Raw genomic sequence first — 288,358 nt, 5'->3', positions numbered from 1 at the left:
CATATGGGCACCGGATCCCAGCAGCCCCGCTTCCCATCCAGCTCCCTGCTTGTGACCCGGGAAAGTAGTCAAGGATGGCCCAGAGCCTTGGGACCCTGCACCTGTGTGAGACCCAGAAGAGCACCTCCTTCCAGGCTTCGGATAGGCACAGCTCCGGCTTTTGCACTCACTTGGGGAGTGAATCATCGGACGGAGGATTTTCCTCTGTCTCTCCTCCTCTGTATATCTGCCTTTGCAATAAAAATAATTAAAAAAAAAAATGAGCAATTTAGCTAGTATGATGGCTCAACTGGATAATTCTCTACCCGCAAGTATCAGTATCCCATGTGGACACCAGCTTGTGTCCAGGCTGCTCCACTTCCCATCCAGCTCCCTGCTTTGTGGCATGGGAAAGCAGTCGAGGACAGCCCAAAGCCAAAGGATCCTGCACCCATGTGGGAGACCTGGAGAAGGTTCCTTGCTCCTGGCCCCAGATCGGCACAGCACCGGCCATTGCGCTCACTTGGGGAGTGAATCATCGCATGGAGGATCTTCCTCTGTGTCTCTCCTCCTCCTCCTCTCTGTGTATCTGACTTTGTAATAAAATAATATAAAAAGAAAATCTTTGACCATCTAGGTGTCTGTGATGGGAGCATGAGTTTTAACAGTTTATTACTGATTCCAAGATTCACTAATAACTTCCTCTAAGTGAAGATTGTGAAACAGGTTCACTTATTAGTGTAATATTCATATCCATCTATGCTTACGATTTCTAATTAGAAATTTGTAAGTAGTATTTTTTAAAATTTTTATTGGAAAGGCATTTACAGAATGACCTTTCATCTGCTGGTTCATTCCCCAAATGGCTTCTAGTCAGAGCTGGGCCAATTTGAAGCCAAGTGTTTTTTCCAGCTCTTCTATATGGATATACGGTCCCAAGGCTTCAGCTCATCTTCTATTGCTTTCCCAGGCCATAAGCAGAAAGCTGGGTGCGAAGTGGAACAACTGGAATAACAACAGATATTCATATGGGATGCTGGTGCTTGCAAGTAGAGGATTAGTCAAGTGAGCCATTGCACTAGCCCTAGGAAGCAGCTTATGATTTAAGCACATTCTGCGAAAGGCTAGAACATTTTCCTAACAATCTTCTGATAGTAGGCATGAAACTTAGACCTAAGATTCTGAAATCATAGAAAATGGGATTGGGTCTATGGCATAGTAATTTATGCCTTCATTTGTGGTGCCAGTTCAAGACCTGGCTGCTCCACTTGCAATCCATTAACCTGTATATGTGCCAGGGAAAGCAGAGAAGTTGGCCCAAGTCCTTGGTGCCTGTACTCATAAGAGACACCTTGAACAATCTCTAGGCTGACCCAGCTCTAGCCTTTGCAGCCACCTCAGCAATGGAACAATGAATGGAAGCTCTGTTCAACTAAAAATGAATATTAAAAATTATCAGGTTGAGCCCGGCACCGTGGCCTAGCAACTAAAGTCCTCACCCTGAATGCACCAGGATCCCATATGAGAGCCAGTTCTAATCCCGGCAACTCCAGTTCCCATCCAGTTCCCTGCTTGTGGCCTGGGAAAGCAGTTGAGGATGGCCCAAAGCCTTGGGACTCCGCATCCTTGTTGGAGACCTGGAGGAAGCTCCTGGTTCTGGGCTTCAGATTGGCACAGCACCTGCCATTGCATTCCCTTGGGGATTGAAATCAGACGGAAGATCTTCCCCTTCTCTGTATATCTGCTTTTCCAATAAAAATAAATCTTGACTGTTTAACAGACCAAGTTCCTATCACATACAAGGTGACCTGGAATGACCCTGAATTCCCATCTAGGCCCAGTTCTGGTTGTTGTGTACATTTAGGGGCGAATCAGTAAACTGGAATTCATTTGTCTGTGCATGAAAAAATAAATACATTTAAAACAAGAAAAAACGTTCATGAATCAGTGGGTTTATACTTTGGACAATCCCAATCCCTTAATCTTTACCGAAGTTGGACTCTTCTACCTTTAGACTTCACTCCAAATTCACAACCATTCATTCTTTTTTTTTTTTTTAAAGATTTTATTATTCTTGTTGAAAGGCGGATATACAGAGAGGAAGATCTTCCCTCCGATGATTCACTCCCCAAGTGAGCGCAACGGCCGATGCTATGCCAATCCGAAGCCAGCAGCCTCTTTTGGGTCTCCCACGCAGGGGCAGGGTCCCAAAGCTTTGGGCCATCCTCGACTGCTTTCCCGGGCCACAGGCAGGGAGCTGGAAGGGAAGCGGGGCTGCCGGGATAGAACTGGCACCCATATGGGATCCTGGGCGTGCAAGGTGAGGACCTTAACCACTGCGCCGGGCCCCACAACCATTCATTCTTACACTGTTCATACTTCGAATGTATAGCATTGGTTCATGTATACTATTCAAAAACCAGGCTAATAGAAAACATTGTAAATGGCACTACACAATTAATCAAGCAAATTTTTATTGAAGCTTAAATTGTGGTACAGAAATACATTTCAATCAATTGAAGTCCAACACCAATGAAGGGAGAAATTATGGCACCAAACGTTTCCTCCTCTATCACACTAAGATTGGATTAGTATTCAATCTACAGCTTTCATTTCTGTACGCCTTGTTCCATACAAATTTGTGCAAGATTTCCACATCAGAATTCTTAAATGTATTAAAAAGAAAATCAGACCTCAAACCAACAACCATCATTAAATCTACTGGGATACTGTTCAAGAACAAAATCCACTTTCAGTATTGGTCCTCAAGACAGCAACTCAAAATATTTAGGTGCTGTACTCATTACAGAATCAAATGGATCCCACTGACTGAAAGCTTCAAGGAAACTGTCCATCAACACGTGTTCCAACTAGAAGTCAAAACAGTGTCCCAACCACTTGATTTCAAACCAAGTAGATCTTATGCTTAGAAACACTAAAAAAAGGTGCTTCATTTATAAATACGGAAGGAACAAAACATCACTGTGTCAGTCCAGAAATTATCTTAACATAATGTTGTGAGAACATGATAAAAAGGAAAGTTACTCTACATTTCTGTTCTGCCAGTTGCTTGCATTCCACAGCAATTGAAAATATAGCCAAAAGATGTCAACTCTTGGAAACATTTCTAGTCATTCAGAATTCTACATTGTATTTCACTCATGTCTTCTGGTTTGCAGTACTTCTGAATAAGCGGCACAATTCTTGTTGTGAGCAGTCATTCATTTGATCCAGCGATTTCCTTGGTCAAAGGTAGTAGAGGCACATGTGAAGTTAGAACACTCACATCCTTTACAAAGTCACACAACTTCTAAGCTGGGAGATGGACAAGACACTGACTCTGCTTTGAACGAAACTTTATACTATGCTATCAAATGTTATGGTCAATAATCCAAACTGACTCATTGAACCCAGCACAGCCTTTGTCCAAATAGTATATTTTCCACATAGTTGGGCCAGGACACCCTTATTTCAATCTAAAATTTTCTATGGTCTTCCTTGCCAATCAAACTAGGTAGGTTTGTCTTTGCATTCTTCCAAAAACTCCATGCCAACTAAAAGGAGACTAAAAATCATGCCTTTAGAAAGAAAGTTCAGCCCAGGGACTACCCGTGCTTTCCCAAATGGTTATTGGAGTAATATATAAACCCACAGTGTGACAGTGTATTGCTTTATCTGGGGGACTTGGGCAGACACCATGGTAAGGGAAAAATTCAATCAAAGTACAAATGCAGGGAGCAATTATGTTAAAATAGAAATACACAAAATGAGTAACTGCAATCATTTTCAGAGGAATCAACTTGTGAAGAAAAACTTTAATTGCTGTTGCAAAAAACATCTGTATGAAGTAGAAATTGGTTTCAATAACATTAGTAGAGAATACGTTCTAGAAAGTGGAGGTAACTGGACGTGAAATCCTGGCAGCAGTAGAACAGTCCCAGATGGTTGGATTGAGGCCAACACCTAATGAGGACGAAAGCCTTGTCTGTGGGGAATTTTGGATGATACCTGCAGAAATATTATGCTGCGCAGAAACCAAATCGAATTGTTTTCACAAGTGTTGTAAAGTTTCATAGAGTCAAAGGATTTTTCTACATGCACTTCAATTTCACAGCAAGAGTGGCATAGAATACCTAAACACAGAAGAGAGCATTCATGCAAGATATCTAACTCCTTGATATAATAATGCATACAATTCAAAATGATTACACTATCATTACATCTAGGGCTTTCTGCAACTACAAGGTGGTGGTTATGGAAAGCGTGGCCCCCAGTATCAACATCTAGAAAGCAGCCACCACCTTCTATGTGTGTTCTCTTTTTGCGTTTTTTCTTCATCTTTCTTAATCAACTCTGCTGTTGTTGCTGCTTCTTAGCAAAACTGGTAAAAACGAAATTGTAATCGTTGAACATAGCGCTCTGGCAATCAAGACGCTTAAAACCTTCAATCTTCTGGGGCGAAGAAAGCACTGTGCGACATTTAGAACTCTGGGGAAAAATCCAACAACCATTAGTGATGTCAGTAAGTTACGTAGCAACTATGCCTCCATCTTATCTTATGGTCCTCCCACCAGACCTGTCAACTGCAAAAATTCAAAGAGGAGCCCATTAGTGGGCTACCTACAAAACCATGATTAACAGAAGTCCCATGAAATACCTATCAGCAACCTCACTAGAATACAACCTACTATAGGTCTCACTAGCCTTATATATGCTTATGTATTGTCAATTAAGAAATCAAATTACCTGATTAACAAACAAGGTGGTCACAAATTTTCCTGGCTTGAAGACTTCCACAACTTTCCGGATCAGGTCATCATAGGAGGTCTGACTTAAGTTGGTTTCAAAGCTAACATACGAAAATTCTGGTTCTGGAGTGATGTGAATAGTCCAATAAGTTCCCTTAGAGAAACAGCCTTGTGTTAATAATGGAAAACACATAATCAAGCACTGAAACAGTTACTGAAGCAAGACAGTATCACTCACATCCGATTTCATTCCATTCATTGAATACCCACAAGGATTGAACAGTGTGGCATCAATGACAGAACCTGGTATCAGGTCACGAATTCCACTCTCCTGGGGAGCCAAAAAAAAAAAAAAAGACCAAGAATTAATTAAACACTATTTTGAATTAAAAAAATGTTGTGTCCTGGGAGAGGGACGCAGCAGTGCTGCTGCAGGGAATGCTTACACGAGTGACGTCCTTTGCAGTAACACCATCTTTCATGTAGAACTGGTCCATGACTGCTGGGTCTAGCTCACTCATCAGAATCTCCAGGGTTTGGTCTGGCTGGCTGATGACGCGACTCTCTGGGAAATCCAGAGTGTACAAGTACCTGCATAAGAGACAACAGTTCCCGAAAATGGCTCATTGGCGATTTCAAACAAATCCTACACAGATTACAGACAAACTCCAATCTATTACATTAAACATACCAACAGTCAGAATTCATGCGACCCATACAGTATGCTGCTCCATCTGTTGAAGAAAGAGAATGTTAAATAAATATAATGTTCATTGCACAGGATGGTTTCTTACTGACCCTTTTCGTTTTTTGTTGTCTTACTGACCTTTTTAATAGGCAGTGAGATACTATCTTATACAAACCAGAGAGGTGACCAATTAAGGGAGATTACAGCTTACCCTCCCCCTAAAATTCTTTAGAAAATGAAATTTGGTGACTCATTTATCTTCTCTCCCAATTAAACACAAAAATCAATTATGCAATACTTCTAATACTGTTACAAGGCCGTTCATGGAAAGGGTCAGGGGTTAATACATGTCTATTTCATAGCAGTGTGTCTGGGTTTCATAGCTGTGATGCCAACTCCAGCTTCTGCTAAAGTAGACCCTGGGGGCAGTGGTGTGCCTCAAGTTACTTGGCCTCCTACTACCCAATGTGAGACCTGGACAGTGCTGGCCCCAAGAGCTGCCCTTCATCCAGCCTTGCTAGACAATACATTAATGGACACAAGATTTCCAAGTCTCTCATTCTCTCTCTTAAATACAGTGCAGGTGGGGCATAGCACTGTGGCATAGTGTGAAGCCATTCCTTGTGGTACTAGCATCCTATATGGAGTCAGTTTGAATCCAGGCTGCTCCACTTTTGCTCCACCTCCCTACACATAGAAAAGCAGTGGAAGATGCCCCAAGTCCTTAGGATCCTGCATGCACTCACATGGCAGAGCAGGAGCAAGCTCCTGGCTTTGCATGGGCCTACCTCCAGCCAGTGCTACATTTGGAGAGTGAACCAGCAATTGGACGGCTTCTCCTTCTCCCTTGTATTTACACACATGTGCACTCTTATCACTCACACAGAAAACTGACGCGTTAAACTGTCTAACTTTTAAAAGACAAATTTTAATTAATTTAAACATACTTGGGAAAATCGCATTAAGAAACTCTATTTCTTCCTGGAAATTCCGGTGTGGGTACCCTTGGTGAGACGGCTTCATGAAATTCTTACGAGAATAAAAGAAGCTCTAAAAACAAACAAACAAAATTTAAGACACAGATTTCTGTACCATGTTCTTCCAAAGCAATAAGTCATTGCACATTCAAAATAAAAATTCCAGTGTTCCTCAATGGTATAAAGTAGACAATTAGCCATCTTATTGTACACTTAGAATTAGAATCTTGTAATGATTTAACATGCAGATTTGCAAACAATATCACAGGATAAGCACCCAAACATTTCAATCTCCCCACCAAAGGCTTGTCTATGCTCTGGCATACTTACTTGAATTGAGTCAAACCCACTGTAATCCCGAGCAAGCTTCAACAGGGGAACCAGTGCTTTCAGCAAGAGGGTGGTACCACATGTCTTCAAAATGAAACGTCTCTTGGAGACAAACATGCTACTCTCACTGTGGATGAAGAAAGTCGCATTATTATAATGCTTATGTACTACTCAAGAATTATCATTTATAATTTTTGATGAGCATCTCAAAGAAGCAAATACTATTCTTTCCTATTAGCTTATGCTTCTAGAGCCTCACAGAAACAGGCCTTGAACAGATTTTAGTATCCATGACACTAGCATCACGAATCTATCTCCATGTCTTTCTGAGAAGATACCCACAAGTATACGGATATTAGCCACACAAAGCCAAACTACATGCAATACCCAGTGTCAATGGTGTATGCCTAAGCTTACCCAGTAAAGTTGTACTTTCCTCATCTTGCACCACCCCTCAATCTTCAAAGACTGTTTCTGTAACCATTTCATTATTTCTTCCAAATAGATAATAAGCTCCATGAGGGAGCTGTCACTCACCACTATACCCCAGGGCTCAGCAGATAGTACTCATTCTGCTATCATGCCAAACATGGGCTTAGTGCGTCTTGCCTAATCTAACAGCCCCAAGGACCATCAAAACATAAGCTAGGCATTCGAAGTGCATACTGACAGCTCTGTGCCAATAAGAGGTAGGACTCATGCCCACACTAAACCTGCATCTTTTTATCTGGCGAAGTCAATTTTCCCTTTGCTGATTTCCAATACCGAGGTCCTTTGAGAAAAGGACTACTTGAGATTGTTTGAGCAAGGTGATGAACATCTATCCTCCTCTGACAAGTTCTTGCTTCTGGTTACCAGGAATGATGGTGGAAAGATGGTTACCAGGCAATGAGGGTGGAAAGCTGTTAGGTAAGGCTCCCAACCAAACAGCTAGAAACATTCAACTCTTTAATATCACTTCATACCGCAGTTTTGAAAATGAGGTCAATGATCCTAGAACTAAGATTGAGGGGAGGACCTGGCGCCCTGGCCTAGCAGCTGAAGTCCTCGCCTTGAATGCGCCAGGATCCCATAGGGGCTCTGGTTCTAATCCCGACGGTTCCACTTCCCATCCAGCTCCCTGCTTGTGGCCTGGGAAAGCAGACGAGGACGGCCCAAAGCCTTGTGACCCTGCACCTGCATGGGAGACCTGGAGGAAGTTCCTGGATCCTGGCTTCGGATCGGCACAGCACCAGCTGTTGTGCTCATTTGGGGAGTGAGTCATCGGACGGAAGATCTTCCTCTCTGTATATCCAAGTTTGCAATAATAATAAATAAATCTTATCAAGGGGAAAAAATGACTGAAGTCCTGAGAAGATCTGGCGTGGCTGGCTCACACTTGTTCTACAGCACTTACCTGAGTACATAAGCTTCCTGCTTGTCAGTTTTTGTCACACTTATGATTGAACATTGCACATCCTTCAAAAGTATGTCCCACTCAGATCTATTATTTAAACAGAAAAAAAATACAATTAATTCTTAACAGTCCTTGCCTACTCTCAAAAATTTACTCACTGAAGAAGTCCCGCGACCACATCTTGCCTTTGCTCCAGCTTCTTTTATAAAACTAACATTGACAATGATAGTTAGTCCTTTTTGCTATTCACAGGAAATTCAAAAGTCCATAAACCAAGGAGGGAAAAAAATCACATTAAAACAAAACAAATAAAACATCATTTCACCAATTAGGTTGACAAGATATTTAAAAGCTTGGCTGAGTAAGTGATCTGTTATTAACACTGTTCACATATTTTATGCTGTCAAACTGCCAGCTCATCAACATAATAGTCATCTCTTTTGGGGAACCATGCAGCTCTCTAATGTGATGAAAAAGCCCATTTCAACAGTGAAAAGCATAGCAGAGCAAGAACAAAACTGAACTAGTCTCACTTTTACCCAGTTAAGATGGAAGCAAGTACCTTTTTTTTTGTATGCCCAATTCAAACAGGCAAATTTTAAGAGTTTCAAGGAACATCTTCAGATTTTTAGATTAAAGTCTATAAATATTCTAAGGTCCTCAACATTTGGCTGGCCAGGCTTCTTCATGCATGGAAATGACCCTTTGTTTCTTATGCATATCTTGTAAAGGAAATGAAATAGCATGTTCAGTGCGACATTTGTCTTAGTGTTCTGTATTAAAAAGCAAGCATAATAAAAAGCCCCATTAGAATGCTGTGCCCATTTCATCAATTTGGTAGAACAAACTGTTCCTGGCCATGAATATGGACATAATTTGATTAAGAAAACAATTACTAGATATAAAGAATTCGCCCACCTCTTAACTGCATACTAATACCCCCTATCCATACTTTCAGCTACCCAAGACCAACTACAGTACCACACCCAAGAGTGGACATCATCACGATTTAATGATCCAGAACCAGCCAGTGCACGTGCTCCCAATTCATAGTGCCAGCATTGTACACCTCATTTCACTTTTCCATATGCACACTGTCATCTGACATCACCACAGGCAGGGGGATGAATTCATTTCAAGATACTAAGAAAGATCACATGCATATCTTATTACAGGATCACTGTTACAATTATTGCACTTCATTATTCATTTTTGTTAGTCTCTTATCATTTCATTATCTCTTATCACAACTGATATACAAATCAATCTTTATTATAGATATGTATTTGTAGCCATTCAGTTCAACTCAGGCCACACCCTAGGTGACCTTGGAGGTAATCCCAAATCCTATGGGACACACAATATCATTAAGATAATCTGTGCTATTCCCCCCACCATGGCTCAAAGGCTAATCCTCTACCCACAAGCATTGGTTTGTGTCTTAGCTACTCCACTTCCAAAACAACTCCCTGCTTATGACCTGGGAAAGCAGCACCCAAAGCCCTGGGCCCCTGCATCCTATGGGAAACCTGGAAGAAACTACTGCTTCCTGGCTACAGCTGACAGTAATAAGAATGAAGCAGTTAGGATTACAGAAAATAATTTAAACAAATAACTAAATAAGTCAATAAGTCAATGTCACAATCCTAGGAGAGCCACCTCTCATTTGTCTATAGTTACAGTTTGATTTGGTATTTGGTCATACCACATGTGATTACCACATAGCCCAACCTCAGTAGCTTACAACAAAGACCAAGGACTCAGTCCCAGTCAGTGTGCTGTTTGGAATAAAGCATGGATCAGTCCCACCAGCATTACTAAGCCTGATGTGCCAGCCTAACTCAACACTACTCAATTTACAAAATAAATTTGCAAAGTACCCCGGCAAACTGTATAAAATCATTTAAAATTCTTCTGTCCTCACCACTAATTTAGATAGAAAGCAGGGCACTGAAATAGAAATCATCAAACTTTCTGTGAATGGCTATAGAGCAAATACAAAATTTCCTAAGCAAGACAGTCTATGTTGCAACTGCTAGGCTTTGGCCTTACAGAGAGAAAATAATAATACACAATATATAAATGAATAGATGCGGCTGAATTCCAGTCAAATCACACTTATTCTCTACACAGGAAAATGTATTTGAAGAGTTTCAGAGTTGTTTCTCCTTTTTGTGTATATGAATAGCACTGCACCTTAATTTATTTTAAAGGTAGTTACATATAGATGGAGAGAAAGAGGGGGAGGGAAGAGAGGTATCTTCCATCTGCTGGTGCATTAACAGGGATGGGCTGTTCCACCTCAGATGCAGCTCCCAACTAACACACATGACAAAGCAGCAGAATGCCCAAGTCCTGGGACTCTACCAAGTGAGAGATTGAGATAAAGCTCTTGTTTCTTTGCTTCAGCCTGGCTCAGCCCTGGCCACTGCCATCATCTGGGGAGTAAACCAGTGCACATAAGATCTCTGTAATTCTACCTTTCAAATAAACACACACTTTTTAAAAATTATCTTTTTATTTCTTCACAGTTTCAACTCCAGCACTGAATTTTTCTTTGGACTGAAAACATTTTATATTCCAAGTGAACAATGACTGTCTTTTCTTCTATCCTTTATACTCCACAATAGTCTCTAGTCCTAGGGGCCATCTCATCTTCATGGCTGTGAAGAAAGTATCAGTTCTCTTCCTTCATGGTTGTACAAGGGTTGTCAACCTGTTTTTTCTCTACTTTATGTAGAAGTCTCTCTTCAGAACCAATTATTCTATCTTTGTACTTGGAAGAATTGGTTTTCCACTCCCAACTACTTTTTCTTTTAGAATAAGTTTCATATCTGTCATTTTACTTATTTCTCTAACCCTCTGAAAATTGGGTTAAGTTTCACATACTATTTCACATGTTTGGAATGTCTTTAATTCTGTGAAAACTTCATTTTGCAGCTCATGGCCGGTGATGCGCCAATCTGAAGCCAGGAGCCAGGAACCTCCTCCAGGTCTCCCATGCAGGTGCAGGGTGCCAAGGCTTTGGGCCATCCTTGACTGCTTTCCCAGGCCACAAGCAGGGAGCTGGATGGGAAGTGGAGCTGCTGGGATTAGAACTGGTGCCCCTATGGGATCCTGGCGCAATCAAGGCGAGGACTTCAGCTGCTAGGCCAGGGCGCCACACCCCGCCCAGCGTGAAAACTCTTAAAAAGCTCTACGAGCAAGAGGACCACGTTGCCCTGGGTGCCAGATAGGGAAATTGTGGTGAGTTGAAGAAAGTGATCCCCTAACATTTTATATATAAACACTTCTGATCTGCTCACACATGATTTAGCTCTATGTAACACAAAAGCTTGAAAATATGGTCCAGACTGTTCTCCAGTTAATACACAAGTGACGGCAGATTTGAATACCATGATAGAGGCTTTCACGGCTAAATGGATATTGGGACCACAACATAACTCACAAACACAAAAAAACAAAAAACCTGGCCTTTCTTTGGGGGAAGTGCTGGGCCTATTGGTCAAGATACCATTAGGAGACCCATATCCAAGTGGCTGGGTTTGAACTGGCACCAGTTCACATGTATCAGCTACTCACATGACTTCAGCCTGGCCTAGCCCCAGCTGTTGTATTGGGAGAAAGAACCAGTAGATGGGAGAGCTGTCAAACAAGCAAAACCAACCTAGAACACCTGCCCTGAATTATTGCTAGATACAACAAATATTTGAGTTCCTGTTATGGTCTAGGCTAGGCATTGACATAAACAATGCTGAGTTTTCTTTCCAAATATTTATTCATGTTAATGTACTTGAAAAGCCAAGAGTCAGTCAGGAGCTCACAATAGCCAGAAACATACAACTCCAACCAGGCCAGGTCACATGTGTGTGGCGGGATCCCAAGCTCTTGCACCATTATCTTCTACCTCTCAGGCAGCTGGATTAAAGACAGTAGCTGGGACTTCCCAGTAATGCAGCCTTAACTGCACAAGGCTCCTCTCTCCCAGAACATTTTTTCACCCTTGCTTGGTTCAATCTGCATGAGGGCAACACATGGACACAGAGAACCAATTATCTGTAATTGAAAAAATAAATAAGGTTGACTAGCAACAGTGCCAAGACTACACAATGAGAGGGAGATGACAGTTTCTTCAACAAATAGTGCTGGGGAAAAAGGATCCACACACAACTGAATAAATTACTACATTTAGATTATATGCAAAAATTCAAAATAGACCACAAACCTGAATGTACAAATGAGAACTATAGAACTCCAAGAATATGTAGGATAAAAGCATCAGAAAAGTAAACTTGACAACGATTTTTGGCCTAACACCAAAAGTACAGCCAGGGACAATATGGTGGCTCACAGGCTAATCCTGACTGCAAGCTGCCTCTGGTAGCTCTACTTTTGATCCAACTCCCTGTTTCAAGCCTGAGAAAGCAGCAGTGGATGGCTCAAGTCATTGGAATCCTGCACCTCTGTGAGGGACCTGGAATAAGATCCGGATCAGCTCAGTTCTGGACATTGCAGGCATTTGGGAGTGAACCAGGACAGAATTATCTCTTCCCACCTGACTTTTTTGTTGTTCAGAAAGTTACTTTTTTTAAATTATATTTTTGACAATCTTCACATAGTTAATTAGGGTAAAAAGGTTCAAGGGCTATAGGGAAGTGTGTAAGACTATGATTTCCATATTGTTTCCTTCATGTATCTGAGGTAAAGGGGGATATTGAGGGAGAAGTCCCACCTAGTTTCCTAACCACCCCAGGTCCGGGATGTGGGGCATGCTCTGAGGGTCTTGCTCAAGTGGTTTTGATAGTTCAACAGTTATGAATCGCTGCCAATCTTGCCACTCCAAGCACGATGAGGTCTTTGAAGAATCCACTGATTTACATGGCCTACATCTTAGAGTATCTGTTTGCTCAGTATTTCGCTGCAAACATATAGCTGAGGTGGTTGATTGACTTGTTCTGTCTTATCTTGGTTAGGGTTCTGAGTCTGGCATTTCGTTTGGGGAGATCCCAAAAGAAACTTCGTCTGAGGTGTTCCCAGACCAGATTCTTGTATGTACTAGCAAGTACAGGGCCCAGCATAGCCCATCGCCCCCAATCAGCTGGTGGTTGCAATTGCTGGGTCGGTTCTGTTTCCAGCCCCGACTTCCACCGGAACCAATGGGTGTTGCAGTCCAGCCTGATTTTGCCCAGCACATATTCAGCCCTCGCATAAACCAGTGGGAGCTGCAGCCTAGTCAGAGCAACCCACAACAACCCCCACCAGGCTTGCCTCCTGTCCTGGTTTGCCAGTATGTGTAGCAGACTAGTCCAGTCTGTCCCACATCCCATTTGGCTCTCATACATGTCAATGGGTATTGAAGCTTTGTTCCATCTAACCAGCTCAACTATCCAGCCCACACAAATGTTGTTGAGTGCCTCTCTGTCTAGCCACCCCAGCCCCTGTCCTATGGTAACCATGAGGGGGGAGCCCACTATTTCCCTCCCAGGTCTCTCCCACTCCCAGATTATGCACTCTCCAGGTGGTTCTGTGGTTTGACTTGACAGAATTAGCCCCCAGTGCCAGTTTCTGCCAGCAGATGCTGCGGCTAAGCCCAAATAACCCTCACCCACTCTAATTTTGTTAGCACCAGTAGGAATAATCAGCCCAGCCTGGCTTTTCCCTGATCTAGTTCACATGAGGTCCACAGGTGTTGCAGCCCTGCCTAGTCTGGTCTGCCCCCGTCCCAGTTCACACTCTCCAGTGGGAGTAGCTGTCTAGCAAGGGGACTCCCCAATATTCCCCCTGCTGGCTCTGCCCCCTCCCTTCCTACTTCTCACGTGTGCTGGTTGGGTGCTGAGGTCACATCCGGTACAGGCAACCTCACCTTGACATTGTGCACTGATTTTTGTTGTGACCAAACCTGGCTCCACCCCACACTCTGTTCTCCCATCTGACTTTCAAATTTAAAAATCCATAAAAATCTAAAAAAAAAAAAAAGGAGGGGGGCAATAAAAGCAAAAGTCAAATGAGACTACAAACTTAAAATCTTCAATGCATCAAACGAAACTATCAGAGTATAGGTAAGCTGACGTGCCTTAAAAATGAGACTAGATACATCTCTGGGCCACCAAGGCGGTCAATATCATTAGTGAATTGCACAGAAAATCACAATGGCATCACGTCAACCCCCTTAGGATAGCCACTATCAAAAGAACAGAAAATAAAAACTGTTGAGACAATGGAGCAATTGAAACCATAATCTAATCTTTTAAATTTATTTTTATTTGAAAGGCGGTTAGATTTATAGAGGGCGAGCCAGGAGCTTCCCATATAGGTGGTAGGGGTCCAAGCATGGGACCATCACCATCCTTTACTGATTTCCCAGGCCATAATGCACTACTGATGGAAATGTTAAATGTTGGCCCCTCAAAATTAAAAAAATTTTTTCACTATATTCACTAACTTGAGAGAGTTACAGAGAGGAGGAGGAGGGGAGACAGAGGGAGGGAGGGAGAGATAGAGAAAGAGAGAGAGGGAGAGAGAGAATATCTTCCATTTACTAGTTCATTCCCCAAGTGGCCATAAGGGTTACAGCTGTCAGTTAAATGGTTGCAGCCACGTGGATGCAATGGCCCAAGGACTGGGCCATCCTTCGCTGTTTTCCCAGGCCATCTGGTGCTATAGGCTGAGCATTAGCCTGTACCACTGCCACCTGGGTCCATCTCACCTCTGCTCTGTATTTAATAATCCTACTTCTGGGCAGGCATTTAACCAAAAGCAAAGGGAACAGGGGACCGATAGTGTCCCAGCTTCCTGCTAATGCCGACCCTGGGAGACAGCAATGTTGGCTAAAGCAGTTTGGTCCCAGTCACCCACAAGAGTATGTGTAGAGTAAACCAGCAGATGGGAATTCATGCCAATTCTTTGTTATGTGTCTGGCTCTCAAACTTCAGTCTCCAAGTGATATCTGTACTCCCATGTCTATAGCCTTATAATTCACAACAGTCAAGAAATGAGTGCAACCCAAATGTCCAAAACTGGCACTTTATACAACAGATTATGCAACCCTAAAAAAAGAAACCCTGTCACATGCTACAAGGTGGATGGACAAACCAGATATTATGCTAATGGAAGCCAGTCATAAAAGAAAATTACATCATCATTCCAATCAAAAAAGGTCCATGTTTAACAGGTACAATTGGCTATGCAGCCATACTCAGTATCTGCAGATTCCATCAAGTGTGGACTAAAGGAATCTGGAAAACAATGTCTACTGAATGTGTACAAACTGTCCCAACAGAATACAGTATAATCATGTAGCACTTTCAATGCATTATTTATCATAAGCAATGTGAGACATCTCAAGTATGCAGACAGGATGTGCAAGCGAACACTATGCCATCTATATAAGGAATTTGAGCAAATACAGGGTCATGGAACAAAATTTCCACAGATACCAAGGGCTGACTCTATCCAGTTTTAGTTTTACAAGAAAAAAAGTACTAGTAATCTGCTATACAATAACGAATATAACTATACTCTTTAAGAGGTTAACATGGATTACTCAACTGACCAATCCTCCACTTCTGAGTTCAGGAATCCTAAATGGGAACCTGGGCAACATTCTCGTGTGACCCAACTACTTTGAGCCAGTGCCTGCTACCTGCCAAGTGCACAGCAGCAGAAGCTGGAATGAGGAGCAGAGCCAAGACTTAGCAGTCAGACATGGGATGCACAATTGAAGTTGTGACTTCAGTGGTGTGCCACAACACACCCTCCACTCAGAATTTTTTTAAGTACAAACTTCTGGTAGCCAAAGTTCTCACCTTGCATGTGACTGACCAACGGGATACCATATGGGTGCTGGTTCTAATCCTATCTAATCCTTCTAAAAAAAGCGAAAACTAGATTCTGATGATGTCTTCATAGGATAGTTAACTCAGAGACTTGCTACAATTAAACATCCCTGCAAAACAACCACCTAAAATGCAGTAACACAGCTACTCATGAACACACAACTTGTAGTAAGCTGTTTCCCTGCCTTAGTTTTAATTCTCTACTTTCAAGCTTTACCAGCAGTTACTCCCAAGGCTCTCAGCTTGTCACTGTCTACCGTACTTCCTAAAGTATAGGTGGTTTGGAAAAACCAATACTTTCAAACTGCTTTGAGAAATGTAATAAGGAAGCTTAATTCTTTAATAGAAAGCTTCTCTACTCCCACACACTGAAAGTTTTTTTGGCAATGGGTTGTAAATTCCTTCCATGTAAATGACTGAATGTGTAATGATATAGTCAAATAAGGTGTGAGTTCGGGGAAAGTTAGTGCTGAGGTGTGATTTACTGCTTCAAATCCTTTACTGAAAACTCTGTGCCAGTGCTTTAGTATACAACTGAGTAAACAGCAGAACATCTCCTAAAGTCAGGTTAAATTACACCCCCTTTTAAAGATTTATTAATTTTTGGGCCCGGCGCAATAGGATAGTGGTTAAAGTTCTTGCCTTGCATGCCTGGGATCCCATATGGGCACCAGTTCTAATCCCAGCAGCTCTACTTCCCATCTAGCTCCCTGCTTGTGGAGGACGGTCCAAAGTGTTGGGACCCTGTAACCATGTGGGAGACCTGGAAAAAGCTCCTGGCTTCAGGCTGGCACAGCTCTATCCATTGTGGCCTCTTGGGGAGTGAATCAGGGGACGGAAGATCTTCCTCTCTGTCTCTTCTTCTCTGTATATCTGACTTCCCAATAAACACAAAAAATTTTAAAATATTTATTCATTTTTATTGGAAAGGCAGATCAAATTTACGGAGAGGAGAGACAGAGAAAGATCTTCCACCCACTGGTTCACTCCCCAAGCGGCCACAATGGCAGGAACTGAGCCAATCCAAAGCCAGGAGCCAGGAGCTTCTTCTGAGTCTCCCAAGTGGGAGCAGGGTCCCAAGATTTTGTTTGGGCCATCATCTCTACTGTTTTCCCAGGTCATAAGCAGGGAGCTGGAAGGGCAATGGACCAACTGGGACACGAACTGGCATTTGTATGGGATCCCGGTGCTCACATGGTGAGGATTTAGCCAGTGAGCTCTCACGCTGGGTCTACCAGTATCTCTTTTCAAATAGCCTCTTCACTCCTCCAAGCTATTCTTTCCTCATACAGAGGCTGTGAGGTAGAGCATTTTAGTCCCATAATTCCAAGCCATGTTCTAGTCACTGACTTTATCCAATATCCTCCTAATATCTAAAAAAGTAGAAGAAACTACAGGTTAATCTTAAGAAACTGGCTCTCTTTTCAATATTTCAACTCTGTATACCATCCACTGGTTTCACTCCCAGTGATGTGGGGCCAAATCGAAGTAAGAGTTTTTTCTGGGTCTCCCACATGGAAACCAGTACCAGCCACCTTCGAATAACACGTAAATTAAGTTTTAAAAAGTCAACCACTGGTGGATCCAGTTACATCCGCTACAGAATAGCACTAATATCATTTTTGAGGGCTAAGACAAGTGACAGTCTGGCTTCTTTCATTTAGCATTACTACTGACCACTCAAGCTTTGCCCATCAATACCTGTTTGCAAGGGTCTGGTGCTGTGGCACAATGGGTTAAGCTAGTACTGCAAGTGCCATATGTGAGCCCATATGGGTACTGGTTTGAGTCCCAGATACTTCACTTCTGACTTTGCTCTTTGCCAATGTGCTTGGGTAAGCTGTGGAGGACAGCCCAAGTGTTTGGGCCACTGTACCCACACGGGAAACCTGGAGGCAGGAACTTAATATGGCTTTCCCTTGTGTGCAAGGCCTTGGACCAGTCCTTTTTGCCAGGCTTTCGTATCAAAATCACACTAATCCCCAAAGGAGCTTGGAAGCATGTTTCTTCTATTTCTTGAAGGAATATGCAGAAAAGGTAGGAATAATTTAGCTTTTTTTAAAAAAAAAAAAAAAATAGCTGTTATGACTATTTTAGTTTCTACCTCATTCTGCATTTTAAAAAACTTTAACATCTGCAATAAGTCTCTTTGGATAACTGAGCTTCCTTACTTTTTAAAAAATACACATATATTTTTTTTTTAGAAAGGCCAAGTTACAGATCTGCAATTACAAAGTCCAGAACTGGGATGGGTTGAAGCTGTGAGCCAGGAGCTTCTTTTTTTTGGTCTCTTATGTGGGTACAGGGCCAAGTCTTCCCTTGCCTTCTCAGGCAATTAGGATGAATCTAGGTTGGAAGTGGAGCTGCCAGGACTTGAACCAGTGCCCGTATGTGGTGCTGGTGCCGCAGGCAGAGGCTTAGTGTGTTCTACACAGTTTTAAAACAGTTCATTAGTATCCTGTAACTACAATCTTCATTCACATTTAACTGGAATACTAAAAGTGGGATTTTTCTGGCTTTTTCTTATTATTTAATAAATAACAAAGCTATTAAAGACCTTGAAAAAGGATGAATGGAGTCCAGGAGTCTAAAACTTTGCAGCAACACTATTTCCTCTCCTCAAATAACAATTATTAAAAAATTGTTACTTTATGTCAACCTGTCAGGGCACCTGCTGGGATGCATATCTGATATCTAGCTTGCCAGACAGGCGAAAGGCTGGAGTGCCAAGCCAGGCATGGCCTTGCCTGCAGCTCCCTCCTCTTCTCCCCGACCTCTTCCAGCAACTCCCTCTTGCCGCTTATTTTAGATCATTTATCGAGCATACTTTTCAGGCTTCTGTCCCATAAATAGCCTCTGCAACCTTTATTCACTAGTCACCACAAGTGTTCCTCACGAGACTACCCACAGGTTTCTCAGTTAAACCCAGAATGATAAGAAACCTTGACTTAACTTGGTTATGATACGGTGGTATAGAGTCCCAACAGTGGCTTTTTAAATGTTCAACATCCGCAAAATGTATGGCCCTAAATTACAAGCCACACAAAAGCAAACAAACAAACAAAAGCAGAAGTTGCAGGACTCAGAAGCCCTTTTAAAAGATCGTTTTAGAACCACTCTGAAGCAGGCAAAGGATTTGAGCTGAGGAAAGTTCAAAGTGAAAGTGGTTCTTCAGCACTTGAAAAAAGCCTTTCCACCCCTGCCTCCCTCATTCGGGAAACTTATCAGCCAGAAAAACTCACTCCATGTTTTGGCACCTTGGCCTTTATTTAAAAGGAGTACTGAGAAAATATTAAGGTTTCACAGATCAGAGCAGCACAACTTTTGTTCTTTATTTGTGGGGCTGCTCTTCCGTTCCTCCTGGCACAGAGTGTTATCTAAAGCAACTAATTCTGGTAGCAACCACTTTTTCAAACGCCCAGCACAAACGGCAGCTTTTTCATCTGTGAAATGGAGGCAACCGTGAGCTTCCCCCGGTCATCACGAGAAGAGCAAGCCACTTCCGACAGCGTCCACACACACTGAAGCCTTCGGAAGCGAGCCTGACACACGGTTAGGGGCACACCAACCTCCAGCACCGGACTCGTGGAGGGGCAGCTGCCCCCACTGCCTCGGATTCGTCAACTGCAGCACTAGGGACGAGCTCCCCAGCGCGCCCTAAAGTCTCCGCAGCACGTGTCCGCCGGGATCCTCCTCCAGTTGCTTTTTGTCAGGGGACGGCAGCGGGCGCAGCCAACATTCCTAAAACGCCCATTGGCCCACACCCCGGGGCCAGGCTCCGGGCCCGGCGTGCGAGCTCATTGGCCGCCGCCTCTCAATGAAGCGGGCCACGCCGGTTCCCCCGCCTGCCGTGCGATCGGCCTAGGAAGGGCCCCGAGGCCCCGGGCGGCTCGCCTTGCCTTCGCCGCCGCGGACCCGGCCTGAGCATCCCTGGTCTCCCAGGGCGAGACCCCTTAAAGCTCGCTCTTCTCGCGCGCGCCCTTCTGCTCACGGTGGGAGTGGGGTGAGGCGGGGGGCGCCCGGTCCGCTGCCCAAGCCCCAAGCATTAGCGGCGTGATTATTAGGTGCCGGGGCCATCGGGCCTGGATCCCCTCAGCCCGCACTCGGGAACAGGTTGCACAACCCAAGGTCAAGAGGCTCGGAAGACGACGTCCAGCGGCGGCCGTTCGTTACCCCTCGACCCCGGGCCGCCCCCAAAAAGCTTTGGTGCAGAGCACGTTAGAGCGGCCCTGGGGCCCAGCCACTGCGACACGCCGGCTCCCGCCCAATCCCCGCCGCCCCGACCACACACGCTCGCTTCGCGGGGACCCCGCGGCCTGCTCCCCAGCCTCCCCCGCCAACCCCGCGCGGCCCAGCCCGGGAACGCCCCGGGTCAGAACGAGCCCCGCTCCACACCATCCCTCGCGTCCCTCCATTCTCCGAGCCGGCACGCCCGAATTAGCGCCTGACTAAGCCCGCAGGGCCACACCTGCCAGGCGCGGACCGCGCGAGGGCTCCCCGCACCCCAGCAGCAGCATCACCCCTCTACCACCACCCACCCACACCCCCCGCCCGCCCTCGTACCCGCGCAGGGCCCGGGGTGGGGGCACACCGGCCACCCGCACGCCCGGCCCGGGACGTTACCTGAGCACGCGGCCGGCGCCTCCCCTCCCCCCAGGGCAGTGCGGGGCCCGGCAACGGCGGCGAGGCCGGCTCTGCCCTCCTCGTGGCCGCCGTCGGGGCTGGCCGCGGCCGGCCCGGCGACCCCCTTGTCCCCCCGACCCGAGGACCTGGCCCACCTGAAGCAGGCTGCCCGCCCGCGCCCGTCGCCTTCCCCAGGCGAGGGGGCGAAGAGCCCCGAGGGCCGGCGCCGTAGGGAGCCCCCCGCACGGGCACCCACCTTGGGATGGTACGAAGATCTCCAGATCCTTGGTTGGCGTCGGGTTGCTGCCGGGAGAACCAAACCTCCAGCAGCTTCTCGGTCCCTTCGAAAAAATGTGCAGCTTCCATCACCGTGAGACTTAGCGAACAACCAACAACCACAGAAAATCAACTAAATTAAATCTCTTCTCCCGCCGCCGCCGCCGCGGATTGTTCCAGCTGTGTTACTAAAGTTCAGGTGGTTTTTTTTTTTTTTTGCTATATTTTATATTAACTTTTTTTAAAAAAAAGGATTAATAAAATTTTCCCGGCTTTTTTGTGTGTTTGAAAGTTGAACGAGAGTCTGTAGGAAAAAAAAAAAGAGGCAGATACAGTCCAGTCTCTTGTAGTCCGCTGCTTCCCCGTTAGAGAGAGTTTGAGCGAGCGCTAGCTAATGTCGCCGGCCATACTGTGTAAGCGAGGGCGCTGCGCGAGCGCGGGCCTTATATACCCCTCCGTCTCCGCTGAAAGGCCAGGAAGTGACGTAGGCCCCGTCACCCAACGCTCATTGGCTGCCGTCGCCCGTCAATCGCGGGCGGCCGAGTGGCGGCTGGTTGGCGGCGGGCGGGTAAGGGACGCTACCCCGCACGGCTCTGGTCTCGCTGTCCGCCGAGTTGGGGGTGGAGGGCCCAGTCCAGCCGAGGAGTAGGGGCGACTGGGAAGCTGGGGGTCGAACGCGGAGGTGGTGGGGCCAAGAGCAGACGGAGCGGGGAAGGGCTGTGGAGCGCCCCGCGCAACTGGTTGGCGTGGGTCGTGGGTGGGTCCTTGTCGGGGGTGGGCGCGGGCGGTGGCCGGCGCAGGGTCGGCGTGCTGTGGTTTTCTTCGAGAGCAGTTCCCCGCGCCTGCCGAGGCACTGGGGCGTTTTTCTAGAAGTATGTGTTTCTCTCAGACGGACGCCGCCAGGCGCTGAAAACAGCGTTTGCCCGCCACGCACACCTTGTCTCGGAGGTCGAATTAGAAGACGCTGTTAATGCTTGCTCACGCCTTAGAGGTACGCAAGTGCCGGCGAACGCCGACCTCGGCCGGTTACACAATAGCAGGGAGCGGCGTCTCCCCGTTTCAAAAGGGGGTTAAAAAAAAAAAAAAAGAAGAAGAAAGCGACGTGGCGCCCAAGCTTGAGGGCTCCATCTCTGCCTACCTCCCACCCTGTGGCTCGTAAAGTCCCTGGGCGGGCCGAGCGTGGCGGCCGCTCCGTGCTCCCACGGGGTACGGTGATCGACGGCTGGGGATCATAGTTTCCTTTGCATGTTGTGACGCGGATGAACTGAAGTGTTTCAGGAAGGATTTGCGTGGGAATTGTGAACGAGGAGATCCCGAGCTATCGGTGCTTATTTAGAGAACCATTGATCCAACAGGTCGTTACATTCACTGATGGCCCACTAAGGTATTAGCATAGTCGAGTCCCAAGTCAGTTGGACATGAGGCAGCAAGATGGTGGTAGTTAACAAAGTTAACACTTGGATATAAGGGAGGTCAGGGGTAGGGAAATGCAGCCGTATATAAACATTGCCAATGTTATAAGACAAAAAGAATAATAAGAATAGACTCACCCCCACCCCCTTAGACAAAAACATTCCTTAAAGTGAAATAAGATTGTGTCAGCATGAAAAATCCGCTGGTGGGTTTTTGCAGCTAGCCACCCTGCAGGGTGTATACTTGTTTTACAAGAGCCTTGTCCATGAAACCTGTTCAAAGAAGAAACTCTTGCCATGTTTTTTTTTTTTAAGCATCCAACTTTAACTGGGGATTGGGACAACAGATAATAAATGACTTTATTATTTTAATAATTGAAAGAATATGGTTGTTACACTTGGAATGAAGATAAAAGAAGTATTTCAGTGTTTTACAAGCCATTCAACTATTTGATGATTGCTTATTGAAAGGAAGAATGCGCCCACTAAACCACCTCAAACACTAATTGTGGTATAAACATAATTTGCCTTATAATTGCTTATAATTAGTTGCTTTTCAATTACTACTATGCCCCTCCATGCAATTTAAGTTAATATAAAAGTGCCAAGAGTGTTGGCAAGGTTGGGACATGATAATATCTGTGAACCAGATTGGTCCTTTGTAAAAAATCATTATTTTTTTCTTAAGCATCATTATTATCTTCAAGCTTAAAAACCTTGTCCTTGTAAATAGGTCAGTTAATCATTTCTTAAATGTTTCCCTGAGGGTCCAGCATAGTAGCCCAAAGACTTGGGACCCTGCACTTGCATGGGAGACCGGGAAGAGGCTCTGTGCTCCTGGCCTTGGAATGGCACGGCTCCAGCCATTGCAGCCACTTCAGGAGTGAATCAGCGGATGGAAGATCTTCCTCTCTGTCTCTCCTTGTCTCTGTACATCTGCCTTTCCAATAAAAAAGAAAAATATTTTTTTTAAAAAAATGTTTACCTGAGGATCTGACACAGTAACCTAACAGCTAAAATCCTCACCTTGTGCATGCAAGGATCCCATATGGGTGCCAATTCTAGTCCCAGCAGCCTGGATTCCCATCCAGTTCTTTGCCTGTGTTCTGGCAGAGCAGTCCAGGATGGCCAACAGCAGGGATACAGTGGCTCAAGGACTTAAGCCATTCTTTGCTTCTTCCAGGCCATAAGCAAGGATCTGGATGGGAAGTAGAGCAGCTGGGACTGAAACCAGCATTCAAATAGGATGCTGGTGTCACAAGTGGAAGCTTAGTCCATTATGCCATGATGTCAGTTCCCTAATAATTGTGTTTTTTTTTTTTTTTTAAAGGCAGAGTGACAGAGGGAGAAAGAGATCTGTCCACTGGTGTGTTCCTCAAATAACCACAACAACTGAAGCTACAATCCAAGCCAAAATCAGTAGCCAGGAGCTCTGTCCAGATCTTCCACGTGGGTGAAGGGGCCCAAGTACCTGGGCCATCTTACATTGCTTTCCTAAATGCTTTAGTAGGGAGCAGGATATCTGTCTCTCTTTCTACCCCTCTCTCTCAAATCCATAAAAAATTATAGTAAAAAATTAGATTATTTTTGTGAGATTGATTATGTATGAATTTTTTAATGATCTATTTTGAGTACTGAAGTCATTATAATATTTGTACAATTTTTAAAAAGATTATGTTATTTATTTGAATGGTGGAGTTATGGACCTGGCACAGTAACCTAGCGGCTAAAGTCCTTTCCTTGCATGCACCAGGATCCCATATGGGCACTGATTCTAATCCCAGCAGCCCTGCTTCCCATCCAGCTCCCTGCTTGTGGCCTGGGAGAGCAGTCGAGGACTGCCCAAAGCCTTGGGACCCTGCACCCATGTGGGAGACCAGGAAAAAGTTCCTGGGTCCTGGGTTCAGTTCAGCGCAGCTCCAGCCATTGCGGTCACCTGGGGAGTGAATCATTGGATGGAAGATCTTCCTCTCTGTCTCTCCTCCTCTCTGTATATCTAACTTTCCAATAAAAATAAAATAAATCTTAAAAAAAAGAGGAGAGGGAGCTCTTCTGTTGGTTCATTCCCTAAATGACGCCAGTAGCCAGAACTGTGCTACACTCAAACCAGGAGCTAGGAGCTCAACCCTGGTCTCCCGTATAGGTGGCAGGAGCATAAGTACCTGGGCCGTCCCTCATGCTTTCCAACGTGCATTAGCAGGGACCTGGCTTGGAAATAGAGCCAGTGGAACGCAAACCAGTACCCATCTGGGTTACCAGCACTGAAGGCAGCAGCTTTCCTCACTGTGCTACAATGCTGGCCCCTGTTTACATGGCTTCACACTCAGGATGAAATGTGAACACATTTCCAATCTTTTTGATAGTTCTTCAACCTACTTCATATGTAGCGTTACTTTCACTCACCCTTAAAAAAGGATAAGCTTTTCCTAAGGAAAAGATTTTTCAAAAGATTTTTATTTATTGTTTGAAAGGCATTTATACACAGAGAGGAGATTGAGAGAGAGAGAAAGAGCCAGAGAGAGAAAGACAGAGATCTTTCCCCTAGTTCACTCCCCTAAAAGTCCACAGTGGCCAGGACTGGGTCAGGCGGAAGCCAGAAATTTCTCTGCATCTCCTACATGGGTTGATAGGGCTTAAAAATTTGGACCGTCTTCTGCTACTTTCCCCAGGCATGCCATTCATTAGCAGGGAACTGTGCTAGAAGTGGAGCAGGTAGGACTTGAACCAGTGCTCATGTGAGAAATGGCACTGCAGGTAGTAGCTTAACCTGATACACTACAGAACTGGCCCCAGAAAAACAATCTTCAATAAAGTGTTCACTTAAATTTATTTAGTTATCACTTAAATTACTTAGCAAATCGATATTTAAAAGTTAATTTAAGGAAACAAATAAAAAGGAGCTGACGTGTGGTCAAGTGTATTAAGCCACTGCCTGTGGTGAAATTCCACATCTGAGCATCTATTCCAGTCCTGGATGTTCCACTTCTTAGCCAGCTGCATATTAATGTGCCTGGGAAAGCAGGGGAGGATGGCTGAAGTACCTGGGACCCTGTCAACCATGTGGGAGACGTGACTGGAGTTCTAGACTCCTGGCTTCCTCAGCCTGGGTCAACTGCAGCCATCATGGCTATCTGGTGAATAAATATGCCAATGGAAGAAGATCTTCTTCTCTGTCTCCCTGCCTTTCAAATAAGTACAACAAACCTTCAGAAAGAAAAAAAAAAAAATCAAGCAATTATATGACTAAGATGCTGCAGTGATGTTAGCTTAGCTTGGTCCATATAGGCTAGTATGAGGTACTTTATCCACTCAAAATTTGAATTACACCCACGAAGTTATAAATCTGATTTTTTTTCCTCCATTTTCCTTTACATGCCCTTTGCTGACCTACATGGAAGCTAGCTGTAACTTACTTTAATGAAGTTCTCTAGTGAGAAGTACTGCGTTGCTTAACTGCAGATCTGTCACCCCAAGTGTGAACCGGGGAGTGTCAGGGTTTCCCAAGAGCCACATCTTTAGCAATAAGGTGTGGCCTTGCCATTGCTGAGGGACACTATTCCAGTCCAACATGTTTCTGGTTTGCACCTTCCATTGTGCAGTAAGCTCTCTCACATTTAAGTAGTAATCCTTACATAAAGAAAAAAGCAAGAAAGGAAAACGAAACGCCCTGCTCCAAACCAAAAGTCATTTATAGCCTCTAAAAGTTCTTGGACGTAAGGTCACTGGATTTTCCTTCAGCCATGCCAAATTCCTCGGCATCATGGTAAGCTTCCCAATAGGACATGAGAGCAGCACAGGGAGATGTTGCTAAGTGACACAGGTAACAGTTGCATGATGGCCCTGTTCCTTGGCACTTGCCATTGAGCCTTGCTCATCCTTATTCATAGTCATTGGCAAGATACAATGAAAGGACTGCAATAGCATGTAGATAATGCAGGTTTGTGCAGGAGATTGTCAAGGATATAGAATGGCAAAACCACAATTGTGAGTTCCCAAAGATATGAAACTTTAAAAAAAAAAAAGATTTATTTATTTTTATTGGAAAGGCAGATGTACAGAGAGGAAGATCTTCCATCTGATGATTCACTCCCCAGGTGACTGCAACAGCAGGTGCTGCGCCGATCTGTAGCCAGGAGCCAGGAACTCTTCTGGGTCTCCCACACAGGTGCAGGGTCCCAAAGCTTTGGGCCATCCTCCACTGCTTTCCCAGGCCACAAGCAGGGAGCTGGATGGGAAGTGGAGCAGCTGGGAAGTAGAACCGGCAACCATATGGGATTCCGACATATGTAAGGCAAGAACCTTAACACCTAGGCTACCGCACTTAGCCGAAGAAACTTTTAAGGATAATATGGTTACTGCTGAATTTTTCTTGTCAGTCTCATTTCCATTCTTTTTCTATTTTAAAAATTTCATTGGAAAGGCAGATTTTTTTTTCAGACAGAAAAGTTTATTTACGAAACGACTAGGTAAGCAGGGAAAGGAGAGTGAAGGGGAAAGCACCTCCAGAGAGAAAGCCAGGAGATGGGATACCTCTCGAAAGAGGAGGGAGACACCAGAAAGGCAGATTTAAAGAGAGAAGGAGAGACAGACCTTCCATCTACTAGTTCACTCCCTAAGTGGCCACAATGGCCAGAGGTGAGACAATCTAAAGCCAGGAACCAGGAGGCTCTTCCAAGGGTCCATTGAGGGTACAGGGTCCCAAGGCTTTGGGCCATCCCAGGCTGCAAACAGGGAGCTGGATGGGAAGTGGAGCATCTGGGACACAAACTGGCACCCATATGGGTTACCAGTGCTTGCAAGGTAAGGATTTAGCTTCTTGACCATTGTGCCAGGCCTTCCTCTCTGTTTCTAATATTCTTAAGTTAGGTATGATCTTTATTTTTTCATTGGTTAGTTAACTTTTTTCTTTTTGATGATCTTTACATAGTTGATTAGGGCGCAAAGGATCAAGGGCTACAGGAAAGTGGGTAAGACCATTGTTTCCACTTTCTCTTTTTTTTTTCTGTCCTGTATCTGGGGGAAATGGGAAGACAAAGGGAGAAGCCACACCCACCCTTCCAATCATCCCAGGGTCCCCGATGTGGGGCATGCTCTGAGGGTACTACACAAATTGTTTTGATTGTTCAACTCTTCTGAATTGCTGCCAATCTCGCCATTCCAAGCAAAATGAAATCTCTCCAGAATCTACTGGCTGACATAGTCCACCTTGATGTCTCCACTTGCTAAGATTTTCACTGCCGGGGCCTGGCAGCATGGCCTAGCGGCTAGAGTCCTCGCCTTGAAAACGCCAGGATCCCATAGGGGTGCTGGTTCTAATCCCGGCAGCCGCACTTCCCATCCAGCTCCCTGTTTGTGGCCTGGGAAAGCAGTGGAGGATGACCCAAAGCCTTGGGACCCTGCACCCACGCGTGGGAGATCTGGAGGAAGTTCCTGCCTGCTGGCTTCAGATGGGTGCACCGGCCGTTGCAGTCACTTGGGGAGTGAACCATTGGACAGAGGATCTTCCTCTCTGTCTCTCCTTGTGTATCTGACTTGTAATGAAAATAAAATAAATCTTTAAAAAAAAGAAAACGATTTTCACTGCGAACACTTGGCTGGGGTAGTTGATCAATTTGTTCTTTCCTCTGTTCTGGTACCACTGCTCTCTCTGAGCCTCTAAGGAGGCTCAGCTTTGACACAAGCACTCCATAGTTAGACCATGGAGCCTACATTCTCTTCATGGTTGGGGTTCTGAATCTGGCAGTTAGATTTTGATTGGGGGGATTCCCCAAAAAAAACTTCATCTGAAGTGATCCCAGACCAGATTCTTGTGTGTGCTTGTCAGTACAAGGTCCGGCACAGACCATCGCCCCAAGATACTTATGCATATGCTGATGGTTGCAATTGCTGGGTCAGTTCTGTTTCCAGCCCTGTCTTTCACAGGAGCCAATGGGTGTTGCAGTCCAGTCCAATCCTGTCCACCACACACTTGGCCCTCATGCAAACCAGGTCACAGTCTATTCAGAATGACCCGCAATAACCCCCACCAGTTCTGCCCCATGCCCTGGTTTTTGTGCTTGCCAGTATGTACAGCAGACTGGTTCAGTCTGTTCCACATCCCATTTAGCTCTCATACACATCAATGGGTATTGAAACCTATTTCAACCCAACCAGCTCCACTATTCAGCCCACACACATGCTGGCAGATGCCATTCCTGCCCCAGTCCTGGTTTTCAGGCTCTCCAGTGGGAGTGGTAACCCAAATGGGAGGTCTCCACTGTTTCCCTACTGGGCCCTCTCCCACTCCTGTATCATGCACTCTCTAGGTGGTTCTACAGTTTAACTTGACAGATTTTGTCCCCAGTGCTAGCATCTGCCAGCTGATGCTGCAATAAAGTCCAACCAGCCCCCTCACCTACTCTTTATGCTTGCACCAGTAGGAACAGTCAGCCCAGCCTGACTTTTCCCTGGTCCAGCTCACATGAGTCCCATAAGTGTTATAGCCCTGCCCGGTCTAGTCTGCCCTCATCCCAACTCATGCTCTCCAGTGGGTGGGAGTGGCTGTTCAGCAGGGGATCCCTCCACATTCCCCCTATCAGCTTTGTCCCCTCCACACCTGGTTCTCGTGTATGCTGGTTGGGTGCTGCGGCCCAGTCTGGCATGGTCCACTTCAACATTTGCCAGTGGGTGCTTTAGCCTGGCCCAGCTCGGCCTACCCTCAGTTCCAGCTCAGGCTGGTGGGGATTACAGCCTAGCCCAGCCGACCCCCACTCCCAGCCCTTATGTGTACTGGTGTGTATTGCTACTGAACCCAGTCTGACCCACACTCTATTCTGGTGCTTGGATTCGCCACTGGGTGATGTGAACTTGTTCAGCCTGGTCTGCCCCTGACCTGTGCCAGATGTATGCCAGTGGGTACTGTTCCCTGGCCCCGTCTGGGCTGCTCCCTGTCATGGTTCCTGTGCTCACCTGCATGGACTGTGTCCTAACAGAGGAGTTTCCCAAGCTCCTCCGTCAAAACCTCTCCCAATGCCAGATCCCATGCACACATGTGCGTCCATGGGCCAGCCTTACTTAGTACACCTCCTGTTCTAGCAGAAACAGTGGCCTTTCCTGACTGGCCTTCAACCCATTCTAGTTGTTACTGTTGGATGTTTCAGCCCAGCCAAGCCTAATCTATACCCAAACACAACTCACACATGGCTCAGTAAGGGCAGAGACCTAGCCTAGCCCATCCTACACCTACTTTGGTCCTCTAGAGCACCAGTTCGTGCTGGAGTCTAGCCTGGCTTGATGTGCTTACCCCCAGTCCACACTTGTTTCGAGGAATACTGCAGCCATATCCAGACCAGAACACAGCTCTCACTCTGGCCCCCATACTCCCAAGTGGGAATCCCAACCCAGCCAGGGTATCCCCTTAGCTCCCGAACCAGGTCTGTTCCCAGCCATAGATCATGCATATGCCAGTGGTTGCTCTACCCAGCTTGGGTTAGCCCCTCACCTGTCTTGTCCTTTGCCTTAATGCTATTGCTTGGCCTGACCTTGCCTGCCCCCATTCCTGATTCTCGCTGGGGGGTGATGGAACCTAGCCCTGTTTGGTATACTCCCATCCCTGGCGCATGCAAACCAGTAGGTGTAAGAGCCTAACTCAGCATGACCTGTGCTCCAGCCTGATTTCTGTTTTTGCTGGTGAGCTAAGGTTTGCTCAGCCCTGCCCGATTCAACCTGCTTCAAAACCAACCTACATAGTAGCCAACCGTTGGAGTTACCCTGCCCAGGCTACTCAACACCCAGGCCTGGAACATGTGCTCACCAGAGGGAGCTATGATCCAATAAGGGGGTTTTCTAGGTTCCCCCACTTGGCCCTGACTTAGATCTCACATGCTCCAGCAAGTGCTAGGCCCTTGTCCTGCATAGCTGCCACTCTGTCTTGGCCTTTGTTTGAGTTGGAGGATGTCACAGCCTGGTCCACCTCTCACCCTGTTTTAGGATACACATGCGGGTGATGCAGTCTGAATCTGCCCAGACTGTTTCCAGCCCCAGAACCTGTGTCAGTGGGTTCCATGGTCCTTCCTAGCTCAATCCATCATCATTCCAGCAAGACTTGTATTTAAACAGGATGTGGGGGCACTGGAAGGGGGCAGAATGGGCAGGGCTGAACAAACCTTAACTCACAAGGAGCAACAGAAATCAGGTTGGAGCACAGGTCATGCCATGTAGGTCCTTGCATATGCTGATCTGCGTGAGGCGGAGGCAGTAAGCCACAGTATCCAAGGGGCCAGGACAAGTGAGAGGCTCTGCCAAGCTGAGACAGAACAACCACTGGCTTGCACGTGATCTATGGCTGGGAATAGGCCTGGTTGGGGAACTAAGGGGATACCCTAGCTGGGTTGAGTTTCCCACCAATGAGCACATGGGCTGGAATTGGGGCTGCATTCTGATCAGGATACAATTGTAATCTCACTTGGCACAAGTGTGAACTGGGACTGGAAGCACCAAGCCAGGCCAAACTCCAACGCCATCTGGTGCTCTGGAGGACCGGGGAGAGATGTGTGACAGATTAGGCTAGGTTTCAGCCGTTACTGAACCATGTGTGAACTGTATGGGGGTATGGAAGAGCTGTGGCTGGGTTGAAATATCCAACAGTGAGAACTAGATTGGGTTGAAGCCTAGTCAGGAAAAGCCATTGTTCCTACTAGGACAGGAGGTGAACTGAGTAGGTCTGGCTCATGGACCCACTGGTATGTGCAAAAACTGGCATTGGGAGAGGTTCTGATGGAGGAGCCTGGGCAACTCCTGTGGCAGGACACAGTCCCGGCAGGTAAGCACAAGAAGCACAATAGGGAACAACCCAGAACAGGCAATGGAAATTATCCCACTGGTATACACATGGCATGGGTTGGGGACAGACCAGGCTGAACCTGTTCACGTTACCTACTGGTGAATCTGAGCACCAGAACAGAGTGTGGGTCGAGCCAGGTTCGGTTGTAACACATACCAATACACAACAAGTAATGCCAAGGTGAGATGAGCCGTACCAGATGTGGTTGCAGCGCCCAAACAGCACATGCGAAAATCATAGAGAGGAGGCAAAGCTGACAGGGGAACGTGGGATCCCCTGCTGGACAACTACTTCCATTGGAAAGTGTGAGTTGGAATGGGGGCAGTTCGATGAGGCAGGGCTATAACACCTGTGGGCCTCACAGTGAGCTGACTGTTCCGACTGGTGCAAGCAAAAATTAGAGTGGGTGAGGGTTGGCTGGGCTTAGCCACAGCATTACCTGGCAGAGGCTGGCACTGGGAGCTAATTTTGTCAAGTCAAATGCCAGAACCACTTGGAGAGTGCATAATCTGGGAGTGGGTGTGGCCTAGAAGGGAAATAGTGGGCACCTCCCTCAGGGTTACCACCCTCACTGGACAGCACGAAAACCGGGATAGGGGCAGGGGTGGCTAGACAGAAAGGCACCTGCCAGTAGGTGTATGGGCTGGATAATAGGTTGGTTGGGTTGAACTAGGCTTCAATGCCCATTGACATGTGCGAGAGCTAAATGGGATGTGGGACAGACTGGACAAGCCTGTGGTACATACCGGCAAGCATAGGAACCAAGGTAGGGGGCAGAATTGGCAGGGGTTTGGGGAAGTCGCCCCAACTAGGCTGCAGCTCCAAATGGTTTGCGTGAGGACCGAGTATGAAGTGGGTAGGATCGAGCTGGACTACAACATCCATTGGGTCACAAGGAAGACAGGGCTGGAAACAGAACGGACCCAGCAATAGCAACAACCAGCATGTGCATAAGCTGATTATTGTGACAGACGGTGTTGGAATCTGTACTAGCAAACCCACTCAAGAATCAGATCTGGGATCATCTCAGATGAAGTTTCTTTGGAGATCCCTCCAACTGGTTCTAATCCCGGCAGCCCCGCTTCCCATCCAGCTCCCTGCTTGTGGCCCGGGAAAGCAGTCGAGGATGGCCCAAAGCTTTGGGACCCTGCACCCTAGTGGGAGACCTGGAGGAAGTTCCTGGCTCTTGGCTCCTGGCTTCGGATCGGCGTAGCACTGGCCATTACAGTCACTTGGGGAGTGAATCATCAGATGGAAGATCTTCCTCTGTCTCTCCTCTCTGTATATCCGCCTTTCCAATAAAAAAAAAAAACAAAAAAACAAAAAACAGAAAAAGAGTTTGACCATTCCAAATGCAATGAATATACTTGCTTGAGAGTGTTCAGGGACTGGCACAGTTCCTATGGCTTTAATATGTCAATTTAATTGTATACACATCATATTCTAAAAGTGAAAATATGCTAATATTTCATTAAATGAACTAACTATGCTTTTTGTTCCATTTACATAATAGATTTAAAGTAAATGAACCAGCATGTGTCTCTTGTGAATGAAACATTTCCTTTTCTGTGGAGGAGACCGAACTCTCCTGCTAATCCCAACTCCCCTATGTGATGCCTCCCAGAAAAGGCCACGAATGTGACGGGTGAGTCTGGAGGGCTGGGCAACGGTTTGTGCATCCCACTCAATTCTCTCCTCCTGAGAACTGGCAGCCTCCTGAGAGAAGGGGCCTATTCTTACCAGGTTTTCCAGCCTATGACAAAGCAGATATGTCTACTCAGAAAAAATTATTTATTGGAAAGGCAGACATACAGAGCTTCCCAGCCACAGGTTCAATTCTTGAATGTCCACAACTGGCCCTGGCTGGGGCCAGAGCTGGGACCCAGGAACTCAATATAAGTATGCCTGAGGAGTGGCAGAAATCTAATTACTTGATTCACTGCTATGTCTTTTTAAAAATTTATTTATTTATTTAAAATTTGAATGTTTAAATGATGTTTACGTAGTTGAGAAGGATGTATGCCCATATGGCCTACTGATTAGAGTAGGTAGGGTCAAGGGCAAGGGGAACGTGGGTAAGACCATTGTTTTCACATTTTCTTCTTCCTGCATCTAATGGGAGCGGAGACAGAAAGGGAGGAGCCAGAGCCAACATTTCAACCATCAGTACCTGTCCTTTATTAGTATCTGTGGTGGGTGTTGTAATCTGCCTGCCAGGCAGCCCCTCAGCCCTAGCTTTAGTGTATTCCAGTGTGTGGTGGTTGATGGTGTTCCATGCTGACTAACCCAGCTCAGGTATCTCACACTGGTGGATGCTTCAGTCCAACCCAAAATGGTCCTCCAGCTTCATGCCCTCCAGGCTGAGCCCCCTTGCTTACCCATAAGTACAATGGCCTTGTTGATGGAAGTCCTCAGAAATCATTCCTCATCTGCAATATAATTCCTCATTGATCCTCCTCCTGCAGATCTCCTCACCCCCTTCACTGATCAGTCCACATTCCCTGCACTTGGGAGCGCATGTGTTCCCTCCCCCAGTCTTTGAAATCCATGTCTTCTAGTGGGTTGGTGGTGCTGGCCCAGAGCTCTGTCTGCCGATTAGAGTCCCAAGATCCTGGCACATGTGCTGGCCTGGGACCCTATCCCTCCACATAGCCAAGATCCAAGCCCAATCAAGATTCCCCAGGCCCAGTCCACCAGCACACCAGGTCAGCATGCTAACTTAGAGCTCTTCCCTCCCCTCCCCTGAACTTGGACCAAACAAGTTTGCTCCCCCAGGACCAAACAAGTGGGGAAATCCCCTGGCTTGCTCTGGCAGCCTGGGCACAAGCCCCCAGATCTCTGTATACACTTGCTGGCACCATCCCCCAGATCCTCTGCATGCCTGCACCTCCAGGCACCCACAGGTCTGCTGCCCATTCTGGCTGAAAGGATGTAGCAGCCTGCACCAGCATACCACTATCTTTTAGGGTCTGCATTAGGAGGAATCTGGAGTGAGGAGCTGAGTGTAGAACCAGACACTCTTATATAGGATGCTGAGGTCTTAACAAGCAGCTTAAATCACTGGGCCATGGGATCACAGTTGTCTATTAAAAAAAAAAAGTTGGGTGCCCAGTGCAGTAGCCTAGTAGCTAAAGTCCTCGCCTTGCATGCGCCAGGAACCCATATGGGTGCTGGTTCTAATCCAGGCAGCCCTGCTTCCCATCCAGCTCTGTTCTGGTGCTTGGATTCGCCAGTGGATGATGTGAACTGATTCAGCCTGGTCTGCCTCTGACCCAAGCCAAATGTACGCCAGTGGGAAACTTTCCATGGCCTGTTCTAGGCTGTTTCCTTTCATGCTTACCTGCAGGGTCTGTGTCCTGCCAAAGGAATTGCCCAGGCTCCTCCATCAGAACCTCTCCCAGTGCCAGATTTCGTGCATACCAGGGGGTCCAAGGGTCATCTATTTATTATTCATTAGTTTAATGGCCTTTAGAGCAAAATAGAAGCTTTTTGAGGGGAGAGAGGCTACAGGTGGGCCATGGTTGGTTCCTGTCTGAATTTCCAGTCTGAAGTCCTGCCCTTGGATTTCAAACTTGCCCAGTGAGTTCCCAAAGTAATATAACAATTCCTTGATAGATTTATTTTGAAGGGATATACAGATATATGTATGTACGTATATATTTTATGTTTCATATATAAACAGATGCCCTTGGTTTACAATGGGTTCCTGCATATTCTTTGTTTACTTACTTGTTTATTTATTTGAAAGGCAGTGGTACCAAGGGAGGGAGACAGACAGAGACAGAAACAGAAAGAGATCCCCTATCAGTTGGCTCATTCCCCAGATGGCCATAATGACCAGAGACTGACCAGGACAAAGCCTGGAAGCTGGAATTTCTTGAGGCTAAAATACTTGGGCCATCTTCTACTGTTTTCCCTTGTGTTTTAGCAAGTAGCTGGATTGGAAGAGGAACATCTAAGACCGAAACCATTGCCCATATGGGATGCCAGCATCACAGGTTGCCTTCCATCTCACAACCCCAATTAACTCATTTTAAGTTGGCAGTACAATGAATGCAGTCCACCTAACCTACTGGACACTGTAGCTCAGCAACGAGGCATACTGTGGTGTTTCAGTTGTTTATCCTGTGATTGTGTGGCCCACAGGGGGCTTGATGCTACTGCCCAGCATCAAGACAGAGTAGCCTGATCAGGAAAAGTTCAAACTTAGAAGTACTGAAGAACCTCAGTTTCAAAATCCCAACCATTTGTTCATGGCTCATTGCTACTAAGAAACTGTACAAGTTTGCAGCCTCATAACAAAAACTATGTGACCTTTAGTATTGATGGGTCCTAATTCTTATGAATCAAGGCCCACCTAAGTCTGGTTATCTCACAGGTGGCTCCAAGAAATTAAGTGGGTGCTTCCCTTAGTTGCTGGAGGCCTGGACCGTCCAGCCAAGATAGGTGGGGAATGTGTGCTATTTCCCCTCACCTTGCAGGCTGTTGTGAATTTCCCCTTTTCAAGCTATTGTGAACTGCCCTATAAAAACCCTATGAATGTGCTGCTTGGACCACACTCCAGTAAGGGGTGTTGGTCCCAGCTGGCCTGCTGGCCTGTCAGCCAGTTGCCTACTCTCAACCAAGAACCCAGACTCGGATGTGCTGAGCTTCAATAAACCATCCTTGTTCACTTGGATTGACTTCAGACTCCTGGTGACTTCTGGGGATCTCAAAATCTGGGCACAACAGTACATATTGCTTTTGTACTATTTTCAAATAAAAAAACTCATATGTCAAATCATCCTAAGTCGGGGACCATCATGTACACACACACACTGGGAAGACAGTAAACCTTACTGGTCTATTTCCTTGATGGATAAAGATACTACAGGTTCAGTGCTACATGTATATTGTACACTGCTACTGCAAAATGAAAATGTGGACAACCTTGTTTAAAAAGCAGGAAAATAAATGGGAAGGTAGCCTCAAAGTTGAGATGCCCGCATCCCAGACCTGGATTATCATTCTGGCTTCTGGTTTTGGCTCAGCCTAGCCTTGACTGTTGTAGACTTCTGAAAACTAAATCAGTGATGGCAGCTCTGTGCCATTGTCTATATACCTTTCTGTTTTTCTGCCTCTCAAACTTGTTTTTTTAAGATTTATTTTCATTACAAAGTCAGATATACAGAGAGGAGGAGACAGAGTGGAAGATCTTCTGTCCCATTATTCACTCCCCAAGCGACTGCAATGGCCGGTGCTGTGCTGATCCAAACCCAGGAGCCAGGAACTTTCCTTCAGGTCTCCCACATGGGTGCAGGGTCCCAAGGCTTTGGGCAGTCCTCGACTCTTTCCCAGGCCACAAGCAGGGAGCTGGATGGGAAGTGGAGCTGCAGGGATTAGAACCGGCGCCCATATGGGATTCCAGCGTGTTCAAGGCAAGGACTTTAGCCGCTAGGCCATGCCGCCGGACCCTCAATTTTTTTTAATTTTAATATCTGTTTGAGCCATAATGCATACATTAGCAGGAATCTGGAATATGGTACCCAGAACATGACTTCAACCCACACTATCCAATATGGGACCTGGGTTCCCCAAGTGACAAGCTAGCAGCTAAGTCTAATGACTGCCCCAACTTTTTGGCTTAAAAAGATTCTATATTGGGCCCGGCGCGGTGGCGCAAGTGGTTGAGTCCTCGCCTTGCACGCCCGGGATCCCATATGGGCGCCGGTTCTAATCCCGGCAGCCCCGCTTCCCTTCCAGCTCCCTGCCCGTGGCCTGGGAAAGCAGTCGAGGACGGCCCAAAGCTTTGGGACCCTGCACCCGCGTGGGAGACCCGGAAGAGGCTCCTGGCTTTGGATCGGCATAGTATCGGCCCGTTGCGCTCACTTGGGGAGTGAATCATCGGACGGAAGATCTTCCTCTCTGTCTCTCCTCTCTGTATATCCGCCTTTCCAATAAAAAAATAATAAAAATAAATCTTTAAAAAAAAAAAAAGATTCTATATAAAAAAATATTCTATTACTTGGGCCCAGCATGGTAGCCTAGTGGCTAAAGTCCTCACCTTACACATGCTGGGGTCCCATATGGATACCAGTGCAAATCCTGGTGGCCCTGCTTCTCATTTAGCTCTCTGCTTGTGGCCTGGGAAAGCAGTCAAGAAGGGCCAAAGCCTTGGTACTCTGCACCCACATGGGAGACTCAGAAGAGGCTCCATGTTCCAGGCTTCTGATTAGCATAGCTCTGGCCTTTGTGGCCTTGACTGATTATAAGATTTTTCTGCTTTGCTTGTCTGTAAATTCATTCATTAGGTGATAGCAATTTATATTCTTAGCAATTTTATTTTTTTTAATAAGAATTTTTTCCTTTATTTTTGACAATCTTTACACAGTTAATTAGGGCACAAAGGTTCAAGGGCTGCAGGAAACTGGGTAAGACTATTATTTCCACATTTTTTTTCTATATCTAGGGTAAAGGGGAAGATAAAGGGAGAAGCCCCACCCAGTCTCCCACCCACCCCAGGTCCCTGATGTGGGGCATGTTCTGAGGGTTTTGCTCAAGTGGTTTTGATAGTTCAACAGTTATGAATTGCTCCCAATCTCATTATCCCAAGCACAAGGAAGTTGCTGCAGAATCCACTGATTGACATAGTCCACCTTAGAGTCTCTGTTTGCCCAGTTTTTCACTGCCAACATATGGCTGGAGTGGTTGATTGATTTGTTCTGTCTTCTGTTGTGATGCCAGGTATCCTCTGCACATTCCGATAGACCAAGCAATTTTATTTTCAATCAATTAATTGTATATGTACTGCCGCAGCAAGAACATATTTACAAGATTGGGTTGGGTTTGATTAAGAAATAGGGGATTTGATTGTTTATTTTGGGGGTGTTGGTGTTGGTATTGTTGGTTGTGAGGAGTTGGTTTGGGAGGAGGGTTAGTGGTGTTGTTGTTGTTTTTTTATTTAGCGTTTTAATTGTGGGGTGTTTTAGATGGATTGGATGAAGGTGTGTGTATTGTTGTTTTTGTTGTTAGAGGAATTGTCGGATGAGGGAAATTTGGTAATAATATGAGGTTATGTAATTGAGGTAAATGTTAATGATGGTGAGGAGGGGAGGAAGTGGTGGTGATGGGTACAAATGGAGGGGATTGAAGAGTAGGGGGATGTAACTGGAATATTGAGGGTGATGGTTGGTGTTGGAGATGAGGGGTATGGTTAATGGAGATTGGGGTTGAATGGATAAGGATGGGGTTGGTGAATAGGTAAATATGGCTGGAAGAGATTGGGTGGGTGGTTTGTTTGAGGTGAATGTATTTTGGGATGTTTTTGTGGGTTGGAGGTTTGGATGTGTAGGATTTTGTGGGTTTGTGTGTTTGTTGATGTTATTTTGAAGGTTAATGTGTGGTGGGTGTTGTGTGGTTGTGATGAAGGAATGGTGATAGAAAGTGGTAGGATTAGATGGGCGGTGATTTAATTGAGGGTTAATGGTTATGGAAGAATGGGAGAATATGGGGGATGGGTAAAAGGGGGTATAAGGGGAAGTAATGGAGAGATAATGGAAAAAAGATGGGAGAGGTTGGTTTTGGTGAATGTAGGGTATTATGATGGAGAGATGTGGTGAAGTGGCGAGGACTTCAGCTGCTATGTTATGGCATCGGGCCCTCATATAAGTCTAAATTGCAGATATATATTTATGCAGTGGTATCTAGTATTTCTGTTACATTTCTTGTAAATTGTTATATTTGTTTAAGAAATCATAAGACTTTCACTATTTGTATATAATTTGATATGTTTTTTACACATTTGTATGTTCAATTAAAAATAATTTTAGAATGATGTTTCTCAATCATTTGTTCTTTTAAAGTTTCATTTTAAAAAATTTATTCATTTTCTTTGAAAGGCAGAATTACAGAACAGGAGAGAGAAAAAAGGTCTGGACTTGGGTCGATGGCTTAGTGGCTAAATCCTTGCATTGCACATATTAGGACTCCATATGGGCACTGGTTTGTGTCACGGCTGCGACACTAGCCATTCAGCTCTCTGCTTGTGGCCTGGGAAAGCAGAGGAGTATGGCCCAAAGCCTTGGGATCCTTCAACTAAGTGGGAGACCCAGAAGAAGCTCCTGGCTCCTGGCTTCAGATAGTTTCATCGCTAGTTGTTGCTGTCACTTGCAGAGTAAACGAATGGAAAGAAGAACTTTCTCTCTGTATCTCCTCTCTGTAAATCTGCCTTTGCAATAAAAATAAATATATCTTCAATGGACAGAACTGAGCCAATCTGAAGCCAGGTGCCTGGAGATTTATCTGGATCTCTCACATGAGTGCAATGGCTCAAACTTGGACCATTTTCCATTGCTTTCCCAGGCACATTAGCAGAGAGCTGGATGGGAAGTGGAGCAGTAGACCTTGACTTTGCGCCCATATGGTATGTCAGTGCTGCAGAGTCTAAGCAGCGGCCCCTTCCCTGAACTTTCATGCTGTTTTTGTTTGTCTGTTTTTGTTGTTGTTACTTAAGATAGTGTTTAGTTTTCATTTGTAAATCTGCTGACAATTTTCAGAACTGTAAACATAAACATAGTGCAGATTTAAAAAAAAAAAGATTTATTTTTATTGGAAAGGCAGATTTACAGAGAAAAGGAGAACAAACAGGTCTTTCATCAGCTGGTTCACTCCCAAAGTGGCTGCAACGGCAGGAGCTGAGCTGATCCAAAGCTAGGAGCTTCTTCCGGGTCTCCCACATAGGTGTAGGTCCCAAGACCGTGGGCCATGTGTTGTGCCCAGATTTTGAGATCCCCAGAAGTCACCAGGAGTCTGAAGTTGATCCAAGTGCACATTATGGTTTATTGAAGCTCAGCACATCCGAGTCTGGGTTCTTGGTTGAGAGTAGACCCCAACAGCACATTCATAGGGTTTTTATAGGGCAGTTCACAATAGCTTGAAAAGGGGAAATTCACAACAGCCTGCAAGGTGAGGGGAAATAGCACACATTCCCCACCTATCTTGGCTGGACGGCCCAGGCCTCCAGCAACTAAGGTAAGCACCCACTTAATTTCTTGGAGCCACCTGTGAGATAACCAGACTTAGGTGGGCCTTGATTCATAAGAATTAGGATCCATCAATACTAAAGGTCACATAGTTTTTGTTATGAGGCTGCAAACTTGTACAGTTTCTTAGTAGCAATGAGCCATAAACAAATGGTTGGGATTTTGAAACTGAGATTCTTCACCATGCTCTACTGCCCTCCAAAGCCACAAGCAGGGAGCTGGATGGGATCCTGGTGGTTGCAAGGTGAGGATTTAGCCACTAGGATACTGAGCCAGGACCCTTAGTGTAGAATTTTAAGAACTCCCTTTCCATACTGTTTTTGCTGCATCCCAGGTGTTTTGATGTTTTTGTTTTCATTTCCTTCAAATAGTTTCTTTTCTTTTGTGGAATTCATTGCCATCTCATGGATCACACGGTGGCATCATTTTATCCTAGAGACTTTTGTGGTTTTTTTTTTTAAAGATTTATTTGTTTTTATTGCAAAGTCAGATATATACAGAGGAGGAGAGACAGAGAGGAAGATCCTCCATCCGATGATTCACTCCCCAAGTGACCACAACGGCTGGTGCTGCACCGATCTGAAGCCAGCAGCCAGGAACTTTCCTCCAGGTCTCCCACACAGGTGCAGGATCCCAAAGTATTGGGCCGTCTTAGACTGCTTTCCCAGACCACAAGCAAGGAGCTGGATGGGAAGTAGAGTCGCAGGGATTAGAACCAGCACCCATATGGGATCCCAGCGTGTTCATGGCAAGGACTTCAGCCACTAGGCCACCGAGTTGGGCCCATGTGTTTCCTTTTCTTCACCCATGTATTGGTTATTCAGTGGCGAGTTTTTTGAGTTCATGATGCTGTAAAGTTTTTGTTTTAAGTTTTTTTGATTTTGTTTCATGGCTTCTAATTTAAGGGGATTATAGTGATGGCATAATAGGTACTATCATATTCAGATGTGATGATACAAGGCAGTATGCATCCCTACTTCTAAATCAAAGGTGGACTCCCAATAAAACTGTTGGACATATCTAGACACTGGAATGCTGGACTGTCTGACATTGCCTGTAGCAGCAATGTCGGGGTACACTTAAATAACAGACTGATGGAATTATAACTCCTTTCCACACACACATTGCTATTTTAGTGACAGTGTCTGTTGACAGAGAATGGACAGTTCCTTTCCAGGTATTCAAGCCAGGGACAGTATTTGTTAGATGCTGTTGAGATGGGTTTTCAGATGACTGACTTTTTTTTTTTGGAGGCTGCTCTTCCACCATTGTTGTCCCAACGTTGTCCAGAAGCTAAGCTCTATTCCTCACCATAGTCTGATCCTCTGTAGCTTCTGCTCAGGTTGCCTCCAACACAAAGATCAATATGGACCCAGAACGTGTCCTGGGACCAGGCATTTGTGTTGGGATTCCGCACCAATTGCTAAGACCCCTGATCCCAGGGATGGCCATCGTTCTGAGTTTGGGTGACCACCCATGCTGGGTATCTCTGTTGCTCACATTCAAGCTTAGGTGGCACATCAGACACATGCTCAGAGATAGAATCTCAAGGTACAAATGCAGAGCACTGAAACTAAATCTGGGTCCTGGTGTGATGGCTCAGTGGCTAATTCCTTGGCTTGCACACTGGGCTCCCAAATGGCACCAGTTTCTGTGCCGACTACTTCACTTCCCATTCAGCTAACTGCTTGTGGCCTGGGAAAGCTGTGGAGGACGACCCAAGTCTTGGGACTCTGCACTCATGTGGGAGACCTGGAAGAAGATCCTGGCTTCAGATCGGCTCAGCTCCAGCTGTTAAGGTCATTTGGGGAGTGAAAAATGGTTGAAAGATTTTTCTCTCTGTCTCTCCTCTCTCTAAATCTGCCTTTCCAAATAAATAATTTTTTAAAAAAAAAAAAAGCAAGTCTTAAAAAAAAAAGACAAAATGAAACAACTTTAAGGCATTGTTATATTTAATTTCAAAGTCAATCTGCCAAATGTAATGTCAAGGCTTCTCATGAAAACTTTTAGAATCATTTTTTAGTTTTGATAACAAAGCAGATGAATAGCATGGGTCTAAAAAGGCTTCTTTGTATTTTGGAGAGCTATTTTACAAGGCCATGACAACAATAGACAATTATTCTATTATTCAAATGCCAAGTGAATTGGAAAGTTTAGTAAGTGCAGTTTGTTTTAGACACACTTACTTTAATAATTTATCAAGTTTTATACACCCTCTCCCTCCCATTTCTCTTCCCTCCCTCTCACCTCCTTCTTTCTCTCCCTTTGTGTGATTAAAAACAGTAAATTTTTACTAAGTGCCTGACACTCACTGGTCTTTTTGGAAATTACAAATGTACATTATGGTTGATTTATGTATTTCTTTAGCAACAATTTTCTCACATTTCCATGAAGTAGCAGTGAATAATGTGTTCCTCCCTATTCTCCCAAGCAGTAAACAGTGCTTAACTCCACTTCTGTCCTTCCACCCCGGGAGGGGCAGAGCCAAGCCCCACCCACAGCCTAAGGCTAGCTGCAGACGGAGCCTGAAGCTAGAAGGGCTGGACCACAGGGAACCTGCAGACCAGCAAGCTTGAGACAAATGCTAGAGGCAATCTCTGAGTTGTTGGCATAGTTTATTATGCGGTATATTGTATTAAAGTCTGACTGATGTGTCTCTTGCACTTTATTTGTCCACTTTTCTGTTAGGTGATGACCACCAACCGCCTGCTTGTGGAATATTATCAGCAAGTTATCCAAAGTTGTAATGAAAGCTTTATTGGAAAATCTGCTCCTGGGCCCCCGTCTCGCAGAGCGGAGGGAAGAAGGAGGAAGTGAAAAGGGCCTATGAGATATGTATTGAGAAGTACCTTTAGACACGTGGGCTGGCAAAGGGGCTGTCTATGTCCCAATTAGGTATGGAATGTCCGTTCAGGTATGTCATTGGTTGGCTGGAATCCTGGCTGGAATCCCGAAGGCCGGTGATGTAACTGGCTCCTGTTGCCCCTCCTGTTCTGGGCTGAAGCCTAGGTGACATGCTGGGTCTGGAGCAGACCCAGCCCCTTGCCTCCAGTGCCCTGGGCAGTCATCAATTTCCTTCTTGCCTCTCACAAATATTTGTATTTTTTCTCTTTAAAAGGTTTGTTTATTGGGGCCATTGTGGTGGCATGTCAGGTTAAGCCTCTTCCTGCAGTGGCAGCATCCCCCATATGGTCTCAAGTGAGAGTTGCTCCACTTTCAGTCCAGCTTGCTGCTATGGCTTGGTAAAGCAGCAGAGGACAGGGCCTGGGGCTGTGGCCTAATGGCTGAAGTCCTTGCCTTGAACACGCAGGGATCCCAATATGGGCGCTGGTTCTAATCCTGGCAGCCCTGCTTCCCATCCAGCTCCCTGCTTGTGGTCTGGGAAAGCAGTAGAGGATGGCCCAGAGTCTTGGGATCCTGCACCCGTGTGGGAGAACCGAAAGAGGTTCCTGGCTGCTGGCTTCAGATCAGCACAGCTGTGGCCATTGCGGCCACTTGGGGAGTGAATCATTGGACTGAAGATCCTCTCTTCCTCTCTCTCTAGAGTTTACAATAGAAATAAAACAAACAAACAAACAAATAGTGGAGGACAGGTCAACTCCTTGGGTCCCTGTAAACATATGGGAGACCCAGAAGAAGCTCCTGGCTCCCAGCTTCAGATCAGATCAGCTATGGGCATTATGGCCGTCTGGGGAGTGAACCAGAAGATGGGAGATCTCTTTCTCTCCCTGTAACTCTCACATCAAGACTGACTTCAAAAAATTTATTTATTTAACTTGAAAGAAGGAAGAGAGAGAGAGTAATCTCTTGTCTACTGGTTCTTTCCCCCAAATGCCTACAACAGGTGGGGATAGGCCAGATTGAAGCCAGGAGCTCCATCTGTGTCTTCCACATGGGTAGAAGCAACCCAAGGACTTGGGCACACTCTGCTGCCTTCCCAGGCATATTACTATGCAGCTGGGTCAGAAGTTAAAGTGGTCAGAACTCAAACTGGCACATCAGTATGGAATGTGGGTGTCCCATACGGTGTCATCTGGCTGTGGCACTGTGCTAGAATGTCCACACTTTATATATATATATGTACATATATACATATAAATAACAGTAGTAGTAATAATAAATTATATATTATATAAAAGTTATATATTATATTATATATACTTTATTATACATAATTTATATGTTATATGTGATTATATATTTTATATATATATTTTTTTACTATTTGGGTAGCAAATTCCCCGAGTTTAGACTTAATACCTGTTTCTTTCTTTTTTTTTTTCAAAGATTTATTTATTTTTTATTACAAAGTCCGATGTACAGAGAGGAGTAGAGACAGAGAGGAAGATTCTTCATCAGATGATTCACTTCCCAAGTGACCGCAACAGCCGATGCTATGCCAGTCCGAAGCCAGGAGCCAGGAACTTTCCAGGTCTCCCATGCAGGTGCAGGGTCCCAAGGCTTTGGGCCTTCCTCAACTGCCCTCCCAGACCACAAGCAGGGAGCTGGATAGGAAATGGGGTTGCTTGGATTAGAACCGGTGCCCACATGGGATCCCGGCATGTTCAAGGCCAGGACTTTAACCACTACGCTATTGCGCCGGGCCCAATCCCTGGTACTTGAAACACAATTTTGGGGTAAATGTGTATGTGTGTTTTCCTTAGCAGAATGAAAGCACAATGTTTCTATCTTCTGACTTTATAAAGCTCTATTCATTTGAAAAACAAAGACAGCGGCCAGCACAATGACTCAACTGGCTAATCCTCTGCCTGTACGCAACAGCATCCCATTTGGGCAACAATTTGCATCCTACTTCAGATGGGCTCTGCTCCAGTCATTGCAGTCATTTGATGTGAGCCAGCAGATGGAAGATCTTTCTGTAAATCTGCCTTTCCGATTAAAATGAATTATTAAAAAAAAACAACAACAAAACAAAAAACAATACAGAGACAGAGAAAGAATCTCCTACCTACTAGTTCACTCCCCAAATGCCCAAAATGACAGAGCCAAGTTGAAGGTGGTAGGTGGGAACTAGGGACATGGACCAGGTCTTCCCTGTGTATAACAGCAACGTAAGCCATCCTCCACCTGGAGCTGGAACTGGGAATGGAGCTGGGACTGAAGAACGGGCACTTATACAGGCCATGGGTGTCTCAAGCAGTATCCTCATCACCAGGTTGCTTTGTATATGTGATAGGTAATACACGTATTCACACACACATAATACACATATATATGGCACATCAATATGGGATGTGGGTGTCCTGTGCCACACAATGTCCACCCACCCACGTCTCCTATATATATATATTTTTAAAGATTTATTTATTTTTACTACAAAGTCAGATATACAGAGAGGAGAAGAGACAGAACGATCTTTTGTCCAATGATTCACTCCCCAGGTGACTGCAACAGCTGGCGCCGATCCGAAGCCGGGAGCCAGCAACTTCCTCCAGGACTCCCACACAGGTGCAGGGTCCCAAGGCTTTGGGTCATCCTTGACTGCTTTCCCAGGCCACAAACAGGGAGCTAGGTGGGGAGTGGAGCTGCCAAGATTAGAACCGGCGCCCATATGGGATTCCAGTGTGTTCAAGGCTAGGACTTTAGCCACTAGGCCACTGCGCCAGGTCCTCCCTGTTTTTTTGTTTTTGTTTTTGTTTTTGTTTTTTTGCCTGATGATTACATTTTAGAATGATGAGAATCTCTGAGCGTAAAAAATATAATATGTAATATATGATTAGTTAAGAAGCAGAGAGACCGACTGAGAAGGAGAAAGACAGACACAGAGCACCCCCCGCACTGCCCGAAACTGGGAACTCAACCCCGTCTCTCACCTGAGCAACAGGAATGGGATGTTTTCAGCCATCGCTGATGCTTTCTTGGGTTTGCAATGGTTGGATGCTCCAGTCAGGAGCCAGAGCCAGGACCTGAACCTACACATTCTGATATGGGATGCAGGTATCTTAAACTGATAGGCTAAATACCTACTTCTAAGTGGTAATTTTTAAAAAATAGTGTCTTGCTTCTTCAAATTTTATCTTTTATTTCTTTAAAGATTTTAAACATATTTCTATTCTAGATCTAATAATTCTAGTGTCTGATATGTTTGGGCCACTGCTCTAATTCATGGCACCTCATTGTCATTGTGTATTTTCTGGTGTTTTACTAAAAGCTTCTGGTTCTTTGGTATGTCTGTGGGAACCGGGGGCTGTGGGTGTTCTTCCAAAAGGGTTTTCCTTCCCTTACACTAACTGTCTAGGGGTGCTACCACGTAACATGGCATTTCAATATTCAGCATTAGGTACGTGGGGCCACATGGGCATTAAGAAGCATGAAGGATCTGCTGTTTTACTGTATTATAGTCTACCACAATGGTGTGGGTATTAGCAGAAGATATGGTAGCCTTGGTTCAGAAACAAAAGATGGCGTATTATTCAAAGAAACAGTAGTTGTGAGACTGTTAGCTTTCCTGCCGGCTCCCAACTCCCCATTTACAAAGGGCAGTGCTCAGAGGCAGCAATTTGCCATTTCTGCAGGCCGAGAGCTTCATTATGTGAAAGGGATCATAATTTTTCTTTTCAGATTTATTTTATTTTTATTGGAAAGTCAGATATACTGAAAGGAAGAGAGATTCATTCCCCAAGCAGCTGCAATGGCCAGAGCTGAGCTGATGAAAAGCCAGGAACCCAGAGCCTCTTCCGGGTCTCCCACACGGGTGCAGGATCTCAAGGCCTTGGGCCGTTCTCCACTGCTTTCCCAGGTCACAAGCAGGGAGCTGGATGGGGAAGTAAAGCAGCTGGAGTATGAACTGGCGCCCATCTGGGATCCCGATGCAGCAAAAGCGAATCAGTGGGCAGAAGATCTTCCTCTCTGTCTCTCTTCTCTGTTTTTCTGCCTTTCCAATAAAAATAAATAAATCTTAGGAAAAAAGTGAAGATTTAGCCACTAGGCTATCGCTCTGGGCCCTGGTATATGACTTTTTTCAAATGGTACTAACTTGAGGCTGGGGGGTGAGCTTTTGGTATCCCCGTATCAGTCAGCAACTGGCTATGAGCTGCTTCTGGCAGGACCAACTTTTGGATGAAAAAAGCTCCTGTTTGAGGCAGGTGTTGAGTCTAGTGGTGCAGACAGCAGCCAAGGTGCTGTGTCCCACATTTGAGTACCTGAGTTTAACTGCCAGCCCAGGTTCTTTACTCTTGTATACTGCTAATGTGTTCCCTGGGAAGTAGGAGTGATTGTTCAACTCTCTCGGTCCCTGCCATCCACATGGCAGACCTGATTTGGATTCCTGACTCCTGGCATCAGCTCAACCTAGTCCTAGATGTTGTGGATGGCAGTTAACCATTAGGTGGGAATTCTCTAGCCTCTAGAGGAAGGGCAGTTGTGAGCATTTGGTAGCAGCAACTCACAGCTTAGGGGTAAGTGTACCCTCACGTAGGGAACATCACTAGGTTCACTTGGTTGAGTATTGTCCGTCAGACTCAGAGCCAGCTACCACCTCAGAATGTTACCTTGGGTGAAGACAGAGTCTTGCAGATGTAATTAGTTAAGAGGAGGTAATACTGGATTACAGCGGGCCCTAAATTCAGTTATTAGTACCCTTACAAAGCAAAGCAAAGGCCATACAGAGACACACATGGAGGAAGAGAGGGGTACTAGGCTGTCCAAGGCAAAAGGACTTCTGGTGCTGCAGAAACTGGGGAAAAAGCCACCCACTTCCTTTTAAAAAATGAAGAAGGTATTTATTTTAAAAGTAAAGCTATGGAGAGGGAGAGAAAGACACATCTTCCACCTTCTGGTTCATTCCCTGAATGGCTGCAATAGCCAGGGTGGACCAGGCAGAAGCCAGGAGCCTGGAACTCTGTGCATCTCCCCCAGAGCTGGCAAGAGCCCAGGTGGAAGAGGCATCTTCCACTGCTTTCCCAGGCACATTAGCAGGGAGCTGGATTTGAGGTGGAGCAGCAGGGATTCATATCAGTGCTCATATAGGATGCCAGCATTGTAGGTGGTGGCTTAACGTGCAGATCCACACTGCCAGCCCCAAAAGCTCCCTGTTAGCCCAGTGGCTCAGATGCCAGCTAGGATGCTTGTGTCACACATTAGAGTGTCTGGATTCAATACCTGCTTCCCGTTCTTGATCTAGGGTCAAAAAGGAGCCCTCCCTAGAACCATCTGAGGGAACATGACCTTACTGACACCTTGACTTTGGGCATCTATGTTCCAGCACTACTAATCAATAAATTTCTATTTGAAGTCCACAAGGACATGGTACGGTATTAAAGCAGCCCTAGAAAAAGAATAAAATAGGGCACTGGCAGCTGCCACAGCAGTTCTCAAAAGATAATGGACTCCTAGGTATGTGGAATCCTTAACACCTTTCCTGGTGATCTACAGAATTTGTTTTCACAATAATGTTGTGGACATTGGGCTAATGGTGCAAAAGCAACCCTCGGTAGATAAAACTGCTGGCATCGGGCCCAGCGCGATGGCACAGTGGTTGAGGTCCTTGCCTTGCATGCCCAGGATCCCATATGGGCGCCGGTTCTAATCACGACAGCCCCTCTTCCCATCCAGCTCCCTGCCTGTGGCCCGGGAAAGCAGTCGAGGATGGCCCAAAGCTTTGGGACCCTGCACCCACGTGGGAGACCTGGAAGAGGCTCCTGGCTTCGGATTGGCTCAGCTCCAGCCGTTGTGGCCCCATGGGGAGTGAATCTTTTTTTTTAAAATTTTCTTTATTGGAAAGGCGGATATACAGAGAGGAAGATCTTCCCTCCGATGATTCACTCCCCAAGTGAGCGCAATGGCCAATGCTATGCCGATCCGAAACCAGGAGCCTCCTCCGGGTCTCCCACACCGGTGCAGGGTCCCAAAGCTTTGGGCTGTCCTCTGCTGCTTTCCCGGGCCACAGGCAGGGAGCTGGATAGGAAGAGGGGCTGCCATGATTAGAACCAGTGCCCATATGGGATCCCGGGTGTGCAAGGCGAGGACCTTAACCACTGCGCCACCGTGCCACCACGCCGGGCCCTAAAATTGTTTTTAAAGATTGTTTATTTTTATTGGAAAGGCAGATTTACAGATAGAGGGAGAGACAGATAAAGATCTTCTATCTATCTGCTGGTTCACTTCCCAAGTGGACACAATGATTAGAGCTGAGCTAATCTGAAGCCAGGAGCCAGCAGCCAAGAGCTTCTGGGTCTCCCATTCAGAGCAGGTTCCCAAGTCGTTGGGCCATCCTTTCCTGCTTTCTCAGGTCACAAGCAGGAAGCTGGAGGGAAGCAGAGCAGTGGTCACAACTGGTGCCCATATGGGATGACAGTGCATGTGAAGCGAGGATTTAGCCACTAGGCTATAGCATTGGACCTGACAATCATTTTTAATAATAATAATGACTGAAGGATCTAGCCCAATGGTATAGCCAGGTAATCTTCTGCCTATGGTACCAGCATCCCATATGGGTGCCAATTCTTGTCCAATCTAGCTCCCTGTTTATTACCTGGGAAAGCAGATGAGGATGTTCCAAGGCATTGGGCTGCTGCACTCAATGTGGGAGATCTGGAGAAAGCTCCTGGCTCCTGGCTTTGGATCGGATCACTTCTGGCCATTGAGGGCATTTGGGGAGTAAAACAGTGGATGGCAGATCTGCCTCTTTTCTGTCTCCCCTTCTCTCTGGAAATCTGCTTTTCAAACAAAAATAACAAAATTTTTAAAAGACTGAAAAATCACTATTATTCAGATTTGAGTGTTTGATATTTTCATAGACGTGAATGAAATATCACTAAGACTTTAAGGAAAAGAGCTGAGGTATTTGTTGCCAATGACAACTCAGTTTCCAAACAAAAATTAGCATGTCGAATAAACTTTTACTTGACATGAGCTTCGTGTCTTCTCAATGGTTAAAGATGTTTCTGATGAGATCAGTGGTGATATTAATAAATATGGGGGAATTTTTGATAATAGAGTATGCCAGCATTTGGAAGAACTTAATAATATAGTCAGGCAATATTTTCCGAATGACTCATGCATGATGCTGCAAATTAATGTGTGAGAACAAGGTCTATTTGACTATGAAAGAGGTCAATGCATTTTAAGGTAAAAAAAATAGAAACATTTAACTATCATTTTAGATTCCACATTTTAGCTGACGTTAACTAGAGTTACCCACTTACTGAATTTTGATAGTATCATAAAACGAAATACACATGATTATATCAAAAGGCTCTTAAAAAATACTCCTCCTTTTTCTAACCACCTAGCTATGAAATGCCAGATTTATTTCGTGACTTAAGCAAACCAATATATTTCAATAGAATGAATGAGTGTATGACAACACAGTGACAGCAGAGCAGGTTAGGAGATTTACTTCTATATTATTGTTAGATGCTGACCACTGACCACCCATCCACTGGTGGAATAATGTCAGCAAGTTGTCCATAGTTACAACAGAAGTTTTATTGGAAAATCTGCTTCTGGGCCCCTTTTGCGCAGAGGGGAAGGAAGAAGGAGGCGAAAAGGGCAGCTGAGACACGTGTCCAGGATTTTATACTCCCCTAGACACGTGGGCTGGCCTAAAGGGGCGGTCTATGACCCAATTAGGTAAGGAATGTCTGTTCAGGTGTGCCATTGGTTGGCTGGACTCCCACCAGGCTGGTGATGTAACTGGCTCCTGTGGCCCCTCCTGTTCCTGGCTGAAGCCTGGGAGACATGCTGGGTCTGAAGCCAATACCCTGGGTAGCCATCATTATGAATTCAGACATTACAGAGACTTACAAACATGTAAAATAAACACGCGCTCTTCCACTATTTCTGATCTTGAAATCATGGCTATTTTTTTTTTGTTAAAGGAATTCTTTTTTTTTTAAGATTTATTTTTATTATTTTTTATTTTAAAGGCGGATATTCAGAGAGGAGAGACAGAGAGAAAGATCCTCCATCTGATGATTCACTCCCCAAGTAAGTGCAATGGCTGATGCCATGCCAATCCGAAGCCAGGAACCTCTTCCGGGTCTCCCACGTGGGTGCAGGGTCCCAAAGCTTTGGGCTGTCCTCGACTGCTTTCCCAGGCCACAGGCAGGGAGCTGGATGGGAAGAGGGGCTGCTGGGATTAGAACCGGCGCCCATATGGGATCCCGGGCATGCAAGGCAAGGACCTTAACCACTGCACCACTGCGCCGGGCCCAGAATTCTTTTTTTTTTTTTTTAAGATTTATTTATTTTTATTACAAAGTCAGATATACAGAGAGGAACAGAGACAGGGAGAAAGATCTTCCTTCTGATGATTCACTCCCCAAGTGAGCGCAATGGCCAGTGCTGTGCCAATCTGAAGCCAGGAGCCAGGAACCTCCTCCAGGTCTCCCACACGGGTGCAGGGTCCCAAAGCCTTGGGCCGTCCTCGACTGCTTTCCCAGGCCACAGGCAGGGAGCTGGATGAGAATTGGAGCTGTCAGGATTAGAACTGGTGCCCATATGGGATCCTGGCACGTTCAAGGTGAGGACTTCAGCTGCTAGGCCACGCCGCCGGGCCCGAAATCATGGTTATTTTCATATAAATATGTTAACACATTTGTTATTTTTGAATAATTAACAAGTATTTAAATGATTAATTGCTTATTCAATACAGGAAATATAATTATAACAAATATTAAGTTCTGGTGCTGGCATAATGGCTCAATTGACTAACCTTGCCCTTGCACTTGATCTTAGCCAAAAGGCCGAGAAGCGATAATCTTGCCCTTGCAAATACCTAGGTTACCCCAAATGTCCTAGTTACTGCACTTCTGATCCAGCTCCCTCTTCTTGGCCTGGGAAAGTAGCAGAAAACAGCCCACATCCTTGGGACCCTGCACTCTTGTGGGAGACCTGGGAGAAACTCCTGGCTCCTAGATTTGAATTAGCTTAGTCCCAGCTATTGTGGTCATTTGGGGAGTGAACCAGATGTTTCTCTCTGTCTCTCTGTGTAATTCTGCCTTTTGATAAAAATCAGAATTCCTTAAAAAAAAATCTTTTTTTTTTTTCCTCAAGAGAGTACGAAGTCCAAAGAATTTGTGAACACTTGCTTAAAACACAACATTGGAGCAGGCATTTGGCTCAGATGTTGTTTTTCTGCCACCACATTGGACACCTAGACTGAGCTCTCAGCCCCCAGCTTCTGTCTGGGCTAGGAGAGAGCGGCTTTGAAGGCATTTGAAGCAAGAACCAGCAGATGGGAGTGTACATGTACTCTCTCTCTTTCTGCCTTTCAAACAAATGAAAATAAAAACCCTTATTCAATCAAATTAATCTTTTAAAAATACTTATTCTTCATTTGAAAGACAGATTTACAGAGAAAAGGATAGACGGAAAGAAAGATCTTCTGTTTGAATGTTGGTTCACTCCCCAAGTGGCTGCAATGGCTGGAACCGAGACCATCCGAAGTCAGGAGCAAGGATCCTCCCACACAAGCGCAGGTTCTCAAGGCCTTGGGCCATCCCAGTTCTTTGGACTTTGTTTCTTCCAGGTCTCCCACATGGGTACAGGGTCTCAAAGCATTGGGCCATCCTCACATGCTTTCCCAAGCCACAAGCAGGGATGGGAAGTGGTGCAGCTGGTACATGAACTGGTGCCCACATGGGATGCCCATGCATGTAATGCAAGGATTTAGCCACTGAGCCATAGTGCCAGACCCAACCAAGTGAATTTTTATAAGAGTACATGGGAATACAGATTAAGTACTACTCAGTTGGTCCGTAATGGTACAATAAAAGAATATTAAACTAAACTTTTCCTATTAAATTGTCATAATGCCTTTTTCCGTTGAGATTGATTACTGACAGTGGCTAATTCAATTTCAGATTAATTGGTTCTTGGATTTTGGCTACGCAGAATTCTCCTTCTGTCCCCAGGGTAAAAAAAAAATCAGCTCTCTGATATATTTATATGATCAAAACTAGTGCTATATTCCAATTCTATTGCCACGTTCTCTTGGCTAGTATAGCTTTTTTTTTTTTTTTCTGTTTTCTGTAATCAAAAAATGTATTTGAAAGGCAGAGCAACAGAGAGAGCTCTGCCATCTGATGGTTCACTTTCTAAATGCTGGCAACAGTCATGGCTAGGCCCAGCCAAAGCTATGAATCAGGAACTTTGAGTATCCCATGTGAGCAGCTGGGAGTCAGATATGAAGCTGTCACTTGCTGTCTTGCATCAGGTTGGATGGGAAGAGGAAGCAGGACTCAAGCAATCACGTATGGGGATGCAGGCATCTCAAGTGTGAGCTTCGTCTGCTGTGTACAATGTCCCCTCCTATAGATTCTTTTTTGTTGCTTTTAAGATGTATTTATCTATTTATTTATTAGTGAAAAGGCAGACTTACACAGACAGAAGAAGAGATAGAAATAGAGATGCTCCATTCACTGGTTTCCCTCTCCTGATGGCTGCAAGGGCAAGAGCTGGGCTGGTTTGAAGCCAGGAGCCAGGAGTTTCTCTGGGTCTTCCGCACAGGTGCAGGTGCAGACTTGGGTTAGCTTCTACTGCTTTTTCCGGGCCATAAGTAGGGAGCTGGATGGGAAGTGGAGCAGCCAGGACACGAACTGCTGCCCATATGGTACGCTAGCAGTTGCAAGGTGAGGATTTAGCTACTGAGCCATTGTCCCAAGTCTCTAATACAAGTGTCCTAGTTGCAGGTTGACGGATTTTATCCCAAAACTAGAAGCTTAAGCATCTTTATTCACCGGCTGGCAGACAATCCTGTTATTACTGCAAGTGGAAGAGAGCTCCAGCTCTGAATGGCCGCTGTTGGGGGTTTTTAGACTCACACTGGCAGGAAAAACTATGCAATCAACTAAGTTAACATTGGTGTGGACACAAAAGACTATCCAACCAACTAAGACAACTTTGGCACAGTGTGGAGAAAGGGGAACTGCACTCTTTCATCCCAGGGTTACTCTTGGAGTCTTATCAGATGCCTGGGAAAACCCAACTGGCTGGTAATGGAGGTGATAAATGCACACAAGACCTGTCTTTTGGCCTGGACTGTCAGGGGAAACTTTGTAGCTACATGCTAATTAGGATAAGGGGAAAGTCCACTAAAGTGAACCAGCTGCCAAGCACCACTAGGAGAAACAGACTGTTAATTATGTTACTGCTTCTCTGTAATCTCTCCGTTTTCGGAGACCTATGTCAAATGATGTGACTTTCAGAGGCTCTGCCAAAGAAAAGTAAGATCCCATCTCAGAATGAGATATTTTCTTGAGATATACACTCTCACCCTTACAAAGGACTCCCTTAGAACTCGAGGTCGTGGCATGTCAGAATATCTTAGGGGGTCCAGCTTGACTGGTGCCATTTTATATCTCCTTGGTTGCCACACTCTGATCCTCAGAGCAGAACATGAAAAAACAAGTTAGAAAGCACTGTGATCCGAGTCCTCCAGGGGGTTACGAAATGGAGAGAAGGGGTGATGATGGAGAAGAGGAAAGGACACCTCAGAGAAGACAACAGACTAAAGCATCCACACCCGGACACATTTTGTTCATAAAAGACTTAACCTCCGTGGTTACAGAATAGCTCCTAAATCTCTTCTGAAGAACAGGATACATCAGAGGATAGCAAACGGGGCAGGCATTTGGTACAGTGGTTAAGACTCCCCTTGGGATGCCTGCCCCCGACCTGGCTGTCTCAGTTAGTGTCTTGGTTCTGCTCTATTTTCAGCTTCCTGCGAAGGCAAACCAAGGAGGGCAGCAGGTTAGCTCAGGTAGTTGGACAGGCTGGACTGAGTCCAGTCTTCTACTTCAGCCTATTTGAGGAGTGAATAGGGGATGTCTCTCTGCCTTTCAAATAAATACAAAATAAATGATTTTTAAAATTGAAAGGTATTAAACACACATCAATCTGGATTGCTAATTTTAGAAATAATGGAATAACTCATTTTTTTTAAAGATTTATTTTTATTATTTTTTTATTGGAAAGGCAGATATACAGAGAGGAGAGACAGAGAAGAAGATCTTCTGTCCGATGATTCACTCCCCAAGTGAGCGCAACGGCCGATACTATGCCAATCCGAAAGCCAGGAACCTCTTCCAGGTCTCCCACGCAGGTGCAGGGTCCCAAAGCTTTGGGCCGTCCTCGACTGTCTTCCCGGGCCACAGGTGGGGAGCTGGAAGGGAAGCAAGGCTGCCGGGATAGAACCGGCACCCATATGGGATCCCGGGTGTGCAAGGCGAGGACCTTAACCACTGCGCCACTGCGCCAGGCCCAAATAACTCATTTTTAAACTTAGAACTGTATCTGCACCCACTCTTTTCTCCCCCCAATTTTTTTCACCCAAAATTTAAAATAAACTCAAATGTAAAATCTTGGAAACCCATCAGTTTAATCTTTGCTTCTTGAAGAGTTCAAAGCCTGGCTGAAGAAAAACATATAAACACTGGGCCTAGCAGTGTTGCCTAGCAGCTAAAGTCCTCGCCTTGAATGCGCCAGGATCCCATATGGGTGCCAGTTCTAATCTCGGCAGCTCCAATTCCCATCCAGCTCCCTGCTTGTGACCTGGGAAAGCAGTCTAGGACAGCCCAAGGCCTTGGGACCCTGCACCCATGTGGGAGACCCGGAAGAAGTTCCTGGATCTTGGCTTTGGATCGGCATAGCATCGGCCATTGTGGCTCACTTGGGGAGAGAATTATCGGACAAAAGACCTTCCTCTCTGTCTCTCCTCTCTGTATATCTGACTTTCCAATAAATAAATAAATCTTAAAAAAAAAAAAGAAAAGAAAAACATATAAACATGACAGGTAGAAGATAAGGAAAACATAAGGAAGTCTTTATGGGTGTTTATAGCACAACAATCTTCAACAATAAGCAAACAATTTGGTAATCTCGGCCATCAATTTCCCTCACCTAGATCATACTGTGGCAAAAGAAATTCTATCTCCATGATCAAAATTCGACTTCCACATAACTCATCAACTGCTCATGACTAAGGGTTTGAGCATTAAAAAAAAACAGCTTTAATTTTGCTTACCACTTCCAACACGTATGGAGGGAACCTGACCTGCAAGATTTACAGCTCCATTCTCCTTATGACTAATTCACCTTGTTGAAACCATCACTTTTTTTTTTTGTTTGTTTGATTACAGGTTTCCTACCTGTGCCAAAAGGACTCAACTTTTTCATGTTTAGACCAATCTTCTCAAATTCCTTGCTAGGATATGACCAGACCTTATTACTAATTTGTGGGTTTATCATTTCGTTGTTTGCTTGTTTGTTTATTGAGGAAGGTTGTGCTTCAATGTCAGCGAACAGTTGTTTCAACTAAAATTTTTAACATTTGTGGCTGAAAGGTTTAGAACGTAAGGGTGGTTTACCATGCGGTATTTGCAGGCTTTTTCTTGATTTCCCAAAAACATCCTACGCTGAACAGACAAAATTCCTATGTAGTCTTGCTTTTTTTTTTTTCTGAATGATTAAAAGAAAAAGCACTTTTCAGTTCTATGGATGTCCATTAACCAGACAGTAGACTTGATGAACTTACTTTATTGTTTTCTTTTTAATTTTTAACTTTATTTGAAAGGTAGAGAGTCAGAAAGAGATCTTCCATCTACTAATTTACTCTCCAAATGCCCACAGCAGCTAGGGCTGGTCAGTAGGAAGCAAGGAGCCCAGAACTCCATTTGGGTCTCCCAAGTGGGTGGCAGGGACCCAAGTTCTTGTGTCATTACCTGCTGCCTTCCCAGGATGCTCAGCAGCAAGAAGCTGGATTGGAAGCACGGGAGCTAGGACTTGAATCAGGCATTCTGATTTGGGATGTGGGTTTTCCAAGCAGCAACTTAAACCGCTAAACCAAATTCCCACATCTTACTGTTGCCTCATAGCACATTATTTGTGATTTTGAAGACATTCGATGTTCTTCTATATAAAAGCTACTAAAAAGATAACAATAAAAATTAGAATGAAAATGTCTTATGTGTACATAAAGTACTAGCCTAATGTTTAAGAATCAGATTTGTCCAATGTGATATGTTTGTCATGAAATTACAGTAATATCACTAAAAGATGATGAGGGCATGCTTTATCTTTAATTTTTAAAAATACTTTATTTTATTTTTATTGGACAGTCAGATATACAGAGAGGAAGTAACACAGAGAGGAAAATCTTTGTCAATTTACTCCCCAAGCAGCCACAACAGCTGGAGCTGTGCCAATCTGAAGCCAGGATCCAGGAGCCAGGATCTTCTTCTGGGTCTTCCATGTTGGTGCAGGGTCCCAAGGCTTTGGGCTGTCCTCGACTGCTTCCCCAGGCCACAAGCAGGGAGCTGGATGGGAATTGGAGCTACTGGGATTAGAACCGGCAACTGTATGAGATCCTGGCGCATGCAAGGCTAGGACTTCAGCCACTAAGCTAACATGCTGGGCCCTTTATGGGCCCTTTATTTTTAGCTTTTTTTTTTTTTTTTTTAAAAAAAGATTTATTTTTATTTGAAAGGTGGATTTGTAGAGAGAAAAGGGGAGGGAGGGAGAGAGAGAGAGAGAGAGAGAGAGATCCTGCATCTGCTGCTTCACTCCTCAAATGGCCGCAATGGCCACAGCTGAGCTGATGCAAAGCCAGTTGGGTCTTCCACATGGGAGCAGTGGCCAACAACTTGTGTCTGCCTCTGCTGCTTTCTCAGGTCATAAGCAGGAAGCTGGTTCAGAAGTGGAGCATTCAGGACACTGGTGAAGGCTTACTACACCTAGCAGTGGTCCTGAAGGCATGTTTTGATAACACTGTTAGATTCTCATTTCTGGAAAGGAAACATGAGTAAGGAAATTGAGTTTAGGGATCCGAAAGATTGCCTCCTACTGTCACTGAGCGGGGTCAGATCCAAAATTACTTTTTTGCTTTTTTTTTCTTGGAGAACTCTCATTATGTCATATTGTCATATCTCATATTGTGCCCATTTGAGGGAGTGAACCAGTGGATGAAGATTATCTTGCTGTCTGTCTTTTCCTCTCTTTCTGTAATTCTGCCTTTCACATAGTTAAAATAAATTTTAAAGTATATTCTCTATCTCTAAAAGTGTTACAGGGAATATTTAAAAAGAGCTGGACATCTTATTTTCACAAAACAAATGGAATTGTACTTTAAAAAATCACACTTCTTCCCTCCCAAATGACTCTTTTTTTGGTAGAAGAAAGGGGAGCACATTCTCTTTTTCACGCTTTGATGTCTGCCTCGGCCTCCCAGTCTCCGCTTCTTGCTGATGTGTTTCCTGGCTTCAGGTGATGGCTCAAGGAGTTGAGTCCCTGCCACCCACAAGTCAGGCCCGGCCTGAGTGGTTCAAGGTGTGTCCAAGGCATAGCCCTTGCTGCTGTGGGCATTTGGGGAATGAGCCAGTGCATGGGAGCTCAGATTCTATCCCTCTCAAGTTAAAAAAAAAAAAAAAGAAAAAATTTGAATTAAAAATAGAAACTTACATTGCTGCAAAAAATCTCTTTGAAATCCAGAAGCTTTTAAAAAAAATACACAATTTCCATGAACTTTTTGAAGACCTCTAGTATGTTTTTTATTTATTTATAATTTCTTTTAATTGGAAAGGCAGATATGTAGAGAGAAGGAGATACAGAAAGGAAAATCTTCCATCTGCTGACTCACTTCCCAAGTGGTTGTAATGGCCGGAACTGAGCTGATCTGAAGCTAGGAGCCAGGAACCTCCTCCAGGTCTCCCACATGAGTTTAAGTTCCCAAGGTTTTGGGTAATTCTCCAGTGCTTTCCCAGGTCACAAGCAGGGAGCTGGAAGGGAGGTGCAGCAACCAGAAGACAAACTGGCCCTGATATGGGATCCTGGCACATGCATGTCAACGACTTCAGCTACTAGGCAATCGTGTCAGACTCCCTTAGATGAATTAAAAAAAAAAAAATTCTTATTCCTGTGCTGCTGGCTTCCCTGGGCCGACTCATGAGTGCCTAGGGGTGCAGGCTTGCAGAGGCTCATGTCCAGGGAGGCAGAGCGAGCTTGGGGACTTCCCCAGGTACTTGGTCCAGGGCAGGTTTGGAGAAGAAGAAAGAACCCCAGATTAGCATGCTGGCCTGGTGTGTTGGTCGATTATGCCTGGAAAACTCTGAATGGGCCTGGATCTTGGGTGTGTGGAGGGGTAAGGTCCCAAACCACCACATATTCCAGGAGCTAGGAACCCTTGCAAGTGGGCAGAGCTCCAGACCAGCACACCATCTACTGGCCTTCAGAAGACTGGGCTAGGGAACCCATGAGCTCCTGCGTGTGAGAATTTTGGATTGATCGGTGGAAGGGACAGGAGGGTGTGGGGGAAGTAGGGCCAACGAGGGACTGCGTTGCAGGTGAGGAATGACTTCTGAGGGATTCTCAATGACCAGGCCATTGTATTTGCAGGTAGGCGAGGGAGCTGAGACTGGTTTGGAGGGGAGAGGCTGGAGGACCTTTCTGGGTCAGACCAATACACCTGAGCTGGACTAGTTAGCATGGAATACCAATGACCGCCAACCACTGGTCCACTCTAAGGCTAGGGCTGGAGTCCTGCCTGGCAATGTTTGATCACAGTACCTGCCAGTGAGAGTTGGAACAGGGGACGGGTCACTTAGGCTGGGCTATGACACTAACCATCACATGAGAGAACCAGGTCTGGGAACAGATTCTGTGGGGGATATGTGGGCCCACCCTGTGGATCTTTAATTCTCGCTGCTTAGTTTAAAAGCTGGGGGTGATGATGGGCTGAACTAGGCATGACCACGGAACCTGACAACACTCATGGGTACTAGAATCGGGAACAAGCAGGGCAGGTCCAGAAAGCAGCACCCGAAGCTGCTCCCAAGAAGAGGGTTGGGGACAGGCTGGGTCACAACATCCACCAGCTCATGTAAATGTCAGAGTAGGCAGACTACCAGGTAAGGGCCTAGCATCCACTGGCATGTGAGATCTGGGTCTGGGAGTGGAACTGGTGCGGAAACTTGGGAAAAACCCCTGATGGGCCATAGCTCCCACTAGTGAGCATGTGGTTCAGATCTGGGTGTTGGTCAGGCCAGGCAAGGCAGCTTCACCTGTTCTCAAGTGTGTGGATTGGTTCTGAATGGGGTGGACCGGGTGGGGTCAGGCCAACGTTACCTACTGGCATGAGCAGGAACCAGGTTGGAGTACAGGTCATATCGGGCTAGGCTATCACACCTACTGGTTGCATGAGCCAGTAATGGGAACAGACTGGGCAGGACTAGGCTGCAGCACCCACCAGTGACAGTTAGATATGGTCATGGGCAGGCACAGGTCAGGCTGTGGCATTCTATGGCAAAAGCTCAGACAGGGGATGTGCTATGCTGAGGTGGGTCAGAGCAACCACTGGCATGTGCAAGATCCATGGCTGGAAACAGGCTGGTCGGGGAGCTGCTAAGCGTTGTGGTTCCCACTGGTGAGGGTGAGAGCTGGAATGTGGGTGGAGATCTGGGCTGGACTTGACTGCAATGTTCCTTGGCACAGCTGTGGAGTAAGTCTGGGTTGTGCCAGACTGGGTTTGACTCTAGCACCTACTGGTGCTCGAGAGAACCAGGTAGGTGTAGGATTGGCTGGGCTAGGTTTCTGCCACCCCCCATTCTCTTAACCATGCAAGAGCTCTTTGACCTGCATATGAGCTGGTTAGGGTAAGCGCCAGGTTGGGCTAACCAACTGTATGCATTGCTGCATGCATAAGCCAGAGTGGGTGTGGGTTTGTTAGGCTGTGTTGCAGCATCAGCTGGCAAGCCCTGGGATTGGGGGAAATCCTGTCAAGCTAGCTTGCAGAACCACCTGGAGAGTGTGAGATCCAGGACTGAGAGTGGACCCAGTAGGGGTGAGCATGAGAACGAGGGCTGGGGGTGGGCCTAGCTAGACAGGTGGTGATACCCTAACTGTACAAGAGTGGGCTGGATAGTGGGGCTGGTTGGGTTGAGCTAGACTTCAACGCTCATTGATCTGTATGAGAGCTGTATGGGTGTGAGGCAGACTGGACCGGTCTGCTGAACATCTGGTAGGCACAAGAACCAGGGCTGGGGGCAGGCCTAGTTGGGTTTACTGGGGAATCCTTCCACTAGGCTGCAGCTCCTGAGTGTGAGGGCCGAGTGTGTTGGGCAGGGTTGGGCTGGGCTGCAGCACCCAATCGTTTACATTGGAGATAGGGCTGGAGACAGAGCTGACTGAGCAATTGCAACTAGCAGTGTGTGTAGGCTCATGTGGGTGATGGACACAGCTGGATCCCATACTGGCAGGCACAAACAAGACTTAGGTCTGGGAACACCTCAGATGAGATTTCTTTGGGGATTCCCCCAGCTGAACTGCTGGACTCAGAACTCCAACCATGGCTAGAATTTCAGGTTCTGTGTTTGACTATGGAATGTATGTGTCAGAGCTGGGCATCCTCAGTGACTAAGATGGAATGGAAGGCATACCCAGATGCACATGGCATACCCAGATACACATGGAGGATATGGCAGCCCATTGGAGCCTACAGAGGACACTTGGTACCTTAATAGAGGAAGGAGGGCAGAAGAAATTGGTCAACTACCCCAGCCAAGTGTTGGTAGGGAATATCTGGGCAAATGGAGACGCTAAGGTGGACTATGTCAGCCATTGGACCTTGGAGTGATTTTTTCATCTTTGGAGTTGTGAGACTCACAACAATTCAGAACTATTGAACTAGCAAAAACATTTGATCAGGACCCTAGGAATATGATACACATCAGGACCCTTGGGATAATATCAGGTGGCCATTCCCCAATTCTGGGAACTGTGGCGGTTGGGAGCCTGGGCGTGGCTTTTACTCTTCTCCCCAAACCCCGCCCCCTCCATTTTTCCTGATATAGTAAGAAGAAAAAAGAAAATGTGGAAATGATGGCCTCACCCACTTCTTCCAACTCTTGACCCTTCCCAACCTAACCAAATAAGTGTAACATCATCATAAAAAAAACGTCCTGGGCTTGGTGCCGTGGCCTAGCAGCTAAAGTCCTCACCTTGAACACGCTGGGATCCCGTATGGGCGCTGGCTCTAATCCTGGCAGCTCCATTTCCCATCCAGCTGCCATCCAGCTTGTAGCCTGGGAAAGCAGTTGAGGAAGGCCCAAAGCCTTGGGACTCTGCACCTGCATGGGAGACCTGGAGGAAGTTCCTGGCTCCTGGCTTCGGATTGGCATAGCACTGGCTGTTGTGGTCACTTGGGGAAAGAGTCCTTGGATGGAAGATCTTCCTCGCTGTCTTTTCTCCTCTCTGTATATCTGACTTTGTAGTACAAATAAATAAATCTTAAAAAAAAACCCCTTCACTATAATGAACATATTTTTTAAAGTTTATTTATTTCACTTGGAAGCACAGTGACAGTAGAGTAACATATCTAATTGCTGGTACACTCCTACAAATGGTCACAACAGCAAGCCAGTATACAGAACTCAACCTAAGTCCTCCATGTTAGTTTTAGGGACTCAAGCAGTTGCATCATTATTTGCTGCTTTCCTAGGTGCATTAGACAGATAGTTGCACTGGAATCTGAGCAGCTGGGACTTGAACTGAGACTCTAATATGGAATATGGCATCCCAGCTGAGCCATGGTGCTGGTACCCATATACTTATCTTTGAATTTCATAGTCCATGACCTTGGGGTATCTTTATCCCAAACTGCTTATGTTTCTCCTTAATTCTATATCTCAAAAGTCTGTAATGGCTTTCTGTTGCCTACAGACTATGTTGGCATATACAGTTTTGTTATATGACCTCTGCTTATCTGTTCAGTCTTTTCTTATCTATTCCCTTTCTGAGCCTTAATCTGTCCCACCTAATTTAGTTACATTTCTCAAAATACATCAAGTTCTTGTAACATGTGTGCATTTTGCTCTGCCTGAAACATTTCCTGTCTTTCTGTTGCATTTACCCTTCAGGTGAGGGCCTACTCATTTTCTGTCTCTCAATATACAGTTCAAAATAGTATTTATTTTGATTGAAAAGGAAGATCAGAAAATGGAGAAAAGGAGAGACAGAGAGAAAGATCCTTCATGGGCTGGATCACTCCCCAAATGGCCACAATGTCGGGAGCTGAGCCAATCTGAAGCTGGGATCTGGGAGTTTGTTCTGCGTCTCCCATTCAGGTGCAGAGTCCCAAGGCTTAATCCATCCTCTACTGCCTTTCCAGGCCACAAGCAGAGAGCTGGAAGGGTAAAGGAGCAGCCAGGACACAATCTGTTGCCCATATGGGATCCTGGCGCTTGGAAGGTGAGGATTTAGCCAACTGAGCCACTATGCCAGGCCCTCAGTAAACATTTTTGAGAGTTAAAGAGAGCACATTCGAACAATTTGTGGTTTATTTCCCAGTGTCCACCCGGGTCTGGACACAGCTTCTCCAGTGTCTGTAAAAGCTGAGACTGGGGCCTGGCGGCGTGGCTTAGTGGCTAAGGTCCTCGCCTTGAACGCGCTGGGATCCCATATGGTTGTCGCTTCTAATCCAGGCAGCTCCACTTCCTCTCTCTCTCTCCGCCTCTCTGTATATCTGACTGTAATAAAAATAAAACAAATCTTTAAAAAAAAAAAAAAAGCTGGAGACTGGAGCCAGAAGTGGCAAGCTGGGAAGACGACTAAGATACTCTGCTGGACTGCACACTCATTTCTTTACTTATTCTTTAGATTTTGGTTCAATTCTACCTCTGCTATGAAGTTTGCCCCAAGTTGCCAGAACTCTGCGTAGTCAACCACTGTTCTTTGTACCCACACAGTTTATTTTTAATTTGCTTACATGCTTGTTTACTCAGTACGCTTAGTTCCCTAAATGGAAAAGACCAGTTTATTCTGGTATTTCCGGCGCTCATCATTGTGCCTTTCTGTAACGGCAACTCACATTGACTGAAGATACCTTCAAAATTTCCAGAAATTTTCCAGGAACGGGAGGATCTGTAAACAATCCGCCCGGTTGCTTCTAACTTCCTCAGTAGTTTACCATTAACATTCCCTATCTGTTTAGGTAGCACTGACCTGTCCCTCCTTGGGGCTCTTTGAAGTGTGTTAAATCCTACTCTGGGTCAAATCATTTCAGGATGCACCACTGGGGTCCGCAGGCCTGCCATGCTAGGTTAGGAGAGGGGGGAATGGGTTCTCTCTCGCTTTCTTTGACTGGTCTACCCACGAAATGGACAGAAACCAGAGAAGCAGGAAAAATACTGTGTTCGAGATGTATCTATGTACAGCAGATCCACAAAACAGGAGCGCAAGGGAGGATCAGTTCCTGATTGACAGGAAGGAATGAGGGTTTGGAACCTCTGGTGGGATGGTGGAGACAACCCAGGAGAGGGTGAGGGGTTGGCTCATTAGGCAGGTAAAAGCTGTCTTAAGGACAGCTCTCCTTCTAATACTAATGCCTAGCCGAATCAAATTTTCTGTAATTGGGGCCTGGCGAGATAGCATAATGGTTAAAGTCCTAGCCTTTAAGGTGCCAGGATCCGATATTGGTGTTGGTTCTAATCCTGGCAGCCCTGCTTCCCATCTAGCTCCCTGCCTGTGGACTGGGAAAGCAGTTGAGGACGGCCAAAAGGATTGAGACCCTGCATCAGTGCGGGAGACACAGAAGAGGTTCCTGGCTCCTGGCTTCAGATTGGCTCAGCTCCAGCCGTTGCGGCCGCTTGGGGAGTGAATCATTGGACGGAAGATCTTCCACTCTGTCTCTCCTCCTCTCCGTGTATCCTACTTTCCAATAAAAATAAATAAATCTTAAGCACTGGCATCCCAAACGGGTGCCAATTTGTGACCTTGCTGCTCCACTTCCCATCCAGCTTGTGTCTTGGGAAAGCAATGGAGGATGATGGCCCAAAGTCTTGGGACCCTGCACCCAAGTGGGAGACCTGGAAGAAGTCCCTGGTTTCGGACCAGTTCAGCTCTGGCTGTTGCAGCCATTTGGGGAGTGAACATGAAGATGGAATATCTTTCTGCAAATCTGCCTTTAAAAAATAAAAATATTTAAAATGTTCCTTAATTGATGTAAATTTCTCTTTAGAGGGGATTTTTACATTTTATTTTCGCCCTGTGCCTGTTGTGGGTGATGGGCTTTTAACTGGTTCATTTCTTTTAGCTCAGCTGAATCGATAATGTTCGACTGTCCTATATTTTAGGGGGCATATTCTGAACCCCAGCAATCACACTTCTGGGTGGTGTATCCTGAGCCTCAACACTGAAGGAAATAATCAATCAATGTTCACCCGATTAAACAGTCATCCCTTTTTAGGAACGCCCCGCCCTAAAAAAATCCCGTAAGAGGGCACCCCAGTGATTGCTTGTAAAAGCGCTGCATCTTCCGGGCACTTTGTCCTTAAGACAGATGGCCAAAGCCTGGCTCACGGGAGCCGCACATGCTCTGAGGAAACCGACTAGGGCGCCAAGAAAAGCATGATTGGCTGCCAGTCCTCAGTCCTCTTCTTAGTAACGTAACAACCAGGAAACCGCTGACTCCACTGGTTTTGAAATACGGTTTCTGCATCGTAAAGAAAAACGGCGAACCTATCAGGAAGAACCGAGCCTACGGCAATTACCAATCCGGAGCGGGAAAGCAGCCAGCTAGAGTCCGGGGACCCCACGCACCCGAGCGAGTGTCATTCTCCCGTCTTCGCCAATGAGCAGTGGGTCGGGGGCGGGACGGGGGCGGACCGCCGGCCGCAGAAAACAAACAACAATCTGCGTTACAACTGTCCTGACCAGTTCCTCCCTCCGGGGCCCCTCCGGCACGCGCACTGGGGCCAACGCGGGCGACACGCTTCCCGCGCTCCTCCTCGTGCGGGGACACTACAGGAGAATACCTCATCTTAGCAGAGCCAGGGCCGCCTTCACACCAGCTCCCACACACTCCCGAAACACCCAGTTAACTTTGCGCTTTCTACCTCCACAGCAACTGGGAGCCTGCGCTACCTGAGGAGGAGGAGGGGGCCGCAGGGCGCACGCGTGCGCGCCTGGCCCGCGGGGGGGGGTGGGAAGCGGGGAGGCGCGGCTGTGACGTCCCAAGGTCTTCTGGGAGTTGTAGTTCTTGCGCCGGCCCAACTTCCGCGGCCCCTGGGTTTTGAGGAACTACATGTCCCAGGAGCTCTCGCGGTCCTGGTGGGGCGGACGGGCTGGCTTGTTAATGAACTGGAGGAAGCCTTGGCGCGGCCCACCGGGTTCCAAAACAAGGAAATGAAGGGGGGAGGCGGGACTGGGGGTGCTTGCGGGAGCCGCCGCCGCCGCCGCCGCCGCCGCCGCGGAGGAGGAGGAGGAGGAGGAGTTGGAGGAGGTGGTGGAGGGGGTGGTTGCCGCGGCCGCCGTGGAGTCCCTTGCTGAAGGCGGGACGCGGAGCGGCGGGCGGCGCGCGCGCGCCCGAGAGGCGGCTGTTGGAGAAGTGGAGCGGCGGTCGCGGGGGGAGGAGGAGGAGGAGGAGGTGGAGGAGGAGGAGGAGGGACTGAGCGGCGGCAGCCCCCGCGTCCCGGTGCCTCTATGGGGGAAGCAGACAATGGATTATGATTTCAAGGCGAAGCTGGCGGCGGAGCGGGAGCGGGTGGAGGATCTGTTTGAGTACGAAGGGTGCAAAGTGGGACGCGGCACCTACGGGCACGTCTACAAGGCGAGGCGGAAAGATGGGTAAGAGCAGGGACGGGAGAGTCAGCTCTCTCCGGTCCTCGCCCTGCCCGCGACCCCGCGCGGGATGGGGTGGGTCGGAGCCCGGTCGCGTCGTGGCCCCCCGAGGCGGGCGAGGCGGAGGGGGTCGCCCGCTTGGCGTCCCGGGGCGGACTCTTGGGGCTCACCCGCTCTGGCCGCTCCCCTAGCGCGGCCCCTTGGAACTCCCGTGGCGCAGCCCCCATCGGGGGGTTGGGGGGTCGGGGTCGGTCCCGACCCGGAGTGCGCCCTCCGCGTGCCGGGGAGCCGGCGCCGGGACTCCAGCTGGGACCTGGGCTGGAGGTTGGGAGAGTTGGTGTGCGTGGGGTCTGTCTCTCGGGGGAGAAGCGGAGTTGCCGCTCTCCGGCCCTGGACTGGTGACGGTCGCCGTGGAACTTCCAATCGGCTGAGCGCCTCACGGGGGCGGCCGTTTGAAACCTCGCGGGGGAGCCTGGCGGGCGGGCGGACGCTGGTGGGGGGATCTTCGCAGCCTTGCACGAGAACCCCAGTTGGGCGCCGCCACCCTCAGCCAGATCTGCGCCCCTGGGACCGGGCAGCCCGCTGGCCCCCTCAGCGCTGACCCTCCGGTCCTGTCGAATTCCTGGCAATTCTGAGACCCCCCCCCCCCTTTCTGCTCCCGCGCCTACGATTTCGGGTTCTTACTTTCTGAAATTCCACACCTCTTCCCGGGGAGCCCCCGCCCCTCGGGAAGGTGGGACCACCACTTCCTTGACAGGAACTGCGTTTTGCTGGCGGTAACTTGAGAGTTTGCTCAGTTTTCTGTACTCCGCTCCCGATGGGTTTCGGGCATTCTTGTGCCCTCCACTTTGGGCGCTACCAGGTTGCGCGCTGGGGCTCACCGGAGCATGCAGGTTAGCCAGAGTGGAACACGGGGTGACGAGGCTGGGCCTCAAGCTTTGTTGTGCTGGGAGCTGAGGGAGAGCCGTCGGAGCCCCTTGGGAAGCTGGCTGCTGTTGCAGCCTGGGCGTCCCTGCTGGAGGGCAGATGAACTCGTTATGGCAGGACAGGTGGAACCAGCTCCCTGCCTGCCAGGAGGAGGTTTGAGCCGGTCCTCCCTTCTCGTCCCCTCCCCCTCCTCCCAGTGTCAGGACGCCGCTCAAGTCTACCTAGATCCCAAAGATGTTCGTGTGTGAAGTGAAAAAGAGTTTTGAGAATTGTGACGGAGGATTCTGAGTGAACCTGCTCACCCACTGTCCGCACGACGTTAGTGTGACTGGAAGTGCTGCGTAGTTTTTCTGCACGCTCTTGTCATATGGGGTGGTTGGTTTTATGGGTTCTAGATTCAAGTAGGTAGGTTGTTGTTCTTGTGAGCTAATTTCCTAAGAGGAACAACAAAGCCAGTTTTATAAATTTTTTTTATCATAACGTGTCGTGAAAATTACAAAGTTCTCTGCAAGTTTGAAGGCGTATTGTTGCAGGTAGCATTTCCCATCATAATCACAGAACAGCTCTTTTGGTACCGAGTTTCTCAATTATTTCAGTTAATTACCAGGTGTCCTTGGATGCATACCGTGGTGTGTGAAGCACTATAATTAACTTGTATCTTGTTTGTGGAATGTCCACTCTACCTGTTATACTGGTATATATATTTGGAGAAAGCACATGGAACTTTCCTGTTTGGACGTTGTTACAATTTTTTTTTTCTGCATTGCACATGCAAACTTTGTAATATACTTCAGAATTTTTAAAATGTATTGTTGGTTAAAAGCATTCTTTGAGCAGACAACTTTTTTGAAATGTTAGAACATTGTCTTTCTGAATTGTGTTGGAGTAGTATAGGCTTACAACAAAAACTAATTCCTGCTCTTTGTTCTTTTAGAGTATTTGTCTCTTTAATAAAGTTCTTGATTGACACATACTCCCTTTTTGAGTGAAATTTGTTAATTAGAATCCATAAGGCTTCATTAGTAGAGTAAGATCAATTTGTATATGTTCAGGGGATATGTATATACACACACATATTGGTAACATCTGAAAGCACTAACTTAAGTCACCATGTTACAAATTAGTTCTGGCTGAGAATTTCAACTTTAAGATGATACACATCTTCTGTTGGTAGTGGGGTTAGTTATGTTTCTATCAGTGAACTGACAGAATACCAAGCTTTCAGTGTTCCTCCTAAATAGTGACACAAATTTACCTTGTAAGGGATTTTTATACCGTGATCCTGGTAAATATTTCAACTCTATGAAACAAAACTCTGTAAGAAGCAGTTTTGGGAGTAGGAGGTAAAGATTACTTGGGTACAATGAAGGCAAACTTTTGTAGGGCTGGCTCCTTGAGGGGACTTCCCTGACCTAGGCCTGGCTGCAGTGTTTCAGCGCCCTGCCAGCAGGCAGCAGGTGATGGCTGGAGAGGCAGGGTCTCCGATGTGAGGGGTCCAGCGTGAACTCAGGACGCCTGGCTTCCGCATGCCTGACCCAGCCTGCCCTGGCTGCGGTGGGCACCTGGGGAGTAAGACAGTCGGGAAATCTGTCCTCTGCCTTTCATATAAACAACAAAGAATTTCTGGTTTACATCCTATGAGTAACCAAAAAATTGAGGTCTGTCGTGGAAGTATTTGGGAAAATTAACATAATGGTGTCATTAAAGCCTCTGCAAAGTTTTACAGTTTACAAAAATTTAAGATATTTCCGCTGAAATACTCAATTTAGGCTATATTGTATAAATTTGTAACAAGCTGGAAAACAAGGTATAAATCTGAAATTTTCACTTATAATACAAATTCTCACCTTTTGGCTTTAAAAGTATCTTTTTAAAAATTGGGCTTTGGGGCCTGGTGCAGTGGCGTAGCAGCATGGGAGACCTGGAGGGGGTTCCTGACGGCTCCTGGCTTCAGATTGGCACAGCACTGGCCATTGTGGTCACTTGGGGAGTGAATCATCAGACGGAAGCTCTTCCTCTCTGTCTCTCCTCCTCTATGTATATCTGACTTTCCAGTAAAAATAAATCTTAAAAAAAAATTAGGCTTTGAAGGGCCTGGTAGCGTGGCCTAGCAGCTAAAGTCCTCGCCTTGACCATGCCCAGGATCCCATATAGGCGATGGTTCTAATCCCAGTGGCCCTGCCTCCCATCCAGCTCCTTGCTCCTGGCCGGGGAAAGCAGTCCAGGAGGGCCCAAGGCCTTGGGATCCTGTACCCACATGGGAGACCCGGAAGAGGCTCCTGGCTCCTGGCTTTTGATCGGCTCAGCTCTGGCCGTTGTGGTCACTTGGGGAGTGAATCATTGGATGGAAAATCTTCTTCTCTGTGTCTCCTTCTCTCTGTATATCTGACTTTGCAATAAAAAAAAATCTTTAAAAATAAAGTTAGGCTTTGAAGTGATTTTTAAGGAGCGAGTTCGAAATATTTTCAAGCTTTTTAGTGAGAACAAGAATTTGTAGAAACTTTATTATTGAAAAATTGCACGTAATTTGAAAGTCTTAAGGCCATATTTCTTCCATTGGAAACAGTTTAATTTGGATTGCTAGAGGAATGTTGTTAAAATATGCTTTTGTCAACAAGGTTGAGACAGATGTGATTCTGTAGTTTAGCGTAAGTGTATCTGACCACTATGTACTCAGCAGTACTCTTCATTTCTCTTGAACTTTGCAAACATGTTCATTTAGCTTTTGAGTTGCTTTGATGAAAAAAATGCTTCTTTCCTGGTGTGGGTTTTTGAGAGCTATTTAGTGACTGAGTGAAATGACTAAGATACCTTAAACGTGTCAGTTTTGTCTTCAGGTTTCAGATAAGTAGTTGTTGATATGTCCCACTATGTGTCACATTGGTCCCAGACGGAGGTGAGCACGTGTAGATTTGGCTAAGTAAATTTAGGTGCAACAGGATGTGTCTTTTTGATTGATATCACAGTTTATAGTTAAAACGCATGATTATATAAAGATAGTTTAAAAAGGCCATGAAGATTTGCATTCATTTCATTTTTCTGTGGAGTTTTTGAAATATTTTGACTCCGCAGTTTTTTTTAATATTTATTTATTTTTATTACAAAGTCAGATATACAGAGAGGAGGAGAGACAGAGAGGAAGATCTTCCATCCAGTGATTCTCTCCCCAAGTGACCACAACAGCTGGTGCTGTGTCGATCTGAAGCCAGGAGCCTGGAACTTCTTCCTGGTCTCCCATGCAGATGCAGAGTCCCAAGGCTTTGGGCTGTCCTTGACTGCTTTCCCCGGCCACAAGCAGGGAGCTGGATGGGAAATGGAGCTGCTGGAATTAGAACTGGCGCCCATATGGGATCCTGGCGCGTTCAAGGCCAGGACTTTAGCCGCTAGGCCATGCCGCCAGGCCCAAATCCGCAGTTTTTATTGACAACTTCCAGATCATTAGAAACTTTCTAAAAATTATTAATTTTTTTTTTTTTTAATTTGAAAGGGAGGGAGACAAGGTAAGAGCTTGTATCCTCTGGCTCACCCCTGAGGTGCCTGCAGTGGCCGGCCACAGCCAGGAGCCGGGTGTTGGGAGCCCAGACACTTAATTCATCCCTGCCTTCCAGGGGCTGCGTTGGTGAGAAGTTAGGGTCTGGAGCTGGAAACAGAGCTCTGGTACACAGATGTGAAACTCAAGGACCTTAAGCTCTAGGCTAAATATCAGAACTTTGGAAAGTTTGAGAACAAGGAGTGAAAATTCCTCCCTTGCAAATGGGAAACCAAGAGCTTTGCAAGGTTAATTATCAGGCCCAGAATCTCATGTCAAAGGTTTAGCTTGTCATCCTGATCTGACTGGGGGTTCTTCTATTTTCCTGGTTTGCCTTGCCTTCCTGATACCTGGAGCAAAACAGAAGGTCATGCTGCCTCCAGGTTTGATAATCTTGCAGCATAAACCTTTCTACATGAGCAAGAGCTCTAGAATGAAATATGGAGAAAAGGAAATGTTACATATAAGGAACACTTTATTTTCTAAAGATTCGTTTTGAGCCAACATTGCAGTGTAGTGGGTTAAATGGATGTTTGGGGCCCTGGTGTCTGATACTTGAGCATCCTTTTCCATGGTAGCTGCTCTGCTTCAGCTCTTTGCCTGTGTACCTGGGAACACAGGAGTAGATGGACTAAGTACTTGGGCCCCTGCTGTCCACGTGGGGGATCCAGATGGAGTTCCAGGTCCTGGTCATTGTGGCCATTTGGGGAATGCACCAGTGAATGGGAATTCCCTCTCTGCCATTGCCTTAGCTCTGCTTTTCAAATAAGGCAGAGAAATAGGATCTGTTGGCACTGTGTTGTCACAGGTTAACCAGTTGTGCCATAATTATGGCTCATTTGAAAGATTATTTTATTTATTTATTTTAAATATTTATTTTTATTGGAAAGGCAGATTTGCAGAGAGAGGGAGAGACAGAAAGATCTTTTCTCCAAGTGGCCTCAGTGGCCAGAGCTGAACTGATCTGAAGCCGGAGGTTCTTCCAGGTCTTTCACATGGGTGCAGGGCCCCAACGCTTTGGGCTATCTTCTATAGCTTTCCCAGGCCACAAACAGGGTGCTAGATGGGAAGTAGAGCAGTCAGGATTAGAACTGGCACCCATATGGGATCCTGGCACTTGCAAGGCAAGGATTGTACCACTGCACCAGGCTCATTGAAATATATATATAAACACACAGACATATATATTTTAGATTTATTTATTACTTTTATTGGAAAGTCAGATATACAGAGAGGAGGAGAGACAGAGAGGAAGATGTTCTGTCTGCCGATTCACTCCCCAAGTGGCCACAATGGCCAGAGCTGAGCCGATCCAAAGCCAGGAACCAGGAGCCTCTTCTGTGTCTCCCGCACTGGTGCAGGGTCCCAAAACTTTGGGCTTTCTTCCTCTGCTTTCCCAGGCCACAAGGAGCTGGATGGGAAAGTGGAGCAGCCGGGATATGTATTGATGCCCATAAGGGATCCCGGTGCATTCAAGGTGAGAACTTTGGCTACTAGGCTACCATGCCTGTCTCCTCATTGAGTGATATATATATCTTTTTAAAAAAAAGATTTGTTTATTTGTATACATAGAGGAGGAGAGACAGAGAGGAAGAACTTCCATCCAATGATTCACTTCACAAGTGGCCGCAATGGCTGGAGATGAGCCAATTCGAAGTCAAGGGCCTGGAGCCTCTTCTGGGTCTCCCATGTGGGCCAGGGTGTCCTGGGCTTTGAGCTATCCTCGACTGCTTCCCCAGGCCACAAGCAGGGAGCTGGATGGAAAGCATGGCTGACAGTCTTCCTGTCAGTGCATTGGCTGTTATCTCTGTATAGTAGCTGAAACAGTCTGATACTGGACTTTTCCTTACTCAGGTTACTGGCAGTGTCATTTTCCCACATAATAAAGTCAGTCACATTGTAGCACTTTATGAAAAGCTATATATTTCCTGTACACTCAGATCCAATTTTACTTCCTTGCTTTTCCATGTAAAGACATTGACATTGAGTTCCTGTAGATTACAGCCACTAACACCTGCCATTGGCTACCTCTTTTCTCCAGTGCGTTCAAACTGCATGCTTTCTTGTTTGTTAAGAGTTTGTTGGGTGTGTTTGCCTCTCTCCTTTTGGGAGGCACCCCAACTCCTGGTGCTGTCTTGGCGGCGGGGGGGGGGGGGGGATGCTTTCCCCTTCCTGCTCCTTTATCTGCTCACCTGGTCTCTTTGTAGATAAACTTCTGGGTCTGCATCTGATTCCTGGCTTTTTATTTCTGTTTTAAGCTGTTGAAAGAACCCATTGAGGTCTTCTGGTAGCGTTATTTTCCCTGATACCCAACGTGGGGCATTTAAAGGAGACTTAGACTGGAGCCACATGGCCCAACTCAACTGGGAGAAAACTTCACAAGGAGTTTGTAAACCCGAACGTGCAACCCTGTGTGATGACCAAGTTCTGTCACAGCAACGATGACTCAGGTCACCGTTCTGTGGATCCCACACCTCCAGGGGCCCTTTTACTGGAACAGTACTGTTTCCACGGGAAGTAGCTAGAAGACTTTGTTGCCCTTTACCCCTACAGAAGTAGGATGTGGGATTCCAGCAGTGATGTCTGACACAGTCCAAACCTGCTGAAATCTTGGGTTTACCTCCAAGTGGGTGGCACAAGCCTTGCCCATCCGTTTCCTTACTGGTTAAGAGAGCACCAATGGGGAACCTTTTACCTGCAGGTTCCCACCCAAGAAGGAGGGGGTCAGGGAAGGCTTCAAACCCTAAGACCCTTCTTCATATCTTTGGTGTCTCTCCCTCTCTGCTTTCAAGGGACATACCAGTGCTGGGCCTTCTCTTGGGAGGTGCTCTCCCCTTCCCTCCTCTTTCCCTGTTCACCTGTTCCCTTTGCAAATAAACTGCAGACCACAACAACAGCAACAACAAAACAAAACAAAAACAAACTAAAAAATCCCCAACGAGTGGGCCTGGTGTGAAAGTTCAGTGGCTAAATCCTCACCTTGCAAGCAGTGGGATCCCATATGGGCATTCGTTTATGTCCCGGCTACTCCCTACCCAGCTCCCTGCCTGTGGCCTGGGAAAGCAGTCGAGGACGGCCCACAGCCTTGGGTCCCTGCATCTGTGTGGGAGACCCAGAAGGTCCTGGCTCCTGGCTTCGGATTGGCTCAGCACTGGCTGTTGTGGCCATTTGGGGAGTGAACCAGCAGATGAAAGAGCTTTTTGTCTCTCCTTCTCTGATTAACTCTCATCTGCCTTTTCAATAAAAATAAATCTTAAAATAAAAAATTTGTTATCTGAAAGAGTTATAGAGAGAACAAGGGAGAGAAAACTGTATCTGTTAATTCAATCCCCAAGCGTTGCAGCAGCCTGGGTTGAGTCATACCAGACCCAGGAGCCTGGGTTTCCATCTAGGTCTGCACATGGGTGCAGGGCTCCAGGCACTTGGATTGTCCTCTACTGTTTTCCCAGGTGCGTTATCAGGGAGTTGAGTTGGAAGTGGAGCAGTCAGAACTGAAACTGATGCTCATATGGGATACTGGTATTGCATGTGTGGGATAACACACTATGCCGTAGTGCCGGCCCCACCATGTACTTCTGTAGTGTGGAACCACTCATGATTTCTAGAGCTTAATCAAGTCCTTGTCTCCTTTTCTTTGTTCTATATTTACACTAGAGGGTGTTGCCTTGCTAGTCCACCCGTCTCCCCCTGCTTACCCCGCAGACCTGGTGCTTTCCTGATCCTGTTTCAATACCCAACTCAGCTTTGCTCCTGGAAGCCTTTCCTGCCTCACTCAGTGCATTCCTCATGCTGCCAGTCCTGTTTGGTCTTAGGTGTGTGATGTGACTTTAAGTGATACTAGTGTGTTTGAAACTACTACCCATGAAAGGGCCAGCACTATAGTTTCTGTTCCTTGTACAGGATTAGACATTATAAGGCACAGTTAGAAGCTGGATTGAGGGCCTGGCGCGATGGCGCAGTGGTTAAGGTCCTCGCCTTGCACGCCCGGGATCCCATATGGGTGCTGGTTCTAATCCCTGCGGCCCCACTTCCCTTCCAGCTCCCTGCCTGTGGACTGGGAAAGCAGTCGAGGACGGCCCAAAGCTTTGGGACCCTGCACCGGTGTGGGAGACCCGGAAGAGGCTCCTGGCTTCGGATTGGCATAGCATCGACCGTTGCGCTCACTTGGGGAGTGAATCATCGGACGGAAGATCTTCCTCTCTGCCTCTCCTTTCTGTATATCCGCCTTTCCAATAAAAATAAAACAAATCCAAAAAAAAAAAAAAAAGAAACTGGATTGAGTTTCAAAATCAGCTCCAAATTGGCAAACATGTTTCACTGATCTTAGAAACAGATCATTCCTCTTTAAAGGCACTCCCAGGAACGCCAACATCCCCTGTGGGTACTGGTTTGTGCCTGTCTGTGCTGCTTATGATCTAGCTCCCTGTTCGCGTGCCTGGGAACAGTGGCAGCAGGTGGTCAAGTGCTTCGGCCCGTGCACTTATTGGGGAGACGTGGAAGAAGCTCCTGGCACAATCCTGACTATTGTGGTCATTCAGGGAATAAATCAGCAGATGGAAGATCTCTTTCTGTAGCTCTGCCTCTCAACTCCTTTAAAAAAATTTTTTTTAAATAAATTTCTTTTCTTAAATAGTATTACTTTTAGGTTGCTTTGAATGCCTATAACCGTAGATCAGTAGTTGGATGTAAGTATTACTATAGGGCTAACTAAGCCTGGTGTATTTTTTGTAAGAAGTTGTGTGTTGTGCTGCTTTTTAAGGTAGTTGACAACAGTTTCTTAATAGATAAGAAAAATAGGTCATTTTATTGAAATAGTAAGCATCTTTTAGACTAGCTCTTACAGCAAGGTTTATAGTAATTTTTTCCTGTGCTTTTTTTTTTTTCTTTTTTTTTTTTTAGCAGTTCTAAAAATTGTGTGGTGCAGCAGCTGTTTGCAGTAATGTTGGCATCCCATATGGGTGCTGGTTCCAGTCTCAGCTGCTCCACTTCTGATCTAGCTCACTGATAATGGGCCTAGAAAAGCAATGGAGGCAGCATTTGTACTTGGCCCCTGCCACCCTCAGGGGAGACCTGGCTGGGTGGAATTTTTGATTCCTGGCTTTGTCTTGGGCCTGGCCGTTTTTGCCATTTGGGGAGTGAATAGTGAATGGAAGAGTTCTCTCTGCCTGTCTCTGCAACTTTCTTTGCTTTGTTTTTCAAATCAATTAAGAAACCTTTAAAAGTGTTATTTATGTATATGGTAGACAGAATGGGAGACTGAATAAGCTCCCGCCCACTGGTTCTCTCCTCCAATGCCCACAGTGGCCAGGCATGGAGTTAAGGTGCCCGGCAGGAACCCACTTATGTCAGCCATCAGTACAAGCAGGAAGCTAGAATCAGCCAGAGCTGGCTCTGGAATCCAGGACTCTGAATGGGATGTAAGCATCTTACATGGTGAGCCAATGTCCTCCTCTTCCTATCTTTTGGTTTTGTTTTTAAAAGATTTATTTTATCGAAAGGAAGAGACAGATATCTTCCATCTGTTGGTTATTTTCCCAGATGGTTGCAGCATCTGGGCTGGGCCAGGTTGAAGCCAAGAGCCAGGAGCTTCATCTGGGTCTCCCATGTGAGCCGTCTTTGTGCTGCTTTTCCAGGCCATTACCTGGGCGCTGAATCAGAAGTAGAGTCAATGGAGGGTAGCACCAATAGCTCAATGGGCTAATGCTCCACTTTCAAGCACTGGCATCCCAAATGGGTACCAGTGTTTGTCCAGGCTGCTCCATTTCAGTCCTGCTCTCTGCTTGTGGCCTGGGAAAGTAGTCCAGGAGGGCCCAAGGCCTTGGAACACTGCACCTATGGGGGAGACCCAGAAGAAGCTCCTGGTTCCTGGCTTTGGATCAGTATAGCTCCGGCTGTTGAAGCCAATTGGGGGGAGGTTAACAGTGGGTGAAATTCTGTCTGTCTCTCCTAATCTCTGTTAACTTGCCTTTCCAGTGAAATACGTAAATCTTAAAACAAACAAAACAAAACAAACAAAAAAGAACCTGGCGCAGTAGCCTAGCAGCTAAAGTCCTTGCCATGCGCACACCAGGATCCCATATGGGCATTGGTTCAAATCCCAGCAGCCCTGCTTCCCATTCAGCTCCCTGCTTGTGGTCTGGGAAAGCAGTGGAGGACGGCCCAAAGCCTTGGGACTCTGCACCCGCGTGGGAGATCTAGAAGAAGGTTCTGGTTCCTGGCTTTGGATCAGCTCAGCTCTGGCCGATATAGACGCTTGGGGAGTGAATCATAATCATCAAATGGAAAATCTTCCTCTCTGTCTCTCCTCCTCTCTGTATATCTGCCTTTGCAATTAAAAAAAAAAAGTGTAGTAGTTAGGACATGAACCAGTGCTCATGAGGAATTCTGGCATCTCGGGCAACAGCTTTACTTGTTATGCCATAATGCCAGCCCCTCCTTTGTGCCTTTACATAGTGCCTATTTTACACACGTACTCAGAAAATATATTTTTTGGAATTTGTTCGTTTAAACTTATTATAAAATATAATAAGTTTTTTGCTCAGAATTGAGCAAATGAAATGGATACTGGTTTATGTGTAATTGTCTTGCCATTTTTGGAATTTAAGCCATTTTTGAGGTCTATGTAAGGTAAACAAATATTTTTTTTCTTTGAAATTTGATATGCTAGAGAGTGATGACTGGGAAACTTTTCTGTAAGTTGGTAGATACTAAATATTTGACTTTTTAGGGCATAAAATCCTTGTGTCAATTACCCAGCTCTATTATAGTGCCAATACATCTATAGTATACAGTATGTATACGAGTACTAATTAGGGTTACTGTGTTCCAATAGAATTAATATTTATAAAGGCTAATCATTGGGACCAGTGTTTTGTCATTGAGGTTAAGCTGCCGATTTGGAGGCCTGTGGCCAATATTGGAATGCTGGTTTGATTGCCAGCTACTCTTCTTTTTTATTCTTATTTTTTAAATATTTATTTATTTTGATTGGAAAGGCAGATTTACAGAGAGGAGAGACACAAAGATATTCCATCCACTGAATCACTCCCCAAGTGACCACAACTGTCGGAGCTGTGCCAGTAAGGAGCCAGGAGCCTCCTCCGGGTCTCCGGTGCAGGGTCACAAGGCTTTGGGCTGCCCTCTGCTGCTTTCTCAGGCCACAGGCAGGGAGCTGGATGGGAAGTGGAGCAGGTAGGACATGAACCGGTGCCCAAATGGGATCCCAGGCACATGCAAATTGAGATTTTAGCCACTGAGCCCTGCAGGTGTAGCTACTCTGCTTCCCATCTAGATCCCTGCTAATGTGCCTGGTAGAACCAGGTGACGGCTCAGATCCTTGGGTCCTTGCTACCCACATGGGAGACAGAGATAGAGTTCTTGTCTCTTTGGCTTCGTTCTGCACTATCCCAGGCCATTGCAACCATCTGGGGAGTGAACCAGCAGATGGAAGATCTTTCGCTGCTTCCCTTGTCTGTCACTGTTTCAAGTAAATAAATACATCTTAAAGATAAACACACAGTTGGCTGGCTGGATTCATTCTTCAGGCTTTAGTTTGCCAACTTGTGGTTTCAAGATTTGTTCATTGGAAAAGCAGAGTGAAAATACTACGCACACCTTCCCCATGCTAGGCCAGGCCAAAGCCAGGAATCTGGACCTCTTCCAGGTCTCCCCTGTGCATACAGGAGCCCAAGCCTTTGGGCCATCTGCTGCTGCTTTCTCAGGCACATTAGCAGGGAGCTGGATCAGCAGGGTAGCAGCTGGTTCTGAAATTGGTGCCACAGGCAGTGGCTTTAGCTATTCTGTCGCGACACCGGCTCCTGAAGTTACCTTTGGATAAAAATGTATAAATGAATAGGTAGACACATGAAATAAAGAAAGTCTTGTCTCTTTCAAGGTGTAGGAGAAATTTTGAGTGTGAAATAACTTTATTTTATTCTTTGAAGGGCAGAGAGCAGGGCAAGATTTCCATAAACGGATTTGTTCCCCAGATTCCTGCAATAGTCATGAGTGGCCAGGTCAAAGAGAGGAGTCCTTAACTCCATTTGGCTGTCTGTGCGGGTGTCAGGGACTCAAGCGCTTCAACTTAATAATACAAACCAGTACCTGAACTCTTCAGCTGTCAGTCTGTGAAGAAGTCAATAAGACTTCATGGATTTTTCTTGTCTTTTTAAAATATTTATTTGAGAGGTGGAGTTAGATCCATAGATCTTCCATTTTCCAGTTCAGTATTTAAACGGCCGCAAGAACCGGGCAGGCGAAAGACTGGAGTCTGGAACTGCATCAGGCTTCTTTATAGATAATGGGCTGAAGTACTTGGGCCATCCTCCATTGGCTTTCCCAGGCACTTAAGCAGGGAGCTGGATCACAAGTCAGACCTCCAGACTGGTGTGGCTTAACCCTTCATGTCACAGCACTGCTTCCTTGATGGCTTGAAAAAGTATTTTGTTAGAAGTGTGTTAAGTAGTAAGAGAATGTAAAGTGAGAAGAGGCACAGCATTCTCTTCCCTTTCTTAATGTAGCCATTCTTGTTCTTAGGTTTTTTTTTCTAGGTGTCTATTAAATGTGCCATTAAATGTGACAAATGCTAACATACAGTGTATTTCTGTATTTTTAACCTTAGATATAACTTGAAGTTCATTATGTGTCTTAGTATGGAGGTGTTCTTAATAGTTTGAGTGTTTCTGTCTCTATATGCTTACATGTATTCATTTTAAGGATTTGTTTTATTTGAAAGATGGAGTTACAGAAAGAGGGATGGAGAGATGGAAGGGAAGAGGGAACAGCAGAGGGAGAGGGAGGAAGGGAGAGAGAGAGAGAGAGAGAGAGATATCGATCTGCTGGTTTACTCCCCAAGGGCTGCAGTGGCTGAGGCTGGGCCATGTGGAAGCCAGGAGCTTCTTTTGGGTCTCCCATGTGGATGCAAGCACCCAAGTGTTTGAGTCATCTTCTGCTGCTTTTCCAGGCATACTAACAGGGAACTGGGTTGGAAGTGGAGCAACTGGGACTTGATCTGGTGCCCAGGTGATATGCTGGTGTGGCAGGCTGTGGCTTAACTTGTTATGGCACAGTGCCTACCCAGTTATGCTGACTTAGATTGATTTAACTGTCCTGTATCATGAACTGTGAGGACCTTTATAGTCTTTTGTTGGTACTAAGGCTGCAATGGATTTCCTATGGAGTACAGTGTTTTCTTATTAATGCACCTGTAAAGATCATAGAGACTTTTACTTTTGAAAGTAATGACTTGAAATGAATTGCTAATAAGGCGATGCAGATGATAAAAATATCTAAAAATTGGAGATGGGGGGATGGCCAGGAACTAAATGTTAAGACTTAAAAAAATAATGATTAGCATGAGTTATTAATCTTGTGTTTACGGTAGAAGTGAAAGTTACTTAACCATGCTATTGTTTTAACAGATTTACAGAGAGGAGAGACAGAGAGAAAGATATTCCCTCTGCTGAGTCACTCCCCAGAAGGCTGCAATGGCCAGAGCTGAGCCAATCCAAAGCCAGGAGCCAGAGCTTCTTCTAGGTCTCCCAGGTAGTGCAGGGTCCCAAGGCTTTGGGTTGTCCTCTGCCGCTTTCCCAGGCTACAATCAGGAAGCTGGATGGGAAGTGGAACAGCCCGGATATGAACTGGTGCTTATACGGGGGATCTCAATGCTTGCAGGGTAGGATTCGTCAATTGAGTCATTGCACTGGGTCCTACCTGAAAATATTTTTACAACAGTGTTGATGAGTATTTTTACAAAAGTATTTTAACTTTTGGATACTTTATTATTTTTGAAATTGATATGCAAGCAAGTCAGTTAATACATGCATTAAATTGTAATTTGGAAAATGTCCCTGTACTACCTACCATGAGGGGTAGGGCATCAAGTAGAAAATTTTAAGGCAACATGTTATAGTTTGAAATTTTCTTTTTAATTTAATTAAAAATTAAAAAATTGTCTAATTGTCTTTGAAATTTTCTTGCTGGTGCACTATTAAAATAAGAATATTTGGAACACAGTTTCTAAAGATCAATGTGCTTGTTACTTTGTAGTGTTGTAACTTATGTTAATACCACTTTTGGATTCCAAAACAAAAGCATAGCACTTTTTTTGCATATATTTTGATATTTTTAATAGCTAACATGGCCATTTCTTTGAGATCAGATAAGTGTTTTAGGTCTAGAACTGCAAAGAGATAGCCAACACAGCTATTTAAAGATTTTTGTCCATTTATAAATAGCTGATGGTCCAACACTTCCTGTAATAGCTATTCTGAGCGTGCTCTGTGCAGGATGAAAGAGTCTCAAGAGAGTCGACAGGATGTAATTTAGGATACAAGAGTGCAGCAGGAGTTTTTTTTATTGGGTTTGAGTTCTTGTCCAGAAGTGAATGATGGTTCAAAGAGAAATAAAAATCTATGAAGTCCTCAACTGATTAGTGGCCTTAGAAAATATTTCAAAATTCAAATGTAGTGACTTGTTAAGGCAAAACAAAACCTCCTTGTAGAGGCGTTAAGTCTGTTGAGTATATTCTGTTTTAAAAACATTATTTCAATAGGCTTTGTGGTGGATGGTCTCCGTTACTAAGCTGAATGTGATTAGGGAATGGATTTAATTACCGAGTAGGGTGGTTGACTTTGTTCTGAGACCACAGGCTAAAACCCAGTGTGGTGAACGTTTTGCAGATATTTGTATATATTTCCATTTGGACTGAAAAATATTCTGTGGTTCCTAACAAACCAAGGGAAACCACTGCCTTCCAGGTGCATGAGTTGCTGTTTTCTGTAGGAACGGTATTTTTGTTATAGTTGTTTAAGATGCCAAGCAATTTGAGACACAGGCTCTAGCTTTTGTAGCTTTTCCTAAAAGCCAGCTTTGTTTTCTTTCTCTCTTCTCAGTGTAATTCTTGCAATTGTATTTTAAGAGTGACTTAAATTCTGAGTAACCCCTGTTATTTTAGAAATAGATAAAAATTAAAGAAAAAAAATTTTTTTGAAATGTTTTATGTGCAGTTATGCATTACTTAATAATGGGGAAATGCATCAGTAAGCAATTACCTCCTTGTGTGAACGTCATAGAGTGCACTTACACAAGCCTGGATTGCTGTAGGTCAGTCACGCAGGGTGGCCTCTTGATGCTATCAGGAGACCCAGTAAACAGGAGACACCTGTGGCTGCTGCCGCTGTAACCAGGCTTACTGTTTCCCTGGAAATTTAGAAAGAATGAAAAAAGAAGGGCTGGCATTGTGCCATAGTGGGTAAAATCATTACTGCTTGTGACGTTGGCATCCTGTATGGATGTCACAACGTATCGTGGCTGCCCACTTCTGATCTAGCTTCCTAGGAGTGTACCTGATGAAAGTAGCTTGAGATGGTCTAAGTCCCTGGGCCTCTGCACCCCTGTGGGAGACCCACAGGAAATTCCTGACTTTGGCCTGGCCAAGCCTTGGTTGTGGCAGCCATTTGGGGAGTGACCAAATTCTCTGTGACTCTGCTTTTCAGATAAATCTTTTTATTATTATTATTATTATTATTATTTTATTGGAAAGGCGGATATACAGAGAGAGGAGACAGAGAGGAAGATCTTCCATCCGATGATTCACTCCCCAAGTGAGCGCAATGGCCGATACTATGCCAATCCGAAGCCAGGAGCCTCTTCCGGGTCTCCCACGCGGGTGCAGGGTCCCAAAGCTTTGGGCCGTCCTCGACTGCTTCCCCAGTCCACAGGCAGGGAGCTGGATGGGAAGTGGGGCTGCTGGGATTAGAACCAGCACCCATATGGGATCCTGGGCGTGCAAGGCGAGGACCTTAACCACTGCGCCACCACGTCGGGCCCCAGATAAATCTTTTAGAAAAGTTTAAAGATGTATATTTTTATGTATAGTAAATGCATAAAACAGTAACAGAAATTAAAAAAAAATTTTTTTGAAAGGTAGAGTTATGGGGGTTGGGGAGAGGAGAGAGAATCTTCTGCCTGTTGGTTAATTCCCCAGATGCTTGTAATGGCTCTGGCTGGGCCTGTCTGGAGACAGGAGCTTCATTTGGTAGTCTCCTGTGGGTGCAGGGTCCAGTCCCAAGGATCTTGGGCTGTCGTCTGCTGCCTTCCTAGGCACATGGAGCTGGCTGTGACATGTTGTAGCCGGGACTTGAACCAGCACCCATGTGGGATTTCTGCACTGCAGGCACAACACTGGTTTCACATTCATTTTATTAGCACCAGGTACTGTGTGATTGCCTCAATGTATACTTTTATAAAAATGGCAGTGCAGCAGGTTTGTTTACGTGAGCATTTTCAGGTGACCGTGACATCACTTAGCGGATAGGCGTTTTTAGCTCCGTTTCATTTTATTTGATCACCTTCATATACGCAATCCATTGTTGACTATGCTTTAGTTGTGTGTGGTTAGAAAAAGGAACATGAGCTTAGGTACAGTAGCATATAAAATGATTGTCTTTGCTGAATTTACTGTAATAACTTTTTTTTTAACTTCAAAACTGAGGACTCGCTTCATGTAGTGTAGCGCATCTTGTTTTTGAAAGTTTTTGCTGTATCCATGTATTCTAAGATTTCACATGAATATGTCTACATATCTGTTTTTGAGAATGTTAATCTTTGTTTTCTGTGTTTTTCACGATTTTTCTATTTCAATAGATAACCTTTGTATATGATTTGAACTTCAAAAGTTACAGATAGTAGCTTTAGTCTCTGCTTGCATCCCAAATCTCACTGTGGATTTTTGGTCCTGCTACCTGCTTCTTTTGATAGGCTCTTTCTGTAGTCTTTAATGTAGGGAAATTTAAGAAATTACTGTTTATTTCTTTGAAAGGCAGATTTACATATCATACTGATGAAGAGAAGGGCTGTGTGTGCGTATTCACTTCCCTTGTGAGCAGTGGGTTAGTACACCTCCTCAGTGCGTTAGCAGGAAGGGGAGGATTGGAAGGGGTGGATCAGGAGTTCATCCTGGGCACTCTGATACAGGATTCCAGCATTCCAAGTGGTGGCTTAGACTGCTGCACTGCAACTGCCTTTTGGGGAAATTTGTGTTTTCTGTTAATTATTTGATTATTTCTCCTTTTTTTCCTGTTGCTTTCTTTTTCTTTTTTTTAATTGGAAAGGCAGTTGTACAGAGAGGAGGAGAGTCAGGAAGATCTTCCATCTGATGATTCACTCCCTAAGTGAGTGCAACAGCCTGTGCTGCACCGATCCAAAGCCAGGAACCAGGAACCAGGAACCAGGAGCTCTTCCGGGTCTCCCACATGGGTTTAGGGTCCCAAGGCTTTGGGCCATCCTCGACTGCTTTCCCAGGCCACAAGCAGGGAGCTGGATGGGAAGTGGAACATCTGGGATTAGAACTGGTGCCCATATGGGATCCTGGCACGTTCAAGGCGAGGATCTTAACCATTACGCTATCGCACTGGGCTCCTCTTTTTCTCTTTTTCAAGTTTGCCTATTAGCAAATGTTAGCCTTTTAGACTCTTACGTGGAGTTTAAATTCATCCTCTTTTTCATTCTTGTAGATTGCTGTTACTTAGTCTTCTAGGTTACCAGTTTGGTCTTCAGTGGGAGCGACCTTTTTTGGTTTCCTGCAGTCTGATTTAGAAATCTGTCTGAGTATACAAAACAAAAATCTTAGTAATGTTTTGATTGTTTATAGTGTTTCACTATTATAAAATTCTAACACCATTTTTTTGTATTTATTAGCTGGTTTCTTCGCTTTTCCTTAATTTTTCTTGTAATCTGAGAACTAGACCAAGATAATGCAAATATTTTTCTACTTCATAGTTATGGAGACAGTATAGTGTAATTTATCATAACATGGGGAATTATAGTCTATATTTGCAATTTATTCTGCTTTGTGTCAAGCAGTGTGCTAGCTTCATGTTTGAAACCTCTATTTCTAATCTAACTAAAAGAATTAAGACATAATTTCTGGTTTCTTTTAGTAGAAAGTGGTATATTTATATCTAGTTACATTCCTGTCACATTTTTCTTACCCAGATGGTTGCTGAAGGGAACAGCAGAGGTCAGTCTGCTGGGCGATATCATAGTGGCTAAAAGCACTACTAGATATCTGTTCACAAACACTCTCATTTTAAGTCATAGGCATCTATCTATCCACTGCTTGTTCATGTATTCCTTTATCTGAATTTCCATCTACCAATCTATTTGCCTTTCTCTTCCTGACTTCTGTGTACAACATTCCATTTCCGTTTGTCTAGCTGTCCATCTACTTAATCAATGCTTTCCTATTTGTGATTTGATTCCTTTCTGTTAGCCAATCTATCATGCTCTAAGTAATGAGGATACAAGTACAAATGAGACGTACTCTCTGCAAAAGTTACAACTGCAAGTGTTCCCAGCACACACAACTACACACACTCTTAGCACTGATTGTGGGAAGGAAAATGGCTTTTTTTTTAAGAACGTGTGTGTGTGTGTGTGTGTGTGTGTTTAGCTGCAGTTTTTTTGTTAGCTATGGCGCTATGTCTTAGGTCATCGGCATTGTCATTGGCACCTTAAAAATATTTATTTTAAAGATGTATTTTTATTTCAAAAGCAGATCAGATTTATGGAGAGACAGAAAGATCTTCCATCCTGCTGGCTCACTCTCCAAGGGGTTGCAATGGTCAGAGCTGAGGTGATCTGAAGCTAGGAGTCAGAAGCTTCTTCCCGGGCCTCCCAAATGCGTGCAGAGTCCCCTGGCTTTGGGCCATCTTCCGCTGGTTTTCCAGGCCACACACAGGGAGCTGGATTGGAAGCAGGACAGCTGGGACATGAACTGGTGCCCATATGGGGTCCTAGCACTAGCAATGTGAGGATTTAACCACTGAATGATCACACTGGGTCCTATTTTCCTTTTTTTTTTTTTTTAAATAAGATTTTCTTATTTTCATTGGAAAGGCAGACTGCTGACTCACTCCCTAAGTGGCTGTAGCAACCAGAGCTGAGCTGAACAGAAGCCAGGAACCAAGAGCTTCTTCCAGGTCTCCCATGTGGATGCTGCGTCCCAAGTCTTTGGGCCATCCTTGACTGCTTTTCCAGGCCACAGGCAGAGAGCAGGACTGAAGTGGAGCAAGCTGGTATGTGAACCATCACTATATGAGATGCCTGCACTTGGAAGTGGAGGATTAGCCTGTTGAACCAATACTCCAGCACCAAAATTTATTTATTTCAGAGACATAGTTAGTGAGAAATAAGAAAGAGATCTTACATCAGCTGCTTGGCTTCTCAAATGATTGCAGTCGCTGGAGTTGGGCTGGTCTGAAGCCAGAGCCAGGAATTAGGTCACCATTATGGGTGTAGCATCCAGGCACTTGGGCTATTCTCTGCTGCTTTCCCAGGCATATGAACGGGGAGCTGGACCAGAAGTGGAGCAGCTAAAGCTCAAACCAGTGTCTATATAGAATGGCAACATCATAGGCAGTGGCTTAAACCATTATGCCATAGCACAGGCCCCAGAAATCAACTTTAATAAAACTAAAATAGGGGTTGGCATGGTGTTTCACAGGCTAATCTTCCGCCTTGTGGAGTTGGCATTCCATATGGATGCTGGTTCTTGTCCAGAGGCTCTACTTTGAATCCAGCTCCCTGCTTATGGCCGGGAAAGAAACAGAGGATGACTTAAGTCCCTGGGCCCCTGAATCCACCTTTGAGACCAAGGAGACTCCTGACTTTGGATTGGCTCAGTTTTGGCTATTAATAGCCGTTTAGGAAGTGAACCTACAGATCTCTCTCTCTCTCTCTGTATCACCTTCTATCTGTTAAAATCTGCATTTCAAATAAAATAAGTAGATAAATCTTTGGGCCTGGCATGGTAGCCTGGTGCTAAAGTCCTTGCTTTGCACATGCCTGGATCCCATATGGGAACCAGTTCTAGTGACCCTGCTTCCCATCCAGTTCCCAGCTTGTGGCCTGGGAAAGCAGTTGAGAATGGCCCAAAGCCTTGGGACCCTAAACCCATGTGGGAGACCTGGAGGCGGCTCCTGGCCTTGGATTGGTGCAGCATTGGCTGCTGCAGCCACTTGGGGAATGAATGATTGGATGGAAGAACTTCTTCTTCTCGCTCTCCTCCTCTCTGTATATCTGACTTTCCAATAAAAATAAAATCTTTAAAAAGAAATCTTAAAAAAAATGCATCCCTGCATATTGTTTGGTATTATTTGGAAAACAAGTTATTTATTTTATTATGTGTATGTTAGCTACTTTAAGAAAAAGAAGACATTTGAAAGTTAAATGTATATAATTTTTATTACTGGAGACAAGTCTTTTTTTGTAAACACAAGATTTTTACTTTTGTCTTATAATGCTGTATTTAAGAAAAATCCAAGATGTATTCAGTCAAGAAAGCAGAAATTATTTATAGAAATATGAAGAAGAGGGCCCAGCGCAGTGGCGCAGTGGTTAAGGTCCTCGCCTTGCACGCCCGGGATCCCATATGGGTGCCGGTTCTATCCCAGCAGCCCTGCTTCCCTTCCAGCTCCCTGCCTGTGGCCCGGGAAGGCAGTCGAGGATGACCCAAAGCTTTGGGACCCTGCACCCGCGTGGGAGACCCGGAAGAGGCTCCTGGCTTTGGATTGGCATAGCATCTGCTGTTGTGCTCACTTGGGGAGTGAATCATCGGAGGGAAGATCTTCCTCTCTGTCTCTCCTCTCTGTATATCCGCCTTTCCAACAAACAAAATAATAAAAGTAAATCTTTAAAAAAAAATATGAAGAAGAAATAAAAATCACTTGGAATCAGGCCACTCAGAGATGATCTCTGATCATGTTTTGATCTATTTTCCCATATTTTGGGTGTTATTCATAATTTTTTTAAAAAGGTAACATTCACATTACTTAGAATTCACCATATTAAAGTGTTCAACTTAGTAAGCTTTGGTATATTCATAGCATTCTGCAACTATTACCACTACCAGGTTCCAGAACAATTTCCCTCTGCCTCCTGTGTTAGCATGGCGCTGGAGCCTGGAGCTGTAAGTGGGCACACTGAAATGATATGTCCATCTCCCAACCATCAGCTTATCTGTTACACCACATGTGTTTTTCCATTTTTAAAAATGGATTTATTTTTATTGGAAAGAGTAGTTTACAGATAGAAGGAGAGACAGAGAAAGATCTTCCACTCACTGGTTATTTTTTATTGGTAAGTCTGATTTACAGAGAGGAGAGACAGAAAGATCATCCATCTGCTGGCTCACTCCCCAAATAGCCGCAAAGGCTGGAACTGAAGCCAGGAGTCGGGACCTTCTTCTGAGTCTCTCACACAGGTGCAGGGATCCAAAGCTTTGGGCCTACTTCTACTGCTTTCCATGCCACAAGCAGGGAGCTAGAAGGGAAGTAGATCAGCTAGATTATGAACTGGCACCCATATGGCATCCCAGTACATGCAAGGTGAGGACCTTAGCCACTAGGGTATCATGCCAGGCTCAATCCATATCATTAAAAAATAATTTGTTTACTTGAATGGCAGATTATAGAGAGAGGGTGGGAGGGAGGAACAGAGATGTAGTTGTGTACTCGGTAAATAACTGTTTGAAACCAGGAAGTTCTTCTGGATCTCCCATGTGGTTGAAGGGACCCAAGGACTTCCACTGCTTTCCAGACAGCCATTACTTGGAGGGGTAGTTCAGAAGTGGGGCTGCAGACATATGGTATGCTTGTGCTATGCCACAGAGTAAGCCCCAACTTATACTATTTTTAAGTAAGGGATTTATTATTTTTTGTTTTGGTGTGTGTGTTTTTAAAGATTTACTTATTTTTATTGGAAAGGCGAATATATAGAGAGGAGTGGAGACAGAGGAAGATCTTCTGTCCAATGGTTCACTCCCCAAGTGGCCGCAACGGCTGGAGCTGAGCCAATCCAAAGCCAGGAGCCTCTTCTGGGTCTCCAATGCAGGGGCAGGGTCCCAAGGCTGTGGGCGCTCTTCAACTGCTTTCCCAGGCCACAAGCACGGAGCTGGATGTGAAGTGGAGCTGCTGGAATTAGAACTGGCACCCATATGGGATCCTGGCGCATTCAAGGCGAGGTCTTTAACTGTTACACTATCATGCTGGGCCCGGGATTTATTATTTTTAAGTAAGCTAGACTATGCTGTTCTGGTCAGGCGTGTCCAAGGACATCCAGTGTCCACTTCATTGCTGAGGGGTTCAGAATAGGTATTCCCAGGTAATTGTTTTATCTTCACGTATTGCTTCCAACTGGGAAGAGGTACTGGCTGTAAGGCAGAAGAGGCTGTGTGGACCACATTGTAGGCAGGTGCTGTCTGTGGGTTAGAAAAGGAAAGGGAGGAGCACAATGTGAATGGTTTTGGGAAGCCAGTCCAGAAAACTCTGCCACAGTGTGCAACAAAGGCAGCAGTGATGTGGGGAAGGAGGAAGAAATCTGTAAGGCACTTGTCGGATAAACTACTCAGTGTCTCCCACACTGGGAAAGAATCCATAGTTAACCCAAACACATTTTTTGACCGACATAGTCATATAAATATAAATGTCGGAATTTCAGATGACTAAACAACACCACTTGACACTATGGGAATTCTTATACTTTTGCACAAATGGGCGGGAACCTCCGCTTAGACATTTTGGTTTTCATGGTTGTAGTGTTAGTATATGCTGCTGGAGTGGCGTTTATGATAGAGAACAGAACGTGGTTGAATTTTATGTGTGACCTTTGTACTGTACTGTCTCAATAAGGTCCTTTGTTTACTGAGGTTGTACATTCAATTTTTCTTATCACAGACATTTTCTGTCTCAGCTTTTCAGTAAACAAAGTACTTCTGGGTCTAAATGACAAATTTACTCTTGGCTACAGAGCTTTGTGTGTTTTTCTTAGATAAGGATTTTTGCTTGAAATGAGAAGCAAAATGTGATTTAGGGAAATACTGGGGACACTTCAAATTTGGGCTGATAAATACTCTTGCAATGAGTATTGGTAGTGAAGTAATCTCTGTGCTTCAGTTTGCCCATCTTTAAAATTTGTGTAATGATAAAATCTGGTGATTGCTGCAAGGAGTCATTCAAGGTAATGTATGAAATTACCTAGGGCAATGAATAACTGGTGAACTACCGGAGACACTTGAGCAAAGATCAGGGCATGCCCTACATCCCGGACTGGACCTGGGGTGGGTGGGAGACTGGGTGGGGCTTCTCCTCAATATTCCCTTTAGCCCTTGTAACTTTTTACCCTTATAAGCAATATAAAGATTGGCAAAATAAAAAAGTTAAAAAAAAAAAAGAAATTACCTAGGGGCCGGTGCGGGTGCAATGGCTGAGTTGGCTAATTCTGCCTCTGCAAGAGCCAATATCACATGTGGGTGCTGACTTGTGTTCTGGTTGCTCCACTTCCCATCCAGTTCTCTGCTTGTGGCCTGGGAAAGCAGTAGAGAATGACCCAAAGCCTTGGGATTCTGCACCTGCATGGAAGACTCAGGAGAGGCCCCTGACTTCTGGCTTCAGCTCTGGCTTTTGTGGCTGTTTTTAGGAGTGAACAGGTGGATGAATGATCTTACCTTCGGTCTTTCCTTCTCTGTAAATCTGCCTTTCCAATAAATATGAATCACAAAAAATTATGCAGTGAAGTATTACGCTGTGTATCCTCCTAATACAGAGAGGAACCTTTTTGTGACTTTGTTTCTTAAACATTTAATAAAGCAATAAAAATGATGAAATTAGAATAACCTTAAATTTTGAAAAAGATTTATTTTTATTGAAAGGCAGGTTTACAGAGAGCTGGAAAGACCAAAGAGAAAGATGTTAAATTGACTGGTTCTCTTACCCAAGTGGTTTGATTGATGAATTTAAGTTATTTACATTTAGGGTGGTAATTTGGTTCTGTCATTTTAGCAATGGGCTGTTCATTGATTTCGTTATCTGTTGTTATTTTAGTGGGATGTTGTTCACATTTGCCTTTGGTTTTGGTGGGCACTGTTCCTTAAAGATGTTCTTTTTAAGTATCCTTTGTAGGGCAGGTTTTGAAGAGGCATATTCTTTGAGTTATTCTTTACTTTGGAAGAATTTTATTTCATTTTCAAAGACAAAGGAAATTTTTGCTGGGTACATTATTCTGGGCTGAAAATGTTTTGCTTTTAGAATGTGGAATATGTTGTTCCAATGTCTTGTGGCCTGTATAGTTTCCTGTGGCAAGTCTCCTGTAAAATGATTGGCATTCCTTATGTCAACTGATTTTTTCAAGTGCACATTTAAGGATCTTCATGTGTCGTGGTGAAGATGGCTTTTGGTCAACCCTGTAGGGAGTACTTTGTCCCTCCTGGATGTTGTTTCCCAGTTCTTTTTCCAGATTAGAGAAATTTTCCTTTAATATTTCATTGCATGCATTTTAAAACCCAGCTTCTCTTTCTTTCTGCACCTTCTGGGACTCCCATAACTTTTTTATTTGGCCTTTTCATAGTGTCTTTCAGTTCTTGAATACTTTTCTTTTTAGCTTCACCCAGCTCCTCTTCCAGTGTTTTGTTTGTCCCCCCTGTCCCCCCTCCAGTGACAGGAAGTATCTTCCAATTCTGAGGTTCATTCTTCTGTTTCATTCATTCATTCTGTTTTGGAGACTGTCCACTGTACTTTTAATTTGCTCCACTGTATTTTTCATTTTTATGTACCAGCTTTCATTTGATTCATTTCCTGTGTGATGTGTTCCTTCAATTTCTTGAATGCCTGCTTTATGTGCTTCTAGTTGATAAGAAGCTTTATAACAAGTGTTTTGGATTCTGTATTCTCGTTTTCTTGATGTCTTCCTCAGTGAACTCTGAGGTTGGCAAAGGCTTTTGCATTTTTGCAGGGCGTCTTCAGAAATATTCATTGTGCTTCTGTCTGTTCTTTTGCTCTTGGTCATTGTACTTCTGGTGATCAGATGGTTCTCTTTGGGGCAGGTTTGTAAGCTGTCACCCACCGGTGTACAGTTTGATTTTTCTTATTGTGGTTGGGACACGGCTCTTTGTTTGCAGTCAGTTGTGCCACTCCCTCCAGTAAGTTCCAGGTCTGGGTTCTTCTGTTAGACTTCCACCATGGACTCCGTAGCCCCAGCTGCTGGCTCAGTGCTCTGTACCTCCTGTGATACCATGCTGAGGCTGCACTGTTGTGTGTATAACTTTTCTTGCACTTCTGGTTGTATCATTTTTTAGGATTAGAGAGATGTCGGGAGTCCTGTATAGCTAAGTTGTTGTTGGTGATGTTGCTGGAACCTGTTGGCTGTTAGGTCTTGACCCCAATGATGCCAAAGTCGGTATTTTTCCCACCGTAGAACCAGTGCAATGCACTGGGTCCAGTGATTTTTCTCTGATCTTAGTTCAGGCATAGCTTACTGTTGTCCCTGAAGTCTTTTTTTTTTTTAAGATTTGTTTTATTTTTTTAAATATGTATTTATTTTGAATTTTGAATTATGTGATACAATTTCGTATAGGCTGGGATTCCCCCCAAACTCCCACCCCTGACAGATGTTCCCTGTTATGCTACAATGGCGTAGTCCTGCATATGGAATCTTAATTCTAGCAGTCTCTACTTTAAATGTATCCTGACATTTTTGGTACAGACAGTGGCAGACAGTCCAGTATCCCATTGTCTACACATGTCCAACAATTTCATTGGGAATCCATCTTTCGTCTGAAAGCGGGGATGCATGTTCCATTGTTCTCCCACATCTGTATATGATAGACCCCAGTACTCCATCACTATACATTTCCATAATTGAGAAGCCATGAAACCATGTCAACAACTGGTTTGAGTTAGAACAGCCACAACAACAACAACAACAACAAAAACAAAAACAAGAACAAATTACAGCACTGTGAAAAAATGCGCCACTGAGTAACCAGCACGTGAGTGACAAAAAGAAAACACAAAAGTCATTTGAGAAAATGATGCCACTGTGTAATCCAAGAGCCAGTGATGAATTCAAAGGGAAAAAAATTATTTGAAATAAACAAAATTGAAATAAAAACAGCAAAATACATGGGATACAGCCAAAAAAGGAAACAAACAAAAAACAGTATGGATCAGATTGTTGAAATTATACTTTCCATGTTGATTTTCTTATATAAGAGAGAACATATGGTATCTGTTCTTTTGTGATTGACTAATTTCACTGAGCATAGTGGTCTCTAGTTGGGACCACCTGGTTGTAAATAGTATAATTTCATTCTTTTTTTTTTCTTTTTTTTTTTTTAAAAGATTTATTTATTTATTTGAAAGTCAGATATACAGAGAGGAGGAGAGACAGAGAGGAAGATCTTCCATCCAATGATTCACTCGCCAAGTGAGCACAACGGCCGATGCTATGCTGATCTGAAGCCAGGATCCAGGAACTTCTTCCAGGTCTCCTACATGGTTGCAGGGTCCCAAAGGCTTTGGGCTGTTCTTGACTGCTTTCCCAGGCCACAGGCAGGGAGCTGGATGGGAAGTGGAGCTGCAGGGGTTAGAACCGGCGCCCATATGGGATCCTGACGTGTTCAAGGCAGGACTTTAGCTGTTAGTCCATGGCGCCGGGCTCCAATTTCATTCTTCTTAATAGCTGAATAATATTCCATGGAGTAAGATTTATTTTATTTTTATTGGAAAGTCAGATATACAGAGAGGACGGGAGACAGAGAGAAAGATCTTCCATCTGCTGGTTCAGTCTCGAGGTGGCCACAGTGGAGCTGAGCTGATCTGAAGCCAGGAGCCCGGAGATTTCCAGGTGCCCCACATGGGCCCAGGACAGTAAGGATTTAGGCCATTGTTGGCTGCTTTCCCAGGCCGTTAGTAGAAAACTGGATGGAAAGTAGAACAACCAGGACACAAACTGGTGCCCGTGTGGATGCTCTTGCTTTCACGCAGAGGATTTGCTAGTTGAGACACTTCGCCAGCTCCTTGTATGTTCTCTAAAAAGTTGGTGTTTTTTTTTGTTTGTTTGTTTTAAAAGATTTATTTATTTATTTTTTAGGCAAATCTTTTTTCTTTATTTTTGACAATCTTTTCATAGTTAATTAGGACACAAAGGTTCAAGGGCTGCAGGAAACTGGGTAAGACTATTATTTCCACATTGCTTTTTTCCTGTACCTAAGGTAAAGGGGGAGATAAAGGAAGAAGCCCCACCCAGTCTCCCACCCACCTCAGGTCCCTCATGTGGGGCATGCTCAGAGGTTCTTGCTCAAGTGGTTTTGATAGTTCAACAGTTATGAATCGCTGCCAATCTTGCCATTCCAAGTACAATGAAGTTGCTGCAGAATCCACTGATTGACATAGTTCACGTTAGAGTCTGTTTGCCCAGTTTTCCACTGCCAACATATGGCTGGAGTAGTTGATTGATTTGTTCTGTCTTCTGTTGTGATGCCAGGTATTCTCTGCACATTCCGATGGACTGCCATATGCTCTATACTGCTGTGTCTGAACCTCTGAGGAAGCTCAGCTTTGGCACTTGCACTCCACGGCGGACTATAGGTTCTGAGTACTGCAGTTCAATTGGGGAGATCCGAAAAGAAGCTTTGTCTGAGGTGATCCCAGACCAGATTCTTGTGTGTACTAGCAAGTACAGGACCTGGTACATTACATCGCCCCAATCAGTTGGTGGTTGCAATTGCTGGGTTGGTTCTGTTTCCAGCCCTGTCTTCCACTGGAACCAGTGGTTATTGCAGTCCAGCCTGATTAAGATTTATTTATTTTTATTGCAAAGCCAGATATACTGAGAGGAGGAGAGACAGAGAGGAAGATCTTCCACCTAATGCTTCACTCCCCAAATGACCGCAGTGGCCGGTGCTGCACTGATCCAAATGCAGGAGCCAGGAACTTCCTCCATGTTTCCCATGTGGGTACAGGGTCCCAAGGTTTTGGGCTGTCCTCAACTGCTTTTCCAGGCCTAATCAGGGAGCTGGATGGGGAGCGGGGTTGCTGGAATTAGAACTGGTGCTCTTATGGGTTCCTGGTGCATTCAAGTGAAGACTCAGCTGCCAGGCCACCAGTTGCGCCAGGTCCTGAAAAGTTGTTTTGATTTTGAGGCAGATAGACACACACACACACACACACACGCACACATTCATTTGATGGTTTACTCCCTGTTTGACTCTAGCAGTGAGGGTTGGGCTGGGTGCAAGCCAACAGCCTGAAATGTCACCTGGGTTTCCCACGTCAGTGGCAGGGAATTGGCTTCTTGCCTCTCCATGATCTCCTGCTTCCTGGGATGTGCATTAGTCTAAAACTATGAGAAGTGGAGGAGCCGCAGCTCCAGTCAGGCACTCCCACCTGCTATGTGAACGTGCCACAAAGCCACTTAACTGCTGTGTGAAATGCCCTGCCCCAGAGTTTTGTGAGGATTATGTGAGCTAAACAAATGATGTGGTTGGAACAGTGAAAGATAATGTACATTGCTACCGTTATTAATCTTTTCACAGTTATGTGCTCCTATAGGATAAATTCCCATACAAGTGGGAGTGCTTAAAATAAGTAACACACTGTAGTGTGACAGCAAGAACAGTGTCTCCCATGCTGCACAGGATACTCAGCAGGGCAAATTGAAACGTTTGTCACACTCACCTTCCTGCCCCCTCATCCCAACCCTCTCCATCGTCAGTGGGGCCCACATTGATCTGCAGCCCCCTCACCTTTGTAGTAAATATTAAAATAAAATAGATATCACTGAATGTCTAAAGAAATTATACCTTTTACAATTAAAACCATGTAATTATTTCATATCACCATAATGTGATGATCATGTTCAAGATCTGTTTCTGTATTTTTCAGAAATTGAGAGATTCCTATATAAAATTGCTTATCACTACCTTTTGATTCTGAGCATTTTCGAACATCCAAAGACATTTAAAGATTCATCCTCACGATGTGGGGAGAAAGGTACCCTCCTTCACTGCTGGTGGGAGTGTAGGCTAGTACAACCACTATGGAAATTAGTATGGAGAGTGCTGGGAAAATTGCAAATAAACCTGCCATATGACCCAGCTATCCCGCTCCTAGGAATATACCCAAAAGGAGTGAAATCTGCCTGTGAGAAGGGGATCTGTAATTCTATATTTATAGCAGCACAATCTACAATAGCAAAGACATGGAAGCAAACCAGATGTGCGTCCAAGGAAGAGTGGTTAAAGAAACTGTGGTATATCTACTCCATGGAATATTATGCAGCTATTAAGAAAAACAAAATTATTCTATTTACAACCAGGTGGTCCCAACTAGAAACCATTATGCTGAGTGAAATGAGTCAATCACAAAAGAACAAATACCATATATTCTCTCTCATATAAGGAAGCCAACATGGAAAGGGTAACTCCAACAGTCCAATCTATGCTGGTTTTTTGATGTTTTTACTTCAGTTTGGTTGCTTCCAAATAATCTCTATTCTCTAGTAGAATTCATCATGTGCTTATGAAGTATATGATGGCACCATTTTTCCCGAGAGACTTCTGTGTTTCCTTTTTGTCATGCATGTGTTGGCTATTCAGTGGTGTTACTTTTTTTCAGGGTGATATACTTTGTTGTCGATGTTGTTGGTGTTGTTGTTGATGTGGTTGTTATGAATTGATGTCAATCTGAAACAGTAATATTATTTCAACCCCAAACAACCTGTATCTCATGCAATAAGATATTGTGAAGTAATCAAGGAATCAATAATCGATATGAGTAGACTGCTTCTGATCTACATCAAAGAATTGTAAAATTGTAAGGCTCTAAACAAGATGGAAGAATCCACCATGGGGGGGGGGAGCGGGTTTTGGGGAGGGGAGGGGGGAATCCCAGTGCCTGTAAAACTGTGTCTCATGATGCAATGTAATAAAATAATAATAATAATAATAATAATAATAAATATATATAACAAAAAAAAAGAGGAAAAAAAAAGAAATTAAAAAAAAAAAAAAAGATTCATCCTCACGATCTCCTTACATCCAGCATGTGGGTCCACTGATCTGGGCAAGTTTTTTTTTTTCCCCCCCTTTCCTGTTGTGAGGCCTTTTCTGAATGTCTGTGAAGAGTCAGTAGGCATTTTTGGTTAGGAGGCTCAGTAGTCTCTCGCTGCTGCTGGATCTGCAGTTGTGGGGAAGCAACCCTAGGTAGTGGGTTAATGAATGGGAATGGCAATATATTTACAAGAACAGCAGCAGCTGCATTTGGCCTTGCCTGTGGTTTGCTCTCTCCTGATCCAGATTAAACAGCAGGCTGCTATATTTACTTGCTCGGTAAATGTGTTTGTATGTACGCAATATATTTTTCTGAACCACCAGAAAATAAGTTGTAATTACCATGGCACTATACCCTTCAGTATCTCAGCATGTATCTCCTAAAAATAAGCACATTCTCCTGCATAACCATGATTCTATTATGACAGCTAAGAACATTGTATGTTTGTTATTTTTAATAGATTAAGATTATATCATGTGATACTGAGTAAAAAACAGTTGTGGATATACTCCTTAACTATTAACCCGTTGAATTGTCTTTATTCCTATCTGTTTTATATTTCTGATATTTTTTGGGGGAGAGGTAAATTCAGTCACTGATTTCATTTGATCCATCTTCATAATCATGGAAGAGATATTTTAATTTTTTTCTGTGTCATATACATTCTGTACCTGTATTTGATATGACTTCAAATAGAGAAAAATGTGTAACTTACTATCAAAAGGTGACAAATCCTCACGTTACATGTGTTCTCTGTAGTTTCATTTGATTGTGTTTAGTAGTTGGAGAAACCGAGGTTAGGTGAAACCAGTTCTGTGAGGTTTTTTTGTTTGTTTAAAGATTTGTTTTTTATTTGAAAGGCAGAGTGATGGTGAATTGAGAGGCAGGGAGTGAGAGAGGTCTTCCACTTGCATGTTCACTCCCCAGTGGCTGCACTGGCTGAGCCAGGAGTTTCCCATGTGGTGGTGTGGGTCCAGCTCCTTGGCCATCATTGCCTGCCTTTGCAGACACGTTAGCCAGGAGCTGGTTGGGAAGCAGAAAAGTAGGGCTCAAACTGGCACTCTGATACAGGATATGATGTTGCAGGCAGTGACTTAACCTGGTAAGACCCAACAGTGACTCCCCCAGATAAGTACTTTTTAAAATGGTCAAATTTATTTTTAAACTTTATTTATTTGAGAATCAGGAAGAGACATTGAATTCCCTCTCACTGATTCCATTTCCAGGTATCCACAATGGGTGGTGGAGCAGGGTGGGGCTGAGGCTGGGAGCCCATGATTCAGTCCAGGTCTCCCCTGTGGGTGACAGGAACTTAGCTGTTTGAGGCATCACTGCTGCCTCCTAGAGTGCCCACTGGCAGAAAGAGGTGTCGGAGCTGGAAGTGGGAATCCAATCCAGAAAGGGGGCTTGGGCATCTTACCTGCTAGGCCAAATGCTTCTCCCTAAACAATGACCAGCTTTGCTAAGGTTAAGGGGAAGCAGATGTTTGGCCTAGTGGCTGAGATGCCCACATCCCATACAGGAGGCCCTGAGTTAAGATCTGCCTGTGCTTCTGATTCCACTTCATGCTGAGGTGTACTTTGGCCGCAGGTGATGGTTTAAGCACCTTGGGGACTCTGGCATCATAGAATGATGAGATTGAGTTCTGTTTTCCTGGATGTTGCTTGGGTCAGCTCAGGCTGTTAAGACATATGGGAAATGAACCAGTGGGTAGATTTCTCTCTCTGTCTGCCTTTCAAATAATTAAAGAAAATAAAAAAGGGAAAGGGGAGGTAATAAAGCTATCCTGGCAGTTTTTTTTTTTTTAAAGATTTGTTTATTTATTGGAAAGTCAGATATACAGAGAGGAAGAGAGACAGAGAGGAAGATCTTCCATCCGATGATTCACTTGCCAAGTGAGCACAACGGCTGATGCTATGCCGATCTGAAGCCAGGATCCAGGAACTTCTTCCGGGTCTCCCACATGGTTGCAGGGTCCCAAAGCCTTGGGCTGTTCTTGACTGCTTTCCCAGGCCACAAGCAGGGAGCTGGAAAGTGGAGCTGCCGGGATTAGAACCGGCGCCTATATGGGATCCTGGCCCATATGGGATCCCGGCGCATTCAAGGCGAGGACTTTAGCCGCTAGGCCATGGCGCCGGGCCCCGGGTTGTTTTCAAATTTAGCCATTGTGCTTTTAAATTTTTGACATTTCAAGATATTCCAACTACATGAGAAGTTGTGCTTTTCTAGAGAGGACCTGGACCCTGTTTTTCTGTATTCTTTCTCCCCCACAACCCGACTACAAAATGCAGCAGTCTGTGTAGTGCCTCCTTCTCCTCCAAAATCTCTTAGGCTCTGGATGCGCAATGTCATTTCACTTGATTGTGTAAGAAATATCAGATGCCGTGATCGGGTGGGAGAAGCCCCAGTGTGTCGGTATTAACAGTGGGCCAGAGGAGCAGTGTTGTGTGATGAGACACAAAAGACCTGATTCGTTTTAGGATAATGAATTACTGCAGGTGTCAATGGGAGGTAGATTGCTTGTTAGGAACAGGTTCAAATTATTGTTGTGTCTTTATAGTATACACAGAAGTCAAAGGTCTAACCTTACAAAGGAAGGAAAGAAGCACCAACAGCAAGTCTTTCAGGATGGCTTAAGTCAGAGTTTTTTTTTCTTGTGAAAGAAATCTGTTTTTTTTTTTTTCCAAAATGCAAACAAGTAATTTTTTTTAAAGATTTATTTTTATTATTTTTTCATTGGAAACGGATATACAGAGAGGAGAGACAGAGAGGAAGATCTTCCGTCCGATGATTCACTCCCCAAGTGAGCGCAACGGTCGATGCTATGCCGATCCGAAGCCAGGAGCCTCTTCCGGGTCTCCCACACGGGTGCAGGGTCCCAAGGCTTTGGGCCATCCTCGACTGCTTTCCCAGGCCACAGGCAGGGAGCTGGAAGGGAAGCGGGGCTGCCGGGATTAGAACCGGCGCCCATATGGGATCCCGGGCGTGCAAGGCGAGGACCTTTAACCACTTGCGCCACCGCGCCGGGCCCCAAACAAGTAATTTAAAAATAAATTGAAAAGTTCCTTATAATCCCAGTCAGAGGTAACCGCTGCCTAACAGTTTATTGTATATATTTTCTGTCTTTCCTAGTCTCTGTAACTCTGCCTTTCTATTAAGTGTGTCTTTGGCTGGCATCGTGGTGCACTGTATAGCTTCACATAGTGAAATCTCATGGTCAGTTTTGCAGCTTTCCAGTATTGTTGGTGGTGGGAGAGCATGAGGGGGATAAGGTGGTAAGCAGGAGGATGTTGAAGAGGTCCAGAGGAGGGATGACTACCTGTTCTTTAGTGGCAGCTGTGGAGTAAGGAAGGAACAGGACTGGGAGAAGTTCAAAGGATATTTAGGAGGTGAGAGTCACTGGTCAGTTGGATGCATTGGGTACAAGACAGGCAAGTGGCCTGACCCAGTACATAAATACATTTCCCCTGGGGGAAAAATTGTGTATAGAGGCACAAAGCAGAGCTGTAGCAGTTTGGACTAAGGGTGTAATCCCAAGGTGGAAGTCTCTGCTTTTGTTCTTGTTACCCCACTGTGTTTCTAGGCTTATTTACAAGGGGGCCGTGGTGAAAGTAAGAATTCAGTTCTGTTTCAATAGATGGGAGCTATTATATCATGCCCTTTTCTTTTACTAATTATGTTTCTCACTTGTGTTAGTTATGGATAGCAACTGCTTCTGTTTTGGTGTGTAAACTGTTCCACTAGCTTTTATGCTTCACAAAGTTCCTGTTGGAACCTGTACTTTGTATTCTCAGCATTTGGGGTTAGAGTAGCATGAGAGAGCCACAAGTTATTGATGGGGGTTCTTTCCTTTTTATTTATTTGCAAAAGCACAAAGAAACATGTGCTGGCTCACTCCCTGAATGCTTGCAGTAGTCAGGGCTGGGTGAGGGTAAAGCCTGCAGAATGGAACTTGATCTAGGTACTTGATCTAGGTCTCTCAGATGGGAAGTAGGGACCCAAGGCATCAGCACGTTCCCTTTCAGGCTGCAGATTCCAAGGAAGTTGGAACTAGAAGCAGAACTGGAACTCAGATATGGGGTGCCAGGTGTACTGGGTGATTCTTAGCTGCTGTGCTGCAGGCCTGCCTGGGAAGAGACTTGACTGCAAATTGAAAGGTGACTGGATCTCCAAGTATGTTCTTGGCGGTATCCAGGTTTGGCTGTTTTTCTCACCACTGGGAACAGGACTGTAGCATTTGCCTCATAAAGTATCTGTTCTGCTGTCTTCATTGTTCCACAGTCTTGGCATGCACTGTGAGTTTGGGATCAGTGAAGGGTTGGTGTGAGCTGACTAAAAGAGGATGGTTGGGTGATGGCTGGGGACTGGGGGATTAAGGTGTTGGTTCCTGGGCAAGAGGGGCTTTAGGATAACTAATGCCAGCCTCCTGCTTTCAGACAGGTTTAAACATAAACTTTCCTACAGATAAAATTTTCTGAATTTAAAAACATTCTCACAGAATGGAATTTTGTTCTCTTTTTTGCTTGTATATCTTTGCATTGCACAATCCGTGCTGGCTTTTTAAAAATTATTACTCCAATTAAAATAGCTGATATTATTGTTTCAGGTCATTTTTTGTTGACTTAAATTATGTCCTTTCATGAACTCACATGAAGAGCTACATTACATTAGTTTTTCTCCCAGCTCTTGTTAACAGACTTCATCGTTAACTGTTTTTTACTGGGCTTTTTGTGGATATACTTACTCATCTGAGGTGTTATTCTAAATATTATGTAGTGACACATTGGTTGTTTTTAGGCTTACTAATTGTACTTGTATAAGCAGATATACAGAATTTAGGAAGGCGAGTGGTCTCAAGCTGTGTTCTACCATTTTTTTTTTTTAAATTTATTTGAGAAGAAGAGAGGCAAGTTCCTATTTTCTAGCTCACTACCCAGTGCTGGCAATGGCTGGTCCTGGGCTGAAGCTGGGAGCCAGCAACTCAGTCCAGGTTTCCCATGTCAGGCAGGATTCCAGTTCCTAGAGTCATCACTGCTGCAGGAGCTGGAGGATTGAATCCCTGGGTGCACCAGGATGGGAAGTGTGTATCCTAAGTGCCAGACCAAGTACCCTCACTTTCTCGTGCTTCTTTTACTGGAGAGAGTTAAAGAAAAGCATCATGAAGAAGACAAACCCCAAAGTGTTTATTTATTTTTTAAAACTTATTTCAGGAAACTTGAATTTCAGCTCTATCAGTTTCTAGTCTTGAAATTCAAGTTTTACCCCTTATTGTAAAAAAAATTATATTTATTTGAAAGGCAGATTTTACAGAAAGAGAGAAAAGGAGAAATAGAGAGAGAGAGAGAGAGAGAGAGAGAGAGAGAGAGAGAGAGAGGTCATCCATCTGCTGTTTCACTCCCTGAATTACAACAGCAGTTAGAGCTGAGCTGATCTGAAGCCAGGAGCCAGGAGCTTCTTCTTGGTCTCCCATGTGGGTGCAAGAACGCAAGGACTTGAGCCTTCTTCCGTTGCTTTCCTAGGCCATAAGCAGGGAGCTCTGTGGGAAGTGGAGCAAATGGAACATGACCAATGCTTAAATGTAATGCCAGTGCTGCAGGTGGAGGATTAGTGTGCTGTGCCACTGCGCCAGTCCTGAAATTTTATTTTCAAAAAAAGATCTATTTGAAAGGAAGAGTAACAGAAAGAAATCTTCTACCCAATGGATCCTCTAATCTGCAGAATGGAAAATCTAGCATGTTGTGGGGGCAGTGTCTGGAGATGCAGTGTTTTCTGAGTACAGATCTTAGGTGTTTTACTTCCACATATTATGTATTTCTTTTTAAATATTGATTTTTTTTTAAATAATGATTACATAGTTGATCAGTGTGGGAAGGATCAAGGGTTAGGGAAAATTGGGTGAACTGTTTCTTCTTGTTTCTGGGGCAAGGGGAGAGACACAGGTGGAAGCTGCATGTGACTTTCCAAGTGCCCAGTATCCAGGGATGAGGAACCGAACCCAGAGTCTCCATGTGTACACATTCCGAGGGTTCTGTGTCTACTGCTCTGCCTTTTTCACTAAGTAGGACATGTTTTTGCAGTTGAGCCCAAGGACCCAGGCCAGGTGGCCCAAGCACCACAGGATCCCCCGCTCCTGGGGCTGATAAATCCGGCACTCCCCTCATAGGTGGACTCAAGGACCTGAGGCAGGCGACCTGAACCCTGCCAGATCCCTCACCCCTGAGGCTCACAAACCCAGCACCCCTCTTGTAGGTTGGCCCAAGGACCTCAGGCAAATGATCTGAACTCCACCAGATTCCCCTACCCCTGAGGCTCAGAAACCCGGTACCAACCTCGCAAGCAGACCCCAGGACCCAGGCCAGGTGACCTGAGTCCCACTGGATCCCCTGCCACTGGGGCTCATAAACCTGGCACCCACCTCATGCGCAGGCCCCACAACCCAGGCTAGGCGACCCAAGTCCTGCTGGATCCCCCACCCCTGGGGCTCAAGAACCCCGGCACTTACCTAGAAGGCAGGCTCCAGGACCTGGGCAGATGACCCAAATTCTACTGGATGCCCTGTCCCTCGGGCTCACGAACCTGGCCCCCACCATGAGGGCGGTTCCAGGACCCAAGCCAAGCTACCTGTGTCCTGTCAGATTCCCTTGTCCCTGGGACTCACAAACCCGGCCCCCGCTGGGTCCAGGCTGGCATGACTTGCCTCACCTCAGCATCCAAAATCTTATTGTGCAGCCTGGCCTGGTCTAGCCTGCTCCCTGTTCTTGCTCCTGCTGGTGGGTGCTGCAGTCTATCCCAGCCTGCTTGCTGTCCCAGCCCTGATGTGAACTGGCTGGTGTTGCGGCCCAATCTGGCTTCTCCTGCCCCCTGTCCTGGTTCTCCAATCTGCCAGTGGGTGTTATGAACTGGTCCAGACTGGTCTCACCCTTGACTTGTCCCACATGTATGCTAGAGGATGCTGCAACCTGGTGTTGTCTGTGCTGCTCGTTTCTTTGCTTCTTGTGCTCACCTACAGGGACTGTCCCCATGAAGGAGTTTCCCAAGCTCCTCTATTATGTCTCCTCCCAGGGGCAGTTCTTGCGCACACTGGTGGGTTGACTTTGTCCACTTCCTGTCCTGGCAAGAATAGTGGCCTTGCTCAACTGGCCCACATCCATTCTAGTTCTTGCTGTTGGGTGTTGCAGCCCAATGATACCTGGTCCGCACTCAGACACAGCTTTCAAATGGTTCAGTGGGAGTCAAGACCTAGCCCTGCCATTCTACACTGAACTTGGCTCTCATGAGTCCAAGTGGGGGATGGAGTCTAACCGAATCTGGTGTTCCCCAGACCAGTACACACCCATGCCGGTGGAGGCTGAAGCCATGGGCAGGCCAGCTTGTTGCCCCCAGTCTGGCTCTTGTCCTCACCAGTGGGAATCCCAACCCAGCTTTGGCGTCCCCTTAGCTCCCTAGCCAGATGTGTCCCCATCTGCAGTTCTTGGATGAGCCAGCAGAGATTGCAGTTCCACAGGAGTGAGCCCACATTGCCTCCACAGATTCTGTTAGTAGACCCACTTCTCTTGCTCTTGTTCTCCCCTCCAAACCAATTTGGTGTCAGTCACATACTTATATACATATGTCCTGGACTTACCTTCAGAAGTCCCTAAACTGTAATTCCTAGCCTGGGCATAAAATCATAGGCTGTCAGTCACTGCCACCTGTGCAATCCCATCATCCCCCTGTAAATCAAGACTTCTTAAAACTGCGAGGGCACGAGGTGCTTCCCCTAGCACCTTTGGCGCCAAGGCCACCTCGGGCCTTCCTGGGGGTGGGAGCCACGCATTGTGGCTGCATGCACCTGTGCGGTCCATGTATTGCTTAAAATTTCTTTTTTTTTTAAAGATTTATTTTTATTATGTTTTTTTTTTTTTTTATTGGAAAGGCGGATGTACAGAGAGGAGAGACAGAGAGGAAGATCTTCCGTCCGAAGGGATGATTCACTCCCCAAGTGAGCGCAACGGGCCGATACTATGCCGATCCAAAGCCAGGAGCCTCTTCCGGGTCTCCCACGCGGGTGCAGGTTCCCAAAGCTTTGGGCCGTCCTCGACTGCTTTCCCAGGCCACAGGCAGGGAGCTGGAAGGGAAGCGGGGCTGCCGGGATTAGAACCAGCGCCCATATGGGATCCCGGGCGTGCAAGGCGAGGACCTTTAACCACTTGCGCCACCGCGCCGGGCCCTGCTTAAAATTTCAAGGTGATAGCTTTCTTGGAACTTTCTTGAGGATTAGTCCAAGTAATGTATATAAAGAACCCAGGGCAGTTGTTTCACAGTGGGTACTAAAAGATGCTGGCCCTTTTATCTTTCCCAAAAAAGCTTCCGATCATAAAAAACATAGAAAGTAAAAAAATTTCTCCTTTTCTTGAAGTTTTCGTTTTTCCCTTAAAAATATCTTTTAGAAATTGAGTCTCTAAGCTTTCTCCTCTGCAGATGAAACTGGGTTCTCTGCTTGTGTGCTCCAGTACCACGTTGTCTTCCTTACGACTCATGGCTCATCACTCTGTTTAGTAATGTCTGATTACAGAGAGAAGGAAGGCATGGAGGCCAATTTAGTTAACTGTACCCGAGCAATAATATGTACAGTTTTTTCTTTATTATTATTATTATTATCATCATTTTAAATTACAGGTCCATAGGCTCTGGGATTTCACTTCCCTCCATTCCTAAGTCCCCTCCCTGCCACAGAGTTCCCCTATATTATTACTATAGTATAGTTCTTCATAGACAGTCATATGTCCATCATTGCGGGCATGGACAGTGGAAGAGTCCAGCATCCCATTATCCAGATATAGTTAACAGTTTCATTGGGAGTCTATTTTGGATCTGGAAGTAGAGATTCATATTGCATTATATCCTCATATCTGGATATGGTAGTCTCGATTACACAGAAACTGTATATCCTCTTAAATGAAAAGCCACAAAACAAATTCAACAACAGGAAGAAAAAAAGGAATTAAAACCGCATGAGGTTAAATAACATACTACTGAATGACTAATGTCACTGAAGAAAGGAAAATAAGAAATCTTTTGAAGAAAATGATACTACTGCATGATCTATGAGTTGGTGAAGAATTTAATGAGAAAGAGTTTTGAAGAGATGAAACTAAAAAATCAAAATCCATGAGATATAGTTTTCGCTGATCTTTGTTGGTGAGATATGTTTCCATAGGCATCAAATAGATGGATTTTGTTTGTTTTAATCCAGTCTAATTACCTATGATGTTTGATGATGAGTTTAAGTTATTTACATTTAGGGTGATAATTTGGTTCTGTCATTTTAGCAATGGGCTGTTCATTGATTTCGTTATCTGTTGTTATTTTAGTGGGATGTTGTTCACATTTGCCTTTGGTTTTGGTGGGCACTGTTCCTTAAAGATGTTCTCTTTAAGTATCCTTTGTAGGGCAGGTTTCGAAGAGGCATATTCTTTGAGTTATTCTTTACTTTGGAAGAATTTTATTTCATTTTCAAAGACAAAGGAAAATTTTTGCTGGGTACATTATTCTGGGCTGAAAATGTTTTGCTTTTAGAATGTGGAATATGTTGTTCCAATGTCTTGTGGCCTGTATAGTTTCCTGTGGCAAGTCTCCTGTAAAATGATTGGCATTCCTTATGTCAACTGATTTTTTTTTTTTTAAATATAATTTATTTTTATATTCTTTACATACTTAGAGTAAGAAGGTTCAAGGGCTACAGAAAAGTGGATAATACTAGTATGTTTTCCATATTGTTACCTTCATGTTTAACAGGGGGGTATTAAGGGAGAAGGCCAACCCAATTTCCCACCCTCCCCAAGTCCCGGGTGTAGGGCATGCTCTGAGGTTCTTGCTCGAGTAGTTTTGATGTTGCAACAGTTATGAATCGCTGTCAATCTCGCCACTCCAAGCACTATGAGGTCTTTGAAAAATCCACTGATTGACATAGTCCATCATAGTTGAGATGGTTGGTTGACCTGTTCTGTCTTCTCTCTTTTCTTCGTTAGGGTTCTGAGTCCAGCATTTAGATTAGGAAGATCTCCAAAGAAACTTCTTGTATGTGCTAACAAGTACAGGGCCAGGCACCGTCCATCGCTCCAATCAGCTGGTGGTTGTAATTGCTGGGTTGGTTCTGTTTTCACTCCCGACTTCCACTGGAACCAATGGGTGTTGCAGTCCAGCCTGGTTCTGCCCCACACATATTTGGCCCTCACCTAAACCAGTGGGAGCTGCAGCCTAGTTGGAGCGACCCACAATAACCCCCACCAGGACCGCCCCTACCCTGGTTTGCCAGTAAGTGTAGCAGTAATCCAGTCTGTCCCACACCCCATTCCACCCCAGCCACTGTTTAGTTTTATGTCCTCCCGTGGAAGTGGTAACCCAAGAGGGATGAGCCCACTATTACCCTCCCAGGCCTCTCCCACTCCCAGATTCCAGCTGCCCAAAACAAACCTCGCCCACTTTAATTCTGTTTGCACCAGTAGGAATAATCCACCGAGCCCGGCTTTTCCCTGATCTAGTCCACATGAGGCGCACAGGTGTGGTAGCTCTGCCTAGTCTGGTCTGCCCCCATCCCAGCCCATGCTCTCCAGCCGGAGTAGCTGTCCAGCAAAGGAACCCTCCCTTATTCCCCTGCTGGCTCTGCCTACTTCCTTTCTTGTTCTCAGGCTGGTTGGGCGCTGCGGTCCCCTCCGGTACAGGCAACCTCACCTCGGCATTCCATATTGTGCACTAGTCTTTGTTGCAACCAAACCTAGGTCGACCCACACTGGTGCCTGGATTTGCCAGTGGATGACGTGGACAGATTCAGCCTGGTCTTGCCCCTACGTCTGCCAAGTGTATGCCAGTGGGTAGCTTTCCATGGCCTGTTCTGGGCTGTTTCCTATCATGTTTCTTGCGCTGACCTGCCGGGTCTGTGTCCTGCCAGAGGAGTTGCCCAGGCTCCTCCATCAGAACCTCTCCCAATGCCAGGTTACACGCTTACCAGTGGGTCCATGAGCCAATCCTACTCAGTCCACCTCCTGTCATAGCAGGAACTGTGGCTTTTCCTGACTGGCCTTCCACCCAATCTGGTTCTTGCTGTTGGATGTTCCAGCCCAGCCATGGCTTGTCCATACCTACGTATGGCTCACACATGGCTCAGTAGGGGTTTGAGACCTTGCCTAGTCTATCACACATCTGCCCTGGTCCTCCAGAACACCAGGGGGAGTCGGGGTCCAGCCCGGTTTGGTGCATCCAATCCCAGTCCACACTTGTGCCAAGGGAGACTACAACTGTATCCAGATCAGAACGCAGCCCCCCTTCCAGGCCACGTGCCTCTTTGTGGGAACCTCAGCCCAGCTAGGGTTGTCCCCTTTGCTCCCCAACCGGGTCTGTTCCCAGCGATAGATCACTCGCATGCTAGTGGTTGCTCTGACTCAGCTTAGCACAGCTCCTCACCTGTCCCGACCTCTGCCTTAGACACTGTGGCTTTGTGTCCCTGGCTCCTGCAGACCAGTAGGTACAAGAGCCTAGCTTGGCATGACCTTTGCTCCCTCCTGGTTTCTAGTTTTGCTTGTGGGCTAAGGTTTGCTCATTCGTACCAGATCTACTCTGTTCCCCACCAGTTGACACATTAGCCAGCCGTTGGAGCTACTTTTGCAGCACAAGCCCCAAGCCCAGGCTTCTGCATGGACTGGTATTTGGTGCCCAGCATTATTAGTGATTACAACTATTACAAAGAAAGAGTTACTGCCTGTTTCAGGTCCGAGAATCACAATGTGTTAAACCTGGAGCTAATTAAGCAGCGACTGAAAGAACAAAATCCCCAGAGCTCCCAGCCGGGCGGCCAGTAGGCGGAGCCTGGCGCCAATGGCGCACTGGCCGCCCGGACACGGCTCACCATGTGCCCATGGCGGCCGTCCGGAATCCAGGTATGAGATGCCCCGTCCTGAGACCCACCAGCTGCCAGGAGGCAGCTGGAGGTTTAAATTCCCAGGCCTAAGGTCGCGCCCCTCCCAAATCCCCTTCACCGCCCAATGAGGGTGGTGGCTGGGTGCCGGACCTGCCCGGTCCCAGAGGCCTCCCCCCTCGGTCTACTCACCCCAAAGGAAGCAGCCTCTGGAACCCAGCAGGCCCGGACACGGCTCACCATGTGCCCATGGCGGCCGTCCGGAATCCAGGTATGAGATGCCCCGTCCTGAGACCCACCAGCTGCCAGGAGGCAGCTGGAGGTTTAAATTCCCAGGCCTAAGGTCGCGCCCCTCCCAAATCCCCTTCACCGCCCAATGAGGGTGGTGGCTGGGTGCCGGACCTGCCCGGTCCCAGAGGCCTCCCCCCTCGGTCTACTCACCCCAAAGGAAGCAGCCTCTGGAACCCAGCAGGCCCGGACACGGCTCACCATGTGCCCATGGCGGCCGTCCGGAATCCAGGTATGAGATGCCCCGTCCTGAGACCCACCAGCTGCCAGGAGGCAGCTGGAGGTTTAAATTCCCAGGCCTAAGGTCGCGCCCCTCCCAAATCCCCTTCACCGCCCAATGAGGGCGGTGGCTGGGTGCCGGACCTGCCCGGTCCCAGAGGCCTCCCCCCTCGGTCTACTCACCCCAAAGGAAGCAGCCTCTGGAACCCAGCAGGCCCGGACACGGCTCACCATGTGCCCATGGCGGCCGTCCGGAATCCAGGTATGAGATGCCCCGTCCTGAGACCCACCAGCTGCCAGGAGGCAGCTGGAGGTTTAAATTCCCAGGCCTAAGGTCGCGCCCCTCCCAAATCCCCTTCACCGCCCAATGAGGGCGGTGGCTGGGTGCCGGACCTGCCCGGTCCCAGAGGCCTCCCCCCTCGGTCTACTCACCCCAAAGGAAGCAGCCTCTGGAACCCAGCAGGCCCGGACACGGCTCACCATGTGCCCATGGCGGCCGTCCGGAATCCAGGTATGAGATGCCCCGTCCTGAGACCCACCAGCTGCCAGGAGGCAGCTGGAGGTTTAAATTCCCAGGCCTAAGGTCGCGCCCCTCCCAAATCCCCTTCACCGCCCAATGAGGGCGGTGGCTGGGTGCCGGACCTGCCCGGTCCCAGAGGCCTCCCCCCTCGGTCTACTCACCCCAAAGGAAGCAGCCTCTGGAACCCAGCAGGCCCGGACACGGCTCACCATGTGCCCATGGCGGCCGTCCGGAATCCAGGTATGAGATGCCCCGTCCTGAGACCCACCAGCTGCCAGGAGGCAGCTGGAGGTTTAAATTCCCAGGCCTAAGGTCGCGCCCCTCCCAAATCCCCTTCACCGCCCAATGAGGGCGGTGGCTGGGTGCCGGACCTGCCCGGTCCCAGAGGCCTCCCCCCTCGGTCTACTCACCCCAAAGGAAGCAGCCTCTGGAACCCAGCAGGCCCGGACACGGCTCACCATGTGCCCATGGCGGCCGTCCGGAATCCAGGTATGAGATGCCCCGTCCTGAGACCCACCAGCTGCCAGGAGGCAGCTGGAGGTTTAAATTCCCAGGCCTAAGGTCGCGCCCCTCCCAAATCCCCTTCACCGCCCAATGAGGGTGGTGGCTGGGTGCCGGACCTGCCCGGTCCCAGAGGCCTCCCCCCTCGGTCTACTCACCCCAAAGGAAGCAGCCTCTGGAACCCAGCAGGCCTGGACACGGCTCACCATGTGCCCATGGCGGCCGTCCAGAATCCAGGCATGAGACCGTCAACTGATTTTTTCAAGTGCACATTTAAGGATCTTCATGTGTCGTGGTGAAGATGGCTTTTGGTCAACCCTGTAGGGAGTACTGTGTCCCTCCTGGATGTTGTTTCCCAGTTCTTTTTCCAGATTAGAGAAATTTTCCTTTAATATTTCATTGCATACATTTTAAAACCCAGCTTCTCTTTCTTTCTGCACCTTCTGGGACTCCCATAACTCTTTTATTTGGCCTTTTCATAGTGTCTTTCAGTTCTTGAATACTTTTCTTTTTAGCTTCACCCAGCTCCTCTTCCAGTGTTTTGTTTGTCCCCTCTATCCCCCCTCCAGTGACAGGAAGTATCTTCCAATTCTGAGATTCTTTCTTCTGTTTCATTCATTCATTCTGTTTTGGAGACTGTCCACTGTACTTTTAATTTGCTCCACTGTATTTTTCATTTTTATGTACCAGCTTTCATTTGATTCATTTCCTGTGTGATGTGTTCCTTCAATTTCTTGAATGCCTGCTTTATGTGCTTCTAGTTGATAAGAAGCTTTATAACAAGTGTTTTGGATTCTGTATTCTCATTTTCTTGATGTCTTTCTCAGTGAACTCTGAGGTTGGCAAAGGCTTTTGCATTTTTGCAGGGCGTCTTCAGAAATATTCATTGTGCTTCTGTCTGTTCTTTTGCTCTTGGTCATTGTACTTCTGGTGATCAGATGGTTCTCTTTGGGGCAGGTTTGTAAGCTGTCACCCACTGGTGTACAGTTTGATTTTTCTTATTGTGGTTGGGACATGGCTCTTTGTTTGCAGTCAGTTGTGCCACTCCCTCCAGTAAGTTCCAGGTCTGGGTTCTTCTGTTAGACTTCCACCATGGACTCCGTAGCCCCAGCTGCTGGCTCAGTGCTCTGTACCTCCTGTGATACCATGCTGAGGCTGCACTGTTGTGTGTATAACTTTTCTTGCACTTCCGGTTGTATCATTTTTTAGGATTAGAGAGATGTCAGGAGTCCTGTATAGCTAAGTTGTTGTTGGTGATGTTGCTGGAACCTGTTGGCTGTTAGGTCTGAGTGCCACATGGACATATTTTGACCTCAATGATGCCAAAGTCGGTATTTTTCCCCCCGTAGAACCAGTGCAATGCACTGGGGTCAGTGAGCTCTCTACCAGTGCAGTTCATGCACAGCTCACTGTTGTCCCTGAAGTCTTTAATACCTTTTCCACACTGCAGAAAATGGTTCCTGACGTGCCACTACTGGAGTTCTTGATCTGCTGGCCATCAGGTCTGAGGGCTACCTGGAACTATCTTAGGTGGAACCTGTAGGATGCCACTTTGTTGCAGTACACTGAGGCAGAAATGAGTTCACTCCCCGCTCAGTGCATGTACAGTACTGTCGCATAGCCTTTGTCTCTCTAGACAAAATGGCACCCGATTTGACTCTAGGAGTTGGACTGGGCTGTGAATTCCACCCTGTTCCTGCACTGCCCGTCTGGGACCTGTTGCTCTGTGTTCCTGGTCAAATCAATCAGACCAGCAGGAGAAGCAGTTCTTTGCCTCTTTTTACCTCTTGAGCTCCTTGTGACCACCCCTTCCCTCCTTGTTGCTGGTGGAGTTCTGGTTGATGGTGCAATTCGGATTGAAGCTCGCTGAATGCTGCTGCTGGGGTATTGCTCACTCCAACACCCCATCATTGTGTTTGCTGTTTTCCTATTCTCAATCTCTAGGTACTTCTCTGCTGTTGTTCTGTTCTCTCCCATTTCCTGGAATATACCCTCTGTGCTTCACACTGGCTAATGATTCTCTGTTTAAATGTGTTCTTATCGTTTTCTGCCATCTTGATTCTCTTCATGTACGGTTTCTTATACAAAGAGATTTGATTGACAGCCTTGAGCTGTTGGTGTTGTTTGGGACAAGTAGAGGACTGAAAGTTGTTATTTTGACACCATAGCTATTTAAGTGTGTGAAACCAAAATTATGCTTTTTTTTTTTTTAAACTTTTGGATTTACGAAAGCTTCCCATTACTCTGTTAGTAAAATTAAATGTTTCAGCACCACAAGATAGTTAACTTGTAAGAATGGTATTGATTGGGCCTGGGTGGTGGCCTAGCAGCTAAAGTCCTAGTCTTGCAGAGAACGGGATCCTATGTTGGCGCCAGTTTGTAACCTGGAGCTACTTTTCCCACCTAGCTCCCTGCATGTCGCCTGGGAAAACAGCAGAGGATGGCCCAAAGCCTTGGGACCCTGCACTCACATGGAGACCCGGAAGAGGCTCCTGGCTCCTGGCTTTGAATTGGCTCAGCTCTGTTCATTGTGGCCGCTTGGAGAGTGAACCAATGGACAGATGATCTTCTTTTCTGTTATCCTCTTTATATCTGATTTCCAAAATAAATATGTTAAAATAAAAAGAATGCATTGATTGTTTGCCTTTTTAATAAGAGTGCAGAGTGATGTTTGTAACTATGGGACACTATACCTTCCACTTATGTAATGGCCTCTCATGTTCTTGGTCAAATGCCTGCTACTCCGAATCTCTAGTGCTCCTGGACTGTTATATGGATGCATGCTGTTTACTTTTGCGGGTATATTTTTAAAATAAAAAAAAATTATTTTTGCATTATAAACATTTCCCATTTTATAACATATTGTGTTCAATAATCATTTTGGGTTTAATATTCCAAGAAAGCATTGCAAATGCTGCGTGGATTGCAGGGAGGAGGGGAGCTACTTCTTTGCCAGGGGCTGTTTGAATGTTTATAAGATCATTTGCAGACTGTACAAAATCATCAGCTTAAAAGTTGCCCTGCTGCAGATTTACTAATTTTCAAGTTCCACATGTAGTTGCTGTGGCAGGGCCAGACCAAATGGTTTTGCGGACTTTCTATGTCCTGTGGGCCAGATGTTCCCCACCACTGCATGTTGATATACTTACGGACATTCTGGATGCCGGCTTCTTACCTGCAGATAGATATCTGGTTGGTGTGAATTTAATTGCACAGTCTGAGAACTTGGCCCTGAAAGTGGTGTGGGAGGGAACGGCCACTTCCGGAACACACTCAGTTCTTGGTCTGTAAAGTAAGGTTTGCAATAGCAGGTCTTCCTCCTAGTTGTGATTCTGAAGGTGTTAATACCTAAAGAGCCCTTTGAATTGTACTTGGCACGTGAAAAATAATAAGCTTTTGTTGCTATTTTTTTTGTTGACTGAGAGTTTTCTCTTTGGTTTTTAGAAATCCATGCAGTATGCAGGTAGTTGCTGTGTCTCAAACACTGTATGTCCCAGGCACTGCCTGTATAGGAGGGTGTTGTCTGTAAGGTTTTTGGGATAAGGCCCTTATAGGACAGGTTGCGCTGGCAGATTTTCAAGGTGACTGTGTGGGACTATCATCCTTTGGGGACTGTGCCCTTCTGCCTCTCATTTAGCCTTAACAGCTATCCCAGCTTGTTTGGTGAAATCAGCGTGTTTGATTTTTTGGTGTTTCTCACATAGCTCCCCACCCCCAACTTTCTTAGCCGAGCACTGTGCATAATATCTTCTATTAAGTTGCTAATTTAAGTCAGATACACTGACTTAGATTTTTGCTAAATATGTAGTTCTAATATTTAAAGCATTTTTACCATCATTTCTTTTGTCATTCATTGTAAATCTGAGGTGGAGTGAAGGCATCATTGTTGAATACCCTGTTTATGGTGACAGAAGGAGTGTCTGATGTCATGGCACAATTTAAGTTTGTTCACTTGAGCTTGAACCCAAGTTACCCTTTTTAGGGCCAGCATTTTATGCTGCATTGTGTTCCTTCCTACACCACTGTTTATTTTTTTAAGATGTATGTTACTGTTACTGGAAAGTCAGACATACAGAGAAGTAGACAGACAGAAAGGAAGATCCTCCATCTGTTGGTTCACTCCCCAAGCAGCTGCAATGGTCGTAGCTGAACAGATCCAAAAAACAGGAGCCAGAGTCCTCCCATATGGGTGCAGAGTCCCAAGGCTTTGGGCCATCCTCTCGTCTGCTTTCCCAGGCTTCAAGCAGGGAACTGGATGGGAAGTGGGACCTCTGGACTTAGAACTGGCGCCCATATGGAATCTCTGCGTGTGCAAGGTGAGGACCCTAATCGCTAGGCTACCAGGCCAGACCCACACCACTCTGCTTTTAGGCAGTACTTTGCTGCTTCTAATTCTTTGATGACACTTTAAAAGATTTATAAATATTACATGAAGATAACATGTCTTACTTTTTAAAGCTTTATTTTATCCCTTTTTCTTATAACCGGCTACTTTTGTAATCTTTTATCTCTCTCACCAGAAAAGGCTGGAACAAAATGTAAGATCTAAGTTCTTTACATGAGTCATTTATTTTTTTACGTGAACCTGTTTTCTGGAACGTCTTTCCATGTTCCATGCTTGTTTTTGTGTTATGACAGTAGAACAATGTAGACTTTCCCATGCTGCCTAATGTTTGTAGGACCTTGATCATTTCAACATTGCTGTCAGATTTAATTAAATCTTGTCTTTGGAATAGCTTTACAGTGCTACTTTTCCCTTTCTGTCTTTTTCCTCTTCCGGGTCTGTTTTTCAATTGTTTGTCTTCTCTGATCCCAACAAGTTCTGATCCTAAGCTATAAGGCCTAATATAATCCATTGTTTGAGGCTTTGTCTTCAATTTCTTTTATACTCATCTTGTATGTATTGGTCATATCACATAGTTTTAAGAGAAAAATTGATACTTTCAGAATGCATGAATTCATACTTTTATTCTTTTTATTTTTTCTTGTAGTGCAATTCACTCTTGGTAAGACTATACATTAGTGAAGATTCAACCTTGAATCTGTCGATATAATTGGCTGCATTTTTTTTTTTTTTTTTTTTTAGTTTTAAAGCAAGATTTATTAGAAAAGTTAAGAAAGGAGACTCCCATCCTAGTGATGGGAAGGGGCTTTGAGATCCTCCACCATCGTTGCAGGAGGAAAAGCAAGAGAGAAAATCCCTAGTCTTCTGCCATAGTGGCAGGAGGAAAAGAAAGAAGATTCCGGTTGCATATTTTGTAATGAACTGTGAATATGACTGATGTGCTGCTCTTGATTTGCTCATTGTCATATCTGAAATTAGATTTCCTTGGTGAATATGTAGACTTACGCTAGGCATTTGGCATTTTATGTGTTGGGCAGTGCAACTGTCAATCTGCATAAACCTCTCTGCCTTTTGCCCCTGCTGTGTTCATAGATTCCAGGAGGGCTTCGTGTATGGACCCCAAGCGTTGGAGGTAGCAGACTTTTCAGCAGAAGGTAAAGCAGAGTGTTGCCTTCTGGTGTCATTGTGTGTGTGTGTGTGTTGGGGTGGATGTGTGATAGGTGAGAGTTTTTTGTAGGTGTCATCACAGCATAATTTATAGTGATGAGTCACTTTCACAAAATTTAAAACCTAGTGAAAAACCTGTACAATTCATTTCAGTGTTTTACTAAACCACATAGAAAGTAGAAAGTTTTAGGTAGGACTAAAGACTATAGATTCTACCTTTTCTGCCATTTTATAAAGAGTAGGAATGATTAAGGGAAAAGAGCATTAATATAATGTGTAATATGTGCTGTGTAACTTTCTGAGACCCAGCTTTGCTTTGATCTCTTACTGGGAACTCATCCAAGTCATTTTTCATGTGTTGTATCCTTCCTTACTGTTCCTTTAATTGAAAGATTGCTTCACAATACTGGCTGCTGGATCTGGGACTTGTGACTGGAGGATAGATATTCCTGCTGTGGGTTCCAAGTGCCAGAAACGGTGGTTTCCAATATGCCAATTAGCTCTCTCTTCAGAGCTTGTTAATACACTGTACCCTCGAGTTAGTTCTTGTTTCAGTAGACAAACACACACAACCCACGTACTTGCGAAATAGGCTTTTATAGAGACATTCTGGATTACTTTTTAGGAAAATAATGTGATTACAGATTAGGAATTCAGACATACCTGTCTTGGGCAATGCTACTTCTTTTTTTTTCAAAATTGAAACATGCCACTTATGGGTCAGGTATCGAAGATACACTACTTATATATACATTTTTGTTAGCAACTACTTATCAACTTCCTTTAGATGATACTTGAATAGAATTCATTTTTCAAGATCTATAATAGCTAACAATACTGTACTCTTAGATTTAAACTCTAATAGTGTTTCTAACTTTAGATATATTCTAAATGGGAATTCCATATGTCTTCTGATAATTATATTTGTTTAATTAGTCGGAGAAGTAGCTATACATTCTACCTTGTATTCAGGGCGTGTATCTTATATGAAGTTGGGTACTGTCTTCATTAAGCCTTCTACCATGTATCCAGTCATTCCATTTTATAATCAATCAAGTTCCATTTTTTTTCATTTATTCTTCATCAGAGAAGCGTTTTTTTTTTAAAAACAAGAAGATAGCTGAGCTTTAGGCTGTTTATTGAGGTGTACTATTATTTTACCACATAAAGCCCTTTACCTTTCCTTTCAGCAGCTGTTTTGAGGATGTTTTCTATCTACCTTTAATGAATTGGAAGTGATTTCTTAATTTTTGAGCTGGTTGACTGTTTTTATCCCTGTGGACTTACACACTCTTACATTGGTTTAGCTAATATGACTGGTACATTTTGTTACCTCTTCAGAATCTGAATAACAACACATAAGAAGAAGTTTCTTTGACAAAGGAGGAATGAAACCAATGATTGTAAAAGCATTAAATATATTTTTTTTCTAATTTATTTGAGAGATTGAGAGACTAGACCCGAGATTAGAGCCAAGAACCAGAAATTCAGTCCGGGTCTCATACTTGTGTGGAAGGGACCAAATTACTTGAGCCATAATCTGCTGTCTCTTGGGGCCTGTGTTAGCAGAAAGCTGGAATTGGGAGCTGGAGCTGGGTATCAAATACAGCTACTTTAAATAAGGAGTGTGGGCATCTTAACATCTGTCTATGTAAAAATATTCATGTATTTAAAATTTTTGAGAGAGAGAGATCAATCCTATCTACTGCTTCACTTACTGACTGACTGCAGCAGCACTGACTGCGCTGGCCCTAAGCCAGGAACTTGGTGCTCAGACCCTATCCTTCGTGTGAGTGAGAGGGATCCAAGTACTTGAACCATCATCTGTTGCTTTATAGGCTGCACATTAGCTGGAAACTGCAACTGAGAGCAGAGCTGGGCTTAAAACCAGGCACTTCAGTATGGATGCTGATATTCCAGAGTGGTAACTGCTGTGCAAATGTCCTCCCCAAAAAGTATTTTTAAAAAATAACTAGTGCTATTAATTTTTTTTAAGAACTGCTTTAAACTTATGGAAGAATTGAATAGAAGGAACAATAGAAGGAACAATTTCTGTATCACCTCTCCCGGACTCCCCTCTTTGCTTTATTATTAACATCTTTTTTTTAAAGATTTTTTTTTTTAATTGGAAAGTCAGATATACAGAGAGGAGGAGAGACAGAGAGGAAGATCTTCCACCTGCTGAGTCACTCCCTAAGCAGCCACAATAGCAGGAGCTGAGCTGATCCTGAAGCCAGGAGCCAGGAGCTTCTTCCAGGTCTCCCATGTCAGTGCAGGGTCCCAAAGCTTTGGGTCATCTTCTACTGCTTTCCCATGCCATAGGCAGGGAGCTGGATTGGGAAATGGGGCTGCCGGGACTAGAACTGGCGCCCATCTGGGATTCTGGGTGTGCAAGGCAAGGACTTTAGCCACTAGGCTACCCCGCCAGGCCCTATTGTTAACATTTTGCGTTCCTGTGACAATTTTGCTGTAATTGCTAAATCAGTACTGTTCACTTGTTAATACCTCCGTCTGTAGTTTGCATTATTCTCTGTGTTATAGATTTTGACAAGTGTAAAGTGACAGGTATATATTTAGAGTGTCATACAGAAGTTTTGTGCTGTTGTCCTAAATCGCCCCTGTTTTCCCACCTATTCATCTCTGGTTTTCTCCTCGAAGGCCCTGACAACCACTGATTTTTTTTTCCTGTTGTAATTCTGTTTTTCTGGAATGTCATATAGTTAGATTCATAACAACACATTGCCTTTTCTACTGACACATTGGCTTCTTGGTGATGTGCATTTAGTGTTCTTCCATGAGGGAAAAACAAAAACCACAGAAGTCTCTTCCAGTGTAGTTCCCATCTTGGATTTTCACCAGCACTGAATGAGAATCCTTGCTGTTTTGTCTATATTTATTTAATATGGTTAAAGTTTTTGGATTTTAGCTATTCTAATAGATCTGTAGTGGCATCTCATTTTAATCTGTAACCTTCTCATTGCTATGATAAGGAGCATCTTTCCATATGCTTGCTTCCTATTACTTGTCTTCCTAGATGAGGTGTCCAGCTCTTTGGCCGATTTTTAAATTGGGTTGTGTTGTTTTATTTCTGTGAAATTTTAAGTTTAATCTGTATATTTTAGATATCAGTGTTTATCAGATGTTGTTTTACGGACATTTTTCCCAGTGTATACCTCATCTTTGTTTTCTCAATTTCTAATTTTCTCTTTTTCACAGAGCAGAAAGTTTTAGTTTTAGCCAAGTCTAACTATCCCCAAAACAATGGATTATCTTCGTGTTTTATCTAAAGGTCATCACAAAAAGCCTACTTAGATTTCTCCTTTGTTGTGAAGTAGGAATTTCGTAGTTTTGCATCAGTGATCTTACAGTTGATCTTAGCCAAAAGGCCGAGGAGGAGCGATTGCATCAGTGATCCATCTTTAATACTTGTTACATTGTAAGCTGCATGTCTAGCTTCATTGTTTAGCATGGTAACATTTGTTGATGAGTTGTGGTGTAGTATTAGGCTGCCACTTGTGTTGTTGACACCTGGATCAGAGGGCTGATTTGGAGCCTGGCTGTTTCGCTCCTGATCCGTTCTTTGTGATGTACCCAGGGCAAGCAGCACAAGATAGCCCAAATATGTGGATCCCTCCCAGCCGCATGGAGACCCAGATCCCATCCTTGCCTCCTGGTTTCAGACCTGGCTGTTGTTGCCATTTCGGGGAGTGAATCTGCATATGGAAGAACTCCTTTTCCCTCCCTCCCTGTCAGTTGCCTTTGAAGTAAATCTAAAAACCAAGAAGAGATGGACCCTGTTCCAAGACTATCCTTGGTTCCTTTGTGAAGGATCGGTGGAGTATATTCATGAGGGTCTAGTTCTGTGCTCTCTTCTTTAGTTGATTTGCTGGGTTTTTAAAATTTTTTTAATTTCACCAACATCATACTGTCTTGACTATTGAAGCTTTAGAACAGATATGGGAAGTCAGGTCAGACAACTTGAGTTCTTTTCATTCAGGATTATGTTGGTCTTTTGCCTCTCCATATAGACTTTAAAATTTGTCTGAAATTGTCCACAAAGTAACTGGCAGAGGTTTTTAAGAAAATGCTCATTCATTTATTTATAAGTCAAAAGGAGGGAAGAGGCAGAGAAATGAGGGGTGAGAGAAAAACCGACCTTCTATCTGCTTATTTACTCCCCCCAGTCCCTCCAACAGCCAGGGCTGGACTGTGCTGGGACCAGGACTTCCATTTGGGTCTTCCACATGTTGGGCAAGAACCCAAGTACACCAGCCAGCATGTATTGCCTTTCTAGAAATATCACTAGGGAGCTGAATCGAAAGTGGAGGACTGGGCCCAGTACTGTAGGCTAATGGCTTAAGTCTACCCCTTGCATGTGCCAGAATCCCATATAGCCACCAGTTCTAATTGTGACTGTTCCACCCTTCCATTCAATTCCCTGCCTGTGGCCTGGGAAAACAGTCAAGGATGGCCCAAATCCTTGGGACCCTGCACCTGCTTGGGAGACCTGGAAGAAGCTCCTGACTTTGGATCAGTTCAGCTTGGCCATTGTGGCCACTTGGGGAGTGAGCCAGCAGATGGAGAATCTTTCTGTATCTCCTTCTCTCTGTATATCTGACTTTCCAATAAAAATAAATATTAAAAATAAAAAAGTGGGGGACCTGGAAATCAAAATTGGAACTCTCATAGGGGATTCAGGCATCCTCATCAGTGGCTTAACCCACTATAATTCCTGTTCCCTGGCAGGAATTTTATTGAATCTTTTTTTTTTAATTGGAAAGTTAGATTTACAAAGAGAAGTATCTTGAGACACCTAGATCTTCCATTGCTGGTTTATTCCCCAAATGGCTGCAGTGGCGGGAGCTGATCTCATCTCATCAGAAGCGAGGAGTTAGGAGCTTCTTGTTCCCCATGTGGGTTCCATGTCCCAGTGACTTGGGCCATCCTCTGCCGCCTTTCCCGACCATTAGCAGGAAGCTGGATGGGAAGTGGAGCAGCTGGGACACAAATTGGGCTCATATGGGATGCCAACACTTATATCAGAGGATCAGCCAGTTGAGCCATTGCTCTGGTCCCAGTTATGTTGAATCTTAAGTGTTTTTTTTTTAAATGTGGTACAAATGGTATAGTGGTTTAATTTCTAATTCCTGTGTTTTCATTATTGATAGATATAAAAGGAATTGACTTTCATGTTAACCTGGTATCCTGCTACCTTGCTATACTTGCTATTAGTTCTGATGTAAGCTGTGAACACACTGGTTTTTAATCTAGGTTCTTGCCTCTTGCAGAGATAGAAATTCCAAGTAGAGCCTCGACTCATGAACAAATAGGAAGAGAGTTTATTGGGCAGTTAGGGTACACACATATGTTCAAATGTGGATATGGGTTGCCCTGCATAGAGAAATACCCAGCATGAGTGTGCCAAAGGATTGTTTGTAAGCTAAAGAGAAAGGAAAAACTGGAGACAGCACCTATTGATGGACAGGTCTGTCCAAGAGTAGGAAAATGGGAGAGTGGAAAAGAGCGTCAGGGTTCCATGACAGGATGTACACTAAAGGTACATGTCCCAGGGGATCTGTGGTGAAAGCAGCAAAGATGAATCAGTACCTCCTCATGAATGAGGCCCCTGGTGGAACTCTTTGCTCTTCCTGTCTTTCTGTAAGGAGGGTGCTAATTAGATCTGCAAGTGTGGTGGGATCTTAGCCTGTGTCCTGGTTTTAGATATGACAAGTGCATCATGAGGAGGTGCATTTATCAAATTGATAGGTAAAGAGACACCATCATTTTCTAGGGACCCAGAGTTATGGCTTGTATAAACAAACTTCTTGTCTGCATTTCCCATACTAGGTCCAGGAGTTCGGTGGTTCTTTGTGGATTTATCCATAAAGATACCTGCACAGTTGTGTTTCTTCCCCAATCTCTATGCCGTTTATTTCCATTTCTTGTTGATGCCTGAGTGAGGACTTCTAGTTGGACATTGCTTGGGAGTGATGGGAGTGGACATCCTTGCCTTGGTGTTGATTTCAGCAAGAAGCTACTTGCTTCTTTCTGTGGGGTAGGATCCTCTCCAGAGTGTCTGGTTCAACAATATAGAAATGGGAATGGACTGTTCTGAGCAGATGAGGGCCTCTGCTTCTTCCTTCCTTATGCCTCAGCGTCTGTGGGAAATAGAGGACCTGATGAGTGATATGAAGATACTTCATGTGATAGGATTCAGGCAGTTTTTCACATGTTACATTTAGTAACTGAATCTTATACTTGGTTAGTAGTTGCAAGGTATTGTGTGGGCTGCAAAGACATAGAATGAGACCTTCTCTTGGAAAACTCATCCTTATCAAAATCTCAATCACAAATACTGTGTCCCATTCTTACTGATATTTTTAAGATATACCCTTTTTCAAATTCTCAGATATTTTAATTTTCATTGGAGTTCTTTTTATGGAACAGAATAAGTTATCAGCTGAAAAAGCTCCTGAGATCTGGTCTGAACCTTGTTCTTAGCTCATCCTCAGGAGCCACCCAAGTTGCTCTTTACTCTAACTCATCTGTTCATTCGGTTTTGCCAGCTCTTTCTTTAAAATGACTGTCAGCTGGGTTCTTTTATCTATATTACTGTTTCTTCTCTGTTATGGAGATTGTTGCACTGGAAATTCTGGTCATGATTCTGACTTACTGCTCGCCTGGTTTCTTCACCTTTGAAGGGAGAGCAAGAAAGGAATAGATCTTCTCTTAGCTGGTTCACTCCTAAAATTCTCCCAGCAGCAGGCTGATACCAGGAGCTGGGGGCTTAATTCTGTCTTCTGATGTGAGTGGCAGGAGTATAGGTGCTGGATTCATCATCCATGGCTGCCTGAACTGCGTGTTAGGAGGAAGCTGCTATTGAATGTGGAGCTGGGGCTTGAAGCCAGGCACTCCAGTATAGAAAGTGGGCATCCCAAGATCAGATGCCAATTCCATGAATTAGGATTGAATTCCACCACTGATGGTGGTTTCTGCTTAGGATTAGGATCCCATTTCAGAGTGAGGATTTCAACTCGTTGTAAAAAAAACATAAATATATGGTGTTTATTTTTTCTACTGTCTGTAGAATTGCTTGCATCATGAGTTTTCCAGAACTTAGTATCTCAGATGCAAACCTCATAGAATCACAATTTTTGCTAAATCTTTGGTTTTGTTGTATAATATTTTCATTGAATATTTTTAAATTGTTTAATTTCTGCTGAGAGTGAGGTTTGCACGATGTTGGCACACATTATAGACATAGAGGAAGAATGTTATGTAAAAGAATTCCATATAACATATATCTATGTTTACAGCACAGATGTATGCGTTTCTAACTTTATTTGGTTTATTTAGCAAACTCCTTTGGTTATTTTAATGTGCTGTTGCTGTAGTCATACTATCTATCAGAATTACATCAAAATGTGGAAAGTGGTTTGCCTGAAGGCCTTGGAATTTCTTTGTCTGTCTTCATGCTATCTGAAAATAGGAGTTCTTAAGGAATGAGAAGAGAATTACTCAGCTGCATCTAAAAGCTTGACCGTAGCAGCAGGGTGGGCTAGCTTTACCTGCTTTACAGTCTTATCATGGGACAGAACAAATGGTAGTTTCATGACATGTAACATTAAGTGCACCTGAAGCTTCTAAGCTGTGACGGAGCAGGAGTTGCTGTTGCTATGGGAGGCGTTCTGTGTTATACAGAATGAGAGGATTAGAGCTCTCCTGCTCCCGTGTCCAGTCATTGAAAGTTTTTCTGGACATTTTGGTTAACCTTTGTATAGAAGTACTGGCATCCATTCGAAAGTTGACAGTGACCTAGTGATTTCGTGAGCCTGGCAGTCCTGCTCACCTCCTGGGACCTTGCCCCTTCCTCATGTGGTAACTCTCATGACAGGTAGTGTGCAAAGAGAAATGGAAATGACACATGTGCCCTAACAACCTAGAGCTGCAAGAAATCTTAAAATTGCAGATTTCTGAGTATTTTGTTAAAGCAACAGATGGAGGTTATATTTAAGCAGATTAAGTGGAATAATTACTGGGTTGGTTCCATGTTCCTGTTCATGTAATTCAGAGTGAGAGGCCTTTGTGCTGTTCTGCTGAAGCTTTCAGATCCATTTCACAGCCTGGATGTGAAATTCAAAAGCCATTAATGGGATGTGTTAATTTTGTACTTTTTCACTTACTGCAAAAGAAAAAAAACCTTATAGTTTCCATAGCAACAATAACCTATCCAGATTGTGTAATATTCTTTACAGTATTAAAAATAAAACTATGCAATTACATGAGCTACTGAAGCACTTCATTCAGGGGAACTGGCGATTGAAGTATTTTTGTTGAAAAGGAATTATGGTTGCACATGAAAACTTCATCAGAGAGCTTTTATACTTTGTTTTGAAAATAGACTACACCTAAATATTGAGTAATAGATGCTGGGTGGTTAACTGTTAACTGTGTAAAACATTCAGTGTGGGCGTTGTGTCAGGGCTTCTCAGGCGTGTGTGCAGTCCCTCCTCCCACCCACACACTCACACACACTGGTAAAGCAGAGTGAAGAGGCTGTGTTTCCGTTACGTCCAGTAACCTGTGGTCAGAAAAGTGTCATGTTTGGGAAGAAACAGATGGAAAAAGAGGGGAAAATGATCATGCAGTTTCTGGCTTTGTTCTTTAAAATGTGCTTTAGCTGTCACTTTGAAAATATCAAAGATGGATTTAGTAAGTAGCTATATCCTGAGTTTGAATTATTTTGGTATTTTTTTCCTTTCTAATCACAATTTAAAGGACAATACAATATTAGCATTAAATTTAGATTTATAAATGCAACTTCCTGCATTTCAACAGGTTTTTTTTTCCTTTATAGTTTTGTTGTGTTATGTTTCAAAAGGTGTGTAGATGTATGTTTTTCTGTAGTAGTATGTGTGTGTTTTCTCAGTAATAAACATTTTCCAAGTTTCTAATGACCCTCATAGCCATCTTTTTTTAAAATTAGATTTATTTATCTTCATTGGAAAGACAGACTTATAGAGAGAAGGAGAGACAGAAAGATCCTGCATGTGCTAATTCACTCCTAAAATGATTGCAGGGGCTGGAGCTGAGCCAATCCAAAGCCTGAAACTTTTTCTGGGTCTTGCCTATGGGTGCAAAGTCCCAAGGCTTTGGTCCTTACTTCGCTGCCCTCCCAGCCCGTAATCAGGGAGTTGCATGGGAAGTGGAGTAGTTGAGACACACACTGGAGCTCATAGGGATGCTGACACAGATGGAGGATTAGCCAATTGAGCCTTTGTGCCAGTCCCATGGTCATCATTTTAATAATTGCCACCTAGTCTGTCTTGTTAACACATTTGGTGTGGTTTGTATTTATTGAAATGCTACCTGATTATTTCCTGAATGCCATGTATTGGGAGAGAAGTGGTTATCGTTTTTAAACAATAAAGGAAGCAGATAATTATTTGCCTAAATCATAGATGATTGTGAAAATCTTCAAAGGCACGTAAAGTGTGTGCTAGGAGAATCAAGATGGCGGAAAAAGGTGTGGACACGTTTAAACAAACATAGAATCATTAGCCAGGGTGAAGCAGAGGGCACATTCCAAGAAACAAGAGAGGACAAACCGAAGGCAGAGGGGCACCTGGAGATTGATTGACACAGGAAAGCAGTGGAGACAGCGGTGTGGTGCTGCAGTGACCTGATACCCCAGTGGCATTCAGCCAGTGGTGATCTGAACTCTGCTGGCCGCTGGAAGTCCACCAGCGATAAGGTGGGAAGGAGAGTTCACTGGGAGCTCAGAAGGTGAACCCAGACAAAGAACTGCCTGTCCTGCTGGTCTGTTTGATTTGAGCAGGAGCAGAGACACAACAACAGACGGCGTGGGAGCAGGGTAGATTTCACAGCTCAGTCTTCTCCGAAGAGCTGACTCAGGCAACATTTGTATGGGACCATACTGCACATGCACTAAACTGGGAGCAAACTCATTTTGGGCTCAGTGAATTGCAACGATGTGGCATCCTATAGGTTCTGTCCAGGACAGGTCCAGGGAACCCTGAGACCTAACAGCCAGCAGATCAAGAACTTCGGGAGTTGCACTCATCACCATTTTGTACAGTGTGGCAAAGGCTTTGAGACTGCAGGGACAACAGTGAGCTGTGCATGAGCTGAGCTGAGCTGAAAGCAAACTCACTGAGCTCAGTGCATTGCGCTGGTCCCACATTGAAAAATATACTGACTTTGACATCTTATGACTCAAAATAGGTCTGGTTGACCCTCACACGTAACGACCAGCAGGTTCCAGCAAGATCAGCAGTGCCAGCAACCTAGCTGTTCAGGACACGTGGTGTCTCCCTAATTCTGGCAATTGGGAGAATGTACCACAATTGGGAGAAGCATTATACGTACAACAGTGCAATAACAGCGCAGGATCACAGGAGGTAGAGTGCTGAGCCTGGAGCTGGGGCACGGAGTCCATGGTGGAAGTCTAACATAAGGACACATGCAGGAATTTAAGGAGTATGTCACACAAAAAATTGCAGTGCTGAAACAAAGCCAAGCCAAATTATTGGAAATGAAGTATGCTGTAGAGAAAATTAAAAACTCAATGGAAAAATCTCAATAATAGAATGAAGAAGGCAGAAGAAAGAATCTTAGAATTAAAAGATATTTCCTGTCACAGTGGTGAAACAATCAAAAAGGTGGAAGCAGAGCTGGGTCAAGCTTAAAAAAAAGTATTCCAGAATTAAGAGACACTATTAAAAGGCCAAATATAAGAGTTAAGAGAGTTCCAGAAAGCACAGAAAGAGAAGCTGGATTTTAAAATGTATTCAATGAAATATTAAAGGAAAATTTCCCTTATCTGGAAGAAGAATTGGGAAACAACATCTAGTAGGGCACAGAACTCCCAACGGGGTTGACCAGGAGCAATTTTCACCACATGATAATCAGATTCTCTTCAATGAAGCATAAAGAAATGATCCTTAAATATGTAAGTGAAAAAAAATCAGGTGACATATAGAGGAATGCCAATTAAATTCACAGCTGATCTCTCATAGGAAACTCTTCAGGTCAGAAGAAAATGGAGCAACATATTCCACATTCTAAAAGCAAAACATTTTCAGCCCAGAATAATGTACCCAGCAAAATTTTTCTTTGTCTTTGAAAATGAAATAAAATTCTTCCAAAGTAAAGAATAACTCAAAGAATATGCCTCTTCTAAACCTGCCCTACAAGTGGTATTTACAGATGTTCTCTTTTATTATTATTATTTTATTTTTATAATCTTTACATAGTTGATTAGGGCACAAAGGGTGAAGGGCTACAGAAAAGTGAGTAAGACCATTGTTTCCACTTTCTCTCTTTTTTTCTCTATCTGGGTTAAGGGGGAAGATAAGGACAGAAGCCCCACCCAGCCTCCCACCCAGCCTCTCACCCATCCCAGGGTCCCTGATGTGGAGCATGCTCCGAGGGTACTGCTCAAGTGGTTTTGATAGTTCAACAGTTCTGAATTGCTGCCTACCTTGCCATTCCAAGCACGATGAAATCTCCAGAATCCACTGGCTGGCATAGTCCACCTTAGAATCTCCATTTACCCAGATTGTCACTGCCAACACTTGGCTAGGGTAGATGATCAATTTGTCCTCTGTGCTCTTTTCTGGTACCAGGTGTCCTCTGCAGGCTCCAGTGTACTGCCATATCCTCCATGTGCACCTGGATATGCTGTCCACTGCTCCGTCTAAGGCACTGAGGCGCCCAAGCTCTGACACATGTACTCCACAGTCAGCCCATGGAACTTGCATTTCTCCATGGTTGGCATTCTGAATCCAGCAGTTCAGTTGTGGGGATTCCCAAAGAAACTTCGCAAATATCTTTTGATGGTTTTTACAATTTTTTTAACTTCTCTTTTAAAATTATTATTATCATATTATAATACAATTCCATATTCCCTGGGATTTTCCTTTCCTCCATCCTTTAAGTCTTCCCCCCCCCCCCGAGGTCTATATTATTACTGTAGTATAGTTCTTCATAGACAGTCATATGCCCATCATTGTGAGCATGGACAATGGCAGAATCCAGCATTCTATTGTCAAGATACAGTTAGCAGTTTCATTGGTAGTCCATTTTTGATTAGGATGTAGAGATGCATACTGCATTGTATCCTCATATCTGGATATGATAGTCTCCATTACTCTATTCTACATCCCCTTAAATGAAAAGCCACAAAACAAAATACCAACAGGAAGAAGAAATGGAAACTTACATCGCCATGAAGTTAAATAACATGCTACTGAATCATTGTGTCGCTGAAGAAATGAAAAAAAAATCAAGAATCTTTTTGAAGAAAATGATGCTGCTGTATGATCTATGAGTCAGTGAAGAAGTTAATGAAATAGAAAATGTTTTGAAGAGATGAAATTAAAAAAAAATCAAAATCCATGAGATAATAGTTTTTGCTGATCTTTGTTGGTGATATGTGTTTCTGAAGGCACCAAATAGATGGGTTTTGTTTGTTTTAATCCAGTCTACTAATCTATGACGTTTGATGAGTTTAATCCATTTGCATTCAGGGTTAATATGAATGGGTGGTAATTTGATTCTGTCTTTTGTTTTTAGTTTCATTTCTTCAAAATACTTTTTTTCCCCCCTCATATTAGATTCTTCATCTAGTAAAACTGCTGTCTGCAAACACAGAACGGGGAAACAAGGACTAGCTGGGTCGGACCAGGGTGACCCTGTGTCACCTCTGTAGCTGGACAGAACCTTCACACTGTGGAAGTGCCTGGCTGAGGGTCTAACATAACCATAAGACTAAACTGGAAGGGCCTGGCTCCTGTTTCCATAATCATCAGTGTGAACCCTAGTTAAAGTGTGCATCTCGGACCTCAGATTGGTTCTGGGTGCCTACTTGAGTTTGCTTACTGTGACATACTCGCTACTCATCACCATTACTCAACTGCTGTCTTCTATTGGTTAATCACTCTGGAAACCTCAGTAGTTCTCTAGAATGTCTAAAACTAGCCTCCAGCATTTGGAAAAGGCAGTGTAACTGCTGTGTTTCTTTTAGGGTTCCTGAGTTATCGATATGTTAATTTTGTGGTTGTGGTTTTTTTTTTTGATGGGGGAGATTAGAAAGTTTTTATTTTTTTTTAAATTTATTTATCTATTTTTATTATTTAAAATAGTTAAATACCTTAATATTTAAATATTGAAATAACTCCCTTTCTCAGGGAGGGAGACAGAGAGAGAGGAAGAGCGAGTGAGTTTCAATATGTTGGTTCAGCTCCCACATGGTCACAGTGGCCAGAGGTGGGCCAGTCTGAAGGTGGTAGCCAGAAGCTTCTTCCAAGTCTCACACATGATGCAGGGGCCCAAGGCTTTATCTGTCCTCCACTGTTTTCCCAGACCATCAGCAGGGAGTTGGATTAGAAGTGAAGCAGCCAGGAGTAGAACCAGCTCTCATGGGGTTCTGGCACTGCATTATTTTATTTTTTTGAATGCTGCTATGCTAGATGAGAACCAGTGTGTGCCTTTGGATTCTTCCTCTTATAAACACATCTCTTACCAGGAACTTGTTTTAAATAAATCCATGTGTCTATGTTTGCCAGTTATTTTTGTAGTTGGTGTTTAATGCTTTCATAGAATTAGGACAAGAGTGGAATTATCTTGCAAGATATTTTAATTTATATTTATGCTCATTTACTTTTTAAAAAATCCTAGTGTTTAATATCCTGTTTCAAGTTTGAATTTTGTGTCTTGGCTCTGTCTGATGTTTTCACTGTGACATGAATCTGGTATTTCATTTTTCACAATTGAAATAGTATAAAAAACAATAAGCAATGTGTAGCATAGTGAGAATGTTTACATATCACTGGAAGTATTACATTTGTTTTGGCAGCTATAATTTTGAAAGTGAAGGTAATATGGAAAAGTGAAACTTTCTTTTTGTTGTTCATTTGCAGAAAAGATGAAAAGGAGTATGCACTGAAGCAGATTGAAGGCACAGGAATATCCATGTCGGCATGTAGAGAGATTGCGGTAAGTGGCTACAAATATTCCTTTTTGATTGGTATTGGAGATAGTTTAATATGAAAATTTCATTGATGTATACAATGCATGGCTATTTTACAGATGTCAAAGAGTGGGACGAGAACCTGTGTAGGCTGTTACTGGAAAGCTATTTTTGAATACCCTCTTAATCATATTTAGGATTGTTAAACAGGAATACTAAACTAAGTGATGACTTAATTAAAGCTATAATAGGATATAATTTTTATTTATTTTAAAATTATTTAAATTAAAAATATTTATTATTTTTTATGGGAAAGGCAGATATACAGAGAGAAGGAGATATAGAGACAGTGAAAGATCTTCTGTGTGCTGGTTCACTCCCCAAGTGGCCGCAACAGCTGGAGGTGAGCCAATCCAAAGCCAGGAGCCTCCTATGGGTTCCCCACGTGATTTGGGTTTCCCATGTGATGAAGGTTCCCAAGGACTTGGACCATCCTTTATGCCTTCCCAGGCTACAAGTAGGGAGCTGGATGGAAAGTGGAACAACTGATACATGAACTGGCACCCATATGGGCAGATGCAAGACTAGGATTTAGCCAGCAGGCCATCATCCTGACCCTAAAATTTATTTATTTTTATCAGAAGGGTAGGTTTACAGAAAAGGAGAGAGAGAGAGAGAAAGATCTTCCATATTTTGGGTTCACTCCCAAAATAACTGCAATGGCAGGAGGTACACCCATCTGAAACCAGGATCCTGAAACCTCTTCTGGGTCTCCCACAGGGTGGCAGTGGTCCAAGGACTTGGCCCATCCTCTGCTGGCTCTTCAGGTACATTAGCAGGGAGCTGGCTGTGAAGCAGAGTGGCCAGGACCCAAAATGGGGCTTCTGTATGAGATGCCGGCACACTACTACCCCTGATCTTATGCTTTTTAAATACTTATACTGAACTATATAATTTAGTGATAAATTTTACTGGTCACCAGAAAAGTAAGTTGATCATTATAGGATAATTCCTTAATGAAAAATGTCTCCTCCCCTTCTCCTGTTTATATGATGCACTGGAACATCTAAGAAGTGGTTGTCTGTAAGACTACCTACCATATACTGAGGATTTACTAGGTAGCAGGCTTACTAAATATTTGGAGCATTTGTTTAATTTTTATATCAATCTTATGAAACAAATACGTGCATGCCCATTTTACACAACAGACAGACAAAACCATAATCATGGCTTTGAATGCATATTATTATATTATTATCTTCTTTAATAAAGGTTGCTAATTAGGGCTTTATTATAACTCTTGAGGATTTCTGTCTCTGTTATTAAACATTTAAATGCTATTTAAAAATTAGACAGCTGTTGATGTCCATTTCTGTAAGAATTTCTGTCTGTGATTTAAAAACTGTCATGTGAATAACCAACGCACAGAGGCAGGCTTCTGCTTCACTCTGGTGGAAATACCACTTTGTCACTTTCATCCATAGGGGAAAAAAAAAACTCATATAAAGGATTGCTTAGGCCTAGAAATCAGTCTACCTTGTGCTTAAGTTAATGCCAACTTGTAGCGTCCTTATCTGTGAAGGCTGGGAACTGCAAATTCCCTTTTAGTGATAAATTCTTTGGTTCTAGAACAAGAGCCTGCCTCTGGACTCTGTGTGCCTGCAGAGCAGAGATCTTGTTTCTCTCATCGAGCGCGCACGCAAGTGCCCCATCAGTAAATGCACCAAGGAACAGAATAGAAGTACTGTATTAGGGGTCTTTGAATCTGAGTTCACTTTGAAATGTAAGTGTATTATTTTAAAAATTGCAGGGTGCTATTGTTTTCTTAGACAAGATTAATATTTATTTTCATTGGAAAGTCAGATTTACAAATGGAGAGAGAGAAAAAGATCTTCCATATGCTGGTTCACTCCCCAAGTGGTTGCAACAACCATATCTGGGCCGAGATGATCCACAGCCAGGAGCCAGGAGCTTCTTCTGGGTCTCCCATTCAGGTACAGTGACCCAAGGCTTTGGGCTGTCCTCTACTGCTTTCCCAGGTCACGAATAGGGAGATGAATGGGAAACGGAGCAGCTTGGACATGAACTGGCATCCATATGGAATCCTAGCATATATGGGGTGAGGATTTTGCCACTGAACCATTGCACCAGTCCTGAAACTTTACTCTTAAAGTCATTCATAGACTTCATGTTGTTATTGAGAGTTTACAAACTGTGCAGTTTCTGGGTTATACAGTGCTTTATCACTGTGTTAGCCTGTCTTCCCAGGAACATTAGCAAGTGGTCAGATCGAAAGTGGATCATGTTCTCATTCTCGAATTGTTGCTTGCCAGTGTCACAGATGGCAGCTTAACCTACTGTACCACATCCCCAGCCCCTCAGGCATGGGATTTCAACAGGCAGTAGGGGAGAGGGGATGATAGCACTCAGCTTGTTGCGGGAGAGGAGAGAGATGGAGCAGGCCTGACACATTAGATTGTTGTTTCCCTCAGTCAGTCTTGCATTGCGGAGAGACTCTGCTCTGTCATTCATCCTTGCTCAGTTTTCAGTATTGTTTATTTGAAATACGGAATGCTAGAGACAGAGACTTGTCATGCATAGTTTACTCCTCAAATGCCTGCAGTAACTGAGGCTGGACCAGGCTGAAATCAGGAGCCTAGAGCTCAGTTCAGGTTTTACGTGTATGTGGCAGGGACCGAGCTCCTTGAGCCATCTTCACTGACTCCTAGGATGTGTACTAACATGAACCTGGAGTTCATAGCATAGCCAGGACTCAACCCCAGCCAGTCCAGCGTGGAATTGTGGGTGTCCCAAGCTGCAACATAAGCATGGTGCCAAATGGCCAAATGCCCGCCCCTCTCCTCAGTTCGTTCAGAGTGTATGTATGTGTCTTCAAGCATCCCAGCACTGGTGCTCCTGTGCTGAGAAGCAGAATATACTGTCATGGACTGCCACCTGTCACCTGCAGCGGCAGCCCGTGGGGAAGGACATGACAGGCAGAGGATTTCAGCCCTGTTGCTTCTGTTGCTTCCACAGTGGCACAGCCGGCTGCTGCATCAACTTCAGTGGAATGCTTGGAGCTTCCCTTTTGGCATAAAAGAATAAGCCTTTGCCTTTAAACTTATGGAATGGAATGGATAGAATGTATGTTTGCAGAGAACTCTGAGAAGCACTTAAAATGTCTGTCAGCAAGGCTCTGATTCTATTTCTGTCAACCTTCCTACTATTTTGTCAAATTTCATGTGTTGAAAGTTGAGACACATCTGTTTAGTCTCACTAAGAGTATTTAATTCTAGCATTCCAGTCATTTTCATGTTTTTTTTTTCCCCCAAGGCAAGTTTCTTCTTGAAGATGTGTTCAACTTTAGGAAAGTAGAGATTTGTAGAAAAAGATGTGTCATGAAGATAGTTATTTTACTATTTTTTAAAAGGGGGGAAATCAGCTATAGTAACGTTTTTGTTAAAAGTGCTAATAGGACCTGGTGCGATAGCCTAATGGCTAAGGTCCTCACCTTGAACATGCCAGGATCCCATGTGGGCGCTGGTTCTAGTTACAGCAGCTCCACTTCCCATCCAGTTCCCTGCTTGTGGCCTGGGAAGTAGTCGAGGACGGCCCAGTGCTTTGGGATCCTGCTTCCGCGTGGGAGACCTGGAGGAGGCTCCTGGCTCCTTGCTTCGAATATGCACAGCACCGGCTGTTGTGCTCACTTGGGGAGTGAATCATGGTACGGAAGATCTTCCAGTCTCTCCTCCTCTCTGTACATCTGCCTTTCCAATAAAATAAATAAATCTTTAAAAAATACCAAGAATAGTTTTTTAGTAGACTTTTAATATGTTGTATTATAATTTCAAAGTTTGGCATGTGTTTTAGGAGAATAATTCTAAATAGGTTAAACTTGAGACTACGTTTGAGCCAGATCTTTTCTTTGGTGTGACCCTTGTATTCTTCATAAAAACAAATAAAAAATGTTCCTCTTGGGATTGAGGACTGGTTGAAGGGTACAGTGTGTTTTTATCATGTACTATATTTTTTCCAGTATATATTTAGTGCCATTGGTAAAATAGTATCACTGGTAACGTTTAGAATTAAAAATAAAATCTTGTGAGAACTAGGGGGTGCATTCACTGTTATTTTAGGAAGGTTATGGGAAGTTGACCCAGGACCAAGTGCATGATGAGACCCACGCTGTGGCGTGCTTCCTCTCCTTGCAAGAGCTGGAAAGGTGCAAGGAGCACGATAGCAAATGGACCCTGTACTTTTTCATTAGCTCATGTGTTTCTGACAGTGCCCAGCATTGTATTGCATATCTGAGTGTCTATTATTCTCCAGGTATTGTGCTAAATGCTGAAGCTGTAATAGTACAGAAACAAAATTTCCCATTTCTCTCAAAAAGTTTATAGCTTTGACAGAGACAGATAAGAAACCATTTTTCAACATGATGTCATCTCTCCTGTGACGGCTTACACGTGGTGCCAGAGGAGCGCCTCCTCTGTCCTTGCCTACCTGGGAGACTGGGGATTCTGTTGCTGCCTACATCAGAAAGACAGATAGCAGCTCCCTGAGTGAAGGAGAGAGTGCAGAATTTGGCCAAAGAAAGGACATGCAGGAAAGTCCAGAAATTACCTAACATAGGAAACAGTCCAAGTGCCTGTCAATAGGAGAATAGCTGAACTTTATGCTGTATCTATAGACTGAATTACCGCTTAACTGTACACAAGGAAAACTGATAACACAGTAACGTGGACAGTCTTGGAGGTCTGTGGCCTGTGGGTTAAGATGCTAGTGAAGAACGGCTGTGTCCCTCATTGGAGTTTACGTTAAATGTCGTGCTTTGGCTGCTGACTCCAGCTTCCTGCTAAGGTACCTTTCTTGAGGTAGCAGTAATGGTTCAAGTGTTGGATTTCTAGATTCCTGCCACCCATGTGGGAGAACAGGGTAGAGTTCTCAGCTCCAAACTACTGCCTCCTGGCCATTATGGGAATTTTAGGAGTAAATCATTGTATGGAAGCTGTTCTGTGCATCTCTACATCTCAAAAACTGAACAAATGAATTTTAACAATTGGGTGAGTAAAAGAAGCCAGGCATAAAAGAATGGAGACAGGTATAATGCCATAAATGTGAAATTCAAAAAGAGACAGAACTGTTTATTGTGATAGAGATCAGATTAATTGGCACCTGGTGTGGAAGAGAAAGGGGCATTTGGGAACTTTATAGGGTGATGGAAGTATTCCAAGTCTTGATCTCGCTGGTGCTTACACAACCATATCAAAGTTTATCAAAGTTCAGGTTGGTCATTTAACACCTGGGCATTTTCCTGTAAATCACTTTTATCCCAATAAAGTAGTAAAAAAAAAAAAAAGAAATAACGGGGCCTGACACCGTGGCCTAGCAGCTAAAGTCCTCACCTTGAACGCACCGGGATTCCATATGGACACTGGTTCTAATCCCGACAGCTCCACTTCCCATCCAGCTCCCTGCTTGTGGCCTGGGAAAGCAGTCCAGGATGCCCCAAAGCTTTGGGACCCTGCACCCGCATGGGAGACCCAGAAGAGGTTCCTGGTTCCCGGCTCCGGATCAGCGCAGCACTGGCCGTTGTGGTCACTTGGGGAGTGAATCATGGGACAGAAGATCTTCCTCGCTGTCTCTCCTCTTCTCTGTATATCTGATTTTGTAATAAAAATAAATAAATCTTTTTTTTTAGATTTATTTTTGTTATGTTTTTATTGGAAAGGCGGATATACAGAGAGGAGAGACAGAGAGGAAGATCTTCCGTCCTATGATTCACTCCCCAAGTGAGCGCAACGGGCCGATACTATGCCGATCCGAAGCCAGGAGCCTCTTCCGGGTCTCCCACGCGGGTGCAGGGTCCCAAAGCTTTGGGCCGTCCTTGACTGCTTTCCCGGGCCACAGGCAGGGAGCTGGAAGGAAAGCGGGGCTGCCGGGATTAGAACCAGCGCTTATATGGGATCCCGAGTGTGCAAGGCGAGGACTTTAACCACTTGCGCCACCACGCCGGGCCCACAAAATAAATAAATATTTTTTAAAAAAAGAAATTACAGCTAGGGAGCTTGATCCTTTATGGAAGGAAAGAAGCCTCATATGATTAAAAGGAAGAGTTGAGGGCAGGAGGTTGAAAAGTTAAATTAGGGCCATCTTCAATGACATTGTAAATTACTAAATATCCCAAGAGCTTCAGCAAGCCACTGAAAGATTTGTTTTTAATTTATTTATTTTTACTATAAAGTCACATTTACAGAGAGAGAGACAAAGATCTTCTATTTGCTGATTCACTTCCCAAATGGTCGTAACAGCTGGAGCTAAGCCAATCTGAAACCAGGAGCTAGGAGCATCTTCTGGGTCTCCCACAAGGTTGCAGAGTCCCAAGGCTTTGGGTCTTCCTCTGCTGCTCTCCCAGGGTACAAGCTGGGAGCTGGATGGGAAGTAGAGCAGCTGGAACATGAACTTGTGTGCTTATGGAATCCTGGCACATGCAGAGTGAGGACTTGAGCCAATAGACTACCATACTGGGCCCGCATTGACGGATTTTAGGAGGACATTACTGAGTTTGAATATGAAAACTGTCTTTGCCTACCCAAATGGATTGGAGTTGCACAAAAGTGGTTGAAGGACCTGTTGAGAAACTTGCTGAAGCCCAAGTGCAAGGTGATGGTGGTGCTTTATATTGGAGTGTCGCAGAAGCTCTGAAGAGAAATATTCAGAGTTAAGAGACAATCAGGAAGCAGAAGGCTAGATTGGCTCTAAGGTTTCACTGTTGGTCAGCTTAGTTGGAGTTTATTGAGTAATAAAGCAGGGATGGTTGAGATGTGGAGAATCAGATAAAGATGGTAAGCTGATTGCTTGGTTTTGGTAAAAACTTAAAAGGTCATAAAATAGGGGTGGCACCATAGCATAGTAGGTTCAAGTCATTATCTGTGATGCTATCATCTCTGTGGGTGCTGGTTTGAGTCCTGGCTGCCTCACTAACAATCCAGCTCTCTACTTATGTGTATGGGAAAGCAGCAGAAGATAGCCCAAATCCTTGGGCCCTTCCACCTTGCACCCTTATGCCAGTGCCATGTTCATGGCTTTAGAGGGGACCACCTCTGGCTGTTGCAGCCATTTGGGCAGTCAACCAGTGAATGAAAGATTTTTGTCTTCCCTTCGCTGTGTAACTGCTCTTCAAGTAAAAATAAATATATTTTTAAAAATTGCATAATATTAATGTAATAATTAGAAGTCAAAGAATGTTATACAATTTTAAGGAATGTAGTCCGAATCGTTATATCTCTGTTTCAGCTGTTTATTATTCTCATTTCTCTCTATGAAGAAATGTTTATCTCTATGAAGGGACATATAATTTGTTATTCACAGTCTATATAAAATACAACTGTTGAACATTGAATCGTCTACACAAATAGGAAAGAAAACATTTTACTCCAGGGAAGTTTCATGGAAGGCCTTCGGTATAACCCTTCCTATTCATTGTGAGTAGCTCACAACATGTATTGAAATAACCTATGTGACCCCTTCCAAAGGGGCAGTACGGAGGACTTAAGGGCTAGTAAATTCTTCTCTAAAAAATTGAGATGTAATGTATAACAAATCCTATACAATTAATCTTTTAAAATGTTTAACTTATTGGAGAGGCAGAGAGAGAAAGACAGTGTGAGTTTGCCAGTATTGGTGGACTTTTCATTTGGCCAAAATGATTAGTGTTGAATCAGGGTCAAAGCTGGGGATGCATTCCTGCCCTTCCATGTGGATGGCTGGAGCCCAGCTGCATGAGCTGTCAGCATTGTCTACTAGGCTCTTTGCTGACTAGAAGCAGGAGCTGGAGCTGACCATTGAAAATAGATATTCCAGTGTGGACAGTGGTTGTTATTAAAATTTGTTAATATTTATTTGAATGACAGAATAACACAGAGGGGAAACAGAGGAAGAGATCTTCAATCTTCAGGTTCACTCTCCAAATGGCCAGAATAGTTAGGACTGGACCAGAGTGAAGCCAGGAGTCCTGGACTCCAACTGGGACTCCTGTGTGAGTGGCTGGAGTCCAAGCACCTGAACCATCTTCTGCTGCCTTCCTAGGCACATTAGCAGGAAGTTTTAAGTGAAGCAGTCAGGACTCCAGTGTGCCGTGCCACAGTGCTGCCCCTTGGCTGTCTTAATGTGGCTAAATGCCTGCTCTCAATACTTTTAAGAAATATGTTTCCTTGATATTTTAGTTTTATCACACAGTTGTGAGGCTGTCATCACTACCTAATTCCAGACCATTTTCATTATCACAAACAAACCTTATACTCAATAGTACACAATAGTAGTTGTTTCCATTCTTGCTCACCCATCCCCTGGCAACCACTAACCCACTCACTCTCTATTGATGTGCCTGTGTTTTCTTTACGTTGGCATGTCTCATATGTCACCACAGCTAGCGAACCTACTCTGTAGACTGGGAAGGTCATTGCTTCTTGAATTGTTCTGTCATCGAGGAGCTCAGATGCTGTGGGGCTGGTGATCTGGTGAAATGGACGTTCTCATTCAGTGGGTTTGGGACAAGCGTGCCTGGGGATCTGGGGGCAGTTCCAGCCTGTTATCCCCCCAGCCCTTGCCTTCTGCTGCACAGCAGCATGCAGAATTTGGCACATATTCTTTTGAAAAAGAGAATAGGCAGCTATGCCAACTTCCTAGTAGTATATTAACACCAATGTGGCATTGAGGTCTGGAATCTCTGCCAGCTGTTGGCTGCTTTTCTCCCAGCAGTGTAACACTTGGCCTAGGTACAAGTCAACCTAGGCAGTTGCCTACAACTGGAGTCACTGTCTTTCAAGATGAAAGTTAGCCTGGTTAAGCCGAGTGCAGAAAAATATTTTGAGAAACTGATTGTGATTCCTCCCCTCCTTCTCCACCTAGTTTAGGTATATAATAAATCACAGCAAGGGAAGTTGGGTTTGCTTTTAAAACTCCAGATGAAGGCAGAGATGTGGACTTAGCCGCCTGTCCACGTTGATAGAGGGAAAATTCCCAAATTGAAGGTAACTAAATGATTTTTGCTGTTACTGTTTATCTTAATATAAAGCTGTATTAGTATCTCTGCTGAGTATGTGAAGACATTTGAAGTAGTTAACAAATGTTTATTTAGTCCTGCAACTAATGGTTTAAGAACACAAAATCAGTCAAGTATAAAATCATAGATTTTGTGTCCGACAAGTTTAGATTCCTATCCTAGCTCTTCTTAGTAGCACTGTAGCCTTAGATAAATTACTAATTTCTCGTCATCTGTAGAAGTAGGAAGAATAATGTTTACCTAACAGAGTTTTTGGAAAAATCAAGGGAGCTAGCCTATGAAAGTGACATACCTTGGTGCTTGGCATGTAGGAATCATGAAAAATTAGGCATGACTATTGGCTACTCACTGTGTGTTGACTGTGTATTAGGCCCTGTGCATCTGTCAGAAAGGATATTTAATGAACATGTACACAGTGTGATTAACATTAAGGAGAATCTGGGCCCGGCGCGTAGGCGGAAGTGGTTAAAGGTCCTCGCCTTGTACGCCTGGGATCCCATATGGGCGCCGGGTTCTATCCCGCAGCCCCGCTTCCCTTCCAGCTACCTGCCTGTGGCCTGGGAAAGCAGTCAAGGACGGCCCAAAGCTTTGGGACCCTGCACCCGCGTGGGAGACCCGGAAGAGGCTCCTGGCTTCGGATCGGCATAGTATCGGCCCATTGTGCTCACTTGGGGAGTGAACCATCGGACGGAAGATCTTCCTCTCTGTCTCTCCTCTCTGTATATCCGCCTTTCCAATGAAAAAATAATAAAAATAAATCTTTAAAAAAAAAAACATTAAGGAGAATGATGTTGCCATGATGGAGTCACAGGGACACCACCTATCCTTATGCATCAAGGAGAATTTCCCCAGGAAAGTGACACTGGTGTAGGCATTGAAGGATGAACAGCAGCCCACTAGGAAAGGGCTAGCAGAACACTGTATGAAAGCCTGAGGCAGCCTTTGTAGCATACCTGATGGCAGGGAGGGTGTGAGGGTGCTACAGGTGAGGAAGGAGGAGGGACAGAGCTGTCTGCAGGACCATAATTGATGGCTGGATAGATGTTGTTTTAGATCTTGGAATTTAGCAGGGGATTTATTTGATGTAACTCGGTTTTTATGTTAATGCTCAGATTGTGACATCAGTGGAGAAGAATAGAGATGGAGAAGAAGATACAGAGAAAATTATTAGAAATTCATTACAGAACTCAAGGCTGGGAAAAATAGAAGGAAGTGGAACATTCTTTAGAGATATACCTGAAGCCATATTGATTTGGAGTTGGGTAGCAAGGGAGAAGGAGAGGAGGCAAACATCTCTAGGTTTTTGGGTTTTTTCTTTGTTAGTTAGTTAATTGAATACATGGCATTGGCTCTTTCTAAGAGAAGAACTTTGTAAGGAAACTAATTTGGAGTGGAGAGAGTTGTTTTTAAGGAGATGTTTAGTTTTGAATTCCATTGAGACCTTTAAGGGGAGGGGAACAATGATGGCCTGGGCGCTGAAAACAATTGCACATCAGCAGTGTATGACTTGGTTGTTCCTCTATTCCAGTTTTAGTATGTGTGCTACTAAAGTGAGACCAGTTGTTTCTCTGTGGAAGCTTAAAAGCTGGCTGGGAAGAAAAGGCACATTGGAAAGAAGGTTTTAATTTAAAAAATGGATCGATCTCTAATCAGTTGATTCCCTCCCCAGATACAACACTTGCAACTAAGCCATAACCAAGAGCTAGGATCTTTGCCTGGGTCTCCAGTGTGGGTAGCAGAAGCCCAAGTACTTGGTTTTTACCAACCCCAGATCCTTTGATTCACTTACAAGTAGAAATTGGAAGGACAAAGTGCAATCTAGATGTACTGGGACACTTTAAGTCCGGTGGGAAGAAGCTCTTGGGTTGGCTTCAATAAAGAGAACAGGAAAAGGTTTTTCTGGAATTTGGAGGCATGGTGGTTCTGCTATGGTACAGGATACTTGGGTCTACACCTGCCTGGAGTTCTGATTCATCCCCTTTAGTGTACCACATTTCAGTTTGTATTTAGGCTGGTGTTCTGCACATAGCTCTCTCTTTTTTTAAATTTTATTTTTGATGATGATTACACAGTTGAGAATGTTACATGCCTGTGTGGACCATGTATTAGGGTGGTAAGGATGAGGAATAGGAGAAAATGAACAAGACCATTGTTTCCAATTTTCTTTTTTTTTCTTTTTTTTTTTTTCCTTCCTGTATCTGGGGGAAGAGGAGAGGAAGGGGAAAACTCGCACCCAGCATCCTAACTGTGTCATTACCCGGGGATGGGGGACGGCCACCCGATGTAGAGCATTGAGGGTTCAGCTTAAGTGATTTCGATAGTTGTGAAATGTTGATTTCATTGCTCCAAAGTTGAGGAAATCCTTCCAAGGTTCATTGGTTGACATAATCCACTTTAAAGTCTCCATTTGCCCAAATACTTGCTGTCAATGCTTGGCCAGGAGAGTTGTCCAATATTTTCTGCCCTCCATCCTTTGTTATGGTACTAGATGTCCTCTGCAGGTCCCAATGAACTGCCACATCACCCATGTGCATTTGGCCATGCCATTCACTGCACTGTCTTCAGCAAATGAGGAGGCCCAGTTCTGACACATGCACTCCACGGTTTGACCTGCATTTCTCCCCATAGTTAGAGTTTTGAGTTCAGGGATCCAGCTGGGAAAGTTCCCAAAGAAACTTCACCAGAGGTGACCTCAGAACTGACTCCTGTGTGTGCCAGCCAGTATATGGTCCGGTTTAGTCTGTCACGTACATAAGCCTACATATACACTGGTGGTCGCAGTTGCCCAGTCTGTTCTGTCTCCAGTCCCATCTTTTATGCAAAAAAGTGGATGCTGCAGCCCAGTCCAACCTCGTGCACTGAACACTCGGCCCTCATGTACACCAACAGGAACTGCAGCACAGTTGGAACGACCCCAAATAACCCCCTCCAGACCTGCCCCTAGCCCCAGTTCCTGTGCACGCCCATATGTGCAGCAGACTAGTCCAGTCTGTCCCACATCTCTTGGCTTTTGTACACACCAGTGGGTGCTGCAGTCTAGCTCAGCTCAACAGACCACACTGTCTAGCCCACATTTAGACTGTTGGTTGCTACTGCCTATCCAGTCATGTTCACCCCAGTCCTACCTCTCCCGTCCAAGTTTTGTTTCTCACTCATTTGTAGGCTTGTTGCTGTAAACAGAAATACAGTTATTTCCTAATACAGATCAGATACACTTAAACTCAGAATTCAAAATTATCCATTTAAGGCTTGAAACTCTCCCCTTGCCCATCTTAGGTATTTTTATTTATTTATTTATTTATTTTGATTGGAAAGGCAGATTTACAAATAGAAGGAGAGACAGAGAGGGAAAGATCTTCCATTCGCTGATGCATTCCGCAAGTGGCTACAGCAGCAAGAGCTGAGCTAATCTGAAGCCAGAAACCAGGAGATTCTTCTGGGTCTCCGACATGGGCGGAGGGTCCCAAGGCTTTTGGCCATTCTCAACTGCTTTGCCAGGCCACAGGCAGGGAGCTGGATGGGAAGTAGAGCAGCTGAAAGATAACCGGCGTCCATATGGGATCATGGCTCATGTAAGGCAAGGACTTCAGCCACTAGGCTACCATGCTGATCCTCCAGTGTAGATATTTATAGTTGGCATTGAACACATCCAGGTTTGCCTGGTGTCATCTCTCACCCAGTGCCCTGTGTTTGGTTTCTCCAGGTGTGTGCTGAAAGAGGGCTCAGGGTGCTCTGTGACTCAGGACGCGTCCAGGCCCTGACCTGGGACGTTGCTTTAGTCCTGTGCTCCCCCTGTCTCCTGGAAGAAGGTCCTGAGAGCATCTATTCTTAATCAAAACAACTGCTGTTATTTTGCCTTTGCTAATCCTCTCTTATTATCTCCTAAACTGTTTTCTAATATTTTCCCTCCCAAGTACAAGGGAAAAAAGTGTGCGAAGGATGTTATTGTGTGATTATAGCAGAAGAATTGAAATGCTGGGGATTATCTTTTTTTTTTTTTCTTTCTGCCTAATCAGATGGGAGCAGGTTTTCTCATTGTTCTTTGAAGCTACTGGTGCTTTAAAATGATATTAAAATGTTGTTCCCATAGCAACATCTTACTAGTTTCTTACGGCAAACACTGCATCTTTTACAAGTTAGATTGAAAAAGAAATGCTTTCTGAGAGAGTTTATTTATAAATCGAGCCAGAACTTAATTGTTTATCTTTTAAAGCATTGCTAAGCATAATGTAACAGAAATTTTGCATATTGATATAAAGTGTGCTTCACAGTGTTTCTTGCTTAGGAAGAAAATCTATCTGAATTAGCCAAAACCTGCATTCCTAGGTTTGGGTTTTGTGGTGCAACACAGTTAGCCACTGCTTGGGACCCAGCATGGTGATTTGCATCCCTGCTGCTCTGCTTCCAATACAGGCTCCTACTGATGTGCCTGGGAGGCAGCAGATGATGGTTCCAGATCTTAAGATCCTGCCACCTCTCTGGGAGGTCTGTATGGAGTTCCTTATTCCTGCTTTGGCCTGGTCCAAACTTGGCTATTGGGGGCAGATATATTCATTTATACATACATAAATTTTATTTCCCACCAAAAAAAAAAAAAAAGGAAGGAAGAAAGAAAGAAAACCAACTAGAATTCTCAGCATGCTCCCTCTCATAATTAGATTTGAGTCACTTGAATAGAAAGCTTAAGTCCTGCTGAACATTGGCTAAATGATTTAGGATTTCAGGGTGGGTGTTGTGGTTTATCCAGTAAAACTACTGCCTGCAATGCCAGCATCTCATCTGGGCCTGAGTTCAAGTCCCAGCTACTCTACTTCTGATTCAGCTCCCTGGTATTATGCATGGGAAGATCAGAATATGGCACAACTTTTGGACTTGTGCACCCATGTGGGAGACCTGGAGGAAGCTTCTGGCTCCTGGCTTTGGCCAGGCCCAGCCCCAGCCATTGCAGCCATTTGGGGAGTGAACCAGTGGATGGGAGATGGAAGATCTCACTGTCTTTTCTTCTCTTTCTGTTACTTTGCCTTTTGAATAAATAAATTACATTTTGTTCACGATCCATGCCTATGAGGCTTTCTTTTTCGAAACCAACCAATTTTATAAAATTGGTGTTAAGATATTTTAAAGCTTTTACATTTAAATTGCCTTGTTACCTGTCTTATATTTTTCCCGTTTATCTTAATAATATTCAGTTGCATCTAGATAATTGCTTTGTTATTTTTTAAGAGGTGTTATGAAGATGTTGTGTTTATAACTAAAACTATTAGTCTCATAGTTTCCTTTGCTTTTTTTTTTTAAAGATTTATTTATTATTACTGGAAAGACAGATATACAGAGAGAAGAAGAGACAGAAAAAATTTTCTATCTACTTATATATTCCCCAGGTGGCTGCAGTAGTTGGAGCTGAGCTGATCTGAAACCAGGAGCCAGGAATTTCCTCCGGGTCTTCCATGTGGGTGCAGGGTCCCAAGGCTTTGGGTCATCCTCCACTGCTTTCCCAGGTCACAAGCAGGGAGCTGGATGGGAAGTGGAGCATCCGGGACACGAACTGGCTCCCACATGGGATCCTGGGCATGCTCAAGGCAAGGATTAAGCCACTAGGCCATTGTGCTGGGTTCTCCTCTGTTGTTTTAGTGATTCTGAAGTAAATTTACTTAATGTGTATTAACTTAGACTTTTGGAATTGTTTTTTTGTTCAGCATTCTAAACACAAGGACTAATTTTATGTGTTACAGATTGGCCACTATTCTTTTCTTTGTGGCTGTGATTTTTTTTTTTTTTTGAAAGTCATGGATCCAAGAGAAATTTTTGGAACTGTCACATTTTTCAGAGGGTGAATTTGATGCATTTTGATTATTGGCTCATTCAGTTAATCCCAGATGCTGGAAAAAACATAGAGTTATGTAATTCTTTCCCATTGAAGCTTACAGAGTGAGTATCAGTTTGAAAACCTCTGTGATGTTGTTTCCTTGGCTTGTCTCTGTTTACAGAGCCATTTTGGAAGGCTCCCTGGTGCCCTTCCTATAGCTGTGTCATCCAGAGTTCTGGTGGCTTCATGTATGTACATCATTTCCTATTTAGGTTGTTATATGTGGATGCTTCTTGATACTGTGCTGTAATTTTATATATATATAGTCTAGGCGCAGGAACAAAGATGATCTTCCTTAGCTAAGTGACTCTTTTTTAACAATATAGGGAGTATGTTTTATGTAATAGTTCTAGATTTGCCCTGCTTGATGAGTAGGTCTTGGATTTTCTTACAATAAATTTTTCAAGTTATATTTTTCCATTTTTGCTTTCATTGCTTTTTTCTAGGCTCTTATCATTTCTTTATGCCTAAGCTTTCCCAATAGCAATAGTGTTCTGTTCTCCTTTCCTGTCTGCCAACCTACCCTAAATATAGCCACTGGATTTATCTTCCCAAACTAGAAAGTGACACAATTGTGTCAGTCTTGTGCTCTAGGACCTTGCCAGGTAGGGCCAGACCACCGAGGGAAACTTTGAGGAGGATGGGAAAGGATAAGGCTGGCGTCCTGACAGGGTGCTGTGCTAAGGGTCAGCTGGACAGGATGCCCAGTCAGGCTCCTGCACCCCTTACCACATTGTGGACTTGTTTTGTCGATATGGCATCTTTATCTTTTTTCCCCACATGCTGTAGTAGATTAAAAAAATGTTTCTGAACAGTAGTGATAGATCATTTCAGAACCAATTTCTGTTAAGTTAGCAATTGCAGCTTAGGAAGATTTTCTCTATTATGTTACATTTATAATGGCTAATTTTTAATGATTCCCTTTTAAGCCAGTTTTCTTAGAATGTATGTTTTCTAATCTTTTAAGCTTGTGCAATAGATGATTGCTAACAATTGTATGTAGACTACATATAAAAGATGTATTGACTGTTATTGGACTTTGTTAAGCATTGTTGCTGAACAATAGAAAATCTGCAGCAGTTATGTAAGTTTTACTTATTTAGAACTTTTGGTGGTGGACTCAAGAATAAGTTTACAAGTAATTTTATCATTTTTTTTGTAGGTCTGGAGTTTAATATTGTTTAATCTTAAAAAAACTAAGATCTGAGAGGAACTCCTCCCCGCCTGATTTTTAAAATTTTTAAATGTGTTTTACTTATTTATTTGAAAGGTAGGCAGACAGATATCTAATCCATTGATCTATTCCTCAAATGCTTACAGCACTTGGGCTTTTACCAGGTCACAGTCAGGAGCCTGGAACTCATTTGGAGTCTCCTACATGGTGGTAGGGACTCCAGCACTTGTGCCATCGTGTGCTGCTTTCCACGATGCACGTTAGTAGGAAACTGAATTGGAAAGAAGAAATGAACTTGACTCTAGGGATTCTAATGTGGGATGTTGGTGTCTCAAAGCAGAATCTTGGTCTGTTCATGCACTTCCCTCCAATACTGTTATCCCAGTTAATATTGCGGTTTATCACCCATTCCAAAAGTGTTTGACATGAAACATTGTTATGCACATGGATTCTGCAAGTTGCAAACTTGCAGATGCCATTCCTTAGTTCTATGATGACTAGGATCTCACAGGAGAAGGCATGAAAGTTGAGATCAACTCAGTCAACTGCTGGAGGCTGTAGTAATTGGATGGTTTGTTCATTGATATGTCTAGTACCTGGGCTAGGGGCTATTGGCCAGAGTACCTGTACATGGCTCCTTCACAGCATTGTCTTCTCATAGTAGCCAAAGTATCACAATAAGCAGGGAGGAAAAAAAAAGGCATGATTTTTCTTTTCTTTTTTGTTTTTTGACTAAACCTGTTAATGTATGCAATCACTTTCTTTCATTCTGTTGGTTACAAGTGAGTCATTGCACACACAGACTGGTTAGGGAAATTAAACTTTTCCTCTTTTAACGGGATGGGACAAGGCAAAGTTGTGAAGGAGAATGTGGGATGGAGATACTGTTGTGACTATCTTTAGCAAATCCATTTCTGCCACAACAGTCAAGTCTAACACTTGTGCCTGTTGTTCCTTTTGAGTCTGTGTTTTATGTTAGTGATAAACCATCAGAGACTCTTCCCTTGACTGTGAATTCAGTTTAGTACTTTGGGAGGAGTCTGTGAACTGAATGTCGAGAACATCTTTAAAAATTTATATTTGATATTTTTTCCTACAATTTGGAAGTTTTGATTTGAAATTTTTTTTTCTTCCAAGTCAAAATTGTGGGCAGGAGTTGGTTGCCACAGTTAGGACACTGCTTGGAATACTTGCATCCCATATTGGAATCCCAGCTCCTCAACTTCTTATCTGGCTTACTGATATATTGACTCAGTTACTTGGGTCGTTTCCACCCATGCTGGAGATTTGAATGGAGTTCCCAGCTCCTGGCTTCTGTCTGTCTGAGTCCTGGCTATGTGGGCATCTCAGGAGGGAACTAGCAGATAGAAGATTGATTGTCTCTCTCTCATTCTCTCTTCCTTTCTGTTTCTATCTCTTCCTCTGTTGCAAGTCAAATGAAAATAAGAATACATATTTTTAGAGATTTATTTTTGTTTTACTTGAAAGCAGAGTTACAGAGAAAGAGAGAGGAAGTAACAGAGAGATAGACTTTTCATATGCTGGTTCACTCCCCAAATGGCTGCAATGACCAGAGCTGGGCCATTCCAAAGCCAGACACCTGGAGCTTCCTTTGGGTTTCCCATGTGGGTGCAGATGCCAAAGGACTTGGTCCATCTTCTGATGCTTTCCCGGATTGTTAGCAGGGAACTGGATCAGCAATAGAGCAGTTAGGACTTCAGCTGATGCCCATAAGGGATGCCAACATCACAAGTAGAAGATAAAGCTGCTACGTCACCACATTGGCCCTAGTAAGTATATATTCTGAAAAGCCAAAATTGCCTAGGTGTTTTTCTGGTCGGACAAAGTGACGCTTTCATTGTTGGTAGAGTTGATAGGAATTAATGAATTTGCTATGCTGTCTTTATTTGTGCAGGATCTACTCAAAATTTTAGATCTCTCTGTCACACACACACACACACACACACACACACACACACACGGGAAAACAAAAGTAGGACAGAAGTTGTGCGTCCTTTAATTTTGCTTTACAAGTTGAATGTAGTGAAACACAGAAGTCTCATTTCTTATTGCCTGGCATGATTTCTGTTTTACAATTAAGAAGCCCACAAAGCTTAAGGAACCATTTATAATTCATTTGCATGGATTTCAATTTTTCACCAAAATAAACTTTTTGCTTCATTTTCTATGATCTTTTTGAAGAACCCTCATATATGTCCATCCAGTAGACATATTGGATAGTAATAGCTATTTTATAATAAGTGGCTTAATTTGAAAAGGCTGGTATATTAGGTTTTCATAATTATAAAATCCCTGAGAGGAACTTCTCATGAAGGAAGAAATGGTTTACACATTTGGAGCTTCACAGGCCAAAACAGGGCAACCTTTTTGATTTAGGCATCTGGAGAGGCTGTGGGATGACAGAGGGCAATGTGTCATGGTGAACCAGGAGGCAGGGCAGGAGGGAAAGCATTTCTTTTTCTTTCTTTTTTTTTTTTTAAAGATTTATTTATTTTAGGGCCCAGCGACGTGGACTAGCGGGTAAAGTCCTTGTCTTGAATGCACCAGGATCCCATATGGGTGCCGGTTCTAATCCCGGCAGCTCCAGTTCCCATCCAGCTCCCTGCTTGTGGCCTGGGAAAGCAGTCGAGGACGGCCCAAAGCTTTGGGACCCTGCAACCCTGCACCTGTGTTGGAAACCCGGAAGAGGTTGCTGGATCCTGGCTTCAGATCGGCACAGCATCAACCGTTGCGCTCACTTGGGGAGTGAATCATAGGACGGAAGATATTCCTCTCTGTCTCTCCTCCTTTCTGCACATCTGACTTTGTAATAAATAAATAGATCTTAAAAAAAAGATTTATTTATTTTATTGGAAAGCCAGATGTACAGAGAGGAGGAGAGACAGAGAGGAAGATCTTCCACCTGATGGTTCACTCCCCAAGTGAGCGCAATGGCCGATGCTGTGCTGATCCAAAGCCAGGAGCTAGGAGCAACTTCTTTCTTTTTTTTAATTTTATTTTTGACAATCTTTACATAGTTAATTAAGGCACAAACGTTCAAGGGCTATAGGGAATAGGGTAAGACTATGATTTCCATATTGTTTCCTTCATGTATCTGAGGTAAAGGGGGATATTGAGGGAAAAGCTCCACCCAGTTTCCTATCCACCCCAAGTCCCGGATGTGGGGCATGCTCTGAGATACTTGCTCAAGTGGTTTTGATAGTTCACCAGTTATGAATTGCTGCCAGTCTCGCCACTCCGAGCACGATGAGGTCATTGAAGAATCCACTGATTGACATAGTCCAACATAGTCTCCATTTGTCCAGTATTTTGCTGCCAACATATAGCTGAGGTGGCTGACTGACTCGTTCTGTCTTCTGTCTTTTCTTGGTTAGGGTTCTGAGTCTGGCATTTCGTTTGGGGAGATCCCCAAAGAAACTTTGGGTGTTCCCAGACCAGATTCTTGTGTGTTCTTGCAAGCACAGGGCCCAGCTATGGCCCATCGCCCCCAATCAGCTGGTGGTTGCAATTGCTAGGTCGGTTCTGTTTTCCAGCCCCGACTTCCACTGGAACCAGTGGGTGTTGCAGTCCAACCTGATTTTGCCCAGCACATATTCGGCCCTCGCATAAACCAGTGGGAGCTGCAGCCTAGTTGGAGCGACCCGCAATAACCCCCACCAGGCCTGCCCCCTACCCTGGTTTGCCAGTATGTGTAGCAAACTAGTCCAGTCTGTCCCACATCCCATTTGGCTCTCATATATGTCATTGGGTATTGAAGCTTAGTTCCATCTAACCAACTCAACTATCCAGCCCTCACAGATGTTGTTGAGTGCCTCACTGTAGCCTCCCAGGCCCCTGTCCTGGTTTTCATGCCCTCTCATGGGAGTGGTAACCCAAGAGGGAAAAGCGCACTATTTCCCTCCCAGGTCTCTCCCACTCCCGGATTATGCACTCTTCAGGTGATTCTGTGGTTTGACTTGACAGAACTAGCCCCCAGTGCTAGCTTCTCTGCCAGCTGATGCTGCGGCTAAGCCCAAACAACCCTCACCCACTCTAATTTTGTTAGCACCAGTAGGAATAATCAGCCCAGCCTGGCTTTTCCCTGATCTAGTCCACATGAGGCGCACAGGTGTTGTAGCCCTGCTTAGTCTGGTCTGCTCCCGTCCCAGTTCACACTCTCCAGTGGGAGTAGCTGTCCAGCAAGGGGACTCCTCAATATTCCCCCTGCCGGCTTTGCCCCCTCCCTTGCTAAGCCAGGAACTTCTTTCTGGGTCTCCCACGCAGGTGCAGGGTCCCAAGGCTTTGGGCTGTCCTCGACTGCTTTCCCAGGCCACAGGCAGGAAGCTGGATGGGAAGTGGATCATCCAGGATTAGAACCGGTACCCACATGGGATCCTGGGAGTTCAAGGCAAGGACCTTAACCATTACGCTATTGTGTTCGAGGGCAAGTCCACAGTGACCTGTGAACCTTCCTTGGTGTTCACTACCAGGGACTACAATTACATCAGCTCTGCAATCTTAATCCCTAAAGTCGTAACGTTACATTTTGGAACCAAGTCCCCAAAATATGGGGTCTTCAGCGGACACTCAAACTGTTATCCAAACCACAACAGCTGGGAACTTTAAATTTTCCAAAAGCCTCATGTTGTAAGATCTTTCAATCCAAAGAAGGGAAATGGTGGAGAGGCCTTGGTAAAGCTTTCTCCGATGATTTGTGGCTGGGTGCGTGAAAGCAGTGTAGATATTATTCTTCTCATGCCCTTGCAGTCTCTTAGCATCAAGGCTTTAAAGGAATTGGCAGGTAGGCCATGTCCTTTCATCGTGTAACAAAATGAAACTGATATTTCTTAGTGAAGCTTGCTTCTCTCTCTGTGTGTCCTTTAAGACATGGATGCTTTCAAAGAATTCTTGTTTGGTGAATCCATTTTTGAAATGGGAGAGACCACTGAGCTGTAAGACAGTGAAGAGCAGCTTGCCAGCTGAGCAGCCCCAGTGCCTGTTAGCACATCTGGTTTTGCTGCTATGGTGAGGGGAGCAGCTCTGCGAGTCACTGTGAATCATTGCTTTTACACTGGCATCAAAGACTGCGCCAAATATCGTGAAAGGAGTCTTGTCTAGGGTCTTGAAAGTCATACTTTATCTTAGTCAGGGCCTTGAATCAATGCCTTGTCGAGAACTTAGTGAAATATGAGGTTATTTTTTATTGTAGATCCTCATTTATTCCATTAAGAACAAGTCCCAAAGCATAGGGAATTATGATTTCAGTGGCTACTGCATAACGTCCTGAATTAGAGGTTTTAGAACATGGTGGATAGGCTGTTGCTTTGTTAAAATCATTGCGCCATTAAAAACCATAGCTTACTCGGCCAGGTCTTCATTCAAGAGAAACAGAAAATCCTTCTAACAGACACAGATAATTGTGAAATTTATTTTTCTTTTAAATTATCTTTTCTAGATTAAGCATCTTTTTCTTTTAAAAATTGTTTACTGGAGAGGCAGAGAGAGAGAGCGAGAGAGCATAAGAGTGAGCTCCCATTCACGGATTCGTTCTCTGAATGTCCCGCAGTATCCACGGCTGTGCTGGGGCTGGATCTTGGAGCTGGAAACTGAACTCAAGTTTCCCACTTGTGTGGCAGAAACAGTTATCTGAGCCATCATTGCTGTCTCTAGGGGGTCTTGGTTAGCAGGAAGCTGAATCAGAACCAGGTATCAAACTCAGGAAGTCCATTATAGGATGTAGACAACCAGCGTCTTATCTGCTAGGTTAAGTGCATCACCTTCAAAAACTTATTTAAACTGGGAGAGATTAATCTGTTTTTATTTATTCATGTATTTAGATTTATTTCTTCTACCTTCTGGTGCTTATCTCATACCTTACTTTATTTTATTTTAATTCTACTTCTGTAATTTTAATTGAGTTTTTCTTATTTCCTTTCCCCATTTACCTTCTGGTTTGAACATAATCTGTGTGTGTTTTTTTTAAAGATTTATTTATTTTTTATTACAAAGTCAGATATACAGAGAGGAGGAGAGACAGAGAAAAAGGTCTTTCGTCCCATGATTCACTCTCCAAGTGAGCGCAATGGTCGGTGCTGCACCAATCTGAAGCCGGGAACCAGGAACTTCTTCTGGGTCTCCCATGTGGGTGCAGGGTCCCAAAGCTTTGGGCTGTCCTGGACTGCTTTCCCAGGCCACAGCAGGGAGCTGGATGGGAAGTGGATCATCCGGGATTAGAGCTGGCGCCCATATGGGATCCCAGCGCATTCAGGGTGAGGGCTTTTACTGCTAGGCCACGGCGCTGGGCCTCTCAATCTGTGTTGTTATAAAATTCAGTATTCACTCTTGAATTTGCACATGCTTATTGTCTTACGTTAGTAATATAAGAACTGCAGAACTCTTCAATTCTCTGCCTCCTGTTACTGTTTTGTGTATTTTGTTTTTTCCTTACTTAGCACACAATAGTAAACATGTGGAAGCAAGATTGCATCCATCTTCTGATTCACTCCTCAAGTGCCTGCAACCCCAGTGCCGTGCCCAGTGTCAGGAACCTAGAACACTGTCCAAGTCTTGTTGGGTTCGGCAGGAACCTGTTTACATAAGCCATCGCCTGCTCCCTCCCAGGGTTTGCGTTAGCAGAAGCTGGAGTTAGGAGCCAGAGGCAGGCATCCGAGCCAGGGGATCCTGGGTGGGATTACAGGTACCATGAAGTGCTCTGGGACATACCTCGTCCCTGGGCAGTTACTCACTTGGACCCTTTTCATATTCAGCCTGAGAGATCTATCAAAGCCCGAGGCCATCCTAGACATGTCCAGGTAATGTTTGAGTAACTGTTCGAGAAAGATTATTTAATATTTCTTTAAGCTGATTTTTCTGTAGAAAGTTTGGGTTTGCTGTTAGATGTTGGCTATCATGAGCTGACCCTTAGTCCCCCCGAACTAGCTGTGCCATGTAACACAAGCAGGAAAATGTGAAAAGAAATGAGGAAACATCCTACCAGAACATTGATAAAACAAGTCTATAAACTTGAAGGAGCAAAGATGATTGCCTGACAGATTTAAGAGTAAATAGGCACAAATGAGACAATGTAATTAACAAACTGACAAAGGATGTAGTAATCATTTTTCTAAAGAATAAATTTAGATTGCCATTAAATAGCCTGAAATGCTGAACATCATTAGTTATTAGGAAAATTCCCCATGCATGTTCACCAGAGTGGCAATAATAACAATAGCAACAATGATGAAAATAATAATGCTTGGGCCCGGCGCGGTGGCGCAAGTGGTTAAAGGTCCTCGCCTTGCACGCCCGGGATCCCATATGGGCGCCGGTTCTAATCCCGGCAGCCCCGCTTCCCTTCCAGCTCCCTGCCTGTGGCCCGGGAAAGCAGTCGAGGACGGCCCAAAGCTTTGGGAACCTGCACCCGCGTGGGAGACCCGGAGGAGGCTCCTGGCTTCGGATCGGCATAGTATCGGCCCGTTGCGCTCACTTGGGGAGTGAATCATCGGACGGAAGATCTTCCTCTCTGTCTCTCCTCTCTGTATATCCGCCTTTCCAATGAAAAAATAAGAATAAATCTTAAAAAAAAAAAAAGAAAATAATAATGCTTGCAAGGATGTGGAAAAACTGAAATCTTCAGGACCCGCTGTGGTAGCCTGGCTAACAAGATCCCATATGGGCACCAGTTCATGTCGTGGCTGCTCCACTTTATATTCAGCTCCCTACTTGTGGCTTGGGAAAGCAGTGAAGAACAGCCCACAGCATTGGGACCCTGCACCTACATGGCGGACCTGGAGGAGGCTCCTAGATCCTGGCTTCGGATTGGCTCAGCTATGGCCGTTGCGGCCACTTGGGGATTGAACCAGCAGATGTTTCTATCTTTCCTTCTCTTTGTAAAGCTACCTTTCCAATAAAAATAAATGAATCTCTTTTGTTTAAATGCTTGTTTAAAACTGAAATCTTCAGACATTGCTGATGGGAATCTAAGATAGTATGGCTGCTGTGGAGAACATTTTATTTTACTTCTTTTTAAATATATTCGTTTACTAAAGACTTTTGGTCAAGACAAGCTCGCTCTTTAAAAAGCACAACTATGCGTCACTTTATGATGGAGATAATCTCTGAGAAATGGTGGTATTAGTCGTTTAAATGTCATAGAGTGTCCTTATGCAAACAGAGGTCATACTGCTATGCTGTGCCGTGTATATATACATATGGTGCAGCCATTGGCCCCCAGGGCCAGGCAGGAGAGTGTATCAGGTATATGAGGCAGAGCCATCAAGAGGTGAGTAAGTACAAGATTACCTCAGTGCTGCCAGCCTAACGAGGCACAGGTGGAACACATTCCGAACTAGCAATACAAAGTAGAACTCAGTAAATAAATACATGAGTCACTAAGATACTATTCTGTTACTATTATGACGTATTCTCTATGGAACATAATTTTTGTATGCTTGCAACAGGTTTGTTTATACCAATATCCACAGCCATGTGACCAATGCCTTGTGCTATAGAGGCTCAGACCTGGCCAGGCCAAAGCCAGGAGTTATGAACTTGGCCTGTCGTCTGCTGCCTCCCAGGCACATTAGCAGGGAGCTAGATCAGAAGCAAAACAGTCAGTACTGGTACCCTGTGGGATGTCAGTGTCACAGGCAACAACTTAACCTGTTTCCCTGTAAGCCATCCCCAGTTAAGTTCTATTTTCTTTTTTCAAAAAAGAAAAAAATGTGTTTGAAAGGTAGAGACAGGAACCTGTATTACGGCTACTCTCCAAATGCCTGCAATATTTGGAACTGAGTCATTTATAAGCCAGGAACTGGGAACGCAAACCTGGTCCCTCAAGATGAAGAGACCCAAGAAGTTAAGCCATCAACTGCTCAGGGTGTGCATTTGCAGGCAGCTGCAATCAGAAGTGGAGCTGAGGGCCCGGCGGCATGGACTAGCAGCTAAAGTCCTCACCTTGAATGCGCCGGGATCCCATATGGCCGCCGGTTCTAATCCTGGCAGCTCCACTTCCCATCCAGCTCCCTGCTTGTGGTCTGGGAAAGCAGTCGAGGACAGCCCAAGGCCTTGGGACCCTGCACCCATGTGGGAGCCCTGGAGGAAGTTCCTGGCTCCTGGCTTCGGATTGGCACAGCACTGACGGTTGCAATCACTTGGGGAATGAATCATTGGATGGAAGATCTTCCTCTCTATCTCTGCTCCTCTCTATATCTGACTTTGTAATAAAAATAAAATAAATCTTCAAAAAAGAAGTGGAGCTGGAACTCAAACCTAGGCATTCAGTTATAGGGTATGAGCCTCCCAGATAGCAGCCTATTGTCCACCATGCCCACTCCTATAGTTGATCTGATGGGAGAAGCCAAATCTGTGTCATTATGGGCACAGTTTCTGTTTTATTTATTTATTTATTTATTTACTTTTCAATCTGTATTTGAGATTTTTTTAAATTTATTTTTGTTGGAAAAGCAGATTTATACAGAGAGGAGGAGAGAAGGGGAGGAAGATCTTCCATCTGATGGTTCACTCCCCAAGTGTTTTCTATGTTAGAGGAGCTGTGGTTAGAATGTGTCTTCACCCAGTTCAGACACGAGATTCCCAGCCATCAAGTAATGGAATTGTTAGGAGGTGGACACTCAGGGGCCCTAATGAATGGCATTAGTATCCCTGTAGGAGAGGCTCCAGAGAGTCCTCATCCCTCTCACCGCATGAGTTATGAGAGAGTGAGTCAGCAGTAGACAGGTGATCTGCCAGCATCTTGGTGTTGGGCTTGCCCATCTCCAGAGCCATCCGTGAGAGATAAGTTCCTTTTGTTTATGAGATACCTGATTTATAGTGACTTGTTATAGCAGCTACCATGACCAGGAGCAAAGGGCATATTACATTTCAGTTTCAGCTCACTCTTCTGACTAGTGACCCAGGGTTCTGTTTGTAGTTGCTTCTGCAGGTGGGGTTCCTGATGCTGTGCATAGGTCAGCCAGGACTAGCCCTGGTCTCAGAGCTGCTTCCAGGTGAGACAGAAGGTCTCTTCCTGGACAGTCTTGACTCTGAGAGCCTCAAGTGGAGGTTCATGTAACAGAACTATTTGGTGCAATTGGCCGAAAGGCCAATTTTTCATTTGTTAGTTTAGAAATTATTGTTTTTGCTTTTGTAGTACCAAGCATTCTTAAGTGGTGGCTAGGATTTTACACTATTATGTATAATCCATTGGTTAAAGATCCTAATACTTCCAGTTTTGTGTTCTGTTGACTGAAAAAGCAAGTTTGAAATTTTTGTGATTATAAAGCCATATTTATCTGCTTGAAAAATAGTGGCCCACGATTCCCCTTCTAGGACCATGTGGTTTTGTAATGACTTTTTCATTTAACGTATTTTGAACAGTATTTCTGTCAACAGGCATCTATTCACACCTGCTATTTTTTTAAAAGATTTATTTTTATTATTTTTTCATTGGAAAGGTGGATAAAAAACACATCATCAGGACATGTATCATGGTATACCAGGTTAAGCCACTGCTCAAAACACCCACATCCCATAATGGAATGCTAACTTGTGCTCCGACTACTCTGCTATCAGGCCAGCTTATAGCTAATGTGCCCAAGGAGGCAGCAAAGGATGATTCAAGTGCTTGGATTGCTCTCATCCACATGGGAAACCAGCTGGAGTTCTTGGCTGCTGGCTTTGGCCCAGCCCAGAAGTGAACCAGTGGATGAAAGAGCTCTCTCTCTCCCTGTTGCTCTGCCTTTCAAGTAGATAAAATAGCCACATGATTTTAAGAAGTTGTTTGGTTCTGTAAAAACAACAAAAATACACCATATTGTTCCTATTTATATATATATATTTTTTTTAAGATTTATTTTTTATTGGAAAGGCAGATAGATGTACAGAAATGAGAAATAGCAATCGTCCATCCACTGATTTACTTCCCAGTTAAGCTGGAGCTGAGCCAGTCTGAAACCACGAGCCAGGAGTCCCCTCCAGGTCTTTCACATGGATACAGGGTTCCAAGGCATTGGGCCATTCTCTAATGCCTGTACAGTATGCTGAGCTGCAGGTGAAGGATTATCCAATTGAGCCATTGCTCGAGCCCCTTGGTGAAAGTATTTTTTTTTAATTAAAATAATGTGTGTATTTCACATGTTTATTTGTCTTCCCACCATTTCCAAGTCTGACCACCACGTGTCCTATCATAACATTCCATACATGCTTAAAACCAAGCAAAGGGTGGAGTTCCATCTTTTAAAGTGAAAATATTTCAAAGTGTTATGTCTGTGTTGTGAACACCTAGGCATACACAGATGCAAAGATATGAGCTGGAACTAAAGTGTCAGATTGTTTCTTGTAGTCCCTGTCTTTCCATTTTGTAGCCATGTGACTTTGTATAAGTTACTTTACCTCTCAGCCACCTCAGTTCTTCCATTTTGAAAAGGAAGATTTAGGAGAGGAGAGGAGAGCGAGAGAGCAAGGGACTGCAGGGAAAGTGAGGCTGACTACAGGGAAAGGAGCAAGTGAGAGAAAGAGAGGAAAGCGGGGAAACAGCAAGCACCACCCCCTCAAACAGCAGCCACCACCACAACAAAAGATTTAGAAATAATGCCTTCTCAGGGCAGGGGTGGGGCAGCTGTTTGGGTTAATGGTTAAGATTCCACTTGAATGCCTCTGTTCCATATCAGAGTGCCTGGGTTCAGGCTCTTACCTCCAGCCACCTGCAGATGCGGACCTTGGAATACTGCATATGATGGGTCACTGTGTGGGACTCCATGCAGGAGAGCTGGGTTACTTCAGTCTGATCCAGCCCTGGCTATTGTGGGGATTCTGGGAGTAAACCAAAGGATGGGGTAGAGAAGGAATTCCTCTCTTTTTCTCTCTTTCAAATTTAAATGTGTATGTAACTTAAAAACGTTAAGATAGTCCCTTTGGCCAGGTCTACCATCATCCAGTACCTTGTCCAAGTAAGAAACATGGGAATGAGAAGAGGCGCATGCTTTATTTTCTCCAGACCTTTTAGAAAACATGAGAATGCTCCTTTGGCCAAGGGCATGTGACTGTACAATAAAGGTGATATTACAGATGTTGCAGGATTTTTGACTCCGAGTATGGCAGCAACCTCAAATTCTTGTCTCGCAGGAAAGAAGAATTTTCATGCGGACACAGTTTAGTTTTAAAGCAGGATTTATTAGAAAGGCTGAGAAAAGAAGACTCCTGTCCTAGCGACGGGAGGGGGTTTTGAGATAGAAAGGACCCTCACCCCCTGCCATAGTGGCAGGAGGAAAAGGACCCCAGTGCTCTGCCATAGTGGCAGGAAGACAAGAACCCCCTGCCATAGTGGCAGGAAGAGAAGAAGAACCCAAATCAATGGTGGGGAATGCACCTTTTAAAGGTTTGCCTCAAAGATGTTTCTCCATAAACAAAGAAAATTCCTGGTTTCCAAGGTACCTGGCCTTGGGACAAAAGGTCACAGAGATACCAGACATAGGACATTCCAGGCCTTAGGCGATGTGTATTACTTCTTCCTGCTGTCCTTTCAATGATAAAGAGATCAGCCTGAGGCCCTCCCACAATGGCCGAGGTAATGGCCAATACTTCAGGTGGGGACTTGATATGCTAATAGCACCCCTGTCCCTTGAAAGAGATGTGCTCTGGTGAATCCAAGACATGGTGGGGGAAATTCTCTTCTATTGGGGACCCAGAATACCCTAACTGCCTACTACCCACTCTAACTCCCCTCTCACAGACATCAAAGGAGTAAGTGCTGTTCAAAAAGGAGCACCCCACAAATGTTACCATGGAAAACTGGAAGAGTCAGTCTACAGTGTTGCCCAGCATGCTGTTGGCATTGTTGTAAACAAGTCAAGGGCACGACTCTTGCCAAAGAATTAATGTGCATTGAGTGTATTCAGCACTCAGAGAGCCAAAATAGCTTCCTGAAATGCATGAAGAAAACCATCAGAAATAGAAGGCCAGTGTGAAAGGCCCCTGGGTCCCACTGAAGTGTGGCTCACCTATGTGGAGAAGCCTACTCTGTGAGACCTGATGGGTAGGTGCCTGAGCTGCTGGAGCCCATGCCTGTGTGATTTTTTGGCATAATTGTTGTAAAATGAATAAGGACATGGGGAGTATATTTTTAGTAAATGGTAGGTACTTCATTGGGCTGTTTTGAAGATTAAACGAAGTAATGTGTCAGTTTTGCTTAGCGTAGTTGCTGTACATGGTGCTGAAAGCATGATAAAGAACAGATTTTGTGTGTGTGTGATCATACTGATTGTTATTGCCCTCTGTATACAAGTGTATGCATCAGAACTTTAGGATATACTTATCAAAATATTAGCAGATTGTATTTTGTTGGGTTACAGGTGATTTATACTTTTTTCTTTGTGCTTGTCTGTGTTTCTGATTCTGGTCTTTTCATTTGAACATATATCATTTTTTAAAGTTAAAAGTGCTTAAGATTTCCTTTGTGCTTAGGTCATTAATATAAGATATATCAATTAAGAAAAAAATTACTCATAGTAAGTATATAAAAGATTTATGTTATCTAATAGCAATTTCATCTCTCTGTTAGAATTGTACAACATATTTCTGTTACCTTAAGGAAATCTGCAAAATTCAGACTGATGGAAATAAAGTACTTATTGAAATATATACTGCCATATGAATACCTTTAATAAGCAGCTTTAATTCTGTTTACATCTGGGAGAACAAGGGATACACTGGATTGTGTTTTAGCCTACATCCTTCATTTTGTGGACAGAAATGATACAACGTAAAGTCCTGTAGGATTTCTGCTACCATGCCTTGTGAGGTAGCTTCTATATATGTATTTGAAGAGACTGAACTGAGCTTAGGATTGTAATGCTGCCTTTAAAGAAATGGAGTACTGCTTCTTTGGGGGCAAAAGCATAAGAAGGAACAAGAGGCAGCAGTTGGGAATTGGTTCTGATTTGTGTTTCTGTAGAGCTGTAGTTCAGTAGCTCAGAGTGTGGACATTTTGTTACGGTAATTGCTTTTTGGGATGGTTCTGAGTTTAGCATTATTTTTTTAAATTAATTTATTTTATTGGAAAGGCAGATGTACAGAGAGGAGGAGAGACAGAGAGGAAGGTCTTCTGTCCAATGATTCACTCCCCAAGTGGCCACAATAGCTGGTGCTGTGCCGATCCAAACCCAGGAGCCTGGAACTTCTTTCTGGGTCTCCCACGCGGGTGCAGGGTCCCAAGGCCCTGGGTCACTCTCAACTGCTTTCCTAGGCCACAAGCAGGGAGCTGGATGGGAAGTAGAACAGCTGGGATTAGAACTAGCACCCATGTGGGATCCCGGCACGTTCAAGGTGAGGACCTTAACCATTATGCTATCATGCCAGTAAGATTTTTTTTTTTTTTTTTTTTTTTGGCAGCAGTCTTCTATATTTCCCATTGCTTACAGTTCATGTTATGTGTTGTTTTCTAAGCTCTGGAGGCTAAGTTGATTGATGACAAAAGGTCTCAGGGGCTGTCATTGTGGAATTGTGGGTTAAGTTGCATCCCATATGGGCTCCTGTTCAAGTCCCAGCTGCTCCACTTCCAATCCAGTTCCCTGATAGTGTACCTGAGAAAGCAGTAGAAGATGACCCAAATACTTGGGCCCCTGCACCCATGTAGGAGACATAGATGAAGCTCCTGGCATCTAGCTTCAGCTTGGCCTAGCTCTTTTGCTTGCTTGCTCTCTGAATCTCTCTCTTTGTGTATGTAACTTTGCCTTTCAAACAAATAAACGAATAAATACATACACACACACAAATACATCTTTAGAAAGTAAAGAAGGCTATAGTTCTGAAATGCAGTCTATCAGGGAAGCAAGCCTACTGCTGAAACCTTTGGCTGTTCCAAGGGTGTGTAGAAGGCAGTGCCCACAGCATGTCCCACAAAGGTTGTGATTTGAGAGCACAGGGGCAGTGGGCAGGGAGAGTTGGAAAGGGGTCATCAAGAAAAGGCTCTACAAGGTAGGGAGGCCTTTCTGGCAGCGCTGCAGCACTGGTCACTAGGAGAGCTGGTGCCTGTGGCGGCCGGGTGGGAGGCAGAGCCAGGCCAGGGGAGTGCAGGAGAAGCAGGCCAAGAAGTTTCAGCGTTGATACTTTGAGAAATATTTTTAGGGTAAGAGAAACTGCTGAGACAGTCCTCTTGGGCCTGACCATACCCTTTAAATAACTGCTCGTATTAGTAAGATTCTCTGGATTTTGAAACCAGGTGTTGTGGCGCATGGGAATTTGTTTCTTTAAAAAAAATTTTTTTTTAGTGTTTATTTTTTCATCTACTTTGAAAGGCAGAGTGTGGACTAGCAGGAAATACAGAGTGTGTGATCTTTGCTTCGCATCCAGAATACCCACAACAGGAACTTCCACCTGAGTCTGCCGAGTGGGTAGCAGGTTCCTGAGCAGGTTCCTGCTGTCTAGAGGGAGCATTAGCAGGAAGCTGGATCGGAAGCAGAGGTGCCGGAACTCGAACACAAACACTCTCCCAGGAGGTTCGGGCATCCCAAGCAACACCTTATCCACTGTGTATTGGCTAGTTTGTTTTCTTTAATGATGTGGATCTTACCATCACACCATGTTGACACCTGAAATTACACTGCAGACTGATTTAGAAAAACCTTTCTTGAAGGATCCTTAGGTACTGCTGCTGCTTAGCTCTGGCCCCACCTCGCTGCCCTACCCTGCCCTGCTTCTGATGTCCACAGTGGCTTTTCATCATAGTTTTAGATTTGTGACTTTGGAATTGAGGAAAAGAAGGAAGCTGGGGAAAAGATGGCAGTGGTGTAATAGTGCTGACTATACTCACTTGCACATGAGGAGGTCGTCCGGTTTTGTGTTGTAATCCTGTGTTGCTTGTTTTTCCCCCTAGTCATTTTTAAGAAATTCCAGTTGTTCAATTGGATATTCATTTGTGCCAAAATTAGTGACTAGCTCTGAGAAGAGTCCTGTCTGAGATCTGAGCAGGTGTTTGCTTTCTCTCTTTTTTCCATGGATTCTTCTGATTACATATTTATGAATGTTGAGTTACTGTTGTTACAATAAAGCAAAACAAAGCAATACAGAAGAGAAGCAAACTGGCTTCTCTTTACCATCAGCTTTCAAGGGCAGCTGTTTCTGGTGCAAGCGGCCTTTGCTTCCTAAAACACATCAAGTGCCCACACATGCTAGCCTTGGTCTTAGTGCCACAAGTAACAAGGAGCAGGACAGGTGTGTTGTCTCTCTGTGGGGAACTTAGCAGTTCCTTCACTTTTAAAAATACTGCATTTGGAAAGACAGACTGACAGAGCAAGGGGGCAAATCCAGCAGATGCTTGGTCTCTCTCCTCCCCTGGGGGAGGAAGGAAGCTTCTCCTGGTTTTCCTAGCAGCATCGCCTCCTGAATGGAGGCAGCTGCTATGTCCTGGAGCATGTATTTTGAATCGATGTGGTCCTGTTTCCCTGTTCTTTTTCAGATGCCTCAGTGTCCATGTTTCCCCAGAGACCTCCAGTAACTGCCCTCCTATGTCAAATTGCTGCGGGTGGGGGGGCTGATGGCTCCCAAGCGTGTAACGTGTACTTGTGCTTCCGATCCAGAAAATGAGGCCCAGCATCTCTGCACCCTGCAAACATCTCACACTCGTGTCTGCTGCCAGAGAAGTTTCCCCCACCTCAGATCTTCAGTGTTTTGCTTGATCTCTTGATCATGTCTTTTTGGGTACAACTTCTGTTGATTCTGCCTTACCCCAGTATTCATCTCTCTTTTTTCTGTCTTTACTGTTATGTCCATGTCAGTACTGTCTTCTCTCCCTCTCCTCAGGGGAGCTTTTTTTATGTATGTACCACAGTATATGTATCTTTAAAAAATACCACCGATGCATTATGACCCATCCTTATCACTTTCTATTCTTCCTTAGTATTAATAGTACATATTAATAGTACAGGTGTATCCTATTCTTTTTTTTTTTTTTAATTTTTAATCACAAAGTCAGATGTACAGAGAGGAGGAGAGACTGGAAGATCTTCCATCTGTTGATTCGCTCCCCAAGCCACCACAATAGCCAGAGCTGAGCTGATCTGAAGCCAGGAAGCTGGAGCCTTTTCCAAGTCTCCCACATGGTGCAGGATCCCAAGGCTCTGGGCTGTCCTTGACTGCTTTTCCAGGCCACAGGCAGGGAGCTGGATGGGAAGCAGGGCTGCTGGGATTAGAACCGGTGCCCATATGGGATCCTGGTGCATGCAAGGCGAGGATTTTAGTCACTGGGCCATCAAGCCGGGCCCTCTATTCTTACAACATTCTTTTTAGTGGTTATGTAATATTCCTTTAATGGACTGGGCCTTTTCTTAACAATAATGTTTATTTATTGTTAGTGGAAAGGCAGAGTTACAGCAAAAAGGACAGAGAGAAAGATGTTCCATCTGCTGGTTCAGTCTCTTCAGTGGCTGCAATGGCTGAACCTGTGCCTATGTAAAACCATTAACCAGAAGCTTTTTCTGGGTCTCCTATACAGGAGCAGGGTCCCAAGGCCTTGAGCCACCCTTCACTACTTTCTCAGGTGACAAGCATGGAGCTGGATGAGAAGTGGAGCATGGGCCAGCGCTGTAAGGGATCTTGGTTCTTAGGGGTGTAGAATTAGCTAAATGAGCCTTTGTGTGAAGCCCACCAGTTTCTCACTGTTGCCATTTAGACACCATTGAGTTTTAAAGTTTTTCTCTGTATAAAACAATGAAAAACTCTCCAGTGTTTTAATTTGCATTCTTAACGAAGGAGTCATTATCACATTGTGTTTGGCTGTTTTTTATGTATTCTCATGCAATATTTGTTCATATTCTCTTCCCGCTAAACTATCAAGTAGTTTCCTTTCTTCATTCATAAACATTATAATCAAGTAAATTACCTTTTGCTGTCTTATGATTAGATGCTGTTTCCAGTTTTGTCATTGATCCTTGAGATTTATTTTCTGTATGTGATAGTTCTGTATTCAAATTTATGCACTTTAACTGTGTATTTTATTTAAAAAGAGCTTTTGTCATATTGGGTGTGGGCTTATTTGAAATGTACTGAAGGTTGTGACAGTCTCTTACACTGGTGAAGAGCATTTCAAAGATAAGACTTTAGAGAGATAGAGTTTTATGTGTATATAATTTTTCAAACAGCTCTGAGTAGATATTAAATATCAGGGTTTGAAAAGATCAACAAGGGGCTGCCACATAGCCTCAACTGGCTAATGCTCTACCTTGAAAGCGCCGGGATCCCATATGGGCACTAGTTCCTGTCCTGGCTGTAACACCTCCCATCCAGTTTCCTTGTTGTAGTTGTAGCCTGGGAAAGAAGTGGAGGATGGCCCAAAGCCTTGGGACCCTACACCCACGTGGGAGACCAGGAAGAAGCTCCTGGTTTCTGACTGATGAGGCCCCGGCCTCAGCATCCATTTGGGGAATGAACTGTGAATTGAAGACTTTTCTATCTGTTTTTCCTTTTCTGTACAAATCTGCCTTTCTAATAACAAGGAATAATCTTTCTAAAAAATTACCCAAAGAAAGTTTACTTTAATATTGTTTTTTTTTTTTAAAGATTTATTTTTTATTATTTTGTTATTGGAAAGGCGGATATACAGAGAGGAGAGACAGAGAGAAAGATCTTCCATCCGATGATTCACTCCCCAAGTGAGCGCAACGGGTCGATACTACGCCGATCCGAAGCCAGGAGCCTCTTCCGGGTCTCCCACGCGGGTGCAGGTTCCCAAAGCCTTGGGCCGTCCTCGACTGCTTTCCCAGGCCACAAGCAGGGAGCTGGAAGGGAAGCGGGGCTGCCGGGATTAGAACCGGCGCCCATATGGGATCCCGGGCGTGCAAGGCGAGGACCTTTAACCACTTGTGCCACCGCGCCGGGCCCTAATATTGTTTTTATATGTTTACACTGCTAAATACATAATTATTGGAAGCTATAGTGTAATGAATTATTTTTATTATTATGATTTAGTTATTTCTAGGTTTTCATTCACATCAAAGTGGCCATAGCAGAAATATTATTTTTAGAGCTTATTGATTAAATGTGGCAAATGCTTAAGATGCAAGAAATCTGCTTTCATTTTGGTGTTCACCCCCTCTGTGCTTCCTCACAATTCACACAAAGGTCTCCTAGCAGAGTGGGCAGGAAGTAGATTTCTGTTTAATGGAAACAATACAGGAGACATTAGCTGGATTGTATTTGGGTCAATTGATGCTTTCCTTAGTACTACTGTTAAAGTTCTTGCAAGGTCTTCAGCAGTAATAAGTGGCTACTTTAAATTGTGACTAAACTGTGTTTATCTTCTCTAGAAATGTGCTGACCTGAAATATGTTAACTCTTCGGTACTGGTAATTTAGCCATTAACAGTTAATCTTATTAACCAAAACCATTAGAAACAATTTGTGCAGAGAACAAAGATGAATTTCACCTTCGTGTCTGCTTAATAAAAGTAAAAACCGCAATCTCTGTGTTTAGGGGTATAAATAAAGGTAAGGTTAGGTGTAAAATCAACTAGTTTGAGATTAAACTGAAATAAAATTTAGCTAGAATACAGCAACATGGGCTCAGTGTGATGACCCAGTAGTAAAATCCTTGCCTTAAACAGATCCCATATAGATGACAATTTGTGTCCTGGCTGTTCCACTTCCCTTCTTGTGGCCTGGGAAAGCAGTAGAGGACAGTCCAAAGCCTTGGGCCCCTGCATCCACATGGGAGACCCGGAAGAAGCTCCTGGCTCCTGGCTTCGGAAAGGCTCAGCTCCGCCATTGGGTCCACTTGGGGAGTAAGCCAGCAGATGGAAGATCTTTCTGTTTTCTTTCTTAAAATCTGCCTTTCCAATAAAAATAAACATTAAAAAATGAAAATATGTATAACCATGTAGAATAAAATTATAACCTTATTTAACTAATCAAATACCAAGTTTGAGCATTTTATTGTTAAGATTTATTTATTTTGCCTGAAAGTCAGAATTACAGGGAGAGAAAGGGAGAGACAATAAGGTCATTCATCCACTAATTTACTTCCCAAATGGCCACGATTTTCAAGGTCGCACAGGTCTGTACCTGGGAACCAGGAGCCTCCTCAAGGTCTCCCGCATGGATGCTTAGCTCAGGCCTTGGGTCATCATCTGCTGCCTTCCAAGGCCATCGGTCAGGAGCTGATTGGGAAGTGGAGCAGCCAGATTCAAACCAGTGTCCATGGGGTGTCAGTGCCACAGGTGGAATATTAGCTTGCTATACCACCTTGGCAGCCTCACTTTATTTTTTAGACTGAAGATTAATTTTCTTGAGAAATCTCCGTTTGATTTTGTTTGAAACTTTTTCCTTGATGTAAGATTTTAACAGTTTGAAAGAAGTATTTTCCTACCATGGAATAAAAATCATCTAATACACATATTTGAAAAATCAGTTATTGTACTATGCTTTCATTTATTGATTAACCAAAAATTGCTGGGTTTCTGCATTGTGCTAAGTCTTAGCTAGTTTTATTTGTATTGAAAAAAAATAGATGTACTGTATCATATGGTGATGTTAAATCTGCCCTCTCATATACAGTGAAGTAAGCATTTCATTTGATATTTGATCCCGGAAGGTGAATAGTGAAGGACTTCGAATCTGTGTATTGAGAAAATGATGAGAACACCTGCTAGTGCCTGATTTTGCTGATTGATACTCTATAATTGTTTTCTCTTTTATTATTTATTTTATTTATTCTTTTGGAAAGGCAGATATACAGAGAAGAGACAGAGAGAAGATCCTGTTTGATGGTTCACTCCCCTAGCAGCTGCAATGGCTGGAGCTGAGCCAATCCAAAGCCAGGAACCTAGAACCTCTTCTGGGTCTCCCACATGGGTTCAGGGTCCGAAGGCCTTGGGCTGTCCTCAACTGCCTTCCCAGGCCACAAGCAGGGAGCTGGATGGGAAGTGGGACCACCAGGATTAGAACCGGCGCCCATATGGGATCCCGGCGGTTTCAAAGTGAGGACTTGAGCCACTAGGCCATCGTGCTGGGCCCTTTTTCTTCTTTATAGCAAGGCATACTTTATTAGGAACACCTCGGATTTTGTAGATTATATTGACTTTATTGTATGCACATTGTGTATCGTGACTGTACTTTGAAATTTTCACATGTAATATTTTCAATGCCTGTTTCCTCACTAGTTCTTATTAAGCCATAAATGCCCTCAGGCTCCTGTGTGTGTCATATATATTGGGTAATTAAATGTTTACTACTGAATTTAGATTTGTACTTATTTTTAAAGATTTTTATTTATTTATTTGAAAGAGTTACACAGAGAGAGGACGAGATCTTCCATATATTGGTTTACTCTCTGAGTTGCTGCAGCAGCCAGGGTTGGGTCAGGGTGAAACCAGCAGCTTCATCTGGGTCTCCCATGTGGACGGCAGGAACCTAAAGCTCGCAGGGTGTCTTCCACTGCTTTCCCAGGAATGTTGGTGGGAAGCTGGTTTGGAAATGGGTCAGCCTGGACTTGAATTGGCACCTGTGCAGGATGCCGGTGTCGCCAGTGGTAGCTTTACCTGCTACAGTGCATTGCCCATCCTGAACTGTCTGATGGGTATTTTCTATCTTGGCTCTGCTCCATTTCCAGGTACAAAGGCAAGGTTTTGTGGGAGATGGTGAGCAGAGTTCCATGTGGTGGAAAACCTGGGAGCCATATATGTTGATTGCCCAGAGAGTACCTTGAAGGGAAAGGCCATCCATTTAGCGTTGGCAGAGCAAAGCCCACTGGTTTTCAATTTGGATCTTACCCGCAATGCCTTTTTGTTATTGTTGCTAAAATCTTTACAGCATGGTTTTATCTTTTATGCTTTTATCTTGGGTCTCACAAGCTCATTCATATATATATATACATATATATATACACACATATATATATAAATGTTCTTTTGCAGGGGAAAGAGTTTTTTATATAATATATGTTTTTTTTTTGGCGGGGGAAAATTTTGACTTTTGGAGTGGAGAGTTTTGAATGTTTTATTTAGAGCTTGCAGTTTTGAAGACATTTATTTAGGACTTTGGAGTGGGAGAGACATTTTGATATCGACATGTGTGTTACATGAAAAGAGATGGAAATTCTCATCGTTGATTCAGTCAGCATTGTTGAACACCTCGTGTGTGGCTGTGACAAGAAAATGGCAACACAGACGTGAGCATCATGGTCCCTGCACTGTGCGATCTTGAAGCTGGTATTTGAACTAGCGTCCATATGAGTGGCCGGCTGTGCTATGCCGTAGCACCGGCTCCAGCAAGGCTTCTTAGAAGTGATAAATCAATCTTTTCTGTGAGACATGTGGCCCCTAATCCAGCAAAGAAGATGATGAGGTTCTTTAAAGACAGCACGTTTAATGATCATAGTGGCAGTTTGTAATATTTAAGAGGCAGAGTATGTAGCACCTGGTGACAGAACACTGATGGTTTTGATTCTGCCTTGATGATTAGGAATGACTGGTGTTGTGGACAAAATCAAGGAAGATACAGCTGGTCAGGGGGCATTTTGCAGTTGAGGCTTTTGAGGAACAGTGGGAATTTCATGTAGATATGTATATACCTAGTTGAAAATTTGTGTCAGTTTAGGAGTGAAGTTAGGGCTGCAGATTAAGATTTGAGATTCTTCACTGAGGCAGAAATTAAAATACAGGTGCATGAGCTGGAGAGGAAGAAAAGCTGCAAAGTGGAGGATTGGAGGACTAAGGACCGAATATTTTGAGAATAAAACAGCACTCCTCCCCCCTCTTTTTAAATCTGGGATCCAATCAGGAATCTTAAGTTAGTTTTTTCCCATGTTTCTACTTCAAGGAGAGAAAAGGATATGTAAGATGAGATAAACATGTTAGTTTATTTACTGAAACCCCAAGGCGCTAAATGCATGCCCAGAGTCAGACAGGTTTAGTTTGTGATGGTAGTCAGATACATTTAATTGTGATGGTAGAAAGGGTTTCAGCAAAGGGTTGCAAGAAAAGATTTTTTTTAATTACCCCTCAGTGGATCAGAAAATGAGCTAGAACACCCTTGAGAATCCCAAGTAATTAAATTTTACTTTGTAAATTTCTTATTTTGGTTTACATCTGTTTCATTTTGTCATCTTTAAACTTAATCTATTCACTGGATGGCAGTTTTCCTAGCTTGGTTACCCGGCCATGTGGAAGTGATCCCTGACTATCTCCTGCCAAGTGATCTGTCTCCCCTAATAAAACCCTTTGCTTGAACTAAACGAACAAACAAAACCTATATTCAGAGTGCCATGATTGACAAGAAACACTTTCAGTTTTCATATATGGAATGTTACATGAAATACTAAATGTTGTTATTTAAAAATATATATGCTGTTATAGTTAAGAACATGCAAATTTCTTTTTGAAAAGATAATCAGTTATAATTTGAAAGACAAAGAGGAAGAGCTTTCATTTTCTAGTTTATTTCCCAGATGATGCCTGTAACAGCCAGAGCTGGGCCAGGCTGAAACCAAACACCTGAAATTGAGTCCAGGCCTCCTACGTGGGTGGCAGGGCCAGTTCTAGAAGCATCATCTGCTGCCCCACAAGGAGCACATTAGCAGGGAGCTGGATCAGAAATGGAGCCTTGGCTGGAATCCAGGCGTTCAGGTGTGGGGTGCAGTTGTCCTGATGGCTTCACTGCCCACGCCACAGACCTCGCTTGGCTCCAGGTATTGCTACTAGTCTAAGTACATGTAAAACTTGAAGGCAGAGAAATTGTTTACTGCAAAATTGAGAGAGAAGTAACTTTTATATACAAATATCATTTTAGTATCTACTAAAGGAGTGTTTCCAGCACTTTGGAGCACAGTGCTGCATCATGCAGCCTGTTTCTCACTAACAGGTACCTTTGACTGCTGCTATCTCTGACTGGTCTGCTGTTCACTTACAGCAGCAGCAGCAACTGTGACCTTAAACTAAACAGTTTCACTAAAGGAAAATAAAACAGTAGGGCCAGGTGCCATGGCCTAGTGGCTAAAGTTCTTGCCTTGAACGCACCGGGATCCCATATGGGCGCCGGTTCTAATCCCAGCAGCTCCACGTTTGTAGCCTGGGAAAGCAGTCGAGGATGGCCCAGAGCATTGGGACCCTGCACCCAAGTGGGAGACCCGGAAAGAAGTTTCTGGTTCCTGGCTTCGGATTGGCACAGCACCAGCTGTTGCAGCCACTTGGGGGAGTGAATCATCAGATGGAAGATCTTCCTCTCTGTCTCTCCTCTGTGTATATCTGCCTTTCCAATAAATAAGTAAGTAAATAAATAAATAAATAAAATAAAGCAGTAAAGGAAAATAAATGTAAGGGCACTTTGAACAAGGGCTGGGTTACTGTCTTTGTAGACCCCCCTTTTCAGAGTTTGAGTGCCACCTACTGGAAGGTTACAATGCATCTTCTGTACCAGCTTCCAAAAGTCATCCTGAGAAAATGTCATATTTCAAGATGCCAATTCTTAAATTACAATTTGATCCAAAATATAGGGAAGTTTTGGAATCTGACATATCCTCTAATTTGCCTTTAAATATACTGCTTCTTTGGTAAGGCAGAGAAGTAATCTACATTTTGAAAAATGGTAGACAAAGTGCTTTCTAAAAATAAAGTCATCGACACTGTTCTTACCAAGTGGAAACATGGACAGTCAAATGCAGCATATTGTCACTTTAAAGCGATCGAACATGAATAGAGGATTGGGTTTACTTTGAGATAAATGACTTATTGAAGTTATTGAAGAAGATCTTTCCATTCATAATAGTCATGAAAAGGAAATGTGGGATCCCTGGGGGCATCAGAGACCCGGAGAACAGAGATGGAGAACGAAAAGGAAGGTGGTTGTGTGCATAAAAATACAAATAGATTCTGAGATTTTTATTCTGGCATAAGATTCCACAAATTGAGCCAGAATCCTAAGTAGTGCTTTAAAGGAAATGTTTTGGTTTCTAACTTCAAGTTATTATGTTTATGACAGTAAAAATTGTCCTAGATGCTTTGAATGCTGTCAGGTAAAATACTGGCATGCCATTGAATAATCATAATACATAAATATACAAAATTTACAAAGCAGAATAAAGGAAAGATAGAGGGAACACAGAAAAAAGATCTATTTGCCTGCTCACTCCCCAAATGGCCGCAACAACCAGGATGAGACCGATTGGAAGCCAGGAGCCAGGAATTCTACCTTAGTCTCCTGTATGAGTGGCAGGAGTTCAGATAGGACTTGAGCCATCCTCTGGTGCCTTCTTGGCACATTAGCACAGAGCTAGATCTGAAGCAGAGCTGTCAGTACTTAGCCTGATACAGCATGACAACATTGCAAGTGGTGGCCTCAGCTGCTGTACCCCAACTCTGGCTCCCACTGAACATTCTTGGGTTCCACTGGGATCATGTTCCTGGACTGTAAGTATGTGGCACAGAAGACATGATCATATGGTGTGGATCACAGGAGATTCGTGGTCTGTTTACCTGCTGTGTAACTATGATTACAGCATATTTGTAGTGTATGGTATCATGTTGAGCAAATATTTGCAAGAACAGGAGTTTAAAGTCCAGTGGTATAATCTGATTTTCCAATAGTTAGGGATAGTAAAAGCATAACTGTCCCTTGCCTTTGTGACCCTTCTCAGTCACATAGGAAGAAGCTGAGGTAGCCTGGAGGCATCCTGTTTTGGCAAGTAGATTTCTGGGGAAAAATCTGTTTTTTTAGGGTGTGTGTTTTTAAATAATGAGTAAATGTGCATTGTAGAAAACTTGTAAAACAATGAAATAAAAGCAAGAAATAAAAATCACATAATCTTACACAGAAAATTTACTATTAGTTGTTTTGATATGGTTCAGGTATCATTTTACATTTTACAGTATATTTTACATCATAAACTTTTAGTGCAAATTTCTCCTCATGTAATTAAAAACTTTTACTATATCCATTGGAAGCTACAGAGCTGAATTCCCCTGTTGTCCTTCTTGTTTTACATTGGTCAGTTTATTAGAAGGGCTATCACGAGCAGGGTATGTCAACCCTGCAGGAAGCTCCATGCACAGAACTGTCCCTCTAAGGGACAGCCGGCAAGGCCTGTCTGTTAGCTTTATTCTTTCTTGCTGGATATGGGCGTGTCCCCTCTGAAGTGAAGAGGGTCTTGGGACCTCGGCGTATCTGAACTTGTGTGACCTGCCTGTGGCAGGGAGTTAGGAGCAAGGGACCGTGGATGACAACCCAAACACTGTCTTGCAACACCATGAATTGTTGGACATGAATTTTTTTTTTTCATGGCAAAATAATACACAGCTGGAAGGGTCCCACTGTGTGAGTTGAAGCAGCAGGTAGTCACCATTATGTTGCAATCCAGCGTGTTGTGTGACTGTCTGCTGGGGTTAGACCACTCAGGTTCGCAGGCTTCTGTTGTGTATCCTGTCGGGCTTGAAAAGCAGGAGTAGTCTTCACCCCCCTCAGCTTCTGCTGTGATTGAGCTGGGAGTGTTTTTACCACCAGGTTACAGAGCTGCATTCTCTGTTAATCTCCCCATATGGGTGCAGACACAACCCACCCCCTTCCGGCTGTTGGGAGTAGTGGCATGGGTTTAAACACATATTTGCAGTTCTTGCAAACATGCCCCTTCCTTACAGCACGTGGCAGCTACAGCCCTAGACCTGCAACTGCAAAAATAGTCATCATTGCCCTCCTGCATGTGCTCAGGAGGATATGAGAGCCAGCCTTGCATGCCTGTGTCCTCCTCAGTTAGTTAGTGAACATTTAAGAGCTGTATTGCCTGTTCCTGGTCTGAAGAATTGGTGGTTGACTCTCCACATCTATGTAACAGCTCCTTTTCTGGGTGTCATCATTCTGAGTATTTACCTTGCCCACTGATCAGCAAAGCCCAGTCCCCAGGCAGGGTCCTGTCAAGACCTATTTGTAGCAATCGGTCTGGGTTGATGCCAGCCGGCCGTGCTCAGGGCTTTGTCATTAGAGAATCCATCCCATACCTAGCCATCTGTGGTCTCTGCCTCTTTTGCTGAAAAACAGATCAGTCTTCATTGCTGCCTTTAAAAAAATTATTTATTTTTATTGGAAAGTCAGATATAGGGCCCAGCAGTGTGGCCTAGTGGCTAAAGTCCTCGCCTTAAATGTGCCGGGATCTCATATGGGTGCTGGTTCTAATCCCAGCAGCTCCACTTCCCATCCAGCTCCCTGCCTGTGGCCTGGGAAAGCAGTTCAGGATGGCCCAAAGCCTTGGGACTCTGCACCCGCATGGGAGACCTGGAGGAAGTTCCTGGCTCCTGGCTTTGGATCGGCTCAGCAGTGGCAACTGCAGTCACTTGGGGAGTGATTCATTGGATGGAAGAGCTTCCTCTCTCTCTCTCCTATTCTCTGTATATCTGACTTTCCAATAAAAATAAATAAATCTTAAAGAGAGGAAGAGAGACAGATAGAAAGAACTTCTGCCTGTTGATTCACTCCCCTCCCCCCCCCGCCACGATGGCTGGTGTTGCACCGATCTGAAGCCAGGAACCAGGAGCCTCTTCTGGATCTCCCACACAGGTACAGGATCCTAGAGCTTTGGGTAGTCCTTGACTACTTTCCCAGGCCACAAGCCGGGAGCTGGATGGGAAGTGGGGCAGCAGGGACACGAACTGGCATCCAAATGGGATCTCAATACGTGCAAGGCAAGGGCTTTAGCCACGAGACTATCATGCCAGGCCAGTGATTGACATTTTTTTTTAATTGTGTTTCTTGTTATTGAAAAGCAAATGCACATACACTATCTGCTCGTTCACACTCCAAGTACCCACAATAGCCAGTGCCCTGGATTTGTGTTTTTGTTTGTTTGTTTTTTTACTGACTCATGGACAGTGACCAGAATGGTTAGACAAAAGGGCAGTGGAGAAACCTGGACCCCTGGGGGACATAGTTTTAGGGGAATTTGCCCTAGCATATCACTTCCATCAAAAGAATTCCCTTCTACATTTGGAAGGTGACCAGAATGGACAAGCAACTACCCTGTGTGTTCACCTGGGTCCATGCCAACGGTGGATATGGAGAAGCTGTAGCAGTGCAGAGCTGGGCTGAGACTACACACGTTCCTCTCACACCCTCAGAGGCACAAAATGCCAACCAAGGGGCGGGCTTTGGTGGAAACAGTTAAGCCACCGTTTGGGACGACTCCATCTCATGTCTGAGAGCCTGGTTTAAACCCCGCTGCACTGCTGTCAGGCTCCTAGTGTGCACCCTGCATGTCAGCAGATGATGGCCGGTGGTACTTGGATTCCTGCCGTCCACATGGGAAACGCAGATTGAGTTCTGGGCGTCCTGCTTCTGCCTAGCCCAGCCCTGGCTGTTAGGGGCACTTGGGAAGTGAACCAGTGGACAGAAGATTCTGTTTCTGTCTCTGGCTGCCTGCCTGCTTGCCTGCCAAATAAAATTTAAAAACAAACTGTCCCTGGATTTAAAAATGTTTTTGCACTCTAATGAACACACTTAATTTCATTTTCCATGAACTTCTTGAAGTCTTCTGTGTGCCATTTAAATTCTTCATCACAGATGCAGTAGTCTCTGGTGGGGGTCCTTCACAGGCTGTTTCCCCAGCTGCAGTCTAGGTGCCACACAGGGACGTCCTACAGTCTGCCAGGCCAGTGCTGCAGCTTGGACTCTGTGGGTTGGACTCTGTGTGGCTTGGACTCTGTGGGACTCTTGTGATCTGTGGGTTTGGGCAGTCTTATAGGCCGTAGTTAGCAAGTCAGTTTAAAATTGCTTGAAGGCTGGGCCCGCATGCCTTCTGGAAGAGTCACAACTTCTTTACACAAAGCTTGTTAAACATTCCAACTTTCACAATCCTAGCAACCTTTAATTTTTCTCTACTAGTTGCAAGAATGCCTGACTTCTATCCGGGACCTTTTGGCCCTCTCTGTATAAAAGGCTTTGCATGACAAGCAGTGGGTGGAGATAGGAGACCAGGGCCCTTTTAGGAGTCTTTATCTTGATTAATCAGCCTGACTATTGCCCCCCCAGGCAATTTTGGATCTGATTTCTCATTGTCATCTCTGCCTTGGGGGTAACACTTCTTTGGAGCCTTTTCATATTGGAATCTATCCAGCAGAGGTTCCCTTTGGTCCACTCAATTTAGGGAGTATAATTGGGCAGAAGACCTGAATGCTCTTGTCTAGTGTGGATGCCAAAGGAGATGGGAAGACAGTGGTTAGAACTGTAAGCAGAAAGGAATTTAGTGAATTGTGTAAACCAGGAGTCAGTAGTCTGAGTGAGCAAATGCCAGCCTCTGTAATCAACAGTGTTGTAAGTTTTATAGAGTTCACTTGAGAAAAGATTAACTTATTTATTTGAAAGGCAGAGGTAGAGAGGAAGAGGGACAGAGATCTTCACTGCTCAAATGGCCACAAGGGTCAGGGGCCCATGTCAAAGCCAAGAAACAGGAGCTTCATCTGGGTCTCCCATGTGGAGGTGGGGGTCCAAGCACTTGGGCCATCTTCTCTTTTCCCAGGTGTATTGGCAAGGTACTAGAACCAAACTGAACCAGCAGGGACTCGAAAGAGACCCTCTTTACCTGATGCCCACTTCACAGACAATGGCTCAACCTGCTTTTCCCTAGTGCCAGCCTCTGAAGTTTACCTTTAGGGAAGTCATATGTATTCATTAACTTGGGGCAAGTTAGCCCAGGGACACTAGGGAGGGTCCGGTGCGATAGTGTAGTGGTAAAAGTCCTTGCCTTGTACGCGCCGGGATCCCATATGGGTGCTGGTTCTAATCCCAGAAGCACCACTTCCCATCCAGCTCCTTGCTTGTGGCCTGGGAATTTTTTTATGAGATTTATTTGAAGGAGTTACAGAGAAAAGCAGACTTGGACAGAGAAATCTTCCTTCTGCTATTAATACATTCCCTAAATGGCCACAATATAGTCAGGAGGCAGAAAATTTATGAGAGTCTCTCACATGGATGCAGAGACCATGCTCTGCTGCTTTCTTTTTTTTTTTTTTTTTTAAAGATTTATTTTTATTATTTTTTCATTGGAAAGGCGGATATACAGAGAGGAGAGACAGAGAGGAAGATCTTCCGTCCGATGATTCACTCCCCAAGTGAGCACAACGGGCCGATACTATGCCAATCCGAAGACAGGAGCCTCTTCTGGGTCTCCCACGCGGGTACAGGTTCCCAAAGCTTTGGGCCGTCCTTGACTGCTTTCCCAGGCCACAGGCAGGGAGCTGGAAGGGAAGTGGGGCTGCCGGGATTAGAACCGGCGCCCACATGGGATCCCAGGGCGTGCAAGGCGAGGACCTTTAATCACTTGCGCCACCGCGCCGGGCCCTCTGCTGCTTTCTCAGGTATGGCAGCAGGGAGCTGGCTTAGAAGTGGAACAGCCAGGACTTGAACAGGCACCCCATATAGGATGCCAACATTGCAGGCCAGGGCTTTATCTGCTATGCAAAACACCAGCACATTCCAAACAGCCACCCCCAAAGTAAGATATTTGTACAGAAATATTATAAATATTACCTTAATACAGTGAGTATTAAGGATAGCTTTCAACAGTAAAATTGTGGCTATCATGCAGATATAAAATGGACCATTTTATGTATTTGCTTTAACTTATTAATTGGATGAACTGAGCCAACAGTATAGTCCACTCAGGCGAACCTTTTGAACAGATACATTTATAGGTCAGAAAAACTGAAATTAATAAGTGAATTAAAGTGAAAAATCACCATGTACATCCCAAGAGGCAGCAATGATGGCTCAAGTAGTTGGGTTCCCGCTGTTCTTGTGGGAGACCTGGATTGAGTTCTGGGCTCCTGATTTCAGTTTGTCTCAGCTGTTGCAAGCATTTGGAAAGCAAACTTGTGATTGGGAGATCCCTGTCTCCCTTAAATATGTAGAATGTGAGGTTGGCTCAATGGCTCAAATGGGTCATCATCCATTTGTAAGCACCAGCTTCCCATATGGGCACCAGTTTGTGTCCTGGCTCTTCTACTTCCAATCCGGCTCCTTGTTTATGGCCTGGGAGAGCAACAGAGGATGGGCCAAGTCTTTGGGACCCTGTATCCATGTGCGAGACCTGGTAGATGCTCCTAGCTCTTGACTTCAGACTGGCTTAGCTCCAGCTGTTGCAGCCATTTGGGGATAAAAGATCTGTCTGTCTTTCCTTCTCTCTGCAGATCTGCCTTTTCAATAAAAATAAACAATTAAAAATGTATTTATAATGTATAGTGTTGAGAAAGAGCTCCCATAAGATCAGAGCAAAATAACTGAAAGGATATACCTTTGACAACACTTTTTTGCCCATCATAAGGCAAATCTTTTTCCTACATGAATCACTAGAAAACTTTGCCCTCTAGAATTGTAAGGAATTCCGAGCTATAGTGTGATTGATAGTGACACTATGTTTAGAGGCATAAAGGTCCAATGGGTGTTGTTTTATGTCATGTATGGCTTGCCACAGCAGAAAGGGTGACGTAGAAATACCATGTAGCTATAAAAAGGATGAGAAGCATTTCTGTGTATGTTACGCTGTGTAGATATGCTTCGCTGATCACCAGGTTTTCAAGGAAAAAATGAAAAAAAAAAAAAGCAAGTTGCAGTACTGTCTGTTGTACTGTATTTTATGTAAGTAAGGGAGGACAAAAATATGTGAATTGCTTTTATTTACACATAAAGAAACCTTGGAATGATTAATAAGCAGCTAATAACAGCTGCCACCTCCAAGAAGCAAGAGGAGTCATAGAGAAACATCTCAACCTGTATTCCTGGATGTTCTTTTGGCATTTTAGTCATGTAACTATGTTGAGCTATTGGGAATAGTGTTTTTACATAGGATTTTAATTTGTAATTTCTATAGAAGGATCAACAGACCATAGCTATTGCAAATAGATTTTTTAAGGCTTGTTTTTATTTTTATTGTAAAGTTAGATATACAGAGAGGAGGAGAGGCAAAGGGAGATCTTCCATCTGATGATTTACTCCCCACGCAGCCACAACGACCAGAGCTACGCTGATCTGAAGCCAGGAGCCTCTTCCAGGTCTCCCAATTGCAGGGTCCCAAGGCTTTGGGTGTCCTCTACTGCTTTCCCAGGCCAGAAGAAGGGAGCTGGATGGGAAGTGGGGTCGCTGGGATACAAACCAGTGCTCGCATGGGATCCCGGTGTGTGCAAGGTGAGGACTTTAGCCAGTAGGCTACTGTGCCGGGCCCTGATTATTTTTTAAAAGGTGTTGATTAAATATTACTTCCTTGCCCCCAGACAAATGAGGCCCAGATCTTGGGGATCTCTCCTAGTGGCTGGTGCCCCAGTAGTCTGGTTTAGATGCTACAGTGGAATTTCACTCTCCCAACTATATCAGGCTACAAAGTGAACATACTTTTGGTAGAGCCTCAATAAAGGCAAACTCTGTGGTCAATAATGCCAAGGAGTCCAATAGAGAGTGACAAGTGTCTGGGGAGAAGCCTCTGAGCAAGGACCAGGTGCTTGTGGCAGTGAGGTCGTTAAAATAGTGCAGCTGGCTCAGAGAGACTGAGTTGTTGAAAACAGCCAACTCTGAATGTAGATGTGCATCCCTCCAAAGCGCAGCTTTCCTGGATTGCGTCATTAGCTGACATTTCTTAGGCAGGATCCATAATGATCACAGGTCACCTCCACACACCTCATCCAGGAGAACCATGTGTCTTCTCTGGAGCTCCTTTTCATGAGAAATGGGGTAGGACCCTGATGCTGGCTTTAGAAAGTGGCAGGTGGACAAGTGGAGCCTGGCCCATCCAAGTTCTTACTTCCTAGCTGTGGTCCAGGGCGTATGGGCAGGGCGCCTGACCCAGGAGTCATATCCAAGACTCATGTCCAACTTTCAGGTGGTAGAGGACTTTCAGCAAGGCTGTCAAGGTGTCAGTGACAGAGGGGAGCTGAGATTCAGAGGCACACCAATAGAACCGAAAAACTAGGAAATCAGCCACCCAGGAATCAAGTCTGAGATCGCCCCAGGTGAGGTTTCCTAGGGGACTCCAAAACTAGACGCCTGGATTCAACCCCTGGCCATGGGGAAAATCACAAATATGTGTTCCAACCTTAGAAGACATGTGTCAGGACTGGGCCTCCTCAATTGCTGATGCCCATGCAAATGGAGAGCATGCCTAGATAGACACGAGGGGCATGACAGCCAGCTCATCTAGGCCAGCAGAAGACGTCAAGTGCCTTGTGGGAGGATGGAAAGCAAAACAGGTTGGACACTCTCCTGATCAAGTTTTGCAACATGTCACTGGGCCTGTGGTTGCACTAAGGCAAACTCGGTCAGCCAGTAGACCTTGGAAAGATTTTCTCAACCCTTGTGTAATGAAGCCAGTGATATCTCAGAACTATCAAAACCATTCAAGTAACACCCTTGAAACACTCTTCCCCACGTTGGAGTCTCTAAGACAGCATCGAATGACTGCCCCCATCTCTGGGGATGACTATCTTTTTTTGACAGCAAGGAGTTGCTCCCACTTCCTGTCCCACTGGGGAAACAGGAGAGAAAAAAAAAAAAGGAAACATTTGTCCAGTCCACCTTCCTCCATACCTCAGCCTTCCCCACCCTAATCAGAGATTTGCTTGGGCATGCATCCCTCTCAGCTATGTAAACAATATTAAGAATAAGATTAAAAACTCTAAGAAAAAGAAAACAGTTAAGAGGGGCTGGTGCAATGGCAGAAAACAGTTAAGAAATATGGCAGCTGGCAAGTAGTCTGAAAATTCTCTAAACCTCTCTCTTTCTGGCTTTTGGACTTGGATCAAGTTACATTTTTCACACTGAACCTCAGGTTTTGTGCACATACTTTGGTGTTACATGGATTAAATGAGAGGGACACGTTTGTGTATAAACATCTTGCAGGTAGAAACTTTTCAATGGAAGTACTCTTTTTATTCCCTTTTGTATTTTCTATGGATATTTACATTTCAGAGACACACAGAACTGAAAATATCACATTGCTTCTCAGTATGCTTCCCTCTCCCTTAATCTGAACCCTGGTTAAAGATTCCTTAGGCAGACATATTTATAAAACTTTGACCTTGAGCAGTTAGTATCATTGTTGCTAAATATTTTTATCAAGGAACTATGGGTTCTGTGCCAGTTACTAAGCTTTCCCTTGCTGATCTAGTCTGTCTTTTTTCTTCCTTGTTCGAGTCTAGCTCAACAAGTTTGTTCTTTGTGAGCCTCTTCTCAGCTCTGACATTTATCAGTAGCTGTGAGGGTCACTCTTTTGCTGAGTATTCTGATTTAAAAAAAAAAATTGAGCCAATTGGATAAGTGCAGGGATTGTTAAATATCTTCCCCCAATTAAAAGAAAAATTATTTATGTCCATTGTGTTTGAAAGACAGAGGAAGAGCTTCCATGAGCTGGTTTATTCCCCCAGTGCTCACCACCATGAGAGCTGACCCAGAACTCCAGTCAGGTCTTCCATGTGGGTGGCAAGTACACAACCACTCCCAGGCACAGATGCTGGAGTAGCTGAAAACTGGATTGGAAGCAGAGTAGCTGGGACTTTAACCAGCACTCTGATATGAAGTGTAGGTGTGTCAAGCTATAACTTAACCCACTGTACAGCAATGCCCACCCTGTGATTCCATTTTTAAAACACACACAAAAATATACCCATACTGGAATATTATTCATCTATAAAGATGAACAAAATTCTGCCATTTATAGCTGCATGAGTGGAACTAAAGAATTTACACTAGATTAAATAAATTACAAGAAAAAGATAAAACTGTGTGTTCTCCATTAATGTGGAAGCTAAGAAATTGATCTCAAAGAGAAGAGAGTAGATTAGTGGCTCCTAGAGCCCAGAGGTTGTGGGAGAAAGAATGGAGAGAAGATAATGGGTACAGGAGTACAGCTGATTGTGACAAATATGTTTTCTAGCACAGCAGGATAACTGTGATTGGCAACAGTTAAATTGATAGCAGTTTTGAATGTTCCAGCACAAAGAAGTGATTCATTTCTGGGGTGATAGTTATGCCAGTTACTTTGATATAATTAGTGTGTACTGTATTTGCATGGATTTAAATACCCTGTAAGTATATGTACACGTTCCTGGGCGTGTGGATGCATTAAGGTAAACCTGGTCAGTCAGTAGACTTTGGAAAGATGTTCTCAACCCTTTGCAATGAAGCCAACAACATCTCAGAACTGTCAAAACTACCCAAGTCACACTCTTAGAAGTACCCTTCCCCACATTGGTGGTCTAAGGTGTCATCCAATGACTGTCCCCTATGCCTTAGTGCTGATGGAATATTTTAATAGCCAGGAGTGGTCCTCCTCTCCCTCTCCCCACTGTGGACATAGGATGAAAAAAAAAATAGAAACATTTGTCCATTCAAAAAGTAAGCATATTACAAAATAAAAGCATACACATGGGGAAAACAATCGGAAAGATAGGCACCTTAATGTTGATCTGTGAGGATGGTATGTTGGGTATTTTTTGTTTTGACATTGTAAGCAGTTCATCATGCCCTTGTCCTCCTGCATTCAGCTTCTGCGGGAACTGAAGCATCCCAATGTGATCGCCCTGCAGAAGGTGTTCCTCTCGCACAGCGACAGGAAGGTGTGGCTGCTCTTCGACTATGCAGAGCATGACCTGTGGGTAAGTCCACACTCGCTGTGTTCCTAGAAGCATCTACCATGGTTATGGGCTTAAACGTGTCTGTTCCTTATTGCTAGTGAGTGGAAAAGAAAGCTCTGCTGACCATCGTTCAGAGGGCAGACAATACACAGTTAATTTTGATTGCAGGGGATTTGAGCAATAAACTGCCGAACTACTGAGATGATGGTATTCGTAATATTCAGAAATGTCATGTCAAAAAAACTTTTTAAAGATTTATTTAGTTTTATTTGAAAGGAAGAGGCAGAGAAGGGGAGAGAGAAATATCTTTCATTTGCTGGTTCACTCCCCAAATAACCACAACGGCTAGAGATGCTCAGTCCAAAGTCAGGAGCCTGGAGATTCTTGTAGGCTCCCACATGGTTGCAGGGATCCAAAGACTTGCTTTCCCAGGCACGTTAGCAGGGAGCCAGTTTGGAAGTGGAACAGCCAGAACTTGACCTGATGCCCATAGGGATGCCAGCACTGCAGGTGGAAGCTTAACCTATAGACCACAGCTCCAGCCCCTCAAAAAACTGTAACGGAAGGAGAGATTATAATTTTATGGGACTAATATTGGAAGTTTACTAAGATGTATAATGAACATGACCTTCCTTGTGAGACAGTGATCCATATTTAGCCAGATCTATACTTTTAAATGGATCATTTTACCATCTACACCTGGCTCCCGTAAAGAGAAGTAAATGCATGGTTTTGCCAATCCTAACGATGTTTTATTGGTACACAAAGGAAGCAAAAATTTAGAATGCCTAGCTTTTAGAATTAAGAATCATGGCATTAAAACATTTTGTTTGAGGAAGTACTAAAAACAAAAATATTTAAAGTTGACAAAAAGTTAAAATTGTGGATAATTAAATTTTGATTCAAAAGGTATGATCTATTTTCTGTGTAAATTGTGAGTCCACCTAGGAAAAACTTTGACAGGCTGTAGGTGTTGGAGGAACCATGAGCATTTATGCTGTTACAGCAAATGTTGACAAGAACCTTTCGGTTCTTTTCACGGAAATTGATAGAAATTTTGTTTCCTCCAGACTCCTGTCCTGTGTTTCTACCAAGGCTTATTTAATGATTCACTTTGCACATCAGTGATAGCTGGGCACAGGACTCCTCAGATCTCTACAACCCTACTACTGTGGCCCACAAGTTAATTTTTTCTGTTTTAAAAACTGTGGCTGTTGAAAGTTCTGTTGGGAGTGGGTCTCCCACTGTATTTATATTGCAAATCATTACCATGGTTTAGATTCTAATTTTCTTGTTTGTGAAATCAAGTTGATATCATTAAACAGTCTAAGGAAGATGTTTAAATAACTTAATAATTTTATACAGTGTTTGGTCATTTATAAAGTCATTGGAGTACTGGTAACAATTTGGTTTGCTGATAATAACTCGTGCTTGAATACAGCTTTATTTTTTGTTTTAAACATTTTTTATTTAATTGAGACAGAAACAGAGGGAGAGTTCCTATCTGTTGGCTCTCTCCCCAAATGTCCGTGACAGCTGGATTTGAGCAGAGACCAAATCCAGGAGCTGGGAATTCAGTGTAGGTCTCCCACGTGGTTGGCTAGAACCCAGTGACCTGGGCCGTCAGTGCTTCCACCTTCCATCACAAGGAAGCTAGATTCAGGAGTTGAAGCCAGGAACTGAACCTAGGCACTCTGTAACAGGGCCTGGGCATGTCAACCATGTGGCCAGATGCCCACCCCTGAGGAGTGTTTTAAATGACATGTTTGAAGCAGGTAAGTTGGGGTGTGGTGGGAGAAGGAGGTGGCAGTGGAGAATTAGCAAGAGGCTGGTAGGATTTCCTTCTTTTCATTACAGTGTTTTGTTTTCTTTAATAACCACAATATAACGTGTACATAAGAGTTTAAATATGATCCCATTGTGTATATTTCAATGGAATTAAGTTCTCCATTTATCTCGCTTTCCTTCTCATCATTTTCACATTTGGCGTTAACTCCTAGAATATATCTTAGTTGGTTTTGAACCAAATCAAAGGGGAATTAATCCAGAAATTCAACTATACATACTGTGATTTTACTGAAAAGCACTAAGTGCTGTTTTTAAATATATGTAGAATGTGAAGAGATACAGATTTTGTTTGCAAAAACCTTTCATTCTTTGAGTAAAGAATAACCAATACTAATACTATTCCTAGGCAATTATTTTAAGTATCAACCATTTCTTTTTACCTTTTGGTTCTACTGGGTAAAAATCATAATTGTCTCAGTACATTTAATCATGCTAACCCCAGACTCACATAGTCACATTGACCCCCCCCCAAAATAGATTGTTTTTGAAAGACCTCATTTTAAAAGTATTCTTCTTCTGTGTCATTCTGCCCTTTAATAAATGACTTAAACATACGGAGCCTTTTTGAGCCGGCCTTTAGCACAGCAGTTAAGATCTCCTTGTCCCATATTGTAGTACCTGGATTCCACACCCAGCTCCTGACCCCACTGATTCCAGTGTCTGAACAGTACAGTCCTTGTAGGGCAGCAGGAATGGCTCAAGTAAATAAGTTCCTGTCATCTGTATGAGACACAGAATGTGTCCAACTTGGTCCTAGCCATTGCTGGCACTGGAGGGTTGAACCAGCAGGTGGGAGCCCCGTCCTTCTGCCTATCCAAAAACAGATAGATAAATACAATGAGTAAATATATAAGTGTAGGACATTTATTGTGGCCTTGCTTGTGTTTTATTGGCCTAGTTATTAGCAAAAATTATTTATTATAATAAACATTTTTTTTAATTTTTAGCATATTATTAAGTTTCATCGTGCATCAAAAGCAAATAAAAAGCCAATGCAGTTGCCAAGATCTATGGTTAAATCATTACTTTACCAGATTCTTGATGGTATTCATTACCTCCATGCAAATTGGGTGCTTCACAGAGATCTGGTAAGTATGTTTGTTTTAAATTTATCAATATGTTTTTCCCTTCTCTTGAAAAAAAAGTACCTTTTCCTCTTGGTATAGTTACAACAAAAAATTAATTATAGAAAAAAGTATTGAAGTACATGTAAGTAAAAAAGAAGGAAGTAAAATCATCCTTAAATCTACAACTGAAAGATTACTGACATATTGTGTATGTTAGTTATTCTGTTACTTTTGTGTTTGGCTGTAAATGTGGTTTTAAAACAAGTGATCAGTGTGACGTGTTGATGGGATACTCATCCATTTTTTTCTTTATTCTGTGGCTCATCATTAGTAAACACATTAATCAGTAAGTAAAGACTTAGTTTTTGGGTTTTTTTTTCCCTCTTATGATATTAGGATAATGATTTTGTATGAATGTTATTATCGACATTAATCTATAAATGAATAAATGAATCTGATAGTGTGTTCTTTTATAGGAAATTTAGCCACAATTTAAATGTTTGATTTTGCTTTTTTATTTACTATCCATATAACAAGCAGTTATTAATATTCTGTGGTAGGTATTTGTCTTCATATTGCCATTTTACGTTGGTGTTGCTGAGATTTTTGTTGTCATTGTTTAAGTAGATAAATGGTTTCTGAGTAGTTACAGTCCTCATGAGTTTATCTTTGGTAGTTTTAATTTGCTCCCTTTGCTAAAAGTGGCCTCATGCTGCTTTGTTTTTAGGCTTTTGAGAGTTCTAGGGATATGAGGGACCTATGTTTAAGGAGATTCTAGTTTCAATAACTGAGCGACATGTTTATTATAGAAGAGAATGAATGCCTAGAGAGAGCCAGTGTCCCATGGCACCTTATTATTCAGGCCCACCTCTTGTGGCGTTATAATTAAACTGGGCCATGTAAGAGTAGTGACCACAAAGATGTATTTGTCATTTTAAGAAATGCATTTAACAAAACCATTCCTCCTTCTGTTTTTTTTTTTTTAACAATGAGTTTCTTTTCCACTTGGACCTGTCCACTTCCTGTTGGACCATGAGTCACTATGTTGTCAAATGATTCTGGACTCCCCAGGATTATTACAGATCTTGAGAAGACCTCTGCTGCAAATAAGTGTTTAGGTTCTGATTTTCTATATACCTTTATGTAACCCATGTGAGTTATACTTAGGATCATTTCTGACTCATCAGACTCTTTGATTGAAAATGAATTAACTTGAGCTCTTGTTTCACAAAATTGAATTCATTTTTCTGCATTGCACAGTTTACTGTGTCTTACAGTAAAGTCTTACAGTCTTACTTGTGAGATTGACCCCTGCATGTGCAGCGATGAGATTCGGTTTGGCCAGGACGCAGTCTGCTGCCCTCGAGACTTATCGCTGTGTTAATATTCTTCGTCTTGGTCATGGCACCACCTTCCCCTGCCCTGCCTAGACACTCTCTGACCTCTTTGCAGAACCTTATTTGCACTTGACATCCAGAACTTGCGAGGTTCTTCCCAGTGTCACCTCTGAGCTATCCTTCCTTTCATCCATTTCCATCTCAAGCACCCTGTTCCCAGTTCAGATCTTTAACACCTGTTTCTTGCAGACTTGTACTAGTCTCTTGCATCTGTGATCTTTCCCCCTCTGGTCTGCATTAAGCTTCTGGCTGTGACTCAGTCCTCACAAAGGGCCTTTGAGACAATTCTCCATCACTTGCAGACTAAAGCTCCAGTCCCCTGCTTGGTTTTCAGAGTCAAGCCAACTACCTTTGAAAGTTTTCTCTGTTCTTGTCATCTTTCACATACAGCATACTGCTGAATCAGCTGTTGATTGTTCCCTGCTTTCTCTCTAAGGTTTTCTGCTTCAAAGATTTTTATTTCTTTCCTCCCTTCACTTTACATGACCAAGATTAGAACTTACCCTCACATCTGTCCCTACTTGGAAGTTTTCTCTGCTTGTCATTGGGTCTTGTTGTACTTCACTTTTACTTCTTATATGGCATTGATCCATTAGGATGATAGCAACTTACGTGGATGTCCTGGCTCATCTCCTACTTCTAAATTTTTTGAGAAGGGGCATGGCCTGTCAAATTTTTTTGTGCACCTGTACACAGTAGGTATTGAGATCTTTCCTTAGTGAGGATAGTGATTATTGCCTTGTTGGTCTTTTTTGTTATTGTTGTTGGGGGTTGGGGTGGAATATTGGGGTGGTTAGTGTTTGAATTCACTGTCCTCAATGAACACTTACTATTTTCTTGTATGTGTAGAGAGAGACTGCATCATATGTGACTGTATCAAAGACCTTCTCAAGAGGATTACATAGTCCGAGAGAGGAAACATGACCTAATCGCAAACAGCTACACTGTAAATCGATGAGACAGAATGTGATTGTGGCTGCCTGAGGAACAGAGGGCACATGTCCATCAAAGTTAGAAGAGGAGCCAAATGGGGGATGAGGGAGAATTCGAGAGAACAGGTGGCATTTGAGCTGCACAATGAGTAAAATTTAGATAGGAATAGGAACTTAAGTGGAATGTTGGTGTAAAACTCCTGAAGTAGGAAACAACTTGAATTATCTCAGAAAACATGTGTGGTTCCATTTGGCTCAAATCTGGATAAAATGAGTTGAGAAGGACCAGGATGACACCATTTGATTCCCAGTTGCTGTTTAGATGGTAGGAAGGGAGAGCTTTTTGTTTGATTTTAAAATGCTGAGTTTGTAAGCAGAATGAATTTTTTTTCCCTCTGGTTATCATTATTGTGCCCATCACATGAACACAGTGTTGAAAATGTGCTTTTATTATGGCTCTAACCTAGTACAGCACTTGTTTCTGTTCTACTCACATATTTACCAAATACCTCTAGTCTCTAACTAGGCAGCTCTCATTAAAGATATGAATCTTTGAACTGCTGGGCATCTAGTCTGTGACATGATTTCTGGTGTCGGAACCATATTGTCATGGCTTTTCCGAAGTATCTTCAGGGGTGGCAGATTTAGACTGTCTACTTACTGCATTGATGTATTTTGTAATACATAGAAAAATTTAGGGGCACATGTAACCTGCATATGGTCTTGGAAAGAAGCTGCAGATATTTAAAGCTAACCCTTTCTACCCTAGTCAACTATGTAAACATCATCAAAAATTAAAAAAAAAAAAACTAAATCTTTGTAAGTTTTAGAATTGCTGTTTTAGTCAACGCATACTTTGTTTTTTTAATACTTAATTTCCTGTTGCTCTAAGAAATCTGCCCTGGGGCCAGTGTTCTAGTGCAGCTGATTGAGTTAATGCATGCATCCTGTGTTAGAGTGTCCACTCCAGTCCGGTAAGTCCCGCTACAGGCCACCTCCCTGCTAATGCTCTGAGTGCTTCACCCTTTGGGCAGGTGGAAGCTCTCCCTTGTTTTCCCTCTGTAACTATGCCATTGAAATAAATTTTAAAATCTTAAAAAATAAAATAAAGAAATCTGTCTCTGTGTTGTTAGTCTAGAGCATTGTTTTCAGTTGATAGGAGAAACCTGGCAAGTCCATACAATTCAAAGTGTTGGAGTGGGGGCTGGAACATTGGCTCAATGGCTAATCCTCCACCTGCAAGCTCTGGCATCCCATATGGGCACTGGTTCATGTACTGCCTGCTCTACTTCCCATTCAGCTGTCTGCTTGTGGCCTGGAAAGGCAATGGAGGATGGCTCGAGGCCTTGGGATGTTGCACCTGTGTGGGAGACCTGGAAGAAGTTTCTGACTCCTGTTTCCTGGCTTCATATCGGCTCAGCTCTAGCCATTGGGTCCTGCTGGGTTGTCAACCAACAGGCAGAAAATTTTTTTTTCTGTTTCTCCTTCTCTCTGTAAATCTGCCTTTCCAATAAAACTAAGTAGAAATCTTAAAAAAAAAAGTGCTAGAGTGAATGTAAGTTTGTAGAGTAATAATGTTAAATGAAGAAATAATAAATAAATAAAGCCAGTATTAGGGATTACACACATAGCATTATGTCATCTAAAAGATTTGTGTTTTTCTTTTTTTTTTGTTTTTAAGATTTATTTATTTTTATTGGAAAGGCAGATATAGAGAGAGGAGGAGAGACAGAGAGGAAGATCTTCCGCCCATTGATTCACTCCCCAAGAGACCACAACGGCCGGTACTATGCCAATCCGGAGCCAGGAGCTCTTCTGGTTCTCCACACGGGTGCAGGGTCCCAAGGCTTTGGGCCGTCCTCAACTGCTTTCCCAGGCCACAAACAGGGAGCTGCATGGGAAGCAGTGCTTCCGGGATTAGAACCGGCGTCCATATGGAATCCTGGTGTGTTCAGCCAAGGACTTTTAGCCGCTAGGCCACGGCACCAGGCCCAGATTAGTGTTTTTCATGACTGATTTTGTATGTAGAATAGTGTTTTGATTATGTCATCTGGATCCTAGAATTCAGTACAGAAATAGAGAATTTAAATAAAGCCTCCCAAAAGATGGCTGAAGTTGGAGAATTGCTTTAAAAGGAAAGGGGAAGGAGAACTAAATATATTCATCTTGGCTAAGAGACAGTGAAGTAGAGACATAAGTCTATAAATATTTGAAACTTGTAAACACCATGAGAGAAAAGATGTTTTTTAATTTTACGACAGGATATAGCCAAGAGTAAGGAGATGAAATACAGGATGACTCATTTTTATGAGATTGCTATTCTGGTAGACTGGAGGATTGCCAAGAGAGAGTTTATATCTCTTTTAAAATGATGAGCTTCTTGAGAACAAGGTTCATGCCTCCCTAATATTTGTAGTATAGTATTGACCTTATTGTTTGTGCTTCTAAGGCACTTGAAGTAAGTTTCAACAGAGCATCTGGCAGTTTCACATTATTCTTTAGCAAAGACAGGGAAATGCTGGCTGGATGATAGTAGCATTAAATGGATTTATAGCTGCTTAGTCTCTTTATATTGCTACTATATCTGTGATAGAAGTTCAACTTTTATTGGAAAGGCAGATTTACAAAGAGAGGGAGAGAGAGAAAAAGGTCTTCCATCTGCTGGTTCACTGCCCAAAATGACTTCAATGACTACAGCTGAGCTGATCAACATGGGTGCAGGGTCCCAAGGCTATGGGCCATCTTTGACTACTTTCCCAGGCCACAAGTAGGGAGCTGGATGAGAAGTGGAGCAGGCAGGACACTAACCATCGCTCATATGGGATTCTAGTGCTCAGAGGTGGAAGATTAGCCAACTGAGCCATTGTGATGGGCCGATCCTGAAATATTTTCTGGAGGAATGGGAAATCTGATTATTTAAACTGTAATTACAAAACATGGTATTATAAGAAGTAATCTTATTGAAAAACAATGGTTTGGTTTATGTAAAGTTCAAAAAAAGAGAGAGAAAGAGAGGAGAGTTTTAGCCTTGCTTAGTTCTTAGTTTTTAGATAGCTTTGACATCCTGTACTTTAATAGCTTTTTCTAAGATAGGTAATCTTGAGGTCCAAGTCTCAGTTTACTCATCTGTGAAATGGGATAGTGACAGATCATTTACACTGTGATTAACTTCCCTAGTTGCAGCTCCAGGGCCTCCGAATTCCTCCTCATTTCCCTTTTTGTAGAAGCTTTGTGTAGTCTTTTCCTGGTATCAAAAGTCCAGAGTCGTTTCTCTTGCGCAGAATTCCTGTGGCTGATCAACTTTTTTAGAGTTTTTCTGCTCTATAGGGTGGAGAGCTAGTACAGATACATGAAAGTGTCTCTTGGTTTTAACAAACGAGTGAGCTATGTTTCATCCTTTTTTATATTTAAATATTGCCAGGTCTTCATGTTTTAAAATATGGACATTTAGAAATTTGATGAAAATGAAATAAAAACAAGTACTTCATGCTTCTCTTCCTTTTCTTTTTTATTCTAAAAATAACTCAGTTACTTTCAAATTCTTCTTTGAATAAGGTTTTAAAATATTCTTACCTATTTTCCCTTTTTAATATTTTTATTTATTTGTTTGAAAGGTAGAGTTACAGAACAGGAGAGATCTTCCATTTCCTGGTTTATTCCCCATAAGGCCACAATGGCTGGAGCTGGGTCAGGACAAAGCCAGTAGCCAAGAGCTTCATCCAGGTCTCCCATGGGGCAACAAGGACTCAAACACTGGGGTCATCTTGCAGCGGAAATTTTCCTAGGCCCTTAGCAGAGGGCAGGATTGGAAGTGGAACATTCCAGGACATGACCCAACGTCCATGTGATGCCAGCATGACAGGTGACAGCTTTACCCACTATAACACAGTGCAGGCCACTATTTTCAGTTACTTGAAAGGTACAGAGACAGAGATTTCTAAATGCCTATAGCAATCCAGGGCTGGGCCAGGCTAAAGCTGAGAACCCTAAACTCTGTGTTTCCCACCTGGGTCAGGGATCCAAGGGTGAGCTGTCATCCCAGTTGGCTTTCAGGCAAGAAGCTCTAGTCAGGAGAGAGCACCAGTAATTGAACCTAGGCACTAGAATGTGGGATACGAGCATCCTAACCAGCAACTGCTTCTAAAACAAATTTCCAGTCGTTTTTGGAGCACAACTGCAAACCTGGTGTTGTTAAATCTGACAGATCCTGCTGGTAACCTTTGGTTTCCAAGCAGTCTCTCAGGACGGGTTCTTGGTGGCCTGTGTCTTAGCGTTCAGGTCTGCAGGCAGAGCCTGGCCTTTAATGGCAGTAATGCCATCCCTGTGCACACAGGTGCTGCCTCCACTGAAGGCCTAGTGAACATCCTACTGGCTGCTTCTTCCAGTGCTTTGTGCAGTGACGCCCACACCTTAAATACCAAAAAGACCACAGAGTGTGGGGTGGTTTTTTTTTTTTCCTTTTGCTTGCTTTGTGTCATGGCAGTTCTTCATCATCTGCACCCATGGCTCAGTAACTGGAGCTTTCCATGAAGTCCTTTGCTTGTGTCAGTTTGAGTTAGAGCACAATGCTCTGCCATCTGTTTCACAGGCAGAGAATACACACCAAGAATCACACTGCTGAGAGGGCCAGCTTTACAGGGCACGTAGTGTGATTCACAGTGCCATAGGGGGCATCTTAGGTTTAGTTCAGGCACAGGGTCCTTTTGATCATCTCTGATTATTTAATAAAAATAACACATGACTTAGAAGGCAGTTTGTCATCATACCTTTAAGGTCACTGTCAATTTTCTCTTTTTTCCTGCTGCTGTAAACAGAACACCACAGATTGGGTAATTTATAAACAATACAAGTTTATTTGGCTCACACTTCTGGAGCCTGGGAAGTCTAAGAATGAACAGCCACATCTGGTAAGGCCTTCGTGCTGCATCTTCTCGTGACAGAGTGGAGGGCAGAGAGAGGGCGAGAAAGAGCTGGGGTCCCATTTATAATTAACGTCCAGTCACCCCTCCTGGTCTGTCCCCCTCCCAGAGATCCACTCTCCCCCTGACCCCAAAATTTATTTATTTTTATTTGAAAAGCAGATTTTTACAGAGTAAGAGAGACAGAGAAAGAGACCTTCCATCCGTTGGAAGGAAGGTCATTCCCCAAATGACCACAATAGCCAGAAGTAAACTGATCTGGAGCTAGAAGGCAAGAGCTTCTGGTCTCCATGTGGGTGAAGGGGCCAATGACTTGAGCCATCCTCTGCTGCTTTTCCAGGCCATAAACAGAAAGCTGGATCAGAAGTTGGGCAGCCGGGACATGAACTGGCACCTGCATAGTATACCGGTGCTCGTAGGGTCAGGGGAAGAGGAATCTTCTGTGCCACCGTGCTGGCCCCAGGATTTTATCTCAAGCAAACAAACAAAAGAGCTTCTAGATATTTCACTGCCCAAATGCTTGCAGTGGCCAGAGGGCGGGGTTGAAGCTGGGAACTCAGTCTTTGTCGCCTATGTGAGTTGTGGGAGCCCAGTTACTTGAGTTCCCACAGCTGCCTGCCAGAGTCTGCATTTGCAGGAAGCTAGAGTCAGGACCCAGACCTGGGAGTGGAAACCCAAGCACTCCAATGTGGGATATTGTATTAACTGGTATATTAACCACCAGACCAAATACCCACCCCAAGTTGTGTCCATTTTAATTACAGAGTAATAGATTTTGATCATTATTTGTTGGGTGATCTAGCACAAGGCATCCTGTTTGGATAACAATGTGGATCCTTTATTGAGAACGAGATCTTGCACTCAAAAACTAATGGTTCTGGTGGCTGTTCTGTGGATGATCTTCTCAACTAAGCACACAGGTGGGGAGAAGTCTCCTGAGGAGTGAAGGCCATGTGTCCATTTACTACTGTCCGTTCTCTCAGGTGCTTTTGCTCTCACAGCCCTGGCCCGGAGCACACCATGGAGAGACTTCGGTTCTAACCTGGGTCCACCATGTGTGGAGAGTGAACTTGTTGACACTCTGGATAGTCCTCAACAGAATAAGAGGGCTCAGTTTGTTCATGTCTTTCTCTGAGTCCCCTAATTTCCCATAACAAAACCTGCCTATTTGATTTGAGTACAAATGTCACAAGTGTAAATAGAAACCAGCTTCCCACCAGGGCTGCCCTTCTGAGGATGGATTGTATTCTCTGACAAGCCGAGGAGGCTCTGAATGCCTTTATGTCATCCATGTCAGTGTGGAATATATCTCGATTATACTGTTTGTGACCTTAAGTTAAGTTAGGTAAATAACCTTCCAGATGCTTCTGTTTGTTTTGTGTTGAGCTTTTTTTTTTTCTCTTTCTTTCTTTTTTTTTCTTTTTTTAAATAATGGTTGCTTTTTATTGGTTCTTGTTAGAGAAAGGAAAGCCTTATCTCTGCTGTACAGGCTTGTAACCAATTCTGAAACACAAAGAAGGGCATTGTTAGCTGTTGGCAGCGCTAGGTCAGCTGGCATTGTTTACCCTGAATACCGAAGTTTGATGAACATAGGTGTTGTATTACAGACATTGCTAGACTGGCTTAAGGTGATATGAAATTAATCATAGCATTCAATATTATAAGCTGCTGCTGATTTACACAGATAGCATGATCTAGCTGCAAATATATCAGTTCCATCTAGGAAGTCACTTTCACTGAGAAATAATTTTAACAGCAGTTGGGGTCTCTAAAGACAAAGGTCTGTTTAACCCATAACTTATCTGAAGTTTGACACTAAAGAGATTATGGAACCTAACTCTTGTTTTTAGCTAGGTTTTTGTTTATAATTGGATGTTGTATGGTGAGAAATACTGATTTACAGACAGAAATTTGTTTCACAAAGATTTTGAATTCTTATGTACCAACTGAATAGTCTTGAAAAGAGTACAGGATTAATAAAGCACAATTCTTTCTCTCAATGAACACATGGTGGTGAAGACTCAGTAAGTGGAAAAACCATTAAGTGAAAGTTCAGAAATAGGGTACATTCTAAGCCCAGCTAAGCTTGAGGTACTGAGAGCACAAAAGACAAGCAACCATCCGGTTGGTCTAGGGCCTCTCTTGCAGCTGAATCCTGAAAGGGGGTGGGTGGGGAAAGTATTCAGGCAAAGGAGACAGTCTAAAGAAGGGTCTACAGTAAGAAGCCCCAAGACTCCTGGGATGCAGCAAGATGTGGTAAAAGAGGCATTGGAGGGAGACAGGGACCAGGTGACAGTGGGTCTTAATCATCCTGCCAGGAAGGGTGGCTTGCTGGGGAGGCCAATTTCCTGAGTTGGACATGATGACAAGATTGTGGAGAGTTGGTCTGAGGATGCAAGGCTAGCTAGCAGCCTTATCATCTTGTTGCAGTCAGCTGGTTTGGAATGATGAACGCTGGGACCAGGGTAGAGGCAGTCAGAATAGAGAGGAAGGGAGATAGGTGAACAGTTACAACTGAAGGTACTCAGCTGAGGAATGATCATATTTGAGATACAAAGAGGGGAGTGGAGTTTAAACTTCAGTTTTTATTGACCAAGGAGGAAGTACCAGGAAAAAAAAAAAGAAAAGAAAAGCAGTTTTGGCAGGAAAAAATAAAAATTTGATTTGGATAAGTTGAGTTTGTGGTGGTTGTAGACATGACCAACCTATAGTTCACACATCTCTAAGATACAAGGAAGGTTAGAGACCTTTAAAGGGCTTAGATTTGGGAATCATTGATTTATGGGTGACTTTTGACACCCTGTAGTAAACGAAAATCAGAATTTTACTAACCTGTATTCAGAAGTAAGCTTTGGCATAGTTCAGGATAAATGCTTACTCTACTTTCCTGCAGCTTCACTTTTTTATTTAAAGATTCATTTATTTTTATTTTAAAGGAAGATTTTTACAGCGAGAAGGAGAGAGGAAAGAGTCTTCCATCCACTGATTCACTCTCCAAATGGACACAACAGCTAGAGTGAAGCTGGGAGCCAGGAGCTTCTTCTGGGTCTCCCACGTGGGTGCAGGGACCCAAGGCGCCCCGGGCCTTCCTCTACTTCGTTCCCAGGCCACAAACAGGAAACTAGATAGGGAGTGGAGCAGCCCATACCTGAACCAGTGCCCATATAGGGTGCTGTTACTTGCAGGCAGAGGATTAACCTATTAAGACCCCACATGGCCCAAGTTTCTTTTTAAAATTGGGAGCTTGTTTGTCAAAAGATGATCCCGCTCTGCCATTCCCCATTACTTCAGGATGCATTGCAAGCACTAACCATTGGCCACTTAGTTCATCTGTTGATTTGTTCATTCAACAGATGTTTATCCAACACCTACTATGTGTCCAGACTTCAGCAGAGAGGTGAAGTGATGACAGAACCACCTCTGTCCTCCAGGAGCATGAAGGCATCACGGTCAGACTCTTCAGACATTTAAATCCTCTACTCTGATCCATGGGGTGGGTGTAAAGACAGACAGTTACGACAAGCTAATGCTGTTAGCAAGTGGCCCTTGTGTTTGCTTTAACAAGTTAAAAAAGGGGTGAAGGGCATGGTTCTTACTCTTAGGTTGCTTTTGCTCCGTTTTTTAAAACACAGCATTGGGCCCGGCGCGGGGTGGCGCAGTGGTTAAGGTCCTCGCCTTGCACGCCCGGGATCTCATATGGGCGCTGGTTCTATCCTGGCAGCCCCGCTTCCCTTCCAGCTCCCTGCCTGTGGCCCGGGAAAGCAGTCGAGGACTGCCCAAAGCTTTGGGACCCTGCACCTGCGTGGGAGACCCGGAAGAGGCTCCTGGCTTCGGATCGGCATAGTATTGGCCTGTTGCGCTCACTTGGGGAGTAAATCATCGGACGGAAGATCTTCCTCTCTGTCTCTCCTCTCTGTATATCCACCTTTCCAATAAAAAAAAATAATAAAAATAAATCTTAAAAAAAAAAAAAACCACACAACATCTTACTTGTTTGGGGTGAGTTAAGAACTGTGTAAAGAAAAGAATAAAAACTGAGGATGTTCTCATCTACTTTGATATCAACTATGAAGTAAGTTTTGCTACCCCATTGTTTAGAATTGTTTAGACAATTGTGTTTGGGTTTTTCTGTCTTTATAGGTGCTGATAAGAGGCAGATTGTGAGTTCCATATTTTTATTCTAAACATCCTAGGGTGGGGTATGCAAAGCAAATGTGGTGGAGTCATTGTGTATTTTCAGGCTGTCCTTTTTGTGATATGCCACTTAGCCAAAACAAATCTAACCCTGTGGAAGGAAAAAAAATGGGTTCTATAAAAGGAAGAAGCAAGTCCAGAGTATATTAAAGCATCATGAGTATAAATTCAAGAATTAACTAACTTCCACTAAGATAGAGATATTTCCTGAAGAGCTTCAGAATAATCCTGTTAATCACATTATTTCCCCAACTTGGCCTTTAAAATGCAATTGAACTTAAGTGAACCCTGTGGCATTGATTTGTGTATCTGATTTTATTGCTGGTAACTTCAGTGTGAGGCATCCAACTCCTGCCATTTCTGTTGTTTCTATGGTAACCAAAGTGTGCAAACCCAGCAGTATCACTTTCGTTCACAGCTGGCATTTTGTGTTCACAGTAAGAAGAGGAGTTTTAGTAAAGCGTAGTGTGTGTTAATTGGGATGTAACTAGGTCAGAACAATTTTGGGATCCTTTCTTCCTCCATTCGGGTTTATGTGTGGACGTGGGTGTGCATGTGCCGGTTCTCTGTAAAACATACACTTGTCCTGGAATTAACACTGTTGAGGCAGTCTTCAGGAAATTGGGCATAAAACCTGGAAACACAGTTCAGTGTGGAAACTCGAGGGTTGGATGTGGTTAGAGACTTGCCCTTAGCCATACAGATCTTTGAAAATTTCCTTTTAAGAAAAAATAGCCCTACCCCCCCAACATGGTGCCTAGTGGCTAAGTCCTCACCTTGCATGCACCAGGATCCCGTGTCCCAGCAGCCCCACTTCACATCCAGCTCCCTGCTTATGACCTAAGAAAACAGTTAAGGATGGCCCAAAGCCTTGGGACCCTGCACCAGCGTGGGAGACCCAGAAAAGGCTTCAGGCGCCTGGCTTTGGATTGTCTCGGCTCCAGCCATTACAGCCACTTGGGGAATGAATCGATGGGCGGAAGATCTTTCTCTCTGTCTCACCTCCTCTCTATGTATCTGACTTTCCAATACAAAAATAAAATATTAAAAAAAAGAAGAAGGAAAAAATAGGGGCTGGTGCCATGGTGCAATGGGTTAAGGCATTGCCTGCAGCACTGGCATCGCGTATCAGCACCAGTTCATTTTCCTGATGTTCCACTTCCAGTCCAGCTTCTTGCTGATATGGGAAACAGTCCTTGGGCCCCTGCACCCACATGAAAGGCCCAGATGAGGTTTCTGGCTTCTGGCTTTGGTCTGACCCAACCCTCCCATTTGCAGCCATCTAGGGGAGAGAACCAGCTCATGGAACAGTTTTCTTTTTTGCTCTCTCTACTTGTACTCCCTTCTCTGTAATCCTGCCTTTCAAATAAATTATGTGAAAATACATCACATTAAAAAATTACGTGTTTTAGTGTTGATGATGTCATTTATTCAGTTATGTTTAAATTCACTTATCTGTATCCTTAACGTGTACTGACTTGTAAAAGGGACAGGTAACCCTGTGAAGAGCTGCACCTTTGAAAGCAGCCCACATCTGGGAGTCTAGGTCTGAGCTTGGCTGCAGGAGCTGTGCTCTGTGGCTGCTGCCTGGCTCTTGGGGCCCCTCGCAGAGCACACAGAAGAACTCTCAGGCCCTTTCCCCTCGGAGCCCATTCCCCTGCAGTTTCAGGTGTGTTATGTCTGAGGTATCTACACTAATGTCTTACTGTACTAGCCCGAGCCCATCATCCTGCTCCTACTTTGTGTTTCAATGTAGTAGGACTCTAACAAGCGTAAACTAAGTGATCTAGAAGCATCTTTCTGAATTTCTTAAATTCAGTAACTCATGATTCATTTTCATTTCTTAAATGAAGCAATTTTTGTTCTCAGATTTTATGCTTTTTTTTTTATGTTTTTAACATCGCTGTCTATTTTGAAAAGATTTAAGCTCAAACTTAAAGAATTATAAATAATGTAGCAAGTGGTTTAATACAAGATGATTTATTTTATAATTTTGCAATGAAAAATTATGTTTCCATAAGACCTTGAAAAGTTAATCTACTTGTAGGGCCAGAGCTGTGGTGTAGAGGCTAAAGCCAGCACCTTGCCATCAGCACACCTGTGTGGGCTGGTTCATGTCTTAGCTGCTCCACTTCTGCTCCAGTTCCCTGCTCATGCACCAGAGGATGCCTGGTTGGAGTGCCTGACCCAGGCCCGCAGCCCTCTGGGGAAGTGAGCCCGTGAATATAAGAGCTGTCTCCCTATCTCTGGAACACTGGCTTTCAAATAAATGAAGTTTTTGTTGTTGTTGTTTTTATGGTGAGTCTGCTTTTGCCCCACCCCCCTTTCTTTTCTTCCTCAGGCCTTGTTTACTGTGTCTGGCTTCAGTAGATGTGAAGAACATTGGTTTGCGCTGTCGTGGATGATGTCATTCTGTTGTGTTTTCATTTTAAACTCTCTCAGTTTGTAGAATCTTACACTACTCAGATTTTCTTGTCCTCAAGATTTCTTCTTTAGTTCTTTTTTTTTTTTAAAGATTTATTTATTTTTTTATTGGAAAGTCAGATTTAGAGAGAGGATGAGAGACAGAGGAAGATCTTCCATCCATTGGTTTACTCCCCAAGTGGCTGCAATGGCCAGAGCTGAGCCCATCTGAAGCTAGGAGCCCGAAGCCTCTTCCAGGTCTCCCACATGGGTGCAGAGTCCCAAGGCTTTGGGCCGTCCTCGACTGCTTTCCCAGGCCACAAACAGGGAGCTGGATGGGAAGGGGGGTGGCCAGGATTAGAACCGGCGTCCATATGGGATCCCAGCGTTTGCAAGGCGAGGACTTTAGCTGCTAGGTTACCACACAAGACCCTCTTTAGTTCTTTCCCTGACCTTTGTTCTTCAAACCTACTCTCCTACCCCTGGCATTAAAATAATAACAAAGTACACAAAAATAAAAAATTATAGAAATATTTAATATATAAAATTATGTTCTCTCCATAACACTGTCCTCAAAGACTTGACATGAAACCAAAATCTCTGTCTATACTCATATTACTCAACTGTTTAAAAGTGTGGATAAGACAGAAAAATACCATAGCACAGTGCCAGCGCTGATCAGGTAAGACCTGAAGTCTCTGAAGGTTCTTACGTGCCTCCATGTGACTGACCGTCACTTACTTTGGCCTTGCCTCCTCTCACAGCGTTGGCTCTAGACCCGTATGTAAGCTTTTGCACATTCTTGTTAGCTGGCTACAAAGGTTTCTCTTTAGTGCTCCAATTACCTTGATCTTGCCCTCTGAACAGGCACAGGTGATAGACCGGACTGGTGTTTCAAACACACTCGCTCAGAATGGCCAGCAGGCCTCTTGGGTTTCTTGCAGACAGTTACTCAGTCATCATTGAGCCCTCTCCAGGCACACTTGCATTAGGCCTTGCAGTTTGCTTTTGCCTCTGGCCGGGCTGTGCCACCCTCATTGGCTACCCAGTGTGCTCCCCCTGCACTTCGATTAGCTCACTTGCTACATGCAAGATTCTCAGCAGGTTTGTGGAAGAATCCAGAATAATGCCTTCCCCACTTCTTGTTTTATTTTTACTTTATTTTTAATATATGGAAAATGCTGAAGAACATTGGGGACATTTTTGGTACATTTCCAGAGCATCACACTGCTGTGAGCTGTTGGGGAACTGTGCTTAACTCCATACCTGGAAGCTCAGGAAAGCCTGTTCCTATTTCTGTCTCCTCCTCTTTCCCCCTCACCCATCCCAGTACCTTCCTCCTGTCCTCTCCAGAGGTAGCAAGGACTTGGGGCTTTGAATATGTATTCTCTTCTGTTTGAAAATAGATTTATCACATTTGTATGACTGTCTCAACAATACTCTAGCTCTGCTTGGCTTGAAGCTTCACAAAAGTCACATTCTGTTGCATGCAGTCTCCTAAAACCTGGTCTTTTTACTCAACATAATGCTTCTAAGATTCGAACATGTATTTTTATGTATTGTTTGCTTTTACACGTACCTATTATTCAGTAACTTTTTTCGCTGCTGTTTTAAAATTCATTGTATGACTCTTAACAATTTTTAAAAAAAATTATGAGTGTTCTACATTCTCTTCAGTATATGTAAAAATAGCATTACTGAATCAAAGGGTATGCCTTTGTTCAGTTTTTCTTTTTAAAGATTAATTTCCTTACTTGAAAGATGTAGTCACAGAGAGAGTGTGTGATCTGTCTGCAGGTTCACTTTCCAGCAGCCAGGGCAAGGCTGCAGCCAGGAATCAGGAACCCATCCTGGTCTTCCTTGTGGATGATGGGACCCCGAGTACTTGGGACATCTTCCTCCTGTCCCAGTCACGTTAGCAGAATGCCGAATCTGAAGTGGAGCAGTTCAGGCTTGAGCTGGCACTCTCATATGGGATACTGGTGTTGGGAGTGTTAGCTTAATCTGCTGAACAGCATTGCTGGACAAATTGTTCAATGTTTCAATGATGCCAAATTTTTTTCTAAAGAAATTGTCTGGTGTTCTCCCACCAGCAATGTATCAAAGTTTCCCCATTGAACAGTTCTTTACTTAGGAAAGAAAAAAAAATTTTTTTTTCATTTGAGAGATCTTCCCATCCACTGGTTTACTCCCTAGTTGCCTATAATGACCAGGGCTGGGCCAAGTCATGGTTAGGATCCCTGAGCTCAGTCCAGGTCTCTCGTATGAGTGACTAGGGACAAAACTTATTTGAGCCATCACCTGCTTCTTCCAGGGTACTCCTTAGCAGAAAGCTGCAACTGGAAACAGAGCCAGGATTTGAACCTAGGCACTGCACTATAGGAAACAGGCTTTCCATTTAGCACCCTAACCATTGTGCCAAGTTCTTAAAACCTAGGAAATAGCCATTTCTAGTATTTAACCATTCTAGTAGGTATAATGTAGTAGTTCACTGTTAGGTTGAACAACTTTTCATATGTATCTTGAGTAAATACTTTTCTGTTTTAGTTAAATGTCAGTTGGACATTTTTGCTACTTGATTGTTTTTCATATTTTTTGTAATTCTTACAAAAAAATCTTTGTTTGTTTCTTTATTTGTTTATTTGAAAGACTGAGAAAAGAAGAGAAAGAGAAGAACAGTCTCCTATTAGTTTACTCTGGAGATATCCACAATACCCAGTGCTGGCCAGACACTCCATGTCGACCTCCTATGTAGGTGGCAGGAACTCAAGCACACATGCACACACACACACACATGCATGGACAGCTGTGATGAAATTTTGATCAAATTATGTTGAATTTATGGAGAAATGGATATCTTTACTGCATTGAGTCTTCTTTATAAATATGGGATCCTAAAATTTACTTGGGACATCTTAATGTCATTAAGATAAGGTTTTATGTTATTACAAATCACGCACATCCTTTGATATATTTATTTATAAGTACTATATGGTTTTAGTTGCTGTAAAAGTGTTGCCTTTAAAAATTTTTATTTCCTAGGGTTTTTACTCAGATGTAGAAGTACAATGATTTTTAAAATATTATTCAATTATCTAGACCCTTTTACTATTGTTAATAGTTTGTGGGACAGTCAGCATTCCGTATGTATGCTGGTGCATGCTTTGGCTGCTCCACTTCCCATCCAACTCCCTGCTTATGGCCTAAGAAAACAGTTAAGGATGGCCCAAAGCCTTGGGACCCTGTACAAATGTGGGAAACCCGGAAGAGGCTTCTGACTCCTGGCTAGCCATTGCAGCCACTTGGGGAGTGAACCAGCAAATGGAAAATCTTTCTGTCTCTTTCACTCTGTAAATCTGAGTTTCCAATAAAATTCAGTAAATCTTAAAAAGTACATTTTTATATAACTTTTTATATCTTCTAATTATTGGGTGGAAACTCGTGTATATGCCCACTAGATTGCCCTTGTTAGTCGTGCCTTTTGAGTAGTCTATGTTTTCTGCTTTTGTTTGCTTGATATGTCTATAATTAGGGAAATCATGCAAGCATTCGTCTCTTTCCTTTCTGAAGTTATATCAAAGGAGTGTGTGTGTGTGTGTGTGTGTGTGTGTGTGTGAGAGAGAGAGAGAGAGAGAGAGAGACAGAGAGAGGCAGACAGACAGACAAGTTTAGGAATATTGCCTCTCCCTAAATTAAGTCTTGTCTTATTACCTAGTGATCACCTCTGGTCCCAGTAATGCCTTTGGTCTATAAACTTTTCAGTCCAATGTTACTGTACTTAACCCAGCTTTCTTTTAGTGGTTTGCCAGATTTATTCTCAAATATTCTTTTGCTTTCTTTTTTTATATTCTTACATTTTCTTGCCAACAACATAGCAATAGATTTTATTCTTGAACTCAGTATGGAAATGCTGACTTTTAGCTGGAGATTTTTTTTTTTTTTTGGTTCAATTCCTCAGGTCCAAGTTTAGAGGTTTTTGCTTCATAATGAAATTTGCTTCTGCTGGAAGTAGAAGGTTGTTGATGTTTGTAGGGTGTCTGGCTTAGCTTCCTTGAGCTGCGGTAGCCCAAGTTGGGCATCTGTTTCCAGGCACCTGGGACCTTACCTTCACTCTCTAGCCATGGGGATGCATCCATTTGGAGCAGGGTTGAAGGTTTCTATCGCTGTGCCTGGTGAAGGCAGCAATGCTTCATGTTTCTTTTGCAGCCTATGGTAGTTCCGGGAGGGCAGGGTCCCTCATAATATCAGCTGCAGTATTCTATAGTTTCCTTTTTTCATAGTGCTTATTAGCATGCAGGACACTGCATACTAATTTATTTCTTGTCTTTCTCTTCCCATCAGAATGTGAGCTCCTTGAAGATAAGGTTTTTCCTGTGTTTTTTTTTTTTTTTCTCCCTTCTGTGTCTCTGGTATCTAAACTACAGCCGCTCTGTGCATATGTTCCTCAGTAGTTGTAGCAGGAATAAAGGAGGAGAGTGTGGTGCATGGAAGTGGTGCCGATTATAGGACTTTGATAAATGCTGTGAGGTTCTTCCATGATTCCTGCCATAGGTTAGTGTGCCCTGGCTTTTCTCTTGACCATGGGTAGCCCAGTTTGTTCTGGTCTCTCTGCCTCCACTTTGGGGTTCTTCCATCCATTCTGGTTTAAACCTCACATTGCTATCTGGTGTTCTTCCAAAATACAGCTGTGATGACCTCATTGTCCTGTCTGGTTTTGCCTGTAGAATGAATGTGCCTATAAAATGAATTCTGGTTTCTTCACTGTCACATTTTATTCCCGACATAGTTTTCTGGTTTTGTGTGCATTGGACATTTTATGCTGTAGTTACATCAAGATATTTACAGGCTCTCATCATGCCAGATGTGTGTTTCTGTTTGAATGTGCGTTGTGTTCCAGGAGCCTGCACATTCCTTTTTTGTTTATTTCTATCTATCAAAATCCCGGTCATTCTTATTTAAGACTGTCAGTGTTTACTTACGGGAACCAGTCATTCCTAGCATCCGTTCCTCCCTTTCTCCCCCACTTTGGTACTGTTCACAGTCTGCTTGTGTTCTAAAAGGCTATTCATCTTTTCTGGCTAGATTCAAGCTCCCTGAAGTCAGAGTCTTCATGTTTTGTTTTTCTTCATTTCTTGACAGTGTGCAGTATGACATTTTATACATAATAGATCTTTGATAAGTTCTCATCAGATTTGAATTTTGAAAGTTCACTTTTTCTGTGATGCTGTTGTTCTGATATTTTGCTGTGGTGAACTAATGCTATCTGCTGTTTTCAGTCATCATACTCTTGTGAAAGCAGTTTTCAAGTCCATAACTTCTATTCCCGCTTCCCTGGCTAGTGTGACATAGGTACCTCACATTCCTCAAACTCAGGATGTCATTTCCCGTCCGGTCTTGCTCCTCTTACGAAACAGGTACCTCTCCCTATCTCTTCTGTTTCCGAGGAATGATTCCTCATTCTTCTGGTCACATGTACTCCAAACCTTGGCGAAATTTGAGTCACTCTTTGTCTTTTGGCTTCCACCAGCCAGACTCCTGTACATTTTTGTCTTCTAAATGGTTTCGCAACTCCCTACTACCCTCTCCGTGTCAGCTGCAGGGCCCTCCTACCCTCACACACAGTTCCACCTCCCTTTCCTGTTCTCTTACCGTCTGTAGTCTTGGGGCCATGTCACTTCCCTGGGGCTGAAGGAGCCAGAGTCTGGGATCATTCTCCCATGCCAACCATGAGTCCTCTCATTTCTGTCAAGCCACATTTTTGGCTGTCCCCAAGCTTACCTGTTCTAGCCCTTTCCACTCTGAACTGCTACTTCCTTGTCCATGTTTCAGGATTGGGCTAATGGATGCTCTCCTGACCCCCCAGTCCCAGTGAACATTTCCCTTAGCAAATCTCTACGTAGTCACTTCATCCTTTGAACTACTTTCTTAGTAGTTCATTGAACTGTTTTCATTGCACCTTTGAAAAGATTAGGACAGGGCGCAGTGTGGTAACCTAGCAGCTAAACTTCTCACTTTGCACGTACCGGGATCCCATATAAGCACCAGTTCATGTCCCAGCAGCCCTGCTTCCCATCCAGCTCCCTGATTGTGGCCTGGAAAAGCAGTAAAGAACAGCCCAAAGCCTTGGAACCCTGCACCCACATGGGAGACCTGGAAGAAGCTCCTGGCTCCTGGCTCCTAGCTTTGGATGGCTCAACTCCAGCTGCTGTGGCCACTTGGGGAATGAATCAGTGGACAGAAGATCTTCCTCTCTGTCTCTCCCTCTCTCTGTATATCTGCCTTTCCAATAAAAAATAAATAAATCTTTATAAAAATAAAATAAAAAAAGATCAGGACATTGGAAGTGATCTCTAGCTTAAGACCTTGGTACAAAGCCTGTGGTTATTGTTTCTACTGATAATAGGTGAGCACCTGGAGGCTAGGGACTTGGTTTCATATGCTTTCATTTTTTTCTCTTGATGCTAGATGTGGCCTCCCAATAGGCCCTAAAAGACACTAAAAATAGTCATTGATTAATTGAATCTAGTAAGTTAAAAATGTAAATTTTCTCTCCAAAGAACTTGCAAAGGAAGCTTACTGTCCCCACCTGCAAGCCTGTCTCCCCGGTTTCTGTTGCTCTGTCTTTGTAGTTGAGGATCCCTTTGCAGCCACATTTTTTCTTTGTGTGTCTCTGTGTTAGTCTTGGTTTTGATTTTCCTACATTTTAAAGTTGGATTCAGAATTCTTCACCTTTGCATGTGCCATAGCTGACTATAAATTTTCATAGAGTCTGTTGAATGTTAATTGTGTTTTCCTTCAGCAGTTTAAAGGTTTTTAGCAAGAACTATTCCATCTGATTTACTTAAGTGAAGTTGTAGGTTGAAATTTCATATAAAAAATTTTTAACTGCATAAACTCTGCTGTGGCCAGTTAGCAGTTAATTATTTGTGAAGATTTAAAATTATTATTAGTTTGTTTTCTACTTGATAAATAGAAATGATAGCTTCAATTACTTTGCAATTATTTGTTATGTTATCTTGAAAGTGAGGTATGCTTTAATAGCAAGGATGTTTTTTATAAATTAGTATTAACTTAATGTTTTATGCTTTTTGTAGGGATGCTTCATATTTGGTTATAGTTTTGACGAAAATATATAAATGGTCATTTTGTATAAGAAGTTGCTCCTTTTTAGAGCATATCAAAAGAATAAAACACAGTAATTTGAGTGCTCTATTTTTATTTCTAGAAACCAGCAAATATCCTAGTAATGGGAGAAGGTCCTGAGAGGGGGAGAGTCAAAATAGGTAGGTAATTATTCCTGAAATAATTAACTAAGAAACTAAAGTGATGGCAAACATGGGTTGCTTTTGTAGTATTTCATGCCTAACTAGTATGTAACTACTTCCTCATAGCAGTTTTGGAAGAAACGTCGAAACTGTAGATAGCTAGGGTATACACTGCATAGGGTTTCTTCCATGGTTAAGATCTTGGGAGAGCTGGCAGCAGATCAGCTGATCTGATTAACAGATCAGCAAGCTCAGGGAAAAACAAACAAACACAACAACAACACAAACAGCTATTTTCACACATGAGTTTGGATTGCTAGCACTGTCTTGCACCATCACCCTGAGCATAATCCCCAAATCTTAATTTTTATTTCTGTCTTGCCATATTTTTTTTTCTCTCCCTGAACATACTCCCACCCTTACCTGCTGCATACATACCCTTGCCGGTCCCCCCCACCCCACCCATCTTCCACTGTGCGGTTCCTGTGCCAGGCACTCGCAGATCCACCCTAGATAAATGTATGTGCGTGCAGCCTCTCTTACTTGCTCTGGCAGGAATCTCGTCTGTGTCCTCACATTCCTTTGGAACCTCGAAGGCTCGCTAAGAATGCAGCAACCTTTATGCTTGGGACATATCTGGAACAAAAAGGAACTAAGAATGCTGTATTCTGGTTTTTTTTTTAAACCAAAAATTGCATTTAATGCATGGTCAGTGCTTTTTAGAAGGGGTTTACACGCATCATGCTTCACGGCCTGCTTTCTCTGCATTTTGAAATAGACCTTGCTGGAGGTGCTGCAACATTCTGCTAAGCCAGCCTTCCGTGAATTCACGCTGCCCTTTTGCATCTGCTTGGTTTTCTGTTTTCTCTGATTCGTTCCACTAACCCAGCTCCTGAGGCAGCTGCTCTGAACTAACTTCCCTTTCTTAAAACTTGCACTCGGAGTTGGCTGAGATTCAGATTCACTCGCAGATTTATTGATGTTAATGAAGTCTGAGTAACTGCGCTCCTCTCTTCCCTCCCCAGCCCTTTCCGCCACGCCTTGCTGTCTCTTTTGCTGTTTTAATTCTCTGTTTTAGACATGAGCTGAGTCCCCAGTTTTTGCCAGACACAGGTGGGAAGGAGGGTAAAGGATGGTCGCTCCCGGTGAGAGACAGTGGACTGTAGAGTGAGAGATGTTTTACACAACCACCCTCAAAAGGGAGCTGTCTCAGATAAGCAGAGCCGGGTGTGGAGCGGCTGTAGTTTGCTCAGCCTTTCAGAGGTGGTGCTTGCATTCTCAGTCCTCAGACTCCTGCCCTCCTGTTTCATCAACGTAGCTGGACCTGTGCAACAGCCTCTGGGGAAGAAGGATCCTCCTTCCTGTCCTATATCCAGTCTGCTAGAGCCGGTTCCCACCCCCATCACACTTCAGCTCAGTGTGTTACAGAATCGCTGTTTTCCCTTGCATCTTTAAATGTTGACAGCCTTCTGCAGTTTTAAAATAACCCCTACACCCATCTGTCCTTAGCATTTGCTCTGCTTTTCCCTTTCTTGTTTCTCTACCTCTGAAATACAAGATATTCACCCTTTGGTTCCACTTAGCCAAATTTGTTCTGTAATCTGGCCTCAAATTCCATCACTCTATTAAAACTCTTCCCTAAACGGCCACTGGTGACCTGTGACCTGTGACCTAGGGGCCTGTATTAGGCACTGGTCACCTTAACCATTTGTTCTGGCCCTGAGGCAGTCTCCTCCCCTTTTCTATATGGTGTCATGCAATTTTGACTTTCCACCCTCCACTGAGGCAGCTTGTGTTTTGTTCACTTCTGCCTCTTACTCCATTGCTTCAGGAAAGCCTAAGCACTGGGCTGGGCCTCCTTCTGCAGTTAGTATAGAGGATGGATAAGTTGTAGCCTCAAAATCTTGTATCCTCTTAAGGAATGAGTCTAAAATCTGGACATCAGGTGCCATTCTGTTACCCAAGCTGAAGCGTTTGTTTGTTTGCCTAACCTGCTGGCAGCCTCTACCCACTTGTCTCCAGGCTAATTCACTGTCCTCTTCTTGTTTGCACTGTTGCTCCTGTTACCTCTGTCCCAGCCACCCATGTCTAATGTCCTCTCCTAACTCTGTCACCACAGAGGAATCTGCACACCGACTGGACCAGGTAGTTACATCCCGGTTAGGAGTTTTAGAATGGTATTTCTGCCCCCAGATTAGGGATCAAGCCAAGATAGCGAAAGTAAGTAATGGGAAACAGTTAAAGTCTAGAGAACAGCCAGTTGGTTTCGTTCTTTTAGATTTTGGTTTTGGTGTTGCACTGCTTTTTGAAAGTTAGTAGTCTGTGCTTACCAGTTTAATACAGTTTTGTTTGGGTTTGGAAGAAAAGCGTAGCTGAATGGGAAACCATGAGCCTTTCCCTTCCCAGGCCTTTCGTAAAATGCTTGATTTGTTCAGAATGATTTACCCTTTAAGCTCCAGGCTTCAACTTTCAGATTAGTTCACTTTTGTAACTGTATAGCAGACATCATCCCAGATCACACCGGACATGCAGGTGTTCCCCACAAGGGCCTGGGCACACCACGAGCAGCCTGGTGGACTCTCACACAGCTTCCCCTTTGTTCCTTTTGTCTGCTCTGTACATCTTGTGTGTGCATCCTGGTGGTGTGGTTGCCTTTCTGTCACTTGTTTCTGCCATTATACCAGGATTCCCCTACTTACCACCAGTTTCACCCATATCTAATGTTATGAAAGCAAAGTGGTCAGAATACTTAGGTTAGTTACCTTTTCTCTACGTTAATAATTATTTGAGTTGGGGGAATCCCAAAGCCTATGAAACTGTGTCATAAAACGAAATAAAAAATAGTTATTGGAGGCTCTTTAAAGTTATGCAATACACAGAAACTGTTTTTAAAGAATATTCGTTGTTTCTTTCTGGCCTTTACTCCATCTGATGTTGAAAAGATGAGGGTTAGGGCTCGGCGCGATAGCCTAGTGGCTGAAATCCTCACCTTGCATGTTGCAGGATCCCATTTGGGCAACAGTTCATGTCCTGGCCACCCCACTTCCCATCCAACTCCCTGCTTATGACCTGAGAAAGCAGCCAAGGATGGCCCAGAGCTTTGGGACCCTGCACCTGCATGGGAGACCTGGAAGAAGCTTCAGGCTCCTGGCTTTGGATTGGCTCAGCTCTGGCTGCTGTGGCCACCTGAGGAGTGAATCAGTGGATGGAAGATCTTCCTTTCTGTCTCTCCTTCTCTGTATATCTGCCTTTTCAATAAAAATTTAAAACAAAAAAAGGTGAAAGTTAGCTAAAACTAAAGAGGTAGGGAATAGGGGAGAACTACTGGCATTAGCCTTTCCTGCAAAGTGGTTTGCAGTGGCTAGGACGACACCCCATTGTATATTGCCCTCCACAGTCAGTATCTGACTCTTCACTTAAATTCAACATACCTGGTCATTTGTATTTTATTCATACTTTGCAATCAACACCTAATAAATGTACAAAATAATATTTTAAATATCATGTAACATTATAGAACAGTAGGTAGATATGCTATTATAAGGTGATTTTGAATAATTTTATTTGTCATGGGAAGGTTTAGTTTAAAAAAGTAGGCATCAGCACACAGACGTCTTTGGATAGCTTTGATTTTTTTCAGACTGAGATACTCCAAAACATTTTCAGAAAGTCTTGTACATTACTTAAACCAAATCATTATAAACCAAAAATTTTACTTTATGTAAATAATAGCATATTAGTTTCAGATTAAGTGAAAACTTAGGAGTGCTTTTGCATTTTATAGTGCTTTGGGGCCCCTTTATACAATCAGTACCTACTGTGTATTTTATATATTTCAAATTATAGAGGTTTATCATTCTTATGACTTTATGACTTATAATTAATCATATGCTTAATTCATTGGATGTCAGATCAATGATTAAGAATGTAGCTTACTGCAGTGCTGGCTTCCCATTTGGGTGCCAGTTTGAGCTCCAGCTGCTTCACTTCTGATGTAGGTTCCTGCCAGTGGAAAGCAGCAGAGGCTGGCTCAAATCCTTGGGTCCCTGCACCTGTGTGGGAGACTTGGAAGAAGTTCCTCGTCACCCAGCTTTGGAAGTTCAGCCCTGGCTATTGCAGCCATCTGGGAAGTGAAACAGCAGACAGAAGATATTTCTCTGTCTCTCCTCTCTTCCTCTCTGTAACTCTACCTTTCCGATAAAAATTTTAAAACTCTTTAAAAAGAAGAACATAGCTCCTAAATTGTAACCCAACTTTGGTTTGGTTACTGGCATCTGTACTTCCTGTCCCTGTGAGCACAAGTCATCATTAACCGCTTTGGTGTTTATTTGGTTATCCTGGGGTTAAGACTCTTCATCTCAAAAGAGGGAGCAAAATATTTACATATATTTTTTAAAAGATTTATTGATTTTAAAGGTAGAGTGATATATACACACAGATACCAGAATTTGTGTGTTTTTCCATACTCTTGTTCACTCCCCAAATGGCCACCACAATTGTGGTAAGGCCAAGCTGCAGCCAGGAGCCAAGACTTCCATCTGGCTCTCCCACGTGGACTTGAGCCATCTTCTGCTACTTTCCAGGCTCTTCAGCAGTGAACTGGAGGAGAGGCAGCGTAGGCAGGACTCACACCAACACTGCTGTGTGGGATGCAGAAAACCAGAGCAGCAGCTTATCAGATGAGGATCAAATGCAGTGATACATGATTTATGTGAGTGGCATTTGTAAACTGTAACATGTTTTATAGATACAAGGTAGTTTGTAAAATATCAAGAAAATTAATGTCTAAGACCATACTATAGTGATAGATATTCTTTTGACTGTTTTTGTGTAGCCTTAACATTTAAATAGGTTAGTGTTGGTTTAGACCTTGGTTAAGTGCTGGATTATAACAAATTATCTTTTATGCGCCCTTGCGTTCTTATAAACATGTATCTGGTTATTATTCATTCAATAACTGCCTGTCTTTGGGAGGGAAAAGGCCTCATTCCATGATGTTGGCGCTCCCATCTTAGCCAAGGTCAGTCACTGATCTCATGTCACTTTGTATACAAATACTTCATCATTTGTAGGAACTGTAAGGTGGAGTCAAGGTTCAGGTGCATAGGCATACAGAAGTCATAATTAATGGAGAAAGACTTTTGGACCAGGTTAGATTTTATAAACATTTAAAAATGTAATTCCAAGTGTCTAAGACCCAAGAAATCTGAAGTCAGAACTGGGTTCTAATTCTCATTCTCTCCTTACTACCTCTTTGATCTTAGATAAGTCAGGATTTCTTTAAGCCTCAATTTCTTCATCAGCACAGCAGGAAAACCAGGAACATACATTCACTACAGCAGTTAAGACAACGTTCTCATCCCATGTTAGAGTGTCTGGGCACAAGAAACCTGTTTGCTGATTCTAGCATCCTGCTAATGCGTACCTTAGGAAGCAGCAGATCAAACCCCAAGTACTTGAGTCCCTACCACCCACATGGAAAACCTGGATCAGCATCCTGGCCCTTGGCTTCGGCCCAGCTCAGACCTGGCTGCTGCAGGCATTGGGGCGTAGATAAGATGCATCTTTGTCTTTCTCTTTTCCTGAGTGTGTGCATGTGTCTGCCTTTCCAATAAATAAAAATATATGAGGAAGACCATTTAAAAGTTCAAAATAAAATGGGCACAACAGTAGTATCTACCACAGATTAGGGATACTAAAAGTGAATGAGGTAATTTAGATCCAGTGCCTAGTGTGGAGCTCTGGTTAGCAGAAAAAGGACTGTGTTATAAGGTCAGTGACCATTGTCCACCTTGCATGGGACCAGTTGCATGTCAAACCGAGTTTCATATTCATGTATTATATTTTTCAGCTGATATGGGTTTTGCAAGATTATTCAATTCTCCACTGAAGCCGCTAGCAGATTTGGACCCCGTGGTTGTGACATTTTGGTATCGCGCTCCAGAGCTTTTGCTTGGTGCAAGGCATTACACAAAAGCCATTGGTAAGTTCATCTGAATTGATGTACTCTCTTGGCATTGAAGGGTCATAAATAGCATGTGGTACAATAATGAAGCTCCTTGGAAAGAAAAAAAAGTATTTTTCCTTGCACAGAATAGAGGCATTTGATCCTGTTAAATTGCTGTGGAAACAATAACATTCAAATCCCTTTCTTTTGTTTATCTACAGATTGATTAGAAAAGTTGGAGAGAGATTTAGAGTTTTCTCTCATTAAAAAGAAAAAGCAGAAAAATAAGAGTAGTGTTGGGCCCACCACAGTAGCCTAGTGGTTAAGGCCTTCATCTTACATGTGCTGGGATCCCACATGAGCACTGGTTCATGTTCCGGCTGCTCCACTTCCCATCCAGCTCCCTGCTTGTGATCTGGGAGAGCAATAGAGGATGGCTCAAGGCCTTGGGGGATATTGCACCCGTATGGGAGACCTGGAAAAAGTCTCTGGCTCCTGGCTTTGGACCAGTTAAGCTCTGGTCATTGCAGCCACTTGGGGAGTGAATCAGCAGATGGAAGATCTTGCTCTCTGTCTCTCCTTCTCTCTATATATCTGCCTTTCCAGTACAAACAAACAAATAAATAAGAGAGAGAGAGAGTAGTATGGTATTGGAGAACACGCTTTTCCGTTTGGGAAAAGGTTAGTCACATCCTTACCCAAGCAAGAAACAAAGAAGCAGTAGGACTGATCTTTCACGTCATCGCAGCTGTCAGAGGAGCAGTCTTTCCATCAGGGTAGGAAGCAGACAGAGTCTGGGTAACTCAGCTGTGCTCAGCATGCCACCATCTTTCTGGTGAAGGGACTGGGTCAGCCTGTCGTAGGCACCTTGGATGGAAAGTCAGCTGCAGAACAGGTCTGCGGTTCTACTATAGGCAAGGGAGTCCATGTGAGACACTGTGCCAGCCTCGGGCTTCTCTAAAGGGAACAGAAAGAAGCGAGGGACAAGTATGTGCTAGTCAGCAGAAATGGGGCTAGTTCTCTAAGGTGCATGAGTTTCCCAAACATATTTCTTTCATTTTTCTTTGTGTTGAATATTTTATTTACTGTTTCTCGGCAAATAATAATTTTTACTGCCTTTTGCCACCTTTGTTGGTTATATTTAGTAAAAACTCCGACAGTGTAAAGTTAAAACTAAAAAGAGACAAGCACAGAGCTGGTATTGTGGTGCAGTGGGTGAAGCTGCTCTTTGGGAGGCACTATTGGTTTCAGTCCCAACTACTCTGTTTCTCAACCAGCTTCCTACTACTGGATCCTGGGAGACCACATCAGATGATGACCCAAGCGCGCCTTCGAGCCGGTTCTCCCAAGGCTATTTCAGGCATTTAGAAAGTGAACTAGCTGTTGGAAGATATATCTGGATCTCTTTTTCTTTTTCTAAAAGATTTTATTTATTTTCATTACAAAGTCAGATAAAAAGAGAGGAGGAGAGACAGAGAGGAAGATCTTCCGTCCGATGATTTACTGCCCAAGTGACTTCAGTGGCTGGTGCTGCTTGGCTCCAAAGCCAGGAGCCAGGAACCTCCTCTGGGTCTCCCATGCAGGTGCAGGGTCCTAAGACTTTGGGCTGTCCTTGACTGTCGCGCCCACGTGTCTTACCGCCCAGCAATAAGACGCAGACGCGAGTGAAGCCTTCTGCGGTAAAATTTATTGTGCACAGCAACATGAGGAGGAAAGAGGCGCTCCGACCCCGGCAGGCTTTCTGCTCTTATGTGCTGTCTGGCCCCGCCTCCGCCGATGATAGGTCGGAGTCATGATTACGCAGGGTTCTGGGCGACTGGATTCGTCAGTCCCAGTGTTTACGTGCCTGCCGCGCCGCAGCTCACTGCGCATGCGCATGCGCAGTACTGCGAAAGCTACGTGACTCTCCACCAAACACCAAGATGTGGCTTCTCTGGCCGGCGCCATTTTGGGTACGGCATGTGGCCAGTGCATACAGATACGGCTGGCAACACTTGACTGCTTTCCCAGGCCACAAGCAGGGAGCTGGATGGGAAGTGGAGCTGCCTGAACTAGGCAGCACCCATATGGGATCCTGGCATGTTCAAGGCAAGGATTTTAGCTGCTAGGCCACAGTGCCGGGCCCTGGATCTCTTTCTTTCTTTCTCTCTTGAATGAACTTAGGAAAAATGAGATGGTATCCATAGAACCACAATGGAATCACATTTGGAAAGATGAGCAGTCTTTTCTTGGATTGAAAAAGGAAACAAAAAAATAGAATAAAGCCCTCAGGCATGAGGAGATCTGATTTCTCTGGAACTTTTGTGTTTTTCCCAGGGTCTGAGTTTCCAGCACAGTGCTACATTGTTGTAAATATTTCATTAACGCTGCTGAATGGCTTTGTTAGATGGGTGAAAAAGCACTGGTGGTCTCCAGACTGTGTGAAAAACCAGTATGTGTTGGGCGGTTGAGGAATGTGCCAGTGACATCAGACCTTCATTGAGGCAGTTGAACCCCTAGCAATGGAGCAGTGTGACCAGGGACAGCTCCCAGTGAAGGGTGCAAAAGGGAGGCACCTAAGAGAGGAACTCTTATCAGCCTGCCCATGTGGACACCCCAACAAGTGAACTTATGGTGGAGTGGGGTGTTATTGAGACTTTTAGAATTGTCATTTGGCTTCTTCTGTTTACTTGGGCATCCTGACTCGGAACTGTGACCAGTCATCTGTGAGGTGGTCTAAGAAAGCAGCAAAGGCTTAGGGTGTTGTTGGAATGCTGATGGGGAGCGAACAGGTTAGGAAGTGGGGGACTCAAGGCATGAGGACAAGGAGGAGAAGCTGCATCACAGTGGGATCCATATGATGGGGAGTGGGCATCTAGTGCCAAAGTTCACAAGGCTGCCTCCCCTCTTAAGGGACTTGGGTTCCATTCCTACCTCTGGCTCCTGACTCCAGCATTCCTGTTAATCCAGACCCTGAGAGGCGACAGTGACGGCTCAAGTAATTGGGTTCCCACATGCTCCTGCACCCACATGGGGACCTGAGCTGTGTTCCTAGTTGCCAGCTTTAGCCAAGACTAGCCCCAGCTGTTGTGGGCATTTGGGGAATGAACCAGAAGATTCAATATGTTTGTTTGTTGTCTCTCTTTCTGTTTCTCAAATAGTGACTTGTGAAAAGTTAAAGTAAAACTAAATTAAGAAAAAATAAATCTATATACCATGGAATGTCACTGGCCACTAGCCTGTGACCAGGAGGGCTGTTTCCATGAAGAAAAGGCATATTTGGCCCAACCTTTATGCTAAATGGAATGACTGTCCCCAAAGTCTGTCTGACCCTCCAAGGCCCTTTTCTAACATATACTCTGTAACTGTTTCTGTTGTGTGAACACTTTAATGAATATTTTTGATCAATTTCTCTGCTGCTAAATGAAGATGGATGGGATTTTTTTTGAAGTAATGCTGATTAGGCATGGATTTAAAAGCCAACCATGTCTCATTTCCTTTGGGGAAGGAGCACTGCATTTGAATTTTACCCAACTTGCAACTAACCTGCTCACCAAATGAGAGTTACCATGTTATACTTTAAAAGCATACTCACCAATTTTTTATTTTAATCAAGCCTCAATTATCCACTCTGAGTAGGAGCTAGACGACAAGTTAAGAGAGAGAAAAACATTAATCCCTAAATCAGTGATCTTTGAACTTGAAATAGAATCACTGCAGTCATATAGAAGATGATACATATTCACTTAAAGAGATATTTATTTGGTTGAAAGGGTGAGTTAGATGGGAAGAAATCTTCTATCTGCCAGTTTACTTCCCAAGTGGCCACAATGGATAGTGGTGAGCTGATTAAAGCTGGGAGCCAGGAGCTTCTTCCCAGTCTCCCACATGGGTGCAGGGACCCAAAGGCTCGAAACATTCTCTGCTGCTTTCCAAGGCCATTAACAGGGAGCTGGATTGGAAGTAGAGCAGAAATGTGTATAAAAATTTGTTTCTCTTCCTTTGTAGACATCTGGGCAATAGGCTGCATATTTGCGGAATTGTTGACTTCAGAGCCCATTTTTCACTGTCGCCAGGAAGATATAAAAACAAGCAATCCCTTTCATCATGATCAGCTGGATCGAATATTCAGTGTCATGGGGTTTCCAGCAGGTAACTTACTTTTCAAAATCCCATTTCGGGTCCTATTTTGAAAACATTTTAAGTGCATTTTAAAACTAAAACAACTAGTTTTCTATAACAATATTCAATATCTTTTTGGGAAGATAAAGACTGGGAAGATATTAGGAAGATGCCAGAATACCCTACACTTCAAAAGGACTTTAGAAGAACAACGTAAGTAATTCTATATTGTCTGAATCTCTATGTGCTACTGTAGAAATTTCGCTAGGGTAATTCAGAAACATCTAAACATTCTTCTCACAGTTCCAGAGGCTGGGAAACCCCAGATCAAAGCACCAACAGATTCAGTGTGTGGTGAGGGCTGCTGTCTGCTTCCGAGTTGCCACCTTCTTCTCACACAGAACAGATAGACAGGCAAAGGGGTGGACGTTGTATGCAGGCTGGAGGGCGGAGCCCCTGTGACTTGATTGTCTCCTAGTATGGTTACATTGGTGGTTAAGTTTCACACTGGTTTTTGGAAGGGATACAAACCAACCATGGCAGGTATGAGTTTTAGGCAGTAATTTCCCTGGGAACATTTCAATCTTTTTACAGATGAAATGTAGAGGTGGACATTTGAAGAACACTGGTTATCATTCACATCCAAGTATCTGTTCAGTGGCTGTCCCTGGCTTCTGACTGCAGCTTTCTGCAGAGAGACAATGGGCAGTGGCTCAAGTAGGTGGATCCCTGCCACCCACACGGGAGACTTGGACAGATCTTTGGCCTTGCCAAGCCTTGAGTGTCATGGACATCTGTGGAAAGAACCATTAACAAGCAGGATCTCAAGCAAATAAAATTTTTAAAAGAAGATATAGATGTCTTTTAAACCAGAAACTTAGTGTTAGTTATGCCTGTGATTTCAAGATGCCAGGTGGTTAATACAATTGCCAGGTTCAGGTTGTAGTAGTTAACAAGTTTTGAGAATTTGAGAGTCATTCCAGTGCCTATTTTGCTTTTAGCCTGATAACAACCTCAGTTTAAGGCCACATCTTTTGTGTCTTTGAGTAAAAGATGAAGTGGTGGTGACCTGGGAAACCAGAAAGTGGAGCACATGACTTGGGAGAGAGATAAGAGGGAAGGTGGTAGCTCCGGTGCAAGAGGGGCGTCTCCTGCACAGACTTGCCAGGGAAGTGTCAGGACAGGATGGATCATGTGAACACACACAGACTAGTATTACAAAGTCAAGACTGGCAACAATCCCCTGCTGTCCCCGCACTGTCACTGTCCCTGGTAGGGAACTTTGCCCCTGTCCACCTTTGAAAACAGCACTGATTGATCTTCCATCTACTAGATTCCCTTTCCAAATGCCTGCAATAGCCCTGTCACAGGGCTGGGCCAGGCTGATCTCAGTCCAAGTTTCCCATGTAGGTGGCAGGAACCCATGTACTGTATGCATCTCCTGCTGCCTCCCAGGGTGCTCATTAACAGAAACTGGATTGGAAGCTGCATGGAGACTGAAGCCAGGCTTCCCAGCTGGTGGCCTAACCACTGTGCCAGGCACTCACCGTGTGCACAGGGACTTCGGAAGCCGTGAGCTTTCTTTGCCCTCTGCATTTTTACAACTGCTGCTCCTGCAGCAGGACCAGCCTTCCCTTTTTTTTTCTACTCACTCTCTAGCTCTTATCTCCCCTCAACCTTCTAGATTTGAGGTATATACACCCCTTACTCCACCATCATGTGTGATGCTCATTAATTACTTATCTCAGATACTGAAGGAAAATGGTTCAGTCAACAGGAAACATTGTAATAATATTTTAAAAAGTGAATGAAGACACTTGACATTTAACTTAATATTTAGAGACCAAATGAGAGCTTTTACGTGCAAAACAATGGTGTTTGCAGTAACCAAAATAAAATGCAATTTAGTTAGGAAGGTAGTAAGAAAAGTCCAAAGGTAAAAGGCCATCCTTCTTAAGCAAACACAGGTCTACCCACACAGAAGCAAGCTGCTAAGACATAGACCACAGAGGGTTCACTGAAAGTTAGCTAAATCTGCCATAGTACCTAAGACCAGTCAAGTACAATATGTGAAGAAAAATATTCCAACAGGTGTTTTTCAAATGACAAAAAGGGGAATTGTTTTTATCAAACTTGTTTTGATTAAAGAAAAACAAACAAACAAAAAGCATGTTCTTCAAAATGCCTTTCCCTATCAGGCTCCTTGTCCCTCTGCCTGCGGCAGTGAAGGGGGAGGGGTTGTGGTGCCATAGATCAAGCCCCACTGCCTTGAATACTGTCATCTTCTGTGGATGCCAGTTCATGTTGTGGCTGTTCTACTTCTGATCCAGCTCCCTCCTAATACACTTGGGGAAAGCAACAGAACATGGCCCAAATAGTAGACCCCTGCACCTACACTTGGGACCCAGTTGGAGTTCTTGGCTCCTAGTTTCAGTTGCAGCCATTTTGGGAGTGAACCATGGGTGGAAGTTATTTCTCTCTCTCTCTCTGTCTCTCTGTCTCTGTCTTCTCTCTTTCAAGATTTGTTTTTATTTGAGAGAGGGAGAGAGATCTTCTGTTTGTTGATTTTATTCTTCTGTCTGTTGATTTTATTCTACAAATATATACGACAGCCATGATCGGGCCAGGCTGAAGCCCGAGCTTCACTGGGGCCTGAGCACTTGGGCCGTTCTCTGCTGGTTTTCCCAGGTTCATTAGCTGGAAGCTGGATAGGAAGTGGAGTAGCTGGGGCTTGAACTGGCACCCTACAGCATACTGGGGTCACAGGCAACAGCTTTATTTGGTATGGGATAACACCAGTCCCAAGTAAGTCTGTCTGTCTGTCTGTCTGTCTCACTTACTCTGTCCTCTTACCCCTCTCTCTCCTTCTCTTTCTATAACTCTGCCTTTCAAATAAGTAAATAAACCTCAAAAAAAAAAAAAAAAAGAAAAAGCAATTGGGATGAATAACAATAGAAATTTCTATAGTCTTTCTCAAGAATCACCTCTAATTAGCTAATTTGCAATGTGAAAATAAAATTTAAAAGCATCATTAAGTTGACTTTATAAATTGAATGTTCAAATAAGTACGGACTGAGAAAATGTTTACAAAATATAGAGAGTGAATTATTTGGAGAACTGTTCAGCTCCTGCATTGTAGCAAACCTGGAAGAGGAGAACTCCTAAAATGCCAGGCATTCTGGCTCTCAGCAGTGAATGATGCCTAAGTACTGGAATTCCTGCCGTCGGCATGGAAGACCTAGCATTCCTGGCTCCTGCCTTTGGCCTCACCTAGCCTGGGTGTTTTGAGCATTTGAGAAGTGAACCAGGAGATAGAATCTCTCTCTTCTCTCTCTCTCTCTTTCTCTCCCTCCCTTTGTCTTAGTCTCTGCCTTTCAAATACATAAATTTAAACAAACAAAATAAGACCAAAGGCATGTGGAAAGACTTCATTTATATATAAACTTTGTCAAACCCTGTGGCTACCTTGCCCAGAAAAAATGGGACAGATTTTTTGGTTAGCTGGCAAGAGTATGATTGTATGGACATTCGTGTTTGTATGCCACTAGTGAACATGAGAGCTTCCTTAGACTTGGTGAGTGTATGTCCCTGACTCCTTGTTAAATAATGTGGATTCTGGGGCTGGCATTTGCTGCAGCATTGCACTTGGCATCACATATCAGAGTGTCTAGGTTCAAGTCCTGCCTGTATCCTGTTCCAGCTTGCTGCTGCTGTGTCCCGGGAGGCGGCAGATGATGGCCCGAATACCTAGGTTCTTTCTCCCCATTCCTGCCTTCAGACTTCTCCATCTCTGGGTGTTTATGAGCATCTGGGGAGTGAACTAGCAGCTGAAAAATTGTGTGTTTGTGTGTGTTTGGGTCAGGGGGTGCTCTATCTATACCGTTTAAATAAACTCTAAAATAAATATAGTTGTTTATGAAAATGTAAGTTCTGAGTCAGGATCTGAAGGTGTAACCTGAAGTTCTGCATTTCTGGTGAGGTGATTGAGCTAACCATGAATGCCTTCTTTGTGTAGTGAGATTCTATAAAGGAGTTGAAATGTGTCCCCTGACCTGGTCATCCTGGGAATTTGTCCTATAGAAACAAGTGACTGTGTGCCAGTATGGTGTTAAGTTAATCCATAGGGTAGTCATAATCTCTGCTTTCAAATAAGGAACTAAAGGCTATCATAGAGGTTAACTAATTTGTCTAGGGTGACATGACCGGCAGGTGACCAGGTCAGGATCCAGAATAAGTCTGTGATTGCCGCCTGCGGCTCAGTATATATTCAGTACTGTATATCTCCAGATTTCCCTGCAGAGACATACATTTCAGGGCTAGAGAACAAACTGTATCCACACTAGGAGGTGCATATACCACTCAGGGAAAATGTTGATGAAACAGTACTAGAAGAAAGAGTTATGCCCGTAATGATAGGACTGCAGTTTTAAAAACACACAGAATCCAATTGTTTGTGTCATATATGTGACTGTGTAAAAAAAATACCAGCCAAGGGACGTTCGCAAAACTTTCACAGTGATTGCCACTGAATGGATGAGTGAGTGTACTCATTTTCTTTATGTTTTTCTATATGCTATAATTTTTAAAAGGTTTATTTATTTTACTTGAGTTAGAGGGTAGAGGAAGACAGAGATATTCATTGATTAGTTCACTCTCCAACTGGCTCAGAGAGCCAGTGGTCAGAGCTATGCTGGTTCAGAGCTGGAGGTCAGAAGCTTCTTCTGGATTTCTCACCTGGGTGCAAGGGCCCAAAGCCTTCCTTGGACCATCCTCCGATGCTTTCTCAAGCCACTAACAGAGAGCTAGATTGGAAGTTGAGCAGTCAGGACTCAAACCGGTGCTCATGTGGAGTGCCAACACTACATCCAGAGGATTGGCTTGCTATGCTACCATGCTAAGCACCTACATTCTGTAAATTTTTTTTGTTACTATAAAAGTATTATTGGTTTTAGACCTTTCAAATTAACAGAAAGGAATACATATGATGGAAGTATGACATGTAGTATACTTGGAATAATAAATAGGTTCCCATAACCTTATCTTTCACCCTAACAAATAGTATGCTTATATTTACTAAGATTACTAAGTGGTTTGTGTACCCTTCCTCCCAGAGGACAGGCTCTGAGTTTCCTGATTTGTGTTTATCCTCCCACCTTTTCCATTGCAGTTTTATTCCACATGTGCATATCTGTAAATATTCTATGTTTTGGCACTTAGTGTGAGTGGTATCATGCTAAGTGTTTCCTTCTACAACTTGCGTTTCTTCCCCTCTTAGCCTTCTGTATTCGTTTTTTTTTTTTTTTATGTTTGAGATGTACTTATTTAAAAGTCACAGTTATAAAGAGAGGAGGGGAGAGAGACATAAAGACCTTCCATCTACTGGTTCATTTCTAGGTAGCCACAACAACCAGGGCTGAGCTATACTGAAGCCAGGAGATTATCTGTGTCTCCCAAGTGGTTGGCAAGGGTGCAGAAACTTGGGCCATCTTCCACAGGTTTTTTTTTGAGGCCATTAACAGGGAGCAGGACCAGCAGTAGAGCATCTGGGACACTCCTCAGCGCCCATAAGGGATACTGACGTCATGCGTGACAGCTTTGCTTGCTGTGCCACAACGCTGGCCCCCACATGCGTTGATTTTTAACCCTAGCATTCAATGTTGAGAATTCACTGTGGGTTACTGATTTCTCAGCTGGTAGATCTGTTTCCAGTTTACTACTGTTAGAAAATTGCTGCTGAGAACATTCTTATCCTGATAGACATGCACAAAAGCATCCCTTCGAGTTGTTTTTTTAATGCAAATTATTTTCCAAAGAAATGATAGCAATATGAGCCCCTCTGACTCCTGTTGCTATGCACATTTGCCAGTATTTGGTAATGTTTTCCTTTGTAACCAGAACAAAACAAAGGCTTAAACATATAACCTTATCAGAATGCTAATCTCAAGGCTTTCCATGAACAAATATAAATCGTATTGAGGGGTTGGCAGTGACGTGGTCTTGTCTGTGTTCTTACAGGTACGCCAACAGCAGCCTCATCAAGTACATGGAGAAACACAAGGTCAAGCCAGACAGCAAAGTCTTCCTGTTGGTGGGTGCCCCCCTCACGCACTGCCCCTTGTCCTGCCACGCCTCATGTACTTGAGATGCTGGGGCAAAATCATCTTCCTGTTGTGATATCACATTTGAACTTGTGACCTTAGTTCTTGTGGCTTTTTCTTCCCCAATGATTTATTACAGGGGGAAAAAAAAAGTCTGAAAAGAGATTCAGTGCTGATCATTTCTGCCAATTTCAAATAAATTTAAAGTTCACAGAAAATGCTTATTATGAGGAAACAGTGCATGAGTTTCAGGTTTTTTTTTTTTTTTTTTTTTTGCACGCAATTAACCTGCCTTTTATTCCATTTCCGTCAACTTTTTGAAGTTTCGGTATGTGTGTACCAATTATGCAGTAGGCTACACAAAATGTTAACCCTGTCAGACATTAATATTGGGGTACTTCAAAAATCCGGGGGTGGGGGAGCAGTTTTAAAGCGTGGGTTTGTGTTGGTGCGAGCAGTGTTTATCGTAGCATGCAGACAGTGGACAATGCATATCATGTAAAGTACCATTTGGGTTTCGGATCTCCACCACATCAGCTCATTCTTGTCAATCCCTTGCCTGAAGTCAACTGGTTGCCTGTTAAATAAGCTTTTCACGTGCCATCAATGTGTTCTCTGTTCCTGTAGCTCCAAAAACTGCTCACCATGGACCCAACCAAGAGGATCACATCCGAGCAGGCGCTGCAGGACCCCTATTTTCAGGAGGACCCATTGCCAACATTGGAGTACGTAGCCCACCCCTCCCTGACCCCGGCTCTGGCACAGAACCCCGTTCCTTCCGCCATTCCTTTGAACCCAGAAAAAAAAACTGCTGACAAGGAAAATTAGTCTTGTGAATCAGGGCAAAGTCATAGAAAGTGAAAATGGTTACTTCAGGGAGGACCACTAACCTGCTTCTCTTTTGAAAAATCACCCAAGGACAGCTGAGCAGGAGACCAAGCCCTTTCAGGCTTATATCCCATATTGCGCCCAGTGAGCTGCCTAACTCCTCTATGCCGCACCCCTTATTACTCCCAGGTGTATATTCTGTGCTCGTTATTAGAGGTGCAGTTAAATTTTTTTTTCTTATTGAAGTGAATGTAAATTCAGAACTTGAACTTTTGGTGCAGAATGAAGTTAGTATGGGGGAACTTCTGTGCCGTACACATGCCAGCTAACAGCAAGAAAGATAAGAAATTGAAAGTGGCAGCAAGGGTCGACCTTCATACAACTAAGCTTTTCTTGTTTCAGTTAAGTGGAATGGGAGGCCTAGGGATTAAGCAAATGCCAAGCACAGCAAGTAGGGAATAAATTAAGGAATTAAAAATGGAATTTTAGGTGGATGAGATAAGGAGATTGTGTAGTTTAGGCTGTGGCATGTCATGATTCTTTTTTTTTTTTTTTCATGGCTTTTAGTGTGTTTGCTGGCTGCCAGATCCCATACCCCAAACGGGAATTCCTCAATGAAGATGAGCCAGAAGAAAAAGGTGACAAGGTATGAACCGTGTGGCATGCTTTGGCTTCAGATCCCTGAGGGCAGAACAATGATAACTCAGGGAGGTGTGATTGAATTGTTTCTAGATATTTCACTGCCTTTTATTGAATTAAGAATGGATTTAGCGTGTTTTCTGTAGGAGCTTGTTGGTATGAGGATTGTACGTGGACCTTGAAGGCTGAAATAGCAAGCTGGCAGATAAAGAAGCCTGCTGTAGCCCCGACTTCCTGGTTCTTGCTTGTTCATTCACTTTCATTAATCTGACATGGTGCGGGCTGGCATCCGCACCGTCACCAAATTCTCACTTTGACTAGATGTGTTCACCACCACGCCACACTGCTCTACTAACACAAAGTCACAATCGAATACACTTGGTGCAGCTGGTCCAGTTGAGTGCACAAGCGTTTCTGCCTTATGCCCTCCAGTGAGCTGTCTGCAGCTGATATGGTGGTTTACGGCACAGTCTAGTTGGTTTGGGGCCTTCGGACAGGCTGGACTCCAGCTGCTCCCCTCTGTAGCTGCACCCTGGCCAGTCTGCAGTCACATGTACTCATCAGGTGAGGTAGGGCGTGCATTCATCTGGTTTCATGCCAGGCTTGCTTTTCCTCCTTTGAAGAATCAGCAGCAGCAGCAGCAGCAACAGAACCAGCATCAGCAGCCCACGGCCCCTCCACAGCAGGCAGCTGCCGCCCCACAGGCACCGCCAGCCCAGCAGAACAGCACCCAGACCAACGGGACCGCAGGAGGGGCTGGCGCCGTGGCTGGGGTCGGTGGGGCCGGGACTGGGCTGCAGCACAGCCAGGACTCCACTCTGAGCCAGGTGCCTCCAAGCAAGAAGCCCAGACTGGGGCCCTCCGGGACGAGCTCAGGCGGACCCGGCCTGCCTGCCGAGTATCAGGTAATTTGTCCTCACGAACACCCTTATGTCTTGTACATCAAGACCTTGATTTAAAATAGATCCTCTTAGAGTTGAGCAGTTTTCAGCTGTTAGCATTTGACTGTTTAAACCGTGTGACCCTGTTTCTCAGACACTATAAGAAGGTGAAATTTTTCTAAAAGTCAGATTTCATGTCATTGCAAGAGAGCTTGTCTCCTGCCTTCTTCACTCTGAGCACCTTTGTCAAGGAGTAGTGCAGGTAGGAGGCAGACACCCCTTTCCTTAAAGCAAGCCTTGTCCGTTTACCCTCACAGCTGTGATCAGCCTTGGCTCAGACCAGGACACCTAGATGAGCATTTGCAGGAGAGGCGAGTGGCCGCTAACGCTAGACAAAGTTGGCTGAGTTTCCAGCATTCTTCAAAAAGATTGGTTCCCACCAAAAGAAAATAACCAGTTAAGCAGTCACAGAGATACGGAAGAGAAAGGGATTAAGTCTTAAGTCTAAAATACCTCTATAAACCCTACCAAAAAAAGTTGCTTTGGAGTGATAAAAATATACTCTGTAATAACTTTAGGAAATAATGCAGACCAACAGACATTTTCAGAGTAGCAACAAGTCAAGAAAAGGCCGAAAAGGAAAAGGAAAACTTGAAAGATTAAAAAAAAAAAAACCAACTTCACAATCATGGTCCCCTAGGGAACTCGCAAAAGAGGAGCTTGGAGGATAGGGATAATAGAAAACACAGCCACTGGTATGGGGACCATAAACCCACTGATAAGGAACTGGAGTAGAGGCTGCCATTAACCAGGAAAACGTGATCAGTAGCCGCCTACACTGGCTCCACATTTTGAACGTTTCAGCAGACTAATGAGTTTTCACAAAATCATTTGGCTGGAAATGTTTTCTTTTCCCAGATTTCCCTCAAGCAGAGAAGATGTAACACTTCCATTTGGATCTGATTGAGCTAATCAAGGCCTCGCTATAATCTGCTTGCTATTTGGGTAGCAGTCATGAATGCCCTTGAGTTTTGTTATAAATTTAGTTCCCTCCGCCTCCCCCCACAAACTCAGCAGGTTATCTTTAAGTTGGTCATGCTGCACACTGGTTCGTATTTATAACTCTAACTGTACTACATTACCCTGCATTAAAGTTTCCGCAAAAACCCATGTTCTGTGTTGAAGGTGATACACAGCGCACTGTGTGGGTGGGTAGGTCAGGAGGTAGGGGAGGCATGATGATGGATACAGAGACCACGGGACCAGAACCTCCCCCTGGACCCAACCACAGCACCAGCAGGGCCCACTGGAAAGGGATAGCCAAAGAGCAGGATGCGGTTAGTGGGTGGAAAATAACTAAGAAGCAGCAAGAGATAAAATGATTTTGACTGAATTGACTTGATAAAACTGTCACTGAAGGCAGGCCTGGGCACTAAGATATCAGGGGTAGAAGAGTTTTGTTAAATAATTTAGCAGGATTCTTGTCCCTGGGGTCAAGCAGAGGACTCGGAGGAGCCTGGTTATGGCTGTGGTCAAAGGAAGACGCCTTTGTCATCTGATTACAATCAAGGAGAGACAGTTGACTGTATTTCCTCCCTGGGTTTATCAGGTTCAAAAACTGTTCAAAATGCTCTTCTGTGTCTACATTGTTCTAGCTTGCTAAGAAAAAATAAGGCTTACATCATGTACCTATGAAATGAATAGCTCTCTCAGCTGTGTAGTTGGAGAGACTAGCATGAGGTGGAGCCAGGGAGCCCCACAGCCTGTAATTTGCAACTCTTACATAACGTGTTTGTTCTTTCTTCAGTACCCAGAGCTGTTGAGCTGAGTCTCATCTGCTAATGTGGGAGCATTCATAGCAGGTCTACCCTGTTAGGCACTGGGCTTGGCATTTTCTTCCCTCTCTCCTTACATTTTCCAGTCCTGGAACTTCTCAGAAATAACACATCTTTATATTTAATTTTGATGTCTTCATCAACACACCATTCTTTAAACAGATTTATTTATTTTTTATTGGAAAGATTACATAGAAAAAGAGGGACAGAGAAAAAGATTATCCATCCACTGGTTCATTCCCTAAGTGGTCACGATGACAAGAGCTAAGCCGGTTCGAGTCCAGGAGCTTCTTCTGGGTCTCCCACTGGGTGCAAGGTCCCAAAGCTTTGGGCCGTCCTCAACTGCTTTCCCAGGCCACAGGCAGGGAACTGGATGAGAAGTAGAACAGTAAGGACACGAACAGGCAGCCAGATGGGATTCTGGCACATGCAAGGTGAGGACTTAGCCACTAGGCTACCATGCCAGGCCCCATGAATACTTTTTTTTTTTAAGATTTATTTTATTTTTATTGGAAAGTCAGATATACCAGAGAGGAGGAGAGACAGAGAGGAAGATCTTCCATCCGATGATTCACTCCCTAAGGGGCCGCAACAGCCAGAGCTGCGCCGATCCAAAACCAGGAGCCAGGAGCCACTTGCAGGTCTCCCAAGTGGGTGCAGGGTCCCAAGGCTTTGGGCCGTCCTCCACTGCTTTCCCAGACCACAAGCAGGGAGCTGGATGGGAAGCTGGGCTGCTGGGACTAGAACTGGAATCCACATGGGATCCCAGCATGTGCAAGGCGAAGACTTTAGCTACTAGGCTACTGCGCTGGGCCCTGAACACTTTTTAAAAGATTATTTTTATTTGAAAGGGAAGTTTACAGAGAGAAGGAGAGACAGAGGAAAAGATCTTCCATCTGCTGTTTCACTCCCTGGATGATCACAACGGCTGGAGCTGAACTAATCCAAAACCAGGAGCCAGGAGCTTCTTCAATTCTCCCATAAGGGTGCAGGGTCCCAAAGCCTTGGGCCATCCTCTTCTGCTTTTCCAAGCCACAAACAGGGAGCTGGAAAGGAAGTAGAGCAACCAAGACTAGAATTTGCACTCATAGGGGATGCCGGTGCTTGCAGGCAGAGGATTAGTCAATTAAGCCATTGTACCAACCCCCAGGAACATTCTTAAAAATGAAAACCTGGGCCCGGTGCAGTGGTTTAGTGGCTAAAGACCTCACCTTGAACGTGCCGGGATCCCATATGGGTGTCGGTTCTAATCCTGGCAGCTCCACTTCCCATCCAGCTCCCTACTTGTGGCCTGGGGAAGCAGTTGAGGATGGCCCAAAGCCTTGGGACCCAGCCACCCATGTGGGAGACCTGGAGGAAGTTCCTGGCTCCTGGCTTCGGATCAGCTCAGCATTGGCCGTTGAAATCACTTGAGGAGTGGATCAACAGATAGGAGATCTTCCTCTCTGTTTCTCCTCCTCTCTGTATATCTGACTTTGCAATAAAAAAATAAATAAATCTGAAAAAAAAAAAGAAAGAAAGAAAACCTATGGGACCACCAGTGTTGCATAATAGGCTTAGTCTCTTTGGTGCCAGCATCCTATATGACTGCCATTTCAAGACCCAGCTGGTCCACTTCTGACTCAGCTCTATGTTAATGACCTGGGAAACCAGCAGAAGCTGGCCCATGTGGGACACCAGAAAGAATCTCTTGACTTTGGCCTGGCCAAACTCTTTGTTTTGGCTATTTGGGTGGAGAGCCAGCTTATGGAAAATATTCTATCCCATATGGGCACTGGTTTGTTTCCTGGCTGCTCCACTTCCAATCCGGCGCCCTGCTAACTGCTAGAGAAAAGCAGCAGCAGATGGCCCAAGTGCTTGGTCTCCTACCACCCACACGAGATACCTGGATGAAGTTCTTGGCGCCTAGGCCCAGCTTTGGCCATTGTGACCATTAGGGAGTGATCCAGCAGAGGAAGTGCTCTCTTCCTTTCTGTCTCACCTTCCATCTCTCTGTAACCCTTTTAAAATACATTAGCAAGGAAAAAAAAAAAAACAGAAGTGCTTTGGAGTCGTGATAAAGCCTTTTGAGCTGCTAAGGACATTAGCTAATGACATTGCCACTAGAGATTTGTGAGTAGGAAGATATTTTCTTTTCATAATGAACTTCAAAATAGAACATGTAGTTAGGTTTGTAATTTTGAAGGTGTCTCACAGAGCCAGTTACACAGCTTAGAAAGGCATGCAGCTGAGCTGTGCTCACCCTCAACTGTCTGGGACCACGCATTGCAAGGCGCAGCAGTAGCCCTTGCATGCTGAGCGGGTAGGAAATTGTAGTTTTCTCCTTTCTCAAACCCTCGCGATTCCTCAGCCTTACTTGTGTCTTATTTACGCTTTTTCTTCATTTATTTGCAAGGCAGAGACAGAGAGACTTTGATTTGCTAGTTCTCTCCCCAGGTGCCCGCCACGTCCAGGGCTAGCCCAGGCTGTAACCAGGAACCTGGAACTCAATCCATGTCGTCTCCGTGGGGGGCAGGGACCCAATTACCTGCTTTGTCTGGTCAGTGGGGCTGCAGATTGCCCCGAACTTCTGCCCCTGAAAATGTTTTGCTCTGAGATAAGTGGGTTTTTTGATCACAATAAGAAGAACAATAGCAGCATGCCGGTATCCATCACGAACCCCGCTGAGTTCTATATGCCACACCTGTCACTGGTGTGAATCCCAGTTACGCAGTTAAACTGCACCCCAGGATCAGCCAATGCTGAAGAGTTGGGGGGGGGCGTGTGCTCCCTCCCCACTCTGCTGGTTGACTTGGTGCCTGCCCAGAGTGTGCGGTTACACACTGGGCTTTACAGAAGCACAAGGTGTTAGCTAGTGAAGTCAGCTCTCAGCCACTGTGGACGTGAGCAGCAGTGTGACAGCCAAGACGGCTTCCGTGTCCGTCTTGTGTTACATCGTGACCCATCCTCCCCTTCCATCACTAATTCCCTGTCCTCATTTCCTTCTCCCAGCACTCCAGTTCCCGCCTGAATTACCAAAGCAACGTTCAGGGATCCTCCCAGGCGCAGAGCACCCTGGGCTACTCCTCCTCGTCTCAGCAGAGCACGCAGTATCACTCCTCTCATCAGGCCCACCGGTACTGAAGCCACCCCTGGCCCGGCCCAGCCTGAGCACAGGCCACAGCAATACAATGTCTGCGTTGAAAAGGAGTCCCTCCCCCCCATGGAAACCCCCTCGTCATCTGATACTCTCACCCTCGGGAAGAAAACATCGAACTCTGAGCATTTTGCAGCTCCCCCGAAACCCAACACCCCTCTCCCGCATGTGACCCATTGTGACTTCTTTGATGAAGCAGCTGATGGGATCCCAGCACTTGTGTACCCTTGGACACTGTTTTTGAAGGATTTCCTGGTGCACCTTTCTCCTGCTATAGCAATCACTATGAGTTGTCTTTTCATAGCTCTTTTAATAGGATTTTAATGTTCAGGAACAAGAGTCCAGCGGTGTATAGTTTTGTACTTCATGAACTGGCAGCACAGATGAAAAACGCCCCTGTGAATGTGCCACGTTGTTTTCAGACTTAAGTGTTTTGCTCATGGAAGTCTTAAACAAGAAGCTGTTACTGTCCCAAAGCACTGTACTGTGGTGTTGTTATTTATCTAGTTTCAGGGAAGGTCTGCTAAAGAGACAAGCAGTGCGACAGAAGGATGTGCAACCAAACCCAGCGTGGATCTTTGCCTGACTCTGCCTTGTGCTAGGAGGAGTTGAAGGATGTGGTATCTTTTTTATATAATCATTCATCTGGAACTAAGTTCCCAGAATCTCCTTTATTTTGGATAATACTCAGTGATGAAGAATTATCATTTGTAACCTTCACGTAGCCAAGTCTACTTTAAAAGGGTTTTTGAGAGCGTCGGTGAAACCCAGGCCCCTGGCACCCCGCGCCGGAAGCCGAAGAGGAGGCGGCCCGCGCTAGGATTCCTGCGAGGAGTCATGTTGCACGAAGACACATCCCTCCTGGAGGAAATCTCTCCATGTGCATTGAACGTGAAGCCGGCTTCTCTAAAGAACCGTGGGTCTCCGCCCGCCCCCCTCTCCGGGTCTGAGAAACTTCCTTATGGAATCAGGGGGACTTGATTAGAAGCCTACAAGCGAATCTGCTTTTCAAATGAAGAGCAACATTCTCATTTGTACTTACATTTAGACATAGAGTGACTATTTTTAAAGCATGTTAAACTTTTAGGTTTTATTCATGTTTAAAATATGTATCATGTATGCATAATTTTGCTGTTGTTTCTGCAACTGAATTCTATCGAGAATCTTTCCATTGCACTGAATGCTTTCTTTTGCCCCTAGGAGAAAACTTAATCATTGTGCCTAAAAACTACGGGCAGATAGTATAAAGCTATCCTATATGACTATGCTAGATAAGGTGACTGCATTTCCATGATCTCTGAGTTGTGTCTTAGGAGAATTAGGAAGACTTAGAGCTCCCGCTGTAATGTAAGGGGCAAGATATGGGTGTTCTTCTTAGTGCCCCTGGCAGCACCCGCCTTGTTGTATGTGTCCTCTCTGAGCTAGAAGAAATAGCTGATGGTGGTATATGCAAATGATATGCATTTTTTTAAACTATTCTTTGTGAACTTATCTACCTGGTTACGATACTCTGGGTCCACACACAAGTTAGGATTTTAGGCAGAAGCCAGGATACATTTTGCACTATTGCTGTGATACTGTAGCCAGCCAGAACCTTACTGATCTCAGCATAATATTGGTTATTATCATAGAGACTGTATAAAGGCACTCACCGAGACAGAAGGAATTCCCAGTCATCTCCAGGCTCCTTCTGACTCCTTCCACTTTCCAAAATAAGAGATGAACAGCCCACCATATGATGTCACTGCCTAAGGACATCTTGACCTGAGCTGCTGCTTGTGGGGTGCCCACTACTCCCACTGCAAGCCCACCCTGAGGGAGGACACACTTCCGGTCCAGTCCCACGGCAGCTAGCTGTCCCGAATGACTGATGACAACATGCAAGTAGAATATGAGGGCCCCTTTGTTTACTCCTAAGCCCGCTCGTGGCTAGTAGCTCTTCCAAGTTCTGTTCTGCAATCAGCAGTGTTAGAGAAGTGTCCATCGTGACATAGTACTTCAGACGTTCGCGGCAGCCATGACTGGGAGGGGTGCATAGCTTCAGGATGTAGGAAAGACAGAAGGCAGACCCGAGTCTGTAGATTGTTCTAGTCCATGCTATGCTTCCCTCACGGGTCGTGGACCTCTTGCTGACAGAGGCAGAACCCCCATTCTGCATGCGAGTGAGGGTCTCGTCACCACTCTGGGCGGGCCTCCTCTTCTCCCCTCAGGGTTGGCAGTGCCCACTGGTGCTCACAGGCGCTCACAGGCCTTTCAAGTAGTCATATGTTGTACTTTTTCCCACTCTGTAATGGGAGACAAAGCTGCAATGCTTTTTTTTTTGTTGTTGTTTTTTGAGGAGGAGGAAATTTGCCTTTTCTGTGGGTCCATCTTTGAAAATGTGGCCGAGCCTACGAAGCCCCCTGGGGCTGTAGGGGTCCACCACTTAGCCCGTGGGCACAACAGTGCCAGGGAAAGCTACAGACCCAAGGGAACGCTCTCTGCTTCGCAAACTACCAAATCCAGTGGTGGGGCACATGTTAGGGCAAAGCAGTCGAGGGTTACAAGACAGATGAGCCCAAGATAAGGTAGCTTGGCACTGGGCTAGGTAGAAACAGTCCTTGCCATGAACTAGCTCACACAGTGACATGCAGCAAGCAAGAATGTGTCTATTTTTATACCTGTGGGTTGGGGACTTTAGTACTTAGAATGTTGACCTGCACTACTTTTTTGCTGTTAGCAGACACGATTTACAGTTAAGGACGGAAAGGGACGGGATCTGCCTATGGCTTCACTGTCTCCTTCCAGGTGAAGCACCTACTCTTGCTTCTCCAGGCCTCTGAAACCCTAACAGACGGTTGGCATACATTTGTGTTAGCAGAAGCTACGCAATTAAGGAAGAATTCTGTGTAAATCGCAAATCCTAAATGCCCCAATGGTGTCTTCCCAGGGAACGGAAAAAGGCAGCAAAATGGCAGTTAGACTAACTGAGGTTGGAAAGGTTCAACTACAGCTCATCTTTTATATAAAGCCTAGCAGTTTAGTTTCCCCTAATCTTGAGGAATAGTCACAAATCACACACACACAGACTCAAATTTCATTGCTTTAGGACTTAAAAATAAATGTGTCGTATCTAAGGCCATAACTTACTCTTCTATGCTATCCCTGTGAAGGAGTGCTATATGTATTATATGAAAAAAAATCCTTAATGCACTGTTATCTCCTAAATATTTAGTAAATTAATACTATTTAATTTTTTTAAAGATTTGTCTGTGTAGACACTAAAAGTATTACACAAAATCTGGACTGAAGATGTCCTTTTTAACAACAATTTAAAGTACTTTTTATATGTGTTATGTAGTGTATCCTTTCTAAACGGCCTAGTTTGTATTTCCTGTAATTCCTGTTTGTGAAGTGTACCTGTCCTTGGCTCTTTTTTCGGTCATTTTCTGCACGCCTGCCCCTTTATATGGTAATGGAGCGGATGGTAACTTTCCCCACTCGGCCTGGAGCTGACTGCACCCCGTGAGGTCCACCCCATGGGGTGCAGGGCGAGCTGCCACTGTGGAGCTGAGTGACTCCCAACTTTTGAGTTGTCCTCTCTTCTTGAAACGACTGTTAAAACTAAAAATAAATTACATTGCATTTATTTTATATTCTTGGTTGAAATAAAATTTAATTGACTTTGTTTCTCTGTGGATTTCTTTTCTTTCTTTTTTTTTTTTATTTCTTTGAGAGGCAGAGATCTTCCATCTACAGGTTCACTCCCCCAGCACCTGCAGTGGCCAGGACTGGGTGAGCCCAAAGCCAGAAGCCAGGAAACACTCGGGGTCTCCCATGTATATGGCAGAAAACCTTAGAACTGAATTATCACTTGCTGCCATCAGCAGGAAGCTGGGATGTGCATCAGCAGGAAGCTGGAATCGAGGAGCCAGGAGCTTCTTCCAGATCTCCTATGTGGGTGCAGGGACCCAAGCACTTGAACCATCCTCTGCTGCTTTCCCAGGTATATTAGCTGGGAGCTGGATCAGAAGTGGAGCAGCTGGGACTAGAACCAGTGCTCATATGGGATACTGAGGACTCCGACAGCAGCTTAACACATTGTGCTACACCTACAGGCAGGCACTTTAAATCCTTATGTACCATTATTTGTCCTGGTAAGCAGGAGAAGCAACACAACACCTGAAAGGAAAATATGTGTGTGTGTTTATCTGAATGAGAGCACGGTACGGGGAAACGGGAATCCAATGTTGACCTCAGACATCATAACGTGTCTCTTTAGCACTTTCCTTCTTGACTGCTCAGACACCATCGAACAGCCCTGCTGAGTTGCCTCACATGCAGAAGTGGCCAAGGGCTGGACATGCATGCATTCATATGATCAGTCCTCACCCCCCAAGTAACTGCATCCTCAGTGGGGGCCTTCATGGAAGTAAGGAAGGGTAGTGAGGTTGCAGCCTGATGTCACAGAATGGCTGCCCTTAACAAGACACACCAGGGAGCTTGCTGCCTGTTCCTCTTCCCCTCCAGGATACTGTAACAAAGCAGGTGTCTGTGGACAAGCAGGGAAGAAGCCCCACCAGGCATGCACCGGTTTTACCAGATCTTGTGTGGTACAAGCAGTCTGCAGAACTCTGGGGGAAAAAAAATGTGTGAAGCTAAAGGCACTTGTGTGTGGTACTCTGTTATGGAGGCAAACCTGAGTAATACGCTCACCTCACCTTTGTGGCTAACAAAACACGCCTGATCTCTTGACTCCATCCTCCACACAGAACAATTGTCTTTGAACCACTAAGACATAATTTACTTTAGTTTGCTTGCCTTCTCCAACTTTTTCCTTTTAACTAGCTTAATTTTAACTGAATTCTGGATTTCCCTACCCACCCTCCTTTAAAAAAAAAAAAAGATTTATTTAACAGTATTTGAAAGACAGAGTAACAGAGAAGGAGAGAGAGAGGTCTTTCATCTGCTGCTTCAGTCCACAGATGTCTGCAACAGCCAGAACTGAGAAAGGACTAGGAGCCAAGAGCCTCTTCTGGGTCTCCCACGTGCGCATAGGGGTTCAAGACCTTGAGCCATCCTCTGCTGCTCTCCCAGGCCATAAGCAAGGAGCTGGATAGGAAGTGGAGCAGCTGGGACATGATCTAGCACCCATATGGGATACTGGTACCTTGGGCAGAGGTACACAGCTGGCTACACCATGGTGCTGGCCCCTCCCTCTTGCCTTCTTTCTAGTTTAAGTTCAAAAGCCCCTGAAAGATTTGTCCCCAAAGACAAGCTTCACACTTGAAGTTGGGCATGTACTACTCGTATCTGCAGGCTATCCTTTATCAGAAAATGGCTGGTGTTCCTGGGAGGGATGACTGTTACTGTGATCCTACCCACACCCTGCCCTTCCTACAGGCCTGGAGTGCCATTGTCTGTCTCACGTATTTGGTAGGTCCCCTCTGTGCAGCATGCACCACACTGGGCAGTTAGGCAGTGTGATTAATGTGCGCAGGAATTGAACAGGGGCAGCAAGCCTGTGCATGGGGAATAGACCATGAGAGGGTCTGCAGGAGGGGGACTGCCTAAGGGTCACAGCTGGTGGTGTGACACGGTGAGCAGGAGGCGGGGAAGGATTCCAGGCAGAACAGTGTGCGTGAAAGTGGCATGTCTGTGAACACAAGAACTTGAGAACTGTTTGCATGTGTGAATGCTGGAGATGGAACAAGGCTGGGTCGCTGCTGGGAAGCTTGCATCCTGTGACACTGGCATTCCACATGGGCTCCGGTTCGAGTCCCAGCGGTTCCACTTCCATTCCAGATCCCTCTCCCTGCTAATGGGCCTAGAAAAGCAGCAGAAGATGGCTCAAGCGCTTGGGCCCCTGCACCCAGGTGGGAGACTTGGAAGAAGCTTGTGGCTGCTGGCTTTGGCCTGGCCAACTCCCTGGCTGTTGAGGGCATTTGGGAAGTGAACAAATAGATCTTCCCTTCTCTCTGTGTGTCTAACTCTGCTTTCAAATAAATAGAACTTATTTTAAAAGGTTATTTATATATAATAAAGAGGGTGGAAGTGAATCTGAAGAGGTCTCAGCAGTTCCAGATTTTCATGTTCCGAGGCTTTCAGTGGGGAGGGTGGACTGAACAGGTGCAATTCACAGAAAGCACATCAGAAAGGCTAGCTGGAGACAGAGATGACCAGCCCCCAGCATTTGAACTCAAAACTGCCTGGCCTCATCCTCTGCTTTGGATGTCTTCTGTGCATTTGTTGGTCCCGGCAGAACCCTTTTTACAAGATCCAGGTGCTACTCCAAGCTAATACACATGATGGTGCAAGATTGGATGGAAGTCTAGTCCAAGTGTAATGTGTGGTTGTACTTGATTAAAATTTTCCTTTTTGTTGACATAAATTGTAAGCAGTGAACACACTGATGCAAAGTGTCAGGTTTAAAGGCTTCTGACACACGGCCTCCATTCATGTAACTGCAACTTGGGTCAAGAAACAGCATTTCCATCACCCTGAATATCCTCACATTCTCTTTTTTGCTAAGTTCCTCCATGCCCTTAGAAGCCACTCTTCGGTTTCTGTTTTCTGACATCAGTGTTGCCTTTTTAGAATGTCATAGAAATGGGTCATACTGTTTCTTCCCTCTTATGTCTGGATTTTGTAAAACAGTCACCCCAGCTGGCTGTATCAATGAGGTGTTTCTTACTGTGCAGTTAAACTCCGTAATGTGAATATGCCCCAATGTGATGACTCATTCATCCATTGCTAGCTGTTGTGAAGGACGCTGCTGTGAACATTTCTGCATAAATTTTGTTGGCTTTTGTTCTTATTTCTTTTGGTTATGCTTAGAGATGGATCATAGAATTAAAAAAAAAAAACCATGAGAGCCTTCCAATGTGCTTATGGTACCTATTTCTCTCTCTCTCTTTTTAAGATTCATTTATTTATTTGAAAGGTTCAGAGGGACAAAGTTCTAGCTACTGATTCACTTCCCAGATGGTCACAATGACCTGGGTAGACCCTGAAGCCCAGGGAGTTTATCCTGGTCTCCCACACGGATGGCAGGGTCTCCAACACTTGGGCCATCTTCCACTGCTTTTCTCCACCCCATGGAGCTGGATTGAAAGTGGAACAGCTGGGACTTGAACAGCACCCATTTGGGATGCTGATGTCACTGGCAGTAGCTTTACTCACTGTACCACAGTGCCTGGCCCATGGTACCTTTTTATGAAAGTCCTATTTGTTTGAAAAGCAGAGTGACCGAGAGTGGGGTACACGAAAAGAGAGAGAGAGATCTTTCATACAGTGGAACATTCCCAAATGCTGCAACACTTGGGGTAGAGCCAGGCTCAAACTGGGAGCTAGGTGCTTCATGTGGTTTTCCCATGTGGGTAGCAGGAACCAAGATACTGAGGTCACCATCTGTGCCTACTAGGAAGCTGAATCAGAAATGGAGGTGAGACTGGATCCTATGCACTGTGTGCTTGGGTACAGGCATCCCAAGCGATGGTTTAACCCGCTGTGCCACAATTCCCACTCCCATAATTTCTGTCTACCTCTCTACAGGAGGATCAAGGCTTTTTTCCACTTAAAAATGTTTTTGACTGATTTGCAATCATTCTTTATGTTCTTAGTGCTAAGTCCTTTTTCAGTTGTGTACATATCAAGTATTTTTTATTGTTTGAATGGTCTCAATAATAAGAATATTCAAGACTCATTTCTTTTTTTTTTAATTCAATTTTTGATTTTATGTAGAGAGAAGGAGAGACAGAAAGAGAGGTCTTTCATCAGCTGGCTCACTCCCTAAATGGTGGCAATGACCAGAGTTGAGCCAATATGAAGCCAGGAGACTGTTTTATACTAATTTTGATGAGGCACAATGTATCCTTTCTAAACAATGTATGCATGTCTTACAAGAGCCTTCACTATTCTATGGTATGAAAATATTCATCTTTATTTTCCTTAAGATTTAATGCTTTAAAATTTTTATTTACATCCTTAATCCCTCTTGACATAATTTTTGAATACCTTATGAAGGACATGTCAAGGAGAAATTGTTTTCTGTCTAAATGTGCAGTTATCCAAGTATCATTTGATAAAAACACATTTGCTCTCCTCACGATGTTGTTGAAAAAGCCGTTGGTTGGGCCCAGCACAGTGGCATAGTGGTTAAGGTCCTTGCCTTGCACGCACTGGGATCTCATATGGGCGCTAGTTCTAATCCGGGCAGCCCTGCTTCCCTTCCAGCTCCCTGCTTGTGGCCTGGGAAAGCAGTCGAGGGCGGCCCAAAGCTCTGGGACCCTGCACCCGTGTGGGAGACCTGGAGGAGTCTCCTGGCTTCGGATTGGCTCAGCACCAGCCATTGTGCTCACTTGGGGAGTGAATCATTGGATGGAAGATCTTTCTGTCTCTCCTCCTCTCTGTATTTCCGCCTTTCGAATAAAAATAAAATAAATCTTAAAAAAAAGAAAAAGCCATGGCTTCTCATGTCTGCATCTACTTCTGGACTCCTCCTCCTGTTCCACTTAAAATTATTGCTTGTCCTGTGCCAAGACCACAGGATTTTAGCTTCCCATCTAATTTATGATCATTCTTGAAATGAAATAAGGTTAAGTTACCATACTTGTGTGTATGTATGTGTGTGTGAGTTTGACTTTCAAATTAATAAATAAAATTAAAAAAAATTTTAATATGAAAAAGAGAGAGATCTTCCATTTGCTGCTTATGCCCCTAATTGCCACATTACCATAACTGGCCAACCAAAGCCCAGACCAGGAAGTTTCCTTCTGGTCCCCTGAGTGGTACAAGCCCAACACTTGGGACATTCCTTTCTCTTTCCCAGATCATAGCGGACTGAGATTGGAATGGATATCAAATGGGACATCATTGGATACAGAGCTGCAAGGTTTTTATGCACTAAAACAACATATGCACTCCATTTCCTAGGAAGATGACAAAGCAAAAGAAAACTAGAGGTTAAGTGGAGGTTCCTACAAGAATACAAAAATGTAAGTTTGTGATATATTCTTTGTTTCTAGCAAGAACTATAGACAAAAGAAACTCAGAGTATAGTAGCTAGCCCTACAGGGCAGCAGGTTGCACTGGCAATGCAGGCGTTCCATATTGGAGTATGCTGCTTCGAGTCCCAGCTGCTCTGCTTCCGATCCGTCTCCCTGCCCATATGCCTGGAAAAGCAGTGGAAGATGGCCCAAGCACACGGGCTCCTGCCACTCATGTGGAAGACCGGTTGGAGGTCCTGGTCCTGGCTTTTGCCCTGCCATGCCCTGCCTGCTGTGACCATTTGGGAAGTGACCCAGAGGATGGAAGTTCTCTCTTTCTTTCTCTTTTACTCTGATTTTTAAACAAATCAATAACGAGAGCATGAATAAGAGAGAAAGGCCCAGCATGGTAGTCTAGTGGCTAAAGTCCTTTTGCCTTGCACGTGCCATGATCCCATATGGGTACCAGTTCATATCCCGACTGCTCTACTTCCCTTCTAGCTCCCTGCTTGTGACATGGGAAAACAGTAGAGGATGGCCCGAAGCTTTGGGCCCTGGCACCCATGTGGGAGACCCAGAAGAAGCTCCTGGCTTCTGGTTTTGGATTAGCTGAGCTCTGGCTATTGCGGCCACTTGGGGAGTGAACCAGTGGAAAGAAGATCTTTCTCTCTGTCTCTCTTCCTCCTTATATCTGCCTTTCCAATAATAAATAAGTCTTTAAAAGGGGGGGCAGGGCAGGGGAGAGAAGAAATTCCATGTATATCTCATGAAGCCTTAATGCTGATTTCTCTTGTAAAATCACTCATATTCCTTGGTGATTGTGTTAACATGCAGGCTTTGATCTGAACACCAACTCGGAAGTGCCCTTGGTAGAGCTGGGAGCCTATGTGTGCTTCTAGTCACCTTTTGGCTAAATGTGCTGTATGAGATTTAGAATGGGCAAGCAGAATAACTTCCTAGGCTGAAATGTTTTCTACTCATTTCTGCGCTAAGCAAGGCCACCTTGAGCGCCATAAGCCATGCAGTTGCCCTGGGAGTGGTTTACACCCTACCAAGCCTTGGGTAGCTTCACATCTTATTTGGAACCCACTAAGCCAACAAAATGAAATTTTGTTTGCTTTAAGGATAGAGAATTAAAAACAATGCGTCTAGACTATAAAGATTGTTGCACTTGTTCTATTTTCAGCCAAAGCCAATCTCCACCCTGCCTCGGCCACCACACCCTTTCTAATTCTGAGATAGGGTCACATGAACTTGGCACCATTTTGACACTGTTTGAAAAACTTGGGGCCCACACTGTGGTATAGCAGCCTAAGTCTCTACCTGCAACACTGGCATCTCATTTGGGCACCAGATCCAGCCCACTGCTTACAGCATGGGAAAGCAGAGGGTGACCCAAGTGCTTGGATCCCTTCAACCACATGGGCAACTGGGAGGAGGCTCCTGGTTCCTGATTTCAGATTGACCCAGCTCTGGCCATTGTTGCCATTTAGGAGTGAACCAATGGATGGAACATTTCTCTCTTTCTGTCACTCCTCTCTGTAACCCTACCTTTCAAATAAAAATAAACAACAAAAAAGAAAAAGAAAGAAAAATAGTCCACAGTAAAATTCTCCTTTTACATGTAACTGTAACGTAACTTGAATACTTAACTCCGGCTTAAATTAATGCGGGAAGCCAAACAAATCTGTAATGTCCAACCCTGTATCTCAAAGATTCTTATTGACTTGTTCATAGATTTTCACAAACCATAGCTAGCATTGTGGCACAGTGTATTAAACTGCTGCCTGAGACATTAGCATCCCAAATGGGCATTGGTTTGAATCCTGCCTGCTCCACTTTGAGCCAGTTTCCTACTGATGCACTTGAAAAGCAGTGGAAGATGGCCCAAGGACTTGGGCTCCTGCCAAACATGTGAACGGCCTCAACAGGGCTTCTGGCTTCAGCCTGGCCTAGCTCTACCTGTTGCAGCCATTTAGAAAGCAGATGGAAGATTCTCTCTCTTGCTGTTTCTGTTTCTGTGTCTCTATTTCTCTGCCTTTCAAATGAATAAATCTTTCTTAAAAGAAAAAAAAAACTTAACGCAGTCATATACATCTGGAAAATTGGGGTTAAACCCAATTAAAATGCAGGACTCATCAGAACCAGCAATTTCCAGCAAGCTGACTCAGTGCACCTTGTTTAAGCAAGCTTATTTGATTGAAAACTCCTTTTTCCTGCACCACCAAAGAATGCTCTGTGTACACAATTTGGAAATTTCTGGTTGTGATGGACAGTGTTGTTTGTTCTTCGTAACAATCTCTTGCTTTGTTCCCTCTGCATGGGGGCAATTGGCGGGGGAGTGGGGGGTGGGTAACATGTTTTGTCCCAGAGTGAAGTGCCATCTCAGCTCCCAAGAATGAACAGTGGTTGGACCAAACCACATAACCTTGGTCTTATTCCCTTGCCAAGTGATCAACTAAAGCATTGGTGTGCAATGTAATGCTGGCCAACAAAGTCTGAGAGGACAATCTTCTGGCAAGTTCTCTAGGAACATTTATTTCAAGCTTAAAGACATACAGATGGGTCTGGTGCTGTGGCGTAGTACATTAATGCTCCACCTGCCACACCTGCGTTCCATGGTTCCAGTCCCAGATGCTCCACTTCTGATCCAGCTCCCTGTCAATAACCTGGGGAAACTAGGAAATATGGCTTAAATCCCTAGACTCCTGTACCCACATGGGAGACCCAGAATAAGCTCTTGGTTCCTGGCTTCAACTCAGCTCTGGTCATTGTAGTCATTTGGGGAATGAAATAGTAGATTAAAGATCTATCTCTCTCTCCTCTATGTATCTCTACCTTTGTGATTAAAAATAAAATAATTTTTTTGAAGATTTATTTTTTACTAGAAAGGCAGATTTATAGAGGGAAGGAGATTTAGAGAGAGAGAAAGATCTTCCATCTGCTGGTTCACTTCTCAAGTGGTTGGCTCACTTCTCAATTGGCTTCCCAGAGCTGAACAAATCTGAAGCCAGGAGCTTCTTCCAAGTCTTCCATTTAGGTACAGGGTCCCAAGGCTATGGGCTGTCCTTGACTGCTTTCCCAGGCCACAGAAGGGAGCTGAAGGGGAAGTGAAGCAATCAGGACACGAGCTGGTACCCAAATGGGATCCTGATGTTTGTAAGGAGAAGATTTAGCCACTGAGCCATCATGCAAGGACCAAAAGAAATATTTTTTTTTAAAAGATGCTACTTGAGGCTCCTGTACACCATACCTGAGTGCTTGGTTTGAAGTCCCAGCTTGGCTTCCAGCTTCAGCTTCCTGCTGACACCCACCCCCAAGAGATGGCAGGTTCAGGACATTGGGCCTCTGCTGCCCACATGGAGACCCAGGCTGAGTTCTAGGCTGCTGGCTTTGGACCTGTCCAACCCCAGCTGTTTCAGACATTTATAGGATGTAGGAGGTTTGTCTATCTACCCCTGCCTGTTTCTTTCCCTGTGTGTCTTCTTTTGAGATAAATGAAATAAACAAATAAATAAAAACTCAAACAAAACCAAAGACAGCCAAGACAGCGACATCTGCCTGTCTTCCTCTGGACTCTGGATCTGAGCTGAGCACCACAGCAGCCGTGTGAGGATTCTGCAGGGGACAGCTGACATGCCAGGGACTCAGGGGCAGATGCAAAGGGCTCCATCCTGAAGAACAGCACCCAGCAAGAGATCTCACCAGCCCTGGGAGGTCATGCATGGGGAGGCTGGGCTGGTCCAAAGGCAGGTTGTCTCACATGGGTGCAGGAGCCCAAGGATGTGGGACATCCTCTATTGCCTTCCCAGATGCTTTCTTAGGGAGCTGGATCAGAAGTGGAGAAGTTAGGACTCAAACCAGCACCCATATGGGAAGCCAATCACAGATGGAGGCTTAACCTGATAAGATACAACAGTGGGCCCTGAATTTTCTTATATTAGCAGTTTAACATCCAGCTGTTGGGTGTGGAGGGATAGAGGTGCTACTGGAGTCTTCCTAAAGCTGTGGGCATGACATTCAGAGTGTGGTTTGGAAATCAAACTAAAAAGCTTCTCTATGGCAAGGAAATGATCAACAAAGTGAAGAGGCAACCAACAGAATAGGAGAAAAATCTTTGTACACTACACATCAGAAAGGAGACTAATATCCAGGATTTCAAAGAGCCTTAGAAACTCAACAGCCACAAAATAAACAACCCTATTAAGAAATGGGCAAAGGACATGAGTAGGCATTTCAAAACAACAAATTCAAATGGCTAGTAGACCTATGAAAAACTGCTCAAGCTCTCCAGTTACTAGGGAAATACAAATAAAAACCACATTGAAATTCTACCTAACTCCGATGAGATTGGCCTACATTCAGAATTCTACTAACAGCACCTACTGTTGTGGATGTGGGGGAAAAGGTACCCTACTGTGCTTGGTGGGAGTGTGGACTAGTGCAGTCACTATGGAAGTCATTGAAAATTGATCTGTTTAACCCAGCTATCCCACTCCTGGACATACATCCAAATGAGGTGAAATCTGCATACAAGAAAGCCACCTGCTTCTCTGTATTAATAGCAGCACAATTCACAATAGTGAAGACATGGAAACAACCTAGATCCCCATCAAAAGAGGAATAGATCAAAAAAAAAAAATACTGTGGTATGTCTACTCCATGGAAAACTACACATCTATGAAAAAGAATGAATGAAATTATACTCTTTGCAACAAAATGGTCCCAACTGCGGACCACTATGCTCAGTGAAGTTAGCCAGTTCCCAAAAGACAAATACCATATGTTCTCTCTGATATAAGGCAGCCTTCATGGAAAATACAAAATGACTAGCAATGTAGGTAGACAAGCATATACATATATCCTCATAGATGAACTATATAATGGAGACTAGCACACCAGCAAGTGAAGACACATCGCAGATGCATCTCTACTCCTAATGAAACTTAAATATACCTGGAAAAGTTAATACTAGATTTTCTACCATTGCTTATACCTACAATGCCATGATACGCTTATTTTTAAAATTATTTTAAAGATTTTCATTGGGAAGGCAAATTTACAGGGAGAAAGAAAAATAGATCTTCCATCTGATGATTCACTTCCCAAATAGTCACAATGGTCAGAACTCAGCTGATCTGAAGCCAGAAACCAGAAGCTTCCTGCTAGTCTCCTATACAGGTACAGGATCCCAAGGACTTCGGTCATTTCCCTTGCTTTCCCAGGCCATAAGCAGGCAGCTGGATTGGAAGTGGAGTAGCTAGGATATGAACCAGCACCCATATGGGATGCTGCACTAGGAGGTGAAGCCTGTTGAGGCATTGGGTTAGCCCTGCCATGACACACTTAATAACAGAATGTTAAACTTGTAACTGTTACTAAAGGACTATGCTATTGTAACAATATGGGGCAAAGTGGTGGTGGTTGGGGGTGGGGGATAAAGAATGGAGGGGAAGGAAGAGGAGGGGGATAGGGGAATCCCTATACCTAGAAAAACTGAATTATGGAAAACAGTAATAGCAATTTACAAATGCATTTAAAAAGGAGAGAGAAATGTCTGTTGCTAAAAGTACTGAACAGGTCCTCCCATCGTTCCTGGGACCTGCACTCTACATTGAGATGAGTGACTCTAACATTACCATTTTCAAAGTCTCCAAGTTGGAAAATCCCACATGTATCGCTCAGCTGTGGGGACAGGCTAGGAGAGCAATCATCGAAAGCCGGTAAGGCTGGAACCCACAAGTAACTGCCCAGGGAAGGAGGCGGAGCACCAGCTCACAGCAGCCCCAGCCCTCCCCATGGGCTCTGCATGATGTGCCCCGTGGCTGCACCAAGGTGGCCTTCCACTTGGCAGTCACTTGGTGTTGAGTCTTACTGGTGTGTGTGTAGGTGGGGGCGTTCTTCTCCTCCAGGACCTCCCCACCCACAGCCCCCAAATCCTGCCTAAGCTCCACCTCTGTGACTCAGTCCCCACTGAGCAACCTTTTGGAAGAATTTGTTGCAAAGGCCCAGGCAGTCTGAAGCATGCCTGTGTACTGCACACTTTTTATCAGGCACACCACAGGGTTCTCTCTCACTCTTTCACTACTACCACGGGGAGTGACAGTTGTGGAACCTTGATGGATGCCGAGCAGTATCCAAGTCAGCCCAAACACCAGGTGCAGTACTGACATTCAGTTCTGACCCTCAGTCATACCAATCATATTTCAAGGGCTCTGTGGCAAACTGGCTACCATTTTGGACACTTTGCCATGTGAAGTTTCCTATAGGTTATCCAGCACACTGGGAAACTCTTAAAGCTAGGGATGATACAGACTGCACAGCTCTGCCCAGAAATGCAAATTGCCTACCTAAAGGAGAAAACCTGTGGGATCATGGGAAGAGAAACTCACCCTCATTGTGAAGATACTCCAGTGACAGGAACATCTTTTAGCTTGCAACCTACCCTTCTTTGCCCTCTCCCTGCTTTTGCTGCTTAGTGTAGTAGCCAGCTTCCACCTATTCTGCTTGCCAGTTTGCTCTGTTGCTCACTGCTCACACCCCTTGACTTCTTCTCCAGGCTCAGTCTATCTTTTCCTGTGACAGGGGTCATATCCTGCAACAGGGTGGGCTGGATTGCAGACGTAGCTTTCTATCACTTCCTATGACCTTCTATCACTTCCTGTGACAGGGAATGTGAAGTTGCCTGGACCTGGGCTACCTCACGTCGCCTCCTCTGTCCCAGGCTGAGTCACATCAGGCGTTCCCATCTAAGGTTTATCTCCAAGGTTCTCTGTGATCGTTGCTTTGTTCTCTTGGACCCACACCCGTGTTTAAAATGAACTGCTTTCTTAGGTAATAATTGGCTTGCCCTCCCATGTTTGTCAATGGGGGTTATTTATATTACTAGCCAAAACCTCTGGCCAGCATAAGACAATGAGAATTCTCATGTGCAGTTGAAGTCATTCCGGCCGACCTTGGACAACAGAGCTGGGTGTGGAGCACAGCAGCCTCACCTCTGTTCCTTGTGCGATTTCCAGGCATTGGAAATCACCATCACTTCCCATGTCCATGTCGCTGTCCCCACATCCTCACAGGTCCTGAGTCAGAAGCCCCCTGACTACAGTATTGCTCCAGATATTTTTTTCTTTTTTTAAAGATTTATTTTATCTTTATTGGAACGGCAGATTCACAGAAAGGAGAGATAGATAGAAAGATGTTCCGTTCTCTGATTCACTCCCCAAGTGGCAGAAACAGTCAGAGCTGAGCCGACCTGAAACCAGAAGCCAGGAGCTTCTTCCTGGTCTCTCACATGGGGGCAGGGTCCCAAGGACTCGGCCCATCTTCTACTGCTTTGCCAGCTCACACACAGGGAGCTGGATGGGAAATGGAGCATCTGGGACATGAATCAGCACCCATCTGGGACCCTGGCAATTGCAAGGTGAGGATTTAGCCACTGAGCCATTGTGCTGGGCCCAGGATTGCTCCAGGATTCCTTCAAGCTCAAAAAGGGCTTCCATTTCAAAGAAGGGGACACTTCGGACAAACAACCAAACAGGACGTATTTGTACAAAATGGTTTCTGGGAAGTAGAAAGTTGAGGAAATTCTGCGAGGTTGGCCAGGGCATATTCAAGGACAGCACATGGCTGGAGGAAGCAGAAGCACAGGAAGCAAATGGTCATTTCCAAATCCCCGTTCTTGGTTAGAGTGAAAGTAAGGGCCTTCCCCATCATGTTCACTGAGCTATGACAGCTAGCCGGACATGAGCCTGTGGGTGTGCAGGGGGCAGACAGAGCAGGGGCTTTTCTGTGTGACAGGACCTTTAATCAAGAGAGCACTTAACCATCCGAAGTCTAGCCGTGGCTGGATCACCTGGGTCGCTGCCCTTTCTCCCAGGCTGGGGCAGCTTAGGGGAAGCTCACGTGCCGGGCTGTTATAATGTCCCAGCGATCTCCCAGACACTGTGCAGGGCGGGAGAAAGAGAGCCCAGAGCCAACATCCATCCAAACCGCAGTCGGATGCAGACGGGGCTCTCAGTTCTTTCCAGAGAGGCATGTGCTCTTTGTCAGATGTGCTCTTTTCATTCAACGTGGCTAGCAGGCTTCCTGTGCTGTCTCAGAGCTGCCTTCTTCCTCGCATGAAGACAAGAACCCCTGAGCAATTGATCCCCAGTAACATCTAAAACTGGCCAGTTGGCTGTTAATGGAGCTTCTCTCTGGATTGTCAGATTCTGGATTGTCACAACTCAGTTTCATTTGGTGAAATGGAACTTGAGTGTAAAGTCCTCTGCTCGGTTTGTTCTGCTGGGGCCTACTGCAGGAGCTCAGTCCACAGCCCTGATCTCCTATTAACATTGCACTGGATAGGAGATAGTAATCCCAAGACTCCACTTTGAAAATCTAGAAACACCAATTAAAAGCAGCTACCAAATGGGTATATAATATAATATCTAGAGGGGTTGGACTTTCCAATGTAGCAGATGGGATGTACTTCATGATTGCTCTTCAAAAATTTGTTGGGCCTGGCGCAGTAGCCTAGTGGCTAAAGTCCTCACCTTGCACACACTGGGGTCCTATATGGCTGCTGGTTCTAATCTTGGCGGCCCCACTTTCCATCCAGTTCCTTACTTGTGACCTGGGAAAGCAGTCGAGGACGGCTCAAATCCTTGGGATCTGCACCCATGTGGGAGATCTGGAAGAAGCTCCTGGTTTCAGATCTGTTCAACTCCAGCTGTTGTGGCCACTTGGCAAGTGAATCATCGGACGGAAGATATTTCTTTCTCTCCTCTCTCTAAATCTGACTTTCCAATGAAAATAAAAAGATCTTGAGAAAAATTGTTTATTGAGAGACATATACCCACACATAACACAGATGCACACACACAGGGTGGCAGGGGAGACGGGGAGGTGTCCCGTCTGCTGCTCCACTCCCCCAAATATCAGCAGCTGCTAGGATGAGGCTAGAGCAAAGCCAGAAACCTGGAACTCAATCTGGGTCTCTTACTTGGGTGACAGTATTCAGAAAGAGGTATAGAACAGAGAGGAAATGGGGTACAAACTCACAGCCCAAATAAATTTGTTCAAGAGAAATAAATTTGTGGAGGTGGGTGGCCAACTGTTGGCAGGTCCATGGAGCAAGCAAGTGGCAGAGGCAAGCATGTGGCTATGAGCTCGGGTTACACAGCTTATGGCAGGTCAGGACCATGTTGTTAGCGGGGAGGTTCCTCTCTGGGGGCAAGGTGGTTGGAGAGTAACGGATTGGGAAACAAAGCAGGGCATGAGTTTGAGCTGGTTTTTGAAATGTAGGGGTAAGAATCTCAGGGGGGGTGGGAGTGGCGAGCAGAGATTGGATCAATTTTCAGGCAGGGACTTACAATGGAGAGGAGCTCCAATGACTGGGGGTTATGGCGCTGCTCCATTGGGCGTGGACCCAAGTACTTGAGCCATCACCCATTGCTTTCTGAGGTGTACATGAGCAGGCAGTTGGACTGGAAGTAGAAGCAGGACTCAAACCCAAACATTCCCATATGGGATGTCAGTATCTTAACTCATAGGCTAAATGCCCTTCTGGGATTGCATTTCTAAAATACATCCAGGATGGGACGCCAGTTGTGGCAGAGTGAAATGATTGGGAAGTTTCTTATTGCCCCAGATAAAATATAAAATGAGGCAAACACCTGTAAAGAATAAACTTCAGACTTTGGACTCGAACCAAAGGAAATGGCAAATGGGGAAGCATTTAGTCCTAACAAGTTTCTCAAATTTTATGTGAAAGTGGTACAGGTCTGCGGTCCTGCGACCTGGAGCTGGCTCCTTGCCCACAGTCCCAGTACAGTCAGCCTTCCGGGGGGCAGCGCTGGCTGTAGAAGGCAGCCACTCACTGGCAGGGCACTGGCAGGGTGCTGGACTGGGTGTGCTGTGGAAGGGAATGCCCGTGCACAGCAGCACTGTCAACGAAAGCAGCAAACTCAGCAGGACCTGAGAAGAAACATCTGTTCACAGCTGTGCCTCTGGGATTGTAGTCCTAGGGGGATTGGAAAACCCACCAGCCAGCAAGTCCTTGGGGAAATCCTGATAACCACATATGCACAGCACAGAGCCAAGCAGGTCTTGGAGAAAATAGTCAATAGGCCCCCACGTACATAGACCCATCAGCCAGTGACAGAATCCGCAGGCTTCCAGGTATCCCATCACTGGCTGATTACCGAGCCTGAGCTAACACATGCCCAACCCTTAGGAGAATGGAACACGAGAATTAAATACAGAACCACGGAGGCTAATGTTGTGGCATGATGGGTAAAGCCAGTTCAAGGTCCAACTGTTTCACTTCCAATCCAGCTCCCCATTAACACATGTGGGAAAGCAAAGAGGATGGCTCAGGGCTTGAGCCTCTGCCACCCACATGAGAGACCCAGAGGAAGCTCCTGGCTCCATGCTTCTGGCTTTGGTTTGGTCCAGCTCTGCTCATGGAGTCCATTTAGGGAGTGAAGCAACCAGTGGATGGTTGGTCTAAAAGGCAGATTTTCAGAGAGACTATCTTCCATCTGCTAATTCACTTCCCAAGGCCTGCAATGGCCACAGCTGCACTAATCCAAAGCCAGGAGCCAGGAGCCTCTTCTGGGTTACCCACATGGACGCAGGGTCCCAAAGCCTTGAGCCATTCTCTATTGCCTTTTCAGGCCACAACTGGGACAGGAACCGGAGCTCGTAAGGAAAGCTGGCTGCAAAGGGCAGAGGATTAGCTGTCAGCACCATTGTACCAGTCTCAGAAAAAAATTTTTTTAAAGAAATTAGAATCTAGTGTTGCTACTGAATGGTATCTAAATAGTTAGGTTTTCAATAAAACTCATAAGCCATTCAGAGAAATGGGAAAACGTGACTCAGAGGGGAGAAAAAAATAAACTATTAAGTGGGCCCCAAAATAAGCCCTAGCAGATAAATTTCAAAGGAGCTTAGGAATTTAGAGACCAGAGAATGTCAATAAAGTAGAAATCAATTTTTTTTTTAGCAAGAACCAAAGAGAAATCCTAAGCTGAAATACATGACAGAGACGTAAAATGTACCCGGCTGCTCCAGTTCTCATCTAGTTCCCTGACTGAGGCCTGGAGAGGCAGTAGAGGATGGCCCAAAGCATTGAGACCCTGCACCTGAATGGAAAACCTAGAAGAAGCTCCTGGCTCCTGGCTCCTGGCTTTGGATTGGCTCAGCTCCGGCGATTATATTCACTTGGGGAATGAACCAGTGAATGAAAGACCCTTCTCTTTGTCTCTCCTTTTCTCTGTAAATCTGACTTTCCAATTAAAAAAAAAAATCTTGAAAAAATAAAGCTTAGTAAGTTTCAAGTAGAAGCAAGTTTCAAGTAGAAATTTTCAAGATCAGCAAGTCATTGTTGAATCACAGGGGGCGACAGCCAAGAGAACATCTTGAAACTAACGGGAGAGAAACCAACTCGTTGTCTACCACAGGACTAGCGATCAAACTGCTTGTCAAAAACCAGGGAGCCCGAAGGCTGCAGTGATATAAAGATCCGTCAACCAAGGATTCTCTACCCAGAAAAATTACTGCTGCTACTAACAATAATGCAGGTGAAATAAAGATATTCCCATGTAAACAGAGACTGAGAGTACTTGCTCTTGTATAATCTTTTATAGGAGAAATAATAAAATGGATTCTTCAAGCTGAAATGATGTAATTCCAGATGGTTTCCTGAACCAAAGGAAGTGGACAAAGAGAATGACATGAACAGCTACAAGGCACTGTATGTATTTGTTTCTTTCCTTCTCTTAATTTTTTTTTAAAAAAAGCATAATATTCTATAAAACTATTATTGCAATTGCATTTTTTAAAATATTTATGTATTTGAAACACATAGTTACACACACACACACACACATCTTCCATCCATTGGTTTAATCCCCAAATAGCCATAAAGGATGAGAGTTGGAGCTAGGAGATATTTTTCCTGGTCTCCCATGTGGGTGCAAAAGGCTCAAGCACTTGGGCCATCCTCTACTGCCTTCCCAGGCCACAAGCAGGGAGCTGGGTGGGAAGTGGAGCAGCCAGAACTTGAACCAGTGTCTACATGGGATGCTGGTACCACAGTCAGAGGCTTAGTCTGGTATAACACAGCGTCAGCATTGCAGTATGGGAATTACCAACAGACAAGAAAGCCAAGCGGCTATGGCTTTTTCCTGGAGGTGACTGAGAAGTGTTGGGGATTTCTGAGCTGTTTGGAACAGGCCTGCAGTTGAAACAGCAATGTGGGAAAGTACAGGCTGGAGCAGGGCTGGCTGGTGGAGAGGGTATGGGGCCAAGGAGGTCTGGTCTGCAGGGGTGTAGTGAGAGAGATGTGTGAAGGTTGCCCATCCAGTATCGGACAATTTGTAGCTGCTTTGATTGGATCACATCATCCACCCCCAAGCAAAAACAAACCAAATAGAGGATTAGCATAGCTGCATGTTTTGTTTTGGCAAAAAGAAACATGAAAATTCAAAGCCAGAAATATTGTCATCTCCTTCACAGAATCACATTTGCTTCTATTTTTTTTAGTTGCAACCTGCTTTTTAAAATTATCTATAAATTTATTTTTATTATAATCTTGACAATCTTTACATAGTTAATAGGCTAAACATGTTCAAGGGCTATAGGAAAGTGGGTAAGACTGTTATTATTTCCATATTGTTTCCTTCATGTTTAAAGGTGGGTATTAAGGGAGAAGGCCCATCCAATTTCCCACCTTCCCCAGATCCCGGATATAGGGCATGTTCTGAGGTTTTTGTTCAAGTGGTTTTGATAGTTCACCAGTTATGAATCGCTGCCAGTCTCGCCACTCCAAGCACGATGAGGTCATTGAAGAATCCACTGATTGACATAGTCCATCATAGAGTCTCCGTTTGCCCCATATTTCACTGCCAAAATATAGCTGAGATGGTTGATTGACTCGTTCTGTCTTCTGTCTTCTCTTGGTTAGGGTTCTGAGTTCAGCATTTTGACTGGGGAGATCTGCAAAGAAACTTTGAGGTGTTCCCAGACCAGATTCTTGTATGTACTAGCAAGCACAGGGCCCGCCACAGTCCATCGCTCCAATTAGCTGGTGGTTGCAATTGCTGGCTTGGTTCTGTTTCCAGCCCCGACTTCCACTGGAACCAATGGATGTTGCAGTCCAGCCTGGTTCTGCCCAGCACATACTTGGCCCTCACATAAACCAGTGGGAGCTGCAGCCTAGTCAGAGCGACTCACAATAACCCCCACCAGGCCCGCCTCCTACCCTGGTTTGCCAGTATGTGTGGCAGACTAGTCCAGTCTGTCCCACATCCCATTTGGCTCTCATACATGTCAATGGGTATTAAAGCTTTGTTCCCTCTAACCAGCTCCACTATGCAGCCCACAGACATGCTGTTGACCTCTCCCACTCCTGGATTATGCACTCTCCAGGTAGTTCTGTGGTTTGACTTGACAGAATTAGACCCCGTTGCCAGCTTCTGCCAGCTGATACTGCGGCTAAGCCCAAACAACCCTCACCCACTCTAATTTTGTTTGCACCAGTAGGAACAATCAGCCCAGCATGGCTTTTCCCTGATCTAGTCCACATGAGGCCCACAGATGTTACAGCCCTGCTTAGTCTGCTCTGCCCTCATCCCAGCTCACACTCTCCAATGGGAGTAGCTATCCAGCAAGGGAACACCCCATATTCCCCTTACCGGCTCCGCCCCCTCCCTTCCTGGTTCTCACGCGTGTACTGGTTGGGCACTGCGGTCACTTTCGGTACAGGCAACCTCACCTTGCATTTCATGTTGTGCACTAGTTTTTGTTGCAATCCAACCTGGCTCTACCCACACTGTTCTGGTGCTTGAATTTGCCAGTGAATGTCGTGAACTGATTCAGCCTGGTCTGGCTCCGACCCATGCCAAATATATGCCAGTGGGTAACTTTCCATGGCCTGTTCTAGGCTAGGCTGTTTCCTATCATGTTTCTTGCGTTTACCTGCTGGGTCTGTGTCCCGTCAGAGGAGTTGCCCAGGCTCCTCCATCAGAACCTCTCCCAATGCCAGATTTTGCGCATACCAGGGGGTCCATGAGCCAGACCTACTCAGTTCACCTCCTGTCCTAGCAGGAATTGTGGCTTTTCCTGACTGGCCTTCAACCCAAACTGGTCCTTGCTGTTGGATGTTTCAGCCCAGCCATGGCTCGTCTCTACCCACATATGGCTCACACATGGCTCACTATGGGTTGAGACCTAGCCTAGTCCATCCCACATCTACCCTGGTGCTTGGCTCGGTGCATCCAATCCCAGTCCAAACTCGTGCCAAGGGAGACTACAACTGTTTCCTGATCAGAACGCAGCCCCCATTCCAGCCCACATGGCCGTTGGTGGGAACCTCAACCCAGCTAGGGTTGTCCCCTTAGCTCCCCAACTGGGCCTGTTCCCAGCCATAGATCACACACATGCCAGTGGTTGCTCTGACTCAGCTTGGCTCAGCCTCTCACCTGTCCTGACCTCTGCCTTAGACACTGTGGCTTAGTGTTCCTGGCTCACGCAGACTAGTAGGTGCAAAAGCCTAGCTCGGCATGACCTGTGCTCCGTCCTGGTCTCTAGTTTCACTTGTGGGCTAAGGTTTGCTCAGCCTGCCCGGTACATCCGGTTCCATTACCAATTCACACATTAGCCAGCTGTTGGAGCTACTTTGCCCAGCTTGTCCAACCCCCAGGTCTGGATTCACATGTTCACCAGCGGGAGCTATGACTTGCCAAGGGAGTTTCCTAAGTTCTTCCACTTAATCCACTCCCAGATCCAGTTCTCATACATGCCATTGGGTTTAGGCCAGGTTCCGGCGAAGTCTGACCTTCCATTTGGCCTTGTATAAGCTGGTGAACATTGCAGCCCGGCCCACCCCACACCCTATTCAGGATGCACATTTGGGTGCTGCTGCCTTGACCAGTCCAGACTGTTGTGAGTTCCTTTACCTGTGATTGATGGCAGGCTTCTTTGTCACACCATCACCACCCCAATTTTTGAGCTAATCAGTGGGGCTAGAATTTCCACAGAGTTTGGCCCACACATCCCCTACAGGATCTACCCCTAGATATGGTTCTCGAGTGCTAGTTGATGTAATGGCCCTGCTTAATGTGACCCTTCTCCTGACCCATCATCATGTCAGGTAACAGGATATGATTCTGATGGACGAACCTCGAGCCATAGCTTTTGCATGGACTGGTATTTGGTTGTCAGCATTATTCAAAGATTACAGGTTCTACAAAGGAAGAGTTACTGTCTTTAGGATTGATTCACGTCCTAGAAGCGTAGAGGGTTGAACCTGGAGCTACCTAAGCAGCAATTCAAAGAACCAAAACCCCAGAGGTAGAGGCCAGACGGCCAGCAGGTGGAGCCTGGTGCCAAATGGCACACTGGCCGCCCGGGGACAGCTCACTACATGCATGTGGTGGCTGGTGTGTGGGATCCAGGCATGAGACGCCCCATCCTGAGACTTACCAGCAGACATCATATACAGACATGGGGGTATAATGGAATATGCATCCCTGCATCCAGACAAAAGATGGAATCCTAATGAAACTGTTGGACAAGTGTAGAAAATGGAATGCTGGACTGCCTGACATTGTCTGTACCAACAGTGTCGGGGTACACTTAAATAAAAGACGGATAGAATTATGATTCCTTGTGAAGGACCACACTATTGTAACAAAATGGGAAAAATCTGATGGGGGGTGGGAATCCCAGACTACAAAGACTACACAAAATTGTACCACACAATTCAAAATTCAAAATAAAAATATATTTTAAAAAAATGTCTTTTGTTTTCTACAGAAAAGTGGAAAGGACATTTTGCCTTGAACTGGGCTCTAACATGGGACACCCGGGTGTCCCAAGCAGCTGTTTCATGCCAGGCCTGACGTACATTCATGTCACAGGACTGCTCACAGCTCTGTAGGTTTTTGGGGGACTGGTCCTCGGTGAGGCAGTGATGTTGGAGGCTAGCTGAGTCTCCCTGCACACAATGTACCTGCTGCATAAACGTACATGAGGAGTGTTATTTCCACTGGTTCTCCAGACTGGTGATGGCTTGGACAGCACATCAGGGCCAGTCAGTGCCTGGGATGCTGTCGTTATCACCTCCTGCCTGTAGAAGATGGATCAACAAGCAGATAGCCTGGCCGGATCCACTTAGCCCTGTTCCCTCCTCACCAAAGTGAAGGCTTTTCCTGTGGCTTGAGACTAAAAGTCCCTGACAGCATCAATGCCCGATGCAGAGTCAGTGCCAGGTGCACTGTGAACACCCAGTGAGCCTGCCTTAAAGATAAGGTTGGGCTGCTACTTGCATGTTTCAAGTCCTGGCTGCTCCACTTCTGATCCAGTGCCCTGCTAATGCACCTGGGAAAGCAGCAGAAGATGTCTCAAAGGCTTGGGCCCCTGCCACTCACATGACAGTTCTGGATAAAACTCTTGGCCTCTGGCTTCAGCCTGGAACAACTCTGGCCATGTGGATACCTGAGTGAACTAGCAGTTGGGAGGTCTCTATCTTCCTTCCTCTCTCTAATCCTGACTTTTAAAATAAGCACACCTTGGACCCAGCATGATGGCTCAGTGGCTAAATCCTGGCCTTATAAGTGCCAGGATCCCATATTAGCACCAGTTCATATCCCGGCTGCTCCACTTCCCATCCAGCTCCTGCCTGTGGCCTAGGAAGGCAATCGAGGACGGTCCAAAGCCTTGGGACCCTGCGCCCACGTGGGAGATCTGGAAGAAGATCCAGGCCCCTGGCTTTGGATTGGCTCAGCTCTGACAGTTGTGGCCACTTGGGGAGTGAATCAACAGATGGAAAATATTTCTCTCTGCCTCTCCTTCTCTCTGGAAATCTGAGTTTCCAATAAAAATAAATATTTAAATAAGCAAATAAATAAAGTACATCTTAAAAACACAACACAAAATAAGTTGAACTTCCAGCTCCATGCAAAATGCATTTTGCCGTGAAACACTCCCCAGTGATCCTGATTTTATATCCCTACTCTTTGTTTTGTTTTGTTTCTTTTTGATGGTGTTTACATAGTTGATCAGGGTGGGAAGGGTTGAGGTTCAGGGAGAAGTGGGAGAGACCATTGTTTACACATTTTTTTCTTCTTCCTGTATCTGGGGGTGGGGCTGAAATACAAAAGGAGATACCAAACCCAGCCTCCCAACCACTACATTACCGGGGAATGGGGAACAGCCACCTGGTATCATCCCAGGGACCCTGTTGTGGAGCATTTTCTGAGGGTTCTGCTCATGTGGCTTCGATAATTCTGAGATGCTGTTGATCTCATTGCTCCGAGGATGAGAAAATCCTTCCAAGGTCGATTGACTCACTAGTCCATCTCAAAGTCTCCATTCACTCAGAAATTTGCTGTCAAGCTTTGCTGGGGTAATTGATCAATTTGTTCTGCCTTCCTTCATCTGCAACTCAATGGGTGCTGCAGTCCAGCCCAACCCTGCCCACGATACTCAGCCCTACTTACAGCAGGGGGAGCTGGAGCTCAGTGTGACCCCCGATAACTCCAACGGGAATGGACCCCAGCTCTGGTTCCAGTGCCTACCAGCACATGCATAGACTGGTCCAGTCTGTCCCACATCCCATTCACATCTTGTATACATCATTGGGCATTGAAGCCTAACTCAACACAACTGACTTCGAGCCACACTCATGCCTTTGGGTGCCACTGCCTGTCCAGCCAGGCCTGCCCCCAGCCCTGGTTCTTATGCTTACCAATGGGAGCTGCAGCCCATCAGAGAGGTGTCCACAGCCTCCCCAGTGGAATCACTTCCTGCCCTGGATCTTGCACTCTCCAGGTAGTTCTGCAGGCTAGCTTGACAGGATTTGCCCCAGTAAGTCAGCATTTGCCAGTTGATGCTGCGGCAACAACCTGCCTGCCCTTACGTTGACTCATGCCTGCACCAGTGGATACAATTGGTTAGCCCAACCTGTCTCTCCCCCTAACCCTGTTGACATGTAGGCCAACAGGTGTTGTAGCCCTGCCCAGCCTGGTCTGCCCTCATTGCCAGGTCTCATGTTCACCAACAGGAGCAGTGGCCTAGTGGTGGAGTCTCCACTACTCCCCTACTGGGGTTCGCACACCACCCTCTTCTCCTTGACCCCTACCCTCTGTCTCATGTGCTGGTGGGTGCTGCGGCCCAGTCCAGCATGACCTACCTCACCTTGGCATTAGTTGGCAGGTACTATAGTCTGGCCTAGCCCAGTCTGCCCCCGTTCCAGCTCATGCTGGCCGATACTGCCACCCAACCCAGTACAGTCAGACCCCAGTCCCAGTCCGAATGTGAACTGGCTGGTGCTGCGGCCCTACCTGTCCCATCCTACACCCCATCCTGGGTCTCAGATCTGCCAGGGAATGTTATGAGTTGGTGCAATCTGGACTGCCCCCAGATCTGAGCCACATGTATGCCAGTGGGTAAAGCAATCTGGCCTGGTCTGGGCTGCTCATTGCCTTGGTTCTTGTGCTCACCTGCAGGGACTGTGCCCTGACAAAAGAGTTCTCCAGGCTCCTCTTCATATCTCCTCCCAGTGGCAGATCTCACACATACTGGTAGGTCCTTGGCCTGGACTGATTTAATACACTTCCTGTTCTAGCAGGAACATTGGCCTTGCCCAACTGGCCCACATTCAATCTGGTTCTTACTGTTGGGTGTTAGAACCCAACCACAGCTGGTCCATGCCAAGGTACAGCTCTTGAGTGGCCCAGTGGGAGCCGAGACCTAGTCCAGTCTGTTTTATACCCACTCTGGCTCTCACAAGCACCAGTGAGTGATGGAGTCTAGTCCAGTCCAATCCACATCCATGCTGAAGGACATTGCAACCATGTCCAGCCCAGATTTCTGCCCCCATTCTGGTTCTTGCACTCGCCAGTGGGAACCACAACCTATCAGGGCATCCCCTTAGTTCCCCAACCAGGCCTCTTCCCAGCAGCAGATCTTGAGCATGCCTGTGGTTGCTCTGACCCAGCTCAGCATGACCAATCCCTCATCTTGACCCTCGTCATTGGATGCTGCAGCCTGGCCTGCCCCACATCATATTCTTGGGTGTACCTGCAAGTGTTAAAGCCTGGACCAGACCAGCTGGGACTCAACCCCAGTACCCATGATTGTCAGAAGGTTCCATGGGCATGCCTAGCTCAGCCTGTCACCACTTCAACCTCCCAAGCAAACTGGTGGAAATTGCACATCCACAGAGTTGGGTCCACACACTCCCCTCAGAATCTGCTCCCAGACCTAGTTCTCTTGCATGCTGGTTAGTGCCATGGCCCAGCCTAACATTTCGCATTACCTGTTCTGACTTTCACTGGTGGGTAATGTGATATAGCCCTGTTAGGTAGGCCCCTAACCCTAGCTTTACTATATGCCAGTGAGTGGTATTTGACATTGGTTGATTCTAACTATTCCAGCTTTGGTCACCCACATGAGCTGGTGCTTCAGTATGACCCTTAAAGGTCATCGTGTTCCCCCTCTCAAGATCACACCACCAGGTGGCCCAAGGGATTCTCCTGGCACCACTGACGCCTGGCCTCCCTCCACCACCTGAGCCCCATCCCCTGAGACCCTGCCCAGGGGTTAGCCAGCTCCTCTGGCTCCAAGCACCTGGCAGGACAATGTGTCCAGCATTCCTACTCTTTATCTTGGTGAAAACTCTCCCCTCTCAGACTCTAGTTAATCCAACTGTCTCTGAATGTGCACAAGGGCCCAAGAGAGGTTAAAATAACTGTTTCTCATATGCAGACTGCATGGTGCCCCATTTGGACTTTGTCCGGGGTTCCTGCCTGTTCCCTCTGCCCCTAGGGGGGGCTAACTCAGCCAGCAGCTACTCACCAGCTGCAGCAGATGGCTGAGCCAGCAAGGGCTGAATCTAAGCGTGTTCGTGAGTAACCCCAAGCACTGTCCACTGGTTTGTTCACTCAGCACAAAGCCAAGTTCCGGTCCTTTGTGCTGCCCTGGAGTGGCTGCCAGCCCTCGGGTCACGTTGCAGGGAGCCCGGAGGTCCTACAGTGAAAGGCCCTATTGTGATGAGTGGTCAACAAAGTGAGCTGCGCTGGCCTAAGAGCCGGACCAAGCAGAGAGCCTCCTGCCTCCTTACGTGCTGAGCTCTGTGTCCCAGGGAGGCGGAGTCCCTGCAAAAGTGGCCCAAACAAAGAGACCTGGACACTTATCTGCTGCGTGAGCCCCCAGCTGGGGGCTTTTACAACGACTCCAGAAATATGCTTGCATTGTTTCCTTGTGTCCCCTCCCCCTCCTCCTACTTTCTGACATTTGTCCTCTTCTCTCAGAAAAACTTCCTTTCCCAGTGACCTGGGCTCCTCCTCTTGGGAATTCTCACTCTTTGGGTGGATAAACAAGACAGACTGATTGTTGGAAAGTATTCAGATCACACAAGCAAAACCAGGGCTGTGCTCGCTGGCTTGGTTTTTGCGAGTTAATGAAAGAGTAAGCAGAATCCTAGCTAAGAATGTAAGTGGCATCCCATATGGGTGCTTGTTTGTGTCCTGGCAGGCCCTATTCCCATCCAGCTCCCTGCTTGTGGCCTGAGAAAGCAGTTGAGGATGGACCAAAGTCTTGGGACCCTGCTGAACCCTCATGGGAGACCCAAAGAAGCTCCTGGTTCCTGGCTTTGGATCAGCTCAGCTCTAGGTGTTACAATCACTTGGGGAGTGAACCAGTGGATGGAAGATCTTTCTGTGTGTCTTCTCTCTGTAAATCTGCAATTTAATAAAAGTAATATATTTTTAAATGCAAATGGCTAAGAGTTGGATGCTTAAGGTTTAAGGCTACTGCATGCCCAACCAAGACCTCAGCCTAGCCATGGTGGCTGCCAGTGAACCTTCCTGGGTAGCAGAGTCCTGGTCTGTAGGTTGAACCTGTGTGTGGACTGCATGCTCTCTGATCCACTAAGAGCTGAAATCTCAGCTCTGCCATGGCCTCTGCTTCAGTGCTGTCATGCCATGACCCCCTTCTATTGTTCTGTGACTGGCTGCGTCGAAGACCAGAGAGGAAGTCGTGAGAGTCTCCATGTAACTGCCAGTGTGGAAAGTAAGGTTCAAGTCCTGGCTGCTCCATTTCTTCTCCAGTTCCCTGCTAGTGCACCCGGGAGAGCAACAGAAGATGGGCAAATGGTTGGGCTCCTGCAACTGGTTGAAGTTCTAGGCTCCTGGCTTCAATCCTGGAAGAAGATTCGAGACATGGCCAATGTCAGAAGCAGGGAACAGCTGACCCTGCTAACTCAACGCCATCCTTCTAGTCTTTCACAGAGCAGCTTCTGTTCAAGGGCAGGAAGGCCTGGCCCCATTCAGGGTATACCATAAGCCCAGGCCAGGTCCCCCCAGCTTCCTTGGCAGACAGGACAGATCTACTGAGATCATTTCCACAGGCTTCCAAGAGCTAGGAGATTCCAAGAGCTCTGGAAGATGCATGCAACTACCAGGACTCTGAAGTCAGGAGTTTTACCATCTCATCCCATCCCCCAGGAGCATGAGACAGGTGGGGTGAGTCCCAGGATGGCCCCCAGCTTAACACCTGTGGAGTTTCCAGGTCATGGGCACAGGGATGAAGGTTGAGGTAGGGCACAGCACTGGGTGTGAGCAGAGGCTGGGATGCCAGCAAGATCAAGGCACCTGGCACTAACAGGACAGGGTCCTGCGATGGGAGTGCTGCTCATTGAGTGCTCAGTCAGGTACTGACCAGCATGACCCATGTGAGGACATGGGTTGAGTAAGGATGACAGGCAACCCGAGCTCATGCAGGGCAGGGAACAGCGCCTATTCCCACCAGCCAGAGTGGGGAGCTATGGAATTCACAGGGCACTGAGTGGGGAGCTCAGAAGGGCAATTGTCTCAGTAGTGGAGCTTGATTGGGCTCTGATGACAAGTTTGAGCCACCTCCCTCCTCACCTATAAAGAAGGCCTTGAAAGGATCAAATAATTTCAAGTCATTTACCTGTGTTCCAGAACAATGCTTGAGAATACTTTTACAATATGAGTTAAAATCCATTGATTTTAAAATCCAACAAAACATGGTAGAAATTATGGCAAGGCCCATTATAATCAAACTGTTGGAAATCAGTGATAAAAAGAGGGTCTTAAATTGGCCGGAGGGAAGCAAATTATGTCATGAGTGGAGTACTAGCTGAGGGGTCTTAGAAGGCACACAGCCAGTGGGATGCCAGGCTGGAGGAAGTGTCTCTTATCTGGATAGTGGCGTATGCACACTAAGGTTGTTGTGGTCCTAGCTATCTAGTTCAGGGTCACGAGCTTCAAAGTCACACCTCCCCATCAATGTAGTCTTTTCTGCCCACCTGGGATGCTTACCTATCATCCCCTGGAGCCTGAGAGGGGGTGGTATTACACTGTTGTATAACCACACCCCTTGCAAGCCCCCATAAAGGCCCATGATAGGAAGGTGCTTACTTTCTTGGTTGCTTGCTTCTGTTGCTCTTGCACTCCATTTCTTGGCCTCCCCAGTACCTGCTTGCTCTCTGGCTTCCCATGAACAGACTCTGAGGACAGGTAGCCACTGGGCATGGCCCCTGTATATTCCTCACCTTCTGCTCACTGCTTGGGCAAGCCAGTGAAGATATTAATGTTAAGGTGCTTTGTATTTCTGATTTGTGTACTTTCCAGAATTCCAGGAGAGGTGAGGCCTAGCAGTAATGGAATAAGGGGAGAAAAGCGTGGAAGAGGTAAGATGTTTGCAGCTATGTGTGGCCAGGTTGTTCACTGCATATCTCTTAGGATAGTTTCTATTGTTGGGGAAGCTGGGTCATAGGTCTTCAGTTTAACAGATGGATTTTATGGTAATAACCACTTGTTCCTCTCGGGGTTTTGATTCAGACTGTATTGCTATATTGGCTTGTCATTTGCTAATTTCTAGTGAGCACTGCCATCACAAGCTTGATTATCAGAATCCTGAATAATCCTAGACTTATTTGGCATGATTTCTCGTGCACTGTGCAAAAAGACAGCCTGAGGAGAAGACCCAAGTCGAAACACACACCCTGTTTCTATTTCCTCTACCCTGTGCACATAGCCTGAAGGTAATTTTAGTGCTACCTGTCTGGTACAACTTCGTTTTGATAGTGACCAGTCACCTGAGGGCAGATGTGGAATTTTCCACTAGGAGTATGATGTCAGTGCAAAGTTCAGATATCTAGATCAAGCTGCTCAACCTAGGTTGTCAATCTATGACTCAAAAAAAAAAAAAAAGATTCACTTTTCTGTTGGAAGGCAGAAGTACAGACACAGAAGTAGAGAGAGAGCAAGATCTTTTATCTGCTAGTTCACTCCTCAAGTGGCTATAATACCTGGAGCTAAGCTGATCTGAAGCCAGAAGCCAGGAGCTTCTTCCACACAGGTGCAGGTTTAGAAGGCTTTGGGCCATCCTCTGCTGCTTTCCCAGGCCACAAGCAGGGAGATGGATGGGATGTGGAGCAGCTGGGATGTGAATTGGTGCTCATAAGGATCCCAGCACTTGCAGATAGAGGATTAGTGAGTTGAGCCATTGTGCTGCCCCCATATCTATGACTGTAACTGGGAAAGGATTGTGCCAAATGTGAATGCAAAACAATGACCAAAGGTGTCTGAAAGCTGGGAATCTTAGTCCCCAGCAGACCCGCAGAGGAAAATGATGCTCAATATAAGTGTGACTCTACGAAAAGTAATGAGAACTCCTGGAAGTGCTTTAGCCATGCACCAGCTCAGCCATGGGTGGCTTTCTGTTGTCCTAGCCTTGGCTTATAGGTCCCATGAGTGAGGAGGGACAAAGGAGATTCCCCACCCCAGCTTGAGGCAGCAGCTGCAGGAGCTAGAGAAAGGCTCATTTCTGTTACGTCAGTGCCCTTGACCTCACCCCAGTCAGCCCTTGAAGGAGCAAGAAAGCCAAACTGGACCCGGCACGGTGGCACAAGTGGTTAAGGTCCTCTGCCTTGAACGCCCGGGATCCCATATGGGTGCCGGTTCTATCCCGACAGCCCCGCTTCCCATTCAGCTCCAGGTGCACAGCAGTAGACATCCCTCTGTCGGCAACACAGGGCTCATGGCACTCTGGGACCAGGACATTGCCACGAGCCCAGCAAGAGCCCCAAAGGCTTCACGCTTAACTAACGACCTCAGCTCTCTTCTCATACTGGCCAGCTGCAACTAAACCATGTTTTAGGAGCAACAACTTATTAGAAGTGTGTGAACTAGGACAGAAATAGAGAGTGGAGACAGGTGAACCCGTAGGAAGTCTTTTTGCCATCCCCGAGGGTGGTGTTAGTGTCAGAATGGAAAGCACATGGAAGGGAGAAGTGGCTGGACAGACAGAAGAAGTTCCAGAGGCAGAGTTCACATGCTTTCTGTCCAGCTCGACTCGGGGTGATGTACAGACTAGGAGGAAAGTGGAGGAAGGCCAGATTTCCAGGCAAGAGGCCGAGCATCCTTTCAGAGCTCCTGGTTTGGAGGTATCCACAGGGCACCCTGGTGGTGACGGAGGGACAGGGAGCTCAGGGCTGAGGTAGGTCCGGCCTTCAGCAGCAGACACACTGCAGTCTGCACCGAGGAGGAGCCATCCATGTGTGTTGTAGTTATCTATTACAGTGTCCTTTGAAATTCAGGGTTGGCGTGTGGCACATAGTGGATAAAGCCACCACCTATTGTACTAGCACCCTCTATGGGTGCCAGTTAGAACTCTAGCTACTCCACTTCTGATTCAGCTCCCTGATGAAGTAAGTGCCTGGGAAGGCAGTGGAAGATGGTCCAAGTGCTTGGGCTCCTGTATCCATGTGGAAGATCCAGATGGAGCTCTGGGCTCCTGGCTTCCATGTGGTCCAATTCCAGCTCTTGTGGCCATCTGGGGAGCGAACCAGCAGGTGAAAGATCTCTCATCTTCTCTCTCTCTTTTCTCGTGCTATTTCTTTCTCTTTGTATCTTCTTTATTTAAAAATGCCTGTCAAATAAATAAATGATTTTTCTTTTTTTAATTTTTATTTTTGATGGTGTTTATATAGTTGATCTGGGTGGGAAGGATCGAGAATTAGGAGAAAGTGGGTGGTTCCCAAATTTTCTTTTTCTTCTTGCTGTTTCTGGGGAAAGGAGAGAGATAAGGGGAGAAGCCATACCCAGCCTCCCAACTGCCCCAGTACCAGGGATGGGAAAAAGCCACCTGATATAAGCCTAGGGTCCCCGACATGGAGCATGTTCTGAGTGTTCTGCCTAAGTGGTTTCGATAGTTCTGAAATGCTATCAATCTCACCAATGCAAGAATAAGGAAACCCTTTCAATGTCCATTGGCTAACATAGTCGACCTTAGAGTGTCCATTTGCCCAGATTTGGCTGTCATCGTTTGGCTTGGGTAGTTGTTCAATTTGTTTTGCTCTTGTTCCTCTGTAAAGGTAAGAGATGTCCTCTGTAGGCCCCAATAGGCTGCCATATCCTCCATGTGCATCTGTGCCTGCCAGGCTGCCATATCCTCCATGTGCATCTGTGCCTGCCAGGCTGCCATATCCTCCATGTGCATCTGTGCCTGCCAGGCTGCCATATCCTCCATGTGCATCTGTACCTGCCATCCATCCATTTCTCCGTCTTTCCACTGAGGAGATCAATTATGAGACATGCACCGTATAATCGGACTACTAGTCCTCGATTATATAGACCCTCATGACCTGCACAATCCCGCCTGTGCCATCCTCCAGATCCCTATCAGAGCACTCCTGAGAGGCTAGTGGGCTTTGCCTGGCACCACTGGTATCCTTGGCAGCATGACCTGGGCCTCTCTGGACCCTTAAACCCATGGGGCTCATGGATCTGGCACCTATCATGTAGGCAAGCCTAAGGACCCAAGCCAGGAGAATCCAGTCCCACAGGAAACCCTGCCCCTGTGGCTCATGTGGCTTGCATCCACCATACAGATGGGCGAAAAGATCCAGGCTAGGCAAAGCCAATTCCACCAGAGCCCCCAACCCTGGGGTTCATGACCCAGCATGCGCCATGCAGATGGGCCTATGGACCTAGGCCAGGTGACCTGGGTCCCATTAGACTCCCTCGCCTCTGGGGCACACAGAACCTGCAACTACTGCACAGGTGGGCTAAAGGACCCAGGTCAGATGACCTGGACCCCATTGGGCCCCTTTCCCCAGTGTTCACAGACCCAGCAGCCCCCACGTATCTTTTGGGGGAAAAATGGAATAGGCTAGGCTAGATGACTATGCTGGCACACTGGCATGGATGACACAGATTTGGTAACCAGGCCAAGGGTGCCCACCAGCTATTAGCTGCTTCTCTCCCAGCACTGTAACACTTTCCTAGGTATAATGCAACCTAGGCCATTGCCCACAGCTGTTTTTTTTTTTAAGAGAAACTTTAGGTTCAAAAAAGCAAGATGGGCCAGAATACAGATAAGAGTCATGTTTTTTTTTTTTTTTCTCTTTCCTGCCTGAAAACCCCACAAATTTTAGCCCTCAGTCCTCCTCCTCTATCCTTCCTCCACTTTGGAGGCTGTGGCCTGGGAGTCAGTGTGGTCTCCAGGGACTTCTCAGGGTCCTCTTCCCTGGAGGCCACATCTCCTGCTCTGGCACCTGTGCCTGGTGACAAGGGGACCTGTGATGGAGCTGGACCTCAAGAGGCAGGGGAGAAGACTTCTGGAGTCTGGGAGGAAGTGGCTCCCCTCATAGCTATTGTGTCTGTGGAAACCAGAGGTGGAGACCCCAACTTTCCCCTGGCACCCCTGCTGGCCCCTATCCTCAAGACGCCATGTACCTGCTTCTTCCACAATTCCTGTCCCTTCATCCTTCTTGCTGGGACTCCTCCTTCATCCCTCTGATCACAGCTGTTCACTTCCCTGGATCCTGGTGTCTGTCCATTACACACGGAATGCATCCCACAGGCCTGGGCCATGGCCCATGAGCCTGGGAGCCTGTTTTCCTGAGCCCTCTGACTTATGGCCTCATGGAGCTGGTGCATCTCTGTCTGCAGGCTCTTGGTCAGGCTGCTCCTTTGCCACTCACGTAGGCATGCAGCCCATGGAGACTCAGCTCTGCTAACCTCCAGGAAGCCCCATCTACCTGTCTCAGACTGCGGAGCCCTCCCTATGAGAGTTTTCTGGGCCACAGCACTGTCCCTGGTATCCATACATCTTTCACCTGTTTCCAATACAGTGCCATGTGTATGAGCAGATGGGCCAGGGATCTTCAGGCTGTTGAGGAAAATAAGCATCAGGGAAAAAAATTGATGGATAGATTCAAGGTATGGTTTTTTTTGTTTGTTTGGTTTTTTTTTTTTTTTGGTATCAAAACAAGCTTGTCTTTTAGTTGCATTTTCCCACAAACTTTAAAAAATACTCCATATACTTCCTGTCCAGCTCCCTGTTTATGACCTCAAAAAGCAGCAGAGGATGACAAATCCTTGGGATCCATGTACCTGCACCATGTGGGTTACTTCCAGGTTTAGTGTGTGTGTACACTGGATGCAACCTCTGGCTCTTTCAGATCCATCTCAGCCCTGCTGGAGCCTGGCGGCTGACCTGCACAGTGCCACCCGCAGGCCCATTGCCCTGTGGCTCCAGTTGGAATCCAGTAGCAGGGAGCTGTGCAGGTGGGAGAACTGAGGCCAGGAGCAGCAGGGGCATGCATTCTCCTGCACTGGCCAGCTGAGTCCCAGACCTTTCTCTCTGTGTCTGGAAACCATTCATCCCCATGGCTCCTCCGGCTAAGGAGCTAGCCATGCCCAGGACTACATCCCCACACGCTGACTGATCTGGGCTTGCCTTTCCCACTGCCTGCCCACACCTGTGCACACAAGCCTGTGCTGAACTCCACATGCTAACACTCGCCCTCTGCTCCCTGCTCTGTGCTGTGGATGGACCAGTTCATGGGTGAGAGTGATGCAGTGCTTGGGGCAGGAGAGATGGTGCACACTCTTGGTAGCTTCCACACACATGGCCAGTCATGTGCACACAGCTGCCCCTAGCAGGGAACTGATCCTGCTTTTATTTCTATACACGAAAATTCCCCCCCCCTTTTTTTAACATATGCCATGTGAAGCTTTTCCTCATTGCAAGATTGCCTGAGCAATTAAAAAGTTGTTGAGAAACTGTTGCACAGAAGAACTTCTGACAACAACCTGTGCCCCTGCACTCCCAAGGTCTCCAGGGCAGGCCTCTGGCACATGCCAGAAGGGGCTGGCTTATGTCCTGAGCTGTGTGAAGCCTGCTGTCAGTGGGCAGCCATTGTCAATGGAACACAAGGCCATCAAACCCTCTGGAACACACTGTCCCAGCCGTGGCCAAGCTCTCCACCCTCAGGGGGTGTTTGGAGAGGAGAGCTCATTCCTCAGGTGGCACAGGGTAAGATGCTCTGTGGGAACTCCAGCACCCCTGTTTAGTAGGGGAATGTCTGAAAGGCAGACCTTGCTCAGAGCCCGTTCCCCACAGCTGGATTCTGTCACCATGTGGAGAGAAAGGCCTGCTGCTGTGCCCTCTCCATGCCTGGCTCGGCCACAACAAAGACGAGCCTGTGTGTTTGGGTTGTTTGCTTTCCAAGGCCTCCACTGGCACTACCAGGCCCCAAGCTGCTGAGATCAATAATGGGGCAAGAGGGTGGGAGGAACAGGGATGTGGGGTGGGCGGGGCTCATTTGGTCCAGCCTGGGCAGTGGTGCCAGTGGGGTACACAGCACAAACCTATGGGCATGTGGGACCCAGGGGAGTGGTGTGAGGAAGGAGAGGGGAAGGAGACCTGGGAGGGGCCTGGGTGTACCTGGGGCATTGCCAATTTGACATCGGAACAGTACCTAGCATACGGAGTGCTGAGCAAGTGCTAGCCACAGTCTTGTACCAACTTCTCATCCACTCAGCAATCCTCCCAATTACCTATGAGTGTTTCCCCATGCTTCACAGATGGGGGATTTAAGGCACAGAGAGGGGAGGTCAGTCATCCAAGGTTACATACTTGGTAAGTAGCTTGGAGCCCGTGTTTTTTTTGATTGAGCCCTACATTGTTGTTACAGGATTGGCAATGTACTACTCAAGGTTTCTGCAATCTCTTTTATCTGAAACAGTTGTTTATCTCTCTCGGGGATTTTCCTGCCAGCAGGCCCCTGAAACCACTGAGGGTGTGGGGTGATGGTGTTCTGTGGCCACAAGAACCACCAGAGACAGTCTGGTTGAGCATGTCCATTTATTGTAATGCAAGCACAAGCTTATATAGACTAAGGGGGGAAGGTGGGGGTAATCTCTCATCAGTCCTCCCACCCAACAACTGCCCTGAATTGACTAGAAGGCACATTTATCCCTTCAGACCCTCCAAAACACAGCTGGCAGGTAGGATGTTGGCCATGCCCACCAGGCAGCAGGTAGAGATTCAGGGGCCATCTTCCACATGTCCCTGGTCCAGCCTGTTGTGGGGCCGACAGAGACATGTATCCTCTGAGACCCTGTGCAGGCTAGCAAGGACCAACAGAAAAGATACCGTCCCTGAGATGGGAGAGGGCCTGCCCCAGACCCTGTCAATCAGCAGTTTAGGCTTTCTACGTTAACTTGGATCTCTGGTCGGCAAATCCAGGACTCTTGACCTAGAATGTATGACCAGCAGCCCTGGTCATGACCTGGTGCCCTCTCAACCCCAAATTCATCCTGTTTATTTGCTCTATCATGGTGGGTGGGGGGCACCTTGCATGTAACATCAGGCATGAAAAGATGATATCCAACTTTCTTCGTATGCTAAAATTGCTGGGCTAGGCTTGGTTCATATATTTTCCCAGTACCCCAAGCACAGCTGTGTCACTTGCCTCCTGGCTCCTCTTTCTCACTTCTCTAACAGCGGGGCTCACACACTTTCCTACTGATGAACAAGAAATGATACCAAAAGTGGTAAGACATCCCAGGCAATCCACAGAGGGACAGTCTATGAAGATTTTTACTAAGTGAAGGACTTCCAGAGCCACAAGTCTGAGCAATGAGGCCCGGGATCACATGCCAGGAGCAGAAGCAGTCTCAGAGGTTGAAGGCTGGGGGAAGAATTGGTCGGAGTGAGCAAGGCAGGGCTGGGGAGGCAGGTTCTGTCCAGACATCAGGTCTCTCGTGTTGTAACCTCTGACGAATGCGTTAGTCATCCCGAGCACGTGGAAACGACACAGTATATACTAGGAAAACATTTCAGTTCTCAAGACCAGCCATAAAAGCAGACAATGCTGAGTAATTGAGAGTGGGCAGCTTAGTGTGATTACTGCTTGCTGGCATCTGAAACCAGTAATAACTCAATTGTTTGTTGAATTCCTAGAATCGGGGCACACCAACAGTGCCCTTTGCTCCACTCTGTAAAGGTTAACCTCGGATTTAAGTTGACTTTTCACACACAAACGCTCCTGATGAGATACCCAGAAAGCAGCGCAGGCATAACAGCCTTCATGTTGCTCATTGAGGAGCTTCTGTTTTCAACTTACTCTTTGAGGTAAACTAGAGGGATAAACTAGTGCTATGGCATAACAGGGAAAGTTGTCGCCGGCAGTACCAGCATCCCATATGAGCATGGTTCAAGTCCTAGCTGATCTACTTCCTTTCTGCTCCCTGCTAATGTGCCTGGAAGAACAGCAGAGGATGGACTAAGTCAATAGACCCTGTGTCCACATGGGAGACCTGGAAGAGGATCCTGGCTTTGACCTGGTCCAGCCCTGGGCACTGTGGCCATTTGCGGAGGGAATCAGTAAATGGAAGCTCTCTATCGCTCCTCTTCTCTGTAACTTTGCCTTTCAAATGAATAAAAAGAAATCTTTACTAAAAACCAAACTTGCACTACATGCGGTCCTGTCACATTCCCATATCACGTTGAGGATACAGCCCACAGCATCCTGGGTGAAGTTGCGCAAAGGAAGCTGATAGGCTGGCTGATGTGGCACTGTAGGTGATTTTTTTTTTCCTGCTTCTTGCTTCTGAGATGGCTTTGTTGTTCAGTATTCAGCAGTCTAATACAATATGGGTGGTGTAGATTTTTTTTAAAAGCTTTATCCTCCATCTTGGGTTTCTTTAAATAGTTTGCTTACAAAACTTTGTCGTATACATCTGACATTTCCAGCAACAAATCCTGGGAGGACCAGCCATGGCTTTGTCTGCTTCCTGCTCTCTGTGACAGCCTATTCCCTGGCCGCTTGGTAGTCTTTGTTTTCTGAATCATGTTGCTTGAGCTGTGGAAGTGCTGAGGGCCTGACCTACAGGTGTTTACTCCAGAAGTTTCTCACTCCTTCCAGAGACCACAGGGTTGATGTAGTCCTTTCCAAGGGTCCGGGCTGAAAGTGAGACTTGACTTTGGGCCTAGGGCTTGGTGCTTGATATTGTCCTGTACTTACCACCTCCTGCGTGGGTTTCAATTCATGGTTCTGGGTTTTTAAATTTTTTGATGATGTCTTTATATCAGAGAGAGAAGGACAGAGAAAATTGGACTACTTCCCCAACTCAGAGATGACAGTGAGCATCTGGGTGAATGGAGATTCTAAGGTGGACTATATCAGCCAGAGATTTCTTTATCCTTGGAACGGGGAAATTGACAGCATTTCAGAACTATCAAGCTATCAAAACCACTTGAGCATAACCCTCAGAGCATGCTTCACAAAGGGGACCCTGGCACGACGTCAGGTGGTTGTTCTCCATCTCCAGGTACTGAGGTGATTAGGAGCTGGATGCGGCTTCTCTCCTTATCACCCCTTTTCCCCCAGATACAGGAGGAAGAAAAAGGAAATTTGGAAACGATGCTTTCACCCACTTTCCCCTAACCCTTGATCCTTCATTCTGGGCTGGGCCAGAATGAAGTCAGGAGCCAGGAACTTCATCTGAGTCTCCCACTGGCATGTTAGGCACTTGAGAGCTCGCCTGTTGCCTCCTGGGGTACACATTAACAGGAAGCTGGAATTGCCAGCAGAGCCATGACTGGAACCCAGGTGCTGTGCTAGTACTCAAGGCCATGGAGCAATAAGTTTAGCCTCCACCTGCAGTGCAGGCATTTCACCTGGGTGCCAGTTCAAGTCCCAGCTGCTCCACTCCAGCTCCCTGCTAAATGTGCCTGGGAGATGGCCTAAGTTCTGGGACCCTGCACCTGTGTGGGAGCCCCATAAGAGGCTCCAGGCTCCTGGCTTAGGACCAGCCCAACTCTGACCATTGCAGCTGTTTGGGGGAGTGAACCAACAGATGGAAGACCTCTGCTTTTTTTCTCTCCTTCTCTGTAAATCTACCTTGCAGATAAAAATAAATAAATAACAACTTTTTAAAAAAGATTTATTTTTATTATTTTTTTCATTGGAAAGGCGGATATACAGAGAGGAGAGACAGAGAGGAAGATCTTCTGTCCGATGATTCACTTCCCAAGTGAGCGCAACGGGCCGATACTATGCCGATCCGAAGCCAGAAGCCTCTTCCGGGTCTCCCACGCGGGTGCAGGGTCCCAAAGCTTTGAGCCGTCCTCGACGGCCTTCCCGGGCCACAGGCAGGGAGCTGGAAGGGAAGCGGGGCTGCCGGGATTAGAACCGGCGCCCATATGGGATCCCAGGCGTGCAAGGAGAGGACCTTTAACCACTTGCGCCACCGCGCCGGGCCCTAAATAACAATTTTAAAGATTTATTTAAAAACTTTTTTTTTTTTTTGGAAAGTCAGATATACAGAGAGGAGGAGAGACAGAGAGGAAGATCTTCCATCCATAGATTTATTCCCCATGCAGCTGCAATGGCTAGAGCTGCACCAATCCAAAGCCAGGTGCCCAGAGCCTCTTCTAAGTCTCCCACATGGGTGCAGGGTCCAAGGCTTTGGGCCGACCTCATGCTAGGCTACCATGCAGGGTTCCATAAATAAAAATTTTTAAAAAGATACAGGAAACAAGAGAGCATTTCAAAGCTGTCTCCCCAAACTGTGTCTATGTGCCTTGATATTTGTATATAGTTAAAAGGCTAGGGCTAGGCACAGAGCTAAATGAGTGTAAGATTTCCTTTAAGGGACAGGAGCTGGTACTCAGAGGGGGAGAAAGCAGTAGCAGCAGCGCTTTGGGGGAGGCTCTGAGAGGCTCAGCCCTGAGTGTGTTTACAGAAAGGGCCCCACCTCACCGTGCATTTTCCCCTCTGGCTTCCTGTAATGATAGGACTCAGTCATTTTTCATCCACATATCCATGTCGAAAGCGCCCATAATCTCTGTGTTTACAAGATGGGTACTCATTAGAGTCCTCCGAGTCTTATCGTCTGGTGCCGTTTGCAAATGGACTGTGCTACCTGCTCCTTTTGCAGATCGCTGCAGCCAAGGGGCTGAATCGCACAGCCGTCTCCCAGAGAGACGCCCCCAGCCAGCCAGGCACCGGCCCTGTGTTGGCCTTTCAGGGTGAGCATGGAGGGGGTGGTACGGCTTCTGCTTTTAATATTGAGATGCAAGTATGTGTCCAGTGCCTGGGGCAGCCTGTTGGGCCCAGCCCCCTCCCCTGGATCTGCAGCCAGCCTCATATGGAAGAATGTAGTTTGCTCTGTTCCTCTGGGAGAAAACCAGCCCCCAAATAGGCCAGAGCCTCGGGGTGGGTTGGGTGGAAATCAGTTGCAGCCAAGTCCGGCTCCGTAGTCACAGAGTGTGTTTTTTCTGTGATTGGCTTTTGCTTTGAAAAGCAAAGGCTGACCAACAGCTGCTGGCTATTTATACAGGGTTTTTTTTCCCCCCCACCGAGGTTGTAGACAATCGTTGTTTTCTTCTGCACTTGGAAGAGTACAGAGTTTCACCCCGGCCGTGGAGTGTCCTGAGCGGGTGTGCGCCTCCGGAGGTCTCTGCGGAGACAGGGCTGTTTGTTTTTCTGTTCTTTCTTTCTTTCTTCGGTGTCTCATTTTATTTATTTACTTATTTATATTTTTAATCTGGGAGATGGACATAGAGCTCCCATCCACTGGTCCATTCCCTAAATACCCACAGCAACCAGGGCTGGGCCAGGCCACAGCCAGTTGTCCGGAGCTCCATCCAGGTCACCCACCTGGGTGTGGCTGGGCCCCAGGGTGCCCAGGGTGCACACCAGCAGCGAGCTGGATTCCAGAGCTTGGACCCAGGGCATTCTGCTATGGGCTGCAGGTGTTCCAAGCGACGGGTTCACTGCCCTCCTGAATGCCCACCCCTCACAGCTTCTGACTTTCGGTCTTGAAGTCAGACTTGGGTCTCTTGAGACGGGTCCAGGCGCGAGCCCTGCACATCACCTCCGGGACCCATAGATGCTCACACCAGACATGCTAGAGGAAGCTTCTGTAGGTGCCAGATGTTGGCAGTTTGCCTAGATCCTGTGAGAGAAAGTGACTGCAGATTGAGTCACCTGCTCTCGGTTTTTGAGCCCTGAGGGGTAATCTGGAACTGGGAAGATCTTTCCTGCCTGGTTCCCCTCCCTGGATATGCCCCCAAGGACTCTCGTCATTCACTCATCACCACCCTCAAGGTCAAGTTCAACCCGTGACTAACACGCTCATCACCTAAGCACAGGGAGGCTACACAGGATGTGTTAGGACCAGGAGGGCTCAGGCAAGTCTGTAGATGAGTAGAGGCAGTGCCCAGCCTGCACAGAGAAAGCAGCCAAAATGCTTCCTGACACCCTGGGGCCCATGCGTTGCCATAGCAACTCCTACCCCGTGAGGTACCGGTGACAACACCGCCTCACCTGCTATTTCAGGTTGTCCTGGGATTGTATTTGCCTACAAAATGCTCCCCTTCCGTTTTAATCAATTTATCCTCTTTAAGGTCATTTGCTTGTCTTGATCTCTGGTGGGGGAAGTGGTCTAGCTTTTGATTTAGGGAAGGGCAGTGTCGTGTAGGTCAGTAAGAAGGGACACTTGCTGTGTGTCTCCAGTCTACCTAAGACTTTAGAAAGGCAAATCCCTTCGCTTGTTCATTTGTCACAACTCCCAGGCCCAGCCACCTCTAAATAGGTCTCTGAGAAGTTGGGGTTCTTGCCAGGGGACAACCTAGAACGCACCCAGAGCTTGTGAAAATCAAGGTCACTCTGGATGAAGGGTGTCCTTTGTGGTCTTTGCTGGGAAGTGGTACACATAAGTCGCCGTGTGTCGCTGGACTAGCGTCCCCTCCGGCTCCCTCCAAGAAGCCCAGAGGCGCTCCTCAGAGGTTGTCCCGTGTGATTAAATACAACTGTGTTTAAGGAAGAAGGGTGATTTGTTGTTCTAAATAACTGATCCGTATTAGATGATTAGAAAAAGTTCACGCCCATGTGTGCAACTCAACACGGAGGGTCTATATGACAGTGTTTCAAAAAATAGACCTTTTGTGGTAAAGAATATCTTCCTTTGGGAGGTACGTGTTGGCCCATTGAGGATTCTGAGCAGTCCTGCTGCGAGGTCACTTTGTGGATGTCGAGTTTCACTTCTGGGGGTGCAGGTGTTCCTCAGACACCAGGGGAAGGACCTGAGCCCTAAGCCACCTGGAGGCTGACTCAGAACGCCAGTCAGAACTGAAGGAGCTTGGGCGATGGCCACCTGGACAGGCTCACCACTAACAGAAGCACGGCCATGTCCGTCTCAGGCCAGAGGTGGGGAGCCTGGTCCCCCACCCCTCTCCCCCACTGGGCACCTGGAGTGGAGGCCGCTGCATGTTCCAGCGCTGTCCTTGCCAGCAGGCATTCTCAAGGGCCGGGGTTTTCGTTCCTGCGGCTGGCAAGAGCAGCACAGACCTGGAGGGACAGAGCAACATTCCTGTGGCTGGCACAGAATGGCATAGGTCCTGAGGTGCAAAAGCAACGTTACCGTGGCTGGCACAGAACGGCGTAGACACGGAGGGCCAGAAGTCCCGGGAATGTCCTCTTTGCTGAGAGCACAAACCCTGCACGTGAGGGAAATGGCCCCCAAGATCCAATCACTTCCCAACGACCTCACCTGCTAATGCCGTCACCCCGGCCGGTTTGGATCTTAATACATGAACTTGGGGGTTGGAGGAGCATAGACACTCAGACAGGGTGACTCGTTAAATCAGTGAAATCAGACTGATGTCTCATCGTTGGCACACACAGCACAGATTACCCTGGCACCTGGCGCCGGGTTTATCTGGCCGGATGCACTATCCCATATGCTAGCCATGTACACGTTTTGCAAGGAGACAGACACAAGCTAGAAATTACTTGCACAATCACTAGCTTTATAGCTGAGTAAGTTATGAATAATAGTGCTTTCAGCTATTTCATTACTGATCTGCCCCCAGTTGCAAGATGGAGCTGATAACAGCTTTATGGACTAGTAAATTTTTTTTCTGCTAATTTGCAAGTCTATAATAAAACCCATGAACTTGATGGCCTGCAGGAGACACAACGAGAACTAGAAATGCAGGGTAATTTGGAGCTTGAAGGCGTCTTCAGGCCGTGCAGGAAATGACTGCCTGCAAGCCAATGACTCACACAAGATGTTAGACAGCAAAATAATGATGCTTAGTTTGAACTTAACTACTTAGAGCCTGAGAGGACATGTTTAAGAATGAAACTCTCCTGTTCTCAATTATTCTGGATTTATGGAGTAAAATTAATTCAAGCATGTAAACATAACATACGAATAAACAGCCACTGAAAGTGATTCTGTAGTGCAATCTAGTTACACAGGGTGTGCACACAAGTTGCATGTTGCCCTCTTGTGGCCTAAGTGTTAATTACACTTAGAAGACACGCCCTGGTGCACTGTATTTAGAAATGAATCAGATTTAGTTTTGGGAGAGTTCGTTCAAGCGAAAATATTGTTTGCAGAGGGAAGATGGTAAAAAGAGTTATTGCCAGGACAGCTTAAAGGATGGACCTTAGGGGATGCAAATCTTGAGGGATGGATGGCTGTTCCTCAGCCAGGTGAACAAATGTCCAAAGGATACTAATGTTTCTATCATTAGAAAAAAAAAATTATTTTCTTAATTGGAAAGGCATATTTACAGAGAAGAGGAGAGACAGAAAGATTTTCCATCTGCTGGTTTATTCCCCAAATGACCACCGTGGTTGGGGAATCCTGGTGTTTTAAAGCATGCAAAGAGAACCCAGTGGCAGACGGCCCACGTGCATTGGTCCCTGCACTCACATGGTAGATCTTGATGGGAATGAGGACATAGGTTTGTGTCTTATGCCCTTGGCTTAGTAAACAGGGACTCTCCCACCAGGAACTTCACTGCATTGCAAAGATCAGTCGAACCTGCCCCCAACTTCACTCTGTGGTACATTCCCCCCAGGGAGTAAGACTATCCAGGGTGAAATGGGAAAGCGGGCCACTCCAGCCCTGGAAAAGCCCCATCTCCACCTACCTGGAAAGCTGCCATCTCACACTTCCGGAAAAGCCAGACCCATCTCCACCTGCTCCTCCATGTTCTTGGAATTTCCCCATCTTTGGGACCAGCACCGAGACCCCAGATGAGAGAAAGCTCAGTCTGCTGAAGGACTGGGCTCTTGCCACACTTCCACTTCAGCCGCTGCGGATTTATTTTTTTCTTTTTTTTCTTTGATAACAAATTCGATTTGGCTGTGAATTCCTGCCCCATCTTTCTCTATTCTGTGTCTGTTTCCTAACAGTCTGGCTTCAGCCTGGCCCACTCCTTGGTCATGCTGGCCATTGGGGGGAATGAATCAATAGGCGGAATCTCTCTAACACTGCCTTTCAAATAAATAAATAAATAAAGCCCCCATTATAGCTCTCAAAGCCAGATAACCTTACTTTGTCTCTTTGCCCGAAGATACCTGCTCCTATTATATGCTTAGTATTTCCTTGGACTCGCCGGAATATAAGTCCTTTCCAGCCCTGCTTTTGTCATCCCTGCTCCCTTCCCCCAGGTGTCTGAGCATCTCACAGCCTCTGGGGACACAGAGCAGCTCTCTGGGCAGTTTCCTCGGAACTCCTCTCATCCAGAACTTTTCCCCAGGTCCACTCCCAGGTTGAGTGGTGCCTTGTTGGGGAGGCGCCACATCACCCTGTGTCTCCACTGGGAGGGCGTGTTTGTGACTGCCTGCCCTGCACAGTTTCATCTAGACTTGACTCAAAATTTGGCAGGGTGTGATGATCATTATTCTATTTTGGTATCTCGCTCAAATTCCCAATCTGATGTTTCGTTACACACTTAAGTACTCTTCTTGAATGCTAATCTTCTTTGTACAGGGAGTAATGTCTGGGGGATTGAGCATGCCTGTAATTTTTTGTTAAAATGATTTATCAGTATGAAAGGCAGAGTTACAGAGAAAGGAAGGGATGGAGAGATGTCCTTCATTGGCTGGTTCCCCACGGGTCACCATGGCCAGGGCTGGGTCAGGCTGTAGTCAGGAGATTCTTCCAGGTCTCCCACATGGGTCCAGCGGTCCCCACAAGCCACAGTGCTGACCCCTGCAATTCTCTTCCTACTTATGTTTGTTGCTGTTTTTATCCTGTTATCCTCATAGTTAGAGATTCCTTGCATAGCATGCATGGATGGTTTCTTGAAGGTATAACCTCATCACGGAACACAAACAGAATTACCCTATGCAGTAAGGCAGAAAAGAAACTTGGCAGAAGAGGGCTCGGAGCCCGGTAAGCTCTGACATTCCCTGAGGTCCCTTCCACTCTGAAGAGCAGTTTTTGTGAACACTCAGCAAGCCTCACGGCTGGGGAGCAGGGCAGCAGCACTCCGCGGGAGTCACGTGGTCTAGCCACTGGCTGCTTCCAGGTGCTTTCCTGGGGAGCGGCTGTAGACGTCCAGATGGGAGCTTGTAAAACAGTCACGCCCACAGACTGGCCTGTAAGTACACGGGCAGGCAGCGCACGCATCACTGACCAGGGTTAACAGCCACAGCTGTAAGCAAGGCTGGGACTCCCCTCTTGTTCCCGGCTTTGTTAAGGAATCTTTATGCCCAAATGTCTTTACAGACTGGGATTTTTTTCACTAAAATTATGTCATCATAGATGATACAGCCTATACACACACACATCCATGTATAGATGTATTCCAGCTTCTACTTTTTACAAAAGATTTATTTATTTTCATTTGAAAGGCAGATTTTACAGAGAGAGAGGAGAGATCTTCCATCCACTGGTTCACTTCCCAAATGGCTGCAAAGATCGGTTGAGCTGATCCAAAGCCAGGAGCCAGGAGCCTCTTGTTGGCCTCCCAGTTGGACAAGGGCCTGAGATCCTAGACCATTCTCTAATACTTTCCCAGATCACAGGCAGAGTTGGATGAAAAGTGGAGCAGCCAGGACGTGAACCGGTGCCCTTATGGGATCCCAGCACATGCAAGGCGAGGATCTAGCCCTACTCCCTTTGACGGACCCCCTGTATTTTGGTTTTGTTCAACATATTTTATAGTCTTGTAGCGTGTATCCAAGGGTGATTTTTCGAGTTGATAATTCACTTAAACCTGCTCCTAAGAGTAATCATTAAAATGGTAATTGGGGCCAGCGTTGTGGTACAGTGGGTTACTCTTCTGCTTGCAACACCGGTGTCCTGTTTGGAGCTCTGGTTGAGTCCCAGTTACTTCAGAAACAGCTTCCTGTCATGCGAGCAGGAAAGCAGTGGCAGATGCTCCAAGTGCTTGGAAGATTAGCTTGCTGCGCTGCCGTGCCAGCCCTGAAAGACCTCTCTGTGAGGCACAAAGGATCTGCTACTCACTCTTTCACAAAATGCTCACCTGAACGTTTTTTCAATGTGGCATTTTCTACCTATTTATTAGTAGCAATTGTTTGTTGCTCCATTATCTCACTTTCCTCGGTTGCTTTTCTCATATGGCAGTGTTTTCAGCTCTTTGCAATGTTTCTCTGTAGCAAGCAAGAAAATCGTGAGCACACTGCTTGCCGGCCAAGGCACCCTGTACTTTCTGGGTCCCTGGTGAGTCTGGCACAGACATGAGTGCAGGCGTAAGTACAAAACCGGGCCACTTGCTGGGAGGCCACTGCCATCGTCCAGATGAGCGATGGGACGGCTTGCACTCAAGAGCAGCGGCACGGTGCGGGGTGGAGCAGGTGGCAGGATAGTTGTCTTTGGGAGAAAAGGGAACATGTGCGACAGATGATGGCCGTAGAATGTGAGTGAGGAGAAGGTGTCAGATCAGATCCCCGTGATCGGAGCCCCCAAAACCAAGAGAATGAAAGAGAACAAGGGCCAAGCTGGCAGACCCCCGGGGGTGAGCCGTGCCAGGGAGCCGGTCCGTTGGGTGGCAGCTGTTGGGGATATACCATGATTGGTGTCCGCCAGACTTCCTGGGGAGACACCAAGAAGTTAGGAGTCCAGGGCAAAGCTCAGAGCCTGAGACCACTCAAAGCTCGTGAGAAAACAAAGGGAGAGGAGTGGTCCATGCAGCACTGTCTGAGAAGCCCCCCGGCAAGCAGCGGCCAGAGAGCCAGAAGGAAACCAGGGGGAAGGAAGCCGGCCGGCCAGCTGACTGCTGCTGCGGATGGGTCAAATACTTAGAACCGACCCTGGGGACTGGCGGAGCTCACTGAAGTGGTGTGCACCCTGGGCGGAAAGGAGCGGGCCTGACAGAGAATCGAAGAGAGGTCGTGGAGCAGGCGAGAGCCATGACAGCTCTCCGCTTTTGCTTTCAGAGGGAGCTTGAAGCGAAGTGGAATGAAGCGAGGGTGCCATGTTCTTGCCCGTCGCCAGGGAGCCCAAACAGAGATGGGGAGACGCAGAACGGAGGAGCAGACGGTTGACTAAATGGCTGGTGTCCCAGGGCAAGTGTGTGGCAGGGGGACTGGGGGAGGACCCTGTGACCCGGTTGAAGGGCTGGCCTTCCATAGGGAGCCTGTTCCTCAAAGCAGTGTATGAGACCTGCAACAGAGCCGGGTGGAGCGGGGAGCCCGGGCCATTCCCCATCAATCATGTTCTACACACAGGGAGAAGGGTCAGCGAGGCTTGGTGGCTGCTTGGTTGCAGGAAACCAAGCAAGGTCTGAAGAAGGTGATGGCTCATGTCAGGGACAGATGGGAAAAGTTCTGCCAGCAAACATGACTGAACTGGTGAGGCTGGTACTGTGGCTCCGTGGATACAGTCACCACCTGTGACACTAGCATCCCATATGCCCACTGGTTCGAGTCCTGGCTGCTCCTGTTCTGATTCAGCTCCCTGTTAATGGCCTGGGAAAGTAGTGGAGGGTAACCTCAGGCTTTGGGCCTCTGTGGGAGATCCAGAAGGAGTTCCTGGCACCCAGCTTCATATCAGCCAAATGGGCACCAGTTCACCTGTTCCACTTCCGGTCCAGCTCCTGGTTAGTGGCCTAGGAAAAGCAGTAGAAAATGGCCCAAAGGTTTGAATTCCTGCCACCCATTTGGATGAAGCCCCCAGCTACTGGCTCTGGACTGACCCAGCACTGACAGCTGTGGTCATCTGGGGAGTGAACTAGCAGATCTCTCTGTGTGTCTCTCTCTCTATTGCTTTGCCTTTCACATACATACATTTCTAAATTTGAGATGTTCTCAGTATCTGGTGCGAGCAGGTGGAGGGAAGGAAGGCTGGGAGAAGGGAAGAATGGATCTGCATAGAGATGAAGACATAATGTTAACTATTTAGAACGAATGTTGCTCCATCTCAGAGCTCCTCTTTCGCGAGGCAGTCAGCTGCCGCCTAGAGGCCGCCGGGGATATGACGAGTCTCTTGGTGCGCAGCCTGCCTTGTGGGCGAGACCAGGTAAAGCACGAGCGGAACTGGGGGAAGGAAAAGTCCCTGGAATTCGTGTGAGACCTCTCCCACCAGCCTGCCCCCGTTCTCTGCAGGGATTCGGAGGGAGGCCCACAAGGTCATCACCGGAGCAACCCCCATGGTGAGAGCAGGGGTGCTTGTTAGCAACCCCAAACAAAGTCCCAGCAGGGATGCATTCCAAAGCAGTTTCGGCCTTTGTTCTTTGGGCTCCTTTCCTTCTAGAAGCCTAGAGAACTCGAGGAGCTGGCTCCCCGTCAGGAGGAGCGGCGGAGGGGTTGGCTCAGTGCTTTTTCTCACGGCACGCGGGTGTCTCAAACCTGCGCTCCCTAACGCACTGTCCGGCCTTCACGTCCACCGGTCCTTCCAGGGCCCGTCCCTCACGGGATTTGAGAAAAGACTTTTTTTTTTTTTAAAGTCAATTACATTTTCTCTCACCCTTAAAAAAAATCTTTACACAATTATAACTATTATTATTATTAATCCGCTGGAAATAAGCAGCCCTTGACAATAATTAATTCCTGGCAGCCGCATCAAAGGCACCGCGCAACCATTCTCCACCGAAGGCGAAATGGCAAAGCAGCCGGTAGGCGATACTAAGGCTTCTGCTGAATTCTCCTGGCTCTTCCAGTGTCCCCAGGCACCCTTAGGTGGTTCGATCCCACACAAGGGCTAGAAACAGAACCGCTGTGAGTCCCTTCGGCCATGTGACCGCGTGGCCCACGGAGTGTTATTACTGAGCTGCATAAATCCTGAAGTGCTCTCCTTTGTGACCAGTCCGTTGATCCCTGGGTTTGTTACAAGGTTATTATGCATCGTTACTTTGCAGGAATTAGGTGCATGTGTTGCAAATAGCTCTAAGTGGCTTACGGAATAAAGAAAACATTGGCAGAAATGACAGAAAAATCCAAAAGTAGTCAGCCTTTGGCAAGGGTTAACCCACATGGGAGAAAATTATAAAGATATCAGAACGTCCCTTAATAAAAACAGTTGAAGATTTGCAGTTCGATGGTGCTTTGTGGTATGCATCAACCTTTTTTTTTTCTTTCTTTTTGCTAGAGTGGCCACATTTGTGCAACTTCGTCACTTATGGAGTCTGTGTGAGCCTCTGCTTTTCTTTTTAACGAGTTATTAGTGGGATGGGCCTAGTGCAGCGTGACATAGTGGTTAAAGTCCTCTCCTTGCACGTGCTGGGATCCCATATGGGCCCCGGTTCTAATCCTGGCAGCCCTAATTCCCATCCAGCTCCCTGCTTGTGCCCTGGGAAAGCAGCCGAGGACGGCCCAAAGCCTTGGGACTCTGCACCCATGTGGGAGACCTGGAAGAGGCTTCAGGCTCCTGGGTTTAGATCAGCTGTTGCAGCCACTTGGAGAGTGAATCAGCGGATGAAGATCTTCCTCTCTGTCTCTCCTCCTCTCTGTATATCTGATTTTATAATAAAAATAAATAAATCTTAAAAAAAAAGACTTATTGGTGGGGTCCAGCATAGTGGCACATCAGGCTAATCTTGCACCCTGTGGGCTGGCATCCCATATGGGAGCCAGTTTACATCCTGGCTTCCCACTTCCCATCCAGCTTCCTGCTTGTGGCCTGGGAGAGCAGGGGAGGACGGCCCAAAGCTGCACCCGTGTGGGAGACCCAGAGAAGTTCCTGGATCCTGGCTTCTGATCGGCATAGCACCGGCCGTTGTGCTCACTTGGGGAGTGAATCATCGGACAGAAGATCTTCCTCTTTGTCTCTCCTTCTCTCTGTATATCTGACTTTCCAATAAATAAGTAAATCTTTTTAAAAAAATATGCCTTTCAAACAAAAATAAGTAACTCTTTAAAAAAATTTTCTTGGGATTGGTATTGTGCTGTATCAGGTTAAATCACCACCATTCCAGCACCCCATGTGGGTGCCAGTTCAAGTCCTGGATATTCTACTTCCAGTTCAGCTCCCTGCTAATGCACCTGCGAAAGCAGCAGATGACGACCCAAGTGCTTGAGCCCCTGCACCCCAGTGGGAGATCCAGAAGAAGCTCCTGGCTGCTGGTTTGGACTGGCTCAGTTCTGGCTATTGTGGCCATCTGGGGAGTGAAACAACAGACAGAAGTGCTCTGTTGCTCTGTAACTCTGACTCTAAAAATAGATAAATAGATACTAAAAGAAGATTGTAATTTACTGCCATTTCTTATTCTAGAGAACTTTACATCTGTAATTTTGCATCTTGTGGTTTTCTCCAACTGTATAAACTTGAAGACAGTGGCTTCCGGAGGAAAACATTTGTGAAAACGAGGGTGAAAGGCCCTCTAGTGGCCTAAGTAGGCATGATCAGTGGCGTTTTAAACCAACTCCGGGCTTTCAGAGCTTGATAGATGTTGGCAGCGGAGATTTTTAAAGGCAGGACGGTGGGTAAGCTCTCTGGCTGTGATCCTCGGAGATGTACCACGTAACCGGTACAGAAAAGCATACAGATGCACAGACATTTCTTTCTGGTGGTGGTTTAGCCTGGTGCATCACAACTCTTGGCTGTTCTGCTTCTGATCCAGCTTCTTGCTCATGTGCCTGGGAAGCAGCAGATAATGGGCCTCGTGCTTGGTCCTTGTCACCCATGTGGGACACCTGGATAGAGTTCCTGGCTTCTGGCTTCAGCTTGGCCCAGACCTGGCTGTGAGAATGGTAGATGGAAATCTCTCTGCCGCTCAGATAAATACATAAACCAGTGAATACATCGTTAAATCAGAGGTGTGGACAGCCCAAGACTTGGGCATCTGGATAGGACATTGTTGTAGACTGAGGCTCTGGGAACCGATGCTCCCATCAGACAGGGTGTCACCATGTCAGCCCAGGAAATCCAGTTGGTGCCAGAGAACTGGAGAACCACAGGCAAGAGGCACAATCGGTGAACAGAGGAATAAATATCCTCCAATTCTGTCTCCAGCATTCCAATTCTCTTCCCAGACTCATCAACCACTACCATCAATTCCTTGGTGCTACAGACTAGATTGTGTCCTCCTCTTGTGCCCCACTGCCGTTCAGGTGTTGAACCCTAGCCCACAAGAGGATGGCATTTGGAGGTGGAGTTTTTGGGGGTAATTGCATTTAGACGAGCCATGGGGCTGGTTGCTCATGATGGGATGAGTCCAGCCTGCTGAGCTGTGAGAAAATGCATTTCTGTCATTTAAGCCACTAAATCAATGGCACTTTGTAAGGGCAGCTGGAGCTAAGCTACCCACCCAGGTACCCTTTAAAGGAACATTTTATGGGACTGGCATGTGGCACATCAGGCTAATCCTCTGTCAGTGGTGCCAATATGGGTGCCAGTTCATGTACCAGCTGTTCTACTTTCCATTCAGCTCCCTGAGTATGGCTTGGGAAGGCAGCAGAGGATGGCTCAAGTCCTTGGGTCCCTGTGCCCACATTGGTGACACAAAGAACTTCTGGCTCCCAGCTTTGGATTAGCTCAGCTCTGGGTGTTGCTGCCACTTGGGGCGTATACCAGCAGGCAAAAGACCTCTCTGTCTTTCCTTCTCTCCCTGTAAAAATCTGCCTTTCAAAAAGAAACATTTTATACCTTAAGAGCAAAAACAAACAGGTGTTTTTCTGTTTTATCACATAATTGATTCAGCAACCTCTTTTACTCTATTTTAGAGAATAGCCCGAGGTATTATAGTTCTTTTTTTAATGCATTTTTTTCATGACATGGAAATGCTATTATTCATTTCTATGTGAGCTTCTATTGATGAATATTTGTGTAATTTCCAGCTTTTTCATGTTTATAAATAATGCCACAATGAATACCTTAGCTATAACACTACAGCCTTTTTGCACGTGTGAGAGCTAGTTATTAGTTTATTTCCTAAAAGTGAAGTGTGGGTAAAACTATATGGTTGCCTATAATCTTTTTTCTTTTTTAGCTTTTATTTTTAATGGTTCCATAGGTTCAGGGATTTCCCTTTTCACCCTCCCCCATGGCTTTGCCTTCATTATTAGAATAGTGTAGTCCTTCAATAACAGTGCACATCCACCCTTCTTCTGTTTAAGTGTATCGTGATATTGTAGGTATAGACAATGCTAGAAAGTCCAGCATCCTGTTGTTAAGATAGATTTAACAGCTTCATTGGAAATCCATCTTTTATTCGGCAGTAGAGATGTGTAGTGCACTGTAGCTTTACTTCTTGGTATGCTAGTCTCTATTACACAGTTCCTCCAGATGTATATATGAATGCACATTTTTATCCATATGTCTATTGATCTTGTATTTTGCATTAAGGTTGCCTTATGTCAGAGAAAACATATGATATTTGTACATTTGGGATTGGCTTATTTCACTGAACATAAAGGTCTCTAGTTGGACCATTTTGTTGTAAATTGTTACCAAGAATCTTAATAAATATTGCAAATCACCTTTTGTAATCATCGTGCTGAAACTGAACTCCCATGATGCAGAAGCAGAGCCCAGCCTCCTGCGTGCCTCCCTCAGCACAAGGTGTCCTCGTCTGCTTTTTATCAAAAGGAATTCACTGATTTCAGGGAGGGGTCCAACTGGCCTTACAGGGTTCTGGTCCCTGGACTCAAGGAGTCATTTGGTCCTTTGTAGATAAGAACCTTAATGGCCAGTATTATCTGCATGGCTTCATCTGGGAGAAGTCTTGCAGAAAATGTAACTAGATTCATGTAACTCCCAGATGGACTGGAGTCCACCTCACCATCCTAAATTCCCTAAATATCACTGCATCCCCGACCAATCAGGAGCCTTTTGGGACACACCTCTCAGCCCCAATTGTCTGTCTATAAGAACCTTCCCCTCGCTCTGGCTCCTGTCCCCTGACTCCCTGGGGAGCCTGGGAATTGAGCAATAACTGCCTGCCTCCCTGCTTTGTAGTTTGCAATAAGCTCTGCCAACGTTCTTCTACCACCCTGACACAGTGGTTGGCTTTCTGCACAATGCGCAAGTGGACCCAGTTTGGGGATTCTGCAACAGTGCCTTCAACCAGTTTGAGGTGCGTTTCCACAACAGTGCCAGTTTTCACTCCAGACAGTCCTGCTTCATGCTGTATGTGGTCTTATGCTGGGAATGTGGTATGGCATGGTTGGTATAGGAGAAGTTTGGTGATTTCCCTTTGGGAGTTTCCCACAGCTGAAGAAGTCCTCACCCAGGACAAGGGGGACACACCGCTCTGCTCCTAAGAGGAAATGGAGACCTGGGACCCTCAAGGAGCTGCACTTAAAAAGACCTCTGAAAGCTCACTCTCTCCAAGCCTACAGGTCAGGTTGAGCTACGCTGTGCAGCCTGGTGGGGACAGCAACCTTCTGTCCCCACTTCCTTGGTTCTGGAGAGTTCTAACAATCTGCCGGCTAGAGCCCTGGGAAGTAGCAGCCCCTGCAGGCACTTCTTTCCATACCCACATCACATGCCCACACTCTTCCCCTGCTCCCTCCAGTCTCCTCTGTGCTCCTGGGATCCCAGCAGTTCTCTTCCTTCCCTGCTTCCATCCCTGCTCCAGCTGAAGCCATCCAGAGAGAGGAATGCTGGGCGCACTGACCAGGAAACTAGGAGGCTCTGGCCTGGAGACCTTGTGGGAGCAGGGGAGGCCAGGGAGCAGCAGGCCACCGGAGAGTTGCAGTGCAGGGGGCTGGGACAATGGCTGGCTAGGATTGACAGTGGCCCTGGGGGCTGCAGGAAGGAGGGCGGAGTGGGGTAGGGTTGGTGCCCAGCCGGATAGCACTTAGGGTGCGGCAAGCATGACTGGAACAGCCCAGCCCCATGCTGCTCAGGAGCCCAGTGGACCTGTGGAGTCCCAGGCTGACACAGAGATGCTAATGGCTGCTGGAACCCAGCAGGTAGAAGCTGGTAGCCTGATGTTGTTAAAGTTCCTGAGCAGCTTCTGTCTTGCCCAAGGTGGACATTTGCAGACATTCAAGATGAAGACGCCTGTTTTTCAGAGCCTGTTACCCAGACAGACCTCTGGGTTCTGTCATTAAGAAAGCAGGATTCAAACCACAGAACCATCTGCAGAGTACATAATCATGGAGTGGGAGTGACCTGGGAGGGAAATAGTGGGATCCTCCCTCTTGGGTTACCACTCCCCACGGGAGGGCACAAAAACTAGGACAGGGGCTGGGGAGGCTAGACAGAGAGGCACCCTACAACATCCGTGAGGGCTGGATAGTTGAACTGGTTAGATGGAACTAGGTTTTAATACCCATTGACATGTATGAGAGCCAAATGGGATGTGGGACAGACTGAACCAGTTTGCTGTGCATACTGGCAAGCACAAAAACCAGGGCATGGGGCAGAACTGGTGGGGGTTATTATGAGTTGCTCTGACTAGGCTGCAGCTCCCACTGGTTTATGTGAGGGCCAAGTATGTGCTGGGCAGAACCAAGCTGGACTGCAGCACCCATTGGTTCCAGCGGAGGACAGAACTGGAAGCAGAGCCGACCCAGCGATTGCAACCAGCAGCTGATTGGAGCGATGGACTGTGGCGGGCCCTGTACTTGCTAGTGCATACAAGAATCTGGTCTGGGAACATCTCAGACAAGGTTTCTTTTGGGATCCCCCAATTGAACTGCCGGACTCAGAACCCTAACCATGAAAGGACAGAGGACAGAATAAGTCAATCAACCACCTCAGCTATATGTTGGCAGCAAAATACTGGGCAAATGGAGACTCTATGATGGACTATGTCAACCAGTGGATTCTTCAACGACCTCATCGTGCTTGGAGTGGCGATATTGGCAGCGATTCATAACTGGTGAACTATCAAAACCACTTGATCAAGGATCTCAGAGTATGCCCCACATCGGGGACCTGGGGTGGTTGGGAGCCTGGGTGGGGCTTCTCCCTTAAAATCCCCTTTTAAATTAGATATATGAAAGAGATAATATGGAAATAATAGTCTTACCCATTTTCCTGTAGCCCTTGAACCTTTGTACCCTAGTTAACTATGTAAAGATTGTCAAGAATATAATTAAAGAAATGAAAAAAAAAAAAAAAAAAAAAAGAAAGAAAGAAAGCAAGTAAGTAAGCAGGACTCCCGGGGCTGGTGTTATGGTTCAGTGGCTAGATCCTCACCTTGCACATGCCATGATCCCATAGGGGTATTGGTTCGTGTGCCCATATGGAATCATGCCTGCTCCACTTCCCACCCAGCTCCTTGCTTGTGGCTTTGTAAAGCAGTGGAGGATGGCCCAGAATCTTGGAACTCTGGATCCATATGGAAGACCTGGGGAAAGCTCCTGGCTTCGGATTGGCTCAGCTCTGGCTGTTATGGCTACTTGAGGACTGAACAAGTGGATGGATCTCTCCTCTCTGCAAATCTGCCTTTCCAATAAAAATAGATACGTCTTAAAAAAGAAAGGAAGGAAGGAAGGAAGGAAGAAAGAAAGAAAGAAAGAAAGAAAGAAACAAACAAACAAAGAAAAAGAAGGAAGGAAGAAAAGAAGAAAGACTCTCTTCCAGGGATGGGAGGTGATGCTGGGTGGGCAGCTGGTGACCTGTAAGGCTGAGATGGTGCGGTGAAGACGATGAGTTTGGCAATGCAGGTGCAGGCATTTCCCCCTGGGCTGGCGCAGCTCCACCCACAAAGGGTGGGATGCTGAGCTCTGAGTCCCTATTCCCAGCAGCCTGATGAGAGCAAGCAAGCCACGCCCACGTGCGGCCCAGCTCTCCCCCAAGCTCAGGAGTAGGGGACACAGAGGGGATGGGGCTGCATCTCAAGGCAAATAGTGGCCAATGCCTGAGTCACTCAACATGGAGGGCAGAGGTGAGAAACCCTGAGGAGCTTAGCAGCTGTGAGGAAGGCTAGGATTGGGAGCAGGGAAAAGTAGTGGGGAGGGATTCAGGGCTGGATGGCCATGGTTGACTATGAGAGACAATGTGTAAATAATGTAGTGAATGCTGCTGTGGCCTGGACATGGTTTTGCCCTGAAAGGCTTGTGTGCTGCCTGCATGGTCCGTGGCATAACAGCTTCCAGTGGGGGCAGACCTGGAGGAGCTGGGGCTAGTGGATAGTATGTCAATCATGATGTTCTTAGAGGATGGGGCAGGATAGGTTGTTACAAGAAGCTGCATGACCTTGGGCCCCACAACACATGGCTGTCTCTTGTGTGGTGACACATCCAAGGGGCCCTTGCTGGATGGCACATTGCACTGTTTGGACTTCTCAGACTCAAGAATGCCGAGTCTCTCTCTCTCGCTCTCTTTTCTGTCACCCAGCCTCAGTCCCAGCCACACACAGCAGGCACAGGCAGGTGAAACAGTGTTATAAGATGCCATACATGAATGAGGGGACATCAAAATGTATAAAGGAGCCAGGGTTAGGGCACAGCACATTAAGCTGTTGCCTGTGATACTGGCATTGCATATTGGAGCGCTGGTTCGAGGCCTGGCTGCTCTGTTTCAATCTAGCTCCTGCTCACGCACCTGGGAAAGCAGCAGAAAATTGTTCCAGTGCATGGACAGGCCCCTGCCACCTACGTGGGAGACTAGGATTGAGTTCCAGGCTCCTGCCTTCAGTTGCAGACCTTTGGGGAGTGAACTAGCAATTGAAGCCAGAAGCCTGGAATTCTGTGCGTCGTCATGGAAAAATAGCATTTTCTGCTCGGAGTTGAGTGTAAGTGTAGTTCCTCCAAAAGTGTTGAATCCTCCAAAAGTGTCCAAAAGTTAAGAAACTGC

The 288,358-nt window shown here is 45.0% G+C and overlaps 2 protein-coding genes across 8 annotated transcripts; one reads left to right on the top strand and one right to left on the bottom strand.

The window, feature by feature from the left end:
- Window positions 1–2,436: 2,436 nt before the first annotated feature.
- On the bottom strand, window positions 2,437–21,273 carry AMD1 (adenosylmethionine decarboxylase 1). 3 transcript variants are annotated; one of them, XM_040983889.1, is made up of 9 exons: window positions 20,833–21,273; window positions 8,119–8,205; window positions 6,723–6,849; window positions 6,363–6,465; window positions 5,419–5,461; window positions 5,174–5,318; window positions 4,966–5,058; window positions 4,726–4,881; window positions 2,437–4,467 (listed from the first exon to the last, which is right to left on the bottom strand). In XM_040983889.1, exons 1-9 carry the CDS (start codon window positions 20,940–20,942, stop codon window positions 4,327–4,329), a joined length of 1,005 nt encoding a protein of 334 aa, XP_040839823.1. In that variant the 5' UTR covers window positions 20,943–21,273; the 3' UTR covers window positions 2,437–4,326. The 3 variants fall into 3 exon arrangements, with proteins under 3 accessions (XP_040839823.1, XP_040839824.1, XP_040839825.1); XM_040983890.1 differs by lacking the exon at window positions 8,119–8,205 and having other exon boundaries at window positions 20,833–21,271; XM_040983891.1 differs by lacking the exons at window positions 5,419–5,461; window positions 6,363–6,465; window positions 6,723–6,849; window positions 8,119–8,205 and having other exon boundaries at window positions 20,833–21,272.
- Window positions 21,274–66,501: 45,228 nt separating this feature from the next.
- CDK19 (cyclin dependent kinase 19) lies at window positions 66,502–232,785 on the top strand. 5 transcript variants are annotated; one of them, XM_040983885.1, is made up of 14 exons: window positions 66,502–66,682; window positions 129,895–129,970; window positions 181,540–181,650; window positions 184,425–184,565; window positions 205,615–205,672; window positions 211,506–211,637; window positions 215,589–215,732; window positions 215,846–215,915; window positions 221,718–221,790; window positions 222,428–222,525; window positions 223,196–223,274; window positions 223,891–223,922; window positions 224,046–224,172; window positions 228,975–232,785. In XM_040983885.1, exons 1-14 carry the CDS (start codon window positions 66,555–66,557, stop codon window positions 229,104–229,106), a joined length of 1,401 nt encoding a protein of 466 aa, XP_040839819.1. In that variant the 5' UTR covers window positions 66,502–66,554; the 3' UTR covers window positions 229,107–232,785. The 5 variants fall into 5 exon arrangements, with proteins under 5 accessions (XP_040839819.1, XP_040839817.1, XP_040839820.1 ...); XM_040983883.1 differs by having other exon boundaries at window positions 223,900–224,172; XM_040983886.1 differs by lacking the exon at window positions 211,506–211,637 and having other exon boundaries at window positions 223,900–224,172.
- Window positions 232,786–288,358: the final 55,573 nt, after the last annotated feature.

Source organism: Ochotona curzoniae, unplaced genomic scaffold (genome assembly GCF_017591425.1).
Source record: "Ochotona curzoniae isolate NIBS_2020 unplaced genomic scaffold, NIBS_Ocur_1.0 contig_3819, whole genome shotgun sequence".
Classification (NCBI taxonomy): domain Eukaryota; kingdom Metazoa; phylum Chordata; class Mammalia; order Lagomorpha; family Ochotonidae; genus Ochotona; species Ochotona curzoniae.
This window is presented reverse-complemented; position numbering and strand designations above follow the sequence as displayed.

Coding starts and splice junctions, on each gene's coding strand:
- AMD1 (XM_040983889.1), bottom strand. CDS start 20,942: ATGGAAGCTGCACATTTTTTCGAAGGGACCGAGAAGCTGCTGGAGGTT. Junction 6,466..6,722: donor GTGGGTTTGACTCAATTCAA/GTAAGTATGCCA, acceptor GTTTGTTTTTAG/AGCTTCTTTTATTCTCGTAA. Junction 4,468..4,725: donor CCACCTTGTTTGTTAATCAG/GTAATTTGATTT, acceptor ATTTTTCCCCAG/AGTTCTAAATGTCGCACAGT.
- CDK19 (XM_040983883.1), top strand. CDS start 66,555: ATGGATTATGATTTCAAGGCGAAGCTGGCGGCGGAGCGGGAGCGGGTG. Junction 222,526..223,195: donor GACCCATTGCCAACATTGGA/GTACGTAGCCCA, acceptor CATGGCTTTTAG/TGTGTTTGCTGGCTGCCAGA. Junction 223,275..223,899: donor CAGAAGAAAAAGGTGACAAG/GTATGAACCGTG, acceptor AAGAATCAGCAG/CAGCAGCAGCAGCAACAGAA.